Genomic DNA, 279,135 nt, shown 5'->3' with positions numbered 1-279,135 from the left:
ATAAAAATGTAAATTCGGATGGTGTAATGTTTATAATGTATTTTCTTTTGTGTTATATAATCCCCTTCAATGGTATGCAAAAATGAATTTACAACAGTAAAGCTCAACATCACATTAGAGCTTAATATAGTTAATTTATTTGACAAGCAGCACGATTTAAATTTAAGAACATACATTTGATTGAGCCATCACAGACAGACAGACAGTATAAGCACCCTAAAAAAACCCCTTACAAATTTACCATTCTCAACACAACAAAAAAAAATTGTAAATACCTGCATTATTTTTTTTACATGCTTGTGTTTAGTTAACTAATTTCATATATTAAATCCATACAGATTCGTGCATTATGTTCCCGAAATCATTGAAAATATGCGAACAAATGTAGTATGCATCGATTAAAAATAAATTTAACATATACATATGTACATATTTTCCATACACATTTCAATTTATAATTTGTTATAAACAAATGTCCCTTTTTTTCGAAACAAGTTATGCACTTGTGTTTCCAAGCACACATTTGTATAAATGTGTTTTTTGTTTTTTTTTTTTTGGCATATACATATTTTTCTGGCACAGAAAACATGATTTTTATTTGGAAACATACTAATATTGATCAATTTTGATACTACTTGATTTATACAATTTGAAGTGTAAATAAGTAAAGAAAATATTTGAAAATTTTAATAATAGCAAGTATTTATAGAATATCTTTTGTACCAACCTATTTGGATGTTTATCAACACCAGTGTCGTTTTCGTGAGGACTAAATATCCGTGCATCCCCACAAGGTGCTGTATTTATATACAAATGGAAATGTACCCCGGATTTTAGTTTATAAGGGTATTGCCCATCAGTATTCCTCACGAAAATCGACTGATATGCTGTGGCTAAATTTAGGAGAAAATTGAATAAGAGTAATCAAATATAAATTAAAGTAAAACGATTTAGATGTATGTTTAAGTTTCTTTCTTTTCACCAATACGCACAGGTATGCATGAAAAGAAGTCCAATAAAACAATGCAAAACAGTTTTTAGTATGCAATTAAAGTGAGGAAGCATAAAGCCAATTTCAAAGTACTTCTACGCACTGATACATATCTCATTTCTAGTTCAACATTGACTCATTTAGTTTTGAAAGTCTGGTTTTGTTTCAATCACTAACCATGAAGATTTTCAAAATTGACTCGACTTGTATTCGTATTTGATTTTGTATTTTGGATAGGTGTGTGTTTATTTAAAATTACTAAAATACTTGCGACACAGCAATACAAAATACAAAAGTTGCAGCTACTCAGAATAAGTAACACTCCTGTAATCAGACATATTCACACATTTTTTAATGAAAACGTGGTCAGTAGTGTTGTTTCTCAATAAAGAATAAAAGCAGTGGTAAATTTAATATGTATATATATGTGAATGCGTCAGAGAGAGAGGCTGTTAGAGCAAATGATACCACAGCCATTGAATTGAGGAGAACAAAAGCTGAGTAACTTATGAAAGATACCTTCTTTTTGTACTAAAAAATCGTTTTTCAATTTTGCTTTTTAATAGGTTAAAATTATGTTTACCCAAATATTAGTAACAAGCTTAGCGCCATTAAAAAAATAAGAGTAACGGGTCCAATTTGATTGACAAACCGTACATTTAAAATGTATACATTCAACAACTAAATTATGCATTATACTTAAGCTTAACTTCTATTAAATATTAACTATTAACTATTTAGTATGTGTAAAAGTATATAGCTTAGCATATGCATCAAACAACTATACCCTGGTTGCACTGCAGGTCCAGCTGTGCATAGAGGAACTTCAGAAGACAGCGCCTGGAGACTATCTCGGCATGCGAATCGTTTAGCACAGCTCCGTTCACGCTCATGTGCTCGCCGCTGACACACTTGGTGCCCGTCGAAACGGAAATAACCTGGTGGTCAAGAAGAGAGTGTACAACACATCGTATTATATAGACAACCGAATCGTATATAATAATATAGACAACCGACTTACTTTGGCTTCACAAAAATTCATGTTCTCTGTCATTACAATCCCCGCCAATACCTTGCGTCGCGAATAGGCCTCCTGTCCCTTAATGACTTCCATGAACTTCTCCAGCACCAGTCGTCCAATGGTATCTGCATGTATCTGCGGCAGTTCCATTGACGACGACTTGTCGTCAATTGGCAGGGGCACGTTTTTCTGCGGCACCACCATCGGACTGTACGAAATATTGCACAGTGATGCAAGTGCCGCCTTAGCTGCCGCATTTTTGGCCAACTTTTTGGAAGGACCTGGAAAAATAAATGTATTTACCAATATAACTTGTGCAATATATGCACACACACACACATACCTGTTCCATCAAACTTCTTCTCGTTTATTGTAACTGTCATTTTAAAGCGACAATTGTTTTGAGCTCCGTCAATATTAATACAATCAAAATTAACGTCGTTGAACAACTCGTACAGAAGCATAACAGGTCCCTTGTCCGGCACCTTCTTTTGGCCATCGACAGCAATGGCACTCTTACTCACATCTAGCAATATAAAAAGTAGTTAGTGGCGATAGTTGGTTGCTCGTTGCTATATGCAATTTTGTCTTAGTCATCTAAACTTATTTCACACGCAGAAGTGTTCTCCAACCGTATTAGAAAAATGCAAGGGAAAACATAAACAGGGAATACGAATACAAATGACTTAAGCAAAATGTTGTGTTCGAATACAAATATTTAAATACATAAGTGCGTATAGCATTAAAATGTCTTAACATTACATACTTTGTAGCTTTGTGATTGCACAGTTTTAGTTTAGGCGTGTTAAGACATATTAATATTGAACGTAAATATTTTAAGGAAAAAGGCGAGAATGATAAAAGAAAAACGTAACATAAACAACTCCTTCCAGCCCATTTAAACTGATACTTTTAAGTAGCGGTTTCTAGCACTTTTCACCATGAAAAACATTCGCATGCACATAAAAGCTTCAGTCCAAATATGCTATTATGTTACTCTTTAACAAAATAAAGGTTAAAATGAACACAAGTCAACCCTATGGCACATTTAACAGAGATATTTATTTCGAAAGATTTGCTACATAAACTTTAGACATTTTGTACACTTGCAAAGCATATAATATTTTCGCCGAAAAGTATGCAACGTGATTAATAAGGACAACTTTAACTTTTCTATGCTTGCCAGCTTTTTTGGTGAATAAACTCTTTGCAAAATGATTTTGCCATATTATTTTTTGAGTACTGATATAAAATACCGAATATTGACAGATCTGGCCAGCTCACTATAGTAATACTAAACTTTTTAGGCATTTACGTTAGTTTTTCTGTCGAGCGAAAAACAAGTATCGCTAACGATATAATTGAACGCGTAATGCTGTTGTTAATATACCTAGAATATTAACATTACTTGGCGGCAAGATTTTTTCATCATTAATTTACATAAAAATTTTTTTAAAAAGTCGCTTTCTATATTTTAGCTTTAAAGGCTCTACAATTCATAATTAATTAATTATTATCAATGTATGAAAAGCAGCATCGCAACGAAGGTAACACAAATTTTTTGTTTAATGTAGATCCAAATTTGTGTAGTGCATACATTTGAAATACTTACACACTTCAAGTTAAAGTGCATAGGGTCACACAACTTGGTCAATTCAGTAACAAATAAGATTTCATAATAATAAATTAAAATATTTAACAAAAAGGAACAAAAAAAACACTAATACTTGCTCTGACTCATGCAAAACTTTTGAAGACGCAACGTGGGTTGTTCAAGCGAGGTAAGGTTGGATTTCTTTTCAGTCAACATCAACGTCTTATTGATTGCGATCAACTGTTCATTGGACATATTTTCAATACCATTTTCAAGATGTTCATCGCTGGTAAAGTCCAAGTTGCCCGATGGCTTCAAAGGTGACAAGACAGCTCCGTCCTTAAACTGTATAAAGCTGCGGAGTGCGGTAGCGGCTGCTTCGATACGTGCAACCTTTTTACTGCGACCCTGGCCCAAGTATTTTTGTCCATCGACCTGCGAAGTTAACGCGAAATTTGTAGTCAAATGCGGGCTAAACAACATTTCTTTCGTTCTAATATTTAAAACGAGTCGGGTTTCGGGTCAATAAAACAGATGCTAGTTATGCAACAATATTAACTAATATCTTTAATATGCAACCCTTACGTTTAACAGACATGCTTTTTTATGACTATCTACCGTGCTTCCTACTACTTATTATGTTCTTATTGATCTATTCATATGTAACTTCGTAGAGCTCGCGTGGAATACTAAACATAACTCTTGAACGACATTAGTGATAAACAACAATTTGAATATTAAGTATTTTTTGTGGGCATTATTGCTTAGCAATAAAATAAATATTCTTAATAGTTTTTCCAATACTAATAGATTTAATAAAGAATGCACTATAATTTTTTTATAAATATAAAAAATCCAATTTCTTAAGAAATGAAAAGTCCCTTTGAAATGTATCATTTTTCAAGATTGCTCAAGTAATAAATCTTACCTCAACGGATATCGTAAATAAAGGTGCGTGCACCGGACCAGTCTGTGACTCCAATTTGTAAATCAGTCCATGTCTTAACTCATTCAGCATTGCCACTGTATTTTTCGGCTGCGGAATGCGCTCCTTGCAGATTTTCTTTTTTGGTGTTACTGTAAAAAAAGTTTCCACTTTGAGTTCAATTCCATTTTTTTTAATCTAAAATATAGTTATAATCAAAAGGGAGCATGACTAACCAGCATATTTTGTCATCTCATAGCGCCGTTTTTGTGGCGATTTGCGGTTATAGCCATTCATGTTGATCTCAGATGGTGCACTCACCGGCTATATTATATATATATATACATTTAAAATAAATTTAATAGTAGTTAATTATTGAGGCGTTACAGATTTTCATTTCAACACTTAGCATAACATGTACAGTACAACGAAAAGCATTCAAACTTCCTTTCAAGGACCCGATTTGGGTGTATGCATGTAGTAATTTGCAGTACATATAAGTGCATTTACATTTTTGCATTTTCTGCACTAACTGGTTGAAATTATTTTCGTCTTTTGTAAGTCAATTACATTTTGTTAATAGATTAATATTACATACATACACAAAATGTTTGCTTTAATTCAATATTACGCACAAAAACATCGATACACCATATAGACAGTTATAGCAAGACGTTATTAATACAAGAGCACAACAATATGTTTAGTTAAAAAAAAATCCTCACATCTTGTTTGTCGAAACTATTTATTAATTTAAAAATCATACAAAATATTTATCTTTCAGGACCCACAGTGCCATTATTATATAGTTCATAAAATCTACTTACATTGCAGGGCAATGAGGGAAAAATAACTCTCCGTTTAACAAAAAATTTGGGCCTTTTGCCCGCAAAACTTGATGCGGCATAAAAATGTTGACGTTGGTAGAAAATTGAAGATCTCGACGCTATTCGCATTGCATGGTGGCATGATTTATAGCACGCACGCTCCGGTTTGTAGGAAACTGGATACATTATTGGTTCACTTTCGCTTCTTTACTATGCTCAAATAAATAAAACCTATTCAAACAACGAACGTTCAAGACCATGTACAACTTAGCGACTGATGAATTTCGAGTTTCCCGGCTAAGCACCGACATTTAACTGACAACGACAAAAGCAAACTGCAGCTAATTTTATAGAAAGAACTACAATTATGAAAAAAACATTTTTTAAAATGTACATACATGTGCAAAAACACATGTTTGTACGTGTATAGATAATTTGCGCGACTAGCTGCGTATTTTGAGTAGCTCGATATTTATATACCCTTTTAAAGGGAAGACGAAGACACACCACATGTGGCTGTCCATCTCAATGCAAGGGATCAGATCAATCTGTTTTATTTTAAGTTTCAAAGCGAGCTTCTGTGCGGCAAGATAACCAAAAGACATTAAAAACATATATTATCAACCATTTAATTAATCATATATTGGCTTCATTTTAAGCAATTTGGATTATTAAAAAGATATTTTTTGCAACCTTCTGCCTGATTAGTTGCAATAATAATATATAATTCATGTTTGGGCAAATGTGAAAAGAAAAGGGCTCTTAGAGGACTTAGAGGATATCAACATTGCTCAATGACATTTATATCACTTCTTTTGAAATGTAACAAAATGCACGGTGCATGTCGAAAATTGAGATGCCTTGGTGCTGATAAAACGTTTGCAGGCGGCCAGAAGGCAGATTTAGCCAAATTAATGAAGTCAAAATGTCAGAAAGGCATTACCAGCCCAGCCCAGCCCAGCAGCATGAACGAAATTACATTAAAAAAAATTTGGATGCCGGTGGAGCGGTTATTGCTACAGCAGCTGCACCACAAACTCAGAGATGCATGAGTTGCATTTGCGTATCAAAATTTGCAGTAATCAACAACAACATTTTTAAAATAAATATGTTGCAAAACACATACGGGTGCGTGTGTGCGAATATTACGCTCCGGGATATACATTTACAAAATCTGTTTGAAGAACACATTTTATTTTCGGTCGATGTTTGGAGGAATGGAAGCCTACAGTCTTGTAGGTTTACTATGTGCGCGTAGGTGGGAAAAAGGACGACTCATTAATTTTTTAAATAAGATACATTTTCGCTTCCGTTTTTAAAAAAAATTAAAAACCTAAATTATGTCGATGGACAAAAAAATATATAAAGTGAAAACATGTTGTCTGTTTATAAATGACAAACACAAAAAAAATATATCTATTTAGAAAGTAAAGCACATGCATCCGCTTAAATAATTATCTCTATGCACTGAAGCTTAAAAAATGTAAAATAGTAAGAAGCAAGATATGCGTGAAGTGTATGGTAAATAAGCTCTCGAAATCGAACAATTGAAAAAAACAAAAACTCTTTAGGCTCGAGATTTCCTCTTAAAATTGTTCGTTGTTTTGACCCTTCTAATTCATTGCAATATATTTATAAAGCACCGCACCTGCGTGTCGAGTGTCATTTGTCGGACAAATGATGGCGAATAATGTAAACGTCTAAAGTATCAAAATCAGAATTAGTTCTATCTAATTGTTTATGAAGAACATATTTTTTTCTTTATTAATTATGATTAATGTTTTGATTTTTAACAAACAGAAAGCATTTCTGCTAAAAGTTAAAGATAAATTACTATTATTAATGTATTATTGTGATTCATTAAAAAAAAAGTTAAGATATAACAAGAGACTTCGTCGAAAAAATTAAAAGTAGAACGTTAAATGTTAACAATATTTAAACGAGTTATGAAAATCTGAGAAAAATATCTACACAAAATAATTACTGAAAAAAGTTTGACAGTTCTTTTTGAAGCCATTGCAAAGGACAAATTTAATCTACTTTACAAATTTGGTCGTTATTTTAAACGAAAACGTAAATTTAGTAATTAACCTAATACAATCTTTAAAATTTTCCATCTTTCTTTTAAAAATAATTAATTTTTATACGCACATTCGTAAAATACCTGAAACAGCTAATTAAAAATGTAACTTCTTTAGTGTTTATGACTCGACAACTGTATATGCTAAATACGAAATACTAAAACGAATTCTACCAAAATAGAACTGAAGCGTTTCTTAAAATACAAATGTTCTGAAAATTTATAAAAGGTCAGGTCTAATCCGATGTATATTTGTACAATGTTACTTCAAAAAAGAATGAAGCAACCTAACTGCTAAATCCTAATTTTTCAAATTCTTTAAGCTTTACGATATAATCGTAAACTTACAAACTTGTAGCTAAAATAAAAATAAAAAAAATAAAAATTTCGAGTTTATTTCAAAAACGATACAATAAAAAATGCATTATTTATTAAGCCTAACATGCAAGCTGTGCGCGAGATTTTTATACAATTAACATATAATATATATACACATAAACAAGTCGTTATAAAAACTAATTTTTAATGACGATTTTCGTCTACTTACATGCTGGGGAGAATTGTTATTTGCGCTGTTTAACATGACTCTGGAATCGAATTTCACGAATTTATTTATATCTTGGTGAAATCTTTTGTGCTATTTTTATACTAATTAAACAGGGGTGTACGGTTTTAAAAATTTCGTTCTCTATTTTATTATTTTTGTAAGTTCATCGGATCAAAACTAACAAAGATACAGAATTTCAAGCGACCGACCCAATGCATAAATTATCCAGTACATAAAACTTTAAAGCGATTCTATCGCAAACGTCATTATAAAGTCGGCAGACATTCAAAAACAAAGAGTATGATTATGATATTATCAATATTCCGAAAAAAAGACCAAACGAAATTAAACTAAGACAGAATCTCAATAACTAAAAAATTCAACTAATTTTTAATCAAAGTGAAACATACAAATATAAATGAAGAGCTTAAGCTATAAGTCTAACTTGCATTTGAGCACAAATGTATGTAATTACTTCACATTTCTCTTTTCGATCTAGTTGTTGGTTTTGGTGGATATTGAGGTGTATGTTTCTTACTTCACCTTAACTAAACTAAACGGTAGCAATTAGAAGGCAATGTAATAGACTGCTGCAAAAAATAAAAATGTCAAATAATGCGAAGAATACAATCTCGACTTTTCAAATAAGAGAAAACTGTTTATATCCACAAGCATTATTGGCATGCGTTCATTCGCATGCATGTAACATTCAACATACAAATAAGTAATACAAATGTTTATTTGTATGTTTAGTTACACGATTCAATCGATTTTCGTTCACTCACGCTCTCTTGGCGAATTGGGACCGCGGTGCGGACTACAGCCATCGACTGCCTGGCCAAAAGTGCACTATACCATATACTTTATATGCTATGCACTATGTGCTAAGCACAGTACTTTGTGGCACATTAAGTAATTTATACATTTGAAATAATAGAATATGCATAAAAAGTAGGTAGATGGGAAACTGTTTTGTTAAACAGCGACAGCGTAAAGCCACTAACCAACTGCAATTCATACAAGAATGGACGCGAACTTATTGGCTTAAAGAGCCACTTTGGTTGGGCCAAGAAAGTGAAACGGGTAATGGGAAATGGAACGGAATGGTACGCAATCAGTGTTGCCAGTTTAGCCCAGTTCAGGCTAGATCTAGCATATTTGAAAATGGAAAAGCTTTTAAAAATTGTAAATAGCCTATAGCCGTAAATGAAGCATATTTTTATAATGCTGCATCACATACAATTTGCCACCAAAATATTTATGTCGTATACACACAAACGATAAAAAGAATTTGGTAATAAAATGATCGACACATTCAATAAACCATCGTAAATAGTTCTTTTATATTCGTATAAAAAATCTTTAAATACATTAAATAAGTTGCAGTGCTGTTGTTGAAAGCCAACAGTTATATTTGTATTGCATGAAAGAAGATGTATTCTTTGTTTAAAATGTTGGAATTATCATTTAAAAACTTATTGTTTTTTTTAATTTTTAGCCTATTTGTATCCAGAATTTAGCTTATGCAGGAGCTTAATTTCTGGCAACACTGTGCAGCGGAGAAACCTTTCTGTTCCTTGAATTTCCGCTTTGATGTTGGTCGTAATGTTACGTCGCATGTGCTTTTTTTGCATGTGTGTTCTGGCTACGTAATAGCCAGGAAATGCCTTTGAAAAGGCCTACTTCTTCTGCAGCATCTATCTATTGTTTTATTTCCAACTCGGAAAGGAGATAAAAATAAAAACGAAACGAATCGGTAGCTTTCGCATCCGAGTATGCTTCAGATACCTTTTAACGCCAAAACCGAAACAAACTATCGACTTTTATCTTTCGCCTTTTATTTGCATAAAATGCCCAATATTCAGTGTGACACATACATACACACGGCTGCACACTTACAGCTGAGGTCAAATTAATAGTGATAGGACAATGTAAAGTTCTCAAAACATACCTTTAAGGCGCTGGACGACCACTTTTAATTTATCATAATGCTACTTACCAATAAACACAAAAAAAAGGCCTTTGATATTTATTGTTAATAGCTGTTAATAATTTCTTAAAATTCACATTTAATATAGTGAAGTAACTGGTTTTATAACAATTTGTATTGAAATACAAATGTTTTTAATATCTTATATATTTGGAATATTAAAAATTTATCTACATTTTACTTTGATCAATTTGTTTTTAAATACAATATTTTATATTTTCTTGACCGCAGCTGTAAGTGTGTGTGTGTGTGTGTGTGTGCGCGCACATACATGCACACACTGTGTGTTTCTGTGTGCCGATTTGTTCTGTTCTCTGGCTACTGCATACCTTTTTTGCTTGGGAACGAGCTCTAATTATTGATTTTTACTAAGCTATATCGGCAAAGAGTGTCATTTGTTAGTGGTTCTGCATCCTACCTGCTGTCTTCTGTTTTTTTTTCTGTCGCTCAGGAGGGAAAATGGGTGGCTGCTATTGGCTGCGACGGGCAATTATTTAATTTAGCGGCACTCGGCACTTAAGAAAAAAAGAGAGCACACACACAGGCGAGCCCTTCCAACACACACACTGGCATGGCCGGACAAACAAATCGATTATTTGTTTATTTGTTTGTTTGTTTCTATATCGCTGCTGCGCTCCTCTGCTTCTTCTTCTCTCTTGCAAACAATGTCCGAAAATTGCAATCACGGTTCACTTATTCAAATGTAAAGATTTTTGGTTCGGTTTCGGTTCATTACATTACATTAAGAAAAATAACAATGACACTTGGTTAGTGCGGGAACAAAAATTGATATGCCTTCGATACTATCGGTGATGCCATTTTTGTTTTCCCAGTAATAATCGATTAAATGTGTGTTTCTAAAATATTCTAATTAAATTTAATATAATCTAATATTTAATTTAATTATTTAACACAGTGAACAATTTTTACAATCAACAAATGTGTTAACAATAAATGTGTATAAGAGTCATTCGCCCCGAAGATTTCTGGTATTTTCAGTTAAAATACTAATTCTTATCGATAATTCAGAGCGCAATCTTTTTATTCTTGGCGCACTTTTTAAAAGTAATTTATATTTCATTCCTTGATTGATAATCAGAAAACGTAATGCGTGTTTTCGAGTTTATTCAAAAATAGTTTGATAGTATTTGATCTTTGGCCACGGAATCAGGTAAATTCAAAATAAAAAAAATATTGACAATAGAATCAGGCTATTAATTAATAGGTGCGGAAAATATTTACTTTCTAAACTAATAAATGTATATAGGTCTGCGCTATATGTAAATACTCGTAGACCGATCAGCTGCTTTTGCAACATCAGTTGCCTGTGTAAATGGGTCGCAACAACCCCATTCAGTGGCTGTGTGTGAGTGTGAACAACCAGACAACAACCATTATAATCAATCGATAGTTCCTAAAAATTTTTTATATATTAGGTGACATACAGCACTTGTGCAAAGATAATTTTCTCTATTTATTTATTTTCTGATATATTATAACGCTTAGTTAAGGTTGTTGTAAAAGCGTAGCCAAAAATGTTAAATGTATTCCAATTTAAACCCGATTAGTGAATAATATAAAGATAAGCTTACAAAAAATTACTGACTGTTGCTGAAATTGCACTAAAAGACTATATAGTTATGCATGCTTTTATATAAAAGCAGTTTTAATTTTAATACGATTATTTTTAACGATATATGGCCAACCACCGAATATCGATTTATCGTTAAGCTCGATAACGCTTGTGTTGACACTAAAAAATACCACATCCGCAGAGGCGCCAAAATTTATCGGATAATAAGAACAAAAGAAGCGCCGCAAATAAGTGAAACAAACACAAATAAAGAACAAATAGCGTAAAATCTGGATATATGGCGGTGAGTAATGGTTGAGTAGTATGCAAATCGAGTGCTGCACTCGCTTAGTAAACATTAAGGCTTGATTGATTGCCAATTAGTCATAAGCGCTATTAAATTTTTGTAGATGCTAAATCTTGTTCTCTCCTCCTCCCCTTTGCTATAACTGTCTCGCTCTGGCAAAATGGAGTCGATTTCATTTTGATGTCGATTTTCGCGTAAATAACTAATTTTAATTAAAATACGTACATCTGCGGTCTTACCTTTAATAATGGGACAATTTAGAGTGCTCAAAAACATACCTTTAAAGCATAAAAAACTTTTGTTTGGATTTATCTTAATGTTAAGTTACCAAGGAACAAAATTAGGTTTAAAAAACGTTTGATATTGTTTTTATTTTTTCAAGAGAAATTAAAACTGTTAATTATTCTATAAAGTTCACTTTTCAAAGTAATGTAAACAATTTACAATATATGTAAGAAAATAGCCAAAAATCCTGGCTCATCTTCGCTCTGTTTTGGAATAAAAATATTTTTAATATCTGACGTTTTGAGTAAAATTAACATAAATTACAACTTCGTTGTTGAGGTAGTACTATTATTACTATTTTTAGCAATGGGGTTTCATTTTTTATTAAAAATCGAACAACGATGTCATAACCGCCATAGGACCGATAGTAAAATCGACAAATCTTCAGTGTTTTCAAACAGATACGTATTAAAATATATTTTATAGAATATTTAATAATAATAAGTCCTGCAAGGATGTATAAGCTTCGGCTGGCAGAACTTTGTTTCCTTTGCTGATGCACTTGTCCTCTTACATTTTCAAGCATTTCATTGTAGTTTCTGTATTTTTAGTGTTTTTGGTGCAGACACATAAATCAAGCCACAAAAGAGTACGTAAATAACCTTGGGTGAATAATTATTAGTTTTGGGTTAAAAATATCCAACTAAATATATAGAAGGAAGCGTTCTCGTCGTATATAGCTGCTATATATAAGATTGATCCATCAGATCAGAGTGAATGCAAATCGATTGAGAATAAGATTCCATTGTCTTTTTGAATTTTATTCAACCAAGACCTCTTATCTTATATCTCTTATTACAACAAATGCAGATAAATACGTTTGGCTTTATCTATTTGTACAATGTATTTTGAGTGATTAGATTTTTACATTATTCAAACTAAATGTTTTACATAACTTAAAATATTTGTAACTTGGGAAGCTTTAACAATAGCTTGTTTACACACCAGTTTTTTTCTAATTCGTATTATGAGTTAGGCATTTTCAACTCCACCCATCTAATTTAGTAGGTAGTGGGTGTTGATCATGCTCTTTCACCAGTATTTGCTAAATAAATCACTCCCGCTACCGTTGTCTGACCTCTGAGGCCGCTGAGTCATGAGACTTTTCCTTTAAAAACCATTGGCATTGTGGTTCTAAATGGACCTTGGCAGACAGCGGGTCGACACCAGGCCTTCGGTGACGGGGAGTGGTTGAAATTGGTAATCGCGAACCCCGAAGACATTTCCCATTTATCACAATCGCACTTGTACTTGTGTTTTTGTTTTTCTTTTTGTTCGCCGGTGCCAGTTCAGTGGCATAATTTTTCACTTAACGCACGACTATAAATACCCAATGCTGCAACACATGTAAAACTATATCTAAATTCATATACAAATACACCTGCCTGTGGTGTCACTGTGATTGTTGATAGTTACCTCAATGATTATGCGTTGTATATGGCCAATATTTTATGCGATTAAATGCGGTGCGCGCTTTGCTTGCTTTTATATCAGATTCCATATAATCTCACCCGTAATTTAAGACAGAGAAAAAGACATTTTCGACCATAAAAGTATGTAGACTCTTCATCAGGATGATCAGGCAGGTCGATCTGGCCATGTCCATGTCAAAGACTTTTTTAAATACCTTCAAAATGACTGCTAATGGAGTGGTAAATGTTTTAAATTAAAAAGATTGTTAAAAAACAAAATATATTAATTATATTATAAAATTACTATTTTTGACAATAAATGACAAATGATTAAAAAAATTCTTCATTAATCCAAAGTGCATAGCTAAGGAAGAACATTTTGTAATTAACTTTGGTTTTGCCTTTACCTCTTTATTTATATGCATCTAAATAATCGATTAAAATTTTTGTGAATTTGTTGTTCGTTTTCGTCCATTCTATTGACTTTTCTTTGGACAAGTTTTTAGTTGCTAATGTTTGGGCTTGGTGGTGACCCCAACCATTGTTATTGAGTTTTCAGAGAGATGATTTAGCTTCATAGTTTTTCCAAATGACAGCCATCCCACATATCGTGGGTCCGGTGCATATGACTCCCGTGGAGGCGGTGACCCAATCTATGACACACACTGCAGCGAGAAGGATTTTGTGCGCTGTTTTTCGCTCTTTTATTACTGTTATGACATTCAATAAGCAATTAGGCATTAATCACTGCCGGGGGCAGCATTAATCACCCGAACCGAACAGCGGTTCAAGCCCAAGCTCGATCGCAGCTCGGAATCGGATTCGGAATCGGAGTGCCGAAAGCAAGCCTTCAACTTATGCATATTAGCGGAGAGCTGGAGCTACGAGGGGTTGGGTTTCTATCCACGAATAGTTGGCGACATACAAAGCATGTCGCATTCGCCGAGACGCCGATAGAGACAGAATAATCCCTCTTGCAAGACATGATGTCACCATCTGTTTATAACTCGCCGGTCAGCGATGCAGATCAGTTCTGAAATCAGTTAGTTAGGGGTTTGGTTTGTGGTTGGGGAGAGGCGGATCGGAATGGATCGGGCAGAACAGATTGTCCCACGCCCACGCGGGACACGAGCCAAGAGCAATCAATGTTGTTGTTGTGTTTTCAATGGTCGACGATCGACATACCCTAAAATCTTTCAAATAATCTGGATCGGAATATTGCTTGTAATACAGTAATTTGCTATGAGTCTTATGTTTAAACTCTAAACAAATTCAGATAGTAATGATTATTTATATATTATGGACCAGTGGGGCTCAAAACAGCCACATGTCAGTATAAATCTCACAAAGCATTACAAAGTCTTGGGAACTTGACCAACTACTGTGGACAGTCAAAATACTCAGAGTCTAAAAAGAGTATTACTTCAGAGGCATTGAAGGCAGCAGGTCAGGTTGATTCAGATATAGTGCCCCGGGCGGGATGACGTCGGGTAGTGCCAAGATCGATCGATGAGCGATCGCTTATTGTATGTTTAATAAAAACAGGCAGATAGTTCAAAGCAAAGGCGAACATCAGATAGTTGGATATTAAAGTTGGATTTTATTGTAATTCTTTTAAAGTGTGATCGGTTGTGGTCGGATGGATGGCTTACAGAGATATAGTTAGAGATACAGATATTGATGGGCATACAGCGAGCGTTAGAGATACGGGTACGGCTACGGAGAAACATGGAACACACTGGATAGGATAACCTGGGGGATGAGTGTTAAGTTATCGTCTATTAATTATAACTCAGTTAGACATAGATTTGATTGGACTTCGTTGCTGTTGTTCCTCTCACTTGGCTTTCACATTCTTAGTCGGCTAGATCTATTTCCCGTATAGTTTTGCTCTGGTCAAAATTACACAAATAACATCTGGACTGGACTCGTTCAACACATTCGACACTTTCTTATTATTTCTTACGTTTGTTTTAGCACAGTTTGTGGGAGTTTTCTTTGTTTGTTTCTTGCGGTTTGTGAACATACACACATATTTAGATCTTTAACTTTAGCAATATCATGAATATATATAGGTCTAGAACTATACAATAAAATGGGACTTTCTGTCTAAGTGTGGTTAGGTTTTCAATTGGTTTTAGTGCTCCGTTTCTGCCTGCAGCTAAGTTCGGAGTGCGATTCGCTTTTTTGAGACAATAAACAACTTTGATCTGTGATTTATTGTTAATCGTTCCAGGTACTTTTGTAGCGCATGTTGTGTTCAAGTTCTTTGTTTCGATAAACAAACTTTGTGTTGCCTACAACTAAAAGCTAAAGATGATGGGTTCAGGTCAAGGTCAAAGGTCAGGTCAAAGAGGTCGAAATGGAAAAATGCAGATGCGCCACTAAAGAATGGATAAGTCCTGCGTGAATGAGAGCGATGGATGTCTATCCGATGATGTTGATGTTGATCTATCTATCTTCTATTAATAAGATATCTCCGCCTTTCAGCTGCAGGCAGAACCGTAGCCCACAAAACCAATACTCAAACTCAAACGCGACTCTTTAAGGTCATATTTATGTAGATTTATATTAGAGAATATTAATCAAAAACAAACAAACAAACAAATCGAGAAATAATACAAAAATAAACGAAATTTACAAGCGAAGACTTTTCTTTCGTGCCCCGATTTGTTTTCGGGGACTAACATCATGGACTTGATTGCATTTTGCCATTTACAATTACGGTTTACAGTTAACATTTATAGTTACGAATTACATTTAACATCGAATGTGGCAACCCTGGCAGCTACTTCACTCGCCTGACCTGAGTGGTTGTAACTTGTTTAAGTTGTTCGTTTTTATGTTTTCGCTATTTTTTTTGGGTTTTTAACTTTTTTTTTTTGGTTGGAAGCTGAACGTAATATCAATTGTCGGCGAGTGAAGTCTCTTCCCTAAAATCCTCTAGGGTTGCCTTTTTTGTGTGTGCTTGTGTGCGAGTGTTTTGTGTGTGTGTGTGAGGTAAACTTTGCTTAAGGTATGATCAATACAATTTAAAATTTCAATTTCAAGCGGAAAGGCTTTTTGTTGGTCTACATGCTTAACAATCCTATTGGGGATTTTGGGGTAAGATAACATTATGGTAGACTTGGTACAACTAGGGAAAAAGGAGGTGCTCAAGAGGCTTGAAGAGCTCAACGGGTTCGTTTACATGTACATGGGTGTTATAAATAGTTGGGTTTTCGTATTTTACATAGATTTAAGTAATCGATTATCATTTATCGGTATCGTTGGCTAACTCTTTAGTACAAATTGAGGCCTTTACGATTATGAAACAATTTCAAAGCACTTGTTGTGAAAGGAATTATATTTGTTTTGTTTTTCTTTTGGGTTTGATGCTCCTTAGGCCACTTTTTGGTGTTCACAGCTGTTTGTACACACACTTTTGTATATACATATATAATTGTTATGTCCGTGTATAAGGTATCTATATATATATATATATAAAACTCTGCTTGAATTCGATGATCAAGCAATAGACACACACAAATATATATGTTTTGTTTTGTTTTAGTACACGCTTGTATATATGTTCTTCAACTTCTACTATATGTATATAATATAAATTACAAAAGTTTTTCTTCGTTAAACTGTAATAAGGCGCAAGTTGAAAGGAGTTTGCAATGTTTAAATTTTAACAGCACTTTTAGGTTTCGATTCCACCAATTCATAGATCATACATATCTCTTTCCATTTATATCTTGTATATATAATATATAATATTTAGTTATTTTGTTGTTCTTGTATGTGTAGATTAGTTTTGCAAAAGAATTAATAGTAATTAGTTTTCAATTGAATGTTATTTTTTTTGTCGTTTTAATATTTGATTAAGGCAACAGCTTACACAATTTTTGCTCATCGTTTAAAAATAGCTTACAAAGTATGGACACAAAAAAAAAAACAAAAATTCATACATGTATATTCTGTTTATAAGGTTTATATATAGGGTTTATCACTGACTAAGCCTAGGTTTTAGAAAAAAATATCAAACGTCATCATATATCGCATGGGATTCCCATTTCTGCTACTGCTTTGAATTCTCAACATGAATTTCCCTTCTTTCTTATCTCTCACGATTGTTTACACATATATATATATATATATATATATATATATATATATATATATATAGAGGCATAGTTAATATAATTTTAAGGCTTCGTTGGGAGCAAAGAGCAAACAAAAATACGCTTGGAAAAGAATTGAACAAATTAAAATTAATAATTACTGATGCGGATGTGACTGCTTGCAGTTGATCACTGCTTTACTTCTTCTCTCGACTTTCCTTTTCTTGACGTTTCGCAGGCTTGCAATGGAATGTTATCGATATACCTAGTTATCGTATCAAAAGTTTGGTTATGTACAGTTTTGCAAGTGCTTTTGCTTCTTCTCGCTGCGCGCGTGTTTGTGTACTCTGGTTCTTTTGCTTTTTTGTCCATCTCGTTACTCCTTAAAACTCTTTAATGATAGTTACTTGTTAGTTGTTTCTGCTTCTTGCTTCATGAGGTAGTCAAGCCACAGGCTGGATGCCGCTCCAGGCGGACTTGGGATTAAAGGACCAAGGTTTTTTTGTTGTGGGCGGGTATGGATCTGGGGTTGGGCATGATATTCGAGTGGTCTTTGATTGGATTGCGGGATCGGGGATCGGGGGACTTTGCTATTGGAAGAACTTGGATTCCGGGGGTTTTTCGATATAATTGGAAATTGTACTTTGATAAAAGAGTTGGCTAGATTTTTGTAAAAAAAAAACACAAAGTTAAAACGTTTCATAGTAAGTGAAAAAGAATCCGATATTCAAAACCAAATTGTAAAACTTGTAAAAAATATAAAAATTAAAAATAGTTTCGGACAGTTAAAAAATAAGTTTTTTAGAGTTTTGGCTAAAGTATTAAGGGGATATTGGATTTTGAACCGGATTGGATGGGTTTTAAGGGGACTGCGGCTTCTTCTGATCTGTTCTCCTGCTTTTGCATTTGCTTTTGCTTAGTCAATGAGTGGCGGTTAAGATTAACATAAGTATAGGGTAGGGATGATGGTCTAGCACCAGTAATCTACATGGGCCCAGGCCGGATCCTGCTCCTCTCCGAGTTGTAGCTCCATTTCGAGTTCGAGTTCCACCTGCCGATCGAGTTGTGTTGGACTTTCCGGCGGATCTCCCTCTTTCTCTGAAGGATGTTGCTGCAGCTGCTGCTGCTGCTGTTGCTGCTCTTGCTGCTGCTGCTGATGTTGCTCCTGTTGCTGGTGGCTGTTGTTGTGGTCGAAGGCTAGGAGCAACGGCGCCCTTCCTCACGCCAGGCAACTGCCATTGTTCATGAAGGCGGTGGCCGAGTCCAAGTCCACATACTCCCCGCCATCCTCGACCAGCTGCGACAGAAGGTCGGTGGCAAAGCAGCCGTTCTTCAGCAGCAACAGTTGCTCATCATCGTAGGGCGTCATCACACCCACTCCCACACCCACGCCCACATTATTGCCATGCTGCAGGCCCGAATGGAAATCCATCAAATGATTGTTATTATTGTTATTATTATGGTTATTTCCGTTGCTGCCATTGCCATTCGTGTGCACCACGCTGGCCATGTTGATGCCATTGATGCCGCACGGCGAGGGCAACACACAGGCATGCTTGATGTCCGGAAAACCATCGCTGGGCTCAAACAGGAACCTCTCCGCACTCAGGGCGGTGGTATAGGGACTCTGCGAGTCCACCAGCTCGTGCTTCACAAACTCAATGGCGGTGGGCGTTGTGCTGGTGTTTCTGTTGTTGCTGGTGTGACTGCTGGTGTTGTTGTTGCTGCTGCTGGTGTTGTTGTTGTTGCTGCTGCTGCTGGTGTTGTTGTTGCTACTCATGTTGCTGCTGTTGTGGCTCGGATTGCTTAAATTGCTGCTGCTCAGGCCATCGCAGTTGGGCACATAGTCGGAAATTAGACTGGGACTACTATTCACCTGTTGCTGTTGCTGATCAACCACATTGTTGTTGTTGTTGCCGGCGGGATTAAGGGACTGTTGTTGCTGCTGCTGGTGCTGCTGTGGCTGCTGCTGGTAGCCGGCATGCTCGAACTCCTGGGCACTGGGCGATGGCTTGCAGTAGCCAGTGGGCAGCTGTTGTTGCTGGGCCATGGCCGCCGCCGTTTTGGAGCCAAACTTGAAGGTGGCCATCGAGGGTATGCTCTGCAGCCGCTGGTGGCTATTGGCATTGCCGGAATTGGCCATCTCGCCGCCCACCACCACCGTTTCCAGTTCCAGTTCGCTGAGATACTTCTGGGCCGGCGACTGGAGCAGCTGGCTGGGCAATTGACAGCCCGATGATCGCTGGCAACCGTGCGATTGCAGCATATCCAGGATGTTGCGTCGCTCGGTCTCGAGCAGACGCACCTGCTGCTTCAGCTCCACATTCTGGGTGTCCAGCACTTCCGACTCCTTGATCAGATTCTGGGTGCGTTCGCGCTTCTTCATCCGGCACTTGGTGGCCGCGATCTTGTTCCGCTCGCGACGCCTCCGCCGCCGGTCCTCGTCCTCCGGCGTCAGTCCCTTCGGCTGCGACTTAGTCTCACTGTCATCCTCGTCACTCGACTCCTCGCAGTCCAGGTCGTCCAGGTCGTTGGCGTTGCTCATGCTGCCGCTGTAGTTGTTGTTGCTGCTGCTGCCGCCGCTATTGTGCCCGTTGTGGTTGCTGCTGCTGCGCCGCGAGTACTTGGAGTGCGGCTGCTCCGATCCGGAGCTGGAGTCGCAGGTGGACAGCTTGCGCTTGCTCTGGATGGAGAGCTTCAGGCCCTCCTTGATCAGGCGCGAGCAGGTCTGCAAAGAGGCACGAAGAATAGGCGAAAAGTTAGCGGTTAGAGGGGTTTTATTATTTAGGTGGTTTACCCCCACTTTACTAATTAAAAAAAATGGAATATTATGGAATGGCTTTTGAATAAAAATTGTATATTTCATAGTTTTGGATAGTAAGACTCTTCTTGTCTACTTCATTTAAGGGCGCTAACAGAAAATACCAGTTTATATGCGAATTTAAGTCTGGGTACACTTGTGGTCAGTCTGTGAACGTCCTTCGCGAACATGTTAACCCGAAAAGTGGTTTGTCACCGATTACCAAAGTGGTTGCCACAGAAGCGTTCCAAAGAAGGCAGCTCAAGTTGCCCAAGACAGGCCGACAAAATCGCATTCGGATATCAACTACTCGCTGACATTTCCAACAGATTTTGAGTACTCGATCAATGGTTTTGCGTTCTTAAGTTTATTATAATTTAATATATGGCCTTAAATATTATCTCTGTTTATATAACTTTTAACGAGATACCCAGAAATAAGTGTTTTGTGTTATTTTTTTTTTTAATTAATACGTAGCCTTGATCTAAACTGATTGCTCTGTGTATATGTGAAAATCTGGGAAGTTGGCAAGTGAGAGCTCGACACAGTTTTTCGAGAGTTGGCCGCCCTTCGGAGTCAGGCAGGTAGGTTATATAGTAGATATGACGAATCGCGGACGGATTTCGAGGAGATTATCTCCAGCGGCATTTCCAGCTTTGTTTGTTTATTTGCCCGGTGATTTACTCCCCACTACCCTTTTTTTTACGCTTTGGTGTAGGGCTTGGCACCTGGATTTGGGCTTGGGCTTGGGCATACTCAAAAGTTGTACATGAGTTATAAATATTAAAATGATCAGATAGAAATCTGCGACGACAACGGTCGTCTCCACGCCCAAAAAAATGTTACTCTCTCTGAGGCCCGAAAACAAGTGCATGCAACGACGGTGGTCGATGGCGGGTGGACTGTCTTTAAAACGAAAACCAAAACCAAAAGCCAAAACCAAAAACCAAAGTAACCTCGATAGCCAGCCTGCCAGCCTGGGCCAGTTCCATTTATGGAGCTCAAGACCCCAGATCCCCAGACCCCAAACCCAAAACCGCGACAGATGGTCATCACACCATGCCGCGCATTGTCAACTTTCGTTCAACGCTCACTGATTGACTGCAGGCTGCGTGCAGCCATGTAAGTTAATGAAATGCCCTTAAGTGGATTCAAAATGCTGACATAAAAGGTGGTTGCACAATTGAAAATAATAAATAATAAAGGGAGTATTAAAAACAACAAAATTAAGGTCATTTTAAAATGTCAAAGTACTTCCCGAACTAACTTTAAATACTTTTCCAATATTGACGAAACATTCTAAATTTTGCTAAACTTATCGTTGAATATAGTGGTGCATCTAGTGCAATAAATCATCTCGATATATGAAATCCAAAGGTGCTGTCAAAATTGTGCCTTTAAGTAGACCTTTCATATCGCAGGTCATTGAACTATACAATTTATATGACATTTTTAAACTGAAATTTGCAAATCTAGCTATACATTTTGCTTAACTGATTTTTAATATATACTTTTGACTCTAGTGCAATAAATCATTTCGAAATGTGAAATCCATCAAAGGGGCTGTCAAAGTAGTGCCTTCAATTAGTCCTTTTAATCCACAGCTCATTGAAATGTCGACCAGACCGACGCCCCTTTTATTTTGTTTTTATTTTCCCCCTCGTTTTTTGCGCATTTTGTTTGTTTTCGAGAAATTGTTCGAATGCCACTGATTGAACGCGCCCTTCTTTTCAATTTTGCCTTGGCGCTTCTGTTAATTTTTTGGGCATCGGGTTCCATTTGAATTTTAGACACGCTGCGCTTTATTTATTGACCCAAAAATCAGATAAATAAATTTTGTGTTTAACAAGCGACAAGTAAGGAAGAATGCCGAAATCGAAATCGAAAAAAAAAACGAAAACAAAATCAAAATCAAAATAATCGCATGCGCCATATCCCCCCCCAAAAAATACAAGTCGCTGGGAAATCGAAGCTAATGCATGACCATATGGTCAGCGTCGACTCGTCGGGCAAAAATCTGGTGGAAAATTGTGAAATTGCGTTGGGGGAAATGGTGATGGAAATGGGAACGGACGGCGCAGGTTGCGGCTTCAGTCAAAGTGTTTGTATCTTTGTATCTGTATCTTTTTGTTTCGGTATCTGACTTTGCGGAACGGCCGAGCCTTTCTTTGCACTTCACATCGCTGCAACTTTAGTCGCAAAATTCGACCGAAAAGAGTCAATTTTTGGGCTGGCAAATTTGCATTTTGTTTGGCTTATTTGCACATTTCTCACTCGTGTTTTGTTTGCCGTTCTTATAATTTCTCCTTATTTTTACATTCCCCCCATTTAATTTGCGTTCTTTTTCAGCAACATTTGTGCAAATATTTGGCGTGCAAAAAAAAGAAACAAAGACAGCGGAGAGAGGGCAATGGAAACCTTTGGCTGAATCCGGTTTCGATTCTCTTGGGTTCAACTGGGGGTTAAATTCCTTGCAAAAATGTATTTTCTATGCCAAATTGAATCAAAGTTGCCTCTTATGCAATCGGTAATAAACCGCTAGACTTTTAGTGCCATAGTTAAAATTTAATTGAATGTCATTAGTTCAAAATTTGAATGAAAACTTTAAAACCTTTCAGTCTTATGTCCATAAGCGAAAAACAATTCATTAGTTGGGAAGAAAAAAAAACACATTTTGGCAACATTGAAATCTAAAGTGGTTATTAAGTTTTTGTTTTATTTCAACTTGTATTTCAAGTCCGCTTATCTTCGTTATTATCTTTCCATTGCCTTTATTATATTTGCTGCTTTAATGATTGACTAATTTTTTTTACTTAACTAGCGTAAACGTAATGCCATTTGTTTTCTGTAGGTTAGGTGTCAAAGATATAGGATCTGTAGAAGTTTAAAGTTTCCAGACGTGAAAGGGCATACAACCGGGACTCCCCCTTAGGTTCATTTACAATTCAGTAGCCCAAACTCATTTCACATTGTTTGTATTCCATCGACTCATGCACTTGCAGTTTTAATATGACTTGAATCTGACCGGTTCAATTTGCCCAGTTTTTCATTCATTCATTTGTTCGAAGACTGTTTCGCCCACGCAGCACACGTCGCCGTGCAAAATCGGCCCACGCACGCTCTGTCTGTCCGTTTATTTGTCCGTTTGTCCGTCTGTCCATTTGTCCGTAAGTTTGTCCAAATGACACTGGCGTCAGCTTCGTGGGCGTCAATTGGGAGACGCTGCGAGAATTGATTTCACTTTTGCGGCACTGCGTTGGAGTATCTGCATCTGCATCCGAATCTGAGACTGAATTTCAATCTGAGTCTGAATCTGCCTCTGCATTGGTATTGGTATGGGTATTGGTAGTGGTATTGGTGTGCGAGTGGAGAGAATCACTCTTGACTGACTGACTGACTGACATTGGCCTTAATGAGGCACGTAACTGCGGCTGCCGGTGGTGTCAACTTCAACGATTAATACAAGCACCACATACAAAGCTCTCTAGAGGTTGTGCAACGAACGCATCCCTAGTAATCCCCCGCTCCCAGTAATAATTGGCAGGTGTCTATGTACAAATGTGATTTACGATTATTACTTGAAACAAATTTATAGGCGTTTGGTCGACGACGTAGCTTTTAATTGCCTCAAGTTAAGAGAGATATGAATTAATATAAATTTAATTGATTTTTAAGAAAACAAAATATGAACTAAACGGACAGGATAAAATAGTTAAGACTGGCAATTGATTAATTGATATTAGTTCAAGCCCTCGAAATCTAGAATTTAATTGGGAACCCCATTTAATTATACGGATTATTTTCCGTTCGTTGATTTACCTGTTGAACACTGGGCGTGGTGGCCGTGCCCGCTGGCGATTCGAGCGGCGATCCGGAGCAACTGGAATGACTGCTGTCCTGCGAGTGCGACTGTAAATAGAGTATACGCACATTAAGCATACGCCGTGTGGCACATCATCAAATCAAATCCTCACCTGTCCGTTGGGATGTCCGTTGAAGTGACGCACGGCGACCACCGGCGTGGATGTGGCAGAGGAGGATGCCGAAAGGGTGGCCGAAACGGCCGCCGCCGCCGATCCGAAATTGAAGTTGTCCAGCGGATTGGTCATGGCGATCAGCGAGTTAAGAATCTCGGGTGTCTTGGGTGTGTGGCCGCCCATCAGGAGACCGCTACCCTCGATGCTGAGCAGCGAGGAGGCCGGTATGTTGGAGTTGAACATGGTTGCACAGCACACACACGCACACACACTCGGCAAACAAAAACAAAAACTAAACCGAACAAAAATTAAACGTAACGAACTGGTGCTTTCTTTTTTTTTTTTTAGTTATGTATTCTTAAATCACAGTTAAAGGCCTTCGCGTTGCATTGGTTGGTTGGTTGGTTTCCTACTATATATTATACAGAGTGGGTTCTGGAGGCACACACTTGGGTGGTGTTTTACTTTTCCGCTTATCACAACAAGTAAAACTCCCTTTTTCTTGAACTCTTGAACTCTAGAGTTCTTGTCTCGGTTTATTTGGGTTTTTGGGTTTTAGGGGCAGGAGGAATATGGCCGGTCCATCGGTTCCCATCGGCGCAGATCCCCGACTTTTGTTGTTCCTCAGAGCGCTAAGGTCGAGCGAATGCGTTGAACGTCGAAAAGCCGGCACCTCTCGCTTCACATCGACAGCGAATCTGCAAAATTCACAGAGAAAAAACACAAAGAGAGTGAGAAGAGCGTCAAATAAACACGTATATATATATACACAGAAAAAACAATGCTGGTAGTAAAAAAAAATTCATATTTATTTTCAATTAAATATAAAATCAATACATTTAATAGAATGCATAATAGATTACATGATTCAATATCAAAATATTCGAATTAAAGTGGAGAATATTAGACTGGTATTTTAAGTGCATTATATTTAAGTTTAAAATGGTTTAAATATAAATTAAATTGAAAATATTGATAAAACAAATTTTTTAAATAAAAATATGATTCAATATAAAATATTCGAGTTTATGTGGAAAACAATAGTAATTGCATTATAATTCAATTTAATATGGTTAAAACTTAATTATTGGAATCAATTCCATATATTTCCATATTTAATATGAATTTATTGAACTATAAAATACTTGCATTTACTAAGCATTTTTTACCAGTGCATAGGGAAAGAAACACAGAGAGACTTACACGAACGTAAGTGCACAATGTCACCCTAAACAAAAACAATTAAATTATAAAATAAACTCGTCCAAATTGATTCATGTAAGTCTTGGCGTGTCACGTGATCATCTAGCCACCAAATCACGATATCGTGATTGATCACGCACCAAGAAAATCCGCCCCGTCTCCCGTCCATCCCCCACATATTCAACATGCTTCAATTAAGTTATTAATCGGCTAATAAAGATCGGGCACACTTTCCATATAGCGTCTACAAATCGAGTGGGAGGGTGCCACTGCCAATATACTTGTATATACATACATATAAAGATAAATAAAAGATATGGAGGGGTTTTCAGGGGGTGTAACACATTCCCAACGGGTTGCCGAGGTGAAGGTGAGCAGAAGGAGAAAATGCAGCGAAATTCCTCGGCGGCAATTGAAACGGAATTGAAATGCAATTGAAGGCAATCATCCATGAATTCGCTTGACTCCCGAGAACCCCTAAAAGGTAAATGGAAGGAGGAGGGGACGGGGACTGCGGCTCTGGGCTGTATTACAATCTAAAATTAAAATGAAAAACAAAATTGCAAGCCAGTTTAAATTCAAATTAATTATTAAAATGTTATAAAATGACATTACCTATTTTTAGTATAGTGATATTAATAAAAAAAAAACTTGTTTTAGTTGAAATATAATGCCAAACTTAAAAGTTAAACAGAGAAGAGTTATAAATTAACTCTTAAGATGCGGCATATATCAAAAAGAAATTTAAGCAATTCGACAATGGGAAATCCCTGTGAATAGTATTAGAGCTTATAACTTGTAATAGCAATTCAATTAGCGTTTTGCTTGGAAATGCTTTAATTACAAAGTAATTTCAGGGAATTTGTTGTAATTATTTTCCTACCACTAGGAAATTACTTCAAGCAATACAATATTATAGGCATTATAATATTTCTACACGGCATTCCCAACTTTATCTTTCTAATTTATGTCTGCAAACTTCACTTTATTTAAATGACATTTCTCTGAAACTTTTCCCCTCCGCGTATTCTTGTGGCATTTCGAAGATTACCCATTTGACAAGGATCAGGGGATGGTAAATGTGGTGGTGGTGCAAAAAAAAGAGTGGTAAACGGCTAGTGGTTGGGCGCAATTTCGCTCAAAAGGCAAATTGAGCTTGTCAAACTTCAAAAGCCGAAAAACAGAACACAAAAATCTCATTTCTGTCGGTTTTGTGCGCGAGTTCTGCTTTTCTGCTGCTTTGGCCTTTTGGCCATTTATCATATGGCCAGAAGTGTTTGCACTTGTGGTGGTGAATGCTTGATGTGTTTTGTATGTATATGACATGCTCTATAAGTTTTAGAGAGCCCCCCTCATTTTTTATTTTTTTTATTTTGCTGATCTGTTCCAAACCGAAAGTCAGTCAGCAGCAAACAGCAAAACGAAGGCAGAATATAGAATTATGATTTATGACTTTTGCATGTTTCTTTATTATTTTGGGGTTTGGGTTTTGGGCTTTGTTATTTTGTTTGTGAGAGCTTTTAATGCCTTTTGCTGCTGCCTTTGAAGAGGCTCTTTCCTTCGCTTCCACTGCAACGACGAAAATCACTTTTGACATTCGCCACGCACAAAATCGCGCAAACACATCGGTTTTGGCCTGGCTCTTGTTTTCCACTTGGGGTCCGGCTTTGATGCCAAAGTATATTTTGACCAAATGCGGCGAACGTCAACTTCAAAATGCACATGCGTAGCCTCCCCGCGAGAACTTTTGGGGTCAAGGTAGCCCAAAGCTGTAGCTGAAAAGTGCAAGTCACAAAAGAGAGCTGTTTCACTAAAAACGATTGCAAAATTTGATTTTGTCTTAATACACTTTAGTTAACACTCGAAGTCCTCCATTTTTGAACTATTAACTTTCTAACTAATAAGCCATATTTCGTTGACTAATTTCAAAATATACTACCAAAATGTGGAAACAGCAAACTTTTGCTTGCACTTGCCACATTGACATTCCTCAGTTATTCCACTGCTTATTGGAAATAAAGTCATTTGCGGCTGATTTGTGGCTGGCATGTGAACTTCCACCAAGTGTGCAAGTTTTTGCTGCCAATCGAACCGATTGATGGCCACCAGATCGAACAGCAAATATCAAAAAGAGAGACAGAGAACACAGAAGCTTGCGCAACGATCGATGAAGATATATACGGAGAGATCGCGATCGCTGTGGTGTCCCACCAACACCATGAATATGCGATACAGACGCTGGAAAAAAAAAGCCACAAAATTCCATACATTGTTCAACTAATCAGCGCGTACTTAAGAATTCATAAAAAAAAACGAAACATTTTAACAATTGTTTTTATTATACTATTAAAGTAGTATTGTTAGCTTTAGCACAAGTTACATAACGATGCACTCTTTTTATACGAGCGTTAAATGTTATCGATTTAATCGGCGTTTATCGATTGGCATTTCATTTAATTATCGGCTAAAACGCACTTTTTTTTAACCTAATCCAACTTGATTTATCGACCACCTAACTGAGCGATGTCACAAGTGATCGGGGAATTTGCTCTGGTCACGTCGCTATCCAAAATATCCCAAAAGTGTGACCGATGGGTGACTCAGAATACGATTCGGATTCCCGTTCCATTTGCATACGATTAATGCAAATGAATGTTTTGTGAACCGGTGCGATTGCACAACGAGCATTATAATAACAACACCTAATAATTGCGATACATAATAATAATACTCCGGCCGAGGAGCACGGACCTGCATTTATCATCGGGGCGTGCGATGTGATAACGCTGCATAAGTACATTAAGCATTTGAGTTATAATATATGAAAAATATACATTTTGTCCGTACATCTGCCACCACGAACGTTAATCGTTTTTTTCTTCTTTGTTTTGTTTGGGTTGTTTCCCTACGTGCCTCTGTCGCACTCCACATTTCACACGAGCCAATAAGTGGAAAAAGGCAGAGAGATGCGAAAACTATGTCCAGCGACGTCCAAACATATTGAGACATTTTTCAAAAAGAAACATTTTACTTGAAACAGATCAACTGGAAGTAAGACAATGCAGGGCTAAAAAAAGGTTTGGTTTTTGTGTATAAGTTTTTTTTGGGACCCCTTAGCTTGCATGTTAGGGATTTAAAACTTTCGCTGTCGACACAAAAGCGTGGTAATAATTATCGTTCTGTCATTTTAGATTAATAGTTATATGTAACATACCAAACCTTTTGCAATGTCCATTTCATGGAACTAATTCATGGAGCCTCAAAGCGTGAAATGGCAACCAACTTAACTTTCTATAAATTAGGTGGCAACGCCGGTAAACGATTAATGCCGAATTTAAGTTAAATTTTTCTCGCCTTCTTTCTTTTTGTCTCCAGTCAGTGCAATTTTTAATTCGACCACAATCGGATGTCTCAGTTTCCTGGGAACTATAACAGGGCTCTCTTCTGGTTTTGTGGTTTCCCCTGCGTCATCGGATTCCATTTCAAGCCTTTGGCCGTTGATGTTGTGGAGGAGGATTGCTCTCCATCTCCACATTGTAATGGAATGAAAACTTTGCCAACTTTGTTGTTCCTCATCTATTCTGTATTCTTTTTCTTGGTTCTGATTCTCTTATTCCTATTCCGAAATGGATTTGAGCAGAAAGTAGTGGGTGTTTGCGTGGCAGTATCTGTATGTGGCCATAAAAATAAACTTTCATTGTCGGGAGACAATCGCTGCTGCCTTCTTTTTCTCTTTTTTTTCCTATTTTTTGCTTAATTAAAAGCATTGCCAAAGCCAAACACAGCAGAAAGGCCAAAGGCAAACACGCAGCGTGTGGCGGCGAGTGTACGTATAGTATCTGATAGATACGAAAAATGCCTTGGTAGTTCGGCGGGCGTGCCCTTTGTCAGCTGTTTTCCAATTAAGTGCTACTGCAGCCAGAGGGGGCTGCAAATCTCCTCGAGAATGGCACAAAAATTTACACTTTAATTAGGCATTTTGATAGTGTATCTGTCTGCCTTTGATTAGTTTGCTAATAGGTGGTGGTATGGGGGATGGGGAGGGTTGGCTATAAACCCCAGCTCAGCTCTGCCATTAACATAAAAGTTTACGAATGGCCCATGGACATACGAGTTTGGGAGGGCTAAATTTCTCAGGCCAACCCCTACTCTCTACTCTTTAGACGAAAATGGGCCGCGTGGCGATTCAATTAATTTATTATTCACTTAAGAGCGCCACGGGCAAACAAATTGGGGGAGGGGTTTGCTTTGGCGATGACATAAAAATGTTATAAAAATTAAGCACACACAAGGAAGAAGTTGAAGCGAAACGGGCCAAGAAGTTTTCGCACATTCCAAATGCTGCGTCCCACTATCGTGCCAAAAATGTCCTCACAACGGGCGGTGCTGCAAATGGTGGGTGGATGGGTGGTGGTGCACATTCACTTATGAAGAAGGAACGCGTGGCGCAAATTTTATAGTTATAAACATTTCCGTGCACGTTCCGAGCGTTAAATTTAAGAGCCACGAAAACAAGACAGACACGCAAAAATATAAATATGAAAATTGTTTAAGGGAAGAAAATGGAAACGAGGGAAAACCGAACTGTGGGGTACCCTAAGAATTTGGGATTTTATAGATAGAAAAAATATAGGTGTTTTGTAAGCACAATCCCCAAACATTAAAATAACTCTTGTCAAAGTTCGTTAAACAAATAAAAAGCTATACACCTAAATTTATATTTATGTTCCACAGAAAATATACTTCCCTGACCAGCAAGGGTATTTTAGGCCATAAAACACAAACTGTCGGCGGCGAAGTGAATGAAATGCTTTGGAAATGGAAAATTATGGAAATGAATTGGTTGACAGAAGGATTCGAGGAAGAGAAGCTGCCCAAAAATGCAAATGAATGGGGGTGAGTTACTTTACTACTCCAAAACTTACACTCACAGTAAGCTTATCGCTTGGAATGCGGATTGTGTAATTGCGATGAGGATGTGTATATATATATATAGTATATATTTATAGTTATATATATCTTGTGCATCGAACTGCAGACGCCGCCTGTTCCGCGTATCGGAATATCAAGACATCGTGTTAGTCACTGCCTTTCAGATAAGCGAAATAAAAACGAAAAACTTGGAGTGCAGTGGAAATACGATGTTTTTTTTTTTTAGAAGTGTGCGTGTGCAAGGACGTTCGCAATCTGAACATTCATTAAACTTTGTGTTTTTTATCAGGCTTATCAGAAACGCTGCGTGTCAAAAGATGTCTTATCGTTGGAAAACACGGGCGAATCTTATCTGCCCACCACTGTGTTGGTGTGGTTGCCACCCCACACTACTCCACACTACCAGCTACCCTCTTCACTCGCTTTTCTACGGGTCTACAACTCTCCAACTCTTCTGTTTTCCCATTCGATTTGGCGAAATCTAATTAATTTCTAGAGCTAATTCCCTTTGTGACATCAAAGCGATTTATGCTGATTAAGGTGACATTATCGCTGCTGCTCGCCGTTTGCGTGTTCTTTTTTATTTATTGTAATTTATGGCCACTCTTGTGGCTCTCTTGTGTGTGGAATTTTATCAAAAAGCCAAATGAGCTTTGTTTGCTGTGTGGTTTTTCGGTGTCTTTTCATTCGTCTCCAAATCCATTTAGAGCACTTTTCGCACCTCGTTTCGGACTGGCCCAAAAAATACACTTGTACACATTCGTATCCGCTAGATGTTCTTCTCGGCCATGCGACAGCCAAAGATCTTCTCTGAAACGACGGAATCTTCATCATCACAGCGCAGCGGCGATCATCGTCTCGTCATCTTGCTGATTTGTGTGAAGGAATTCGCAATAAAAGTCTTTATTGTGTTTACTTATTGCGAACGGGAATCGAGAACGGCCAAAATGGAAACTCAGAAACACACAGATATACAAATTTACACACAGCTACAGAGAGTAAATCTAATGGAAATTTCTGTGTTGGCGAAGCGTTGTAACTAAAAAACAAAGCAGAGGCGTCCGTCAAAAGGGGATTGCGGGGAGGGAGCAGTTCGTGGCCAATTCTTGGACTGCAACAACGGACAGCTGTCGAGAGTTCGGGGAAATCCCCAGATCAGGGTACAACAAAAGATTGCAATTTACTTCTTTGTTCACTACGCGGAAAAATTATTTCAAACATGCAGAAAGTTTGTGCAGAAATGCACGCTTTGAGGGTTCGAGCTGAAAAAAAGATTGGAAAACCCCTTGACTGTAATTCAATTTAAATCTTAAAATAAAACAAAAAAATTAAATCAATTGATAGCAATACAAAAAACTAAAATTTGCTGATTTTATTATTATATTATTACTAATACATCAATATTCCGAACATTGATTGTACAAATTTCAATTAAAGTTATTTGCGGGGAAGGGAATGATTTTATTTGGTTTTTGTATTCAAATTTTATTTTTATTTTATTTTAACCTCTGTTGGAATGCACAGACTTTGGCTTATTTTTATTATTCATTTATCATTTTAATTACACAATTTGTGCTGTGCATTATTCCTTTTTAATGGTAACCAAATGCAAATGTTACAAATTAGTTGTTCATCATAAAGAATATTTTTGTTTAAAAACATTAACGAAATTAACATTTTTTTTAACATTTTTATTTTCAGAAAAAATCTTCGCCTTTTTGCCCTGTTTCGGGACTCTTGGAGTGCCAAAAAATGAGCAGTGAAAAGGTAATAGGTGGAATTATGTGGTAAAGATGGGGGAAGATAGCCATCAATTAGCGGACAACGAATGTGTCCCAAATGTATTTTTTAGCCCAGCCCCAAAAGCCACGCCCAGTGCACCTAGCTCGGCGCAGCTGGAGGGCACACACACACTCATATATGTTTACTGATGGGCTCCCCCACACACACAAAGCTGGCCTGTCCTTGACACATATCCTGCCATACGCTCAGCACGCACATCCTGTGCGAGTGTGTGTTAGTCTGTGAGTGTATGAGTGGGCCAGCCAACGCCTTGTGGGGCTTCATCCAAACTTGGCCCTAATCCATTTGAACTATCCCCGGTCTTGGTTTGTTGCCAACTGCCAACTCGCTTCCCTGCCTTCACACAGAAAGAAAAACATATGTAAAATCCACATAGAAAAAATTTGTATTTTACTATTCAAAAAAATGTGTTACGTTATAAATTTAAATATTATCAATTAAAATAGTAGAAATTAAGTAGTAAGAGTTTTAGACTAATGATCTTGTGGTGATCTTTTTAACTTTTATTAACTTGATTTTAGGTCCACAAATGGTTCTAACAAAAAATCATTGTTTGGTATTCCAATGGCTAGAGCTCTAGTCTGTAATGATGGTTTAATAAGTTTAACTAATTATGAAGCGTTAACTATGAGTCTATAAAAAAAGATTAAAAAAAATATAAATTGTGCAAAAAAAAAGCACAAACTTGATTGGACAATTGTTATTCTTTTGTGTACTTAAATATTTTAGACATGTTAAATGGTATATTTTACACATGTTTTTCTGTATGTGTATTCAAGGATAATAAAACAAATTCTCCTACTTTGTGGGCCAAGCGCAAGTTCTGCGGCTTCGGCTCTTTTGGCATTTGTGTGAAATGCCGTAATATAATCCTAATGGAATTTACACTCAAACTTTACAATATCAGGCAACAATAGCTAGGACATTGCGTTTCCTTTGTCATTTGTGGGGCGAAGGGATCTTTTTGCAGGAAGAGCCAACCGAAACGGTGGAAGGGAAACTAACTTTGAGTTGAAATTACATCCGAGTTGGGCTTAAGAGTGGAAATAAAAAACAACAACACAGGGTTTCCAATAAATTGTATGAAAATTGAACTGAATAGAAACTTGTATTTAAAGATTCAAATATGAAGAGGAAAATTTAAGGCGATATGGAAAATTTCCATTGGAAATCGAATTAAAACTGAAAACGAGTTATGTGTGACATCAGCAATTAAAAAATTTTTTTTTATAATAATTGAACTAAAATCGTTATATATAGTTTCGCAAGAATGGAAGCCAACTTTCCAACGTTCAAATTTTATAAAATTAAAACCGAGTTGTTGGAAATGTACAAGAAGAATATGTATCTGGGCATTCAAAAACAATAAAGTTATAAATATTTAAAGTCAAACAGGGAAATTTAATTGCAAATCAATTAAATTAAATAAAGTGTGACCAGAAATAGACTGATAAAAACGCATGAAAACCAACAAATTAAATTGTTCAAAACCTTGGGCGGAAACGTGATCAAAAATAGCAAACGCGAGAACACATTGTAACCAAATTTTGTCTCGCTTGAGTTGCTAGGGGTTTTGTAATCATATTCGAATTTGGATTTAAATTGCGAAGGTCAAGTGCATTAAGGCGCAACGGAAACGAGGCGAAATGTTAACGGGCGGGGGAAAAATTAAACTAGAAAAAAAACTAGAATCGCGCCACGACGGCACTTAGTTTCTTATTTTTTCTGGCTCTCCGCAAAAACATATATATACATATAAATATATATACATATATATTTATAGAGAGAAAGAGGGGTGCGTGCGTAAGCGTAGTAAATTTTGATTTTATTTGATTTGATTTTGAGCCCAAAGCAAACCATACCGAAACCGTATCCTTGGACCGACTTTGTCTTAATTGTGCGTGTCAGTCGGCCACAAAGCCGCAACTTGGACATGGACTGTCCGTTCTCTGTTGGGTGTGTTTAACCAGGACCAAGCAGTCGGCAGTCCAAGGACCAGAAGTCGTTAATAAGAGCGGAAATGCTGGCGCCGACAATATCATTTTGGCCTCCGCCCTCTTGCGGCACAATTATGATAATTGAGTGAGTCGAAATACAAAAATACTGCGAGGGTGGTATGGAGGTAGGCAGACAGGTTAAATTGCGCTTAACCCGCCACTGAATAGGGCAGATTCCTTTCCTGGGCACTAGCTCCTTTTTTTGATTGATTCGTACGCGAAAGTGGCAAAAAAAAAAAAGTCGCCAGTCGACTCGACTCGGCTGGCGCCCAATTGTCTCGAGGACCCCGAACCGAACCCCCTAAAGATGCCGAGGTCCTTTTTTCCCTTACATGTGAACAAACCACGATTTTTTGCGCACCTTGTGATGAATATTATTTAGTCCAGTCCTCCTCCCTTTAAAAAATCAATTGATTGCGTGCTAACAGTTAGTTGTCTTTGATTGATTTCGATTCACTTGGCTGTGCGTGTCGCCAGTGCGTATGAGTAATATTTGCCTTCTCCCCCATTTCTTTCCTTCTTGGTTTTTTTTTTTTGTGTTTTATTTCTTGAACAGCCAGGAAGCTGAATGCTCCAGAAATTGTACTATTTTTAGCAGTGCCATTTAATGGTTTGTTTATTTCGCGAGTGGCCAAAAATGGGACCGGTACAGTAGCATAAACATAGCAGCGATTTAAGACATGCAGTTCCGTTTACACAGTTGGCGTACTATTTACGATAAAATGTGAAAATATCTACAAATTGATGTTTAATAAAGTAACACAAAGAGGATTTAAGGATTTAAAATGGAGTTGATATATAAATAATAAGCATAAGAATAATCTTATTACATTAAGTATTTTGTTCATCACTAATCCAAAGAACATTTTTTGTTGTCTTTTTTTAATTATGTTGGTAAATGTTTCGTTGCAAACTTTAAAACCCGCTTCTAGCAGCCTGAAAATCGATAGAGTGCGATATTCTTCATCGACCTAACTCACCATTAAATGCACAAATCGCCGGGCCGAGATGAGCTAAGTTGAGCTGAAACGAAATGAAGAGCAGAGAAGGGGAACTGTTAGCATTGATTAGCGTTTGGTGTGCAAACACGATGTGCACGGCATGGATTGAAAGCGTTACTGAAACCAAAACTGGGTAATGGGTAAATGGGTACTGGATACGGGGTACTGGGTTCACAGTGGACCGGCGGGCCCATCAATAATTGCGGCTTACAGCCATCTATTATGTGAGTTTACTGTGTGTAAAGACGATTGATGGTTATTGATTAGGCAAACGACCCCCGCTTCGTCGCATGCTGTATATGTGGTTTTTATTTCGTTTTTTTTACTGGATGTAGACTTAAATGCGACTGTAGTGGCTAATATGAATATGCGAATATGAATCATCGCGAAAACAAAAGAAGAATCAACGCTAAAAACAAAACTCGCGTAGGTAGCGCCAATTTTTTAGGCAAAAGCAAATATAAAAAAGTTTCGCCAAATCCAACCAAGCCAAACTAAGCTATGTCAAAGATAAAACAGTTGAAATGAGTTTGATGACTTAAAAATACACTGTAATTACTTTAATAAAAGCCAAATTCCTAACTGAATTTAAAAAACCGTATAGCATTAACAAAAAATATAAGTAAAAAAATTGACATATATGCAACTCAAAAATACTTTCACCAAAAAAAAAAAAGATTAAAATGGTGTTAGAAGAATGAAAAAAAATTTAAATTATATTAAGGAATTCACATCCACTCAAAAAAATAACCCCATATATGTACTCTGCCCACGAGCAATGAGTGCGAAAAGCTAACCAAACATCGAAAGCAACTGACTTGACTGTCCATTAATTTGGCTTGAACTTCGGTTTGGTGATTTGTTTATTTGGCTTTTGTGGCCGGCCAAACAAAAGTTCTGCCTGCGATGAAACTTAGCGTTTGGTTTCTTGCCTCCAAAAATCGCCTCCGGAACCGCTACTTCATTTGCATCAATTGTGTTATTTACACCGAAAATTGCATCTTATGTTTGCGCTCTTTAATGTCATTAATTTGTTTTCTTTTCGAGGCAAACAAAGGGATTGGGGATGGACGATTGGAAGATCGGGATACCTGGCAGCCTGGCTGCCGCTTGCCATTTCGGGCTTTTAGTTTTTGTTATTTTGTGCGAATTTTCGCATTGAGTTCGCATTGAAATGTACGAAAAGGCCAATTAGGTGCAATTAACAGCAATTTTGTTGCGCTGCTGCTGCTGCTGCTGCTGTTGGCCGAAAAGAAGTGCGCCGAAGCGCATTGAAATGCTGAATAGCCGTTGAAAGGCCTGATTGAAGAGGAAAGTTTAATTGAGCCTTTGGTGCTGTAAGCCAAAAGCGGAATGCGTGAATTGAATGGAGCGTAAAGGATCATTTAGGCAGGGCCTCATCTTTACAACTGATTGGTATTCACGCAGAGTATTAAAGGGAGTGCTGATTACGTGCAACTATATGCTGATTATAATGCAAAGTGCTCGTGTTTAAGGAATTGAATTTAAATTGTAAATCAAATTTGGAGACCATTGACTAAGGGAGTGCAATCGAAATCAAAGAAAGTTCGCTGAAAGTAAAACTGATTGTGTTAAATCCTGTTTATCCAGAATTGGTGTTATTGTTATTGGAAAGTATTATATTAGAAGCAACTTAAGGCTATAAATGTCGTATTCGGCTACAAACAAATGTATACTTTAGCATTGAGTTAAATCTGATATTGAACAGGCTTTGAAATAATGTTGACCCAACTCGTTTGGCATTTTTTCCCTGTTAATTTGCAGTAATTGCCGACCCCACAGCTGGGTGCGATCCATCAGCTGGAGAACCGATGGAAATGAGAATATGGATATGTGTTTTATGGCCTAATCAGCGGTAATATTCAATTCAAACTCGTAATATCGAACATCAAGTGGGAATCGGCATCGGAATGGAAATAGAAATAGAGATGCGATGCGATGCCGTGACCTTGAGAAGATGCATCAGACGATCAAGGGGGCGCTTTCCTAATGAACGGATAATAAAGCTTGAGATAGAGTCTCGAAATGGGGAGCAATTTGTGTTGCTTTAATGTCCATTCGGGGCAATTAACCAACAACGACAGCTGCTCCACAACACACCGACACACACGCACACACATACACACCGACACCGAGTGCCCATAGTAAAATTTCAATTTTCGGCTGTCAACTGTGCGAGCGACAGAGATGGCGGCACACATTAAAAATTATTTAATTAAGTGATTTTAATTTCGCTTTTTTTCGCCGTTCGCCGTTTTCTGCTTCCAACAACCACTTGAGAAGCCGATGCTGATTGTCTAATTTCATTAATCTAGGCGAAAAGAAGGGGGGACGGACACCGAAGTGAATGATTCGACGAATGGCAGTGTGCCAGGCAAACGTTCGTTTTGACCCACTGTGCGCGCTTCTTGTCAATTAGAATTTAGAATTTGACCTCTCTGCACTAGTTGCGCGGAAGGGGAAAATAAGTGTCAGGGGCAGGGATCGAATCGAATCGTATCGTATCGAATCGAATCGAAATCGGTTCATTGCGTGGGACTGTCCCATATAAATCACACTTGAGTGCCGCCAAACATTCGAACCAGAACAGAAATAATCGCTCAATTAGCCACCGGGCAAAGTCCACTTGAAATTGCATTTTCATTTTCATTGTATATCCGACTGGCGCCAGGAAGAAGAAAAAAAATAGTTGCCAACAAAAATTTCCTTTAGCTTAACAGTCTTAACTCAAAATATATATAGGTGAGGTATATGTAATGTATATAAAATTTTAATCAATTCATAAATCATACTTTTCCATAGACTTAGTCTTCGAAACTGCCTTTATGCTCGACTATCCGTTAATTAGGGTAAATTTGAAGTTTGATTTACAATCCTAAGTATATAATTATACCCACAGCATTTTATTTTTTAGTAAATTTTTGAGTTTTTAATCAACTTTATAGACTTTAAGTTGGTTTTTTGATTGGTCCCGAGCCTTTGGGAAAAATCACCGCCCCCCGGCTGAATCTGCCTTGATTTATGGGCCCCACCGTCACTATCACAAATCGGGGCGTGGTCGGTCTGGGCTTAGGGGCCCATCGGCTGGACGACCTTCGTTCGGCGATTTACAAAAGCGTTTTACACGCCGGATTTTTATGTTTTGTTTCTGGCTGTGGTGGGCTTTTGATTTGTCGGCTTCTAATGCTTCCGGTTCCCACTCCTCCGATTCAGATGTGTGCTGTAAGTTGGTAAGTTGAAGGCCTTGCCGGCGATAAGATATGGCCATAACGCCGCGGCGGAGCTCGCTCGCATTGATTACCCGACTTGGCCAGGCCAATTCGGTGGAAAAGTACGATGGCTGGCAATGGTGACCATTAAAAAGTCATTACAAAAGCACAGCACAGTACAGCACACATGCATGTTGTTTTAGAGAGGAGTTTAGGTAGGAGGGGGGAAGGGGAAAGGGGGCACTGAGACAAGTATGAGTCTGGCATAATTGCAGAGGGGCAATCAAAAGGTTTGGAACGCACAGCACACGGGAAGTTTCATGTCCAAGCTGAGTTTGGGATTTCCGCTAAGAGTCGAGTCGTCGACATGTCTGCCCCCCTTTTTCGGGGGAAACCCCTTCCTGCAGCCCCTGTCTCCTAGTGTGTTGGCCACTTAAAGGGCTTTGGATTGACTTGTACTCGTATTTGCCCATTGATAATGAACGTCAATTATCGTGTGCCTGTTTGTTTGCTTTGCCTCGGTTTCGGCCCGAAAGCACTTTTTTCTTTCTTTTTTTATCGCCTGGTTTTTTAAGTCCAACACAGCGCCAACACCTCGTCCAACCCGTGATGTATGAAGTGACTTGTGAATTATTTTACTTTATAAAAACACTTAAACAAAGTCATAAACAAAATCGCTGGAGTCATATATTTTACAAAATACTGAAAACATTTGGAAATTAAGGTTCAATCGATAAACCTTCATATTAATCGAGCTATCGCCGTTTTAAAACCTCTTAAAGATAATTATATTTTATCAAAACTCTTAAACAAAGTGATCAACAAATCGCTGGATTTTATATTTTTCAAAGAACACTTAAAACACATTATGGAAACTAATGTTTAATCGATGAACCTAAAACTAATCGAGTTATCGCCGAATAAAAACCTGTTGCCCACGCCAAACGACCAACTAAAAATGCTTGCCAAAGCCAACAATTTAATAAATTGTGGATATGTTATGCTGCTTCTTTGATCTATCAACAAAAGAAACTCAGAGAAATTTATGTGCCACCTGAGAAGAGAATCATGAGATCACACGGGAACTGGTGGCACTTGGAAAGCCATCAAATACCAGACAAACTATGTAAATGTCCGGCAATAAATTCGGCCAAACATTGGAGTGGACCAACCTCAAGGCGATCTTGGCACACTTTGAGCATAAATCTAGAGCCATAGAATTGAGTTACATATATGTACATATATCCAGATATGCATAAGCAGTGGGTGGTGGATGTAGATGTGTAGATGGATCTTGTTGGGTGGGTGCCGCCTTGTTTTTTTGTGTTGTTGCGGCTTTAATCGTCCGGCATTATTACAGTACAGTATTTGATTGATTGATTAACTTGCAGTCGGTAATTGAATTGAAAAGTGACCGCCGGGCATGTGCCGCTGCCATGGGCGTGGCACTTGACGATCGGTCGTGTCGACGCAGTTTTTATTTATTTAGTTTATTTTTTTACAACAGTTGTCGCTTCAATGTCGCCGCTTTTTAGTTGCAAATTAATGCTGACAATGCAGCAGAAATAGATACGACCAGAGCACAGAGCGTCGGAATTATATTTAGCTCTAGATACATAGAGTGTGCACACATATAGACATATGTGTGTGCACATCCGAACTTGATGCGATCTTTCCGTAACAAAATAGAACAATCGACTGTCCCAGAGGCGAGCTGAAAAAACAGCGAGTTGTATAGTACTATATATTCGTAAACACATCCAACAAAAAGCCATAAAACAATCGTAAAAATGCGACAAGGCAATTGAAGAGAGTCATACAAAGCAGCCACAAATTGGGAAGACGATCGTAGTCTGAAGCTTAGTCCCAAGTTGAATAAGTTAAAAAAAAAGCCAACTGGGTAAGAAGTTTTTGTTGTGGCACATAATAAAATAGGTTTCAAATACAAATAAAAATACAAAAAAACATCAATAGTAACAAGTTTTATATAACCAAGTGTACAATACAAACGATCTATGATGAAGTACTTTAAACAGTTCTTCTTCAAAAATCTGTAAGTTATATACCTTTGAAAATGATACGAATTTGTTCACACCGCCATCAATTAACGGATGAAGCCAGACCTTCCATTAAATTTTTGGATTGCGGGGGTATTTGTTATGCGGGGTATGATTGTGATTATCATTATGATTAAAAGACAACAAATATTTGACTAGTGTGTCTGTGTGTTTGTGTTTGTTGCTTGGTTCGGGACTCTTGTTGTTTTTGCCTTTTTCGTTGTGCGGGGCTTTATGATATTTTAATTTATTTGAATTCCAAATGAATTGCTTATTGTTTTAAATGGAGGTTCGGATGGGTTTGTTTCGATTGTTAATTAGCATAGCAGAAACAAGTTGAACAAAGCTCGGAAATACAAACTAAAATAAATAGAGGTAGAAGTAGAAAAATAGAAATATCCGACTGTGCGAGCGAAAATGAAAAAAAAAAAAACAAAAAAAAAAAAGAAATACTAAAGAGAAACTAGTTTTGACTAATGAATGGCGGCGGGGTGTGCGTGAATGGGAAGTTGCAGATAGGGATGGCAAAATATCTAAAGAAACCAAATACACATAGAGAATATGGCAAATGAAATGCCAATGAACCAAAGTGGCCAAATGGATATTTTTCTTTTATTTCTATGCCGCTCATTTGATATGGTTTGAATAATTTATAAATGCTTTTGGCGTTTGCCGTTTGGCGTTTGCCATTTGGCGAATGCAAAAAGGAGGAAAACGATTCCGCGTAGAAGACTTATGGCCACTGGCCATTCGAAAGTCGCCGCTCGGAAATGGAAATGGAAATGAAAATGGGAATTGGGAAGGGGAATTGGGAATGGGAATGGTTATGGGCGGCGAACTGGGCGTGTGTTTTTGCGATTTGGAGTCAAAAATGGGTTTAGGGTCGGGTTGTAATACCGCACTTCCAAATCGGTCAGCATTTCAGCAAGGAAGATTGTGTGACTAATAAAAAACTTGCTGCCGAATTTATCTTGGTCGAGCTTAAACAAGAAATATCGACGTCTCCCACCCACACACGCTCGCACACAATCGCACTAACTGGGACACCCACAAACATATACATACATACACTTAGAGCAGCAAAGTGTAACGAAGTTAGAAATCCACATACAGAAATAAAAAGCTGTTAACGCCCACGCCAAGGCCAGAGCTAATTTGCATATCTTGACGCGCATACACGAAACCCGAAACAAAAAACACCAAATAAAATAGTGAGGAAAACGACGGAGTCTCGGTTCTGCATGCTCGAAAGTATATAAATATATATAGGACTGGTTAAAATGGAGACAGCTCAATAAAGTCCTCGAGTGGATGGCAGGCGCCAGCTGGTCAGGAAACTCGGGCTTGGTTTGGTTGCTTGCAAAATTCGAGCAATGTTTTGGGGTCACCAAACGTACTAAGAGCCTATTTGTTTAAATAGTTATCTAACCTTTACTTATTTAAATATTCATTTAGCCTTGCAAAAACATGTCGCTTTTGTATATATGCATTTGCATTTGTGAATTCGCAAATAAATTAGTATAGCTTTGGCTGGGCATGTCAACGACCTAACGCCAGTTTTGCTTAAGATACTTGCATCCATTAAAAGAAACTTGTATGTCCATATATATTGTGGTATATTTATTGCACACACTGAATACGTATGTGTAAATGGTCTCCTACCTCTTCTTAGCTGTAAAATTAACTTACAGGCATAAAAGAAATCAGTTACTTACGTGGAACAAGAAAATTGTAAGTACAAATAAGTTTACCAAAATTATATACTTCTATGACAAAGAGGTTTTTGTACGGAGCAACCCTGTATGGAAGTGATCGTCGCAAAACTGTGACCCGAGTCGGGGTCACCAGCGTGTCTATGCTAAATTTCGGCGGCTATGCTGCGGATATCAATACTAATGTGTCCGCCAGATACCCTGCGTTCTCAACCATGTGCGTGTGTAACTAAATACAATGCAAATTTCTTTCGACTCAATTACTCAAAAGCAAGAACAACAACCATCGAACAACATTTTCACACAGACACCGACAGAGACACACACAACGCACACAAATGCGAGAACGACCACGGCGGCACATGCAAATTATATATATTTTACACCCCCATGACGTTGCAGGGGCATAATTAATTAGTTGAACGGGGCACGGAACTTGGACCGACTCAACTGCTCGGCTTTTCGGATTCTCGGGTTCAAGTCGCGCTGTTTTTGGGTCTTGTGCTAATGGGTCCATATTGTTCGAAAAAGCCACTGACTGCGGGGCAGCAACACCAAAAACAGAGGCAAAAAACAAACACAGCAAGCAAAAAAAAAAAAAAAAATAATAAAAAAAAAAAAGCGGAGATGTAGCTAAAAGCCAGCGAACAGTGTTGCCATTTACTCTTGTGAAAAATTCCAAAGTAGCCATAGTGCGCTATTTTGGGCAAACGTTAAATTTCGGCAAATCTATTTTCTAAAAAAGTTTTTACGCAAAAACAAATTTTAAATTTATATTTTAATGCTTAAGCTAGCCTCTTCCAATATCATATTATTATTGTTATAAGAAGGCCTTTAGTTCTTTTCACACCTGTCTTTCCATGGGTTTTGTGCACTTGATTTTGAAAAAACCAGAAGACAAAAACAGCTGGGAGTGACAACTCTGGTGGGGCCAACTACTAAAATGGATTCCCGCCGGACTTCCTGGCCATATCATATTACCAGCTCGCTCTCACCCGCCTTTCATTTGTGGATGTGGATGTCCCCGCTTTGCCTGATGGACATGACCCAAAAAACAACAACGGGGCAAGTGACCCATAAAACACGATATGCAGCAGCGAAAGTGATGACACGGAGAAAGAAAATACAAAAAAAAGAGCGGTGGACAAGAAGCCAAACCTTCGGGCCAAGCCCTCGCGCACACTGCATTAATATGATTAGCAGGAAGATATAGCCAGCGAGCTGCTAGCAGGCGGTGAAAAATGAACCTGGGGCAGGAGCTAATGCCATTTCCTGAAACGCGCTCAATGTCGGTGGAAGGTCATTCTCGGGCACGGGCACCGTGGGACGGCAGTTGACCTACCATATGGTCAAACTGCCATGCCACCTAAAAAACACAACAACACACACACACGATACCCGAAAAACACAGCAACACAAAACTCAGTCACCAGCTCGAAAAGAATATCTCAGGGTGCAGCCCAAGACAAGATTTGGAGGGGCTGCCAAGAGGTTATACACACATCTTGTTGTGTGGGCCGACTTCAAAAACACCAGCTACGGAAGTGCAGCCACCAACGTAGCCGTAAGAGTGGCTGAAAGTACAGTCAAATCTGGTAAATAGAGGTTTTAATACTTTATAAAATATATAAAATACGTTTTGGGCCAATTTTCTCGTCTTCATTTATAGCAGGGGTAAAATCGAGAAAAAAAAAAATTTTGTATTTGGTTTAGCAATGTAATGCAATTGTTGTTAGCTCAATTTGATTGATTTTCGTTTAACCCACACCTGATACATTGTCTCTTTCTTTTAAAATATTTTTAAGGAAGTTTCCTAAACCTGATGCTCATTTATCACCGTCGTCCAACGGATTGGTTAAACATTTAATTTCCCTATGCAAATTAGCAGCAGAACATTTTCGGACTGGCATTTTGTGCTGTGCTGCTTTTTCGTTGTCTTTTTTTTTTTGGTTTTGGCTTTTTTGTACTTTTCGTGTTTGGACCTTGAACAAGGTGAAGTTGATTGCTAAGTTATTGTTGCTAATGCTGATCCCAGCTATTGTTTTGAACATTTTGTTGTGTTGTTGTTTTGAAGTTCAAAGTTAACAAAACGAGTCGAGTCGGGTCGAAAAAAGAGGGAGACGCAGTAGTCAAAGAGGAAACAATGAAAAGAAAACGAAAAAATTCACACCTCCGAAAATCGGTAGGATGAACAAAATGAATGACCACACGGCGTATGCTTAACGCAAGTGATGCAGCAATCAATCAATGATTGCCGATGGCCACAAAATTAGTAAAAAGAGAGAAAAATGTGGAAATGGGGAAGCAAAGCTTAGGAAGTTTTAATCGGAAATGGAAACAAATGGCTAAATGTGGTACACCGATCAAATTATGTTTTTTTTTTATTTAATTGTGGGTTTACTATGACTCCGTTCTCATGTGATTTCATTTTTTTTTTATTTGTGTCCCCAACTGGCTTTGCTTTTACCTGTTATACTAAAACCATCTCCAGCTCATTTTCAATTTAAATTCACACCACTCTCCCCCGTTCACTGAGAATCCATTTAAATTTTTGTGCAATTTTCGGTTTGTTTTTGTGACTGCTTACTTTTATATTGCGCAATGAATTTGTGCCGCATTTAGATACAAATACGTATATTTATATACACGGCTACAGATACAGATACATTTGAACCCGAGCACGAGGTGACAAATTGCCTTTTGATGTTGGCAACGCAATCGGCCGACCTTGAGGCTGCATCTAACCCCGGTTATCTGCCTCACTCCCCCAAATCATTTTTCAGCCGGCAATTTGTTTTGTCAAATTTTTCTTTGTTTCAAATAAATTATGAATAAATTGAGAATTTTTTTTCGTTCGTTTTCGTCGACAATCCATAAACAAATTACCCAAAAAAGTTGGGGTAAATGAAAAACGAGCAGCACCAAAATGCTTGAGTTTTCCCATATTAAAGCAACCTTCAACCTATGCGGCTCCTCTCTTCGTGGCATTTTAATTGTTATATAATTAAGATGCAAACTGTTATTATTTTCTATTATAAATAACAATCGTTCGTGTATTTTCGAAGCATCCTACAGTTTTTCATCTCGTTTCCGTTGCTTTGGCTGTTTTTTTTTTTTTTGTTCGCATTTGCTGTCTGGTTTTATGGATCAAAAAGCGTAACACCGATACACGGCCACTCATAAACATAAACATTCAACAAAAGCTCCTCCTTCAGTTCTACCCATCGCAGCGGAAAGTCATTAGCAGCGAGCCCCAATTCGGTTTCGGATTTGGATTCGGATTTGGATACGAATTCGGGTTTCTAATGAGTTTGCCAGCCATTTGTCTTGCGAATGGAGAAGTAATAAGTAGTGACGCAGCTGAAAAAAGTTTTTTTAGATCGGGATAAATACATATGTGCATTAGGGTGGTCCCAATTTATATGCAAAATTTAATTTAAGGCATACCAAAGGTTTTTATTTGAAAAAAATTCGCATTGGATTAAAATGTTTTGCGTTTGTTAAAAAAAACGTATTCTAACTGTTTAAATCGAATTTTTGGTTTTAGAATATATTTATTTTCCACCAAAATCTACCACAATAAAGCGGTGAGAGTACAATTTTTTTTTGTACCACTCTAATATATATATGCATGCATACAATGTTACTGTACAAAAGAGCTTTAAGATTGGAGTTCTGCAAAGAATGGTCAGGAGTGTTTATGATCTTGACATTGAAAATCCCAGTAGGCCCTAATGATTTTTAGTATGATAGATAGATCTGGCGTATTATAATAATAATATTGGTTTGGTTGATGCTAAGATTATAATCTTTTCTGTGTGCCTCAGTAGTCTTCTTAGAAAAGGTCTTGGTATCATCCATTTATTGTAAAGTCAATGTCTAATGAGCTTGAAGTTTTCGGGGGATCTCCCTTTTGCGGCATCGAGGGCAAACATTTTCGAACATGGTCACGCCCACAGCTTTACAAGTTCTCTAGTCGCAGTTGATTTTTTTTTGGGTTTTAATAGCCCACGCTTTTTGTTTTTGTTGGTTTTTTCTCTACGTTTTTCGGAGGGCTGGAAACATGTTTTTCTAGCTGTTTCTCATCTTTCCCCTTCTTACAATCGTGAGAAACAACTAACTGATTGGATTGGTTGGAACTTATCCCTGAGCGAAATTTTCAAGCGCCAACACTTAAAGTTCGAATCTAAATGTATTGTCCGCTAGCTAAGTGCAATGAAAGCAAAAGTTAAGGCAGTTACCCGATCAACCCCTCTAGCGACGTCTCTGTCCGTATTTTGGACAATTAAAGCACAGCAGAGCATAACGCCGACTTCAAATGAAAATAAAAATATAAACTGTAAAAACTTTTGTTTTTACTTTAATAATGCATGTACATACACCAAATAAAAACTGAAAGTGTACTTTAAATCAGTGTCTCTAGAAAATAAACTACAGACAGTATTAAAGTATAAGTATTTATTCAGTACTAAATAACGTGAGCCCTACACATTGTAGTTTCATTGCTAATCAAACTGTAGTCTATAACCTTATTTTTAAACCACATACGCATTTTTTATGCTTTTTGTTACTAATTTAATACTCATCGTACTGAGAAATTGTTCATGCCTAAAAAAAAAACCTATTTAAAGATGTGTACATTTTTTTCTATATTATTGAATAGTTTGGAATAGCGGTCAGAGATTTTACAATAATATTTGTATGTATTTATAAGTTTTCAAGCAATTTGATTAGAAGAATGTTTCCTATCCTCTTTTTGATATTCATGTATATAGTGAGCATCTTTGGCTTTCATAAGTTCACTGTACCAAGTGGATCCTGTAGTAAGGCGAGGGTGATACAAAGAGACGGGAGTGCGTGCGTTTCAAAGGGGGTGTAAAAAATAGGGTGGCATGTTAACAGGACGTTATTTATTGATCAACATATACAAACAAAAAAAATATAGAATAGAACAAGAAAACGGCAAAGTAAAGTAAATAAAAATAAAAGCCAACGCATAAATAAATAAATAAAAGCGACAGCGCATAAAACAGAAAAGAAAAAGAGAGAGAACTTGGCGTTCGTTTCGGCGGGTCGCCTCATTATTTTTTGGCAAAAAAAAATTAGAAATAGATACACACATTCAGATACAAAGACACAGATATCGTCCGCCAAGAAATTCGTAGATACAGAATACAAAACGAACGACGACACATTTCCAGTTTGGCCAAAAATCGGGGAACTTAGGAAGGAGCCGGGGATTCGGTCTCACATATGGCTGCAATTAAGTAATTTTTGGAGCAATAACAACGTCTAATGATATTTAGACGAAACATGCTAGACGTAGAACGCTAAAAACTGCCCGAAAAGCTACAAAAAAGAACGAAATAAGAAATGAAATATAAAACGAAACGAAAATTCGACAATTAAACCAAAAATCATGAGAAAGAGAACAGTGGAGAGGCAAAAGCCGACCCCACATCAAACATTGTGTATTTCACTGCCCAGTGCGCCTCCATTAAAATATCCCCAAAACAGATGTGTTCAAATAGCTAGCACTTTTACCAGAAAAACACAGTGAAACACAGTTTTAACGTCAGATTCGAAACGTTTTAAATCCCTTTGTTTTTTCTGTCTTGGATCGCATATTTATATAATAGCGACTTAAAAGATAAAAGTAAAATGTTGCTATATCTTGAGAAGTTATTTCTTCGAGATTATGACTTTTATGAAATTTATATACGTTTATGTTGAAAAACACGGAAGTTTGCCGATTTTCATTATCATTTTCTGATCTTCATAGAACAGCTTTTTGCTGTTGTCTGCCGAGTTATATAAAATTAAAATTAATCATTTATTATCTAAAAGTGCTTTTAATCGAATAATAAGTAAACTGCTTTTAAATTAAGAAAATTAAAACTTTGTTCATAAATGTAGAAAACAATCTGCGAAGCTATAAGTGTGACCGCAACTGTATTTCCTTCATTTTGGCGCTGTTCGCACACATGAGTATTACATACGGCTGGTCACATATGTACATAGTTAGATTCCCACTTCTTCTTTTTACTCCAAGTAACTGCTGTTGCTATTACTTTTTACTTTTATTATTGCTGAAAAATAAGCAGCTACAGTGACAACAACACCAGAAAAAGAAATACAAAAAAAAGAAGCAAAGCCAAGAACAAATTTAATGTGCTTCAAGGTTAGCCGAAAAGCAGCGACGTCGACGTCGAAAACAACGCGCACGAAACGAAAAAAAAATTAACAAAAAAAAGCGTGGTACAAAAAAGAAACAACAAAATGTACGCCAAAAAAGAACGCACAACAAAATAAAATTCGTGATGAATTTTAAACAATAAAAACAACAAACAAATGATCAGTTTGGGATGTGGGGATAATTTGTGGATGGTGGGAGAGGGTCAAGGAGAGGTTAAGGCAAAGGTTATACGCAAATATATTGGGGAAGAAAGAGATGTCAGTATGATTAAAAAATTGGAATGGCAAAAATTAGTAGTGGAAACCTTTAGCTATCAATCCTAGCTTAGGTCGATAATACCGTTCGTATCGTTAACACAACACAATTTCTGTAAACTCTAGGATATCACACTGTGCGTATCGATTCTTCTTTGGCTTCTATATCTGCTTTTTCTTTTAACTGTTTCTGTTTCAGTTGAAGAGAATTGTTGTTTGTGAAGCGTTTTCGACTGCCGACAAGTTGACAAATGGGAAACCGGTTTGGCTTTTGGCCAAGCTCTAACCACCTCCCCCATCCATCCATCCACACCCCTCTCGAAAAGCAACTAACACTCATTTGGAATGTAGTACATATATAAATACAATACTCGTTAGCAAATCGAAATGCATACGAAATTTTAATAAATTTCGACTGACCAAACGGGAGAAGGAAGAGCGTGGGCGAGACGGGCCGAGCCGGCATCGAATACTGAAACGGGAACTGCGAGGGATAGCCGATAGGCTATTGGGTATTGGGTATGTACAAACATCAATTGGTTAATCAATTTGCCCAAAAGTGAATTGAACAAATTTAGCTGATTACCAGTCGACGAATGCGGGCTTCAATGTTTTTACCCTTCCAATGGGGATCACAAATATTGTTCAGTGTTTTCATATTAAACTCCATCAGCTTGAGCTGATTCACGGTTACTTAAACTGCATATTACAAAAAATAAACAAATTGTAATTTCTTTATTTTATTTTTAATTGAAATTAACTATCATTATCCATACCCTGTTATTATTTGATAAAAATTTATTTTATATAAGTTAAGCAACACCCATCAGTATTAATCAAATATCTCTTAGTTCCTAGTTCCTTTTTACCTAGCTATTCATTAATCCTTGGGTTTAGCCAATTACAACCCTTTTACAAGTCTTTTTTCACTATTACTTAAGTGATTATGATTATTTTTCATCAACTATTCACTTAAACTGTCTTTTTGTTTAAACTTATTCTTGATCTAGCTGATCTTATAGACATCCTTGCAGTTTGCAAGGCAATGCTGATAAGTGCTTGTAGTTTCAGTTGCTTTTGTTGCATCAGTTTGCTTGTTGAATGCAGGGCCCACACCTCTGGCCACCCATCCCCACCAGTTCGCTATGGTATATGTAGTATTGGTCAAATCTGTTGAAATGTTTACATTAACCGCATGCATTGCACACTGACAAACAGATGGATGGGTGGATGGATGGATAGGGGCTTTACATATTTGTATTTGTTTGCCGTGACAATTTTCATTGCGTCGCACATATTTTTGTGGAAATTATTCACGAAAATGCATGACAGTTTTGTGTCGTCCGCCGCAAACTTTTGACAGCCATCTCCTCCACATCGCATCAAATGGGTTTCGTATTCGTAGTCCCATTCGTATTCGTATTCGTATTCGGGGATGGCAGCCAGCGACTGACTGACTAGCTGAATGTTGGGATTGGGTTGGTTATGCTATATGGTTGGTTGCCTGCTCGACGACTGAGGGGTCTGAGTCGCCTGTCAAGGCCATAAACTAAGCCCAACTCCCAGAGTTTCAGCTCCAGTCCGTGCTCATTAATGCGCACTATGTGCTTAAAACGCCATTTGGGCGTTAGCCGACTGTCTTTCCAGCTGTCTCTCTTTATGTGCACAGAAGTGGATCTCAGACACTTAAAAAAAAAAAAAAAACAGCTCAGCTTGCCAAGTCCTGTTTTCGAAATGTCGGTTTAACAGAAGTGAAAATCCCAAACACTTAAAATTATACTTAATGAACCAATAGTTCAATATACTATATTAAATTGGTTATCCTGTTTATGTTCTATTTCAGTTTTCAGAGTTTACAAAAAAAAAATTCTTTGATTTTGGGAAAAGTTTTTTAATTTAAGTTTTTAAGGTTTTTTTTCAAATTATATATTTTTTTTCTCCAATTTTTAAGGTCATTATTCCTTAGATAAAATAAATTTTCCCAAAATCAAGAAATTTTGTTTCCTAAATGTAGATGTGCTTTAAAAAATATTAGAAATTTAATTTGATGGGTGTTATTTTTTCGCAGTGCGCACACATGTCCCGAACATCTTGGCCTTTTTGTTTAGTTTTTTTCTTTTTGTTCTTCTTCGGAACATTAGACCCCCACTTGGAGCCCCTGGAAGTGCCTCCCCCTTTGACAGTTACTGTAACTACGGCGTATGTGGTTGTGGACTGCCAACAACAATGGGCATCATTCATCGCTCATTCACTGGCAGTCGCAAAGAGTTCTGGGGCACAGAGCGTGTACATTGTACACACTGTACACCCCTTTCGTGGGTGAAGGGGGCTGGCGGGTTGGGTTGGGGTGGGTTGGCCTGGATAGGGGTGTGGCATTTTCCTCAATTCTCAGTCATAAATTTGCTGGCGATAAAATGCGCAACGGCCAACACGATTCGGGATAAGTCCTTTGGCCTCCAAGAGGCCTGAATTCCAAAGAGGGTTGCTGCTAGTCCGCAGTAGATATTTGTGATAGTGTCCGGGGTTGAACATAAAAATATTCATTAATGAATGTGCATTTCAAGACAGAGAGAGAGAGAAGAGAGACCCATAGAACAGCGAAAAAGTTACGCCAAATTGTCCATAAATCCAATTGGCAATGGTGTTCTGCGAATCCGTATCTATGGCATTTAGTGTCTGCGAGTGTTCGTCGTGCCTGCGCGAATGTGTATGTGTGTGTATGCCTGTGTTTGCCTGCAGCAGCTGATTAATAAAGCCAGCGAGCGAGTGAAAGAAGCAAAACACCTGTTAACCCCGTGCCTGTGTTCCTCCTTCGACGATGAGTTGGCAATCGTATCTGCGAATGTATTTATGTATCCGATCTTTCATTCAGCATGAAAACGATTCCTTTGCAGGGAAATATACAGCGTGATATTAGACAAAAAACCTCTATCTAACCCCTTTTTCTATCATTCATCACTGCAATTCCTTGAAAGTTCACTCAATGCTTGTTCTTTGAGTGTGTTTATTGAAAAGCAAGTGATTCTACTATAAATGACTATAAACTCCACAAGTACTTACTTTGTATATCCATAGAGAACCGCGATAGAGAACTACGATTGGCAGCGCTTTCTAAATTGAAGAAGTGCGAAACCCATAACGACATAGGGGTACTTCAGTATTCCCCGAGGGATTATTGACTTTGGGCTTGTGAAGTTCTCAATGGGTATTGCGAAAAGCTGCACCCTGACCTTTGCCCACTGCTCCCTGAATTGGGGGAACTTTACTTTCCAGTTACGAGAGATGGTATTATCGTTTGGGGAATATGAGGAGGCCGTGTTTATACGCGGTCACATTGCGATAATGTGCAGCAACGTGTGCGGAAAGTCACGTACTTGGGAGAGGGTCAGTTGAAATGGGATGGATCGGGGATGGGTTTGATTTTCGGAAGTAGAAGTATCTCACCTGCTAAAGAATCTCTGGCCCACCTGCTGCTGCTGTGGCTGCTGCTGCTGATTGTCTCCGGAGTGATTCGTTGGCCTTTCGGCAGACGGACACCTGTTTGGGTCTCCTTTGGTTTCAGTTTCAAATGGGTACGTAGCAAAAGGGGTGGGGGCTAACACTTTTTACACTAAAGCGTGACGCTGTTGTAAGGCATTTTGGTTGGTAGTTGTTGTTGTTGTTTAAAGCACTTTGTGGATTTAAAACTTCAAAAAAATGTTGGATTTTTAGGGGAATTTATAAACTTATTATTTCATAAATATAGTAATTAGCACTTGCGTATCCCGAATTTTGTTTGGGGGGGGGCTTAGTTTTTTTTTTATGGGGGAGGGGAGGGTTTGTGTTTTCGGTTTGTGTGTGTGTGTTTTTTTATACAGTTTTCTGATTCGGTTTTCAGTTTCCGCAACGAATGTACGTAGCGTTTCAGAGTTGCTTACACGATGGAACCAACACGTTGAATAAAAGTTCGAGCGACGTTCAAATTCGCTTAAAGCCAATAAGTCAGCCAGTGGCAGCGACGCCAGCTGCGGCAGCGGCAGCGTGCTATTCTAACGGCGCGAGAACGAAGCGAAACGAGTGGCAAAGGACCGGGAAACAAAGCGGAATGGAACGGCCAAAGGCGCGGCCGTGCCTCGTTGTTGTTTGTGTTCTAAATCGGAGCCGCCATAAAATCTAATAAGAACGCTAGTGGTTGTGGTCGGTCGAGTGAGAATGTGAATGAGGGGGGCGTGGAGCGGAGCGGAACGGGGTGGGTTAGTTGGTTCGAGCGGCGCAGTCGGCGGCGGCGGCGTTCCGTTCGAGTCCGGTACACGCAAGGCACTAAAAGTGCCGACTGCCGACCGCCAACCGACCGATTTACCGACGCTGCTCGACCCCCGTCGGAACGATTGAGACAACGGGCCGCGCCAAACAAATAAACAAACGCACCACAAACATCGCCCAGGGGCGTCCTTCAGTCAGATACGCATGGTAAATATGTACGGGGGTATATATGAAGATAACACGGATAACATTAAAAAACAGTTTTCGGGAAAAGTACATAAACTCTCTGAAAGGACCGGTCGATATTTACAAAAATAAATGATAATCATGATAATAATAAATCAAGATTAGGAGTAGATTCGCTACAGAGTCAGTTGCAATGCGAACTAAAAAACCTTTAACTTTGCCATTCTATTATTGATTTGCGAACCGACCGATAAACTTTAACATGATATAAAATTGGGACCTATTGGGGTTTTTCGGTTTCTCGCAGGCCAGTAGTTATCTGTCCGACATGGCAATCAGATAAAAACAAGTTGGATTTTCGACACCTGAAATTGATCTAAACGGGAAAAAAAGTCCAGTTAACCACATAATCACCAAACCAGAGCAAAACAGCTGTGAAATGCCCTTTCCTTCTATTTGATCGGGCTTCTAAAATGTACTAAACCAAAAACACCCATTCTTTAACTGTATTTGTTAAACTCTCATAAAAAATTTAACATATTAGTTTTAGTTACATGAAAAAAAAACTTAAGGTCCAAGCAACTAATGTTCAAATGTACTTAGTCTTATTGTGTATCTTGATAAGGAGCCCCCTTTTGAGACGCCACTGTCGCATGGAAGTAGAGGTGGAAGTGGAATCGGAACGGCAACGGAGATATCCGAAAATCGAGCGTGTGTGTTTGGCTGTTCTTCGCTTTTGGCTTTTCAGCTTTCTGGCTGGAAGCGAAGTCAACTGCAAAAGCCATAACGCATTAATGAAGAAAGCAATAGAGTTTTTCAGGCTGGAAAATTGCCATAACAAAGGGGCTGAATTAAGATTGAAGACTAATCTTTTCAGTGCAAAAATTTAAATCCGCTTATACATAGGTTGTCAATTTTTTGGGGCTGTGAATCTTGTGACCCATCCCCTTCCACGCCACTCCAGTACTCAATACTGTATCATTCTCACTCGTTCGGGCGGAACTTCTGGAATAAGCCGCTACCCACACGCATTCGCATTTCAAATGCAGCAACGTCAACAGCGGCGCAGTGACCTTGAAAATGTTTTTTATGCTCCCTGCTTCTCGCTCGCTCGCTCCCTCTTTCTCTCTCTCATCATATTTTAGTTTGCCTTAGGCGGCATGCGCGGCCCACTGAGTTGCAGTATCTTAAAGTGCGTTTATTCGATCTTTATTGTGGATATTCAAATTCCTTTACATCATTTTGTAACTTCTAAAAGAATATCAATTGCTAAAAATAAAAAACCAAAACAATAGTTTTATTATTTTGAATATCCACATTTAAAGTTTTTGTTTAAGTTTCATAGTAAAATTCAACATTGCAATTTAATTTGTCATATTTTTTAATAACGGGCATAACAAACTATCTTATCAAAACCGCAAAGTTCACAACCAATGTGACAACTTATTTTTCCAGAATATAAACATTAGTTGTAGCTTTTTTTTTAACCCTTTTTGTTGCACAAACTCAGAAACACCGATAAGGCCCCTGTATGAATACATTCATATAATGCATAAATGCCAAGAACAAAATCTAGACGAAGAACATAAACTCATGGTCTGTGATAAAGAAGCTACCATTATCGGTTATCGGTAATCAGCTAACGGTGCATGAAAAAGACGGAGCATGGCAGACGCAGAGGCAGCAACTAGGGCAATTGGAAGGAGAGCTGCAAAAGGAGTTTCTAATCAGCGAATGGCTTCAGTGGTTAGGGGGTGGTGGGACTGAAACACCGGCATAAAGAAACGCCGGCTACAAAGACGGACAAAAACAATAACAAATGCTCAATGTGGAGGGGAAAAGAGTGGGGGAGAGAGAGAGAGAGAGAGCTCACTTCCAACCGGCTGTGTTCCATTGCCATTCCGTATCGCCTTCGCATACAGTTTGTTTGTCCCACTCACGTTTCCACGCGACGACAGCCGAAAGAGCAGCGAAAAGCGAAAGCTTCGTGTCGCTTCGTGCGTCTTCGGGCCCAGTGAATGTACAGTGGGTTCTAAAAATAGACACTGATTCGCATCATGCACAGCCCCTACTCGCTGGCGATCGCGTCATTTGCGCGCTGATTGGCCAGCGCTCTCCATTAGAAGCAAGCACAGCAACAATAGCAACAACAAAGCCCACTGGGGCAGCAACAACAACTTCAAGAAAATACAAGTATTCCAACACAGAAAAGTTCTGTGTCGCCGTCGTCGCTGTTGGCATCTAATAGCGAATTTATAAAGGAATAAAATGAGCATTAAAAAGCGCCAAGTGGCGCTGACTGGGGGAGGGGGGTTCTGAAGGGGGCAGTGGCATATGGAAAATGTTGCAGCAGCCGCGACTCCCAAAGCGTGCCAAAAAGTGCCCCTTAGAAAGTGCACATCTTTGTGGTGCATATTCAAGCACACAAGACAGTGGAGGTCAAGCAAATAGAACTGTCAATAATTGTTTGTTAAAATTATTGTGCACTACTCATTTCGTAAAATCAATTTAAAAAAAAAAAAAATTTTAAAAAAATTTAGTTTTTTCTGGTTGATCTTACTTTTTGACCATTTTTTGTAATCTTCAAACCCTGAAATCAATGAACAAAAGGTATTTATTATGATCATAAAACTGTAAACCAATTTAGATTACATGACAGCTTACAACGTTAAAAAAAAGGAATTTTGTATAAAACAATTTTAATTTCTTAACCTTTTTTCTTTAAAATTATTATTTTACATTTTTTTTAAATATTATAATATAATGTTTTAAAAGTAAGGAGAATTTAAGAAAGTTCGAACTGGCGGCCTTGTGCAATAGTAAAATGTGGTTTCCACTGCTCCCAATTTGAACGCAGCTGTACCAATTTCACACCGAGTGGAAAACGAGTGCGAAGATTACAAGCGACGGATCTGCGGTTGCTGTGCGCCTGTTCGCACTTTTGCAACTGCAGTGGGAGAAGCTTAGCTGCGTGCGTGTGTGGGTGTGTTGGATAGCTCCACCACACCACCCCTCCGCCCAGCATCCACCCACATACACCTCCACCTCTCCCCTGGTTAGTCAATTGGAATTGTCAGCTTTTGTTGCTGCCGTCGCATTCATAGCTAAAATTTTGCTTTAATGAAATGCTAAAACGTGTTATGTAAAGCAAAAACAAATTTTGCTAACGAAGGGGTCGACCCGTGGAATACCCTATGGAATTTTACATAGGTGAGCCTACCAAACTGCTTTATATATCCTTTCCCGCAAAATCTACGGGGTAAGCAAAGCTATTTCAATAGCAATTGCAGTGCGCTCTCTGCATATGTATATGCAAATAAAAATTAATCATTGCAAACTAACGAAACCCATAAAAAATCAACTTAACAATTTAAACGGTCTAGGTCGCAGGGTCGCCTCGTTGATACCCAGCAGCTGCATCACACCCACACCATGTCCGTTTCTAAGCAAACTAGACACTCAGTTTTAAAGCTCTCCATATGAAACTTTTCCAAAAGTCTGATTTCTAATGCAGGTATTTGTATAAGAAAGGGGCCGCATTGGACGACTATATAATACATCTCCCAAAGGAACAATCGGAAAACAATAGAAAACACTATATTTTCGTTGTATGGTATTTTTTGTTTTTACAATTTTAAGTGGTTTCCATAGAAACGATCGAAAAATGTATAGAAAAGTTCGGTTTATAATAGCTGCAAAATTAGGTAGTTTGGCTTCCATTCTAGTTTTAAATAATACCGTTTGACTGGAATTTTAAAGTATTAACCAAAAGACATTTTTTTCTTAAATATTTAATGTTGAATGCTTTTAAATATTTGGTTTTACTAACACATGTGATTAATTAGTCAAGAACTCCAACCAGCTAGCCTTCCTATAAGTGGGTGGCAAAAGGGCATAAAATGCTAGCTTTTAGAGCAAGAAAATTATATATTAATAGATCTTAGTTCTATTAAAAAAAATTTTGTTCATCTTTGGACTTAAACTTTTTCTTTGCCATTATTAAGGTTTAGAGAGATTAAAGAAAAAAACCCTTTGAGACTACCCCCATTAATAAAAACACAGGAGATAATAAGCGACGAAAAGCCACTAAATTTCGGGACGTCTATAATTTATTTAACTATTCTCTTTAGTTAGTCACTAGAGTCTAGCCCCTTTCAAAGCCCTGGGCAAAATCGGCAACAGCGAATGACTTTGTGGCAGTAATTAGACAACACTTAAAATAATGTCGCATAAGACGGTGAAGCAAGCGACGCAAAAAGGCGAAATTAAAAACTGAATTTGCATACTGATCGATCAGGCGATCGACGGGATCTCAGAGGGAGATATCCGGGGAATTTATAAAGATTGCGACTCATAATGTAATGAATGCACTCCCGGGTGTCGAGAAGCGGAAATGCCGGATGAGCTAATGCCAACACTAATGTGTTGGGCCAGATCAGGGCCATTAGATAATCACCAGTAAGAAGCCATCGATCAGCCCTCGCATTGTCTTACGGCTTATGGCTCATAGCTCGTAGCCCGTAGCTCCAACCACTTCCACTCACTTGATTTATCTACCGTGTAAGTGTCGGGAGCCAAGCCCAAAGCCGCGATTTAGAACACACACGTCGACAATGGCAGTGACAACTACCAGATCCACTGTACCAGGGGACCTTAAGTAGGGGTAGGGTGTTGTATGGCAGCTGCCGAAATATCTGACTGATCACCGATTGTCACTCGCCACTTGTTTACAGCTGGACTTGTTTACGGTCTATGTCTGGCTCTGAGTTCATTCCGAAGGACAGTTACTGGCTTCTGGATTTCGGTTCTATTGTTTTTATCTATTTGTCCAGGAGTTGTACAACTTACAGAAGAGGTTTGCCGTACTACAAAGTATATAATGGAAATAGCTATTAAAAATAGTTTGGAAGAAACTTTTAAACATTATTAATATTAATCTACACTTAATAAGTAATAGGGTAAAATGGGTAACATTGTGGATGTGTTGGCTTAACTTGTTGATATATTTAATTCGATAACGAGTTCTTTAAAATTTAAAACAAGATAAATAAAAATATATATATAAATTGCATACTTGTATCAAAATTTTTATTAAATATTGGATCTGGTGCCTAGCTGAAAATAAATTCTTACACAACATTCCCAAGCTTTAATATAATTTAAATGAGGATTTTTGGTTAGTGTTTTTTTTCAGAAGCGTGCAATTAAATCGATCAAAATATGTCACTTGTCTATTAATATAATAATACGATAACAAGCAAAAAAGTTTAAATATATCCTTCCTTGATAAGATTGAAGCAACTCCGCAACACAATCTTATGGTTGATCTATTGCAAGACCACCAACCTTCTCATTGATGATTACTATAAAGCTTGCCACTAACACTTATCAACTCGTACCGATTTTTGCTTTAAACGAAATACAAACTAAAATCATTAAAAAAAATATTTTTTAACACTGTAAAGACAGCAAGTTATCCACCTAAAGTTAATAATAATCGAACGGTTTGAATGGTAAAAAGTATACAAATTAACGAAACACTGAGAAACTGACTATGTCAGTGTTATTTTGATTTCTAATGTGGGAGGGTGTTTCTTCGTCGGTCTAAAGAACTAACATCTCTTCGCTTTTTGTCCTTTGTCTGTGGATTTCGATAGCCGAATCTTGTTTTTCCGCATGCCACCAGCACCACCACTGTTGTGTATTGTATATACCGGTGTGGAAATCGGAGATCAGTGCGACGAAGATTAACACGTCGGGTTAAATGACACGATCGATGGCCAACCTGTCCCCAAGTTCGAGCCACTAAGCCACTAAGCGGCGGTTATTGATTAGTCTGCCTTGGCAACATCTTAATGCCCAGCGATTTTGGGCACATTAATCAAGAGGCTGCCTGTCAGCGGATGAATCGAAAACGGAATCGGAATCGAAATCTGAATATATCATAACAGATATGGACAGATAGACTTCATCGAACGGAGTGGTTTGCTTTTACTGCCCTCTGCCGTTTTGGGCAGTGGCAGTGGGGCACAATGTGCCACATTGTTGGCTGCATGCATCCTCTCGCTTTATGTCGCGCTGTTAATGGCTCACGCAAGACCATAAAAAATACTTGGCCCAGTTGGGAACGGGATTCCGAAATAGCGAGAGCGAGCCAACGAGGCGTATGATGAATGCCAAGAGATACAAAGTAGCTTGGGAAAATGCAGTTGAAAGTGTTTGGAAAACTGAAACTTTTACGTAAGCTTTCGCTTCTGCAAGCCATTTTTTTTACTAATTAGGCCTTATCAAAATCAATATTTAAATTTAAATCTTGTAATACTGCAAGTGAGAAACACAGGTCTTAGTCACTAGGGTCATAAGGGTGTATAGATGGTTTTACAAATATATACATTCTTGATCAGCACATGTGCGTTTCTACACAAACTAGTCTCTCAGTTTTAATGTTATCTATATAAAACTTGCCCAAAATGTTTTTATCAATTGCAGACAGTATGTATCCAAAAAATAGACATAACTTCTTTCTTTAATTTATGTCATTATATAGAATAGTCGTTTTTTAGAATGTAACTTTTGTGTTATTAGATGTCAAAATAAAAACCAGCTTGGATTTAAGCAAAGCTGCTATAGAAGTATCGGAAAATCGACATTACTTTTTCTCTTAAGACATCAATTAATTTCGATATATAGTCGTTTTTTAGAATGTTAAGATTTTGTTATAGATGTGAACATTAAAACCAACATGGATTTTAAGCAAATCGTCCTGAAATGTATACCAATGTCTTGAAGTGTTCGAGCTAATTATGAACTGAAACCCTATAGGCAGATGACTGTCGGCGGATCTCGTTCCCTATTTAATCAGTGTAAGAGTATAGTAGGCAAAATAAACAAAGCACTAGTCATAAAATCATAGTCAGAGCTAGGAGAGCGACAGATGACGAATGGAAGCGATATCGGCTACGGACGGGCCACCTGATGGAGAAAGTACCCAAACGATATCGACGCTACCTCGGGCCGGACTTGTACTTGAATTCCGGGAAAATCCGCTGACTCGTGGTGCCGATATCGCTAAGTGCTTCTTTACTTCCTTGAAAACGGTTCGGAAATCCAGCTGGGGATGCACTATCCTAATACTTGCACTATGAAACTTGGGAAACCTGGGTCTGAGCCAAGGCCAACCCTATTGTCTGTGGGCAGCAGCACGCGAGAAAAGCTGCCAGCCCAGACCCTCCTTTTTATTCGCTTTTGCCACTCTGTGTGGGCTGCCAGTTTCCTGGAAAAGCGGATCAATATCGTGGGGCGGCCACACGACAGCCAAGGCGTCACTCTGCAGTCCTTCACTCGGTCAATCCCTCAGCTAACCAGTCTCCACGGCGGCCACCCCTTATAAACTTCAATTAGTATTTAAGCGACTGGAAAGCAAGCAGACATTGAGCACAGCAATCAAAAGAAGTGAGTGGAATTTATCGATTCAGCGATACCCTATACTGGCTGTGGGTTCTTTGGTTTTCGAAAAAAAAAGATTTTCAAAAGACCATCAGCATGTGTCATTTGCGGAAGAAGAAAAGAAATTAAGGCTATTTATTAATGTTTCATGACTAAAACTTGACATATTTTAATAGCATATTATAGTATTGTAGTTAACATACTTACACACAAGTAAAAGCCTTGCAAAAATATATGATATGTTAATTGATTTTGAAGTTACAACAAAAGGACGCTTTAAGAATTTTGTATATGACGAATCTCCAAAAACCCACAAAAAAAAAAAAACACGTAATGGGAAGAAGAAATGGGAAGAATGGGAAAAAGAATAGGAAGAAATGGTCAATAGATGGAATGTCATGCATCGGCGAATTCGTCATTAAATTGCCAATCAAATGGCATTCACAGTTAAAAAATTTTCAATTAATCAAATTTTGGCAAAAAATGATGATGTACCCCCTTATCAAAAATGCGAAAATTGGTCAGAAAGTTAATTTTTCAAAAAATTGATTTTCAAAAATCGGTTTTTTTATCAAAACCAAATCAAATGTTCTAAACCTATTATGGATGGGTAGTATAGGTCGCCAGCTGTCCAAAACAGTCACTTTTATGGCTATACCTTTAATTTTGACCAAGTTACAACAAAATGACGATTTAGGAATTTTTGTTTGACAGATCTCCAAAAAACCCAAAAAAGGCACCTAAAAAATCGGTTTTTGGATCAAAACCTCGGGAAGAAATGGTCAATGGATGGAATGTCATACATCGGCGAATTCGTCATTAAATTGCCAATCAAATGGCATTCACAGTTAAAATTTTTTCAGTTTTTCAAATTTTCGCAAATATTATCAAATATGCTAAAATTGGTCATAATGTATAATTTTCAAAAAAAATCGATTTTCAAAAATCGGTTTTTGCATCAAAACAAAATTTATTTTTATTTACCGATTGTGGATGGGTAGTATAGGTCGCCAGCTATAACAAACAGTCACATTGATGGCTAGACCTCTAATTTTGGCCGAGTTACAACAAAAGGACGCTTTAGAAATTTTATTCCCAAAAACTCAAAAAAGCACCTAAAAATCAAAACCTTGGGAATGCCATACATCGGCCAATTCGTCATTAAATTGTACAATATCTTTTAATTTAAACTCCTAATCGGGTCATCGGGTAAGAACAGTTGAATGTTCTATACTTTCGCCAAATCCCTGAAGCAATGGCAACAGTGACAATGACAGTTGGCAACTGGTGACCTATTTCTGTGGTCAAGACTTATTCCATACTCTTTCCCAACAGAGGCCACTCCCGAAAGCTCTCTCAAGCTTACCTTGAAAGCGAAACTCTGCATTGTTTTGGATATACTTCGTATCGATTTACGGACGGGTCGGCCCCACGCTCCGAAAACTTCAACTTTCCCTCCCCTGCCTTCCCCTCGTGTATATTCCAAAAAATAAAAGACCCATGGAGCGAGGTCCTGCACGCAACACGAAAACTTTCTTTCACATTTTTTCGACGCCCGCTTTTACGATACGAAATTACGATTGTATAATAAAGCGGGTCGGGTGATGGGAGGGAAACAGCGCCGCCGATGGAGACTTTGCCTTGCCGGAGCTCAAGTCCTGGGACCTTCCGGATGGTAGATGGCAAATGGTAGATGGCAAATGGTGGGGCGTCTCAGTCCAGGTCCTGTGGGCCAAGTGGGCCGCCATTTTGTGTGCAGACTTGTGGCGCCAGTTTTATGTACTCGACGAGCAACACGCGTTCGCCAACAGGCGGACATCGGCAAACGGACAACGGACAAGGGTATGTGCTATGCAGGGTGTAGTTTGCAGCAGTGCTGCTCAGTCTGGCATTTCCAGTAGCCAAATTCAGACACTTTCGAGACGCCTGTGCTTTAAATATGGTTAAAAAACTTTTTAATAGGTATTTATTTTTCTTCTCATTATTAGTATAATTGATTTATCGATTTTGAATAGTGTTCCTCTGTAAATGATCGTTCATCCCTGTTTTTAAATGAGCAAACCCACAGATTTTTTGTTATAACTTCTGATTTTCTTGCTAAATTCAAACAATATGGAGCAGCCTGTTCTTTAATTATCTTTAATAAGCTATTATCAATAAGCAATATATCCTTTATCATAATAATACAAGTGATTTGTCGTATTTAAATAGTGCTTCCGAAAATATCTTAACTTTTTGTCAGTTTTTTTTTTTTTTTTTTAATTGAGCACCAGTTAATTTAAGTTAGTAGTTGTATGTTTTTAATGTTATTTTAAATTAGTAATTTTCTATGCCTAGCATAAAATAGCCAAGTTAGCAACAGTGATGTTGGATGCAAAACTGGGAACGGAGGACCTCAAACTGAGACTGAATGTGCGGCGACGCCGGCGTCAGCGGTGGACTAGGGCATAAACTCATTTATTGTGTGGGCCGAGGTTGCCTTGCTGCCGCCCACTGCACAACAACTTTTAACGCCCACCACCCACCGGTCGCAACCCAACCCAAAAGGCCACCAGTGGTCGCCAGGCGGGCGTGCGCTACGCAATTAATTCAAACACTCGAAGGACACAGCTCACAGGTTTCCCCAATCCACAGTCCACAATCCCCAATCATTTCCAACGGACAGCCGCTGGCTTTTTTTAATGAAGGTGAAACGGCAAGGGGTGGCCCAGCATATTTGCGTATGTGATTTGGCTCGACGTGTGGTTAATGGCGTCAACAAACGATTGCCCGAACCCGGAACCCAAAACCCAGAGCTCAGAACCCACCAGATCCCATCTTTCCCATCATGCACGGTGTCTGTTGCGTGGGCATAACCCTAAAAGTGTCATGTGTAGGCCCAATTGAGGGTTTGCTGCGGGGCTGCCATGAGATTACACAAGAATTCAGGAATTTTCCTATCGAAATGGATTTTGTGCAGACATATTTAAGGTCTTTTCCTTCTATATGATGAAAAATCTTGTGTTGGTCCAATAGAGGATTTTCTAGGGTTGCTTTGCGATTACACGAGAATTCAGGAATTTTTCTTTTAAAATGGTTTAGTGCAGTTAATATTATAGAATATTATACTTTGACTACAGGATGGAAAATTCAAAACGAGTTCCTACTTCTGATATTTCTTTAAATTACAATATCTTAAACTAAAAAAAAATGTATTGTTTTTTTGATTTAATAAATTTGATAAAAATGTTGCTTGTAGATTTATTGTAGATGCTGAAGAAACTTAAATCATTTTGTAGGGCACATACATACAAGAACATGTGCTACTTCCCAAACCTATATCATTTCGTTGGGGTTAAGGGGTTGGGTTCTAGTTCTAGCTCTGCGGCATAAGCTCAACGGGTTCAGTTCCAGTGTAGATGGAATCTTTTGATATTCACCGGCGGCGGCAAAATGGTAGTGGACCGGACAGAGCGGACTCAACGGACTCAGCGGACTCAGCGGACACAACGCCACTGGTAAACACACTGAAGCTTGGAGTAGGTCTCCGCTGATAAGGCTCAGGGATCAGGGGCGTCGGTTTTTTTTAAGGGTAAACGTGGTGCTGGCTAGGCGCTAGCCAGCTCCCTCTGTGCAACGCCCCTGCCTGATAGCGACCGTTGAGCAGTGGAATGTTCTCAATTGAAGTGAATCATATCCTCAACCTACAAGTGAACTCTGAGTGGAATGGAATTGGAATGGAGATTACAATATTTCATTCATTCGGCCGTGAGTTGGTGTTTTTAATTTGGCGGTGTGCATGCTTATTTATATGTTTGTATATTTGCCTGGGTCCGATAAAGAATCAACCGAGTAACAATTTAAATGAACTTCCTTTTCTAAATTAGTTATGTGTAATTTTCATGTAAAAGAAAAAAAGGATCGCAAATTCTTCAGCTAAAATTTGTGCTTAATAAAAGCAACATAAAACAAATTTTTTAACTTGATAACAACATTTTTAACAACTTAATGTGAATAAATAATAAAATTTTTTTTATTTGTTTATTTATATATTTGACAGTACTGTCCGTTTTTAAAGAGAATAAATTTGTTTGGATTCAGCTTGCCTCCAGGAGAAATATACACTTATATTAAAGTGTTTAACACCTTTGTTCGCTCATGATTTAGGATGCAATAAATGAAGACAAAGAAATAACCACTACGCAAATAGCTGGGGATATATGCGGAGAATAGCCAAAGTTCGAGCTCCGGTAGAGATAGCTATCGCGATCGCGAACGCGCCCCCATATAGAGCATGACTTAATGTGGCAATCTAATCGGGGTGTTTAGGCACCGCACACCCACATTAACACCCTCCAGCCCTTAGTGCCGCGTATCAATCAGTACGGGGATTGGCGGGCGATAACCCGACTCAGCCGGCCAATCCGCGGACTCGAGTTCCGATCTGCGGTTCGCGATTTTCCTCGCTCGGCCCTCGGTTATTATTAGCAATTACAACTCGTTACCAACGATCGATCGATCCATCGATCCGCCGATACGTCCATCCAGGGCTCTTTATCAGTCGGGGCTTATAATTTATTGCCAATAGTTGCCCGCTTGAATTTATTAATTGCGTTAAGTAATTGTCGCTATTTTCGCCAAATGATTTCACGATCGTCCGCTATCTGCAAGGGTGTACGGCAACGGCCATAGGCCAACCGTGGTGACAAGGGGTGGGGCTTCTGTCTGACTGGGGCTGCACACCTAGCCTTGGTTTCTTTCCTAGATTTCTCCATTTTGTACATTCACAGGGAAAACTAATTTTTGTTGGGACTGTAAATTTGTGTGATTTTTTCCCCAAAATGTAATGATATTATGTATGATATTAGCAGACTTAACTTAAAGCAAAAGAGTTAAAAGTCACATTAAAGCCAGATTTTGTCTATAAAAGTTGACTCTTATTTTTTACCATACAAGTTTATTTTGTGCTAAAAATGAAATTAAATTAGAGGTTACTAGCATCTGTTATTCAATCCTTGCCAACATGGCCGGTGTTGAAACTGGGTGCTGAAAGTCGAAAAATATCAATAAGCTGATTAGAGCCTTTGACCAATGTTTGCAATGGCTTGTCCACTCTGAAATGGCTAAGAAAGCACACACACAAAAACCACAATAATAATAATTTATATGCAAATCAAATATATATTTTGTGATTAAAACCGTTTTGCTGTTTTCATTAACACCCTAGCACCATGGACCCCTGCCCGAGGTCCCGCTGAGCTGCCAACTTGTCAACCCACCCGGCGATTGTCTTTCTTCAGATGGGAGATGAGATGTTCATGAAGCACGATTCGTGAACCAAAGATTTCGTGAGGGCTGTCTAAAATATTACAAGGTGCTCTGCCTATCGTTTAAATTGATGCCGTGCGCTTTTCTTGTAAGTATATCTGTCGTTATTATATATATATATTTTATATATAACTTTTTAAATATTTATAGGTGTAATCAAGATAAAGCTACAGCAGTGGAGCCTCAGTGTATCGTGAGTAATGGAGATCAGGTAAAATTAATGCTACGTATACGACAGGTTGTGCAATGTCGAACGCAGAGCTTGTGTATGGTTAAAACTGTTTTCTTATAATTGATTAGAAATTTTTATTAGTGAATAATAAGATTAAATATATTTTTTTAGATATTTTTATAAAGATTTCTTTTTATTTTCGTTGGTAGTTGTCGGAACGGAAGGTTGTACTCTTTGTTGGTGGAGGTCAATCATATATTGATCTTCAAGACATTAAGAACCTTAATAGGCCTCTGTAAACGGTTTTCCATTTTGCATAAGTCTTAAAATCCATTGAATTTTCGAAAGCGTGAAAAATAGCGAATCGCGCATCGCTAGCTGGCACTTTGGGTCTGGCCAAAAAGCCGCTCAGACGCTCCGTCGGTTAGCTCTGCTTTTGATTAAGCTTATTTGCATTTGAATGGCAGTGCTGGACGGTGGTTTAATGTTACTCCACAGGCGAGTGGCAATGGGGGAGGAGGGCGAAGTGGTGGAGCCGGGGTGGCTTTGAATTTCTAATGAGCCACGTTATTTGCGCATGACTCAACGGCGGTGCGTCGTCGATAATATTCATGATACTCCGATCCGATCGACACGGCTCGGATCGTTGGGTTAGTTGGGCAAATATTTATAGAAGCGCTCGCCCAAGCCGCCGCCTATCTATTAAATTTACATTCAAGATTGCTCGTAGCCTGCGAGCCCAGGCCAACACAACTATTTTTAGCCGCTGAATCTCCAGCCAATCAGTCTGCGGTAAAGATCGTAAGCATCTGCCGAGCAGCGAAAGCGATGATTCGCCAGCTGCCTGAAAACATCCGAGCCCCAACTAATGATATCTGGCAACATTTGTCATATCCCATATTATCGTCTAACATTGATATACAATATATTGGGGTTTTTAAATAATTCAGAATAGATACTTATTTAATACTTATTTTATTGACTTAAGGTACATATTCAGGGTTTTAGAACTTCACACTTGTTCTCCTCGCTTGTGCTAAAGAATTCGCGTTTGATTGTGCTGTCAAAAATGGACAGCTGAGTGATTAGACGATGACACTTAGCTATTTCATGAATAATGACATTATTTTTGTTTCGTTTCTTACCTGATTTAACTTGATGCAATTATCGGTTTGGCTTTTATTTTCCCCGATATATTCACTGCATTTTCCATTTCCATTTCCCTTTCCATTCGCTGCGCTGCTCTAATAAAGAATTTTTCGCAGCCCCAAAAAGCAAAACGCAATCATTTCCAATTATTCGCAATTACTTTTGTTCCATCTCGCTCCCGCTGCCCTGGCTCCTCTATCCCCGTCTCTCTCCGCAGCTCCGTAGTCTCTGTTTTTTTTGGCACATTTGCTGTGGCTCCAGCGAGTCGCGCATTGTGGATGAATTAGTCAGGAAATTAATTAATCAAAACTAACGCTAAATCAACAACACAAGAACAACAAAAGCGGGCAGAGCAGCGGAGGGGAAAAAGAACGCTAGCAAAATGTAAAAAATAGCGTCGCTCCACAATTTGTTGTCTGTCATTTGCCTTTTTTTTTGTGTGGCGCTACCTCACCACCTCCCTACTCCCTCGCCCTTCCGCCTTTTGTTATTGTTCCATTTGTGTCGCTGCTTTTGTTGTTGCAGTAGGGCATTCGCCAGTCTACTACCAACAACACTCCCCTCCCCCCCAAAAAAAATAGAAAACATACGAACACTCTCTGCGATACTTGTTTGCCAGCAGCGGACAACCTTGAGAGGCGCTTAAAATGTTTTGATTATTATATTATTATTGTTTCTGCTTTCGTCCAAAGAGTCGTAGGTTGTTGGGGAGGCAGCGCAAAAGGCTAAGAAAAGGTACAGAAATCTTATATTTTACAAAGCTGCATCCCAGCTCCTTATCAAAAAGAGTTTAGCTTTCCGGAGAACAAAAAAAATGCACAAATGCTTATGGTTATATGTTCTTGTACATCATATGAATGTAAGGGTGGGTCTATTTGAGTGCCCAAAAATAGCGCAGGCATATGTGTCTTAAATCACGTTTGACCCCTCTGCGTTTGCAAAATAAAAATATTTTTTTTCTAGAAAATTATCTTAGTACCCATTGGATTGGGTCGATTTTTTTCGATTCCCTTTAAGAATATAGGTCATTTTAGGCATTTTAGGCACAAAGTTTCTTGAATTTGTTCTAGATCCTAGCTTAACAACTTTCAGACATGTTTACCATTCTTCACACTTATTTTATTTTTTTTTTGCAAGTGCGGAGTATAAAACGTAATCACGCTTCCTATAATTGACAACAATAAATAACAAAATAAATTTTTTTTTCGGAAATGCGGAACTTTAATTAAGGACTTGAACATAGCTTTGTCTTATTAAAGGTTACAAGTAAACCCAAAGGATTACCATTCTTCACTCTTATCTTCAACTTTCTTTTGACGTCGAAGGACATTTCGTAAGAATCCATTAGTCTATCGATGCCAGATTAGCGCCAGTGTACTCGGAGCCTTAGTGCATTGCATTCAGCTTGCGGGAGTGGGAGTGTGGGTTTGTGGGAGTGCCATATGGAGAGCGTCGCCCCTCAGGGCTGCACTCGCAGATTGGTTCGGTAATCGAGTTTATTTAAATGCATTAAACTTGTCTCATTATACCGCTGCAGTAATGGCAACAGCAAGTCGAATCCAATCCAATCCAATCCATCTGCCGCCTGCCAGCCTGACTCACTCGAATTCGAATGGCAAACGAACATCGGGCCTCGGACATATGGCAGCAGTGGGCCGCAAATTGTTGAACAAACAAAAAACATTATGTGCAATTTGAACGCGCCAAAGGAAAGCGAGGATTTATGCGTACAGTTGTGGTGGCAATGATAGCGTCGAAATGTTTATAATCGGGCAGTTAGGGATTAAACCAAAGAATTTATTTTGAAATGTAGCGGGCCTGCAAACTAAAAGTCCTTTTTACGAATGATCTTGGTAAGCTAAGCAGTCACACAGACAAAAATAAATTGCAAGTATCAATCTGCTGTTCCACAGGTCAATGAATACTTTTATTGTTTAATGAAAAATTACATTTTTTCGCTTTTTCTCTCTTTATGTTTGAATTTATCACAATAATACGTCAAGTATCAAAGAGCAAATTGATACGGGTATCTTTTTCTATCAATTTTTGTTTCTAAGCAGGACACGAACTAAAAAGGACAAAACTAAGAGGCTAATCATGCTACCCCCATTGTGAGTATTTAACGATGACCAATGTGGTTGCTGTTCTTGTCTAGTGTGGCCGGCCAATTTATCGTTGCATTTGGCAACTGGGCGGTGAAATTTCGTGCTCGCTTTGATCTTGACGCGTTTTTGACACTGCTCGGCAGCGCGGGCCTTTCGTCGATTTTGCTCTCAGCCTCGGGGAGGAAATGCGGCGAGTGAGGCAGCGGACAGCCGGCGGCATGTGCCTCGCATTTTTCATTATTTTTTCTCTTCATATACGAGTTGAATTTTCCTTCAAAATGTTGAGAAGAAAAACGCTTCTCATACACATTTCTGCGCATTACTCAGCTCGGCTGCAAGTAGAATCGGGCGATCGTTAAATGTAAGAGTTTTTCTGTACGTATTTTTAGCATCGTTTGGATCGCGCGATTCTATATGCAAAGCATATTCGTAATTTGTATGCTCGATCATAGCCACAGAGGTCGAAGCTAATTGCATTGGCAATAGCTACTATTCGTTGTCTTAGCCCACAGGGATTGCGTATGGGCTCTGAATCAGCGTGGCTTACTTTGCTTCCAAGGTCCAAAGCTGTCAGTGTACCAACCACTTCTCCACTTGGAAAATAGATAATTTCAACTAAACACTTCTTTATGCATATAAAAAAGAGCCAATAAAAAGGAAAAATACCGCGAAAACTCAATATTGTAACTTTGTTACAAATTAAATTTTTATAAAACCATTATTTCATAAATGAAGAACACTCGACCATTTAAAAGTAATACGAAATACATAAAATCAAGAAAAAAAAGTTTGTTCTTCAATAAATAAAACTAACATCAGATAGTTTATTAAAATTGAAGAAGTAGCGATGAAATTGTAGAAGTGAAAACATAATAAATTATTATGCTTTATATTTTCCATCCCCGGTCGAATTTGAAAAACTAGTCTTATTACCAATTTTTGCATTTGTGTAAGAGGTTAGTTTAACTAAAGCTACGGAATCGTGGCTCATACTCATTCTGATACTAAATTTTGTCACGAAAAATGATTATAAATTAGACCAATCAAATACAAAATGTTCACGTCTTTTGTTCTTCACTATAACATTCTTCTGCTTGAATTTTATTAAGCTTAAAACAGTTATTGTATTTTCAGGAGGGAGGAGTGTCTTGAAAGGCGTTGCAAACTTGTTAGGCGTCGTGGTTTGTGTTTTGTTTTTTTGTTTTTTTTTTTGTGCTGAACACTTTACCTTGCCATCCAGATCCAGCCTTGCCATCGGACAAGCACGCAACGAAAGCAGGCCAATTACTTTAGGTGGACACCAGGGGCGGCGGGGCGGTGCGAGGCGATGCGATGCGATGCGAGGGGGTCTTTGTCAACTGGCAGCCGGCCAAGGCACACGCACCGTGGCGTCTTCGCCGCCCCTGACGATGGGGGGAGGGGGGTTGGGGCGTGGGCGGCCAAGGAGGCGGAATAGGCGGAGGAGGGGTCTAAAGATATAGCACTCTCGATATATAGTGCGTCAAAGGCGACGATGGCGCGGAAGTGGCTTGCCTCCCTCTCTCTCTCTCTCTCGACCTGCGGCCTTGACAGCGCCCGTTTTGATTTATGCGCTATTTTGCAAAAGTCAACAAATGAAAATGACACAGAAATACTGCCAAGAGAGTTCTCTTCCACTATTTCGATGTCGTTTGCCCCAAGGTCGGGTCCCATCCGCTGCCATCCGCTGGTTCTGCCAATTGTCTCCTCGAACAGGAAATTAAACCAACACAAAAAACATATAGATCTGCCAGAGATTCAAACAGGAAACCTGTTGAATATTTTCAATGATATAAAAAAAATGGAATAGTAAAACTAAATATATGGCTATTGAATTCAAATATTACAGTTCATATTTCATATCAGTATAAACTCAACCTGTGAAACAAATAAATTATTAAAAACTAGTTAAATATTTTCATTTGGAAAAATCAATACGAAAAATATTTAACTTAATTATGAAATTCTTGACTTTACTACGTTATTTTTACCAGTGTAATCAAATTGAAAACAATTTCTTTTGTGCGATTTAATAATAATATTTTTAAATTTGGTTCGAAAATGTATGCAATATATTTATGATTAATATGATTAGAGTTAAATTAAATTTTATTAAATATTTACTACTTTTTTTTAATAGTGTATCAAATTGAAAATAATTTCTATGCCCTTTCAGATTATTAAATGAACCTTGGAACTTGCAACTTGCACTGCTAAAAACTCCACCATTCGCTAAAAAGTTATTTCTAAGAATAATATGGAATATGGCGCGATTGTGAATGAATCAGAACTATATATTTTTGGGACCCCGAAACGGAACGTTGTAAGTTAACCTTGTATTTGCTGTTAGGTTAATACGAGACTCAAACTTTATCACTTCAGATTATTATATGTCCTGGAACTCGAGCGACTGGAACAAAATCAGCATGGGAGCAGTCGAAAGTCGGCAGCTGAATCCCGCCGAACTGGTTGACCACCAGCAGGCCACGGGCCTGTCCGCCGAGCAGTTGTACCAGCTGCACACGCGGTTCCGCAGTCTGGACCGCCACCAGCGCGGCTACTTGACGCCCACCGACCTGCTGCGCATCCCGCAGCTCTTACTCAATCCGCTGCACCGCCAGATCGTCGATGGCTTCTTCCCCAGTCGCGGACTGGCCGGCGCTCGCCTCGAATTCGACCAGTTCGTGGAGACCTGCGCCATCATCCTGGTGCCGCAGTTTCCCTGCGGCTACCACTCCCACTCCGACTCGTTCATACGCCGCAACGGGCGCGTCCAGAAGCTGCGCCTCCTCTCCCAGATATTCGACACGCGACGCACCGGCCACATCACGCGCGACGACTTCCGCCACATCATGCGCCGTCTAATCGATCCGCTCTGGAATCAGCCGGATCAGCAGGACCCTAAGTGCCCCGAAGTGGAGGTCGAACTGCAGCTACTGGAACAACAGGCCTTCGGGCTCAACGACTGCGACCAGATTTCGTATGCAGAGTTTGAGCAGCGTCTTTGCAGCGCCGACATCGACGGTCGGCTGTCGATCGCTAAGTGGCTGGAGGACATCGACGTCGACGATGAGGATGACGATGACGATGACGAGGACAAGGGCAGGATGGGGCTGCCGGCGGAGGTCACAGGCACCCACACCTAGAAGGAGAAGGCAAAGCCCCTTCCCTCATTCCCAAGAATAATCACAAAATAAAAACAATTAATATTTAATTGGAAAATGTAATATTTGTATTTTTCTTCAGGCTGTAAATAACATTTTTGTAGCATCATTTTGCTGTAAGAGTTGCATACTTTTCGGCTGAAAATAAATGGCATCCGATCGTTGTCCTCACTGACAAAAGCTCTCTTGGGAATAATCACTTTCCTGCAGGATATGCCGGCCAGTATGCGACTTACAATCAAAGCAATGACAGTTTCGGACTTATGTGAACCCAATCGATTCAGTGACATTACATTCCTTTTTAATGGGAGTATGAAGAAAGTGAGGAGGTCCTTCTCCTTAAGGCCTCAGCAGCCCAAAACGATCGGCCTTTCGTCTTTGGGTCGCATATTAACTGAGATATTTTGCAAAAAAACTATCAAAAAATATTACTCCAATGAATGTCAATTGATCGGGAATCTTTCAACAAGTTCAACAAGGTACGGTGTTTCATACTAAGACCACGTTATCTTAGCTTTTTGGCCAAATCCAAGTGTCACTTTAGCATTGCTTTTGGCATTTTAAGCTTTTGTTGCGTGCATTTGGGCGCGGCGGGCTATTCAAACTGCGCATCAGCCCTCTGAAATTTCTGCTCGCCTGGTGTTTGATATCGAGAAATCTCCCAAATGAAACAGAGTAAAAAGCCAGACTTGAGGTTTCAAAATCAACTCTCTGATTTTTGACACCAGGCCAACAGAAGTGTCAGTAGGTGGCTGCTGGGTTCTAGGAATTTATTTTGCGGAGCCCTCTCATTGGTCAGCCAATGGGAACCCACCTTACAGACTACGAAAAACAACCGTTACTTTTTTTCCAGCACACAGAGGCGTAGTCAGTGAGAACAGGGGTTAGGTTGCTTAACGCCCCCAAATAGCAATTTTAGGCCCCCTGGCCAAAATTCTGACTACGCCCCTGGTAAACGGCAAAAACGGAAAATCAGTCACCTACTAAAGCCTTATGATCGCCTGGTGTTTCAAAATGAGAAATCTAAATTGTCCAGTCCAATTAGACCGACCAACCCAATGCAACCTGGAGAAGTTCTGATCTTGAAGTACCAGGCAAACAGAAAGCTCAGCAAGTACCCGGAGTTTTAAGCAAGCGTTTATCGAACAGCTGTTTGATTTTAAAGATGGCTGCCACGAAGCCACACCCCTGGAAGACATCCGTTATTTTGCAACTAAGTTCCAACTGGTGATGGGCAAACCGCTTGTTTCTTTGTTCGTGTCACGAGTTCGGCACGCTAGGCACGAAATTTTAAAATATTTGCATGAAGCGTGAAGGAAAGCTTAGGCACGCGCACATCTCGAAGCAAACTGCCTTTAGGCTAAACAGCTGATTGTGCACCTGCTTGTTGCTGACAAAACAAATGCGATATTTCCGCTTGGCAGTATTTTATATTTTAAGTAATGAAATATTAACAACGACTGCTCACACGAGTCGCCAGGACCAATTCTTTTAGGTGCCTTGGGACTCGCCGGTGATATGGAATTGGCATTGCTAAAAGTTCAGTAGACACACGGGACGGACAGACTCTCTTTTGCTCCGAAGAGACATCCTCCAACGTAAAATTTAAGCCGCAAAGTCGGTTGCGGGCGGGACAAGAAGGCCAAAAATGCAGGGAAGGGGTCTAGTTAAAGTGGGGCGACGAGCAGCAGCGAAAGTCGCTGCGGTACACCTCCTGAGCGGGGCGGAAAGTGCGCCAATAGTTGGGCGTGCAACAGATGATCCTGGCCAGGTACTCCTTGAACGTGTCGTAGGTTGGGTAAACGAACCGCTCGCAGTGGCGCTTGTGGTGGTGTCTGCACTCGGTGTCTGCGATCCAGTCGCGCTCCAGTTGCACCTCGCCCCGGGTCTCCAGGTGGCAGGGTCCTCCAGCGGCACCACTGGAGCCGGGCTTACTCTTGAGGATCACGGCATCGCTGTCGAACAGAATATATATAGACAATTTTGGTTAAACGATAAACGATATTGGCACCTACTCCAGGCCCTGGGAAATCATGCGCTGCACTCCGGAGATCTGGATCACCCGCGAAAAGTGGCGGCAGCGGTTGGCTCTGTCCAAAGTGCTCAGGTACCAGGTGGGCATCAGGGCGAAGCGCACTTCGGCCAGGATGCGCTCGGCGCAGTCGCCACGCTCAAACCAGTTGTGCTCGAGCCAGAGCAGCACAGAGAGGAATATCTGCAGAGCATGGAAAGGGAATGGATTCCAGAGATTACAAAGATTATCACTCAATACGGTCTCACCTCGATCTCCGAGTTGACGCTGAGGTAGCAGTTGCGCAGGATGTGTGTGAGCTCGTGCTCAGTGAATTCCAGGAAGAATGTGGAGCTCACGATGCAAAGGAAGACGCGAGAGATACGGGTGAGCATGAGTTCGCACAGGATGCGGGCCTGCGGATGGCGCCGGGCCTCCAGGTAGGCCGTGAAGGCGGTGTCCTCGTTGAAGAACTCCATCTTCTCCAGCGACGACCAGAGCTGGCGCAACAGCTCCGGAATCTGCAGCACATCTTCGGCCACGACGCGTGCGAACAGCACCAAATCCTCGTGCTCCTCCTGCACCTCCGCGTTCTGGCCCAGCTGCGGCAGTTGCTCCATAAAGCGACGTGCCGCATAGATCTTGGCATAGTTCTGCAGCACGCACTTGAAGCAGCGATACCGCTCGTTGCCGCTGGCGATGCCCGCCTCGATCAGAGTCTGCTCCCGCAGCACGCCCAGCAGCTGCTCGGTGATGCGCTCAATGGCCGAGGTGGGATTTTCGTCCCGGCTGCCGAGCAGCTCCATCACGATCTGGTTGGCCTCCCCATCACCCTCTGCGCCGTCGCCCAGGCGGGTGAGCAGCTTAGCGATCTGCTGACGCCCGGCCAGCGCCTTCAGCTGGGCAGGATCATCGCCCGCTGGGCAGGTTTGCACCTCGCTGGTGTGGTCAGGTGTCGAAGGGACCGGCCCCGACTCATTGTCCGACTGCTCGTTGTCGCCCTGGGCTCCGCTCTCGAGAGCCTCTGGCTCTAGCTCTGGCTCTGGCTCCACCTCCAGCTCCAGCACCAGTTCCGCCTCCACGTCCTTGTCTTGCTCAATGTCCTTGTCCTGTTGATCCTGCAGCTGAGATTCCTCTGGCTGTGGCTGTGGTTGTGGCTTTGGCTGTTCCTGTGGTCGCGCCGCCTCCCTTTGATACAGCGGCGTGACGGTGGTCACCGACAGGAAGACCTGTATGTCAGGGTCTTCATCGTGGGTCAGCAAGTGGGCCTTCTCCTCATCGGAAACGGGCCGTCGGGTCAACCTCTTCATTGTCGGATTTAGGAATGCTCGGAACATGCACAAATTGAACGCTTTCCGTTTTTAAATGAGAACTAAAATTTGGATCCGAATGGCAGTGTCGTCTAGTGTATGCTACGTGCTTAAAAACTGTGTGTCTGTCTGTTCTCAGGTTCCAGTTGACAGTCCACAGAGAAAATCGTCCGGCATGCAAGGCCTACTGCAGTACGCTTTTGGATAAGCTATCATGGCGGATTTGCGGCTCTGATCACGGCACACGGAGCACCAGGATGCCAAACGCCTTCCGCGTTGGCAACAAGTGGGTCTGAGGGAGCACATGGTTGCTTTGCTGCTCCAACAACCTGTCCGTGAAGTAGGGCACCATGTAGGGCTCCAGCAACTGGCTGAAGAAAGTAGCATCAGGTCTAGATTCGCGGTGCACAAATTCTACAGCTCTTGGAAGGCCTGGAAAGGAGCCAGGAGACGGAGCCGGCTAGATAAAACTGTGGCCTGGACTGCCCTGCAGTAGCGACATCCTGGTAAGTGGTTTGGGTAAATGTTTTTTGAAGGAGCAGCTTAAGAATCGGAGCGTTAACGTCGACATGTTGCCACCTTGGAAGTCCAAAGTTTGGACTCCAAACTAAAATGCGTTGCGCCTGCGAGCTAAAGTTCTCTGGAAAAGAGTTCCCTGGAAAACGGGAAGCAGAAGTTGACAAAATGGCGGACACAAGAAATGGCGACAGATGTTAGAGTTGCCAGGTGGCAGAAAAAGACTTATTTTAAATGAATTCAAAAGATCTAAAAAATACTAAACAAATTAGTAAAAACAATTAAATTACAAGTAATGGTCTTTAGGAAAACACAATTCTTGATTTAAGAATGATTTTATCGGGCTCAAGGTAATAATACTTTTCTCAGCTTAAAACCTCAATGACCATGACATTACGTTTTTTTAAGTCCATATTTTCCCCGATTTAGACGATGTAGCAATAATAAAAAGCCTCAGATTAATACACATTTGTGTATTATTTCTGATATTTCTCTTTAATCACTTAAGTGTTGAATTCGATACAACAATAAACACTTTGCGTTGTATTTTCAATTGTAGTTTTATTTTTCAAAACCTACATATACTTGTAGTCTGTATTGGGACTCGTATAAAATTTAATGGATTACTGATAACATAAATAAAGGACTAAACTCATGTATTCAAAGGCCATCAAAGATATTGGAGATTTAACGATACCTATCATCCTGCCACTTTTTCTGAACCAATTTATGTACAAAACAAATTGAGACTCACCCCAAGGCAAGTCACTAACTAAACCGACTATGGCTATCTAATCTGGGCGCGTAGGGCGATGCCGCTGGGGATCTCCATCCGGTTGACCTGCAGCAGCTGGACGAGATTGCGCAGGAACTCCTGCGACACCTTCAGCTCGTCGTCGGCCTCCAGCCGCTCGAAGAGATCCAGCGCCGCCTCGCAGTCGTTGCGGCGGCAGAACTGGGCCAGCAGCAGGTCGTAGATCTTCTGCTCGTCGATGGTCCGCTGCACGCCCCGCACACCGCGCGCCAACCGCAGCAGCGTCCGCACGGCGCCCTCCTGGCCCAGGTGCTCGCAGTTCTTCACCAGCAGCTCGTGGTTGAGCCGGAACTCCGGGTTGATGATCAGCCGGCGCAGCTGCGTCTCCTTCCCCGACTCGGCCAGTGCGAGCAGCAGGGCGCTGTTCATGTTGGCCGCCCCATGGACGCGGCTCACCGTCGCCGTGACCGCGGCCAGGTGCTGCTGGGCCGACTCGGCCGTGGTGCCGGGAAAGCGGGCCAGCTCCTGCTCATCGCCGTTGCCCAGGCGCACCAGCAGCGACAGCAGCTCGAACTGCAGCGGCGTGTGCTTGTGGTTGTGGGCCAGGCGCTGGAACTCGCCCACGGCCGCGTCCAGGTCGCCCCTCAGCAGCCACTCCCGCACCACGGGTCCCAGGAGGGCGTTGTGCGACTGGCAGTAGCCCAGTCCGCGCAGGAAGTCCAGCATCTCGTGGGTCAGGTTCTTGGAGGGCGGCTGCTTGGAGCCCTCTGGAGGAGCATCTGGAGGAGCATCTGGAGCAGCATCTGGGGCAGCATCTTTGGGAGTCTGTGAGGCGGCCAGCTGGGCCACATTGGTCAGCAGCTGCCACACGTTCTTGATCACATAGTCGCCGCCCACGACCTTGTGCTGCTCCGCACGGCGCTGCAGCAGCTGCTGGGCGGCCTCCAGCTGCTGGCCGTGCACCAAGAGGGCGGCGTAGTCGATGACCTTGTGCTCGTCCAGCTGGAAGGCTGAAAAAAGATGGGGTTTAAGTACCAACGTTTAATAACTTACTCAGCAAACCAATTACAAAAGAAGAAAGGAAGCACACTTCGACAACCCGAAGTTCACTTTGAATGACATTGCTCACCTGGATAGTTGCTGCTCAGCCGCTCCAAGCTCTCCTGGGCGCGAGGCAGGTCACGCAGCTTGATGTGCAGATCCAGGATGGAGGCCATCATGCCGGCGCTCGTCTGCACCTTCAGGGCCTGGCACTTGGCCAACAGCTGCTGGGCGCGCTCCAGACGGCCGCTGCGCACCGAGAGCTGCAGCAGGCGGCGCAGCACGCCGCGCGGATTCAGCTGCTTGGACTCCAGCTCCACCAGGTGGCACTCCAGCTCGTCCAGGCTCATGTCGCGCGGGTGCTTGATGAATCCGCCGTGCAGCGAGGCCGCATCCGGGGGCAGGGCCAGCTGGGCGTTGCGCATCTTGGCCAGCGTCTTGGCCAGGTCCTGGACCAGGTCGGTGTCCTGGCTGGCCTGGGTGGCCTGGCGGGCCAGCGAGAGCAGGGCCTCGGCGGCCGCCGGCGACAGCTGCAGCTCCAGGCGGGCCAGCTCGTGCAGGAAGCGGCGCAGCGAGACGACATCCTGGCGCAGGCGCGTCTGTGGTCCGGTCATCTGCAGCAGCAGCGAGCCCACGAAGTCCTCGGTCCGCTGCAGCGCCTTCTGCTGCAGCGCCTGGACGACCTGGGCGAAGAGCGGGAAGCGCTTGGTGGCGCGCACATTCACCGCCAGCGAGGCCAGTGGCTGGAGCAGGGTGGCGAGGTCCAGGCGCGTGGGATACCGCCTGAGCAGGTCCAGGACCGCGTCCAGCTGCTGGTGCTGCTGCAGCAGGTGGCTCACCACGGGACACAGGGCCAGCGAGGGCCGCACCCCCGCCGCCTCCAGCGCTCGCATGGCCTCCGCCGGCTGCGTCAGCGACTGGCCGAGGTGGGGCAGCAGGTACTGGCGCACCGTCTCCTCGTCGCACTCGACGCGCAGGCGCTGCATCTCGGCCAGCAGGCGCAGCAGTCCGCTCTCGCCCTCGCGCCGCTGCTGGTGCAGGATGAGGGGCCAGAAGTAGTGCGGACGCAGCTCTTCGCCGGCGGCGGACAGCGCCTCCAGGCAGTGCAGCGCGGACGAGGGCAGCCGGCGCAGGGCCAGCTCCACCACCAGGTGCCGGGCACGCGGATTCTGGCCCCGCTGCACGAGTTCGGCGGCGAACTGGAGTGTCTGCGCCAGCGGGACGTGGGCGCGGAAGAACTCCTGCAGCAGCAAGGCCCCGTACTCGTCCTCGTTCTGGTTGCCCTGGCTCTGGCTGGGAGCGGGCAGGGCAGCCACCAGCTGGCTGACCACTTGGCTGCGTCCCTGGTGCAGCAGCTGGATGCACAGACTCCTGATGGCGGGCGGCAGGTCGAGGCCGGCTAGAAACTCCCGCGGCAGCTCCTTGACCAGCTGCTGCACCAGGAGCAGCTGCTCCGGGCTCACTTCCCTGCTGCTGGCCAGCACGCCGCGCAGCATCTGGAGCAGCTGGGGGGCCGAGAAGTCCGTCTCCGTCTGCAGCAGCTCCTTGGCCCGGGCCACCTGGCCGCTCTGCACCAGGGCCTCGAACCAGAGCGCCTGGCTGGCGCTGCCGGGCTGTATGCCCGCCGCCCGCATGCTGGCCAGCACGGACTCGGCCCCGGCCAGATCCCCGTTGCGGGCATGGCCCAGCAGCAGGGCCTGGAAGTTGCGGTCCGTGAGGGCAAAGCTGCGCTCGCGCATCTCGGCCAGCAGCTCGGTGGCCAGGCGCATGTTGCCCGCCGAACCGGCCACGTCCAGCAGGGCACTGTAGAGGGCTGCGTCGGGGGCGCCGTGGTAGACGGCAATCTCGGCCAGCAGCGAGCGGTGATCCGGCAGGGGCAGGCGGTTCTGGCGCAGCACCTGCAGCCTGGTGTGGTAGTGGGCCAGCGTGGGCTGACCCAGCTGGAGGAGTTGGGCCCAGAGGCCCTGGAAGAGCTGCAGCCGCTCCTGCGCACTCTGGGCGGGCAGCAGCTCGGGCACACACGAGCCCAGCAGGAAGTGCAGTTGCTCCACGCCCACTCCCTGGGCGGAGCGCTGCAGGTGCTCCAGCACGCGCTGGCAGTGCTCGTAGTTGAGCAGGCCGTATTGCTGGTAGTGCGTCTCCAGCTGCGTCCACACATCCTCGATGCTGATGGTGAGTGGCGGTCTTTCGGCGGCGTAGCGCCGGCTCCTCCGGTCCGACGCGTTGAGCATGCCGCTCGTGCTTAGGGGCCGCAGTGGTGCAGTGGCAGTGGAAGCGGCTGCTGGCGGCGGCATTGCATAACGAGGCAATCCGAGGATGGCCGGTGGCTGGGCGACCAGGCGCTGGCGGCACAGCCACACACTCTGCAACAGTCGGGCTCCGGCTCGCTGCATTTCGGCCTACTTCATTCAGCTTTCCGCGAAATGAACTTACGAAACCAACGAAGTTTGCTCGCAAAAAGAAAAGTAAACACGCGCCGGCAAGACAATCAGCTGTGCGTTCCAGTTGGTGGTGACATTATGTTGGTGCCAGATATCGATATCGATACTTGCGGAAACAGTGCTGCCCATAAACGATATGTGCATTCCAGTTGGAGGTGACCTCCTGGGGAAACAGTGCTACCCAAGCCAATCGGCGTGCGTTCCAGTTGCTAGCGGCAGTTATCGACATCGATGGGTGCGGAAACAGTGCTGCCCGTAAGAAACAGAGTGCAATCCAACTGCTAGTGAGATTTGGATAAGCGCGTAAACAGCGTAATAATCAATAAATCAAACTTCCTATTAAAATAAAGATAATGTCAAGCGCCATTAGTTGCTAATTCTCGTAGCTTTTTGTTTTTAAACTAAAGCAAGCATTATATAAAAAGGTAAATAAATATTTTGTTGTAGATTTTTTTTTACCTTTTTCTAATTTTAGATTTAGATTTTACTTTGTTACCCGAAAATATACTCTTCACTTATAGATCATAGTTCGACTTTAATGTTCAAACAAGTTGAATAGAAATAGAAAAAGTGAGACTTTAACAAACTTACGAAAGTTATGCCAAAAACACCCACATGTTTTAGCCTATAAAAGTTTATACTAAATGATTAAGTGAGACTAATCTGCAGACCCACTGTTGCTTATTAAAAATTCGTAAAGGATGAAAAAGGGTGGGAAAGTACCCCCAAACTGCAGATACTGCCCAGCTAAACCTAATCAAATCAATGCAACACAACACTAAACTATAAACAATAGCTCCAGCAGACATGTGAGCACGTTTCTTTTATGCATGCAGATTTGTCTTTATTGTACAGTCGCTTCTCAGGACTAATATCTAAATTTTACAGCCTGGATCTGGCGTAGAGCAGGCGTCGTCGCTGGGCAGCCATTGGAGTGCCCTCCTCGCGCAGCTCCTTCAGCAGCGCGTCCCGCCAGGGGCGGATCAGGAGGCGCTTGGTGGCCAGCAGGGCGGCGGTCGGCACCTGGACGGCATACTGATCCATGCGGTGCCAGAACTGTTGCGGCTCGGCCACCATCCCGGCCAGCAGGCCGCAGTGGAGGGCAGTGCGGGCATCGGCCCGATCGCCCAAGTGCAGCAGCCAGTCGATGTGGGGCACCATCCAGCCGGGCCCCACCTTGGTGCAGGCATCCAGGTGGCCGAGGGCGGGCACAAAGGCAGCGGACTCCGTGGCGTAGACCAGGTCGCACAGACTGCACACGCTGAGTCCCAGGCCCAGGCACTCGGTCTCCACGAAGGCCACCAGCAGCTTGCGGTGGGCCAGTATCTTCTTGGCCAGCGAGCGCATCACAAAATTGGCGGCCCTTTCGTGTATGTACTGCTCCTCGGCCTCGCTGCTGTGCTCCTCCTGCTGCTCCCGTCTCTGGCCCCCCATCTGTCGCCTCCTGTTCTGCTGACCCTGCTTCAGAGCCAGCGGTTCCGTGTCGCCGCCGCAGCCAACAGAAAAGTGACCCGAGAGCACGACCACCTGGAGCTGGGCATCTGTGGAGGCCAGGTCGAGGGCGCGCATCAGCTCGTAGATGGTGCGACGCAGCCAGCGCCGCTGGAAGTGGATGTGGAGCAGCCCGGAGCGGCGGCTCACGTCCAGCTCGGCGAAGTGCTTGCAACTGTCGTCCGTGGCCATCGCAGCTAGATTGAAACTGGTGATCCACGGCCACGCACTCGGCGTAAACATCTGCGCTTATCAGGCGGTCGAAGTGCAGAAACATTGCTCTCAACTCACGCATCGGGCATCTAAAGTGGGTAATCTGCTTAATCTTCTTTGCTATTTGTTCAGTTTGCAATGGTTTATGTGAGGAGATGTGCTAATTCTTCATTTTCAGGTTTTTAGTTTCAGCAAACTTTAATAGCTACGTAAGTCTAGTGCTAATAATATACAAGTGCCTTGCAGACACGCCCTGGGGAATAAATAACTAATGGCTCACAAATCAGTGCTCGTCCAGGTGTGAGAACTTCTTGCGCAGCTTCTCGCGCCGCTCCTTCTTGACGTGACGCCAGGGCTTGGCCGCCGGATCGGCGCCGGTCACCAGGGAGCCATCGTTGGCCAGGCGCACGTTCGGGAAGTTGGTGCGTCCCTTGACGTGGGCATGGGTGGGCTTGTCGTCGAAGAACTGCTTGTCCAGCTCCTTGGACGTGCTCTTGTCAATCTGGGGCAGACAATCAAACAATCAGACAATCAGTAAGTTATCTAGCCGAGTGGCAAGTGCAAATTGCGAGTCTCACCCGCATGGCTCGCTGTTGCTGGCTGGGCAGCTGCGATTCCTCGATGACCTTGCGCTGGCGCTCCGGAAAAGTGTGGTACTCGGACTGGGGCAGCGAGGGCGGTCCCATGGCGTACAGCAGTCTGCCGTTGACGTAGTCCTTGAGCACGTACCTGGCGGAGCGCGCCTGGTCCGGCTGTCCGTTGGAGGTCATGAAACCGCGATTGTCTGGGCCACACCGAAAAGAAGCGGGAGAGAACGATTAATGAAGTGCTTAGAAGGGTAGAGCTCATAGGGCACTTACAGCCATAGGCCAGCAGCAGCTCCTCCGAATGCGGTGGCCGCTCCATGTCCTCGCCTTCCAGCGGCTTGGCTATCACGATGCCATACTTGTCCTCGAGGATGTGACGCGGAATGCGCTCGCACAGCAGGTTCACGGCTGGCACGTGGTCGCGCATCTGGTCGATGGGCAGGATGCCGTTGAGCAACATGTCCGCCTTGGTCAGCACGAAGCTGGGCATCACCAGGCCGGGACAGTCGCAGAGCAGGATGTCCTTGTCCAGAAAGAGCGTCTGGAAGCGCTTGGTTTTGCCGGGCGTGGCCGAGACGGACACCTTCTTGACCGTCATCAGCGAGTTGATGGTGCTGCTCTTGCCCACGTTGGGATAGCCAACCATGCCGATGGTCACGTGCTGCTCCGTGTGCCGCGGTCCGCTGTAGATGTGGCGCAGGAACTCGATGAGCTCCAGGCGGGACAGCAACCGGGAGCTGTTCTTATCACCCGGCTGCAGTGGAAGAGGAAGCTCCTCCTTGTTCACCATTAGCTTCTGCTCGATGGCGCTCAGCGTGCCCTCCACCTTGTCTAGCGACTGGTGAATCTCCTCGGCGGCCTCGCGCAGCTGGCGCACCTCGGGAAAGGACTCCTGGCGCGCCGCCTCCGCCTCCTGCTTCAGCTCCTCCTCCACCAAAGTGGCCGAGTAGAAGGCCGTGCGAATGCCCTCGCTGTCGAAGTACTCGGCCCAGTGGCGACGCTGCTCCGCGGTGAGCAGGTCCGACTTGTTCACCAGGATCATATTCATCTTGCTGGGCTCCACCTCCTTCACATAGCGCTCCAGGTCGACGCTGCGGAAGAGCAGCGGATTGCGGGCGTCCACGATCTGGACGACCACGTCGGAGCGCTCCACTACGCGCCACAGCTGGCGCCAGAACTCGAGGTTCTTCTCGTAGGGCGTCATCAGGATCTCTTCGTCCTCCTGCAGCAGCGCCAGGTCGCGGCGCCAGTTGAGGAAAGCTTCGTTCTCGGCCCGCTCCAGCTCCTCGGCGCTGGTATCCTTGCTCCACTTGGGGCGCCGCGGGATCTTCAGCTGGTCGCGGTGCTCGTCGTGCTTCTGGTGCATGCGCTGCTCCTGCGTCTTGCTGAGCAGGCCCACCCGCTGCTTGGGGTTCACGAACGTGATGTTCAGCTTCTCTGCCTGGAACTCCGTGCCGGCCAGCTCGGCGGTGCGCAGGAAGGCCTGGAACGAGGACTCCTCGGTCACGGAGGACAGGTTGAGGCGGCCCCAGTCGTAGCCGTCCTGCAGCTCGGTGGTGTGCAGCTTTCGGGTCGGCAGTCAGGATTATAAGTAAAACTTTGCCACCACACATGCCCACTTAAACGCTTAAGCACTCACCATTGTGTCGTTGTCCACCTTGCGGCGGGGTGTGTGGCCAAAGCGATCCTTGATCAGCTGGCGACCCAGGTTGGGCGCTCCGCCCTTGTTCTTCTTGCCCATGGCGCAGCTATCAGATTTCCAAATTTACCCGAAACGGTACGAAATGAAATATATTTGTGATACAAATAAAAACACGTGCAACGGTAGCGGTGGTACGATCGAATCAACCATCGATAAGTTATCGCACTAGAGTGGGTATTCTAAGAATGTTATCGATACATTGGAGCGAAAGCAGAGGTGGCGATATTTTCATTTTAAAAAAGATACGTTTATTTCAAACGAAAAGTTGTAAGCTTAATTTTAAAGCAACGAAAATTATTATCTTATTTAAATTTTTAAAAAGTATACGTTGATCTAAGCTTTAAACCTATCAGCTAAATATTTTCGAAACTTTGTACACTTTTGTTTTTTTTTTAACTTTATTTTAAAGCAAAAAATAATAATAAATATGACTACTAAATATATCCTATAAATGCCGACATGAATCCCATCTCTCGGGACTTTGGAGTGCAGAATATTGGCTATTAATTTATTTTTTGGTACACAATCGCAGGTTGTTCGGAATCTCTGTTGCTCATCTGGCACGCTTTGGACTTAAAACTAGAGTTTGAGTGGTCTTACAACATATGTATGTATATACGGCACGGCAATCGGATGCGCAAAGGCAGCAGCCGGGAACACAGAGGTTATTCAGTAGGGAATGCTATTGGTGTCCTCCCCGCTTTCGGTGTCGCCATCATCGTCATCGATGTCGCCATCGCCATCATCATCCCAGACGATGGGCCAAACGGCGTTGCGGGAGCAGCTTCCACCTAGCGCCTTGCAGAACGTGTTGAAGGTGCTGGCCTGGCTGAAGCCCAGGATCTCGCGCTCCTCGTAGATACGGTACGTGAAGGTGCTCTCGTACGTGCCCACGAAGTAGCGGGCGTAGGCGCACACCAGCTGGTCCACCACGGCCACGCCCCCGTCCTTCAGCTGCCGCCGCTGGGCGTTGGACTCCGGTGTGAAGTGCACAAGGCGAAAGCGGTGGAAAAGCTCTTTCAGCTCCATCAGCTCGTAGGGCGTGGCGTCGCTGGCCAGGAACACGGTGCTCATGTTGAAGGCGCGCAGCAGCTGCTTCACCTGCTGGGCGGCCGCCTTCAAGGTGGGCGTGGTCTTGTCCCGCGACCGCACAAAGTCGCCCCTGCGCAGGTGGGCGCACAGGTAGTCTCCGCCCCTGGCGTCCCGCTTCGTCCGCTCCAGCTCCCACATCGCTGGCCGCTGCACCCGGGCCGTGGCGTCCGTGGTGCCCAGCACCTGGTGCCGGAAGTCGGCGGCCACCTGGGCAAGGCCGGGGCTGAATCGCATAGAGCGGCGGGCGCGCCAGAAGTGCTCGTCGCCCCAGTGGTCGTGCAGCACGGTCTCGGCGCTGAGCAGGGCGTAGGTGCGCATGTCGTCGGCATCCTCCGGACCGGCCGTGTCCTCGGCAATGGCCGCGCGCAGCAGCTGCTCCAGCAGCCCGGCGCTGCCCTGGAATCGCACGCAGTGGAAGCGGCCCACGCGCAGCTCCGGCTGCTGGAGCAGTGCCCCGCCCGACAGGGATGCCTCGCTGCACGGCTTGTCGGTGACGCGCTCGAACTTGTCTCGGAAGATGCCCTGCTCCAGCATGTGCTCGTAGTGCTGCAGGCGGAAGGCGTGCGCCACGTGCACCAGGGGGGCGCCCGGATTGCCGAAGAGCCGCTGCTCGGCCAGGAACTCGGCGTAGTCGAGCACGGGCGCGTAGCGGCCCAGGCTGGCCAGGTCGAAGAAGTGGCTCCAGGGCAGGCCGGCCTGCTGCAGGCCCTGCGAGTGCCAGTGGACGAGGCGGGGCCAGGGCGGGAGGACCAGGCGCACCTGGCGGAATCTCCGTCGGCGCTGCAGCCGGCGCACGAAAACCGCCATGCGGATGTAGACGTCGCGGCGCAGGTTGAAACCCTCGGAGATGTTCACGTCGTACAGGATGTACACGGTGCCCCTCATCCCGAGCACTTCGGGCGGACAGCTCTGCGGCGGCGGCAGGATCTCCGGCAGTAGTCTCCGGGCACAGGTGGCGTTGTTTCTCCGGGCATTTTCACTTCCGCGGCTGGCGGTGCCGTTCCGGAAGGCCGACTCGGTGGCGGACAACAGGTGGAGCAGCAGGATCAGCAGCAGATGGAGCAGCTCCAGCGCCGGGGGCCGAAGCCTTGGCCAGCTCCCTCGCATTTTGAGTTTTGAGTTTTGATGTTTGATTTTAAGTGGCTGTGGCAGCGGTCAAAATAAAGCCCTAACGCGCGGACTTTCGGTATTAAGCTCACATGAAAATGGTTCCAAAAAAAATACCAAAGCTAGAATTAAATATTTCTTACTACATTTTTAGGTGAAGAAAATTGATACAGAAATGAAAACAAAACTTTAAGCGCATATTATAGATAGATTTCTTAAGTCACAACAATTGCACAATAAACTAAGATCAAAAATTAATATTTCTGCCAAATGTTTTTTTGAAATTTAACGTGTGTTTTAATTTCAGGGGAAAACTGTTTTTCTTTAGGGGGAAATCGGGGTTGGTCGAGATTATTTAGGGGTAAAGCAGTTTTAACATCTGGCAACACTGAGCCCCACCTATTTTTTTTTTGGGTGTGTGCGAGTTGCATTTGTTTACGCTGTTGAAAACCAGACAACACAGAAACGATACTCTAATAAACAGCTCCAACTGCGATCCGCCGAGAATCAAAACAAGGACACAAGGATAGCAGGATGCGCGAACTCAACAAGCAGCAGTCGCAGGACACCACGGACTCTGGAGTCGAGAAGGGAGACTACCCGCGGGCCACAAGTAAGTGACGCATGCGGATGCGGGCTGACCTGGAATTGCATCCACATTCACATCCACATCCACACCCTCCATAACCAATCCCTCATCCTTCTGCAGACGGCGTGGTCTTCGGGGCCATCGTCACCTTCGCCAGCTTCTTTGTGCTGATGATGTCCTTCTGCTCGCCGTACTGGATCGAGTCGTACGAGGAGACGCGGGCCAGCTTCAAGAACATGGGCCTCTGGCAGTACTGCTTCAAGGACTTCGTGTACCCCAAGTACCAGTTCCCCAAGCAGTTCAACGGCTGCCACAACATCTTCTCGCACGTGAGCATATGCATGCGTCGCATTGGGTTCCGGACAACCAACCACCGACTAAACCGATTCTCTTCCACCCGCAGGACTACTACGTTATCCGTGAGTACCTGCTGCCCGGCTGGCTGATGGCTGTGCAGGGCTTCGTCACCATGTCCTTCATCATCGTGTTCCTCGTGCTCGTCCTACTCTCGCTGACCATTATCCGCCTGCCGCTGAAGCCCGTGCTGCAGTACGAGTGGCTGCTCGTGCGCCTCTCCTACCTGGGTACCGCTGTCTCCTGTACGTATACCTAGTCCCGATCTTGTTCTGTTGAAGCCAACTAAGTTCGTACATCCGACACAGCTCTGTTCATGTTTCTGGCCGTGTGCATCTTCGGCAGCTGCGCCTACCGCCGCGACTGGATGATGTACCCCAAGTTCAACGTGCTGGGCTGGTCCTATGCCCTAGCCGTGGTCACCTTCATGCTCCTCGGCCTGGCCGCCCTCATCCTGCAGCGCGAGGCCCGCCAGGCCTACGAGGCCCGTGGCGAGCAGAAGAACCTGGTCATGCAGATGGAGATGCAGGAGCCGGGCTACCAGCCGCCGCGCCACCACCACAGTCAGTCGCGCAGCCTGCAGGGCTACATATAAGGGCTGGCTAATAGCCACCACCATTCAATGCATTCCACTCCACTTGGATGGATCTAGCCTAAGTTTCCCCAAGCAATCTCGTATCTTCGCCGTCGACGCCGTCCAAAGTGCCTTCAACTTTAACCATCGAATATATACATATTTATACACGCCGAACTCCATTTATACTGTAATTATATCGAAGAGCACACACTTAAAATTAAGACCAGTACGATTTTGAGCCCAGGATGCCCTCCATTTTATATTTCTACTTCAAAAAACCATTTTTATGCAGGCTCAAACTACAAACGTAGCAAAAAGTATTGTATTTCACGTTTGAAGATGCCCCTTTATCAGCAAATTGGTGTGAAGACATATCAACATTAAAAACTGACGTGTTATTTGAACTTTCAATGGTCAGATCGATCATCTTTTCATATCATTTTCTCTCTGTGCGACCCTCGCCTCGAATCACTAGTTTCCCAGTCACAGTAATGAACTGCGGCTGGCTGTGGATCTGCGCCTAATATGTTTATGTTTGCCTTATCGAACTGATAGCAGCGCCGCTGATTGCCAATTGTTAGACTTGTCTGAAGCGGCTCCCAGCCTCTACACTTCGATTTAGTTCGGTTCTGATTCTTGCCTGATTTGCGATGACTCGGCGGAGCTGGCTGCTGGGCTGCACCTACGCCATTTGCTGGATGCTCACCTGTGGCACGGCGCAGACTGGGCCTCAAGAAGACCCGCTGCAGCAGCAGCCGCGCATCATCAATGGCAGTGTGGCCCGTTCGGACGAGACACGCCACCTGGTCTCCATTCGCCTCCGGCGGCACGACAACAACTTTGGCAGTGGCCACATCTGCGGCGGAGCTCTGATTGCGCCCCGGAAGGTCCTGACCGCCGCCCATTGTCTGTACAAGTGAGTAGGGAGCCCGAGCAGAGTGACCTTGAGTTGTGATGAACAATGGACCAATGCCTACTTCAGCAACCAGAGGAAGCGCTATCGACGACCCGACGAGTTTGTCGTCGTCCTGGGCACCCTGAACCGCTTCGAGCGACGCAATGGGACCCTCGTGTCCCAGGTGAGCTCCATGGCCTACATGCACACCTTCAGCCCGGACAGCATGCGCGACGACGTGGGCATCCTCTTCCTGCGCACCGGGCTGCCCTCCTCCTCCGAGGGCGTCACCCTCACCCCCGCCGTGGCCCCCATCCAGCTGGCGGCTCAGGCCACGCCCCCTGGGAGGCTGTGCCAGGTGGCTGGCTGGGGACGCACGGAGCAGGTAAGTGCACTGGTGAACAACGTACAAACGTAGTAACTGTAACCATTTTCTAGTCAGTTTACCTAAACATTCTTCGCTTTGATTTTATCCATTGGAGGTTTTTAAATAATTTTTATTTGTTTATTTTTTATAGTTTTATTTAAACCTCAGATGGGACAATCACTAAATTGTATATGGTTATAATATATATATTATATAATTAACAAAATAAAGTTTATTTTGAGGAGCGTAATGTCAAATAATTCGCTTTACTTATAGAGGTCAAGTGTATCTTGATACCGAAAATATCAAATTGTAATTTAAATGTAAACCATATAAAACTTAAATATAAGCATTTTATACAAATGGGACCCATTTAAGATATTAAATTTTTCACATTAATTCAAATATTTTATATATTTAATTTAAATATTAAATAAATTTTTTTTGCAACGCAGTGTCCGTCCGTTTCTCTACTTCTTAATTTCTTGAATCAAACGACTACATCATTTGACTCCCAGAGAAAGAAAAATGGAAAACTAAATTTTAAATAAACTATAAGTTTGCTGATTTTTTCATTTATACGAATATACATTGAGTTTGTTTGTTTTTTTTTTTTGAGTAGAACAAAATAGAAGTTGATGTATTCGTTTTTCTATAACGTACTGTTAATAGAATAAGCATCTTACAGTGAGATCTTATATTAATTTCAGATTAGGTATGTACATACATACATATGTACATCATTGCATACTAATTCTTAAGCACTAAGGTGGACAATCGTTTTTTATCGTTTCCAAAAACGCCACTGACTTCGTTTTTTCTATTTAACCCGCCCTTTTCCCAGAGTTCCCTGTCCAACATCCTGCTGACCGCCAACGTGAGCACCATCCGGCACCAGACCTGCCGGATGATCTACAAGGCCGGCCTGCTGCCGGGGATGATGTGCGCCGGACGGTTGCAGGGCGGCACCGACTCCTGCCAGGGCGATTCGGGCGGTCCGCTGGTGCACGAGGGGCGGCTGGTGGGCGTGGTCTCGTGGGGCTACGGGTGCGCAGAACCGGGTTTGCCGGGGGTCTATGTGGACGTCCAGTACTATCGCCAGTGGATCGAGGAGCGCAGTGCAGCCCCGAGCTGCAGCATTTCTGCCAGGCTGCTCATACTGATGATGTGTTTGTGCTGGTGCTCTGGATTCTGGGTACTCTTGTAATGCTGTTTACCTTAACTAAATATTTATGGATGCTCTTGCATTGAGTCTGTTCTTTCAAGGGATCAAGGGATTCAAGGGATCTGCAACTAAGAAAGCCCAAAAAGATATTACACGAACTATTGCAAACGTACAGCTGCGTTCAAAGTAAAATAAGTGGGACAATGTAGTGCTGAAAAACATACTTTTAAGGCGTAAAACAACTTTTTTTAATTTATCATAATGCTTATTTACCAATTAACAAAATTAGGTTTACAAAACCATTTATTGTTTTAGTTTAACTCCTTAAAATTCACTTTTCAATATGCTGCAGCAAATGATTTTATAAAAATGATGAAACTTTTTATTTTGTATTGGAACAAAAATAAATTAAATATCTAATCTATTTTTCAAATTAACATTTTTTTTATTATTCTTTATTAAAAATATTTGAATATATATATCTATGATAGATTCGGATACTTATATTTGCCCTATTTAGTTTATAGTACTTTATTTCCATTTTTGAATGTTATTTCCAAAATCTAAAAGAGAACTGCAATTTTGACCGCAGCTGTACACAGATATGTATCTATCGATTTACTGATTAAAGTCATTTCTTTAAAGACACCATAGTGTATGCACATCTACAAACATGGCTTTTATCTACCAATCTACTGAGTTTCACAAGAGTCGGATCATTTTCACGACTATGCTCTCTTATCGAGGAATTGAGTCCAGGGTCGGAGCACCCGAACTCAGCCCACCCGTAGGCCTCCCGAATAAAACCCGCCCCAGGGGCTCTTCCACTTAACAATCAACATTTATTTACAGCGAAACACACTTAGAACCGGAAACAAGAGCCAATAAACAACGCAGGTGGGGATTAGAGTTGGTTTGCTCATAAATGAGTGAACAAAAAATAGTTGTTCACTGAACATGTTCACGACTATTGCACTTTTTTGCTCAGTTGTTCATTTGTCAAGCAGTTAAGTCGTTCAAGGGTTCAGTTGTTCAGTGAGTGATTTTGTGAGCAACTGATTTTGTACACCAAAGTGAGCAGTGTGTACCCAACACTAGCAGGGAGGGATGGGCTTTTGGCCCTTTGGGCCTAGCAGTTGCGGCAGTTCCGCCGCGGAGAGGGCATCTGCTCCTCCCGCTGGTCGTGCAGACGCAGTGGCTCCGGCTGCCCGTAGGCGATGTTCGGCAGGCAGCGCGACTGGGTGAGCAGCAGCGAGAATTCCCGGTTGCAGGCGGCGTTCTCGATCCGCTCCATGACGCGACCCACCAGCAGCTCGACGGCATCCTGCACGTTGGCCCCCGTGCAGGCGCTCGTCTCAATATAGGGCAGTCGGTAGCGCCGGCAGAGCGCCGCCACTTGGTCCCGACTCACCACGCGCAGCTGCAGCAGGTCGCACTTGTTGCCGCACAGCACCACGTCCGGGTCCTCCGAGTAGGCGTGCGTCCGCAGCTGCGACAGCCAGTTGGCTGTCTCCAGGAAGCTCTTCTCGCTGGTCAGGTCGAAGATGAGCAGGAACCCCATGGCGTCGCGGTAGAAGGCCGTGGTCAGCGAGCGGAACCGCTCCTGCCCGGCGGTGTCCCAGATCTGCAGGTGGATGCGGTGTCGACGTCCGCGGGAGTTGTACAACTGCAGGATGCAGAGAAAAATAGTATGTTCTATAGATGACCTCGTTGCAATCAGACCCCATAAAGTATATATATATACCCGTAATCAGCATCACGATAAGACTCGATCTAGCCATGGCCAGTCTTATGACCGTCCGTCCGTTTCTACGCAAACTAGTCTCTAATTTTTAAAGCTATATTCGGAACAAACTTTCCGAGAAATTTTCTTAATCTGGCTTAAAATTTTTGAGTTTTATTGATTGTTTATTTAACGAGTTTCCCCCACATAACAATTGCAAATTATTATAAAATAAATGTAGCATAGATGCAACTGGAATCAAAGCCAGTAAACTGTGGGTTATCTCTACTCACCAGTCGCTTCTCGCGAAAGTCGATGCCCACGGTGGAGATGAACTGCGTGTGGAAACGGCCATCCGTGTACTGGTACAGGAGGCAGGTCTTGCCCACGCCGGAGTCGCCCAGGACGAGGAACTTGAGCAGGTAGTCGTAGTCGATGTTAGCGCCCGTCATTCTGGACTTTCTGAGCCGGTTCGGATTACGTTCAGGACAGCAGAGGCATCCCATCCGCCTGGAAGCAGGGAATCGAATCAAATGAGCGGCCTATGGGAGCCTTCCCGAGCGATGGTTTTCCCGAGCGATGGTTTTCCCGCCTCTCTTCCACTTCTACTCCTCTTCCACTTCCACTGCCACCGCCACTTCCACTGTGTAAGCCTGGGCTTAGAGTGACAGGAACAGCGGGGCGGTGGCGGAGGGGGACGGGCACTCAAGTCGAGAGGCATCTTCATAAGCGTGCCCCCCACCCACTTCCATCCCCTTTCAATAATGCGACCCCACACGCTCTCCCATACAGACACATCTCCCCGCACCGTGGCAAATATTTGAAACTCATTAAATTCCGACTTATTGATTTTCTGTCTCGTTCTTGGCCAAATTTTGTGTTTTGTTAAAAAGGTTCGATGGGTGGCGGAGGAAATCCCTTTTTAAAAAGGACCGTTAGACAAGGCAACAAACCGATCGAGTTTTCGAGCATTCCCGCTGAAAGTGCACAGAGTGGTATGCCAGGCAAGGCTAAGAGAGTGGTTTGGAAAAAAGTGAAAGCACCGCAAATGCAACAATGGAGGACAGGGGGGGCGGGGGGTAGCCTGGCACTCAAAGAGCGGCCCAGGAATGCGCCATTGTGGTGTAGTGGTGGTGGACGCTGGCTCCTCCCCCCGCCAATTAGACTATAACGGCAAATGCTCTGCAGATTCACTTGAGGGGGGGAGTGGGTCGGATTCCTCCAATGCAGCCTCTTCTGTAATCTGGCGCCCCCCTTGCGCTAAGCGGATTACGGACTCCGTCTGCGGTTGTAGGTTGCTAGACAACGGACCCTCCCCCTCCCCTCGTTTCCACTAAAAAGGGACATCAGAGATCGAAGTACATATGTACATACATGGTGGGCAAAAGAGAGGAGCTAATAACATAACATTCGCCCATCCTCTTCCCGTCCTGCTCAATGTTCTCAATGGAATCCTTTGCTGATATCTTGTAATGTAATTTCCTCTCGCTTCCGCACGCTGCCTCCGGCCATCGCCATTTCCATCTGTCACCCACATCCGCTCTCGCCAAAGGAGCACGCACAAGTTACAGCCATATCCTGCTCTTCCAGGTACAATGGGGATGTATGGCAGGGGAGGGGGGAGCTACGAAGTTGGGCAAACAGAATTAGCATGCACGCAGCTCTCGCCGTCTCGCTCGACTAACGGTTAATTTTAAACCTTTATTGATTCGCAAGATCTTATTGGGCTCAGGTGGGGAATGGGACCGGGCCCAATCAATGGAAATAGGCTCTGTTTTGGTGGCGACTTGGTGATTTGGTGCAATTGGCTTAGGAAACAGAGCCTGGCAATTGTGTTCAAGGCCGCCATCCTTCCAGTGCAGCCAGATGCACTGCTTACACAGCTTCCAATTAATGCTGGGACTGCACTGCACCGCAATTAGCCGCTGTGTCCGTGTGTGCGAGTGGTGTAGTGTTTCTGTGTGCTGCAGGATATAAAAATAGCCGCAGAGGAAGCTGCCACCCGCTCCGCTCTACTCTGCTCACCTGTTCACCGGATCCGGCTAATTGCAGAGGCGCGGCACGCATTTCCGCCCCAGCCTTTGACTTTGGCGCCCAAGGCGACTCCGTTCGGTTTGACGCTTCAAGGATGCTGAAGGATTAAGCTGATTTAGTTGGCGGGTCGGGTCGAGCAACCCGTTATTTTTAGCGCGCGCAATTCGTATGCCCGGGAGTAGGTCCCCCGACTGCGCTGCAACTTTGCTGCCTTGCTGCCTTACTGCTTTACTGCCAAATCGAAAACAAATACGAAAAGAGTTTGGCCTCTCCGGACTCGGAGGACTCGGAGGTTCAGGCTTCCGAGAATACGGACGCAGAGGATCCTGCGGGCGTTGCGCTGCACGACCTGTTGCCATGCGCTGCCCAGCACAGACTAGCAACCGATTTCGCCGCCAGCCCTTCTGCTGAGGCACAGCCGCAGCTTTCAGCAAAAGCAATGGCAAAAGCTTGCTGCCAGCTTTTAAGGCGCTCACAGGTCCACAGGTCCTGTGCCACAGGATGTGCACCTCAATATTCTACGGGTACTTTGTCGCACTTACACCAAACGTTACTCAAATTATTCTTTTGAAATAGAGCCTAGCAAGGAGCTTTCGCAGGTCATTCACTTAAGTCAGTAAGTTTTATTTTCAACAGTACCCATTACAACAGGAAAACATTAATCAAAATAAATTAAAAAACAAAAACATAGTAAACGAGGATTTAATGTAATTGCGAAATATAATAAGAATTACTGATGTTAGAATTCATGTAATGTATAATCTATTGTAATGATTAGAGCTGACACGAATAAGTATTGTACTTTAAGCGCTAGGATACAAAAACATTAAATTTAAATTAAACATCATAATAACAGCTAACTAATTTGCTAAAATAAAGCATGTTAATATAGTTTTACAAGCAGTAAACCTAATTTGTTTATTTAAATCGTAGCTGAATAGTCACAAAGTGAATTTGCGCGCAACAACACACGATACATATCGTACAGCAAGTCATCGATATCAGAGGCATAATTTTTGTTATCAACGCTTCCTGTTATCGATAGTTTCGTGTGACGGAGGTGGCGCGAGGCAACTAAAAAATATAAATAAAAATCAAAGTTGTTGGTTGTGAACCCATAAGTTATTGCCATGGCCAATCTGAACGGAACTTTTGACTGGGACGCCATCAACGTGGGCGACTACAAGTTGGATCACTCGCAAAACTTTTTCGGTTCGTATCCGAAGCATCTCCGCATCCCTGCATCGCCGCCAAGCTGAGAAAACGCGCCAAGTCTGGTCAATCTTAACTGTTTTTTGTCCTGTTTTTGCAGCAGAGTCCAAGAACAACAAGGAGAACAACAATGTCAATGCCCCCCGTCTGTCCATCTGCCCCACTCCGCAGAAGATCGGTCGGGAGGCCCTAGAGCACAAAGTGGAACTTAAATCGAAGCCCCAGGAACCAAAACCAAAGATTCCAGCAGATCAGTGCTTCAGCAATGTCCCCCATCTGGTGGACATCTGCCCAACTCCGCAAAAGATCGATCGGGAGCAAGGCGATGGTGTCAAGGTGAACGTGAAACTCAAGCAGCAGACCGTAGAGGAGTCCATAGTAAAAACTGAAAGGGTGCCCATAGTCGAAACTAAAACAGTTCCCATAGTGGAGACTGAATCGGAGCCCCAGGAGCCGAATACAAGCACAAAGATCCCAGCAGATCCCGGCCAAAAGCAACAGAGCGACATCAAACAGATCATTCCCCTCGGCTGGGGCGAGGACAAGGCCCATGAGGGAGTTGGCTCCGTCGTCAATGTGCGCTTGGAATGGACACCCATGCGCCACCGCGACGACGAGGCCGCCGGAGCAGGAGCAGGCACCACTTCCACCCCCAAGGCCTACAAGTACAAGGACGTGTACGAGAGCAAGCGGCAGCAGGCGCTGCGCAGACGCTCCGAGGAGGAGAGCAAGGCCCGCCAGTTCCACAGCCGACCCATGCCCAACTTCAAGGCGATTCACAAGCGCATCGACGACATGGTGGTCACCCACTCGATCACTGTGCCCACGACGCCCGAGACGATCAAACACTGGCAGGCCACCGTGGAGCGTCGCCGCCGGGCCCAGGACCAGGATCCGGAGCGACCGCACCCGGCTGGCGTCACCCGCTCCAAGCCCTTACATTTGCGCAGCGAGCAGCGCCTGCGCGACCGCCAGGAATTCGACGCTGCCGTGCAGGTCAACCCGGATCACAAGAAGAATGTTAGGGTAAGTCCTAGAAGCCATTAATGTTTGGTGATGTGATGTGGTGATAGGTTCTTTGGTGCTCATAGATTCTTGGCCGGTATCACTCGCTGGGAGACTATCGGAACTAGACTCGAAGTCGGAAATTCATACATCGCTTTTTTAAAACATCCATTTTAATACATTTTTGTGTTTAGCTTTCGCGCTCTAATAGTCTTAACATAAAAAAAAGGTTAAACAATTTAATACTTATTTTTAGATTTTGTCAAAAGAGACGAAAATATAACATAGCTCAAACTCCCTTATTCAATATTGATGTTGAAAATACTATTTCGGTGATTTACAACACTGACGAACCGCGCGGTATTTACTTGCGATCCTCGCGCGGCCACACTGCGCTGGCAAAATAAATTACTTGGGGTTTAAAACAAAGTTGCCGTTGCGCTTCCTACGCTTCGCATCGAAATTGAAATCGCAGCCCAAGCGCCGAACAGGCCAGCGGGTCCAGTTTTCCGGTGCAAGGGAACCCACCAAACCAAACGACCCTAAATAAAAACCCGATGAAAACACAATCGCAGTACCAGCAGCAACAATAACACCACGAAGGAGAGAGCGAGAGAGCCCAGTTTGTTTTTGCTGTTGTTGGTGTGGTGTGAGTGAGTCATGACGTTTCGGACGGCGTAGAAAAAGCCAGTTAATAGTTAAAATACGTGTTCGTGCATTGCATAAAGCGGGAGCAGCGGCAGCGGGACTTGCAACAGGATCGGCCCGGCCATTTGCTGCCAGGACTTGCAACAGCTGCGCCCAGTCCGCAGCGAGACACACACACATACGCATACTGGAACGGTGCCAGAGTACCGAGTGTCACACCACACACACACTCACACACACACACAAACACATAGTCTGTCGTCACAGTTGGCTACCTTTCCATTCGGATTGGACTGAAACTCTGATTCGGAGCAGCAACTTTCGCCAAGCCCAAACCCAAAACCAAACCCAAACCCGAATCCACTTCCACCATGGTGGACCGCCTGGTCAACTCGGAGGCCAACACCCGGCGCATCGCTTCCGTGGAGAACTGCTTCGGCAGCTCGGGCGTTCCGCTGGCCATGCAGGGACGCGTCCTGGTGGGCGAGGGCGTGCTGACCAAGATGTGCCGCAAGCGACCCAAGTCGCGCCAGTTCTTCCTGTTCAACGACATACTGGTGTACGGCAACATCGTGATCGGCAAGAAGAAGTACAACAAGCAGCACATCATGCCGCTGGAGGAGGTGTCGCTCGAGTCGATTGCCGACAACCAGGCGTACCGAAATGGGTGGTACATCCGCACCACCACCAAGTCGTTCGTGGTGTTCGCGGCCACCAGCACCGAGAAGCAGGAGTGGATGGCGCACATCAACAAGTGCGTGGAGGATCTACTGCGCAAGAGCGGGAAGAAGCCGGTGGAGAACCATGCCGCCGTCTGGGTGCCGGACACCGATGCCAGCGTCTGCATGCACTGCAAGAAGACGCAGTTCACCTTCATCCAGCGCCGGCACCACTGCCGCAACTGTGGCGCCGTCGTCTGCGCCGGCTGCTCGGCCAAGAAGTTCCTGCTGCCGCAGCAGAGCACCAAGGCGCTGCGCGTCTGCGACGCCTGCTACGAACGCTTGAAGCACGTGCCCACCAGCTCACTGGCCGCTGGCGAGGATTCGGGCGCCGGAGCTGCCGCCGCCGGCAACAAGCTCAACACCACGGCCGGCGACAGCTCCAACGACGAGGACTCCGACGAGGAGACAGCCTCCCCGGGCGGCGAGTCGCATGACGAGCCGCGCTTCTACGGCGACAACAGTGTGCTTTCCGCCGCCGACGACTCCTCGACGATAACGTCGACCTCACCCTCCTCCGCGACGGCGGCTGCCAGCAGCCTGGAGGCTGCTCATGCAGCTCCCAACGTCCAGAGCCCGCCGGCTGCCGCTGCAACAGCGGGCAGCACCTGCTGAGCGGACCACTTGGCACTTCATGACGGTAGATATTCTCAAGCTAGTACACTATCACTCCATCCCAAAAGCTGTTGTGAGTTGACTATGTTCTCTCTCTATCGGAAGCTTAGACCTGATCTTACTATCCAACTGTATCCGATTGGGACCACACGTAGTGTAGTTTTTAGGGACCTTGATTTCCATGATGTGAAAATCTAGCATCAAGACATTACATTACTCGTGACTGCGACCTTGTCTTGGCTCCCTTTTCGGTTTCTTTTCTTGTTTTCCATAGTCCGCACATTTAGCTTGGCACGATAATCTTATCAGCCGAGTGCTGCTGCGCCGCTGCTCTATTTTCAGCTGGCAAACAAACTGGGTGGAGCAGGCAGATGCAGATACGAAGTGGGCTGTGATGTAACCCCTAGCCGTAGCCGTAGCCGTATCCGCAAACAAACAGCCCAGCTTATCGGCCTGAAACTCCCGCCGTGACTCAGCAGGGAACGGAGCAGCCGAGCAGCCGATAGGGTTAGATGGTCAGTGGGAGCGTCTTTGTCTCTGTCTCCGACTACGGGCAACGGATGAGTCAGTCGGCCACTCATTTCACTCCCAATCCCAGCTTAGGGTCGAAGCAAAGCTAGCAGTATTACGATTACAATCACTACTAGGGTCCCGTCATCGCCACTCACCAATGCACTGCACTGCAACTATATATATTAGCATACTAATCCGTAATCTTCTTTCCCGTTAGCAGCAAGATGAGCAACGGAAGCGAGGAGGAAAGTAAGGAGATACGCAAGATGAACTTATTCAAGGCGCGTCCAAATCCCTTTAAAAAGTGCTCGATGGAACCAGTCGACTGCTACTTTTGATCACTTGTCCAAATTTAAAAAGGTGTAAAGTCGCTGCTACACATATGTAAACATCAACATGTTGAAACCGATACATAGTTTTACCAGATTAACACAATTTTTGTCTCTAACATTACTTTTACGCGTATATGTTCGTTTACACACCTTTTGTTTCCCATTTTTTTAGGCGATGTGAAACCACTAAAATCATAAGTTTGGCGAGAGGAATTAACTATATGGATATGTATACAATATGAGCAATTTCTAATTGCGATCATTAACTGTTTTCTATTTGTACAAAGCCGAAAAAACAATAAATTAATACTGTAAATTGAACCAGATGTGTTGGTTACTCTTTTCTGTGCAACAGCAGTACTGCTGTCTTTCTCTGTCTAATCCGAAATGCGTTTCCTATTGAGCACAACTAAGAAATGGAAAAGGAGGGGAATAGCAGCGTACTATTCCAAATTCAGCCTGAAAAAAATAAATTATATCGACACTACGTTTTTGGATTACAATTTAGTTCTTCTTCGGATATGAGGTTCAGAGTCTGGCAATTAAAATGCAAAACCTTTGGAAAAGGAGGCACCTGTAAAAACACGTAGTTGTGAGTCAATTTTTAATCACACGACAGACAACACCCTAAAATCACGTGTTGTGGTGGGGTCAACGCTGAGCTCGTTTTTTGATACAATCTTTGTATTATGCTCTCAATTTAAAGTGGAACTTTAGGCTTAAGATCATGAAACAAACAAATCAAAATGAAATTTCAAGCTATTAAATTAATTTTATAATAATTTTTTAATCAATTTGTTTGTTTTGCCTAATCTATAGTTTACAATTTTAAAACATCCTGTTCATGTTACCCTGCACCTGAAACTTTAACCGCGTTAAAAATTGTCCATTTGGCAGAATTTAAAAATTAATTTTTTCATCCCAAAAAACTACTTTTTTTCCCAAACCTTTGCCATTTTATTGATATTTTTATATTTTTTTAAAGATCGTAGGTGATTGTAGGGAAAATATATTAAGTTTAACGATTTGTTTATTGTTGTATAATGCTTTAGATTCAGGAAATGCAAGCAACCAGTAAATTCCTATACCGCGGAACTTAAGATCATGAAATAAGAGCAAATTCCAAGAAACACATTAGATCACAAGTTGTAGTTGTTTAGCTTTTTACGGAAATATAGGTGAATATCTTATTAATTGACCAGGAGTAAGTTAAATGAACAATTTGCTCGTTGTTTTACAATGCTTCCTATTCAGGAAATGCATGCGTGCTGTAAGTTCCTTTGTGAAATTAAAGGCTTAAGATCATGAAATGATCAAGTCATAATGCAGTTCCAATAAATACATTAGCACATGCATACAGCATAGAAATTAAAACACGTGGGGGTTTAGATATAAACATAAGATGTTTATTTATGCCGCGACAGAGGCGCCTAACGACAATCGAATGGATTCCTTAGAACTGGCCGTCGCTGCCCCAGGAGGTCTTGACGGTGTCCTCGTTCCAGTCCTCCACTCCGCCGACGGTCTCGGCGGCCACCTCATCGGCCCAGTTGGTGGTCTCCTCGACCGGGTGGTCGACGGCCTCCTCAATCTTGGGCGGGGGCAGCAGCTCCTTGGCGGCGGCCTCCTCCTTCTCGGCCTCCTCGGGATCGCGGTAGAAGAACAGGTCGACGACCACGGGCCACTCGACGCTGCGCGAGATGGTGCCGCGCAGGCGGAGCACTTCGCGGGCCAACAGCCACCACATCAGGCCGATGGAGTGCGCCGACTTGTTGTTGCACGGAATGGCAATGTCGATGTAGCGCAGCGGCGAGTCGGTGTTGGTGAAGGCGATCACGGGGATGTTCACGTAGCTGGCCTCCATGATGGGCTGGTGATCGGTGTTGGGGTCGGTCACCACCAGCAGACGCGGCTCGCGGAAAGCGGGCTGGATCTGATTGGTGAAGGCACCGGGCGTGAAGCGGCCGGCAATGGGAGTGGTGTCCGTGTACTTGGCGAACTTCAACACAGCGCGCTGGCCAATGGGACGCGACGAGATGACGAAGACCTACGGGAAGGGCAAGAAGAGATGGCTCATTAGAAGGAGCTCCGGCTGGTGGACATTATAATATATGGGCAAACACTCGAAGGCTGTAAGGCTTGGCTGGTCAGCGGTGAAGTTGAAATCATTGAATTTCATACCCGAAAGATTAGTAGTAAAATCATCATGTTAGCCAAGCCCTTCGCTTTCGGAGAGTCTCCTCTCGGGACACATGGACACTGTATATATTGTTATACTCACATCCGAGGCGTTGTCGATGGCCACGATGGCGCGGGCCGCCAGCTGCAGCTTCTCCCAGGTCTTGCCCAGGTTCAGGATGTTAACGCCATCGGCGCGGCGCTTGTACACGTACTGCTCCATCTGGAAGTTGACGTTCTCCGAACCCAAGTGGGTGGTCGCGACCAACATCTTGGTGATGTCGTCCTCCTTGAGGGACAGAATATCTAGGCCTCCCGACATGTTAACGTAGAAAGAGTTACGGACCTGTGGATCAAGAATCCCGTGTTAGTGCTTCGCCATAACCTCAAAGGTGGGGTTTTTGCTTCCCACGTGCGCACGCTTTCCAATTCATCTGGAGTGTTTGGATGTGCCTGCTTTGTGCATGGCGCTTGGAAGCGGATGGCATATGAATGCTGCCTGGATTTAGGACAACCATCTTCCACTCCATCTAGATTCGAACCACTGCCTATTTGGGACTCTCGGAATACTCACGTCTTGATGCCGCTGGGAGTTTCGAAAAAATGGCCGAATGGACGGCCGGAATGGGACCAAGTTGGCGATGGAAAAACCGGTGCTTGTCCGATACTATCGTGGTATTTCTCACGGACACGGTCACACTGCGCTTTTGAAACCACATCATACAAAAAATACTAAATGGCCATTGAAGCCCGGAAGGAGACAACTATATATAATAATTGCTTGATATTCTTTAGGTAAAAACTACACACTTGCTCATAAACGTTATATGCAAACCTAATTGTTGAAATATGCTTAACCCACTGATTTTAACGTTGAAAGGATTGCAATGTTTACCTCAAAATGCGCAAAAATAAAAACAGCCCCAACGTTCCATTTCCATTGTTCCTCTGTCGCCACAACGAAAAAAAACTAACGCTTGTTAGCACTGGTCAAAATAACGGTTATAAAATTCGAAAAGACCCGAGGAAAATGATTTTGATATTTTAAATATGATTTATGGATACGCTGCTACAACGCTGTAAAATTTAAAAATGACTATAGCCTGTTATTGCGATGTATATATGTAATAAACTAGTTTATACATCGATTTCGAAATTTACAACAAATGTTGTGATACAACATTAGTTTTGAAGGCAAACAATGTTTCCCAAAAGAATAGTTTGCGTTCAGGCAAAAAACTCAATTACTTAGAAAATATAAAAATATTTGTTGAACATAATTAGAAGCCTGAGACTCCTTATTTTGAATGAAAATGCACCTGTTAAAGCATCTTCGCCAGCTGAATGGGCTCCAAGGACTGAGTGCGAAATGATCCGCCGGGATTACCTGCACAACGCCGTGGACTTGATTACCTTGATCTACAAGATACCCAAAATCCCGGTGGAATAATAGGCTACACTGACAGAAGTGGACAAACTGAATCATAACGCTTTATTTATCGATTTCTGTAAGCTAGTAAATGCCAGTTCGGTCAAGTTATTGTACATGCTACTCCTAGAAGTCGGTCTTAGAAAGACGATTGTGGTGTCCAAGGATGCACTTCCTCTGGTGCCGCATGCAATTTGACTCGCAGCTAAAGCGTTTCAAGCAAACTGTGCAACGTCTGGGATCTGATTTCCCTTTGCCCAGCTTCTTGTGCCTTTGGAAGAGGGTGAGCAACTTCGCTTCCGAGCACTCCTGGTCCCCTTCTCGATGGATCAGAGAGGAGGTGATGGACTCGAAGAAACGTCTGCACTGGAGGCATTGGTAGCACTTCCTGCCGCTGTGCTTTTTCAGGTGCTGGTGCAACTGCATCCTCGAGTGACTCATGGCATTGCAAAGTGGATGCGGACACTTTAAGCGCATAGTGGACTTTCTGGGCGCCAGGGCGGGACAACTGAGTCTGTGGCGCCCCATTAGATTCACGTGGTCTAGCTGCTGGCCACAGCTAAAGCACAGAGCACTGGGGCCAAAGTGCAGGGACATGTGGGCCTGGTGCTCTAGCGAAGTGGTGGCTATATCGCCGCAGACCTAGCACTCCAACATTCCATTGGGCATCCTGGTCTTCGCGCTGACATAGGCGAGATATCCGCCATCCTGGGCTGATCCTCGGGCAGATTCCACTCCACCGAATCCCGGCGACACTGGATGCCCACATCCCTTGTGATCGGCTCCTCCTCCTTCAGGCAAGGAACTGTGGACTCACTTTTAATCATCCCAATGGCTTCGTTCAACATATCCATCGGTGCGGGTTCTGGTGCACCATGCGAATCCCCACCATTGGTCATTGCAGCCTGGAGTCCGTTCACCGGTAAACCGTTCTCCACCGCGTATTTCTTTTTTACAAACTTGGTCTCCACGCAGATATATTTCGGCAATTCGTAGAAGTGCTCCTGGATGCAAACGGGCTTGGCGAGGATTTTTTCCAGCGGACCCGCCGTTTGTATCCTTTTCCGGGTTTGAGATATGCATCTGCACTTTGATCAGGCTGTACGAAAATTCCATACAATTCCTTGCCAGATTACACGTTTCAAATAAGCGTCGGTGACTTAGCGGGAATTGGGGAATGGTGGAATATGGAACACAGAGCTTTTCATTTATGTGCGTCAAAATAGCGTCGGTGATTTAGCGGTTATTGTGGAACAATGGAATTTTAAACGCGTGGACTTTTTAATTTTCTAGTTATTTAGGCACGTAATTTCAAAAAGGTAATTGCAAAAATATTAAGAAAAGACAGATCTAACGATATATATGTAAGTTGAGCATATTGGAAGTCTGCCAGTACTTGAAATATGAATTTGAAATCGGGTCTCCACAAAATACCAGAAAATTGCAAAGTGCTGCCAGATTTCTCAGATGTACTCTGAATACAAAAGAATACAAAATTTAATCAACTGAGGTGAGAGTTGGCAGAGCAACCCCAAAAAAAAAAAATCTGAAATACAGACTACAATAATTAAATATTCACGACTAAATATTTTCGATACATTTAATACCACTTATGTTGGTCATATTCAGCAGAACAACATGATCACTGATTACTGATGGATTTCTTACGAAAAAAAAAATAAAAATTAGTACGCTACCTTTTTATGATACATGATACATAACTGCTAGCCTATATCGATGGTGTAAATATCTATAAGAAAAAAAAGAAAAATCAGAATGTATACAAACAATAAATGAAAAACAAACAAAACAAGCAAAAATTAATTAATTAATGCATAATGTATCATAAGCGTTCAGCAGCACTAACTTGATCACTGATTACTGATCCATCAGTAACCATGTTATTCTTCTGAATACGCCCGTTAATTGCGACCCACGATATAGCTGAAAACATTTATAAAGATTTTAATTCATATTTTACATTGATCATTATAACATTACATATACAATGTTAATAAAATTAAAAAAGTAGTTCCAAGCTGGTGGGAAAAAGTTGCGATGAATCCTCAACCTTCGACCACACTGGAAAAGTTAAGTTTTTCCACCAACGAAATTTTTTTCGATTGGTGTAAAAGACTTAAACACCAAGTTAGTGGTATATTTCTGGTATAATTGTAATATATATGGTATATTTTAAAATTGTTAAAAAAGATATCGCCTGGATCTTTTAGTGACTTTTCCACGGTCACATTAGCACTTCACGAATTTCATTCGCCAAGTGAGCACGCGGCTTCGTCTGATTCTGCAAAAGAAGTTTTTATTCTGTGACTTTTGTGAGAAGTTAACAACTGAAGGTATTGTGCTATTTTCTATATTTACCACATTTTTGAGGCACCAACCGCTTTAAGTAGGGCGGAGAATAATAAGTGCATGGTGTGCCCCGTAATTCTGCCATTGATTTTTTGTTTCACGTCACCTTGCGCTATATTCTGTAGTTATGTAATGTGCTAATTTTTTTTATTGTGTCGGTGGTGGTTTAACTAATTTTTTATGTATGGATGCGCAGTCCTGCTCGACTGCACCGAAAATAACTCCATGTATAAGTTTGGAAAAAGCCGAAAAGTGCTTACATAACCAGGCGAAGTAATTGTGCCGAAAAGATGTACGCCTTCAATAAAACACGTAACGAACTGGCCGTATAAACGGCCTTCTCAGGTCTATGATTTTTGTTAATTACAGTAAATCATAAATATCATAAGAAAAATTAATAAAGCCACGCTGCATAATTTTTCACCCATTTTTGCCCAATTTTTTTTGCAACCACGCTGGAACTGCCAACTTATGCAATTGGCACGAGTTGGCAGGCCGGCAACGTCGGTACAAAAAATTTGCAAATCTATTGCGGGTTTTTTTTTTTTAATGTCAATTATCCCACTAAAAAATTTATTTGGCTTGCTTTTACCATTTTAAAGAAAATGCAGGCGATTTATTAGTGAAAAGTGTGCAAATTGACTTATACTGCCTAGTCAGAGTAACCAACACAATGGCAAATTATTTCCATGTGCCAGTAGCGCCCTCTCGCTCACTCCTATGCCAGACACCAGCTGCGCGTGCAAGTGCTTAGCTGAGTTTGTGAGCGTGTGAATGTATGTAAATGTTCTGTTTCTTAAGAGAAAATTTAACCATTTCTCTTTTCTCTCCTTTCTTTTCTGACCTGCTTTCTTTATTTTTTAAAGAGAAAAAGTTCTTGCGAAAAACCCGCGAATTAAAATCAAGTTTTTTTTCCCGCAGTTCCTGAAATTTGTTTTTTTTTTTCTTAAAAGGAATTTAACCCCTTGTGACGTCAAACATTAAACTGCGTCTAGTATTCATGTGATTTTATGTTTATTTTGCCCCTTTGTGTGGCCTTTTAGCGCCATTTTGCACTGATTAGTGATTAGTGTTTATTATTACATCTCTCTGGCGGATCTCATCACATTTCTCGCCTCAGCGGAAATTTTCAGTAACATGAATGTTGTTTATTGCTCACCCTTTTTTGTTTAGTCTTGGAAATCGGATTCACACACTAAGCGAACAGTGAGCACTATAAACTTGGCCGTCGCTTAATTTTAGCAATTAAGCATTTTTGCAGCAACTCCGCTGCACATTTGTTCGGTCTTTTTATTTTTGATTTTGGGCAGCCGGCCAGCGGTATTTCTCTTTTGTTTTTTTATGTAATTTTGTAGCGATAGCGGGACCTTGAAAAAGCGTCACAGACAGTTATATAAATAAGTACACTAATACACTTGTATTAGCAGCGGTGTTTATCTAATCGCTTCACGCACTTTTTTTTCCGAGCTGCCGCCCTGCTTCCGCGTGCGCGAAAGAGATAGGGAGAGGCGAGTGAAGAGAGCGAGAGAGCGGCAGACGGACGTCAGAAAGCAAAGTCACATGCTAGCAGTGTTGCCTACGCTATCTTTTACAATGAAGCTAAATAGCTTAAAATAGCTGCATTCAAAAATATGTAGCTTGAAAATAATCTAAACGATTTTATTCAAAGCACTTATCTGAAAAGAAATAGCTTTCGATCTTAAAGTAATGTAATCATTACCCTGTTTTGTCTTTTTGTGTGTACTTGTGTCAACTCAAAATGTTTTCTTATTCAGATGCCTTCAGCCTAGTGGAACCCAAAATTTGTGCTTTTAACATAACACAATTTTGTTTTTTTAATTTTTTCCTTGTCGCATTTTTTCCATATAAATTCTTTAGGATTTTAAAGTATTGTCTTCTGCATTTGGTCAATCCTCTTCTGGCTATTAAATAGTTGAATTGGCAACTCTGCTACGCAGCTGACTCGGCTCTTTGCCAAATGTAAAATGTTGTGCGTGTTTTATTTTTTGGCAAGAATTTCGAAAGCGCCTCCGAAAACCTCGAAAGGGGCAAATGAAAAACAATTGGCCATATATGCATTTTTGGGCATGGCAAAATGAAACAAAAAGTGTTTTCTTTTCTAATGAGTTTTTGTACTCATTCGTACAACACTTCCTCTTATGCAACAAAAACGGCATTGAATTCTTAGCAACTGATAAGCGGCGATCTCTCGCTCTTTCTCTGCCTCAGCCCCCGCCCCTGTGTCTCTCTCGCTCCCACACGTGCTGTTGCTGTTGCCAACCGCTAGATGGAGCTCTCCGCATTTCGCACACTCGGTGAGAGCTCTCTCTCTCGCCTTCGCTCAACTGTTGCTGAACTTGACGATGACGACGACGACGACGTCGACGCCGACGCAGGCAGAGGCAGCGCAGGCTAGCTGGTTGATTTCGGCGAACGGAACTTTCACAAGCAATTCACTTGCCGTCCGGTGCAGACTTCTGACTTCCAGGGGAATAAGGATAATTTTTTTTCGGTTTTGTGCTGTGATATAAAACACATACAAATAGTACGTATGGCGACAACAAATTGAAAATCAATTGAAGTTACTACAACTGCAAATGCATCTGCATTCATCATCCCATTTAAACAAAAGTGGTTCTTTTTTTTCAAATCAAACCAAATGAAACTTAAACCAGAGCAATGAAAAGAATTTGCCTGGTTATGTAAAACAATAAGAGTTGAACTTGAATGTTTTTTTTTTTGTGGTGTGCGGTGCTGCTTTTCGTTCTTATGCAATCAATAACAATGAATTAAGAATAAACATAACCCTGGATTGGATACTACTACTCGGCCTTCGGTGGAAGCTTTCCACGTGCAGCTGTAGAATTTTTCCAGCTGGGGCTATGGCTATTACATCACGCGTCTTTTTCTCTTGGCCAAAAGCTTTGCTCTCTTCCAGTCAATCAAAAGTTTAACCCGATTAGATAACGGTTGTTTTGAAAGAGAGCCGAAACCGAAGAGAAACAAAGCTCTCTTTTCGCCAAGTGTGTTACATAAACCATTGACAATAGAATGCTAATTTAATTTCGCTGAATTTTATTGAAACACACACGGCTCTTGAAGAGTGGGGTCTGCTCTTGAAAAATTCTAAAATTAACGAAACACGCTTCAATGGCGAATGCCAGCTGCCAAAAAAGTGTGGCCTCTATAGCCATCTTGCTCACACCCACGCCAATGTTCATATACTGGCTTTTCCATTGAACTTTTTCTGTTCTATTCTGTTCTACTCTTATTTTTTGTTTTTTGTGCTGTGGTGTGGCAATTATGCAATCTCAAACATTACTCAATGAAAACCAGTAAAAGGTTGTTTTATTCAACTTGAACTGCATATGACTTATGCCATTCTAGATAAAATAAATTGGATAAGCAATTTATGCCACGTACCTAGCTATTCCCGACCGCAAAAGTTAACTCAACTCAACTCTTTTGTTATAACTGCTAAGAACTAAGCACAAATTTCCTACAACATTCATTTACTAAGCTCGGAGTCAAACCACGTGGCAAATTTAACCGGCTAATGTTCAATTTTTTTTCTCTCAAAACCAGTTATGCCGGCGACTGCTAGCACCCATACTAATACTATGTTTATTTGTTGTAACCAAAATGCTGACACCCCATTAATCATCAAATATATAATAAATCACCAATTTTAGTCTTAAGTTTTTGTTTTCATTCTTCTGCATGTTTAACAACTTCGCGATAAGTTTTCATTTGACGCTAAAATCTTTATATTTTACTCCATACTCACATTTAACCCAATTAGTGTTAATCCAAGTGCATGTTTTTTTGGTTTCGGCTTGTGTATCGCATCCCCACAAATTATTTAGAACATTGACAATTTTCACATTTTCATTTGGCTTTGGGCTATTCTTCTATTGTGCCTTCTGCACCTGTGTAAAGAAAGTGAACCGTACATCTACCATACATACTGTAAACGTAAATCGTAAATCGTAAATCGTAAATCGTAAACCGTAAGATTATGCAACGCATGGGGAGCGGCTCCTCCTGCATTCCATCCGTATATCAAGCACCACCTGCATGCCATTGGGATATCATCATCCACACCCATCACAGAAGTACCATCACCGGTATCAAAGCATATAAATCAAATCATCCAACGACGGCTGAAAGAGACCGAGCAAGACTAATGAGAGTATTGGGCAATTGCGCGATGTGTTTACAGCAAAATGGGCAAGGATTTTGATGCTGTTGGATTCGTCAAGGATTTCGCTGCCGGAGGCATCTCCGCAGCCGTCTCCAAGACCGCCGTCGCCCCCATTGAGCGTGTGAAACTGCTCCTGCAGGTTCAGCACATCTCGAAACAAATCAGTGCCGACAAGCAGTACAAGGGTATGGTTGATTGCTTTATCCGCATTCCAAAGGAGCAGGGATTCTCGTCGTTCTGGCGCGGTAACTTGGCCAACGTCATCAGATACTTCCCGACCCAGGCTCTGAACTTTGCCTTCAAGGACAAGTACAAGCAGGTGAGCTCAACTGGGAGTTGCTGGCATAGCAATTGGAGCCGAAAACTAACGCGCTTGTACCGATATGTAGGTCTTCCTGGGAGGTGTTGACAAGAACACCCAGTTCTGGCGCTACTTCGCCGGCAACTTGGCCTCCGGTGGTGCCGCTGGTGCTACCTCTCTGTGCTTTGTCTACCCCTTGGACTTTGCCCGTACTCGGTAAGTTGGAACAGAAGAGAAACGGACAAACTGTGCGGAAATTAACGAAAATCAATCTCTTTCTGTCGAACAGCTTGGCTGCTGATACTGGCAAGGGTGGCCAGCGTGAATTCACCGGTCTGGGCAACTGCTTGACCAAGATCTTCAAGAGCGACGGCATCGTTGGCTTGTACCGCGGCTTCGGTGTGTCCGTGCAGGGCATCATCATCTACCGTGCCGCCTACTTCGGCTTCTACGATACCGCCCGCGGTATGCTGCCCGACCCCAAGAACACACCCATCTACATCAGCTGGGCCATCGCCCAGGTTGTGACAACCGTCGCTGGCATCGTGTCCTATCCCTTCGATACCGTGCGTCGTCGCATGATGATGCAGTCGGGTCGCAAGGCCACCGAGATCATCTACAAGAACACACTGCACTGCTGGGCCACCATCGCCAAGCAGGAGGGCACTGGTGCCTTCTTCAAGGGAGCCTTCTCCAACGTTCTCAGAGGCACTGGCGGCGCTTTCGTGCTTGTGTTGTACGATGAGATCAAGAAGGTCTTGTAAATTAAATTATTAAATTATTCAAAACCAGCAAAATACAACAACATACAACAACAAAAACAAACAAGAAAACTAAACACTACCAGCTAATTATGTTAAATAACTGAAAGAGAACAGCTAAAGCAACAGCAACAGCAAAGTTTGATCTGCAACCAACAACACACACAATCTTACCAAGAACAACGGCAAGCAATAAGATCCCCCCCTCTTCCTTCCTCCCTCTCCCCTGATATAATTATGAAATTATATTAGTTATAATAATAACGGGGAACTAATTTACGGAACGATGGCCAGAGTCAATAGAACAACAACTATCACAGAGCAATGCTAGGAGACGAGGAGACGACTCAGCCAGCACCTGCGATACAACCCACTACACTGAAAGACGAACGAACATTGCGACGATATTGATTAGTATTGTTAAGTTTGGGTTAGGCTATTTACTAGATCCCATCATGCTGCTGGGTCGCGCCACATCTCCCCGGCCAAATCAGTGTTAAATCGATAAGTGGCAAGGAATCGACCGAAGACCTGTAGATTCTTTAGCCTCCGACACGACAAACAAACTCAACTTCGGTGGGTTTAAAAATATATAAAATTGATAAAAATAGTACAATGTTGTGTGTTTTTTCTTTCTGCGCTTTGGTTCAAGGGATCCTACTTGCCTGCGAGTATTGTGCAATGTGTTCTCCTTCGTTCTACAACTCGGTCAAATTGTGAATTTTATTTAAATTTATGAAATAATAGTAGCATACTTACATTGTGGTTTTGGTCTTGTGCAACCAAATGCAACATTCCGTCGTTCAAAATCGTTTAGTTTCCATACAGAGTGATTGGGACGAGAGCCTAAAAGCACACCTATGTATAATAATGCTACTAATGCAACAAAGTAGATTAAGATTTCAAATGCTTAACACCTGACTAGAAGAAAGAACATTTTATAATAATTTCAGTAAAACGTACAATAAAAAGCCAATCTGGAGATATATTTCGTCTTGTGGGTCGAATTAAATTTTTTACAATTATGATTTAACAATCATTTATATTCATTAAATATTCAACAGACAGAATCGCTTAGAAAAACCTTATTAAGAAAATTATATTATTTTTTCGCAAAGGAAAATTAACGTGTTGAATAATTATTGAAGTATTCAAAAGTAAAGCCAATATCTTATGAATATAGTCTTACAAGCTCAAACGTTTTATCAGCGAGTGCATATTTCATCCCCGTTTATTTTTTTTAAGACAGTATGACTAAGTTTCTTTATAAAGGGTCTGATGTGCTTGGTGTTTCCAATAAAAATTCAAACTTGAAAAATTTTAAGTCCACGTTGGCCGCGCCAATGCTTTCTCATGTTTTCGATTTGATCCGGCTCAGAACTTCGTCGACCTATGCCAGTTTAGATCTTGTCGTTTGTTGCTCAGTCAAAATTATAAATTGTGAAAAAAACGTATATTTTACGTACATTTTACCCTTTTTATACCCTCCAACTTTGATATTGAACTAAATCGTTTTAAGTAAAAGCAAACCGTGAATCCAACAATATGGGCGACGAAGGCGGCGGTGGCGGTCACAGCAAGGACCTCAAGGGCTTCCTCACGGACTTCATGATGGGCGGCGTTTCGGCGGCGATCGCCAAGACTGCGGTGGCGCCCATCGAGCGGGTGAAGCTGATCCTGCAGGTGCAGGAGGTGTCCAAGCAGATAGCGGCCGACCAACGCTACAAGGGCATAGTCGACTGCTTCATTCGCATTCCCAAGGAGCAGGGATTCTCGTCGTTCTGGCGCGGCAACTTGGCCAACGTGATCCGGTACTTCCCCACACAGGCCCTGAACTTCGCCTTCAAGGATGTGTACAAATCGGTTAGTTCTACAGCGACTTTGTCGGTCTTGGATCAGTATATATATATATTTATATGTAAATATCCTTCCCTTTAGGTCTTCCTTGGTGGCGTGGACAAGCACAAGCAGTTTTGGCGCCACTTTGCTGGTAATTTGGCCTCTGGCGGTGCAGCAGGTGCCACATCTTTATGCTTTGTATATCCTTTGGATTTCGCTCGAACCCGGTGAGTTTCAGAGAAGTTGTTCATTAAATTAATCAAGCTTTTACACAACTTTATTTCTCCTAATACCCTAAAAATCATTTTCAAATTAATTAGTATTTTAAGGGTCTTCCTTATTAAAAATTTATTTTAATTGGGATTTAATTGCTTTAACAAACATCATTTGTTCGTTAAATAACAGAAACCATAACTTCCTTTCTCGCTAGATATCAGTTATTTTGAGGCATATATTAAATTATTAAGCCTCAAAATGAATTTAATAATTATTTATATTTTTGCCGACAGCTTGGCCGCCGACGTGGGCAAGGGTGGCAATCGGGAGTTCAACGGCCTGATCGACTGCCTGATGAAGGTGATGAAGAGTGACGGCCCCATTGGCCTGTACCGCGGCTTCATTGTCTCGGTGCAGGGCATCGTCATCTACCGGGCCGCCTACTTCGGCTTCTACGACACGTGCCGCGACTTCTTGCCGAACCCCAAGAGCACACCGTTCTACGTGAGCTGGGCGATTGCCCAGGTGGTGACCACCGTGGCCGGCATTGCGTCCTACCCCTTCGACACCGTGCGCCGGCGCATGATGATGCAGTCGGGGCTGAAGAAGTCCGAGATGATCTACAAGAACACGGCCCACTGCTGGGTGGTGATTGCCAAGCAGGAGGGCATCGGCGCCTTCTTCAAGGGCGCCCTATCGAATATCATCCGCGGCACTGGCGGCGCCCTAGTGCTCGCCATCTACGACGAGATGAAGAAGTACCTTTAGCAGCCAAGCAGCCTTTGTGCCGACCTTCTGCATCATGATGAGCCGCACCAGCGAAGATGCCCCGCCGGCAGAATGCCCTTCCCCTTTTGCAGCGAAGGATTGGGGCCGCCAATAAATTAAAATGATTTGATGGCAGGTGGTAAGATCACTACTGCCCCTCCTCCTCTCATTTTGTATTCGCATTGGTTGAGAAAATACAAATAATTTATTGAACTTAAATCTTTGTTGCGCTCTTGTTTTTTTTTCTTCGCGTTTTTCTGTTTTGTTTTTTTTTTTGTTTTGTGCATGTGTTTATTGTCTAGGGTGGGCCGCTTTAAGCAAACATCCTCCAAGTATTTGATACAAATTTGTATCATTCTAGAATGCTAGCACTTTTGTTAACTGATTTAAACTGCGATTTCTTCAATTGTCTTAAAAGTCGTTAAGTTAAAAAAAGACCTAAAAAATACGTTTTTCGAAATAGTTTTCGTGGGACTGTTTTACCTAGTTTCATTTTAACATTCAATAGTTAATTCAATACTTTTTCATCCTCTAGATATTATCTATTAATCTTTAAAAACTAAGATTTATAAAATTATTATTTCATGGACATCTCTATTTTAACATTTTCAATTTTAAAGACTGAAATCAATATTTCCGAAATAATTTTCGTAGGACTATGCTAGGTTTACTTAGTTTCAGAAAAAAATATTTAGTAGTTAAAAAAGCATTTTTCCGCGCTCAAAATATTTTCTATTAATCTTCAAAATTTGAGATGTAAAAAGTAATTATTTCTTTGACTGCTATGTACTAATTTCAATTTCTTTGGAGGGTCCACCCTAGTCTTTCTCGTAGATGTGTTTGTGTGCGGGTTGGTTTTAACTTAAATGTTAGTTAGGCATTAAAATAACATTAAAAACACATCAAGACATGTCGATTTGCATGTGTCCTCTCGCATAAATTAACAACAAAAACACGAATACGTTTACAAAAAAAATTAAGAGGCGAAACTATACAAGTAGGCGAACAACTGCACTTATTCTGTAAACAATTAGAAATTATTCTACGCTAAGCTCCAGCCTTGAGTGTGCAGGACTTAGTGGGTGGCCCCGGACCTGTGGGCGAGGAAGAGGAAGTACGTGCCCGCCGCGTAGGCCAGGAAGTTGAAAAGGCCGAAGACTCCGGCGGCCGTGTTGGATCCGGCCCCCATGCCCGAGACATCCGACCATCTGGCCAGCTGGACAATGAATCCGATGAAGTACAGCAGCGTCAGCACGGCGGTGGTGAGCAGCTCCTGTTTGGGATTAAGATGGATGGCTATTAGAACTATACTTGTCTTAGATTTAGGAAATCTTAATTTACTTTAAGGAGCAATGACCCAAACATGGCCGAAATTATGAGCCTACTATGTTAAAGCTGCGTTCAAAATAATAGTAGTGAAAAATTGTAATGTTTTTGAGAACAAAAACCTTTGATACTGTTTTAGTTTTTTAAGAAAAATAAAAACTACATAATTCCTTTAAAATTAACTTTTCAGTACATTGTAGTCAGTAGGAAAAAATTACCCAAGGCTATAAGGCAAGCCCATCGTTAAGACTGTGTTAAGTTTAATACTTCTTAAAATCAAAGAATTTTTCCCAATGTTAAGGAATTTTTTCCTGAGTGTATATCCTAGATATATACATATAAGTCCCACTCACCGAGAATATCCAATTGACGGCCACGTTAAGGGCCTCGCGAATACCCAAGAAATAGGCCGCGATCAGCAGAATGGTGATTATGAACGAGATGACGATCACAAACATAAAAAACGAGGTGGCCGAGGTTAAGGGCGGAGAGGCCAGGGCCATGCAGATAATGCCCAGTACCTGTGAATATAAAAAGGATAAGAGGAAGCGTTCATGAGTAACAATATCAATAGTTTTCAAGTACAAGAGTTTCCCAAAGTTTCCGAATACACAGTATACAAGCCAATCTAAACAATAACTCCCCGAGAAAGAATATTACATCCCTTTTTTTGTTTGACAAAAATGGTTAAAAAATAAAAATACTAGTAATTTTAGTTCTGGACTTTTAATGTTTTTTCTCAATGCTCGCCCAGTTCGTGATCTCCAATTGATGGGCGCCTCTTCAAGGCCACATTTTGAATCTTGACTGGGCGAATCGTGATGTCAGCTTTAATTGAATCCACGCTATGAACGAAATGGCTGTGAATTCAAAAATTAATTCTGCACATATACAAACATTATTTTAGTTCTTATGAAGAAGAGATCGAAGAAGTTGTGACTGCAACAATTCGCTTTACTTTTCATAATTAAATAGTCAAAAAATTAAAGCTAATCGATTTAGTTATTCTTCGTTATTAAAAAGAGCTAAAGGTTGAGATCTAGTAAGATCCTAGTTCCATTTCGGTCTCATCGTTTCATCATAGTGTTTAATAGCCTTTTATTAATCTGATAAAAAATAAATTTTTCAATATCTTAACAATATTATTCTCTAAAAAGCAAATGTACAAACATTTTTCATAATAATTATAATTTATCTTATTTAGTTTATTTTAACGATTTTTTATTTGAGAGTTTAATTATTATTTCCTATGAATTTAAGTCCAAGATTTGTTAGAACTGAGCGATGTGCTTCGACGACTCAATATATTCAAACAATTTTTATAGATAACTATGTTTAAGTAATTTGTTCAGAACCTTACCGAAATTCAACCAAATTTAATCGTGATTTGGTCGGTTAAGTACCTTTGGAACTAAATACTGGATGACAGGTCGTGATGACACACATTCTACTGCAACTGATGCTCCGATGACGTGGTTGTTTGTACAATTAAAAGGCAATAAGCTTTTGGCGACAAAAAAATATATGAAAAACAAAAGAAACAGAAAAAAACACAAATGAAAACAAGCAGGTGCGCAGTCGACTTGAGCATTTGGTTTTGGCTAAAACAAAAGGTACACGAAAAGTGAAAGCTGAAAGTTGGTAGTCGAGCCAAAAGCGACATGTTGTTTCTGTTTCTGTTGCTTTTGCTTTTGTTTGTGCTGTCTCCTTTGTTTTTTTGGCTTTTGTTTTTTTGCCATCTAACTGGCAAACAATTAACTAACAGCAGCAGCAAATCAAAGGTTGATTGAACCGTCAGCGATTTGTTGATCTTGAATTGCATTCCCAGCGACAGCAGTGAACACTTTTCAAATGGTGTTCTTCGTGTTTTTTGTTTTTTTTTTGGTTCGCACTGCCCCACAAATTTGCGTCACTTTTCAAATATTAGAGAAAGAAATCGGTCTCGGAATTATACGAATTTTTACTTTTCTAAACATAATTTATAGATGCTTTTTTTTTGTGTACTTGTGTGTGTATATATTAACGACAAGATTTGCATATACATGGGCGTAGATATGTGTTTTACTGGTGAGGTCTGTTGGTCACATAGTCTTATATACATAGTTTTTATGTATTTCGTAACGCTCCAACAGCCAAGACAAACGGCAAGAAAAAGAATAAGAACTGCGGTTTGTTATACACTTTGGCCATATATATGTATAATACATATAGTAACGAGCAATTTGCCTTGTGGAGCATGAAAGGGTGCATCAAAGTATATCGATCACGGTTTCAGCATAATTATGTATGTACTTTTTCTGCGCAATCAATGACGCGAAACGCCACTGAAATTGGATCTAGATCTTGGCCTCCGTTTATACGGTCTGGGTCCCTACAAATCCAATACCAAAATATATAAAGCCTTTACTTTGTAGTGAAATTTCGAAAGTGACACGTTTTTAATTATAGTTTTGTGTTATAATTTTAATTTCGAACATTCGTCACTATGATTTTTTTTCAGTGTATCAGTTTCAGTTTTTTTTTCTGTGAATTTCAATGGAAGCCACAGAAGTTTCAGACATACAAGATCGATTTAAACCTAATAATTAAACAAAAAAAAAACATTTTTATTCTTACATTTTTTTTTTTTTGCATTCTTTTATAGTTTTTATCTTTTGTATACCCGACGTAAGTTTAAGCTAACTTGCTAAGAAATAGCTAAAATCTGGTATTGGGGGGTCACAATTGGGTCAACGCACATTCTTGTGTTGAATCAGGTTTAATTTAAAAAAGTCCACGACATAAATATTTGTTCTGTGCAATGGGTTAAACAATAGAGATAGCTATGATTGCTCAATATAGATAAACGCAGTTCAGTGGCCAAATGGTAAATAAATTCATGATATGCTTTGCAAAATCATATAATATATATCATATATAGAGCTCTATATATAGCGGTCCCTTTCCGTGCAACTTGCTCGTTAGCAACCTGTTAACCGGGCCAAGACGTAGCTTAAAAGATGAGCTCACTTTTCTCAGCGCAGTGCACTTAGTCAGCGTCAATTACCTTAAATGTACACAAATACACAATATACAAACATGTATTTGCATAGCATTGTGCACTTAGTACAGTGCGTTTCAATGCTGTAAAACCATTAATAATGTAGATTTGTAACTAAGTATTTAAAATCCAGGAGATACAAATTCAAGCTAATGAGTAAAAGTTTGTAAGGTAAATAAATTTGGAAATCACTTTATTTTTTAATAAATACTTAAAAGGTATGCCCTAGGCATGTGACCTAAATAGATTAATACAAATTTGAAATCTATTTTCCCGAGAGGCTACAATATTTCTTAAGCGTATATTAAATTATAATATACTCCTACGTCTTTCAGACCTTTGCTATCAGTCAAAGACCAATCGGCTTACGTATATGGAACGCACTGTTTGTGCCCATAAAAGAATGGATGCCGTAACGATCGATCGCATTCTCCAATCCGCCAACAAACAGCAGCAACTGTCTAAGGCGAAATTACTTTCTGGTACAAAATTTCTTGAACGACACAGAATGTGTGTCATAATTTCCGCTATTGGCGAGAACATTAAAATTAAAATCCACGACAATAATGCCAAACAATGTTGCTGGGTATGCGCAGCTTTGGCAGCTTCCAAAATATCTTACGTAATTGCTATTATAAAAAATTCTCAAAGGCAGGGACCAAGACCAACAAAACTTAATAATAAATCGTGCTTGTTCCGATTTGCATATATTTTGTTGTATGTGTATATTTATGTGTATATATAGAGCAAACTTGGCCATGGAATGCAAAAACTTATATATGCCCGATCTACTTTATACATAAGTTGGGTCCAAAATGCTAATTGCCCGGGGCAGTACGATAAGATAGGCCGAATTGGATTGCAAGTCCTGAGAAAGTGTAATGATACTGGACTAAGGGGCGGATGAGTAATGGCCCCGGGGCAAACTAGCAGTCAGGTGTCAGGCATCAATTGCCTTATCGCAAACGATGGCTACCGAATCTTCCTCGTCACCCCCGAATTTTCCTCAACTTTCCCATGGACTCGCACAGGTGGTCGCCTCATTATCGCCCACCTCACGCGGATAACGGGGCGTATGAGTAACAGCCGATTAGCCAGTTTTCCATCTATGCGCGAAATTCGGGCAAAATGAGTCACGTTCGGTTAACCCATGGTAAACCAAAAGCACTTTGAGTAGTTTGAATGTGTTTGAAAAAAAAAAAAAAAAAAATTAAAAGCTATATTTTTTGTTTGTATATATTTATTTTTCACAAGTCTTAAGATATATTATTTTAATGTAACCAAAATACTAACACATTTTGCAGTAATATGATTTTATAATTATTTAATAAACAAACGAAATTGAGTCAAAATAATTGTATAATATGTATATTTGTTGTTTTTAAACTAAAACCAAAACTTCTAGTTACAGGATGTTTGTGGGAAAAGAATATTTAATATTTAAAGTTCATAGGGTTTTAAATGACTTAACCATTTAATTAGCTTAAATTATTTATTTAGAGGGTTAAGACCTCTCGATTTCAGTTGGGAACTACGCAGGTGCATATATGGCCCTGTGTTTTTTTGTGGCCACGTTAAGTGAAGCACTTTTACATATTTATATTCCGCTGAGACTATCAGCAGACTATCGCCAAAAGGCGACCGATAAGATTAGTGGCCACAAAAATCCCATTTGACAGACACAAAGAAAACCAGAAACCAAAAATATAAACGGCCATTTGTGACATCAATTCACTTGCAAAGAGATAAGTGGTTAGTTTCGTTTTAGCCAAATCAGTGTGAGTTAAAAAACCCTTCGAGGACTGCAGGAATATCAAAGAATATAATCGGAGCTTGTCGGAGCAGAAAATCAATAAATAACACTTAATAACCCAACAGTTTATTGCGATGGTAATCATATCAGCAATTTCGCCCCCTTACCATATTCCTCGCCCCAATTATATTCACTATTGATTTTTTATGACAACCGACGGACAGTTAATAATGCATTTTTCATGTGTGCGCCCCAGCAGTTGTCGGCGCCTGAATCCTTCAAACTTGTCCCTAAACAGAATGCTAAATATGGTGGATATGTTATATAGGATTATGGTATGCTCAAAACTCAGCATGTGAAACTCGTAGAAGTACACACAAATTAAAAACTCATGGATTAAATTAGGTTAGAGTTGTATTATAAGTAAACTAAAGACTTTATGAAGTTATGTTTTCAATTAAATTCAATTCTTTGTTTTTTTTTTTAAATTTTTAAGCCGAGGTGTTTCCATTTTATTTCTGAGCTATTATTGAAATTTCGAAAGTTTAATTTTGCTACTTTGAAAAGATACTTGTTTTTTTCCCTTTTCTAACCCTATGGTTTAATATAAAGAGTTTACTTTTCATACTCTAAAATTCTTCTTATGAAGAAGATTTTTATGGTCCATTTTTTTTTTTCGGTGTATCAACACTTGTGAGTTCGAGTGCGAGTATTATGTGTTGGCGTAAATGCAGTGCCCACACGACTTCATTTGTGCCCATTGCGGCTGTGGGAAAAATCAAAGCTCCAAATACCAGGCCAAATGGAGTATTTCGTCTGTTAACTTCTCCTCAAAATTTGTGCAGGGGTCTTAGAGTGGGGGCCCAATTGACCACATGGCATTGGGCTCACATGTTTGCAGTTCCCAAAAGCTGTCTCCCCCTATCTTATCCGCCCTAAGTTTAATGAGATCCTGACATACCTATATGTGCCATATACACACTTATTGATATATTTCTAGCACTGAATACACTGGGCTTTCTTAAGCCCCAAGATATCTCGATATAGAATGGTGGGCAAACGCAACATATAGATAAGTGTTCAATTTATGACGATAACAGTTCGTGACTGTTTTCTGAACCTCTTCTCTTCTAAAGTTTTTATAGTTATTGCTTCATTTCAGAAAACTAAGATTACAAACGAAATAATGAATAGTTATTTGGGGTATGTGGATTAAAAATAAACTCAAGCTACATTTTTATCGTATTAATATAATATTAATAGAATATAGTTCTTCCGGCATGTGTTGATATGTTTAGCCGGCTAAATTTTTTACCATTAGACATTGTAACTTTATGTACATAGGTCACAAACACTCAAAATACATTTTTTGGTATGTGTTGTTTATCAACTAACATAAATTTAGCAACTTTTTGTGTCATAGTTCAACCCATTAAAAAGATTTAAGATAGCACTATCATCTTTTTAAAATTTGAAAAATATATGCTCTCGAAACTTTTGGAATCTTGAATATGACCACATTTAAATTTGGCGGTTGAGTGGATTTTTTTCCTACGATTTCAGTGTTGCTAAAAAGAAATGTGGATCGTGTTTAATATAATAATAATAATATATTAAAAACTTTTTTTTTGAAAGTGTGAATAATGTTAAATATAGATTATTTCTCTGTTAAGATCAAAGTTTCCAGTTCAGAATTTGTTTTCAATTTATTTTGGGTACTCACAAACTGGACAATTTTGATAATGCCCGGGATGGTGCGGAAATAGTCGATGTTGAGACGGATGGCGCTCCCGAAACCGCCATCGGCGGTCGGATTTGCCCCACCGGGTGGGCCATTCGTCGTTGTTGTTGTTGTACGCTCGATATTGACCACGGTCTCGACCATATTGTTGCTGCTTTTTGTTGTTGTTGTTGTTGTTTAGTTATTGGCGCGGGAGTTGAGCTCTGGGCAACTATTTTTAAACACTTGTCTCGCGATTGTCACAATAAAATAAGACAAAAAATAACCACTGGTCGATCGGCGGCTATATCTATATCTATATATTTATATCTCAGCGCGCTTCTGAATTTCAAATATAAATTGTGTGTGGATGTGTGTATCTGCTGAAGTAAGGCAATAATAGCTATCCGTGCGATGCGTTGCGGATTGCTGGCGTTGTTTTGTCCACGGCGGTCGCTTGTCGACTGAACTGCGAAACGCTGGCTGCGCCGCTGCTGCAAGCTAACGGTTAACTTTAGTGAGCGCCGCTCACTCACTCACGCGCGCTCTCGCTCGCTCTCCCACTTGGTTAGCTAGTTAGTTAGTTGCGCGCGCCCTTTAACGACGCCCCTGCGCCAAACCACAGCTCACAGCCCACCGCCCACCTCCATCCCCACCCCCTCGCAGACAAACTAGTTTGCTGCGCCTGCGCCACCGCCGCCGATTCTTAGACACTGCACAATGGGCCACATTGCCGTATTTTTTTGGGACAAAGTTCAAATATTTAATATTTATCAGGAACCGTAATCATTATAAGTTTTATAATAAAAATTACTTGGAAATGTTTAAGTTTAAATTTTCTACTATTTCTACTATTTTCTTAAATGAAAATCATTATTTTTTACTAATTTTATAAGACTTAGTGCATAATTTTTTTTAACCAAAAAAAGAAGAACCATTATTATTTTTTGTATCAAATTTAAAGCCCTCAATTTTTTTAATTACTGAAAAGTTATAATTTTTAATGAAGTTATTAATAAAAAATTAAAAATGGCAGGTCAGGAATGCATTTATAAGTGATTTTTGTTTTGGAAGAAAAAAAAAAGGATTTTAATAAAAGTTACTCAAATTTAAACCTTGTTTACCAAGCACGCAAATAACGTTGTTGTTGTTATAATTGTTTTAATATTTTCTTTAATTGAATTTTTTTTTGTTTTTGGGCTGTTTAAAAACTACAAATTTTTAAAACAACAATCTGGTCCAGTGTTCATTGCATTTTCAAGATTCGATGGCCATCTCTTTCTGTTTCGCCCCTCTCTGTCTTTCTGGACGCCCACTGTTCGACATTCGCAACTGGTTTGGTTTAGCGTTCTGATTCGACTTTTATGGCTGCCGCGCTGCAGCGGCCGTGGGTCGCGTCTGATTGGAATTTCTTAACTGTGGAGCGTATTGTGGATGTTGTGGCATCAGTGGGTGGCAAGTGCGGTGTACAGTGGTCAATTACTGAAAGATCATTAGATCAGTGTTCGTTTTCGAAGAGATTTTGTTAACTTTAATACTGACCCTATCCAGAGCTTAACGCTTTTATACAAAACATATATCTTTTTCTTTTTAAAATAAAAATACTTTATACCTATATGTTTATTAAGGTGTTCCAAATTTGTATGCAAAATTCCCTTATAATATGCGCTTTGATTTATTTTTGATATATCAGAAAACAATTTAAGAAAAAAAATGCCCTTTACGATATACCAAGTTGTTAACCCTTATACCATTTAAATATTTTTTTATTTTTACGTATAAGTAATTTTTGCGAAAACTTTGAGACATAGTTGCAATTAAACCATGTTAACAATAAAAGTAAGGGTTTAATTTTTGCAATGTGAAGTCAAAAGGCTAAAAATCAAAAAAAATTATTTTAATTTTAATCTATTATTTTTCTCCCAAAATTAAGTGTAAAACTAATTAGGCGTGTTTTACAGATTTCTGTCTCATTTCCTTTTTGCCATGAAAGTAAAACAAAACGCTAGATGATTGTCAACTTTTTTTGGTTAGCTTTTATTTGTGTGCAGTACAAACTATGACAAAATTTGCCTAATAAATAGAGCTTACTTTTTGGGCCGCTCGAAGAGCCTAGACTATGAGTTGCGGATCAACTGGATAATTTTGGTCAAGGACAATGGAAAGGACACAACTCTGGACAGATGCCTCGTATACAATTTTGGTTCAGCTGCTCGGAAATCTCTCGTTCGGATTCGCGATGGGTGTGTGCATAGAACTAAGTGCTATTGCTTATATAAATAACTCTGCTGCCTTGCAAACAAAAGGAATTCTCTCTGGATCACAATAAATCAAAACTATATATATGTATATAAATATATATATATTAAGGTATAAACGAATGTTTTTGGAGCCCGCAAAACGGGGGCACTGGGAAGGACTAGATAACAAGAGCAGCACGGAGTGCAAAATCTCTGCCGGGGGTTAACAGTTTGACCACGGGAGTATTTCAAGGGGATCAAGTACAAAATATCATCAATATCTGCAGCAGCAGCAGTGCTCTTAGTGCTCCTCCCTCGTGTCCAGCTCCACCAATGGCGGCACTGGTTCACGCTCAGGCTCAGGTTCCGCACTCTGGCTTCTGCTCCTGCTTTGGCTTTGGCTTGGACTCGGGTTGCTGCTTGGACTTGGACTGATGCTTGATGTGTTGGAGCTTGCGCTGGGACTCTTCCTCGGCTCATTTCGCTCCCGTTTGAGTGGTGGCGATACGGCGGGCGTCAGAGGAGTGGGCAGCTGAGGCACGGCTGGCGAAGCCTTTTCCTTGGTCTGCTCCTGTTTGGGAGACTGTGTCGTTGGCGGCCAGTGGTTGGACTTTAAGACGCTTTGGCTGCTGCTGCTGGGCGAAGATGTGGAGGGACTTTCACCGGGAGCAGCAATCGAAGCTACCGAGGTAGATGCAGTATTGTCATCTTCTTCAGGCTTCACGACCTTCTTCTCCGTGTCGCGCTCCTTCACCTTCTCCTTCTCACGCTCCCTCTCCATATCGGCAATCTTCTTTAGGTAGCACTTGTCCTGGGTGGGACACTCCAGGTGGACGCAATGGAAGATCTAAAAAACCAAGCAAGCAAGACAAATTATAAACTAACGAAATCTCACAAAGCAAGACGATCTTATGCACCTCATTCGCCGTGTTGCGGGTGCCAACGATGCGGATGAAGACCACGGGACGTGGAGTGAAGTGAAAGTTCTGCCAGGAGCGGGCCTGGTCGTTGCGCCGATCCACCACCATCTGCCAGTCCTTGCGATTCGTCGAGGTCTCGATGTAGAAGCTGTAGGTGCGGTCGTCGCAGTCCCACAACAACAGACGCATGGAGCCGACGTGATAGGGCTGGCCCAGACGCACCACGATCTCGCCGCTGCCCAACTGATGGCACGTGTAGCCCGAGTCCCAGTCGTATCGCACATAATCGCCATTGATCAGCGCATTGCGGGTGCGACTCACTCCGTCGGTCACAATGGCGCTCATCTCGATGGTGGCCACATTGGCCTTTGGCGCCACGAAATGGTCGATCAGTCGCGGCACCTTGGCCGTGTGCATAGCCTCCAGTCCCACCACATGAAATACCTAATCATTAGAACAATTAAAAGTGTTATATAAGACGGGCTTTTACTAAGGTTTACTTTGGTTTGATTTAAAGAAGTTCGTCTGTACTTTTAAATAATTCACAGGGACTTTAAATTTAGTTCAAATTGAAAATTTCAACAAGCTGTTAATTTTATAAAAGAGTTATTTCCCCTATGTAAAAAATTTATAAAATTATTTCCGAAAACCTTTACAAATTCAAATCAAACTTGAACTAGTGTTTTATGCAATTCAAAACACTATTTTCAGGTATAATTTTAGATTTCTCAGAGAATTAAACGTTTGTGTTCCTGCGATTACAAAGACTTACCCGGTTGACTGTGTTCTGGGTGCCCACCAGGCGGATGAATCTCACGGGACGCGCTGCGAAGTACAGGTACTGCCAGGAGCGGCAGTGGTAATCGCTGTAGTCCACCACGCGCTCCCAATGCTGCTGGTCGCCGGACACCTCAACGAAGTAGGAGTACGCCCGACTGTCGCTGTCCCAGAGCAGCATGCGTATGTGATTGATCATGCAGAGCGTGCCCAGTTCGACCACAATGCCCGCATCGTTGCTGTCCGTGATGCAATGGCGCGTATAGCCGTGCTCCATGTCGTAGGTGGTCACATCGCCGTCCAGCAGGGCGGTGCGGCACTCGCCTTGGATGCAGCGCGACAGGAACTTGGCGGTGGCCACATTCTCCTCCGGCCAGAGGGCCGCCCTGTAGGGCAACGTTTTCGAGGTGCTCCGCTCGTCGATGGCATCGAGTATCTTGTCGGGCTCCAGGATGCCCGACGGACGGACCACCTGCAGCAGGTGCTCCAGGTTCATGAGCGGCAGGCGCACAAAGCTCACCACCGACTTGATGTCCACATTGGGGTTATAGCGGCTCCATTTCCAAACGGCCAGAAAGATCTGCACCTCGGGGGCAAAGAAGCAGTCGCGTCGCAGCACCTCCTCCAGTGATTCCTACACGGATTAGCTTTGTTTATTGCTGGCTGTTTATATCTGAGAATCATTTACCTTTGACAGGGTCTTGAAAGAGTCATGCTGCAGCAAGTCGGCCGCATTGCGATCCATGAACATCAGGCACACCTGGGTGAGCTCCTCCAGGTTGTAGAGTCGTGCGGCGTCCAGGATCATGCACACATTGTTGAGGGCCAGGTACTGGCGCAGATAGTTCGAGATGGCCATTTCCAGATCCTGAAAGCCATACTGATTGGCCATGCCGAGGACATCGATGACGGCATCCTCGTCCAAGGTGGACAGTAGCAGAGTGCCCGAGTAGATGTATCGCAGCAGGACTTTGAAGGGATCCAGGGGCACCTCCAGCGGTATTTGACGCTGTGTCGTCTCCGCCATTCCGCCGTAGAGCAGGGCACGGAAATACTCGCTGCGGGCGGCCAAAACAACGCGGTGGGCGGGCAGGCGCTGCTCCTCGACGACGAACTCCACGTCCGAGTACCGCTCGTTCATGCACAGGCGGGCCATGTCCGCCGAGAAGCGGTCGCCCAGGTCGATCTCGTCGGTGAACTCCTGCTCCTGGGCACCGCCATTGTTGTTCTTGCCGGAGGCATTGGATGTGGAGCTCTGCATTCCGCCGGATAGTCCACTGCATCCCTGCATTTGTGGTGTCCCTGGCTGCTCATCCTCTGTTTCCCTTGTTGCAATTTGACGAGTGTGTGTGAATGTTTCTATCCGTGTTGTCTTTATATATATATGCTAAAAAGAACACTTAACAATTTGTAGCTGCTGCGTCAAACCATGACAGATGACACTTAAATCCGTAATATCGATGGTTCTTAGTTGATTCGCTTATTGTTTCGCGAGAGCAGAGCAAAAACACCAGAGAAGATTTGGTGTGGCAGCAGGTCTTTTTTACCCAAAATACCGAAAATCTTCGACAACTGGTCACATTCCCGCGAGTTACGGAAAATCTCCTTTTGCTTTGCTGCCCAAAAAGTCTTTTATTTTGACTTAAAATAATCCTAGTAATTCATTTTTATTCTAAAGCCTACTTATTTTATCCACAACGTTTTTATTTATTTATTATTATAAATATAAATGCGCTTGGCTTATTTAAATAATTCAATTTAACAATTTTTCAAATTCAATTCGCCATTTTCTCACAGTTAAAAAATATAATTTAAATTCTATTGACAATTTTTTTTATATGTAGCTGAAAAAGATAATAGTAACATTTATAGTAATAATTTTTTGTTTTGGTTAGATAAAATTAATTATTACAATTCTAACCTTACAAATTGTATATCTATTCTATTAAATTAATTCTATTAATTAAAATTCCAGCTGAGTTCCAATTGAGAAACCATTAATTTTCACGTACCTTTTGTTAGCTAGTTTAAATTAACCTCAATTTTAAATTTCTCACTATTAATGCTTGGCACTTTTCAAGCCAAACAGAAAACAGTGTTGCGAAACGAGCCAAAATTTGGGTATATAATATATACCAAAGAATACCAAATATTGGTACTTTAAGCTATCAGCATTTTGCCTTGCGTGTGTGTGTGTGAGCCGCTGATAACGCAGCTGATCGGGCGATCTTTGGTGTTCGTTTTTAACATTTCGATCGGAGAAAACCGGGAGCAGAGCATGGCCAGCAATTATAATTCCACACAGCAGTCCAATAACCAGGTCAACAGGATCACCAGCGACATGATCAACTCCCTACAGCCGTCATCGAAGGAGGCGGACACGAAGGTCAGTTCCCTTTCCTGACAATGAATTTCAGACATAACCTTGATCACAATCGCACACGGAGCGAAATTCGTGTCCAAATCGGTATCCATTGCTATAGCTTTATAATACTGAAAGTTTGGGAGAGAAGGATACAAATCCGACCCTAATAAAGTAAATATAGTATATTCTTGAACAATCATCAGGCGTGTCGATATCAGTGTTGTGAAAGGTACACCTTATTTGTACCTGAGTAAATATGCCAACGAAATTAAGTACCAAGGCAATGTAATTGAAAAAACATATTATGTTCTTATGTATGTTCCCCGTTCTTGAGAAAAATATGTCGTACACTGAACCAGACAGTTAATTTAAAAAACATTTTAAATCTGTTAAGTAAACTTTGCTTCAAAATGAATTGCTATTAATTACTCCTATTTTTATTGTGTGGCAACTGTTAAAAAATATTTATTAATAATAATAAATAAATTGGTCGATAATTAGATCTGATATCTTGATGTAGGTTTGTTTACCCAAAAAATATTTGATACCAATACTATTTTTTCCACCGCCAGATCGAGACGATTCCCAGTGATCCTAAATGGCGTTCCCCCCAATTGATGATCGTTTTCGAGGACGGTGATCTGCACTCCGCTCGCCAGCAATTGCTCAAATCTCTGCAAAATCCATTTGCGGAGGGATCCGTGGCCACTTTGGTGCTCCAGGAGAGCATAGCCGATCAGTTTGTGGGTCTGGTGGCCAAGGATCTTCGCTCGCTGCCGGAGCAGGTGGCAAAGAATCCGAGCTATATCAGCACGCTGGCCAAAATCGCGCAACTCAAGGCAAAGGTAGTGCGGGGCGAAGACCTCAAGGCTGACGAATCTCCACTACTGGTCTACGACTGTGTGCACAGCTACCTGGGAACCGGAGTCACTGGAGTTGTAACGCTCCATACCTTCCGTACCGCCAAGGAGGCCGGCGAGTTGGCCGCCAAAAGGGATCCCCTGCCCTACGGCCAAGTGAGCGTGTGGAACGAGAAACTGGCCTGTGCCTACGAACTGCTACCACGCCTGCCCACCGACATTGTCGCCCTCAACTGCTTCAATCCGGACTTGAGCCCCATTAAGGAGGCCTTCGTGGGCAATCGCAACGATGTCGTCCTGGTCAAGAACTACCACTACGAATCTTTAGTGGTGGGAGACAAACGGAGGGTCATCGCATTTCCCGTGGGCACCATTTTTGCCAACTAATAGTGGAGATCAGGAAACTTATCCAGGTGCTCTTTCAGCAATACTTTACAAATACCTCTCTTAAGCATTTTACTTGTATCTTCAGGCTTTTCGCACAGTTCAATTGGAGGTATTTAAATGAAATCTCTGTAGCGAATCAATTTTTACAGACTCAAATAAAAACATAAAAAGTAATAGGCTAAGAGCCAATACTATAAGCTTTTTTAATGTATTGCGATGAAACTTAAAGTTTTTGAAATCTATTTTGCTTTTTAAAGTACCATAATGTTCCAATTGAACTGTACAGAAGTATGATGCCAGAACTGTTTTTTATACTCTGCCAATAATTGTCCACTGAACAAACCCTTAAAATTTCGTTCTGCATCTGGGGGTATTGGGGCAGGTCTATGGATTCCTGGATGCAACAGGCATTATCGGGACATGCGCGGATGCTCCTCGAAAAATATAAATACTTGAAAGTCTTGACGTAATCTCCTGCAAAGCAGTAGAAATTTTAGCTGTAAAAGGGCACACTTTGGGTCAAATTAATAGAGCTCAAGAAAATTGTATGCCGAATCTAAGATGATGAAATGAGAAAATTAAATAGTTTAGTTTAATACACAAAGGATATTACCAACAAATAATATATGTATTTAAAAGCAGGAACATTATTTAATAGAGTTCATAGAGAAATATGACTTTTAAAGAATGATGATTACAACTTAAAATTGTCAAAATCGTCATTAGAACATTTTATATACATAATCAGCTTTAAATGTTCCAGTCGATCAATTCCATTTTTATCTTATCTACCATGTTGTAAGTCCAAGAACATTTTTCATTTGTGTGTGAATATTTTTTCTTGCTCATTTTCTTTTGTTGTTTAAATGTGGCTTAAAGGTTCGTAGAGCTATTGTGTTGGCCCCAATTGTTTGAGTGTGTGTGTGTGTGAGCCAGTTGGCGAATACTTTGCCTTTCTCTCTTCGCCTTACTGTTGTTGTTGTCGCTAACCTTCTGCAAGTATAGTCAATTTTTAGTGTAATTTCCCTTTTTGATTTTGTCTATCTGGAATTTGGCGTTGTTTTCATTTCCCTACAAATAATTCAGTTCAATAATGCGCCATATAATCGTAATCGGTAAATGTGTGAGTGTATTTGAATGCGGGTGTGTGCAGCCAATAAACTAACACTGTAACTAAACAAAAGATATTGTACTTTTAGGTACTTATAACAATTGCAATAGAGCGCTCTCTTCCTCGCTCCATTACTGGCGCTATCTCTTTTGCACAGCCGACCCCCTTTCTGTTGCCTTCTCACTCTCACTCCCCTTTCTCTTTGGCGTTCTCGCCCGTTCTTACATCCCCTTTGGATGACGTAGACGCTCTTTTGCCAGCCATTCATTGCTCCACTTTCACACGGCTGCGAGAGAGCTGGAGCCCCAAAGAGCATTAGAGAGAGAGCTGGCTCCAGGGGCGTACTAAAGGGGTTAATATATATAAACGTCTTTAAAAATTAGTTTAAAAAATTATTTCTCCATATTTTTTCATTTTTTTACAAGACACACTTGTTTTACGTTTAAATGCGTTATAAGGTATTTATATTTTGTTGGATACAGTATTTGGACAGAGGTTTCTTAAAGATTTTTAAAGAGTCATTTAAATTTGGAATTACAAAACCATACTTCCATACGACGAACCGTTTATTTGCCAACAATAAAAGTTCAAGATAAAAATTTACCGAGTTAAAGGAGATATTCATGGTTAATAAACTAATTGAATTTATGGTAATGTTGAAATGTTGAGCAACAAGCAATGACAAATAACTTGGATTTTTAAACCCTTGCAGTTGACTTACCCCCTTGACTACGCCACTGAGGTTCATCTTGTGGTTAGAAGCAACGTTTGTTGGCGCTGCCTTTTGTTTAGGTTTGTTGTTGCGCTGTCCGTTGCGCGTTGCCAGTTTGCCAGTCCGTCAGTCTGAGCTGGTTCCCGCTGGCGTGGTGAGGTGTCCGCTCGCGCTCTCTCTCCCTCTCTCCGAATCCCGCTTCCATTAACAACTACAACACAACTGCCGCTCCGGCAGAGAAAATGCGCTGGCAGTTGCAGCTCCAAACGCTCCAAAAGCTCCAACTGTTTTGAACACTCCAACATCTCCAAAAAGAACCCAAGCAAATCACCACGATGCCACCGCACAAGTGGACGGATGAGTCGCGGGACGCGTCCTGTTACTACGAGGATACGACCGCATCCCGATTACGCCGGCCGTCGTCCTCTTCCAACTCCTCCGCCTCGGTGGAACGATCCGATGATGAGGCGGATGACGAGCGTGAGGCGTTCTGCTCCGGCGAACGACCACTAATCCGCTCCAGCGGCGCAGCGGAGGGTGAGTAGATAACACCCGACAAATGTATTTCTAAGATACAGATTTTAGATCATTATGACTTACAAGCCTCATTAAAATCTCCAAAAAAGTGAAACTATACATTTTTATTTAAATTTTTCACCTTTTCTGCTTATATAATTGATATACAAACTAGTGCTCTATATTAATAGGTAATGATTTCTCTATATATATACATTCTGTAATTTTTTAACACCAAATAATTGACACAAAAATGTATATTTCTTATAACGTATTTTTTTAGAACTTTTAATACTTATTACTTTTGTTTGGTCAGCGTTTTTTCAACTTAAGATACAGTTTTTTTTGTCAACTTGAAGTACTTTTAAAAAATGAATTTCTGAAATTTGATGTCAAAACTATATAGTGATGATTTATTTTCTATAATTAAATAGTTATCTTTTTGATGACTTAATTTTAAAGTTTTCATTGAATAAATACTTTTGCTTTGAAAGAGAGAAGCGCTGTACAGCCAGTCTTTGGTTTTGATATTCACGGAAAATTATCCAGTTCACAGCATTTTACACATTTCTCTGATACAGTCGTACATGCCTATCTCTTATGTTTCGTAATGCGAAATAACTTTTAGCAACTAATCTTTAAACAAATTCAAATTATCTACCCTTTTTTTTGGTAAACTACGCCAATGGCAAAGCCTCTTAAAAATGTATAAATAAATAAAAGCAAAAATTAAAAAAAATAAATAACTATTATATGAACCTCAAAATATGTTCATTGAATTAACATGTTAAATTCTAAGAATATAAAATAATTCTCACAACATATTTTAACATAATTTATATTATATATAAGCCAGTATTTTGATATAGTAAAAATTATAATTCTGCCAATAATATGTTCGGATGTAAAATAGAATAGAATCTATCGCATAATAAAATAAAGTTGTTGGGTATAGAAGGGAGTTTTTGATAACAAAAATAAAAAAATATATAATTGTAGTTGGAAGTAAAGAATAGAACATAGTTCTAAGACCTTTTTTTTACCATTATTTAACCTGTTTATCAGTCAATTTTTTTGGTTTGGCAATAATTTTATCAAAGTAATATGTAGACACTAGTCTACTGGCTAGGCCGGAACTGATATCATTGAAACGCCTCCTAATCAAGCCCTCGCTCTCTTCTTCCCTTCCCGTAGTAAACGATGATTGTGGTCCAAAGACGCGTCACATTTTTGGCTTCATGGGCTTCCTGGGATTTGCCGTCGTCTATGCGATGCGGGTCAATCTCTCGGTGGCCATTGTGGCCATGGTGAATCAAACGGCCATTCCGCACAGCAACTCATCGGTGATCGATTTGGACACTTGTCCACTGCCGGAACCCAATCACAACGGCAGTGATCCCAATCCCCAAAGGGAGGGCGAGTTTGTGTGGGACGAGGCCACGCAGGGATTGGTCCTGGGCAGCTTCTTCTACGGCTATGTGCTCACCCAAGTGCCCGGCGGACGGATGGCCGAATTGTACGGCGGCAAGAAGATCTACGGGTACGGAGTGCTGGTCACGGCTATTTTCACACTACTCACCCCGCTGGCCGCCCACTGGGATCTGCCGCTGCTCGTGCTGGTCCGCATTTTGGAGGGCATGGGCGAGGGCGTCACCTATCCTGCCATGCACGCCATGCTGGCCCACTGGATACCGCCGCTGGAGAGAAACAAGTTTGCTGCCGTCGTCTATGCGGGCTCCAATATAGGAACCGTCATATCCATGCCCCTGGCCGGATGGCTTTGCTCCCTGGACTTTTTGGGCGGCTGGCCATCGGCCTTCTACATCTTTGGACTGCTGGGCATCTTGTGGTTCGTCGCCTGGATGTATCTGGTGTACGACAAGCCCAGCGATCATCCCCGGATTTCCTCGTCGGAGCGTGAGTACATCGAAAGGTGTCTCAGGCTGGTAAATCAGGATAGATTGGTGGCGGAGGAGCAGGATCAGGATGAGGAGCAGGATGGGGCGAATCTAAGGAGGCCGCAGGAGGAGCCCATACCATGGTCATCGCTGCTCACCTCTGTGCCCCTGTGGGCCATCCTGTTGACCCAATGCGGTCAGGGCTGGGCCTTCTACACGCAGCTAACCGAACTGCCCACCTACATGAGCAACATTCTGCACTTTGACATCCAGTCTAACGCCCTGCTGAATGCCGTGCCCTATCTAACCTCCTGGTTCGTGGGCATCGCCTGCTCCGCCCTCGCGGACTGGATGCTGGCCAGACGCTACATATCTCTGTTGAACTCGTACAAGCTGTGGAACACGGTGGCCTCGGTGGTGCCGTCGCTGGGCCTGATTGGCATCATTTACGTGGGTTGTGATTGGGTGTGGGTCACCTTTATGCTGGCCGGTGTGGGCTCTTTTGGCGGAGCCGTCTACGCCGGCAACCAGATGAACCACATAGCCCTAAGTCCCAGATTTGCGGGCACCATGTACGGGATTACCAACTCGGCGGCCAATATCTGCGGCTTTATGGCGCCCTATGTCATTGGGTTGATCATCAACCATCGCGAGACCTTGACCCAGTGGCATCTGGTCTTTTGGCTGGCGGCCGGCTTGAATATTGGCGGTAACTTCATCTACCTGATCTTCGCCAGCGCCGAGGAGCAGAGCTGGTCGAAGACACCTGCACCCACTACAACACGCATCTCACGAGCATCCCTGCGCGCTTAAAGCACGCAAAACTATTCGCTATTTTAGCTAGATCATAAGCATTTGTGATAATTCCGATATACACATATATATCCTACATATGTATGTTTGGGGTCTTGACGTTTCCCGGTTGCACTGTAAAAGATGTGGCTTCCAAAAAACAAACCGAAACTAGTGCTATCAAAATGGAATGGGATATCGAAAAGGATGTTAACTGTTTTAGTGTATTATATATATACGTGTATCGTCCTTTTATATGGACTTTTGTTTTGCTAGGCGTCTTTTTTGTATACCAATACCAACTAAATATATATATATATATATATTTATATATCTAAGATATACACGCTCGAAGGCACTTAGAAATGTCGAAATAAAAAGCACAAACATATTAAACGGCTCCACCAGAATTTTGACATTAAATCGATGTGAACGAGTAAAAATCCTTAATATTCAATCGGTTTTCATGGATCAGAGAAGGTACATCAGTGTTTTTATTCAGAAAAGGGGTTACCACCAGTATTTTTGCAAGCCAAAATAATTAGGTAGACTTTCCGAGTCACCCAAAAGTAGGCAGCATACTGATTCAGTTCAGTTACTACTTTTAAACCTTATTTTTCACTTTTATATTTTTAAAAGTAAAAGAGAAGCATACTTTTAGGAGCCCACTTATCAATTTATACTTATTTTAAAAATAAGCCTCTCAAAATATGAGTGGTTTTGATTTTGTATTCTCTAAAAAACAAATTTGTATGGACTTTCGGTTCCGTCACTCAAGATCCAAACAAAACTGAGCTTAAAATATCATTATTTAACATATTTTACTCTTAGCATATGTAATTCAGTTTATTTTTTTATAAGTCAAAGATTTTTACATTTAATCGGTAAAATTAACCTTTCTTGAAACCATACTTAAATATATTGTAAGATTGATCAATATTTATAAGTATTAACATTTTTTATTTAATCAATTTAAATTAACCACTTTCAAAATATTTCTGGGTATTGTATTACTTTTTAGGTGTTAGCCATGGACAGGTTTTCTAAAAGAATTTGTACCTTTATTTTTTAACAAATTTATTTTAAATTAGCTCATGATCAGCAAGGTCTTTTAAAATTTATTTTAAAGTAGCTCATGATCAGCAAATCACAGATATCATATCGTATGAGCCTTTGTGCATATAAACTTTATGCATCCGACATTTCGTCGCAGCCTCCGCACGCATTTAAGTTTTCAGTTTTTCGGAATTCGGTTACGGTGTGATTACCGTGGCACAGTTTTCGCCTCTGTCCGTGCGTAATTCTGTCCGTCCGGAGACGTGAGGCGTTACTGACTGGCCTGCCAGGCCCCCTTTGCCACCAGATAGCCCCGAAAATACCCGCAGATACGCCGGGGCATTAATAATGGGTAAGTGACATTGCAGTTTTTGTGTCGCAGTCTCTCACGCGGTTTTGTTTGTATTTTGTATTTTGCGCTTTGTCTTATTGTCAATTTTCTCCCCATTGCATAACATTTCGCCCCCCTGCTTTTCCCCGATCTGCGATCTGAGTTCCCCGGTGAACTTCGCGGGGCCATAAAAACAGAGTCGCAAAAGTCAAGTGAAAATATTTTGGCGCCGTTGTTACAACAGAGAGCCTCTCTCTTCTTTACACAGAGAAAAACTGTATTTTTCGTAGCAATATCAATAGTTTAATCAATAATTAAATAAACATAAGAACGTAATATATAATCGCTGCAACTACCGTTAAAGAAAAACAGGATACTCGGATAAATTTGTTATAGAAATTAGTAAATATAGTATTTTGTTAAAGGGGATCTATTTACTTTTATTTTTTAAAGCAAGGTGTAAATAAACTTTAACCGACAGAGAAATTTGGTAAAAACAACGAAATAAATTATTCAAATTTTTGAAAAACCTGGTTTGTTGCATATTTAAAAAAATGTTCAAATTTATAACCCTCCATTACTGAAAACATAAATTGAATTTAATTTAATTGAATTTAATTTTTTTAAGTGTTTTAGAGTAAATAAAAATCAAACAATAGAGTTGTGTGGTCATGATAATTTATAATACCATACGTTTTTCGCCTAGGCACATATGTACATATGTATCCACATTGTTGATATATTTATGAGGTAACTATCGAAACGTATTGCCTTTTCTCTCAGTGTACACTCACCTGCGCTCATTTGGCCGTGCGTTTGCGTTTTTAATTAACGGTAGTTTCTTCTATTGCCACACGAGAGATTGCAAATGAAGTAATTATAAAAAAAGAAATAAAACGGCCGATGGGGAAAGAAGCCGTGGCATGGACGGCGTGGAAAATAAAAGTTACGACCGACATTTGGTTCAATTTCATCCGTGCGATCTTCGTTTTCCTTGCCAAGAAATGCGTTCATGGTCAAAGTGTCAGGCGTGACGCAAGCGCAAACAGCAACAAACAATTAACATCAACAGCAACCGAAAAGAGCATCAACAATGGCATTAAAAAACTACAAAAAAAACCCAGAAACACAGCAACAATGCGCCACAAGTGATCCAAAAAATATGAAAATTTGTGCAACTAAATATTTGGTCGAATGATTTCTGAAGTGTCAAAACCGATTGTCGACTTGTGCATCAGAAGAAATCACTCAAAGAAACCATACTTTATGTGAATCTTTTTCAGAGATATTGGAAAATGAATACTTTGAGGATGAAAACATTTATTTTGGTCGTCACTAAAAAAAACAATTTCTCTTGTTGTCGAAAAAATATTGGATCATAAATTATTTATTAATTAAGACGTTTCCAATAGAAATCGCTTAATATTGGCAGAGACATCTTCAACATGACCTAAATCAAATGTTTCACAATGAATTATGTATTGAACTACCTAACAAGTGAAAATGCCTAGTTTTCATCTGATTCGAGGTTTTATTTGGGGTCACCTTGAATTAATCTAATCAAAAGATCGATGACAGATTTGCGACAATTCCCATACCCAGATATTTAGCCCGGCCGGATTTGATTTCTGACTGAATTTCGTATCTCTCGACTTGACTCAGTGGCGCGATTTTATTTATTCACTGTTAACTGAACCCCTTTTTGGCCGTCACTTTGCTTATTTCTTGACACTTTCACTTTTCTCATTAAGATATGAGCTCGACCCCGTTGGGCGGGGAATCGGGCAGGTGAGGCGACAGGTTTTCATATGCTGACAGACCTTACGTGTACCGACCGACCGCGTGAATGACTGACAATCGGTCAAACCCAGACCCTTACACTGCCCGAAAAGATAGTCGCTTTCAGGTCAATATTTGCCCAACGGCATCCGTTTTGAAAGCCTATTTCAAGAGATAAAAATAAAACTAACCAACTATCTAATAAATCTTTTCCATGCTTACATAGTAGTTCCAAAAAAAATTAAACCGATTTTCATAAAAGTGTTTTAAACTAAAACAAATGTCCATTAATTATTATTGTACTTTTAAATTTATTTTATTTGCTGTTAATAATAATGTAAATCATTTGAATTATATTCGTTGAACTGATTTACAAATTACTATTTAATGTCCCAAAAATGTAAAATTATAAACATTTTTTTATAACCATTTTTTTTTTTTTTTTTAGAGTGTGCATAGTGAGAAATTTAGGCTAACCTTAAATATTTTCAGATTTCATTTGCATCTTCATTCATGCCCATCGCTTCATCTCGCTCTCACTCTCTCTCCTTCAATCTCTATTTCTCCCTCTCTGTCCCTCTCTATCACTCTTTTTACTCTTATCTTCTGGATGCAGTTTTTTAGGGTATTATTTTTTTGTTTTTGCCCTGCAAACCAGTTTACCGTTGCAAGTTTTTTTGCAGGCTTCTGATTGTCTTCTTTTTCTTGTTTTCCATCTTGCTTTAAAAAAGCACAAAATGCATTTTTGTTTCATTTTGCCACTTAACATTTAATTTTTGGCAGCGTTTCTGCTTCTTTGTGGCTTTTTTCCCAGAACTGGTTTCCAATTGCTAACGGTAAATGCAGCATCATGCCATCTCTCTCTCTGCTCCTAACTTTTTATTTGGCTTTTGTGGAAAATTGAAAAGCATTGCACGAGCAACGTCTGGCGGTTGCTGGATTGCACAATATATGGCGATATATAGTTGGGGAACCAAACAAACGTAATTTACAACTTCTTTTTTTGATGGTGGGTGAAGGGAATGGGGGGAAGAGGGGAATCTGCGCCAGGTGCAACTATCTCTCACTCCCTCTTACTTTCAGTTTTTGTGTGTATGTTTACATCACTGTAAACAGGTCACCAGTGAAACAACAACAATTGTTCCATTTCTTGCGACATTTCTGTTCGCATTCCTCCATTCCCATTTCAGCTGGAAACCTGGAATTGGATAGAAGGGAAAAGCGATAAAATGAATTACAGGATAACTTAATAAACTGTCAATCAATTTCAGTCTCAATTTGAATAATATTTTAACGGATTACAACTTTGATTTAAGCGAAAAGCAAAGACTACTGGAATATGTGTTTAGTTAAAACCTACATTTTTAAAATTAACTAAAACTATTTAAAATGATTTAGTAATCATCTGTTTTTAAAAAAACCAAAAATATATACATAGATATAATATCTTTTATTATATCTTTTATATACATACATAAATAAAAATATCTTTAATACCTTAAATCACATAGTGAATAACCTACTTTTTTATGTTATTCACCTCTTGTTTGAGTGATTCATTTGTAGCTTATTCATGTGCTAAAAGTTTCCAATTTGATACATTTACATGAACTTAACATTAAGGCGGGATTTTTTTTTTAAATATTAAATGGATATTTGCATACCCTAACCCTAAAAATGAGAATATCTCTGAAGATCCTTAATTATAATAAGGTCTGTAAGTGGTACTGTGGTAAAAATACGTAAAACCATTAATATATTAAAACGTTACATTATTTTTTTTTCCGAAATCGGTTTACAAAGGGCCCGTATAAGAAGTACAAAAATGTGGTTTTTTACCATCTTGCTTGAGTGCAAATCCATTTAGCTCATTTAAGCGACTTGGCTTAACTGATTTGACCGACTTGGCTGGAATTTCGGACCGCTGGGTATATGGTTATAGTGGCTATAGTGATTGCGATTGCCGCTCCTCTTCGCCCCTTCGCCTCCTTGTCCTCAAAACCTCGTCGCGTATTCAAATATCAATGGCTAATTTCATTTTTGCGGCCACTTTTGCAACACTCACACTCTCGCGAAATTCCATAACATAATGTTCATACACACACTGGAAGATATTACAGCATAGTCGATGACGCAGGGCTTTTGCTTTTTTCCAAGAGAGTGGCGAAGAGTAGCTCTCTCAACGAAAGTGCTGCTAACGGTACAACTTACTTGCGATTTCCACAGAGCGCGAACGAAGAGAGAGAGCGAAAGAGAGAGATCGGGTACGAGCTCCAGTCTAAGTTGAGATTTTTTTTTTGGGCCTGCGTTTTTGGAATTGTTAACATATTTTTACAGCTGCTCAAGACGCGCAGTCGCGATTCGTGGACGTGCGTTCATGCCAAGCGGTCGTCGTCGCTCCCCAAAAATATATAAAGGCGAAAATTATCAAAAGCCGCGCGTGTGTTTTCAATAATATTCCCCATCTGCCTCTCAAAAAAAAAAAAAAATTGCAAAAAGTGTTAACAAATTGCCAAGTTCTAAAGGTTCTGCCGAGTGTTTATCATCTTTTTTTGGTTGTGAAAATGCTGGTGCACAATAAATAAATAATTCGCTGTTAACCCACATTGGATTTTATTATTGTTTTTTTTTGTTGTTGTTCGTGTGGAGTGAAAGTGAAGCAGCACGAAAAAGAAGCAAATAAAGACAGGAACGTGCCCAGCCAATTTGAATATATCGTCTATAGGGCATATAACCCGGGGGATATGATGCGCAGGACTTTGGTGCTGGCCATGCTGCTCTCGCTGCTGGCAACACCCCAGGCAGCGATCGACAAGGATGAGTCCAAGTTTCCGTCGGGCAGGCACAATCTGAGCTCCTCCGGATCATCGGACCAGCACAATGTGATAAACCTTAGTCTGCATGGTGACCCCAAGCCGAGCTTCGACCTGTCGCGCACCCGCCGTCTAAGGGACGCCCTTAACGTCTTCGACCTGGCCGTCCTGGCCGCCCAATGGGGCCATGTGGAGAAGTCCGGCGGAGTGTCTGCCAACTGCAGTCGGGACATGCGGAGCTACCTGGCGGGTCTCAGCGATGCCAAGATGTGGGCCGTTAAGAGTAAGTACCAAAATCGAAGATCACAAACGGGAGATACTTGTCTTTACTGGGTCATGCTTCTGGGATTTCTTGTTCATTTTATCACATGCAGATATACTGGGGCATTCTGTTAAGATTTTTGACTTTTACCGTTCTATATTTGTAATTATTTTAGCAATTAAAATTAAGGCCCTTACAGCCTATATAATGTTATATTTTATTAACGTACAATAAACCATTTAGCACGTGGGTCCACTTCACAAAAAGTACATTACATATTTTCCTTTCAAATTAATTTAAACTAATTAAACTAATTGTTGATAACTTAATTAAACCAAAACCAACTAAAGCCACAAAAATAACTGTTTAAAATTTTTTAAAACCACCTTTCATGATCTCAATTTAATATGGCTGCCCGCAGAAATTAATTTACCAGAACCAAAAGGTTTTGGCATCAAATAAAAATTTGTAAAAAGAGTTTTCAGAAAGTGGTTAAAGCCAAATTTAAATAAAAAAACATTTCAACTTTAAACGATCTTTTGTCCATTTCTATTTTCTTAATGAAATTCCTGTTTGTTTTCAATAAGAATTATTATAAAATGGCTTTATCAAAGATTTCTTTTGCAAGATATCCAGGTTTTATGTAGACATACAGATATGTTATCTATTTTGGATAACAAATAAAGAGTGGATACGTGATGAGATGGCCATTCACTTCCCCTCATATTATCGCAGTTTCCACACACATTTTCCACCTGAGACAGAGACTGAGACTGATCTTGTTCGCGATTTATGCGATCGAAAAATAAAACCGCCGCCGTGTGTGTGTGAACGTGCCATTCGCCGATTTGGCTGGCGATCGGCGGAGATATATGCGCGGGTTTTATAGAGACTTCTGAGATCGCAAATAGACAAATTTGCCCATAAGCACACAATCTACATAAATGCACGACACGAAGCGAGTGATCGCCAAGGTCGCAATTAGTTCTTGCCAGTGCAATGCAGCAGCAGCAGCATGTACAGCAGCAACATGCAACACTAACAGCAACAGCAGCAATTGAATCAAATTTTTGGGCCGATGGGCGGATTCATTTGTTCACCGAATTTTTCCCCATTTGGGCAAATTGGTTTTTCCTTTTTGTTCACATTGGATTTTTTTTGTTTTTTGATCTTAATTTTGTTGGTCATTATGTCAGGGGGTTTGGTATTGAATAACGGAATGGTTCAATTGCACGACCAGTATTTGCAATTGAAAGTAAAATACAGGCCGTGAGCTAAAGCTCGATTTATGAGTAAATGTGGTGCGACTTGTTTTATTTTCGGTTTTTTCGGCTTTTGGTTTTTCACTTTTTTTTTTTTGTATTTTGCTGGTTGCGACAAGTTGCCGCACCACCCAAAAACCAATCCTATCAATTCCAGCAACCTGAGACCGAAAACACCACTGACCAAGTGACTTGGCCAAGCTAAAACCACTCTCCAGATGCTGGTTATGTAATCAATTAACGCAAAACACAAGAAAAAAAGAGAAAGAGAGCCAAAAAACAAAAACAAAAAAAAAAAACAGAAATAAAAGTGTGAGTTTCTTTTTTTATCATTTCACTGGTTGCACCATGGGCAAAAGTGTCAGGAAAGTGAGCACATATTCAATGAAAGCACCTCTTAACGCCGGTTCAAGTTCATGGAGCCTTTGGAAAACTATTCAAAGGGAAATGGCGATAAAAAAATGCATTTTCCCCGCATGCGGAAGCATTTCCGCGCACAGTTTGAGGTTTATCTTTCGGGGAGAAAGGCAAACAGCCATTCGGAAGTTCGTCTTAATTTATTTTTTAATTAACGAGCAGTTAAAAATCTCAGTTACCTCACTAAGTGCACTGTAATTCTGCCTATGGCTAGAGTAAATATCTTTCCTTGGTTTATCTCAGTCCAGACCTTTTTCATATACAATGAGATTTAAAGGTTTTATTTTCTTGACCGTTTATCTTCATTGCTATGTTTATAAATTAGTTTTTGTTAAGCAACAACAAGAAGTCGAATTTGTCTTATCTATGAATATTTTTGAAATTTTAATACGGAAGAATTAATTTCTTTAACTTCAGTAGCAATTATCAGTTAACTATTGGTAATGCAATACTGACAAATTATAATATACTAAGTAAATATATGTAAAAATGGATTTATGGTTATATTGTTCTCAATCTTTCTTTTTTTTTTACCCATTACCCTTGTAAGTTTACTCCGTCGCCTTCAACTACACAACATGCTACATAAAACTGGGTATGGATGGGTTTCGGGACTTTAACTGGCATCTATGCCAATGTCCCCACATACTGAATGTCATGTTGCCACATGAACGTGGCCAGGGCCAAAGTTTTTCCTCGCAAACCGGACTCGGTCACTGGCTGGAAATTGTTATTTAAACGCTTCGGACATAATTTCCAGCACTGGTTTCGTATCTGGAGCTCCCAATCCTCGGCCAAGATCAATGGCTAATAAATTGTGGCCGGTGGTGTTACCTTTGATTTTTTTTTTGAGTCGTTGGCTGTTGTTGCTGTTGTACGTTTTGCCAACATTTTTCTCTGTTCGCCTTAGCCATTGCAATTGCAAATGCAATAGTTTGGTGGCATAGGCAGCTCCGCTTGGCTGAACTCGATTGGCAGGTTGAAGGTTGTCCTGAAATGCACTTGCCATGACAAAAAATTGCAGCTTGGAAGTCAAGTCGAAGGCCTCAGAAAAAGCCCTCGCTCTATAGATCGAAAAACCAAAACTAATTTGTTCATTTTTCGGAGCTGTGTTTGTTCAGAGTCGATGGTAAATAGTCGGCAAAAGTCTAAGAGGAAGTGCAAATATTGTCTCATCATCGACGGCGATCGGCAAACTTCCTTAAAAACTTTGAAAAAAAAAGCTTTCACAATCTTCGTAATCTTTCTTTTGTTTTTATTTTTCTTGCAAATATTCCGGGAAAAGAAATATCGCTAACGACAATTACTTTGGTGTTTTTTTTTGCCTCTCCAAGAAAATTACCAAATCACAGTATGTGACCTCGTCTTGCATTTCACCTGTGTGTTTGGAAAAAACAAAAAAAAAACCAAAATTGAAATGAAGCCAAGTTAACAAAAAAACCGACAAGTGATCGAGGTTCGATGGCTTTTGGACTTTGCAGCCTGTTTGGTAATTAGTTGGTCACAATGCACAACGGTTTTTTTAGGCCAATATACTTAGCCGACTTTTGAGTGAGGTCGGGGGAAGGGGGAAATGTCACGCAACATAATTTCTACGGCTTTCCCATATATAATACCCTTTGCTACAGCTGTGCTCAGAATTGTAGTACAATATATATGATACAGTTAAAAATATATTTATATTATAACACATAATTATTATAAAGAAATCGAAAATAAAATCTACAAAAAATTACAAAACAAAAAAAAAAAAAACAAAATCAAATCGAAATGGAAATGGAAAATGAAGACCTAAATAGCAAAAATAAAGTTAGTTTAATTATTTAAAAACAAAACAAACACTGTAGCACATTTAAATATTAAATTTTTAGGAATATGACTTTGCCATCACTAATATCCATCAAAAATATTTTGAAAAGTATTCTTCTTCTATATATATATAACTGCTAGTATTTTGAACACTGCTGTGTATTTTTCTGCCTGCAACAAAAAGAAGAAGAAGCAGACGCAGAAATTGCACAACAAATAAACACGGCAGCAATATCAGCACAGCAGCAACATGCGACAAGTCTCTCTCGGTTTCTCCCCGAGTATTTTTCAGTGTATACCCCGCTCTCTCTCCCTCTTTCGAGCTACCTATCTCTCTTTACTGGACACAAGCTTAGCTTATGTAATGTAGTTTTAATTTGATTGTTGCAATGTCTTGCAGTTTTTTTTTTTCGAGGTTTTGTTTTTGTTTTCAGCGAAAATGAAATTATGGACAAGACGACTTTGTTGTTTTTATTGCCAGCAATAACGGTTCATTGGAGTGGAGACATGTAAAATACTTTCAACTTTGACCGCGATTTTGGCCTGCTTTTTTTCCCCCCGCTAAACGAATGACTTAGGCAACAAACTCGTTTTCGGATAATTGTGCGTAATTAAAATCCGCGCCACGCAATGCAATTGGCCAAGTCAAAAGTGGCAACCAGTCGCGATAATGGGGGCCAAAAGGTCTAGGCCAAATACCGATCGGTCAGCGTAAGACTGCTCCAGAATAAACCTCTTTTTTCAACGGGGCAATTAAGATCAGAGATCACTGCAAATTATGGCCTACTTTCGAGCGTTGCGTTCTAGGGAATCAGGTTGATCGATAGGACTTTTAACGTTCTTTTAACAATATGTAACATCGAAAAGAAATATAGTATTAAATCAATTATTTTCCTAAAATTTTTTTCTTAATGTAAATTTTTAAGGAGGATGCTACCTACAACTGAAAATATTTTATTTTCCAGTACAAGTCAATTTTGAAATAAACAAATAGGCAGACATAATTATGAATACAAGCCAAAAAAGTTTTCAAAAATAAAGTTTTTGCTAAAAACAAAACTTTATTGTAAACAAATTTACGTTGGTTCAAATTCCAGTCATAAATTACTTTTATAAATATAAGTAGGTATTAACTCAATTAACAAACCAATAAACAAAATATTATTTTTTCCCGAAATCAATAAATTTAATCTAAGCTTTATCGTAATAACTTAAATAGGTATACAACAATATATAAGAGTACGCCTTTTTTAAAGCATTGTTTTTTAATTTTAATTAATTAATTAAAAGGCGAATTGAGGATGTGTAAACAAAGTCATTATTATTTGATGTTTTAAAGTATCATAATAATGATAAAAGTACTTGAAGGGAAGATTTTAAGCAGGGAGTCCGAGTCTGGGTTAATATTTCACTTAGATGACCGCCGACAAAAGGCAATTAACACGCAGACTGTTCGAGGGCAACCGTCTTACCTTAATGCCACAATTAGGCAACTCCGAGTTGAATTATTACGACCGGCATCCAGATAGACGATAATTAGACAGAAATTACATTCCATCATGAGACGGCGCTAATTTCGATCTTGGCAAATTGTGTCCGTCATGACGGGACGCTTGCCAAATCCATTTGGGGTTTTCAAGTTTAATGCGACACTCGGTCTTGGGCAAAAAGCAAAAAGTAAAAAGCAAATGGCAAATAGTAAATAGCTAATCGATCGATTTCTAGTCGAGTTGCATTTCGGCCGAAGGTCCCATTTCCCATCCACACCCCTCAAATCCGTAAAGCCATAACCATGGGACCCATTTGCATTTGACACTGGGTAAAAGCAAGGAATCATTTCCGTTAAGTAAAAGTCACCCAGTCGTCTAGCCACAATGCAAATGAAATATATACGAAGAAATGAGTCGAAAAGAAGCAAAACAATAGCGGCAGGTGATCGTGCCCGGCATTAATTTCCACCGATTCGGTTATGAAACGGCCGACAGCCATTTGAGCGAGCTCTCAATTTGGGGTTATTGACCATAATTGCAATTTTGGGTGGTCGTATCAATTTGATTATAGCGCATTAGAGGGTTATGCAATTGAAAGTGGCTGCGAAAAATGACGAAATCTTTAACTAGATCGTTTGAACTACTGCTAGAAATATTATTCATTGAACACTTTTAGAGGTCGGGTTCACCAAGCTCTTCTATAAAACAATATTAGGATTTTTAGTTCATAAAATGTTATATCAGTTTCCTATTTTTCTATTTATGTGTTTAACGATAATTTATTGAATAGTTTTTTTTAAAAATAACAAAGTTATTACAATAAATGAATATTTTAATCTTAATATTACCCTCAATCTTAACTTTTAAATAGTTTCTCTGTAAATAAAAAAAACCATTACCTTTAGAAAATTTCATCTTATTTTCTTGAAAAAAAATATTATACTTTTATATCATCCGTTTATAAAACATAAGTCACTGAGCATTTAATGTTTTTTTTTTGTTAGACAACACAAAAACCTCTGTATCAACTATTATGAGTAATGTCCTCTAAATAAACAAATCATTATATTTGAGTATCTGGCTAGATAATAGATAAATCACTTGGAAGACGAGCTAATTTAAGATGTGATGAGCTGACGGTGCACCGTGACGGGGCACTCTTTGGGCTAATTATTCCAAAACATATTTCAAATGACATGCCCATCAAATAATCGTTTCGGCGGCAATGACAATTTCCAAATGTGAGTCACTTTTTTTTTGGGGCCCCCGAAAAGTGGAGCCCTGAGTTTTTGGGCCAAAAACTGGTAACCCGAAACCAGTTTCAAAGAAATGCGCAGAAATAATTTAATTGGTTCGAAGCCATCATCATCATCGGCATAGGCATCTTTGGCATCGGCGATCCATATCCATAGCCATTGCGCAAATGTTGGCCATGCCACGTGTCAGTGACCAAGTCGAAAATCGGAATCGAAATATGAATACCAGTTAATAATAGTAAGGCGAAATAACCAAAGCTGAAGATGCAGCTGACCTTGTGCCGAATCTGTGCCGAGAAAAAAAGAAAAAACCCAAGCCCCAAAGGCAGGCCAACTCTTTAATTCGTTGACTCTTTTACGATTCAATTCAATTTGACTCAACTCAACTCTCACTTTCGTCTGGCGCTTTTTACCACTTCTTCTACAACTTCTTTGTGGGCGTCGAAATTCCCCCGAGGGTCTCTTCTTTGATAAGACTTATGGTAAATAATATGGTATAAGCCCCACAGCATTGACATTGAAAAGAGGATAAAGAAAGACAATGCCTGTGGGCCCACGAGACCTGAATACGAAAGTATTCAATAGTAGTTCAAGCCACAGACATTAAGGAAGTAAATTGCTCCATCTTAGGGCCAACTATCTGAGGCATTCGAATGGATCTGATCTGACTTCGTGCATCTCCGAGCATAAAATTGCCAAACGGTTCGCGTTTTATTATGTGACTCAATTAGGCAACGGCAAAGTGTAATAATTACAAAGCAACTGGTAGGAGTAATGATGATTTACGGACCGTGTTACGAAGTTGAATGTTAGCCAGTCCATAAACTTTAACTATTTGTATATTTTATGTGAACATCTTTTAAAAAACTATAAGCTAAACATAAAGTAAAAATTAAATTAAATAAATATAAAAACAGGCAATCGGTGATCAGTTTTACTTTTAACTGATCACCTTAAAACATGATGATATTTAAGAGCAGTTCAGGAAGATAATAATGATTTATAAGGACTAACATACATTGCAAAAGCTAACAATTATTTATCAACGAAAAGATTAATAGAAAATGATTGCAAAAGAAGCCTAATTAACTTATTTAATGCTTTATTCATCGCTAAAAACTTTTTAAGTAAATAATTCAATACCTGTATATGCGGTAACCCAAGAATGGTTCTAAAAACGTATTAATTATACACTTTTTTTTAACTAAATAACTAAACTAAATAATAAAAAAGAATAACAATTTAAATTGTGTTTAAAAAGCTTAAAATCTCCAGTAACCAAAGATATCCGAGATCTGAAAAAAGACAGCATAAGGAATTCAAAGAAAAGCCAATTTGTAACACCACCAATGAGCATAAAAAGCTTTAGCCCGAAAAGTGGCAACTATTGTGTTCTTCAGATGCGATCTAATAGACACACCTCAGCAATAAGTACACAGAACGCTTCACCCGAGTTCAAAGACTTTGCCAGGTTTATAGCCAAGTTGCGTGCTAAATGACAGGAAATTTATTTGACCAAGACAAACGAGTGAATCTTAAATCCACAACACACGCCTCTAATGTTCCCCACATTACCTGCGACTTGACTCTGGGGTTCTAATGACAAAGCCAAACATTAATGAGCAATTGCCAAATTTTAGAATTTAAAACTGATTTAACGCCACTTAAAACAAGTCTTCCTAGGACCAAAAATAAAATATGCTCTAAGCAATGGATTTATGGTAGTCTCAAGAGCAAAGCAAACATAATTCATGTAAACATTTGCAAAAAGCCTGTAATTAACAATTGGACAGTTGAAAACTACAGTTTTCGACACATGTAAAAATATTTGGTAGCATAGATCAAAAATTTTATTTTATAAAAAAATGTATCTTAAAATAATAATATTTCTAATATCCATTTAAATCTTCGTATCAAATAAAAATTTTAAGAAGAAATTTGCAAAGCTTTTGTTATAAACATTAAAACGTTTTGTTTTTTAAATGTTGGTTTTTTAACTGTGAGTGTTTTAAACGATTTCAAAGCTGTTTAAAAGGTTTTAATTTATTATAGGCCTTGTTGTAACAATAATTAAAACTGTCAGAATGAACAGCTTAAAATATAGGTAACTTATTTATGGATTTGCAATGGGCAATATTTTTGGTTCTTGTGACGCAGGTCATTTAATAATTTAATGCTTCTCTTGCCTTAATTAAACTGTTTGCAGTTGAGACGCGTTGCTGTTGCTATATTTTTGTTTTCTATTTTTTTTTTTTATTAATTTTGCCAGCTTTGATTTTGTGACGACGTTTCGCAACGGTCCGGAAAGTAGCGAAAAAATATTTATAAAAATAGAAAAAGGCGAAACAACAAAGGTATTTGTATAATGGCAACTATTTGACGGCGCAGAGCACATTATTTATTGCCATTATATATTTATACAATCGTTTCATCAATCAAATGGATTTCAACAGCTTTGTCGCCGGCTTTTGGCCAGACTTTTCGGGCCCCGCCCTCATTGTTTTTTCGCCACTCATTATAGTCGACTGCAATCCGTTTTCAGTGTGTTAACACATTTGATTTGTGATTTGCCTACCCCGCCTTGCCTTTGTCCTTACCTTCAGTTGAGCACACACATATCTTAATCTTCTTGCAAACACTTTATGTTGTGCTGAGATTCAAGTGCACAGTTTGATCTTGGACTTTCAATGAAATTTCTGCGAAATTGTGAATAACCTTTATATGGCTGGTATTTAATTGGATAATTTAATGAGCTTTGGGTATTAATTTTAATGTTACTTATTTTCCATTTCAATGTCTTGCTATTTCTGCAAAAGTGTTTGGCTTTTGTGTAGGCTTTCAATGAAATGCATTCACTAAGTATTTGGGTAAAAGTAACTCAATTCCATATCTCTAGTTAAAAAAAGGAAATGCCTTGAGATTTTGATAATTTTACTTTTTTTTTAACCATAATATGATTTTAAATGAATAGAAAATATTGACTATTATTAATTTAAACCATTTTATATTCAGAATTAATTCTAAGGAAGTGCTATAAATGTATAATTTGTATAACTTTCAGCAAAAGATTTGATTGGTTTTTAGAATTGTATTAATTGTTAAAATATTAATTAAAATACACCGTTTTCAACAGATGTTCTTGGTGTGGTCGATATTTTCTTAATTTATTTGTTTTTTATGACAATAAGTGATAATATTTCATTTATTTAAAATATTTTTGGTATCTAAACAACTAATTACATCTAGATATTCTGCACAATGAAAAATAATGTTATTAATGAGCTGTAATTGTGTTTTATGCATTTTATTTTATTTTAGTAATACTTAAAACTGTAGCTTTGTGTGATGTATAAGGTGCGCTGGGCACCTCGTGTATTTTGATCGATTTCCCTACTTGCTGGACCGCTTTCCCCCGACCTATATATACAGATATACACGATATACAACGATCACATGCCGAACGACCTTCCGCATCGGCGGACATACAGAATACACGATGAAATCTGTTTTGAATCTGTTTCGGCATCGACTTTCGGTAGCCGCTACCAAGTTCATCTGGCCCGGGTTTTGGGATTGGGTGAGCTTGGTCATGTCACCTTGATAACCTCATTGTCTGTCCCATCTGTTGATCTTGTACGGCTGCGACTCCGACTTGGACTTGGACTTGGACTTCGACTCCATCAGTTTTAGCTTTAGCTTCCATTTTCCATTTACCAAGAGCGTTAAACGCCTGAATGACACGTTCAATTGAAGAAGTACATACATCACATATATCGGTGTGTATATATTGTACATATGCCAACCCATTCGATGGTTTTGAGATTTTGTGATGAAATGCTTACTTCCAGCAAATCAAATGACCTCAATCGCCAAATTAAATTGAAAACATGTTTAAACATTACACAGAGATCGGTTGATGAGGGATTGAAGGAGAAAAACGATTTTAAATAGGGCTGGTGAAAACTGTGGCTTTAAATGTTACTCAAACACCGGATTTATTGGTTAATTAAATTTCATATACTTTTTTGGTAATATTACACATAGATTATAGTAGGCATCAAAATATAGTTTTCCTGAATTATGGGGCAATGCATTTTAGGCTACAAGTTAAATTATGATTTATATACATTTAATTACATACATTTGGGAAAACCTGTACCAAATTATCTTTAAAACAATACATTGATATAAAAAAGGAATAGTAAAAATAAGTAACTGGCCATTGAATTGTAAATAGTATATTTCAAGTTAAAAATTAAATAATTTCATAATATTAAATACCAGTCATATAAATAGGCGTGAAGTTAACATGGTTTAAATTTAAAATAAATGTTTAGTTATTAAAATCAATTTTAAAATAAATAAAAAACCTAACTAATGAATATCAAAGCGAAACAAAAATATTTAAGTTTAGCTTAAAATACTTGGACTTACAACGTTTTTTTTTTAACCAGTGTACAGTGAACAAAGTAAGTAGGTAAAATAATCAGAGCTTGGAGTCTATATAACTATATAGGCATTGGGAATAAACAAGTATTTTTAAAATCACCCCATAGTTAATTTACTTGAATGTTCTTTCTAATTCAATGGCTTAAAAGTGTAATATGTATTTTGTAGATATTATTGTTTTCCGCTTATGACAACTCCATAAAGTTTGGTTGTTCGACGCTATTACTTGGTAAACACTTCTGATTTCGGCACATGCAAATGTTGGCAAACATTTCCATTCCGTTTGACAGACTGAGCCGCTCATGGTCATGGTCGGATCTTATGTAACCCAGAGATTACCAGCCAGTTCCTGCTTTTGGCCAAGGCTTCGGGGCAATGGAAGTGGAAGTGCCAGTAAAAAGTGGCAGTGGACCCAACTAGTGGATGCTGGATGTTTGATGCTCATGTAAGACTTGCCATTTTCCTCGTGTCACCACGCAACCGAACAAAAGACCGTTGCATGACTTAAGTTGCCATTTTCGAACCGAGCCGAAAAAGCACACCCAAAAACACCGATAAAAAACTGGTTGGACACAGTCACAGTTCCAGTCACAGCCTCTGAAGTCTCCGATCTGTTTGGCAACTGGTTGCAAGAAAACGAAAACAAAATAGCATAACAGCCTCAACTTTGCACAAATAAATCAGCAAAGTTACATTGGGCACGAACTGAATCTGAATCCACTGCAGCCGTTAAATTGGGCTGATTATTTCACTTATTAATCAGTCACAAGTTTTAAATTACAATTCATGAGCTGGATAAACACAATTAAATAAATATATATATTTTAAATTATGGGTTCATAGGTTTATTGAGTAGTTTCTATAATTACAGAACGTATAAAATTATATTATAAAACTAATTAATATATAATAGTTTTTGAAACGATGGATTTACAAATGTTTTTTTTTCAAGTGCTAAGGTATAAAGTTATTTTTCTTAAACTGCATATATTTAAATGGGCATTGTATATTTTTAAAGACTGGTTTATGAAAAAAAAAAAAAAAAAAAAAAAAAAACTAACACTTTAATTGAACCATTATTTGTTATTTAATTGGATTTTTAAAGTGCTCTCATTTGTAGGGCATTTATGGGGTCGCTTAGCCAGTAATTCCTCAAGATGATGAAGGCATTTTGAAGTTGGCAGCTCGACGTCTGCGCTGCAATTGCATAATGCCTAGTTTATATATATATGTATATTACATACGCCCCAGTCAGTAGTATGCTGCATTTCGGACGCTTCTGATGCCCTTCCCTTCTCTTTTCTCTCCCTTTTTTTGCGCAGTGGACGATGCTTCCGGTCATTATACATCCGGTTTCTTCTACGGCAACAACTACTGGATGGGTTCGTTGGCCCTCTGCGATGCCATTGACGACGGCCAGATCGCTGCTCCCGGCAAGGACAGCAGCCCCTCCAACAGCTCCTCCCCCGCCACGTCCCCATCCTCGCCAGAAAGCGAGTCCAAGAACACCGGACTGCCCTTCGCGGCCGCTCACACCCAAGGCTACAGCAGCGTCTACAACGCCCCGCCGCCCTTTCTTCCCGGCTTCTACGTGATCAAGATGCAGCTCAACGAGACGCTTCCCACCCAAGTGGTAAGAAAAAATATCAAAAATGGCATTCAAAAATGTAATGATATAGCTAAAAGTAAATTTGGCCCCTTAAAATGTAATTAAATAGAAATAGCTATAGTACTCTGAAAGAAATTATTCCAAAACACTTTTCATTTTTAAAGATTCATTTACATTTAAGAAACTTTTCAGAAGACAGAAGTCTTAAAATAATTACATTGATAAAAAATTGGCATAGTAAAAGAAAATACCTGGCTATTGAAAAGCAAAGAATTGACTACATAATATAACTGATTGCAATGCATTATAAATTTATTTACTAAGTCAATAAAAGCCAATAAATTAAAATATTTGTATCTGATTTATCTTTTTTGTATTGGCTTATGGCTTTGACCTATTTCTTTCTTTCTTAACCAAAATTAATCTTACTATTTCCCCCCAGCTGCGCACCATCTACGTGGGCATGTGTCTGCCCTCCAGCTGCTCCATCGCGGACATCGGTCAGATGAGCTCCAAGGCCCACTTGGAGCTGTCTTCGCGGGATCTGCGGGTCCTGGACATTCGCGTGCCCACCGACAAGGAGTTCAACATATGGGCGGACAAGACCTTCTGCCTGCTGATGTAAGTGGGGAAAAAAATAAAAAACATAAAGAGCTAGTCAAAAAGTTCACTTTCAAAAATGCCAGAGTACGCTAAGCAATTGATTAAACATTAGGCGAAGCTTTTTGGCCAGTTGGTTTTGGCCATTAGCGCTGAGTCAGTCAGCTTGTGTGAAATATTTGTGTTTCCCCCCCAAATCGAATTATTATAAAAAGCGAAACTCCATTTGTTTGATTTGAGTATTAGCGGGTAATATGATTATATGCTTCCCTATATCTGCTTCAACCCTTTTTTATCTGTTATATATTTGCTTAAATATTGAGGCTCAAAAGGCTGATGTTAAGGCTCAAAAGATTAAAAAATAGTGCAATAGTATTTGGAAATATCACCCACGATCAAATTTTCTACATTTTATAGTTTAAAAAATGAAATTAAATGTATTAGAACAAATTCTTAATGATATTAAAGTATATTTCAGTAATTTTCTATCATAATATTGAAGTTTATGAATTTTAGTTAAAACTTATATTCTTTATAGTGTTGTATCCAGCATTGTACTGGCTCTGATCTGCTGCGGCACCCTGTACGAGATTTACCTGAGGGGCAAGCTGAAGGAGGCACTGCGTCGCCAGGACAAGGAGATGATGAACAACAGCGAGACGAGCTCGGGCATTGGCTGTGCCTCGTCGGACTACAGCGATACGATGACCGCCCACGACGATCCCCTGAAGCAATCGACCCGCACCCACGATCACGATCACTCTCCGTCGAGTTCCCTGAAGCAATTGGATGCCTTGGTGCTGAATTTGCCGCCCAACGACAATGACAGTGGAAACGGACACCACGATGCCGATCATGAGCACGATCATCACCGGGGTGGCAGCAACAACAGCAACTCGGATGAGCATCTGGAGGGTCATCTGCATGAGCCGGAAAAGCTGAGCATCTACTCGGAACTGCTGCTCTCGTTTTCGGCGATCACGAACTTTAATGCCATTTGCGATCGGAATGTGGGGGCCGACACCATTCCGTGCATCCATGGGCTGCGGGCGTTCAGCATGGCCTGGGTTATCCTGGGACACACATGCATTGTGGTCTTCAAGTACTCCGACAACATGGAGATGCGCAAGGAGGTGGAGCAGAACTTCTTCTTCCAGGCCATCACCAACGGGCCGTTCAGTGTGGACACGTTCTTCTTCATCAGCGGCTTCCTCATCTCGTACATCTACTTCCGGACGAATGCCAAGGGCAAGCTGAACAAGTTGAGCAAGGGCGCCAATGAGTTCACCGCCGGAACGGCGCACTTCTTTGGTCTGGTTGCCTATCGGTTCATGCGGCTCACCGCCCCCTACTTGTTCGTGCTGGGCGTGGTCCAGGTGACCATGAAGTACCTGGCCACCTACTCGATCTTCGATCCGCCGACCATGGATCACATCACCTGCCCGGATTACTGGTGGCGCAACATCCTCTATATTAACACGCTGTTCCCAGTGGATGAAATGGTGAGTGGGGGAAAAAACCAGAAAACCAAATAGATAAGAAATAATACTGATAAAATTCCGTATCAATTTGGTCATGATACTTGTTGTGTTATACATAGAAATTATGAGATTGCAAAGATAGTTCTTTATTTTGAAATTCGTTTTCAAATATTTAAAACTGTTTCTTAATATACAGCAAGCAAAAATTAAATTTTTACTGAAAAGATGAAAGAATTGTATATGGCTGCAATGAAAGTTGTTATTACTCATACGCAGTGTTGTTAGAAAGTTTTGATTACTCATACGCAGCGTTGAGGTTGCTTATAAATTTAATTTAAAATTGAATTGAAAACTTCAAGAGAATTAATCGACTTTAAAAGTATGACGCATTTTAATAACTATATTTAATAATATACCTATATAATTTGTAAAAAAGCAATAACTAGTGCTACTCATACGCAGTGGTGACCTGAGAATTTATTTATTTTAAATTATTAGCTTAAAAGCTAACTGCTTCAATTGTTGCCTTAAATAAGAGAGCAATAATACGGTTTATATGTTATCAAATTGCAGATATATATGCAGATATATTTTGATATATATTGCAAAAGTAATTTGACACAATTTAAAAATTATTATTTATATTTTCCATTTTAAACCCTTAGTGCATGCTCTGGAGTTGGTATTTGGCAAATGACACGCAGTTCTACATGATCGGCGCCATTATCCTGATCGTCGGTGTGCGTCATTTCAAACTGTCGGCGATTACGACGCTGGTGTTCCTGGTGCTCTCGTGGATCACCACCGCGGTGATTGCGTTCACCAATAATCATCGCCCGAACACTGACGATCCGCTGGCCCTGTTCGACAAGATCTACGACAAGCCGTGGACCCGTTTGGGACCCTACCTCATCGGCATGGCCGTGGGCTGGATCCTGTTCCGGACCAACTGCAAGATCCGTCTGCCCAAGCTGACGGTGGCCACCGCCTGGACCCTGGCCATGCTCAACCTGTTCGTCCTGGTCTTCGGCCTGTACAAGGCCGACCTGTCGCAGTTCACCGCCGCCGCCTATAGCTCGCTGAGCCACTCTGCCTGGGCGCTGTCCCTCGCCTGGATCACCATCGCCTGCTCCACCGGCTACGGCGGCTACATCAACTCGCTGCTCTCGGCGCCCTGCCTCTACCCCTTCTCCCGCGTCACCTACTGCGCCTACCTCGTCCACCCGATCGTCATCCGCTCCATGGCGCTCAACTCGGACGCGCCGCTCCATCTGGGCGGGGATCTGATGGTGAGTTATTCATTCCGAAATTTCGAAACAAGTGCGAAATGTAGCCCTGAACAGCTGGTTGTAAACGATGCAGTGGCTGTGGTGCGGTGTTGGGTGTTCAAAAAGCAAAAACGAGATTATATCCTATATTTAATCCAAATTTAAAGATCGAATTAATTGTTACATGTTTTAAGCCACTTAGATTCTATACTAAACGGAAAATTAAGCTATCTCGTAAAACATTTGTTAAAAATAACTACTAGAGAGAAAAACCAAAAAGATAGGTTCATAGGTTCATCATACATAAGATATATCTTATATTGATATATGTCTTTTAAAAACTTTAGAATTGGTTATACTTTCAAAATGAATTTACAAAATATACAAAAGAGATCTACAAAACTTTTGAAAAGGATCTTCAAAAAATTTTTTTTACTTTCGAAATTTATTTAAAAACAATTATAAAAAACAAATTGGTCAATATTGAATATTGTTGGTCAGAAATAAACATCAAACACATTTCTCTGAAGAGCATAAATTTTGACTTAAACAAAAATGCAGACATTGTTGTAGAACCAATCCTCTATTCTATAAATTACCTTACTTTTAACAATTGTTTTGGAACTAGAAATAGTTAATATTTTATACTAAAACTGACAGTGTTATTTATGTAATCTCATTTTTTTAATTTGCATTATTTATATAATTTGTATTAAACTTTTTATTATGTTTACGTCCTTTCAGGTTGTCATGTTCTTCGGTCTTACAGTGGCCTCCTACTTCCTGTCCTTCATGGTGTCGATGTCCTTCGAGGCGCCCGTCGTCACAATGCTGAAGATCCTGTCCCCTAGTCGAAAGAAACGCCTCGCCTAAGTCGCCACTCCTAGCTCCGCCCATTTCCGATTATTTATACCCCCCATTATGTCATGTTATCTATTTCTTGTCTATCAAGCAATGCCCACATATTTATAGCATCGACTCATCTGCACACACACACGACTCCTTCCGATCGTTTTCTATATACTCTATATATACACTCTGTGCACCACACTTTCACTCACAAATGTGTTCCCCTTCAAAACAAAAATCGAAAAAAAAAGAAAGCGTGCAAATCAGTTCAACATATTTTTTGTCATCTTTTTGTTTTATAATGTGTACATTTTAGTCCTTTAATTTATTCCAAAGGTTTGGAAATTTTGCGCGTGTCGAAGAGGAAGAGTTATACATAGTACTTAATAGCTGTAATTATATGAAAATCTAGTACCTAATTTTATGAAATCATGTTGTATATACTATATGCTATATATTGTTATATATAAACCTTTAAATAAAAACTGCTACCAAATACAAAGTAGGGGTGTTTAATGTAATTTTCCAAAGTTTTTTGAAACAGATGTAAGCTCGAAAAAAAGGGCTTATACAAATAAACTTTAATATTCTAGTATATTGTATTAGAATTGCATTTACTTAAATTACTTATATACGTAATTATAAATATTTTTGGTCATTTAGTATTAATATTTCCTGGACTTACGTTAGCAGGACAATAAAATAAATCATAAACAAAGTAAATTAAAAAAAACTGATCGATTTACAAGAAAACAATTTCACTAAGAATATGTTGCCTGCAACAGGGTTAGTATTAACATAATTCTGTTTATAATTATATTTATTTGTTTTATTTTATTATTTTATTTGAACAAACTGTCCTTTTTGATGGTGTGACTTCAAATGGCGCTGAAGAAATCCATTCTTTTTAAAAATAAGTGAACAATAAGGGCAGTTAAGTTGTTGTTTTTTTGTGTACGCTCGCAGGTGTCGCTTAAGATTTGAATTGGTTGTAAAGCTCATTGTGCAATGGTGACAATTAAACGGTCGTTCTCCAGTGTGGATTCGCTTATGGACCTTGAGGACTTGCTTCGTTGCGAAAGTCTTCGAGCAGAGGTCACACATGTGCGGTCGATCGTTTATGTGTGCTTGCAAATGTGTCTGAAATTCCGATTTACTTGCAAAATACATCGGACAATAGGTACATTTAAAAGGACTCTCGCTCGGCACGCAATCCTGTTTATCCCAATAGTTTTGTCTTTGAGCATTATCCTCCAGCACTTGGGGTAAATCGAATTCCGAGTCTGAAATTTGGCAATATTCTTCCCAGAATGCGTCATCCTCAAGGGGATCTTTTTTGACTTGGCTGGGGATCTGATCTTCGATAGGATTCTTATAGTCTGCATTGTTTTCAACTCCTTCTTCCCTAGCTGGGACAACATTGTGATGGGTGATCTTCTCGTCCTCGCAGTGCAATACCTCCTCCTCCATCTCGTAGGCATTCTCCGCATCCGCCAGGCAGAAGGTACATATGGTGTTGGGAAAGGGATCCTCCTGCTCAACTGGATGGCCACTCCACTGGGATATAATCTGCGCAATGGAGATCCCCGATCTCTGGGTCGCCCCAAAGATATTGACCATGTTCGCGTTGTTCTCCAGGCAAACACGACATATTGACGACTCCATGGCCCTAAAAAATAGTTAATTATTTCTACAGATCTCCTTGAAATGCCAGTTTTTGTCACTTACGTTTGGACTTTGATTATATTCCTTAGATAGTTTGTTTACAATTGAGCCACAAAAACAGGGGAATTTTATCGGTACTTACCGATTGTAGGTTTACTGTTATGGGGATTCCTGCATATATTTTTTCCAATTTGGCACCAAATACCCTTACCAACACTGTTGTATCGAAATCGATAATGATCGTACAATCGGTGCTATCGATAGTGGCATCCCATCCCTATTTTGCCGGCTCTAGGTGGAGGGTCACTGGGAAATAAATAAATTAATTAAGTTAAAAGGAAAGAAGTATTTAGAAAATATTTTATTAAATTGTCAATTATAGCCGGTATACCGATAACGGTTCAAAGGCCTATCGATATATCACAGCTTCCGTGAGTTCGGCCCACAACCACCCACACCCAGCAACAAAAATTCGTAAGCGTAAGCTTAAGCGGAACCGGTACGGAGATGGCCCTGCCCTCGATCTCGACGCTGCTGGGCGTGGCATTCCTGGCGTACATCGGCCACTCCATCTACCAGATGTCGCAGCTCTTCACAACGCTGCAGTGCAGCGGGGTGCCCTGCTACACGTCCTTCCTGGCGGACCGGCCACGACTCCAGCTGGCCCTGTTCTCCTCCCTCAGCCGGAATCCCATTGCCTCCGAGGTGCGAGACTTGTACAAGGCCAAACGATTCGACTACGATCAGAGCTTCGAGCACGACTTCGAACTAGAGGTGCCGCTCAAGACACGGCGCAATGGCTCCCTGTACTTCCATGTCGTTTTGGCCCTGGAGGGTGAGCCGCTGGAGTGGCGCAGCCTGCGAAGAGACGGACCCACCGTCGTGCACACTCTCAGTCTTACGGATTACATGGTGCCGCGAGCGGAGGCCTTCAATCTGCTGGGAGAGCCGGAAAAAGGAGCAGGAGCAGCTGCTGCTTCTGTCAAGGAGAAGGAGAGCAAAAGAGCGTCTGCCGCCTCCGGACGTCCCAGCACCCACATCCGGTCGAATGTTTATGTGACCCTGCTCACCGATCTTTTCTCCGTCTCCCAAGCGGATGTCCCACCGGAAATGGCCCCTCTGATACGCGTCAATCGCATGCAACAGATCCTGCCCATCCTACAGACCGACACATTCAACACACGACTGAAGGACCTGGTGCCCGTCACCCGCAACACCACCGAGTACACCTTCAGCTTCCACTACAAGCCCGTGGGCGTGGGCAAGCTCCGGCTGATGCTGCTCATGGAGCACGCCACCCAGGCCCTGCGCACCGTCGGTTTCGCCACCAAGGACATCGATGAGGTTAAGGGCATCTTCTCGGACACCAATGTCTATCTGCTGTGCGGCACCATCTTTGTGTCCAGCATCCATGTGAGTACTGGTTGGCAAATCACAAGCTTTCAATTTTTTAAATTAATTAAATAGAACCATACATATACAGTCTTTAAGGGGACAACATAATAAATATAGGACTATCTTAAATGTTGTACAAGTTTATGATAAATGTAGCGTTATCTTTATAAACCCTTTATCTCCAATTATTGTTTTGTATATTGATATTTGGTAACTACTTCCGTTGTTACACAAAATCGGTAATTATTACTTATTCACTTATTAAGTGTATGAAAAATAATAATTAATTTATTTAATTAAAAAATATATTAAAATATATTTGCAAAGTAAAAATGGGAAGAAAAAAATACGAAAGATTTTTGCTTTACAATTCAATGTTAATTTAGTAGCTAATGCTGAATATGAATGACTCCAATATTATAACTAATTTAGCTTCTCCCCCCACACAGATGCTGTTCGACTTCCTAAGCTTTAAGAACGACGTGGCCTTTTGGCGTAAAAAACGATCGTACGAGGGCCTCTCCACCCGCACCACCATGTGGCGGGCGTTCTCACAGATCGTGATCTTTCTGTATCTGCTGGATGAGAACACCTCGTATCTGGTGCTTGTGCCCGTCGGTCTGGGCACGCTGATCGAGCTGTGGAAGTGCAAGAAGATACTGCGCCTGGAGCTGAGCTTCAGCGGGCTGATCCGTCGCAAGCTGGAGCAGGTGGACCGGCGGAATGGAGGGCAGACGGATGAGAAGCAGAAGGGTCAGCTGGCGCAGGAGGAGGAGCAGACGGACCAGTTCGACAGACAGGGCATGCGGTATCTGAGCTACCTGCTGTATCCCCTTTGCTTGGGCGGAGCGATATACTCACTACTTTATCAGCCACATCGATCCTGGTACTCGTGGACCCTCAACTCGCTGGTCAATGGGGTCTATGCCTTCGGCTTCCTGTTCATGCTGCCGCAACTCTTCGTCAACTACAAGCTCAAGTCTGTGGCCGCCTTGCCGTGGCGTGCATTTATGTACAAGGCTTTCAACACCTTCATCGACGACTTTTTCGCCTTCATCATCACCATGCCCACGGCCCACCGGGTGGCCTGTCTGCGCGACGACATTGTGTTCATCATCTACCTGTACCAGCGCTGGCTCTATCCCGTGGACAAGAGTCGCCTGGACACGGGCCTGGCCATCGGCGAAACTCCGGAGACTGGCAGCGCTCCATCCGCCGCCGCCTCCACTTCCACTGCGGCCAGTCGCAAAAAGCGCAATTGATCCTACATCGTAAAGCAAAAGAAAAGTATGAATTGCACATTCCGTCTATAGCTTTAGGTCTAGCCTGATCTGTAGTCCACACTCGCATTTTGATGTAATCCGACTCCGTCTTTAGTTTAGTAGTGATATATAAACCCTTTGTTGTAGAGTCCACTATTGAAAATATGTTTGAATAGTAGTTATTAAGTGCTTATATAGAAATGGACTACTGATCCCAAATGAAAATGGCTATTAAACAGAAAATGCATTTTAAACAATTTTAAAACGACAAAAAGCTCCAGAAATGGTTGCAAAATTATAGAACCACATATTTTTAAAGTGTAAACTAAGAAACAAGGTGTAATGACTTAAATGCTGGTCTAATTTCCTTTATATTGTTAGACAGCTTTAATAGCCAAAAGTTACACCAAACAATAAATATATCCAACGTAGATCAGGTTTTCTATAAACAATCAGTTAACAGGAATTCAGAAAGGCGGCCAACAAGTGATCCTAATCGAAACTATATAGTAAACAAGACAAAACGCATTTTATAAAACTTAAAAAGAACACATCAGCACCAGAGGGCTGCATAAATAAAATCACATATTTTAAAAATGTAATTGCAGTTGTAACAAATTAATTTTCTCGTGTTTTTGGGGCAGAACTAAAGGAGAAAAATATTTATCTAAAAAAAAAAAATAAGAGCTTCGAATTTCAAAGATCGGTTTTTATATTTGTATGCCGTTTTATTAGCTTACTGTTAAGTCCAATATTTGTTCTGGATGTGTGTTTGCTGTGTATGTAGGATTTGGGTTATGGAAAGGGTAGGGTTGGAGTTCAGATTGTCGAAAAAAAGGGATATACTTTAAGCTTAAACTAAACTGGCGAAGGAAAAATAGTTTGCCGTGCGCACGGTTTACGGATGCTGGTTGGCGTTGCTTCCAGAAGTTGGCTGCTGGAGGAGATCGACAAATCGCATTGGCCTAACCGTTGCGTATGCCCAGCGCCTGCTCCAATTCGGCCCGCTTCTGGTTGACCTTGGTGAAGAAGTAGCGCGAGACGGCCTCGTGCGTCCATGGCTGGTAGTAGAACTCGGCCCGCCGCTCCTCCTCCGGGTTGCCCACCACATCCGTCATCAGCTGGTCAAAGGAAGCGAGAGTTTGGAGAATTTGCATAATCCAAAGAGAGCGACACACACTCACCTTCAAATCCCTTGTCTGACTGATGATCCAGCGATGGATAAACATCTGCGGATCCTTGGCGAAGCTCAGGAAGAACTCCCTGTTCGTCTTCATCTGGTTGATGGTGTCCACCGTCTCGTGGATCTTAGTGTCCAGCCCCTGGATCTCCTGCTGGCTGGCGGTGCTCATGAGGAAACTATTCATCTGGTTCTTGAGCGTGTCGTCCACCTCCACATCGATGTCGTAGCAGGCGGTCTGCTTGTTCTCGGCCCCGCTCTCAATGAAGTGATTGATGACGATCGGATCGGGCGGATGCAGCAGCGGATTGAGGCGTTGCGGTATCTCGGCGAACTTCATGCGCTGGCAGCTGAATATCTGCTCCAGATACTTGTCGCAGTTGATGTACTCCCGCTCGTGGGCATCCTGCAGCTTGTGAGTCTTGATGTACTGCCAGAGGGCGGATATGATCACCGGCCGGGTCTGCGTGTGCACGCCCAGCAACCTGGCGAGTCGCGGGTCCAGCTTGAACTGCAGCGGCTGGTAGTCGAGCAGCAGGAGGATGGTGCAGCGCACATTGCGGTCGCCGGGCCGCTTCACCTGGAATCCGTCCGTCTCCTGGGTGGTGTGAGTGCGATGCCACTCGACCAGATGGTTGTCCGGCCCGTACAGCTCCTTGTCCAGCTCGATAACGAGCGACTTGAAGAACGACGAGAACTTGCGCTTGATCTTGGTATTGGGATCGCCCTTGCCATCCTCCAGCAGGCGGCCCTCCACGCGTAGTTCCCACGAGGCTACGGCTCCCTCTTCGCCATCGTTCGAGGGCTCCTTGCTGGGATAGAATGTGTTCGAGATGAAGATGCGCAGCTTGCGCTTTTGCTTCATGGGCCGCTTGAGGGCCTCCTGGATGTCCAGGCGCTTGCGCATAATGGTGGCGTCCAGTTTCCGCTCGAACGTCAGCAGATCCATGTACGCCTGCGACTCCGGCACCAGATCGCGCACTTTCTGCGGCAGTATCTTGTCGGCCAGCTTCTTTTTCTTCTTGGCCGTAACGAAATCGCCTTTGCCACCGCCTCCGCCGCCCAAGCTGCGCGATTCGTTGGACCGCTTGCTCCCGCCGCCGGATCCACCGCCTCCGCCGGCGGCACCCGATCCGCGCAGACTGCTCTGGAAGGCCGGCTGTTGGGCGGCGCGCTGCAGCAGCGATGGCCCGGGTACGCCGCCGGGCACTCCGGGAACTCCCGGCACTCCGGCCACGTTCGTTGTGCCCGGAACCGGTTGTGTGGTGTTCGGATGCAGGGGAAAGCCGCGCGGCTGTTTGGGAATTGAACGGACATTATTAACCACGTCTGGAAAAGGGGGTGGGGGGAAAAGCCCAGGAAGTGGGGAAAAACTCACCGGAAAAGTGGCGCCTGGCGGAGGATAGGGACGCATGCCGGGCGACGGCGGCGGCGGCTGGTAGCGCGACTGCACCGGCGCTTGGCCAGGTGCAAAGCGTTGCGACATCTTCACTAAGTGCTCCTCCTCCTCAAGCTTCTGCTTCTACTTCTCTTTTCCTGCCGTAAACACTAGCTTTTTACAGCAAAAGAAAAATTTCTGGATTTTTGCTGGGTTTACAACAACGCGTCACACACACAATTTCGCCTGTAAAATGGCGTCAAAGCAGGGCTGCACTAACACTAGAGCTGTTCGGCTGAGTGATAGTTTTTCGATAAGTGTGCTAGGGCTGCAGCATTAGCGGCAAACACTTTTTGGAAACATTTATTTTCACAAAAAGGTAATTGCAAATGTTTATGTTAAAAGCCATTTGTTACTTCAGAAGTTTAGAAGTTGTGTAAATTTGTGCAAAGCTAATTATAACTCACTGGTTATTTAGAAAAAAATAAAAATCTACTTCTACTTTGGTAACAAAACAAACAACCTTAAAAATATTCTGTCTAGCTAAATATTTTGAATATTTAAACAAATTAAATAATAAGAGACTTGATTTACAAAACCATCGATAACTTGTAATCTTATATGAATTATCTGGCGCAACAGTGTGACCAGCGCACAGTTGGTCAGGAACATGTAGTACCTAAGCGACAGCCACACTAAACATAAAACACAATTGTCATTTAAAAACAAATTGTCTTCTCACATCTTTGCGGAAGAAGTTAACTTAACACGCAGGAAACAAACAACAGACTTTTGATTTAATTCCATAAAGAAGCCGGAAACCAAGAAATGGAGGAGAGTTGGTGGGTAGCCAGTCTTATGGCTCTGGAATCTGCGCCGCAACGCCTTGAGGCGCTGACCAGAATGAACACGGCGATTGCCAAGGATGCGGCTCTTCCGCGCCATATCATCGGACGACTAATAAGCACGCCGCAATTGTATGACTGTGCCAGCATTTCCGGGGACTCCGACAAAGATCCCGCCGTGGCTGTGGCCCTGGAGCTGCTGGGCCACTGCTTGGACCAGCTGCCGCTGGACACCGCCGACGAGAATCTGCCCCGGCAGCTGGGTCCCGGTCTGGCCCACTCCAATCCCGCCCTGCGCGCCCTGGTGCTAGCCAGAGTGCTCAGGGAGGTGCGCCGCCAGTTGAGCGCCGGCCATGTGCACTTGCTGCCCAACAACGAGCTACTCTTCCTCATCCTGGACGAGCTGAAGCAGTGGAACTCGGTGGCCAGCTCTGCGGCCATCAATATTCTGTCCATTGTGCTCGTCCAGCGCCTCAGCGATGCCGGCGTGCATGCCAAGCTGGTGGAGCTCCTGGTGGGAGTCGAAGAAGTGCGTTGTCGCGCCTACGAACTGGCCGTTTCCCTGGCCAAGAGCAATGCCGCTTCCCTCAGCGCCGTCGAGTTCATCTTGGACGAGGCGCTCCGCGAGCTGGACAACGAAGATGTCCTGCTGCAAGCCTGCGTGCTGGAGATTCTAGTGCCTTTGGCCGAGCAGAACCATGGCCTGTCTTACTTGGAACGCCGTCGCGTTTTCGATGTGATCAGCGCACGGGTGCAGTGCATAGACGAGAATCCCCTGGACAGCCTTCTCATACCCAGCATCATGAAGTTTTTCGGCAAGGTGGCCACCGTGCAGCCGGAAAAGATTATAACGGGCTATCCGCACATGCTGGACTGTTTGTTCCAGGCGGTGCAATCGGAGGATTTGACCAGTTTGCCCACAGCATTGGACACTTTGGCCAATTTGGCAAGTTCACCGCAGGGCAAGGTGCTGCTGTTCCAGCAATTCAAACACGCCGTGGAGGAGTCCTTCAAGAAGTACGGCTCGTACACCAAGACACTACCGGCGCCCCTCAAAGTGCGGTTGCTCAACTCGCTGGATGTGATTTATACGCTGGAGGCTCCGCCTACCAAGCAAATCAAGTAAGTTGCACTACATAGTCTAGATTTGTTCTGCTGATAATTCCCTCTTTCGATAGTGACATCCTCGAAACCTGGTACGAAAGTTTCGCTGGGGGAGCACAGGCCGATCTCATTATGGAACTGATCAACACACCGTTTCCCGACCTCCAGTTGGCCGCCTTGGGTCTGCTGAAAACCATCTGCAAATACGCCTGGGGCATTGTGGCCTTGAGAAACACCGGCGGAGCTGTAGAGTTCCTGCTCTCGCGTCAGAAGGATCTCCACAAGGACGTCAAGTTTTTGAAGTGGGAGATCATGGCGATGCTGGCCATCAGCTCCGAGTTTTCACCCACCGAAACTGTGCGTTTTACGGCCTATGTGAACGAGGGACCATTTTACTTGCAGGCGAACGTCAATATAGCCACCGAGCCGCAGGGCAACGCCTAGAAGGTGGAATGCCAAGCATTTACCGCCCTCCGATTACAAATCGTATGTACAGCGACGCATTCAACTAACATCTGAATATGTATTTATAGAATTACAATAAGATTTAATTATTAGATCACATGTAACAATGCCTCATGGGGCAGGTCGATTGATGCGGATGCAACAAAAAATCAGAATATTTTTTGGACTGTTTTAAGTGGTTTGCCTTAAAATCGATTGGTAAAATATACATTTTTGTAACTATGTAAACAGGCATGAATTTCTTAATAAGGCAAAATAAATGTTATAAAATGGCGGGGATTTCAAATTTCTCAAGCTAATGTTTTAATCTAGAAAAAACGTAGGGAACTGCTAATATAAAACTGCTCTTAAGCATAATAAAAAGTTAAATTTATGGAAAAAGTCTTGTCGAATAATGTAAAACCAATAATTTAAGGCCCCCATTACTTGGAAGTGTCCAATGGTAAAGCAACCCACCCGCTTGTCCGCTTTTTATGTAAGTCTGTTGATCTCGTGCTGCGGCTTTGGCCGGTCAAAGCCCTTACAGATAGCTCATCTGCCGATGGGACGGCCGCTTTCGCCCTGACCCGCCGCCCAAAGCGCCGCCCACGTGGGCCAGGCTGACACTTAGACCGGATTCGTAGGCGGTCTGGGTCTGGGATCGGGTCTCGTTGTTCACCAGCGAGCAGCTGGGCAGTGAGTGGCAGTACCGGCGCAGCTGCTGCTTGAAGGCCGCCGTGGTCAACGTGTAGAGCACCGGATTGAGGGCCGAGTTCACGGGCAGTACAAGTACTGCCAGCCAGGCATACAGATCGGGCGAGATCTCACATCCTAAGAAGAGAAGACCATATTAGTATAGCAAAATAAATAAATAAGAAAAACATTTTTTTTGGAGAGAAGTGGGGTTTTCTGTTCCTTACCTGAGAGGGCAGCCACTTTAACCACAATTATGGGCAGCCAGCAGGCGCAATCGGTGGTCACAATGATAGCAAAGCTAAAATATAACATAAAATAATAATTATTCACAAATAAGAAGGAATGGATTCAAACCGCTCATTACTGTTGAAAAATAGTTACTTTTTTAAAAACGATCTGATTTGTATAAAAATTTATTTTAGTATTGCCCAAATATTATAACTCTACTGTAAATTATTTAAACAAGCAGTTATATCCCTGCAGGTGATTTAATTTAAATAAAAAACATTTGGTTTTTTTGATTTAACAATATATCGAATACAATCTGGTTATAATTCCTATTAGTATAACGTTTGGAATCGGACTCTACTTTCGCAGTTTAAGTCTTAAAAAATAAACCGTATTTAAATTATTTTAAAATTTAATTCTAGTTTTGAATCTGTTAGAGAAAATCCAAAGCGTACAAATACTATATTTAAGAAATTTTCCAAACTTACCGAGTGGCTACCACGTTCTCTCGACCGCTGTGAGTGCTCCTCATTCCGCCACCTGAATCCCGTATCGCCTGCAACATCCTTATGTAGGAAAACAGAATAAAAACCAATGACAATGTATTGACGAAGATGAACAGTAGCGCCGAATACTCCCAGCCCTGTGAATATAGTTTTCAATCTAGTAATTAATCGCCATGGTCCCCAGGGATAGTCACCTTCGCATAGGGATCGTGGATATGCAGCGATAAGCAGACACCATTGTTGCCGTAAAAGTGATTCCCAAAGTAAGGATTGGGCAGAAGTGGAGCAGCAGCCAATCCGAAACTAATGCCCCACAAGAGTAACAGGCGCAGGATAATTCTACGGGTAACAATGAAGTACTTAAAAAACCATAGTCAAACCTTTTTACGAGATGTAGTTTTTGTTTGGTACAAAAATATTTGTTAGATAAATACAATTGTGTGCTTTGACAAGTCAACAACATCAGTCTTCGGCTCTTATGATTTATAAAAAAGATATTAAAATAATTCAAAAATCAAGTCATTTGAATAATAATAGAGCAGAGAAGTGAAAAATTATTATTTAGTCGTGACAGAGAGTAGTTTTTGATAGTTAAGAAAATTTTTTAATGAAATTAAACCATCAATACTTTTAACAATAAAGGGTTTGATAATAAATACAAATTTGTTTGTTTCTTTACAACAGCCATAAATAACTACTAAAATGATTTAAAGCCTTTATTAGTTAGTAAGTTCTTTGTGCTTTAATGTAAGTTTTTCTTTTTGGTGTATGGCATTTTCCAATTTAACTTTCCTTTCCAATTAACTTACCGAACTTTTTCCGTATCTCGGGGCTTGAGCGGCCTTGTCACAGACATCAGACGATCCCAGGTGACCAGTGTTAGCAGCAGCGTCGACGACTGGCAGCTAAAGGTGCTGAGGAAGCCTACACGACGGATACATAATTCACATTAGCATCCCATTGTGGAAAAGGGTGAATGGGGGACAGCTACGCACCTGCGAAGGCACAGACTCCGCTGTGGCGCCAGGCCTCCTCGTATTTAATGTACTCGCCGCGGAAGCTAATGTCCGCACAGGCAATCAACGTCAGGTAAATGCCCATGAGGAAGTCACTGGCGGCCAAATGACGCAGGTACAGCGAGTGCTCCACATTGCTCCGCGACTTGTAGAAGTAGCGCCCGAGCAGGACCAATAGGTTGCCCACCACGGCAATTGAGGCCATCACCCAAACACTGCCATAAAGAAATCAATAATATTTTAATGACTAAAAATCATTTTGACCATGATTTAAATTTTATATTTATAAAAAAATGTTTATGAAATATTCTAATTTATTTCATGATTTTATTTGATTAACCGTGGGTCTGATTTTCCCTTTGTATATAAAAAGGTCCTAACGATTTAAAAATATTAATAAAAATATATATAATGGCCAGCAGCGGGGTTTGAACTCGTGCTTTTGACACCAGAAAAAAAGATACCCTACGCTCCAGTATATTTTGCCGTATATTTTATTATTATTTTTATATTATATTTATTTATATTAAAAAGAGAAGTAGAAATATGTGATTAGATAGTGTTGCAATTCTTAAAATAAAATTTTTTTAATTATTTTTTATTCTAATATATTTTAAAAATTGTATCCCAAATTCTTTTAGATATTTACTTTTTTTTTGTTTTGTGTGTGTGTGAAAAAATAGGGGAAATCACATTTAACCTTGACTTGGACAATTGTCGTTATGCCGCTAACCATAAATTCGGGCAATTAAAGAAAATTTAAGTCTTCCCTGCGGGGCAACACTTTAGCACGCCCTGTTGTTGTGTTTGACCTTTGTGTTTGTGGTTCGCACAATTGCCAATTGCCAATTGCCAGGGTGTCTCATTATTGCAATTCTGCTGACCGGGGAGGTGTGACCATGGATGCTCGAGTGGAGCGACGAGACTTGGGCACAAAGCAGAAAGCACAAAGCACGAAGCACAAAGCACGGTGGCAACATCAGCATTCACAGAAGTAGGAACAGCTGAAGCGAGTGCTGACTCTAATTCAATGACAATTATAGACACTGCCATGATGCTTATGCTTGGAGGTAGAGCGCCCTGTAATTTATGCCAGTGCCACTGTGGTGTTCCGCTTCCCATTCATTGCCAACACTCGGGGTTTGATGATGATTGACCATCTCTGGGTTTGACCTAATGTCGACCCAAGACACGGCCTGGGTAGTTGCCAATTTCAATAAATGCATATTAAATGCAGCTCCTTCTCTGGGCACCAAAGGTTATCCTCTATAATAAGGTTGAAGAAAATATAAACAAAAATAAAAGGCAAAAAGGTCTGACGTCAAGGAAAATAAACCTTAATTTTAAGTTTTTTGTGGCCGTAAAAAATGTATAAAAGGTGGCGAAAGGAGGATAATTTCGCTGAGTGACGCAGGTTAAGAATTATCTCACACCTTAAACCATAATAATAAAGTGCCTGGGTCATCCAAGCTTAAAGATATACAAAATTGTAAGTTATATTGACCAGAAGCTCAATAATAAAGCACACAGTTTTAAGCACACTCAGGAAATTCGAAATTTTGTTTTTCTTTTCGCAAAATAAATCGAGGTCACCCAATCAAACGAAGCGAAGGTTATTTCTGGCTCTGGCTTCCTTCGCCGGCAGCAACAACGCATTAACGTTGTAAATTTAAGAAAAATATCCCTGGTGCAAGGCAGCCACTTTCTCCTAGTTCCATCCGTGCACCAGTACCCGTATGCCAGTAAATGGATGCTGGGACTCCAGGTGGCTAATAAATGCGGAGACTAGCCTGAGAGCAACGGAAAGGAGCCAGCCGGAAAAACTGGAGCCACGCCAACGACTTGAAAACCAAAAGTATTTAATTTTTATGAAAACGTCAACTTAGAATAATGAAATAATGTACTAAGCACAAAAGTAAATTCTCGCTGGCACCGGCATCCTTCTAGTCTTGTATCCTTGGATCCCAGCATCCTTCTTTGTTTGTCTGTGTATGTTTGCAGGGAAAACCAGGAGATGGAAATGCGGATGTAGATGAAGACGGCGGCATGCAGAGTGTGTGGTAAATGTGTAAAAGGCAAACAAACAAACAAACCGACAAGGAAGGAACGTAATTTTCATTTTGCACAGGAACTCATCCTAGACGACGAACAGGCGATGGCTGGCAGCCAGATAATCGCTCAGCAGACTTGATGGCAAGTGACTGCCGGTTGCCAGTTGCCAGTTTTCAGTTCCGAGTTCTCTGTTTGCAACTACCAGTTACCATTTACCAGTTCCCCGTTCCCAGTTGTTGATGTGTCTACTTATTTGTCTTGCCAAGTAGCTACTTGGCTAAAATACCAAATACGCAGGCAAATTCAATGTTTAGCCAGCGAGTCTAGCCACATCTAAAGGCCCGATTTTGGGGTGTTGAGTCATTGGGCCAAGAAACTCGAACAGCGGGTAATTGACGCCCAACGAGGGGCCAAGTATTAAATGAACATGAAATTAAATTTCTCAGTTCTCTCACAGATTAATTTTAAAATAAATACCTGACACTATCTATTATTTAATGTGAGATAAATAAGAAGGGCCGTATTGACTGGCATTTGCCTAATGCTCTGTTCTGAATGAGCTTTAATTTGTGCATAGAATGCAAACGCGCTCCTGCACTCTGTAATTTGACTTGTAGGCAAGGCAATGCAGTTGCAACGTTCCGATTGCGGACAATCTCGGCAGACTTCGAGGGCCATAATGACAATGATTTAATTGCAGTCTAATGAATGCGATTTGCACACAGCGACTGTTGCTACCCAAAAGTTCTCGACTTTACTGAGGAGCTTCTTGCACGGGCACTTAGCTTGATTAAATCGAACTTATTTTATGTACGGGGCTTAGCACTCACCTGCCTCGCAGTATCTGATTGTCCAGGAGATGCAGCTTGCTGCTGATGCCATCGCCATGGGGATCACATACGCGCACATTCATGGCGGCGCTACACAAATGGAACCACGAGAAGTAACTGCCGACGACAGAGCAAGATGGGTGGTGGGTCATAACCATTACAATTTTCGTGGATTTTTTCGGGGCGCTGCTGCTTGTTGTACTCACATATAATCCAGGCTGCTCAGGTTCTTTAGCACCCGCGGATCGAGGGTCTGGAAGCGATTGCCCGTTAGCAGCAGGGAGCTCAAATTCTCCAGGCAGGCGAAGGCGTCCAGGTCGAATCCCTCGATGCGGTTCTCGTTCAAGTGCCTACAAAAAAAAGGTGCAAATCGGAGAAAATGGTGAGCTTGAGATGGTTTTAACACAACAGAGCCAGCGCATAAAAGCCAAGCATTGGTTCTATTTTATTTTTTGCTTATTTGCATTCAAGATTGGTCGAGGAAGCGAAAAAAGCTTAGGTTCAGGCAACGTTCGGGCTCAAAGTTTCATCATTAAAGTTGGGACACCGATGCCGATGCCGTGGCACGTATCCATCCGTTTCTCTGATGTTTTTCTTGAATATATCTTTGATTTTTGCTCTGCATGCAAATCATTCCAACGACCTCCTCAATATGCATTACATGATGGCCAATGCTGGAATGTGGGGTGGCTCGGTCCAAAACTAGTGGTAAGTTTTGAGTATAATGAAAAACTGTCAGCTTTTCTTGCTTGGCATTCCTCGGTCTTGAGCCGACATGGCCCCAGCCCACACAGCATTATTGACAAATTAAATTCCTCGCCCAGAGCGAAACTTAAAAGGCAATAAATCCAAATGACACTTTATGCCATAGTCAAATCCCCCCTTTGACACTTTCTCTCCACTTTCGCTCTGGATCAGAAAAATCAGGAATCAGAGGTCCCGAAGTCCTCTGGCCACGGGTTTTATGGAAGCTGGAAGCCGTGCAGAAGGAAAAATCCATCAGAGGTCAAAGAAGTGACACTTGTTTGTTCGATGACCTGTAATTATGACTCGCCTGTGGGTATATTCGAATTTGGGTCCAGCAGTGATTCGTTGATTATTGTTTGAATATAACAATTTTAACCGAGATTGATATATTAATAGATTTGCTATAAATCTCCCTTGAGTTTTCATTTGTCCTATAACATAAGAATATCCCCAAATATTTATAGTTTAAAATAAAATAACAAAAAAAAATGTTGTTCTTTTTTTTAGCACAGCTGAGTTGATAGTTTTCACAAAGAAAAGTTTATAACTTTAAGAGGGTGTTTCAAAGTTTATCTTAAAACTCTATACAACTTACAATCCTTGTAGATTGCTGAGATTGCAGAAGGTTTCATCTCGTATGTGGGATAATCGATTTCCAGCCAGAAATCTGCAATCGGCAATGGATTGATATATTTAAAGAGGTACCCGTATTTTTTCCACTTCCTATCAACGACTATCAACTCACAAGTAGCGAAGGCGTGGAAAGGGAAATGCGTTGGCGCCAATGTCCTCGATCTGGTTGTGAGCCAAGGACAAAGTGTGCAGGTTAAGCAGGGTTCTCGGAAACCTTTCCGCATCCAGTCGCTTTAAGTGATTCTCATTGAGATAGCTGCAAATAAAAACTATGTTAGTATTTATAAAACAAGAAATTGTTTAATAGAGGTACTCACAGCACTTCCAAGTTCGGTAGATTGGCAAACACCTCAGCTTCAAAGTTCCCAATGCGATTACCGCGCAGGTCCCTTAAACAAATATATATTTATACATATATCTCATTAAGGTCTGCTACGCGTTTTCAGATATTTTCACAGACACTCACAGCTCCTGCAGATGCTGTAGATTCCGAAAATTACTCCGTTTCAGGCTGTGCAGGTGGTTGCGTGCCAAAATTCTGATTCCCCATCCCATCGAAAGTGTGTGAAAAATAAAAAGATAAAAAATCTCATTTTAATGCTGAAGAGTTGGCAACAAAAGCCGCTGCAATTGCATCCACCAGCTAGTGAAAAGTCGGCTCATATATCTCGATTTTAATTAGCCATTAAGCGCACGTAACAAACAGCACCCACAATAGTGTCCCAGAAATACAATTCGCCTAGCCAAATTCCACTGTCAACCGGACGGGGCAAAGTTTCAGGCCAATGCCAAGTGCAGCTGGTCTTCCGTATTCAGTGGCGCCGGACACGGAGTACGGAACTCCTCTACAATCCCCTGCAATCCACCATCCGCCGCAAAAGTGTATCTGAGTTGTTTATGTGCTTCTGTGTGCGCCGGCAGTGTTTGTCTATTTTGCAGTGCATGCCAACGGGTATGATGAATGGCAAATGAATTGGCAATGAAGCTTTGATAATATTTATCAGGTCGGAGATAAAGGGGGCTTATACTGCAGAAGAAATCTTACACTGATTCCGAATTTATTGAAAAGTCTAACACCAAGCTATAAAAGCTAAGTACGTAGGGGAACATATTACGTCAATTTTGATTTTCCAAGAGTTACAATTTTTCAATTCTTTCGTTTTGAGCATAAACAAAATCGTCTTGTTCTTCTACCATATCAATTTTAAAAGGAAAATTTTTTAATTTTATTATACAAAAATGTATAAATTGATTTTCTAAAAAAGTATCAGATCGTTTTTTTGGCTAATATCATCTTGATATTTATCATATCTTATAAACTCACAACTATCTTATCTTTTAAACTATTAATATCAAGCAATTGAATACATATGTAATGGCGGGTGCTATATAGTTAATAACTACAACTTGCACTTATTATTTCAAGACTTAAAACTCTTTTAAGGTACAAATTAATTAGTAATTTTCTTAATACCAAATCAAGAGCGTATCATAGCCGGTATGTTGACCCTGATTCGGCCTTTACAGCTTGCCCTTTTGCCAGTTTTCGTTGTTATTGTACTTTTTGGACTGTGGGGTGGGAGGTGGTAGGTGGGAGAAGTGGGCGTGGGCGTTGAGCTTCTCTTCGAGAAAATGCACAAAACAAGCCGAAAACTTTTTACCGTCTGTGCTAATATTTTTATGCTCCGAGGCCGCGAGGCGAAAAGTGAGGAATATCAAGGAAAGTGTGGAAAATGGGGCAAAGGAAATGGGGCAAAGGGAAAGCGGAAATGGGAAATGGGAAAAGCGGTACAACAATGAGGCAAGAATGCGGTGCGACATTGTCTGTCGATTGGGCCGCCGCAGGTGTTGGCGTTGCCTTTAAACCGGCAACAATGGGCCCTTTTTATAAGCCAACAAAGGCTGACAGCAATGATTGTGATTAGCATCGGCTACTGTGTGTAACATACATATTTGTGTGTGTCTGTGGGCCAAATCTCATATGAGACCCCCGATATAATCGACTCTCTACGGTTATTGGCAATTACTGGATTTTTGGCATTTAGCACCTCGGGCTGGCCAAAAATAATGGCTTTTTATCGCTGCATATCTCTTTTCGCCCTTTGGAATTCATGAAATGCATTTGTGTTGGGTGGCCAATATTGTGCACTGCAAAATTACGAAAATTTAAACCAAGTTGGATGCTATTTTTTTCCTTATTTGATTTATGTTTTTTTAGCATCCATAGACAATCGTTTTGCAATTGTATGTACTTTTTATTACATTATTTTTAATAATACGAATGTCCGGTAATGCAAATGGATTAAATAAATAACAAAGGCACTAATGCAGGGCTAAAATGTGAACTACAATCGATGTTATATGTTAAAGCAAACTTGCTTATATGTATAAAACATAACTTTAAATTTAATTAATACAGTTATTTTTGTCAGCTTGCACTTGGCGCACATAAAATCAGCTAATATTCATGAGCCAACCGGAAATCGATCGTAAATAGGATAAATAGGATAAATAGGATAAATAGGGAATAGCGCATAACTGGCGTTAATGAAAATCGACTGAACCGATGGCCGATACTTACAGAATCCTCAATTGATTGCCCTCGGGGAAGAAGTGTTCTGGCAGATGCGGTAGTTTATTATCGTCCATATAACTGAAAGGACAACGCGAACATAAGTTGGCGGGGGGGAAATATTAAAGAACAGAAAATGAGGTGGAGCAACAAAATAAAAAAGGAAAAACTGTTAAGTGCACATAAATAATGAGACTTAATTATGAGTTATTGTTGGGAGTGGGTTGGCCCTCATACGGATGGGATACGGATACTCACAGGGTCCTCAGAGGGTTGTCCGCCAGGCGATCGAATGCATGCGAGGCTATCTCGCGAATCGAGCAGAACTTCAGCACTCTGCGGCGGCAAACGAAAAACCAAAAACAAAATCAGGCGACTCGAGTGAATAAAACGCAATAAATATGAGATTCAATTGTAAACTTTTCACTATGGGGGCCTGCTGAAAAGTTCCCATAGCCATATAGCCTGCCATAACTTTTCACACCCGGCCACGCCCCTATCCAACATCCCCAAGGCTAAGATATGGATAATAATGCGCTTTGTTTTTCTCGTGTCATTGTTTTCGCCCCAAAACTTCGGGCCCCATTTGCAAGAGCAAATACGGGGCCAACAAGTCAGACTTGCTGCCTTGAATTTCGTCTTCATTAGGAGCCAGTGGACTCTTACTTTATGCGATGACTTAATTTACAATTTATTTCAAAATTCAAAAATACAAAAATTGGTTTTTGTATTAAACCCTAGGAAGTGATGGTCAAAAGTTGGTGTGTCATCCATCGTTGAATTCCAATAAATAAATATAAATTTTCATAAAATAAGTTGTAACTAACCGATATGCTGATTTTCACCAAAAAATGATGACAATTATAAAATTTCTACAAGAAATGTAATTTTTACAATAAAAAAACGCTTCAAAAGGTCATTATTTAAATAGTAGTTGTGGCTTTTCAAATTTGCAGTAATAAAACCATCAATGGCAAAGTACCCAGTCATTCTGGCTTTAAGATGTATTTGAACTCGAATTTGGTTTCCGTTAGGCAGGAATAATGGACCAATAAATTTGTATATTTCCTCTGTTTATGTTTGGCATCTAGTTTTTATGGCTAAATGCGGAATAAACCTGTTGACAGAAATGTCAACCTATTTATAGAAATAATTGTCTCCTCCATTCTTTTCTTGGAATTGGCTAGAGGAGCAATAAGAACCACGACTCGCCCACACTCCAAAAAGGAAGTCGAGAATGTGAAAAAAAGTTTATGCCTCTGGGCTGATACAAACATTGTTTTCCTCGTTAAAAATTCATTGTCATGAAATCTGGCCACGAAATCGTGGAAAGATAAATGTATGCAATTGAATGACTTGCTGAAAATATCCCTGGGATATACGCGTAGTGGAAAGGAAGGCAGTTTAACTATATCCATGTTGCAGCGAGGGTCCTTTGTCTTTTGCCTGGTTCGCCCCTCGTCCCAAAGGATTTCGCATATTGGAAACTCGAGAAATCGCAAGCAACTAAACTCCGCTCTTGGAAAACTTTCGGATTTAAATTCGAGCTGAGATTGGTTAAAACTTTAACAGAAGCAGGAAACTTGGGAAACCATTTGTACACAGACAGAAAAGAGTTAACCCTAATAACGGTAGCTGGAATAACGTTCCGGCATAAAAATCATATTAATTAAGCATTAATACTAAACTGAGCCCATTGAACTTAAATAAATACTCCCTATATTTGCAACTATTTTTATGTTATAACTATTATTCTATTTTTATATCAATATGTACAAAAGTAGCCTCTAAAATGCATACAAAATTATTTAATATTATTAACAATTAACAAATAAATTTTACAAAAAAAAAAAACAACAATCATTCGGTTGGTAATTTAATGATGAATTCGCAGATATATGACATTCCATCTTTTGACCATTTCTTACAAAGGTTTTGATAAAAAAAACCTATTTTTAGGTGCTTTTCTGGGTTTTTGGAGATTTGTCAAATACAAAATTCCTAAAGCGTCCTTTTGTTGTAACTTGGCCAAAATTAGAGGTAGAGCCATAAGAGTGACTGTTTTGGACAGCTGGCAACCTATACTACCCATCTAAAATCGGTTTAGAGCCATTTATTTGGTTTTAATAAGAAAAACCGATTTTTCAAAATAGATTTGTGAAAAATTACTGTTATGACCAATTTATGCATTTTTGATAAGGGGGGTACATCATCATTTTTTGCGATAACTTGAAAATCTGAAAAATTTTTAACTGAGAATGCCATTTGATTGGCAATTCAATGACGAATTCGCCGATGCATGGCATTTTACCTGGTGACCATTTTTTCCCAAGGTTTTCATACAAAAACTGATATTTTAGGTGCTTTTTTTTGGGTTTTTGGAGATTTGACAAATAAAAAAAATCCTAAAGAAAAGAAATCCTAAAATTAGAGGGAGAGTCATAAGAGTGACTGTTTTGGACAGCTGGCAACCTATACTACCCATCTAAAATCGGCCTTGAGCAATTAATTTGGTTTTAATAAGAAAAGCCGATTTTTCAAAATAGTTTTTTGAAAAATTACCGTTATGACCAATTTTTGCATTTTTGATAAGGGGGTACATCATCATTTTTTGCGAATTTTTGAAAATCTGAAAAATTTTTAACTGAGAACGCCATTTGATTGACAATTTAATGACGAATTCGTCGATGTATGATATTCCACCTATACTACCCATCTAAAATCGGTTTAGAGCAACTTATTTGGTTTTAATATGAAAAATCGATTTTTCAAAATAGGGTTCTGAAAAATTAACTTTATGACCAATTTTTGCATTTTTGATAAGGGGGTACATCATCATTTTTTGCGAATTTTTGAAAATCTGAAAAATTTTTAACTGTGAATGCCATTCGATTGGAAATTTTATTACGAATTCAACGGTGTATGACATTCCACATTTTGACCATTATTTTCCAGGGTTTTGACACAAAAACCAAGTTTTTAATGTGTTTTTTGGGATTTTTGGCGATTTTTTCAAACAAAATTATTTCTGAAGAGTCTTTTTGTTGTAACTTTGCCAAAATGAGACCCAAAGTCAAAAAAGTTGCTATTTTGAACAGCTGGCAACCTATGCCATCCAACCCATTATTTCCCAGGGTTTTGACACAAAAACCAAGTTTTTAATGTATTCTTTGTGTTTTTGGAGATTTTTCAAGCAAAATTATTTCTAAAGAGGATTTTTGTTGTAACTTTGCCAAAATAAGGCCCAAAGTCAAAAGAAATGCTATTTTGAACAGCTGACAACCTATACCATCCATCCCTGATCGATTGAAAACCATTTTGAAAAATTAATTTAAGTCCAAATTTCTTACTTTTTTGTAAGGGGGTACATCATCATTTTTTGCAGAAATTTGAAAATCTGAAAAAGTTTTAACTGTGAACGCCATTCGATTGGAAATTTTATTACGAATTCAACGGTGTATGACATTCCACATTTTGACCATTATTTTCCAGGGTTTTGACACAAAAACCAAGTTTTTAATGTGTTTTTTGGGATTTTTGGCGGTTTTTCAAACAAAATTATTTCTGAAGAGTCTTTTTGTTGTAACTTTGCCAAAATGAGACCCAAAGTCAAAAAAGTTGCTATTTTGAACAGCTGGCAACCTATGCCATCCATCCCTGATCGATTGAAAACAATTAATTTAGTTTTGACAATAAAACCGAATTTTGAAAAACGTTTTGTAAAAAATTTATTTATGTCCAAAATTCTGACTTTTTTGTAAGGGGGTAAATCATCATTTTTTGCCGAAATTTGAAAATCTGGAAAAATTTTAACTGTGAATGCCATTCGATTGGAAATTTTATTACGAATTCAACGGTGTATGACATTCCACATTTTGACCATTATTTTCCAGGGTTTTGACACAAAAACCAAGTTTTTAATGTGTTTTTTGGGATTTTTGGCGATTTTTCAAACAAAATTATTTCTGAAGAGTCTTTTTGTTGTAACTTTGCCAAAATGAGACCCAAAGTCAAAAAAGTTGCTATTTTGAACAGCTGGCAACCTATGCCATCCAACCCATTATTTCCCAGGGTTTTGACACAAAAACCAAGTTTTTAATGTATTTTTTGTGTTTTTGGAGATTTTTCAAGCAAAATTATTTCTAAAGAGTCTTTTTGTTGTAACTTTGCCAAAATAAGGCCCAAAGTCAAAAGAAATGCTATTTTGAACAGCTGACAACCTATACCATCCATCCCTGATCGATTGAAAACCATTTTGAAAAATTAATTTAAGTCCAAATTTCTTACTTTTTTGTAAGGGGGTACATCATCATTTTTTGCGATAATTTGAAAATCTGAAAAATTTTTAACTGAGAATGCCATTTGATTGGCAATTTAATGACGAATTCGCCGATGTATGGCATTTCACCTGGTTACCATTTTTTCCCAAGGTTTTGATACAAAAACCGATATTTTAGGTTTTTTTTTTTGAGTTTTTGGAGATTTGACAAATAAAAAAATCCTAAACCGGCCTTTTGTTGTAACTTGGCCAAAGTTAGAGTTTAACTGTGAATGCCATTCGATTGGAAATTTTATTACGAATTCAACGGTGTATGACATTCCACATTTTGACCATTATTTTCCAGGGTTTTGACACAAAAACCAAGTTTTTAATGTGTTTTTTGGGATTTTTGGCGATTTTTCAAACAAAATTATTTCTGAAGAGTCTTTTTGTTGTAACTTTGCCAAAATGAGACCCAAAGTCAAAAAAGTTGCTATTTTGAACAGCTGGCAACCTATGCCATCCAACCCATTATTTCCCAGGGTTTTGACACAAAAACCAAGTTTTTAATGTATTCTTTGTGTTTTTGGAGATTTTTCAAGCAAAATTATTTCTAAAGAGGATTTTTGTTGTAACTTTGCCAAAATAAGGCCCAAAGTCAAAAGAAATGCTATTTTGAACAGCTGACAACCTATACCATCCATCCCTGATCGATTGAAAACCATTTTGAAAAATTAATTTAAGTCCAAATTTCTTACTTTTTTGTAAGGGGGTACATCATCATTTTTTGCAGAAATTTGAAAATCTGAAAAAGTTTTAACTGTGAACGCCATTCGATTGGAAATTTTATTACGAATTCAACGGTGTATGACATTCCACATTTTGACCATTATTTTCCAGGGTTTTGACACAAAAACCAAGTTTTTAATGTGTTTTTTGGGATTTTTGGCGGTTTTTCAAACAAAATTATTTCTGAAGAGTCTTTTTGTTGTAACTTTGCCAAAATGAGACCCAAAGTCAAAAAAGTTGCTATTTTGAACAGCTGGCAACCTATGCCATCCATCCCTGATCGATTGAAAACAATTAATTTAGTTTTGACAATAAAACCGAATTTTGAAAAACGTTTTGTAAAAAATTTATTTATGTCCAAAATTCTGACTTTTTTGTAAGGGGGTAAATCATCATTTTTTGCCGAAATTTGAAAATCTGGAAAAATTTTAACTGTGAATGCCATTCGATTGGAAATTTTATTACGAATTCAACGGTGTATGACATTCCACATTTTGACCATTATTTTCCAGGGTTTTGACACAAAAACCAAGTTTTTAATGTGTTTTTTGGGATTTTTGGCGATTTTTTCAAACAAAATTATTTCTGAAGAGTCTTTTTGTTGTAACTTTGCCAAAATGAGACCCAAAGTCAAAAAAGTTGCTATTTTGAACAGCTGGCAACCTATGCCATCCAACCCATTATTTCCCAGGGTTTTGACACAAAAACCAAGTTTTTAATGTATTTTTTGTGTTTTTGGAGATTTTTCAAGCAAAATTATTTCTAAAGAGTCTTTTTGTTGTAACTTTGCCAAAATAAGGCCCAAAGTCAAAAGAAATGCTATTTTGAACAGCTGACAACCTATACCATCCATCCCTGATCGATTGAAAACCATTTTGAAAAATTAATTTAAGTCCAAATTTCTTACTTTTTTGTAAGGGGGTACATCATCATTTTTTGCGATAATTTGAAAATCTGAAAAATTTTTAACTGAGAATGCCATTTGATTGGCAATTTAATGACGAATTCGCCGATGTATGGCATTTCACCTGGTTACCATTTTTTCCCAAGGTTTTGATACAAAAACCGATATTTTAGGTTTTTTTTTTTGAGTTTTTGGAGATTTGACAAATAAAAAAATCCTAAACCGGCCTTTTGTTGTAACTTGGCCAAAGTTAGAGGTAGAGCCATAAGAGTGACTGTTTTGGACAGCTGGCAACCTATACTACCCATCTAATTCGGCTTAGAGCCATTTATTTGGTTTTAATAAGAAAAACCGATTTTTCAAAATAGTTTTTTCAAAAATTAACGTTATGACCAATTTTTGCATTTTTGATAAGGGGGTACATCATCATTTTGAGTTTCGGGGACTTAAATTTCTGTTCATGTACCAGAAACTCCCTCTCGTTGCTTAAATTTATAGCCAGATCGTACGTGTGCGTACGGAACACAAGGAATCTCTTCGAGCACCGTGAATGTCCATCTCCAGACGACTTGCTACTGGCGACTGGGGATGCGACAAGCAGCAAGAGCACGACTGTCTCTATCTGATTTAAGCCGGGCCAATGGAATGTACACATAAACATCGAGGGACCAAGAGGCATCCTGGCTTATCTTTCCGGTTGTCTAGTTTGTGTGTAATTTGTATGTACGCCAGCGTGTGATGATAGTGACACCACAACGACGACTACTTAAAGGCACCATTAAGGACACAGCATGTCGCTAATATTCAATGCGGTCTGGTCTGGACAGGAAAGGACCGGACCGCACTGGTCTGGTCTGTTATGTTAGCTTATGTCCTGGCTTTCGTCCCTAAAAATTGAACATCACCCATCACATGCAACCGCTGCAGTCAAAGTCAGCTGCTTGCATTTTCGTTTTAATTAAGAACACAAAGGACAGTGAATATTTCCTCGTTTATTTTGGTGGAAGAGAAAGGGGAATCTTTATCAAACACCCAAGAAACCCACTCAAGGTAAAACTATTTATTTAATACTCAAAATATTAAGCAAATACTTGTAGGCTGATTTAATTAAAACTAAAAAATATAATTTATCCAGATACAGACTTGTTTAAATAATCTGTTGTCAAACTATAAATAAATAAATAAATTTTTAAAATTATATTATTTGTATTATTTGTCTTCAATAAATCTTTCATACTCAACAGTAACAATTTATGTGAGAATTTTTTTATTTCTATTTTTTTTTTTTTGGTGTAGAATATCTACTTACAAGCTCTCCACGTTTGGAAGTTCACTGAAGAAGGCCTCATGAATGATCTCAAAATTGTTGCCCGTTAGATCGCTTTAAATCATGTAAGAAATAAACTTAAATATTTATACAATTTTTGAAATTTTAAGAAATTGCAGTTTCCACAACTTCAAATTATTATCAATTAGCTAAAAGTAGTTTTGTATATTGGCAAATGGTTAAGAGTAATAATATTAAACATTAAGTATACGTAATACAGTACATACAGCGTTGCCAAATCGTTCTGTGGTAGTCGTCCTGGTATAATGGTTAGTTGTTGAAATCGGCAAAGAATTTCATCACCTCGACATGGACAGCTGAAATTATCGTTGGGCCACACTGAAAGAAATGCAAAGTTCAAAGTGGTTCGCTTTTATTTATGCATCATTTCCATTTTAACTGTTAACTGTTTTACACAATCAATTTGTCGTCTACCCTTCGTGTCTTTTTAATATTATTTTTATTAAATATATAAATATATCGATCTAAAAGCGCATTCGATCCCATTGTTGAGGTTATTGCAAAAACAATATGAGTATGAAATATGTATTGTTTTGGTTTTTTTGTGCAAGTGTGAATCTTTAAGCTTAACCTTTTTATTTGTAAACTGAACTTAATTATTATTATAATTCATAATCTGATAATTTGCTCGTTTTTCAATGTGTATATCGTACAAAGGTGTATAACACTTAGTTCTTACAGCACTCGCCAATCCGGAGGTTGTCGTGTCTCCCGAAGGGCTGTTTCCTGTACAGGTGATCCCAGTACTTGGCGTCCACCTCGTTCACGCAGTTCATCTCGTCCGAGCCGTCGTCGCAGTCAACGCTGCCGTCGCAATTGGCCCGCTGGGGCACACACTGTGCCGTGGTGTTGCAGTGGAAGTAGCCCCCAGGACACTTGTCGCCGGAATCGGGAGCCAGGATTACAGATTCGATGGCATCGCCCACGCCCAGCAGCGAAATAGCCTCGCGAACTGCCGCTTCCGACTCTTGGGCGGCCACCATATCCATTTCCACTTCCGTTTCCGGTTTTGTTCCGATCCCAGTTCGCGTTGTTTCTGTTGCCATCCCTGCCACTCCTTCGGCTCCTTCAGCCACCGTCAAAGCGAGTGCGAGCAGGATTGACAAAGCCATAGTGATGGACGGGCGATCTGGAAAAGGTCAATAAAGATATCGATGACTGGTTGTTATCAATAAATCAATTAATAAATCATGTAAATGTGTATTTTAATTTCCATTGAAATTTCTATACTAACGTTTTAAGTATTGCCAGTACCACTAAAAAGAAATCATCAAAAATTAAAGCAATCTATTAATGAAATTTTAATGTATTTCTTTTGGCTTATTTATTGTTATTTACAAAGCTTGCATTATTTTTTGGTCCCACCCGAACCAACTTAAAAACATAATCATAAAAATAGCATTCAGGAAGTAATTGGAATTTAAACATACAAAATAAGAATGTAGAGATCCCAGAACATATTTCGTTAAACTTATGGCCAAAGGGAATCCACAAACGTAAGAGAATTCCAACGCGTCAGAACAAACAGATGTTCTTGCTCTTGGCCTATATGGCTCCATAAATTTCTTTAGCAAATGGGGGCCGAAATATTTGTTTAACCAATTAAATGGGTTAATTAGCATCCGATTAGCAGAACAGCGAGATGAGATGAGCACGTTTTGGCCTGCTCATTGATGCCTTGCTTGATAAACTCAACACGCTAATGGATGTATGAGATATATATCTATGGCGTATATACCAAAAGTGTATGTGGTGGACCACCCCCTAAACCCAACTCCTCTTCCCTTGAGGCTGTTGTCAGTGCATTTATCATTTTTAACGATTACACTTAATGCGACGCAATTTCCAGCGCCCACATGGAATCGCAATCGATTGTGATATACTAAGTACATATGTGGATGGGCAGAATATTCGATATCTGAAGTTGGAAATTGTAGATTGTAAACTGTAGATTGCAAATATGTAAAATGTGTAATAAAATTGTTTGTAATAAAAATTACGCACAGTACATTTGTGGCCCAATGGCGATGAAATGGCCCGTGAATTCCCCCTTTGCCGACTGGCAGGACACTTTTCTTTTTTTGCCCACAAGCCCCTTTAAATATAATCCATATCCAGGGAATACTGGCGTATTTGTTGGGCTTTCGATAAGGCATCATCCACATCATCAGCATGACTCGTTGACTTTCTGATGGACACCAACGAAAGAGGAAAAAGAACTTGCACAAAAAGTGTAATTATAATGCGAAAACGGAAAAGGTAAACAAATGCAGATCAAATTAAATCGAACCGTGAATATAGCGTGCTCAAAAGAGGAAAAGAACTGACGAACTTTGTTTACTCCATGGTAAACGAAAAAAATGACCAAAAAACAAATAAAAGTATTCCTATTAAAAGGGTGTAAATAATAAATGTACATGCATGCATTGGAGAAAATATTTTATTTTTAAATATTTTTTAAAATAATATTTACTTTGATACATCAAAGACCAATCTTTTTATTACAATTTCTGGAACTATAATATATTTATTCAATGTAAGTATTTTAGGTCCACGTAAGTAATAACAAAATTGTTTAAAAACCAAAATATTTTGTTTATATATTTTTATTATTGTTGACATTGCAAAGGATTTGTGGCATATCTAAAAAATCGAAGTAGGAATTTTGATACTAAAAATACAGAGTTTTTTTGTAATTTATAATGTCATATAAAATAAAACATAAATATAGCACATAGCAATTTTTAAAAACTAATAGAAATAAGAAAAACTTAAAAAGGGTAACTGATTTAAAGTTTTAAACCTTTTAATATCTAAAAAAATAAAGTTAGAATTAAATATTTAAATATTCTAATATCTAGAAAAATAAAGTTAGAAACGTTTATGTGTACAACGCAATAATAATAGAACTCAGCGTTGGGGCTGACTTGCTCTTAACAAAAGGGGCATAAAAGGGCTTTTCATAATTTGCTTAAAAAACATATTTGTAGATCAACAAATGGAAAGTTCCTGGCAGTCGAAAACATATGGCCTGTCCCCCTGGATTCCCGGATAAACAAGGATGCGGATGGGCGATGTCATTGCAGGTCATAACTCAGGCGGCGGAGAGGACAACGGATTGCAATTACGGATGGAGACGCAGAACCAGGAGAACCAGGAAAGCCAGGAGAAGGGCCATTGCCATGCAATGAAAATGGAAATGGAAATGATGAAAAGGGTATGCGACTCCATAAAATTGTAATTAAGCGCGGCAGCCGAGGCGGGGATCCAAAAGCAAGGACAAGGACAAGGACATTGCGCATTTGACACGTGTTGCTAATGTGAATGGTGATGGGGCTGGGAATTGGAATAGGATAGCTAGAGACATCAGCCTCCCATGCAATCCACTTCCACTTCCCCCGCAAAACCCGACGAATGCCGATGGCGTATCAACGTTTTGTCAACACATTTGCGGCAAATTGAAATGTTTGATGTGTGCGGCTTGGACCCGTCTGGCTACTGCCATGATTGATGAGCCAGATCCAGATCCCCAGCATGGGGCATCCCCTTGTCCCCCTTTTTCCCAACATCTTGAATGCATCCAGGGGCAGCTGAGGCACCTATGGTTCCTATCAGAAAAGATACTTTTACAACTCTGTAGCTCATAAATTCTCATTGGGCCAATCAAATAGGGTGCACACCCATCGATCCAGGAATTTACACTGAACCAAAAAGCATAGCATGGAATATCCCTCATAATTCCTCTGCAAAAACTTGAAACAAACTTGTCAAGGGGAATTATTTTGGAGAGGGTTAAAGCTTAAATTTCCCAATAGCAAACATTCTTCAAATTGAAAACCTTGCACACAAGCAACGAGTATAAAAACTAAATTTGTAAAAATGTTATAACAAAACTAATTTTCTTCCCACTTTACAAGCACACCCAAACACTTTATACGACCACCCTCAAAATTGACTCGGATTTGTTTACCCAGTCTGACCCTTGAACCGCCCCCCACACCTTTTCTGACCTTTATTGGCCTAGTATTGGACGAAAAAAGCCTCAAGTGGTAAAAGTTCCAAGACATTTGGGTTGGGGCAGCAATTAAAACAAACGAAAACCTAATAGGAACTCACGAAAATAGAAGTCAATTGTGTTCAACGGGTAAGTAAACAAATTGTCTGCAGTTCGATGTCCCCTGTCCGCTGTCCATTATTCGAGATTCTCGCTGTCCGTTTTTAATGTCCGCCAATCAATAACTATTAGGTCATCTTATGAATCAGAGTTCATAATACCTCATACCTAATAATAGTATTAAGATACTTGAAAAACCAAAAGATAATACCTTGCTCAAGGCAATATATTTATTTATCAGTTATTAATTAGCACTAAAAATGTAAAAAACAAATTCTAACTAAAAAACGAGTACACAACATATATAAATAGGTACAGGTAAATGTTTTGTTTAATGTTTTTTATCCTCACTCTTAAACGATTGGCATCTGATTTATCTGCAAACAAACTGTGCTGGGCCAGCATACTAAATGGATTCGGAATAGGAACAAGGGGATCTCTGTCCATTACGACATGTACTAAAAACAGCTGAGAAATTCCAAAAGTTTTATTCACTCCTGGCCATTCGACTGTTTAGATTCAAACGGATGAATTCCGAGTTCGATTTTCGGTATTGGGATGGAATTTTTATACTCACCGAGAAGAGTTTTTCGGCTAACAACAAAGTTGTAAACAAGAATCCGACTGGGCGGGCCCCAAAAAACAAGAGGAACGGAAAAAAAATAAAAGACTTATAAAAACAAAAGCCAATGATAAACAGAAAAGGCTGCTAAAGTGCCCATTTGCAATGGGTTAAACTATATATCTATATATAAACACCGACTAAATCGTGCAAATATCTGACGGAGTTTTATTTTTAAAGAATCGGCGGAAGAGGCCAAACAAAGGCACTTGGGTAATTGTTAAACCATCTCATTCAAGGGATTCATTTGGGCGAACCACTTAATTACTCGATGGAAATTAATCATTTCATCGCTTTTTCAGATATATGTATACATAGCTTTTTCCCCCGCTCAAAAGATCTAATGATTAGGAATGGTGGGTGGTATTTGTATTTGTCAATAGCGTAGTTCGGCTGTTTGAACTGCCGCTGACAGAAGCCGCAAGAGGCCCAAGAACAAATGGAAATAAATGCGTTGCGAAATGGTTAATGTTCATGCGTTTGCTTCTGATGGGTCAGAGGTCATGTGACACACAGACAGGGACAGTCCTGGCGAAATTAAGCGGTTTCTGGGCTGCCTTGTGGTGCACTGAGAGAAAATTGTATTGTTTTGTGCCATTAGAAATTTTGGAATTTATTTGTTATATACTTAAAAGCTAAATAAATTTTGTAGCTTCAAAATAAGGTGTTCAAAATGTTTTATAAAAATGTATTTAAAGCGCACAAGTAATGGCTAATCCTTAAGAAATTTTTGGCATTTTACAATTTTATTACGTGTATATTTTCTCTGTACACTTCTCCGATTTGCCTTTCGTTTTCTTTATCTGTCTCAGTTAGGCTTCAATCAGGGAATTACGCTAGCCCTTTTTCATTTTACCACTTGGCAGGGTCAGAGGTCACATCACTCACACTCACACTCACACTCACGTCAACACATATGTAAATACCGTTGTTTTATCTCGTATTCCTATTTGTTTTACCAAAAAAAAAACCCCTGTCTGATTTCTGTCCCTTTTTTGACCTAGAAAAAAGAGAGTAAAAAAGCTACGCATAATATTAATTAGATGCCCATTTTTTTCACTAAGTGTATTCCCTAGTGAACTTTCATTTTGATTTATGCTTTAGTTTTGTTGTAGTCTTAAGAATATTAGAATGAATTTGTTTTAAAATTTATTTAAAAAATTAAAAATAAAAAGCAAATAGTTTAAATTTATAGTTTTATTCGGAAAATAAAATCTACACATATAGACCACTTCCGCAGATACCAAATTCCGCGAGAATGGAGGAGGACCATTATATGATTCTGGGATTGAGCCAAAGCGCCACCGCGGAGGAGATCGCAAAGGCCTACAAGCGGATGGCCCTCATCTATCATCCGGATAAGAACAACCATCCCCGGACGGAGGAGTATTTCAAGAAGATCAGAGCCGCGTTCGAGGTTCTGTCCGATTCGGAGAGTAGGGCGCAATATGACCGAAGTTTGAAAAGGACGTCGACGCTTAGGAGTAGTGATGTAAGGCCTGCCGGAACCCATCCCCGTCAGCAAACCGATCAGGTGGGATCCCCCGATTTATTTCCCACACTATGTGCGGTGGGCGGAGTTTTGGTGGGACTCTTTATGGGATATAATGTCTTCAGGGCATTCAACGGATCAAATTCTGGGAACAAATAGGTGCAACACACATCCAAACACTGAAATTATTGGCATAGACATTTTGATGTACATATCTAAATTAATTACAAATAATTCGAAATTTATTAATATAAAAATAGCTAAATTAAATACAAATTTATTCAAAACTAAGTATATTATTTTTAAAACTAAAGGTTACTTACAAATGTATTCAAAACTATGTACATATGTATATTATACTATGAAGGTGTTATTCAAAACTATGAATATTGTTTTTAGAATGGAAGGTTTTCTTGTAAAATATAAATCAATATTAACCAGCCCCATTGGAATTAACTTTATCAATTTATTTCTCTTTAACAATCTTAGACACAAACGTATATTCAAAGCAATTACATGCCAAAATATGTATACTTTATTAGTATCAAAATTTTAAATTTATTATGATATATAATTCATATAAATATTTCAATAGTCAACTATAGCCTTATACCAATTTAAAATATTCTCTTTATTTTATTGTAGCTTTTTGTCAAATATTGTTTTTAAATAAATTAAACATTTCCTGGAGCCAACGAGTAGGGACTACATTATGCTGAATCTCAGATAAAACGACTGTTGAGCGGACAAGCTCCGAATATATGATTCAAGTTGGCAAACAAGTTTTAAAAGTTATTTTGTGCGAAAAGTTGTCGAATGGCAGGGAAAACTTATTGAATGGCGACTTAACTTAATTCTCTTCGATGGTTCATTGATACTTGGTTTATTTAGGAAATTAATTTATTTGCCAAGTTATATTCGAAAGAAAAGCTAGCTAGAGAAATATGTTAATTAAACTATAGTAGTTATTTAGTCTAGAGCTGGCTTGATGAAATACTCAAACTAATGGATAATTGGGCATTGAATAATTTCTCTCGATTTAATCCAAATAAATCCAATAAAACAGAACCCAACTCTTATCGAATTCCATTCTATTTTCTTTGAAGCTTAAATGTGTTCTCACTTCATTAGCAAGCTGCGTATTTTGGCAGGACCTCTGATCCCTGGGAATTACATTTTGACACCCATAAGAGCAGGAAATCGCATCATTCGCACTTCAATCAAACAAATGCCCCTCCCACGGGCAATCACTTTACTTTCGGGGACTCCCCGCCCTCCTTTATTTTTTTTTTGTTGTTGTTTTTGGCAATCACTCAGACCTTTTCACATGTCCGATTTGGATGCGGGACAAGATGCTCCTATTATCGCCTTAACGGCTGAACACTCAAATTCCCAGTTCCGGGTGAAACCCTAATGAGGCATAACCTTTATGGCGGGCACTGTCATCATGGCCCCTGCCACGGACAATTCAATTTTGCGACGCCTTCGACAAAAAAAACACCACAAAATTATATGGATTACTTGATCAACTTATAAGCTCCACTGGATCTGGATCTGGATCCATGCCCCGAAACCCGATACCAATAGCTGGCCTTCAATTCATTGGCCCTCTGGCATCGATTAGCGTCCGCCGGATAAAGATATGGATATGGATATGGAATGGATACGGACGGGGTTACGAGAATGGGAATGGGGATGCCCACACAGATGCTGGCAAATATTCGGACACTCGAAAAAACAAATAAGCTAGCTCGAACCTAAAACTTAAATACTTAAATATGTTGGGTTTTTTAAAACTCACTTCTAGAATGCTTCATTAAATCACAATGCTATATTCATTTCATTCTCCAAAGACGAAAGCATAGTTTTTTCGGTGCAGTTGAAATCCCTCTAACTAAAGGTTTAGGTATTTTACTAGAGATTTAAAATTCTTTAACTTTGCTATACATTTTTACACATTTACAAATGATAGAGCTCGACAAAGTTTTAAAAAGCTGGTTAAATTTTAGATCTGTTGCTGTTGTTGAGTTGCAATTTCACCTTAAAAAATACAAGCCTAAAAACCGAAATTATTGTATCGCTTTGTCTTGAAGATGGAACATTAACAAGGCCAACAAGCTACCAAACTTGAAATTCCGTAAAAAATGTTTTTTAAAAACCTTATAAATTGAAATACTTATTAAATATTTTATAAATTCTTTTAAACATGCTGATCTTTTGCTTTAAATTCAAAAATTTGTCTGCATTTTCTGAACTGCTTTAATTTATTAGTAGAAGAATAGGTTTTTTTAAATGTAATAAATACTTAAAGCCTGCTTGAAATGGGCTTTCAAAAATTGAAAATATATTTGTTTGAGTGTGGGGCTAGATGTTAATGGATCCGCTGAAGAGCACCCACTCGCGGACCGGCTGAAATTGTATAACCCCTGCCCATAAATAAAGATTGCTGGCCGTATTCAAATTACCTAAAAGCGAAATATCGGAGTTGGGTGTGAATGGTGAAATGGTGAAATGGTGGGAGTTTACTTCAGCCTCCAGCTCCGAGCAGATATTGCCATATTTTCGGGTTGAACTTGGCCGCCGGCGACATGTTCTTAAGTGGAAAATCGCTGGACCGGTTTCCACTTACGTTTCACATATTCCCGTAGTGTTTTTGTTTTTGTGCGACTTGGGGTCTTGGAAAATCGGAGAAAATGGGGGCGGAAAAATGGAGTAAGTGGGCGGCAGCATCGCACATTGTTCTCTTTTTTCTATTTGTTGGGTGCCTGAGTTACAATTTGTTTTTTCCGCTTCTCCGGCAATTGTCAGGTTTTTTTCGCCAGCTTAAGCTCAGTTACTAGGATTAAGTTTTACGAAAGGTATACAGCGTTTTGGTGTAATATGTATAATTAAGATTGGGCCGTTTGCTAACTGGAATTTCGCAATTTTTTCTTTCCATTTATATCATGATTCCTTTGACGCAAAAGAAATGTTTAACTTTCGTATATAGATAAGTATTCAAACAATAATGGGAGAAGTCATGGCGAAATAATTTTTGTCGTTTCTCTAAAGCCTAATAAATTATTTTTTATGGAAAAACCAATCATTTTACCTTTACATTTCTGGATAGGTACTTTGGTAGTTAAATAAAGGTTGTAAGCAACAATATAAAACTGTGTTTTAAATTCAATTAAAAATGTACCCAATGATACTAAAACCTTTTAGAAATAGTTATCCTAAACATTCAGCTATTAATTTAAGTACCCTTATAATGGGGTATTATGCTGAAAAATATTTCCAACAGTAAAACAGCAAAAACCTTACTAAATACGCTCACTGAGTAATCTTGCTACTAAGCTGGATATAAATACCAAATACCTAATAATTACCCAAAGCAGCTTATGCGAATAGTTTTTGCACAAGGATTTAATATTCAATTCCAGGGGGGAAAAAAGGAGACAATCTGCGCCACATAATTGACACATTCCACTTGTTTTTCCATCGGTATTCAAAGGTGCGGTTTGGGAGTGGGGGTATTCCCGTTGCCATGGTGCTATATGCTATCCGTTATGGTGCTATATGCTATATAGTCTAGCTTGTCGGATTTGTCTAAGCTGCCAAAGCAGTTACAACTAATAACAGAACTTTTGGGCATCAAACGTTGTCGGGTCAGCACCCATTTTTCTGGCCGCAGGAACCACAAGGATCCAGCCCCACCCAGACCACCCTAAACCATCCTAAACCATGTTAAACCACCCAGAGCCGGCACTATCAGCACCCACCTCACCGGAACTCACCCTTGGCCCAGCCATTGGCAATTCATTCGGGCCCATAAATCTAAACGGCACCACGCACTTACACTTAATGACATTTTATTACAAAAATTTAACACGGACCCATCGACACAGATAGAAATAGATATTGCCGGCGGTGCTGGGGAGCTGAAGCGAAAATTCAGTCATTGAGGCGCCGGCTCCATTTTAATAACATAAATTAATATGCAAATTGGAACAGAATTTTAATTGAAAATCGGTTTGGTAAAAATACATTTTGGTACATTTTCGAACTGCCAAACCGTATCCATGTCAATCATTGAAATTTTGATTGGATTCCGTAATTTGTTTGGCATAAACCAAATTCTTGGCTTACTTTGAATATATAATGGAACCCTTAATATGGCTAAATTTTTGTGTTGGGTGAAACAATCTTTACATTTTAATATTTTTCTACAAAAATGTTTAATACTATGAAATTTGGGGTTATTATATTTTGTTTTGCTTTGTTAAAAAAAAAAAAAACTTTTATAAATCAAATTTTTAAATTTAACTTTTTGTTTGTATCAAAATCTGTTTAATTTTTTGTGATATTATAACGATACTAATTTATCTTATTTCGACGTTTGTTTTTTATTTACGTTGTTAACTTTTTGGGTAAACCAAATTTTTTTGTATTAAAAGTCATACATATGTTTTTTTTAACCATAAAGTTTTCTAATATAGGCTCAAAAATCTCTAATTATTTATAATCAAAATCCAATTAGAGATTTTATAAGGTATTTATTTATTTAGCGTCAATACTTAATATAACTTGTTTGCAAAGTATTATCTGTATGTTTGTTGAAGTATTTTAATTCTAAGAAATTCCGCCTTTTGTTCTCGTTGTCTAGTATATATTTCTTAAATCACACATTTTATTTAGAAATCTTAATATTGCTCTTGGAATTCCCTATTTATCCCACCGCATGATCTAAAAATCCCCGACACTCGCATCTCTCCAGATGGCCAGTATCGTGGCCGGGTTTGTTATTTCGATTCGCGTTAAACTGCCACACAAACATTGCGGATAAAGTAGATAAAAACATATACTCATTGGAAATCTGGCATCTGTAACTGCATCGATAAATATACAAGACGGAGAGGCATAGAAAACCAAAAAAACCAAAAAGGAAATTGTTTATTTTTCCGGGACGTACGCATGATCACTATTGACATCCAGGGAGTTCTCCTCTCTGCCACCGTTTTAATCGGGCAATAAACAATAATTAATTATAGCACAGAAAGAAAAAAATAGAACTTCGCCGCACTTCGATGTGAGATCGTTCCGGGGATCCGATCCGAGAATATAGATGTATTTATATAGATCCACTGGACATGGCCGAGCCGAAACGATTTTTGGTCCGCAGCACCGCGCGTTCGCTGCCAACGATAACAAACAACTGAGCTGAAAAAAGCTGAGCGCCTGCAACATGTGGCATGCGGCTTTCCCAGGTGCCCCACCTACTGGTGCCTCCGCCTCCTTGCCACCCTGCCACCCTGCCACCCACTCCCCCTTCCCCTTTCCACCCACCACACTCATTCAACAAACCGGCTAGCAATTTATGAATGAAAAGCACAAAAGCTCAGATGAGCTCGCCCAAGTTCAAGGTGAAAAGCCCTCGGCGGAAAAGCGCGCCTAGAAAAGCTCAGGAATGGGCGAAAATAACTGTCCTTTGCAAGCCGAATTGAATTGTTACACCATATACACCGTGAATTAGAAACTAACTAAAAACAAAACTAACCTAAAAACTTTAATTTTTGTTCAGTTTTCGAAAAGAGGAGATAAACTTGATAATTAGCCCAAAAATGTATTTAGTTTTCAAAATTAACAAAGCTCGTCAGCTGCACAAAATAATCAAATTTTCATTTATGACTCCTCTTTTGAAAAATTCGTATTTTGTTCAATAGTTCAATAGTTTCAGAAGTTACCACAAAAAACCACCTAGGGCATCTTTGATAAATAACTTATTTAATAATAACATAATTTACAATACAAGCAAAATGACAAAAAAAAAAAACAAAAAAATTTTAAATAAGTCCTAAGTAGGTGTTGAGCTCAGTAGTGGTGGTAGTTGTGACCCTGCTGTTGCTGTTGCTGCGCCAAATTGGCCTGGGCGAAGATGTGCTCCAGTTCCGCATCGCTCAGCTGGTCGAAGATGCCGCCCTGGCTTCCGATTCCGGCACTACTGGAGCTCAAGGACGATGCTTGCGAGCCCACTGGTGGGAGATAGCCTAAAACAAGACAAAGAATAATATATTATTTCATAAAGATACAAATTTGGACGCTATCAGAAGAGCAATTCAAACTTCATGCGAATAAAAAAGAAAATCCGATGGTTGATCAAATCAGAAGCCTATATTATATATTTTATAGCATACTTTAAGACACCTTTCAAAATCTCTCATTTTAATGTGTTACATTTGTATGTATTCTGAAACCAAAACATTTAAACACGTTTTTTAAAACGTAATGTGGGCAAAGCCAATATTACGTATGAGTGATATACTTTAAATCCATTGAGCAGACCCTAAAACGCTTTTACTTCCAAAAACTACTTCTGGCGTGCCCTTAAAATGTGCATACAAATTTGAGCCACCCTAATGCACAAATGTATCTTGAAGATTTATTGTTTGACAGGCAATTCAGTCGTCAATATGTGACTGGCACTTACCTTCAGCTGGTGATCTTCCGTAGGGTGGCAGCAGGGTGACCGAAGGACGATTGGGTGACGCTGGCGCGGATTCGGTGGGTGGTTGGTAGAAGACCGGCTTCCAGGGTTGTTGAGTTGGGGGTCGTTGTGGCGGCACCTCCGCCGCCGGATTCTCCGGAGCCTGCGGCGCTTGGGGAATTTGCGGCGAGGCTATGCCCGTTCCCGATTCCGGCTGCACGGGCGTGGATCCCGGCAGTGGTACGATGCCGCCGGGGAACTGCGTCTCCGGCTGCCCGAAAGTGGGTGGCTGCTGGGGCAGTGGTGGCTGGGGCGCATTGGGGAAGAATTGACTGGTGGGTGGACTGGGTGGACTGGGGAAGGTCGGAACCGCTGGCACTGAGGAGGGCGCCTGCGGGAACTGGGGAATCTGGGGGAATCCGGGGAACTGTGGAATTCCCGGAAATTGGGGAATTTGTGGTACGGCTGGAATCTGAGGTATCTGTGGAATCTGAGGAATCTGCGGAATCTGCGGAATGGCTGGAATCTGGGGCACTTCCGGCGCTTCGGGAGCAGCTGGAATCGCCGGCTGGGCGGGCACAGCTGGTTGGGCTGGTTGGGCTGGTTGGAAACTGAAAGTGGGCACACCGGGGAACTGGGGGAACTGAGGTGGTGCCTGTGGGAACTGGGGGATCACTGGTAGATCCACAGCCGTGGGAGCCGGAACTTCGAAGGTCACAGCGGGCTGAACTGGCTGAACGGCTTGGATTGGGGTAACTGGCTGCAGGGGTTGAACTGGTTGAACGGGCTGGAACTGATGGGTCACAGGTTGAATGGGCTGGATTGGCTGAAGATGTTGAACTGGGTGGATAGGTTGGATGGGTTGGATATGTTGGACAGGCTGGATAGGCTGAATAGGCTGAACAGGCACAGCGGGAGCAGTGGGAGCATAGGCCTGCACATAGGTGGGCTGCAAAAAAGAAAACGAGGGAAATTGAGTAACTCAAAAACATCGTTCGAAATATAAACAAATTTTATAAAAAAAATTTGTAGACATATAATATTTCTTCAAGCTACACATCATTAAAAAACAATTTTAGGAGTTTAAAATTATGCATTTTCATTTTCAGAACCCTTGTAATGGGTATATAAGAATTGCTTGTTTTCAAACGAAGTTTTGCAATCCTTTTAATTGCTAAAAAAAAAAGTACTGCTTATTCAGTTAATGTTAATTTTGGTAATATTGTGGAAATTAAAAAAAACATATTTTTGCCTTAAATACAAAAATGGAATTCTCTTAAACGGTGGATGTCAATATGATATTTATGATATGATCTAGAATAATATGATCTTATGATTTGAGTTTATGTCTAATTTTTTTACACCGCATTTTAATTATATTTATAAGTCTTAAGTCTTTCTTAGACCAATGTTAAACTAATTTCGTTAAGAATCGATCAACGGCAACTCACCTGAACGGCGTGCACATGGGCGTGGGCGTGGGCGTGGGCCGGAGCATGGAAGTGCAGGGGCTTCACGGCAGACTGGAAGACCACGGGCTTCTGGGGCAGCAGGTGCTGGTGCGGATAGTTGACGCTGTACGAGGAGACGAGGGCGTTGCCGGGTCGCAGGATGTACGAGGGCGGGGCCAGGGCAGTGGCAGTGGCAGTGGCCACTCCGGTGGTCAAAGCCGTGGCCACTCCGGCGGGTATGGCGCTGGCCACTCCGGCGGGCAGGCCAGTGGGCAATGGCAATCCAACGGGCAATCCGGTGGGCAGTCCGGTGGGCAATCCCACGGCGGGCAGCAGAGGAGCCGAAGCTGGTGCCAAACCGGAAGCGGAAACGGCAAGCAGCGGCTTGACCAAACCATGTCCGTACTTCACAAAGTGGCGATGCGCATGTGGGGGAGCGGCGGAGAGGAAGGCACTGCCTCCGGGCAATTGCAGGCTATAGCCGTAGTGGGCGGCATATGTACGGGCGGGGGCGGGCCATGGTGAGCCGTGGGCGTGGCCGTGCAAGATGCCCCTTTTGTGCTTTCCGGTGGTGACTTCCGTTACCAGTTCCGGTTCCGGTTCGGTAACTTCCTGTGGCGGCGGCGCCTCCTCCTCCGAGCTCACCGTTGTGGTGGGCGTAGTGCTGGGCGCTGGGGGCGTGGCCGATCGTGGGCCGTGGCGCAAACGTAAGCCAGCCTCGACTCTGTGGAAAACCAAGATGATAACGGCCAGAAACACCAGGCTTCTCCTCGAACTGGTCAGAAGATTCATCTTGTTTTTTGGTGGATTAAATTTGTTGTATTGTTATTTTTTGTTATCGAACGCGGAGGGTGCACTATATATTTCGCGTTTTTAATCCGTTTGCTGCGATCGCCGCCAAGAAAATGAAATGAACTTCCTTGGTCGCTGTTGTATTTATAAAGCGGACATCGCGGCACAGTGGCCATCATCGTCGCCGAAAAGTACCCACTGTGCATACCAATCGGAAGGCAAATGCATCGCAGATTGGGGGCTCATCGGCATGGCATACGGCGATTGGGCAGTTTATGACTTTTACGCTGCCATTTCACTTGCCGCAATCGAAGGCCCCTCGAACCGCTCACCCACCACCCACTGTCCGCCAACTCACCAGCTCACCAGCCCACCAGCCCCTGCTCCTCCCCATCCACCCACAAAAAGGCGTCACCTCATTATGCTAAGCCCTCTGACCAGGCACTGTGGTTCCCAATATTAAAACCGATTTTTACAGTTCCCTTAAAAGTAATTGGAACTTGTCTCCTTATTGTTAAGTAGCTTAAAAAATACAATTTATCAAAACATTTTTCCTAATACTAAAAACAAAATAAAACATACAAATCTTTTAACGAACCTTTTTTTATAGGATTGGCCATTAATTATTACGTTTTTTTCTACACAAATAAGTGAAACAATATTTAAAAAAGAGTTAAAAGAGTTATGTTTCAAAATGTTTATAATAACAATATATTGTTCAAAGTTTACTTTATCCCATTATCTACCATAATTCGTTTGAATACAGAAGCACTAGCTGAAAGCCCTGCATTTTGTTGATTTATTACTACTAAGCAAGAGTTGTTTTTTAAAGATTCTGTCAAATTTGTCTATTAGTTGGTTACCACTGTTCCAATGCGCCAAAATCCACCTACGCATGCGCCACACGTTTGCGCACGCACAAAACTTTTGCTTTCAATGGCCTGCATGTTCCGCGTGCTTTTCTTTTGTTTTCGGTTTTTTGCTTTTTATCGCCGGGCTCTTTTCACTTTCAGCTGCCGGAGATGGGCCGAAGGTTTATGATTTGGCTGCAATTTAGATACAAATCAAAAGTGGCCGCTTACATAATCCGTAATCCAACCCAAAAGATGGTGTCATTGAATCCGCTCTAATCATTTACCGGGTGAAAGCATAATTGTAGTTAAAGCAAGCAAACAATTACCAATTACCAATTAGCATGGCACAACGGTCAATTGTTTTGATGGCATTTCAATGCTCTTATTTGAATTTCGTTAAAATTCAGCATTCACACGCATAAATTTCACCTGCACTAAATCTGATGACCAGGTGAATCGAATCGAATTGAATTGAATCCATATCTATAGATAGTGCTGCATTATATCACACACTAACCGTAAATGAACTTTCGATTAGCCTACATTGATTTTCACTTTTTTTTGGAAATTGCGCGTAGAGCGTTTGGAATTTCAATCGATTCGCGCATACCGCATACCTCTCTTTGGACACTTGGTAGACTTTTTTGGTTTTGATTTTGGTTTTTGGGTTAGCATATCGCTTTGGGGGCATCTAAGTGGGTCTGGCTGGCTGGCAGTCAAGTCCTCAAGGTCTTTCCCAGGCCTGGCCGCCACCGGAGATGTCTTTTGGCACATGTAATACATAATATTTGACAGAGCCACATAAACCCCAAAATGTAAACACAGAGAAATAAAAGCCGCCAGAGTAGCTTGTTCAATTCGATGCTTTATGACCTGCTGCTCGACGTGCGCAGCATGGGAAATGGTGAAAAGACAAGGGGAGGAGGTGTTCCTAAATCGCTTACAACAGAGGGCAAGGCAATCCAATCCCGTCTCACAGCTTGAAGCCGGAGTGAATGCTGACGACGCCAAAGGTGAGGTTCTCGTAGGACACCTGGTCGAAGCCCGCCTGCTCGATCATCCGCTTGAAGTGCTCCTGCTTGGGGAACCGCCGGATGCTCTCCACCAGGTACTGGTACGCCTGCCACTGGCCGGCCAGCAGCTGGCCCATCGGCGGGATCACCTGGAAGGAGTACTGGTCGTACAGCCACTGCATCGTCTCGTTGGTCAGGTGGCTGAACTCCAGGCACATGAAGCGTCCGCCCGGCTGCAGCACTCGATACGCCTCGGCAAGAACCTGGAATAAGGAATGGGATGGGGGTTATAAGTAAAATGTATTATGATAAAGAAATGGAACAGTAGCAGTCATAGTGGCTATTGAATTCAAACTTGTGTATTTCAAATTTAAATTAAATATAAAATCAATTTATTTTCTTGATTTTATACGCAACATAATTGTGAGCTACAAGTTAAAACCATTTAGTTAAGGCTACATTTTAAAAACATTTTAATAACAACCTTGCACTATTCTAAAAACATATATTTTTAAGCATTTCTCCTGGCTTAAAAATAATGGGTGTATTTAAGTTTTGTGCATTTATTACATATAAATAGATATTAAATTGAATAGTTATGTATTAAGCTTAGTCGTGCACTGTATTCCAAAGTTGTTGTTTACTATCGACACTTGCTTTAAAAAAGAATATTTATTTTTATTATATTATATTAAAGATTTCGTTTTTTGTTTGTATATATAAGTTATTTAAGAAGCTAGCTAACAAATATTTTCGAATTTCAATCTTACTTATCGACTTGCTCTATAATTATAATAATAATAAACATAATGGTTTCGCTTAAGCTTTATATCAAATTGGAGATCTCTTGGTTAAATGGGTACCGGATATCATACACTTTAAACTTGTGAAGTTTCTTGAGATGTCTTTGGATGATCTATGAAACTCTATCCTCTTCGAATACTGTCTGCTGGATGGAACTAAACCCAATAGGTCTATCATTATGGGGAGCTGCCCCGTGTACCTTGTCCACATGCGTGCAGTTCCTGATTCCGAAGGCGATGGTGTAGGCGCTGAAGCTGTCGTCCTGGAAGGGCAGCTTCTCGGCATCGGCGCACTGCCAGGCGACGGAGGAGTTGGGCAGCCGGTCGGTGGTGAGGCCCAGCCGCTTGGCCCGCTCCTCGCCGACGTCCAGCATGTGCTGGTTGATGTCCGAGACGGTGACATGGCTGGGGCGCTGCTGGGGATTGGGCTGGTTGGCCAGGTAGCGCAGGTAGCGGAAGGCGATGTCCCCGGTGCCGCCGGCCATGTCCAGGAGGCGCATCCCATGCTGCGGACCCAGTCGCTCCACGAACACATCCTTCCACACGCGATGGATGCCCAGGGACATGGCGTCGTTCATCATGTCATATGAGTTGGCCACCTGTTCGAAGACCTCGTGCACTACAGCACGAAATTTGGATCATCCTTGAGCATATTCTGGTCCGAGCTACTCACCCTTTTGCTCCTTTTCGCTTTCCCTGACCGTTTGGAAGCCGAAATGCGTGGTTTGCTCCGCTCCGGCCGTGGATTCCGCACCTTTAGTCCTCTCCGCCCCTGATCCTGTGGTTGTTCGGGCTGATTGCGCCGCCGTCCGGATGTGGACGAACCTCCTGGCCAGGGACAGCAGGCGGGTGCTCCTTGTGCCCTGCATTGCGTCGTTTTTTTCTTAATATTATATTATGAAATATCAAAAACACGAAACAGCCGGTTAGGGATGGAACTTCTGCAGCCATATGTTGACTCTATTAATTATATTGTCGATATATTAGGGGTTATCATGTCTCTGATATCGATAGTCAACGCTATCACAAAACTAGGCGGCAAATTTAAAATAAATGAGAACAAGAATATTAATTTATATTTCCTTTCGTTATTTTTTAAAATATAAATATTACAATGGTTTGTGTTAATTTATCTACTTCCAGAGTTGATTTTATTGCATAAAAATAAAATTTTATTAAAAAACATCATATAGGACCCATTTAAAATCTAATTTTTGCACATTTATTGAGTTGCATTGTGTTTAATATGATTTTATATTTAAAATATAAAACATTTAATAGTCAGAAATTTATTTTTACTGCACCTTTATCTGGCAGCGTGCCGAATCGTTAAATTTTAATTTAAATACAAACAATTTGGGATGTTGCAATCAGTTTTGAGTATTTGACTTCAAATCAATTTTTGTTTTTAAAAACCAACAAAAAAAAGCATTTTGCATAAAATCATTTTAAATATTTCTGCCAATGTCCCGAAACATCCGAAATGGCTGTAATAATTCGACACCACCTATAGCTCTTTTGAAATAAGACCACAGTTTTCTTTAAATCCGCACATTTATATTTATTAATTGTACGTATGCGTGCACAAGTCATTCACATGAGTTTCCTGCGAACATTTATCTGCTCTTCAGATGCCTCTCAATGTCTGTTGGCTTAACTTAAGTTTAGTCATTACAAGTAAATACCTAATTACAAACAGCAGTTTTGTTTGATTACAAAAAAAAATGCCTTAGCTTGGGGTTTGGGTTGGTTTTCGCTTTGCTGCGCTGCGCTGCAGCCATCGAAAGGATCTTAAGAGTGTTACAATAAAAACAATTAAAAAACGTATTTATATATATAATAATAGTAATAATAATAAATAGTTTACAAAATGTGGCGGTTTATTGTGTGTGTAAACGTAGGCGTTAACTTAAACCGTAATTAAACTTAATATTTAAATCATTGAGAAAGTCCATTTTTAAGCGTTTTCATTTCGTTCTCTTTATATATCTTTTTATCATTCCGTTGCGCGGGTGTCTGTATGTGGGTGAGTTTTAGGTGTTTTTATGGTTTATGGTTATGAGCTATGACGAGCCAAAGTCTGATTTCTATCATGGATGGGTTGCTATGTACGTGCGTTTTGGGTTGTACACGGTTAAGTCTATTTCTATTTAAAATTAAGACAAAAAAAAAACTTGATGCTGTCCTGGAGCCTTACAATTCATGTACTTTTACACATACGCTATGTAGTTAAGTTTATTTATAATTGTATTTATATATATATATATATATATATATATATATATATATATACCTATATATATTACGTTAAAGCCTATCCTGCTCCCTACCATCCGCTGTGGATTTAAATATTGCTTGGCCTCGGTTTGGAAGATACGGGGGGAGCGGGAGCGAACGAGCGGTCTCAAAAAATAAGCCATACCGAAATCACACAACACAACTTAGTAGTTAAACTCTTCCTGTTTCTCCGAATCGCTACGCAGATCGGCCACCAACGGCTCGAAGCAGGACTTGGGTATCAAGGTGCCCACGATCTTCTCACCCTCGGTTGTCTTCATCCGTATCACTTGCATCTTGCTATTGGAACGTGTATTCAGTATGTGCTCCACGCGACCCCAAACGGAGAGCACGGATCCGGCCAGAACGTGGTACAAGCGCTGACGCAGACCCACCTATAAATGTGATCACATTAGACATTAGGATAGCTCTTAAAGGGTGTAAAGTGTATGCTATGCCCACTCACCTCACAGTCGTTGCCCAGGCTCACATTCCTGCAGTTGCCGTTCCAGTAGGCGTGCGAACAGGTGTTCACCGACGCATCGTACTGCTCCGTCCAGTGGGGCTCCGCCTCCTCGCTGGCCACCTTGCGATACTTCTTCTCCAGCTCGAACAGCGACTCGTGGCGCACCTGGAGACCGGTGTTCGGTCGGTAGATCTGGCACATGATCTCCTTTTTGCTGCGTGACTTCTTCTTCTTGCCGCCATCCGAGTCGGCGGCGGTGCTGCTCGTCGAGCTGCTGTTGCGCGCTGGTTGCTGCTCCAGGATCACCACCATGATGGCGGTGCGCTTCTGGTTGCGCAGCTGGTGGGACAGGTAGAAGCCCTCGTTGTCATTGAACAGATCGGCATATCTGCAAAGGGGTTAATATTTATTTTTATTTATGAGACGGAAACTGCACACTCCTTGCACTTACTTATCAATGGCCTCCTGCCAGATCATGCCACGCTCCACTCGCACCGTGTGCATCTCAGTGGGCGCCACTCCAGTGGCATGTTTGCGCACGAACCGAATGAGCCGGCACCGGGTCACATTCTCGCCGGCAGCTCCCAGATCTGTTTGCATAAAATAATTTATAAGTCATTGCCAACTTTAGATGACTCTCCTGATCAGCCACACTCACCCACAATGCCCAGGTCGAAGCGACCGCCGCGCTTCGCCTGCTGGATAATCGCAGTCATGGTGTCCGTGAAGTACTTGAACAGCCGATTCTGCAGATCCACCGGACAGCCCAAGATGCGATTGAGAAACTTTGATATGTTGTTGTAGTCTTTGTCCAGACTGAGTACACCCGGATGACTCTCGCTGTTCACGATTATGCCCACGCCGACCAAAGCGCCGGCAATGTCCTTGAAGAACTCGCCGCTGTAGTCCGTGGGCGGCGGCACCAGCGGCGACTCGTAGCCCATTATGGTGCGCATCACCGTCTCCAGGGCCTGTCGACCGTACTTGTTGTCGATATTAAACTGGGAGAGATCCCTGGTCTCCGTGGCCCTGCGATCGCCGTGGGTGAGCGCGCCCAGCGATTCCAGACGCTTGGCCACCGTCGAGGCGAAACGTCGTTCACCAGCCAAATCCGAGATGAGGAAGATGTACTCGGGAGCATTCACCTGAACGAATATTGTTAAATATAATTAAAACAAGAAAAATCAAAGGATATACAGTTGCGGTCACAGTAATAGTAGTTTTTTAGCTTATGAAAATTGCAATCAATCAAGTTAAGAGGCAACTTTTAAGAAACATGTTTTTGTAAAGCTAAAAATCACTGTTAAAAAGCGCATTAATCAAATATTTTAAAAATATTAAAAAAATAAAATTTATAACAAATAAAATCTTTTTAAATTGTTATTTAAAAAATATATTAGATAGTAAAAACAAAGCGCAGATGAAGGGTTTATAGTAAATTGTTATGAAATCATTCACTAAAAATAAATTTTATGTAAATATTAAGAGTTTTTATTTTCTTTTAAAAACTTAAACAATTAAAGAACTGTTAAGCCTTCTTTTGTTTATCGGTAAATAGGTATCATGATAAATTAAAAGAAAAGTTCTCTTATGCCTCAAAGGTATTATTATTATTATTATTACTATTTTGAATACCGAACTGACCTGATTGGATCGATGGGTACGTCCGAACTGCTGGATGGCCCTGTCGGCCGACCAGGGAAGCTCCAGGGTGATGTGCACTCGCCGCCGCTGGTTGAAGACGCGCCGATCGCTCTGCAGGGAAATGCCGCTAGACGCCGCCTCCGAGATGATGGCCACATCCTTCTGGCCGTCCATGAAGCGCTGCTTCTCCGTGATGTTCAGCGTTTCCAGCGGGACGTCCGATTCGGTGCGGGACTCGTACTGGATGTTGCCCTCGTCGTTCTGCACGACGCGACCGCGGCGACCCGTCATCTCGGCCACGTTGTCCGGGCCGCCCAGCTCGTCGATCAGCTGGTCCAGCGTGTTCGGCGGCAGGCGGGAGCCCAGGCGCTCGATCTTGCGCAGAAGCTCCTCCTTCATCGTGCAGGCCCGCTCGATGGCATCCTTGGGCGGCGGACCGTAATTCAGCTTGACCCCATTGACGCCCACCGGCGTGACGGTGCCCTTGAGCTCCTGCTTCTTCTGCAGCAGATCCTGGATCTTGTCCTGCGTGGAGAGCTGCGACTTGCGGGTCTTGGCCGCATTTAGAGCGGCCACCACGGTGGCAGACATGGCCGTTGTGACACTGCCACTGGCATCGCCACCGGTTGAGCCCGAACTCGATGGGGTGGCCTCCTTTTTGGGCTGCTTCTCCTTCTCCTTATCCTTTTTCACCTTCTTTTTGGTCTTCTTCTGGGTCTTCTTGGTGGACTTTTTGCTGCGCGCATTCACCCAGGGATCGATGTCACTGTCGCTGCCGCTGAAGAAGGGATTGAAGTCGGAGCTGGCATCGCTGGCCACACTCCGCCGATCGCTGTCCTCGTCGTGATCCTCGTCGTCCTCGTTCTCGTCATCCAGATCGCTGCGGAACTCATCATCGCTGTTCGCCTCGTCGCTGTCGCTGTTGGAGTTGACGCCCCCATCCCGCTTTCGAGCGCGCTTCCTGGCCGTGTCCTCGTCGTCGTCGCTATCGCTATATTGCCAGGATCCACTGCGTTTCTTCTTCTTGGACTTGCCACCCGCCGCAGAGGATCCGTTGTCATTGCCACCCGATGCTGCTCCTTTCCGTTTGCCACCAGCCGCCGAGGAGTTGTTGTTGTTGTTGCCCAAACTGGAGGTGGAATCGGCGATGGACAACTGCGAGGGTGTCTCATCGTAGAGGCCCAAAATGCGATTGATGCGATTGCGATCGGGCGCCGGAAAATGGCGCTCCACGAAAGACTGAAAGACACCTCTGTGGAAGCGAGACTTGCAATTAGATTTAAGGGAAATAATAATGAGCAAAGTCCACTTACTTAGCCGTGGACACAAAGTCGGTCAGCTCGCCGTCGTCCCGCTCCAGCTGATCCAATGTGCGAGCCTCGCCCGTGGACTGCAGACCGATGACCACGCACTTGCCATACTTGATGGACTCGCGGGCCACCAGCACCGCGTGGTTAACCTTGGCCGCGATGCAAAGGTACTTGAAGAAGCGCTGATGCGACGACCAGAACTGGCCCCACATCGTCTTCTTCATGCGGCTCTCGGCATCGATCAGCTCGGCCGCCTCGGTGAACTTCTGCATGGCCTCCACCCACAGCTCCACGGACTGATCGTAGATCTTGCGAAACTCCTTCGAGAGCGGCACCTCCTCGATCTTGAAGCTGACGCCCTTGAAGCTCAGCTGGCGCGCAATGTACATGCCGCGCAGCTTCATGTCCATGGCCACGATCTCCATGGCACCCACACCGCTGAAAGGAATGAATTTCGGTTAAGGTTAAGGTTTTTAAACAGAGCTGCGGTCAAAATAATAGAAGTGGGATAATGTGCTCAAAAAAAAAACTTTTTTAAATAATTGTTCAATCACTGATCTATTTTATAAATAAATATTTAAAAAAATAAAAAAAAGTATTTTAAAAATGTTTGTAAATATCTACCTATTTTAAATACTAATTTTTGTTTATAATATCACGAATATAAAAAAAAATTAATATCAAACCATGTTTGTTTGCTATTTGTTTAAACTAAATAACCACTATTATTTTGACCGCAATTGTGTACTTTTTTTATATAAGATCTATAGTGCTTACCGTCTCTCCACGGCCGTGATGAAGTCATTAAAGTTGCCAAAGGCCGTGCCCTGGCCCCAGAGACCCAGTCGCACCATGTAGGCCATGTTCTTGGGCTCGGAGGCACCCGTTGCGGATGCATACACCACCCGAGCCTTGGGCAACTTCTGCTGCAGCTCCAGCACGGTCTGGCCCGTCTTCGTGGGCTTGCCGGAGCCCACGGGGCACAGGTTCTTGGCCTTGTGGCACTCGTCGAAGATGATCAGACCCTCGAAGTCCTCGCCGCACCATTGCAGCAGCTGGCGGAATCGCGATCGGTACTTGCCCGTCTTGTTGTTGGACTCGCCAATCAGTGCCGAATATGTGCTGAAGATCACGCCCCGCTTGCAGTTGTTGTTCACATCAGAGCTTATCTTGGCGTACTTAAACTGAGGGAGGAATTCAAATGTTAGCAAATTTGGAACGAATCATTAAAGTCTACATAGTAGATACTTTTTGTTTGCAATTGTTGGTTAGGGAATCGTGGAATCGTGGCATCATCGAAGGAAAAACAGTTTTAAAAGCTCATGTTAAATATTTCAAGTCAGGCAAACATTACAGGCGAATTTTTGTTCAGCTAAAAATGCTTCTTTAATATAATCAAAGCATGTATTGTGAACTCTTCTAATTAAGACTTTAATTTGTTGAGTATGCGCGAATTGATTGCCATTAACAGGGTTAAAAAAATTAATCACAATAATGAAAATGTGTATATTCCGAATTTCATTGATAAGATTGTTCGTTCAACATTTAGTTTTACAGCTCCGATGAAAAGATTATTATTTTATTTGTATTACTTTTGCTCAAAACAGTTCAAAACTGAAAATGTAGCTCTTAGCTGATCTACTCGAGCTGTTTTGCTTGACGGCGAGTGAAAGGGCCTGCCTACCTTGTTGAGGGCATGCACATCGATCCGCGTGGCTCCAATGTCGCTGAGATCACGTTCGGCATCGTACTTGAGATCATTGGACACGGATATCCACAGCGCCTTCTTGCGCCCCTTCAGATAGTTCTCGTAGATTATGCCGGCAATGGTGCGACCCTTGCCCACGCCGGCGCCGTCTCCGATGAGGAATCCGGCCCGACTGCCGTCCGGAAGCAGGTGGTCGTGCGCCTGGGAGGCGTACGTGATGGACTCCAGCTGCAGGGCGCTCAGGTGTCCACTGTTTATCGTCTCGTGCGGCAGGGACAGCTTGTAGTATACATCGCAGGGCTCCACTGAACTCAGCGAGGCGGTCTCCACGACGGCGTCCGGATGCTTTTTGCCCAGTTTCACTGTTGAGTTAAGTAATAAATAAACAATCAATATGGGTAGTGCATTTAATACTCACACTTGGCGGGCCAGTAGTCGGCATAGGTCTCGGCCACGCCCATCTCCTCGTAGTCCACCTCGTCCTCCTCCTGCTGGACAAAAGCCGCCGCTGCCGCTGAAGCGTGGGCCGCTGCTGCCGCCGCCGCTGCAGCTGCATTGGCCGCCATGGAACCGGAATTCACCGGCTGCATGGGCGCCGGATTCGCGGGCGGACGCTGCATCGACTGCATGATCATCTGGAATACATTGTTCGGTATGCCGCTGGTTAGGTATTCGGGATTCATGGCGATCAGCTTCTGGACCGCCTCCATCATCGAATTGTTGCCCTTGACGCCGGCGGCACCACCTGCTCCTCCACCCGCAGACGATCCACCTCCAGCGGATGTGGCCACCGGCGGCTTCTGGCTGCTCCCGATTGCTCCGGCCACCTTAACGAACGGCCGAATGGGTGGCACTCCGCCCGCATAGCTCACTGCAAGGTAAAGGGATTCGATTCGGGTTGGTTGATTGCCGATTTTTGCGGTCGGTTGTTTGGATTGTAATGTTTGGATTGCAAATGGAACATTAAAACAAATGAGAGCGAGAGGTGTATATGCGGGAAGACATCGAATGGAAAGAGACAGAGAAACAGGGCAAGATGGGGATATGTGAAGAAAGAAAGAGAGAGAGAGAGCTTTGTTAGTTGGCAATAAACAAGGATGGCATTAATTACTTGTCAGTATCACCACAAACTTAGGAAACTAGCAAGCAACCTAGTTCACAAAACCCTGGGAATAAAATTCCCAGACTCAAAAGAAATAAATAACATTCACACATTGACCAAGACTTGTGTTTATAGACCTGTTCCTATTGATTTATAGTTTTGTTATAAAAACTTACATGGCCCAACTTTTTTAAAACTTTTTATACACAATTTATGAAAATTAATGTAATCAATCAATTACGAAACCCTATTATTGTATTCATATCACTTCTATAGCTCCAAAAACTCTACAGCTTTATATATTTTGATCAGCTTGAAATCCCTGTTTTTGTGCCTACTTATATGCTGAACAATAAGGAACAAAGAATTTTCTACTAAAACAATTTCGATGAAGTCTTCAATCGTCTAAAGGGGCTGGATTGACCAGTTCAGCGGGATGACTAGATGCACGAGGGTAACGCTTCCAGTAGGGATTCTTTCGGTTCAGGTGCAGCGTGAACAGCGACTTCTTGAGCAGCACCAGATTATACTCGAACTGGGTGCGCTCGCGATTCCAAAGAATGCGGTTCGCCGTCGAATCCAGTTGACTAAATCTTGGGTGCATTTTGGACAGCCTGCGGTTGGTGAACCGAGGATTCTGGTAGATCACATTGGTTCTAGGGCCGTCTGCATCCGAATTTCCGATTGCAGGGGTATGCTGCAGCAACAGCGGCTTCTTGTTTCGTTTGGGCTTTCGGCCTTCCAGCTCGGCAGTCTCACGGAATTCCCCACCCGAATTGGCCTCCATTTTGGGCAGCAAATCTCTGCGTACTAGGCGCTCCGACCTCTTCAATGCCTTCGAGTGAATGCTAGAGATATTCTTCATGGCCTCGGCAACCTTCAAGTTGATCACCCCGTGCCCTTCGTCCAAAGGTTCAACCAAGGAACTTGTCGTCTCACTACTACTGCACATCGATGCATTCTTATCTTCCAAGCCAAAGCTGCTCATCTCGCAATTGCAGAAAATAAATTTGGAGTTTTAATTTTTTTTTTTGTTTTTAGACGTGTTTAACCATGTAATTTCTGTTAGGAATATAACTTAACTTGAAGCCCGTCGAAAGGAAAGGCATAAGCCTACTGCTTTACGAAATTTACACTTTCTAAGCTTTGCTATGAAAGACTGCGAGAACCCTTAGAATTACTGTGTTAAAAAGTTTCCACAACAAATTAGGAACATCTTAATTATGCGTATTAAATCTACTTCTTTACTACCATATAAAACTGACTTTAAAACAATCACTTTTCTGCAAAATTTAATAATAAACCGATATTTATTGCAAAACTTCCTTTTCTCTGACATTTTTGTTTGGGAAACGAAAGAACCTTTTAGCAAAAGGAAATGTTCTCCATAAAAACTCATAAACATAAACTACTTAACAAATCATTGTTATCGTAATTGACCGGATTAAATCTATTTGTTTATTCCCACAAAAACAATGTGTAATAAATCGATTTTTATAGCAAAACTCCCCTTTTTTCCATTGCTAATCCAAATGAAATTTGTTTTTGCCTTTTCGTCGACTCTACACTGATATTCATGGTAAATGTGCTTGTTTTTTCGAATTGTGTTAGTTTTGAGCATCCTTGGTCTGAGTTCTAATCTGATCTTACCTTCGGAATCCTAAATCCTTTTATCTCACACATTTTTCTAACACACACAGCCATACACAATGTTTAAACAAAAACGCATGTTTTCTTGGTTGTTACCAACATTAATCGACTTACTCTGCGCCAATAAAGACGCGGCCATATTGAAATTAGCAGCAGAGGCTGAGGTGGACGCCGCCGCTCCGCCATAGAAATTGCCACCGCCGGGATTGTTGCCGCCCGGCGGTGAACTCCGCACCGAATTGGCGGCCGTCGATGGCGGCGGAGGCGGTGGGGCGTTGCTACCCTTGGCGGCCACGTATGCGGCCAGGTTCATCAGTTCGTTGGTGCTGAGGCTGTTCAAATAGCTGCTGGTGGCCCCAGCCGACCCAGCTGCATTGCCGCTGCTCCTGGCGGCCGGACTGCCTATGGCTAATGGACCGCAATGGCCAGGAGAAAATCACAAAAACACAAAACAACAATCCACCAGGAAAAAGAAAAGACAGGCGTACCAACAAAAAAGAAAAGAGAAAGACGAACGAACGAAACAACAAAACATCGTATAAAAAATACAAAAAATGGGTTGGGAAATCATATTTTGGATGATTGGGTATATAGGTGGTCGGGAAAAACCAAGAAAAGCAAGATATTGTGTGTTAAGAGAAGAAATAGATAAAGATAAAGATAAAGGAAGAGAACAGCACAAGCGGCATTAATAAGTGTGATCACAGCAATGTCTATATAATCAGTGTTGCCAACTTTTAGATTCAAACTAGTTGCTCAAAACCAAAGTTTGATTTTCGATTGTTGTAAAATTCGAAGCAAACGATATTTTATCGATTTATTATGAATTAAAAAACATGTATTTTAGAGCGAATTTTGAATAAATATTTTAAATATTTAAAAACAGTTCCATGAGGATTTGGATTTAATTTGAGATTAAGCAGCCCAGGCCAACATTAAATACAAAGTTAAATTAAATTATAATTTCCCTTGATTTTTTTATCAGCTGCAATTAATAACATATTAAATATTTATCATAGGATTGCGATTTTACCCATACATATACATATATTAACAAGCTTTTCATATTTTTCGCAATAAGATTTAAGTTTAATTAAAAAATTGGCAACACTGTTAAACAAATTAATCAAATTCTCTCCTGTGTGTGTTATGTCTATGTGTGTGTGAGTGGGGGTGTGCGTGTGTGTTGTGGAATTTTGTTTAACTTAATTACTTGCACTTACCCGTTATCGTGTTATTCAGTTTCTTTGGCATATTGTTTAAATTATTCTCTAGTGCTACTTTTCTGCCTATTATCGGTATCGGTGTGATCTTTCCGCCCAGTGGCACGCCCACAACTGTTGACGCACCGCCCACCGCCGCTGCTGCTGCTGTTGTTGTTGTTATTATCTGGCGCACAGCGGTATTGTTGCCGTTGCTATTGTTTTTGTTGTTGCTGCTGCTGTTGCCACTGTTGATATTGTTGTTATTATTATTGTTGTTGATGCGCAACAGCGATATTGGCTTGATATTATTATTGCCAATAACAATTTTGGCGCCACTAATGGGTATGGGTGTAGCGCCCTTGGTAACCACGCCCACTCCGCTACGGATATTTTGGGCGTAGGTAACAGCGGTGTTAAGATCGCGACCACCACCTAAAAAAATGGATATGGAAAGTTTTGATAAGTTATTCATTCTTCCTTTTATCTGTTTAAAATTTACTTCATTAATTTGTAATATATTAGCTTATATTTATGGATTTAAGATAATAACTTAAAAAATCGTGCTTGAATGTGGGTAAACCTAAGTATTTAAATTAAATTGCTACTTAAAACGCTTATAGACTTTTAAAAACACACATTATGGGAATTAAAATATCCAAGGTTATTAAATTGTATTCTTAAAGCAATTTTAGTTTTCAAATAAATAAATACAAATATATTCTTTTAATTTAAAGAGAAAAAAAACACATTCAATGAATTTAAAATATGTTAATTATGTCTCCTAAAAAACAACAGACACTTAAAATTAACGCAGTCCGTTAATCAAAAATCGGCAGCACTACTGTCATTGCCAAAATAGAAACTTGTTTGATATGCTCATCTAGCAAGAAAGGGAAAAATATAAATAAAACAGCACATGGCACATGGTCAGAGAATTTATACGTCACTGCCTGATTTGATTTCGAATCATTAATGGTGCCTCTTTATTCACGTGATTCCCCCCCGTTTGACCTTTTCTGTGTGCGAATATTTGATGAAATTTGCACACATTTAGCCGCCACAATTGCACACAAGCCTTTGATATAAATCGAAGGCCTTCGAGATTCCCCCTTTCCGCTTTCCACTGCACAAATTGCAGACATACCCAGCTATAGAGCATGGCACCCAGCACCACCCTCATTTAAGGTAAGTATCTAATTAAGGAGCAAAGATAGCAGTACATAGATGGACCTAAGTATGTGCAGCAATGCTATAATGCTATATACTAGACACTGGATGCTGAATACTGGCAGCACATAAGGTGGGAAAGGTCGGGTGGCTGATACATAATCATAATTATATGTGTGGGAAGGCGCACATGGCTAGATATGCCCATATATCTATATCTCTCTGTCTATGTACTGGATGTGTAAGGAAGCTGTAGTGCGTTAATGCCTGTAATTCCCCGCACCGCCCACCAAATGGACGTCGCGGTAAAGATGATGGCAACAAATCACAATCCCTGCTCAAGACTTCGACTCCTGGCAATCCCACGGAATGCGCATTATGCGTCTGTACATATGCATCAACAAATGACCAAGCCAAAGATATAAACAAAAGGAATTGGCAGCCATATATATGATAATTATGTGTTAAGATAGCAACAGCAATCAAAAAAAATCTTGAGTAAATCAAAATAGTTATAAATAAAAGGGACTAATACGTAAAATACAACTAAAACCTGAACCAAGTTAAACCAATCAATTTGTGCAAGACATCAAATCAAAATAAATCTGCACAAAAGGGTTATTTTACACTTCCTAAGTTAAGTTAGTTAGTTTAATAGATATAATTATAAAATTAAGCTTATTTATTTATTTTTATACAAAATACACAACCAGACATATACCTTCAGTTAACAAAAGTGATCAAATTGAAAATCCGATTAAACAAACAAATAAAAACTACTTTAATTCTCAAATTACCAACACTTCAAACGTTTTTTATATATCAATTTTCAAATCAATTATTTAGTAAAGATTTATTATTCTCACAGTTTGCACACCTGTCAGGAAACTTGTTCCCCACCGCCTTTTTCACACTCGCGAAACGTTTGAAAGGAACTGGCAAGTGGTACCAGCCACGATATTATTTCACTTTTTTCCAAGCACTCATAACTTGGCCTTCAATTGTTGGCGGACTTATGAGGAATGGTATTGGAGATGAATAATTGAACGCGAGAAGTCCAGTCCACGGTTAATGACACTCGGAGCCAGTTGCTCCACCTAAATATAGCCACTATATATGGCCATAAATCGGGGTTATGTGCAGAGGAACCACCTACGCATTATATAAGTGACGCACAATGACGGAAATACAAGCAAGTATGTGCGCATATAATATCCAAATAGCGTTATATACCTATATATATATACATATCGATATCTATCAGATCTGAGGCAAACAAAACTCAAAGCTTGGCAGGACATCCACATCCTGCGACCCCTGGACAGGTGTGCATCCGTGTCTCAGGCGGAATGGGGATAGGTAATTCCATTAATATTTCAGTGACTATTGCAAGTGGCCTTTTAATTAATGTTGGTTGGATATCAAATTGACCATCAAAGGATGGGCGGGGAATCTTACAGCCAAATTGGCATAACTCATTGGGGGCATAGAAGAGTCCTTGCGGATGTCCTTTTATTTAATGTTCATGTATTTACAAGATTGTCCCATGTAATTGCAAATAGTTTTTTTGGTAAGGAAAGTGCTCACAAATTTACTCATTAACTTGTTGATTTAACAGGTTTATATAAATCTTGCAGGTGTTAAATAATACATGAATAATTATGTAGATTTCCAAACAATTATGTAGATGACAATTAAAATAGTTTAGTAACCCTAACATAATGATACAACTCATATATCAAAATGATTCTGGCTGCCAAAGAAATCTGAAAGCAAATTAAGGGTTTTTGAAATGAGCGTTTATCCTTAAGTTACACTTCAAAGCTTTAAATTAAAAATTTACATCAACTACACATTTTATAGTTAAAAAATACAACTACAAAGTTCTGGCGACTTGATAGGTATAAGCCGTTTTTGTCTTATGAACATCATAGAAATTTTATAAACTAAAAAAAAATATTTATCTTTCAATGGAAATTTGGAATGCACTCGAAAACTTCACTTGATCCGTACAGTTGATTGAAATGCCAACTGAATAAGTTACAGCCTGGCAAAGCAACTCCACCTCAACTTGACTGCTTTTAGCTCAATCCCGCAACCCCGTTAGTAAACCATCCGTTTTCCTCCCCTTTTTCGGAACAAAATCCCCCCGGGCGGAAGGACAAAAAACTATCTCATAAAGTTCCCACATCTCACTCCTCCACAACAATGGGGCTACGGCTACCTATACAATTGTTGGCTAAACAATAGAGAACCGAGTGCCGTGGTGGTGCCACCACCCTTCCACTTTTCAGTCTTCAGCCAAATCCATTTCAAAGCCGAACCCACTTTTCAGCATTTATTGCAGGCGAATATCCTTTAGCCAAGCATAAGCTTCAGGTTTAAAGAGCCTCAACCCCAAATATTATGTGCAACATGCGACGACTCACCGGGCACTTCTATTTGATCTGGATCCTCGTCATCGTCGAAATCGGAGCCCGAATCGTCCTCATCAAAATTATCATCATCGTCATCGCCGTCCAAAAGGGTTTTGCGTTTTTTCGATGTCTGTAAATAATTCATTTAAAGGAACAATTAGTAAAGTTTTCAATTGAATAAAAATACTATGTAGACTTTTCTATTTTAAAATTTTTTTTTACTTCTTTAGACTTACTAGATTGAAATCTTTTATAGATATATTTTGTTTTTAAATAATACAGACAATATTAATAGTACTAATTATTTATATTTAAATACTTAATATATTACAAATTAGAGCCAAACGTTATCCTTTAGTAAGCAAGCATTTAACATTTCGCTCCAAAATTAATAAATTGATCAATCTTATAACATGTTTGGTGAGTAATATTTAAGAAGTTTTATTTTTCGATTATCACTGATCCCAAATATAACTTATTCTATAACTTATTTTAACATAAAATCCCTTACTTTAAAAACTAAATAAATGTTTTTTTTGTCTTAGGGTCATTTAAGTAATAATACCAAATTTCCTTAAGTGCATGAGTAAAACACACGACATCACGAATAAAATCGATACTTTCATAGTTTCGTTGTTTTCAATTAGAACTCAAATATGTATGACGCGAACACTCGAAAAAAATTCCCTCAACAATTCAAGGGGATTCAAAGCAAAAAAAATAAAACTCTGCCCAACACAGCAACACACACACACACAGACACAGTAAAGCAAGGAAAATGAAACGAAAACAAAGCCGAAAAAATGTACGGGAAAATCACGAAAACACGTCCATTTTCGTAGCACACTTTTGAGGGCAAAACAAAAGTGTGGGCGACTTCCCCGAATGTTTAGAAAAAACGGCACAAGAAGCACGGGCAAAAAATGCGGACGCCGCGAAAAAAAATAGGGGAAGTCCCAAAAGCACACAGGCGCATAAAAAAAAAAACAGGAGATACATATATGTATATAAACGCAGGGACGAGACAGGACAGGGCCACATAAAAATCTAGGGGACACACACTCACAGAGTTTGGTGGAAAATCACAAGACCAGCGGTCAGATGCTGTTCGTCGCCGGTGCGATGAGGTTCTGGTTCTGGTTCTGCGGGAGATCCAGCGTCCTGAGAACCGAGGAAACAAACAACAATCTCTTTGTCCACAAATTAGAGCCCAACTAGTTTTCAGAGTTCGGGAATTGTGCGACTGGCTCGATGCTCGTGTGGGAGCCAACTACCCAAAAACCTCGGCCAGAGTTCGAAGACCGGAGCAAAGTCGAGCAGCCACGGGCCACTTTGGAAGTGGAACCCCAAAATGGAAAATTCGCATTCACCAGCCAGCCAAGCCAGCGCAAGGCACATTCAGCCGGGCTGCAGTTTTTCGGCGGCCAGCGACAAGGGAGCGGGTTAAACGGGGTTACCAACGGGTTAAGCAGGGTGTTATGGATGTTATGGGTGTTTTGGGTGACATGGAGGGTGGGTTTTTGGCCAACATCTCTCCAGGCGAATGTGCGTGTGTGTGAGACGGTCAGGACGACGACGACAGGAGGCAAGCAAGAACGGAGAACTGGGAACTAGGAACAGGCCGATAAACAAACGCGAGAGGCTAACCCAGGCCAACCCCTTGTCACCCGCCTAATGCTAATGCCAAGGGCACAGTGGGTTCGATAGGATTCAACGTTTCCTAAATTTTTGATCAAGCTTAAATGTTATTTATCATGCAAACAAGTTTTTTACAAATCGTTAGAATCCTTCTTTTTTTTTATAAAGATCAAAGCAATATGTTATTTTTTTTTACAAGACAGATTCCATTTTCTTCACATATTTTAAATAGAGCGTTTAAAAATAAACTAATAGTTTGAAAACCATTCTTAATACACAAATCCTGTCATTTTAACTTCCATTTGAGTTTTTGTTTATTTATTTGAAATGGTAATTCTTTAAAATGTTTTGTTTTGTCCTTACTGAATTTACATTTCAATTGGTAAGTCCAAGATACTATATAATGATTATACAAAACTAACAAGATACAACTAATAATGTTTTTCTTTTTTGTTTACAATTACCCAATTAAGGTCTATTTGGGTGCACAGAAGGTTAATAATTCGGGGACTTCTTTTCTCAACCACAACTGTTGTAGACCACAGTGCTCCACTTTAGAACGAAAACGGGGTTGGAATTTGTCCCACCTCCTCTCCAATTTATTCGCCGCTGCTCCCCCCTCCCCAGAGTCGTCGAAACTCAAAGAAGCAACAGCAACAAAATGTTTGGCATGCAGAGATACGAAGTTTACTCCTTTATGCGAAACATGCATGTGTTCTCTGCCCTCCACCGCCAGCGCCACCCACCAGCCCCTAACCCTTTTGCCCACCCAACCACCACCCCACATACCCTTTTTAAACAAGAGGGTTTTGGCTCAGTTGGCAGACGAAAGAGGACGGTGGGTTGGCCAAGAGGGGGACAGGGCAATCTGTAGCGCATGCACAGCAATTAGAGCAAGACAGACTGCTATGGATGTGGATGTGAGTATGTCCTTGGGGGAAGAAGGGGTAGGGGGGTTAGTGTTGGGTCTGGTTGGCTCGTTCGCTGGCTATATGCGTCCATATATAACTTGTACCTCTGTGTACTCCGGGACAACGCAACTGGCGAGGGACTTGGCCTAAAAGCAGAGCAAACAGAACGAGCCAAATGGATGCAGCCACAGTGATCCCTCACTGAGAAGACACAAATTCCTTTAAGTGTTTGATTTAAGTATTTATTTATTGCTTAAATACAAAAATAAATATAGAAATGTAATTGATCCTTAAAGTTTAAATCAAATATACATAAAAGAATACAAAAAATAAAATATTTATCAAAATCATATATAGACATTTATCCAATTTTGTGTAATTTATAGACGAATTAGGTTTGAATTATGAATTTAACCTAAATCAAAATTGTAAAACATATTAAAAATAAAAAACGCATCAAGATTTTAAACATTGCATTAAAAGCATTGCATTTTAAAAGCTTAAACATTTAATAGAATCCTTTAGGACTTGTTTTTCAAATCATTTCAAATTGAGTTCTCAACGAAATCATATTGCCCACTCCCATATAAACCCTAAGCTGTGCAATTTTTCACCCACACATCCATCCATTTATAGATTGCAATATTTTTGTTGACACACAAAATAAAATCAAAACGAATGACCTTGCAACAAGGGAAATGCTGAAAATCTCTGGCCAAAACATGTGTTTCCATCCACTCTCCCATTCACTACACAAGGAGCAACATCAACATGTTGTTGCCAAAAAAAAAAAAAAATTTATGAAATGCAAAAAAAACAGCCACAGAATTAACTCTTTCAAAAGGGTTGGCGAATATAAAAATAAAAACAAAAGGTGCGGATAAAAGGGCACCAAAAAGGAAACAAACCAGGCCCAAGGAAAAAAGACGTGAAAAATGTTACAAAAAAGGGGGAAAATCAGACAAAGAAGGGACCAGGAAGTTGGCAATTGGGAGTTGACCAGGCCGAGGAAAATGTGGAAAGCGCAGGCGCCGAAAAACCCCGAATGCAGTGGCCAAAACGGAAAAGGTGATAAATAAACGACCACTTACCCACCCCCAATCGGAATATCCCAGACTGCGGCAAAGGAAAAGCAGCGCAGCTTGTAGGAGGGGCAGCACCTGGATCTGCAGCAACTGCAGAGCTACAGTAAAAACCCCCCATCGGGGATTCCCCCAAAAATGGCATTAGTATATGGTTCCAGTCACGACTATTTGGTGCTCGCACGTCTGTGGTTGCCGTCACCGCTGAGCAACAAGTGACAAGGAAAATAAAAAAAAAAACGGGCAGAAATGATAATGGGAGGGTCCGGGAAAAAACCTAAAACACATTTTTAAAATTGCAGCCAAATAAATACATATTCTTATCATTCCAGCTTTTCGATATGGTCAATTGGCTTAGTATGATTTATTTGCGTTTAACTTTAACCCACGATGAACCAGATCAACTTATAAATATTTGGAAATATTAACAATATGAGCAATTTTTAAAGCTTTGTAAGTTAAACTAACATTAGTAAATAAAAACAAGTAAACAAACAATTCAATACACAGTGCTAATTCCTAGGAGTGAACACACGATTATGAGTACCAATTATAAGTAAAAAATTGTACATTGAAAACTATAAAGCGTGAATAGCCTAAAACTTTAAACACAGTCAACTGTTTTGAGAGACCACTGTACATACTTTATCCGGTCACAAATGTCTCCTTCACTGCGTTAAAAACTTTTAGCCAAATGCATGTAAAGTTATATCAGCAAAACAAATGGGTACATTTGACTAGTGGCAATTATTCAAAAACTTATGTTTAGAAAACAGTCTATATTGAGGGATAAATTTATACAATTGATATTAATAAGATAGAATTTTTAAACAAACTGAGTAAATGCTTTTGAAAAGTTTTAATTGATAACATAAACTTAATGATTTGTTGCTTATGAGCTGATAATCAAAGGAGTAATCTTAAAACAATGTTTTGCTAAAAAGTTTTGATAATTTGCCTTTAAATTTCTGTCAAACAGGAGTCAATAAATGAAAGTTCCGCCACTTAAAATATGTTCAACTATTAATTTATTGGTTTTAACTCCCTCCCCACCCGCTGGTCTTAACCCACATGTTGCCCCCGAGTCGCGTGGCCTTAACCCTAACCTAGCGCAACTTTTGTCGACTGAATTCGCTTAACTCGTGTGCGGACCAAAAAAAAAACATTAAACGTGTGCGAGAAAGAGAGAGGGCTATGGAGAAGAGGGAGAGAAAAACACATGGTTCCAGGCCACGCGAAAATGCGAAATGAAATGCGTCCTTAGAAATATCTCGAATAAAACAACAACAAAGTGCAGTGTGAGTGGGCGCAGGCGGAGAATGGCGGAGAGAGGTAACAAAAAGAAAAACAACAATTATTGAATGAGTTGCCTCTGCTGCTGCTGCTTCTTCTTCTTCCTCCGCTTCTGCAGGCGCTTTGTTTTTGTTTAATGCATGTGTTTTTTAGTTTGTGTGCGTGCGTGCGTACGTGTGGGTGTGTGTGGAAAATGGCAAAATTTAGCAACAAAGAATTTATATTAAGTCATGCCAGCGGCAACAACAAACAAACAAACCCGCTAACAACTACAACTACACAACTTACCATTTTGATGCTCCAATTGCTAACCGTTCTTGTTGTTGTTGTTGCTGTTGTCCGTCACTTCTGTCTGTTGTTGTTAACCACAAAAAATAAGCAACAGACCGCGCACACACGCGTTTTCCCCCTTTTGTTTGTTTTTTTCGGGTGTTTTTTTTTGTTTTACACTGTTTTTGGAGCTGTCAGCGGAAACAGTCAGCAAATGCAGCGAAAAAAACAGATAATACTCCGCACTTAGTGTTTGCAACGCGCTGAAGACGTTGTTGTTGTTGGAGCTGCGGGTGCACGCGGTGTTTGGCTTTGATGTTTCTAATACTTAGATTTTAGCGGATGCGATGTTATGTTGTTGCACAGCACTTGCCTGCTAAATGCAACAACATTCGGAATCGGAATCAAGGAGGAAGGAAACGAGAACGAGAAGGAAGCGAGAAAGCCGAAAACACACGTAACATGCCAACTATCGAGCTTCGAGATGCCAACTAGTGGTGGAGAAACATCGATACTAACGTCGGTGTCATCGATGTTTTCGAGACGTCGGCAATATCGATGGCTGCAAGCAACGACCAATCTTACTTTGAAAAATGGTCACACTGAAAAATATATTTATTTGTTATTATTTATTCTAGTTCTCACGCACTGTTAGCCCAAGTCAAAATGGATATTGATCCAAGCACAGCAAGAAGTGTGTTTTGTAATCTAAATGCCGAAAAAATAAATTTAAAAATGTATATATTAATATAAACAAATATCTTTAATTTATTATGGATGTTTTCCGCCAAAACATCAATGTTTTTCCGAAATCAAATAGTGATAAGTAGGCTTGAAGGAAAAACATCGTGTTACCTATAGTTTCTATACTATTTTACTATTTGTGCTCTCTCAACAGAGCAGCTGAAATTAACGTGTTTACTTTACCGAATTTCGTTCTTTAAATTAAACGCTAAATGGTATTATTATTTGCCTATATTATTGTAAATAAATTAAACTGGTATTTAATGGTAACGGTATATTTGGTAAATTTTTGTTAGCATTAATTCAATGTTGTAATATTTTTTGTATTTCCTATATTGTTGAACTTTTTATTTGATATAAAGTCTGCGAACAATTTTAAAAACATGTATTACTTTGAAATTGTAACACCGAGTACGGATTATAATCTAAAATATTTCAAGATATCTTACAACATGAAATAAATATTTAAATATTCACACTGTATTAACCTAAATAACTGAATATTGGAAAAATATGTTGTTCAGTTACGCCAATATTAATTTTTCTATCAAATAATTAATAAACTGCACTGCCAGATCGACGATATCCGCGGTCCGGCTTCTGTTCATGCGATAGTATCGATTACAAATCGATTTTCTTCCAGCTCTAGCAGCACATGTGTGTTGTTGCTTGGCATCAAAATTTGTCGGTAAGTCTGCTTTTCCCGCTCCCAATTTCGCCATCCGCCGACACAAATCAACTGTCCCACGATTTCAGAGCGTCTGAGGAAGGCAAGGAACAGCAGTAACGACTCAGGAAAGGATCAGGCGATCAGGCATCTAGAAGTTTGCACGGACACGGCACGCAAAACGCGGAAACTACAAAAGCAAACATGCCGAACGACACGGTGGTGAAGGTGCAGGAGTACAAGGATACGTTGATCCTCAAGGCGGAGCTGCTGATCACCAAGCGCTTCCCGGAGAAGATCGTCCAGCTCAACGAGCTCCTGGCCACGCCGATGTTTAATGAGCGCAATTTCGAGGAGGTGCACCAGGACCTCAACATCCCGGCCCTGCCGCCCGTTTTGGTTAAGAACCACGAGGACAACAAGTCCGAGGACGGCGACCATCCGCCCACCAAGCGGCAGCGCAAGGATGTGATCGTCTCGGGGCAGCCGGTTCTGGCACTGCCCGCCGGAACGGTGCCGTGCAACAAACCGCTCTGCGAGATGATCAAGGTGGTCAAGCCCATAATCAGGAAGCTAGTGGAGGATTGTAAGTACTCTGAGGGCTTGGAGATCCTACTCATCCCTTCCCTACAAACCCTGTGTTATAAATGCTAAAAGCTAACTCCTAAAGCCAAAAACATACTGTAGTCAATATTTTTAAGACAAGACTTGCTTCTTATAACCGCCTATTGTCCCAAAATAACCAAGAAACTTGATTTCTTAGAAATCCAACTAATAAAGCCCTGCAATCCCACAGAACCAAAAGCCTCAACAAATTCCTAGTAATACCCTTGAATTTTCTTTTCCGCAGCTAATCTGCTGAAGATGTGGATCTCATTCATGATACCCAAGATCGAGGATGGAAACAATTTTGGCGTCTCCATCCAGGAGGACACTCTGGCCGAGATTCAGACGGTGGAATCGGAAGCGGCCGCCTTCTTTGACCAGATATCGCGCTACTTCCTTTCACGCGCCAAAGTGGTGTCCAAGGTGGCCAAATATCCGCACATCGATGACTATCGCCGCGCCGTCGTCGAGCTGGACGAGAAGGAGTACCTCAGTCTGTGGCTGGTCGTCTGCGAGGTGCGCAACCGCTACTCCTCGCTGCACGATATAGTGATTAAGAACCTGGAGAAGCTGAAGAAGCCGCGCTCCTCCAACACCGAGAGCCTCTACTAGGGGTTTCCTCCAGTCCCAGCCCAAGAAGACCTTTTCTTTTTTTTTCCATCATCCTATTTACTGTTCAAGAAACAAACAAACAACAATAAACAGCCCGTAGAACGGACGGACAACGGTTCTCGTGGCTACTCGAAAAGCTCAGCCCCCTCCATTTCGGTTGCCAAGTGAAAAGAAGAGGTACGAGAACCATTAAGCAATAGCTGTAGCCTAACTAGCCACTGTATTGATCCATTTGTACTCTAGACGAACTAGAGTTTAATGTCGAGTTTAGCGTAGAATACAAGAAACCGATGCTGTATAGATTCCACTAATAGCTATAGCTATGCATATGAATAAATAAATCGAACGTTGCCTCGTCGTTGTCGGCCGAGGGCAAGAAAAATCATTTAAAATTAATGAGAAGAAACAAATGCGGTTTGAAAACTCAAGACTCGGCGCGATTGAGCAACTGAAAGTTTGTAATAAAAGAAAACCATGTGACCTTTTGGCAGAGTATTAAAATATTTGTTATTCTTTATTCACTTAAAGGGGATCTTCGATTTAATTTTACAAGTATCTGATGGCGTCATCATTTTCGGCATTTGAAGTCGCGCCAAAAAAATATATCAGCATGGCCATTTTTTGCGCTGCCAATTGTTTTTAAGGTCGCGCAGCAGCTGGCTTTTGGGAGGAGTTTGGACACGCAAAAGCTGATTGCTACAGCTTCCATTAGGCAAACTGCTTGCTAAAAGACTTTAGTATTTTTAAAAAGTTTCCAGGCTATTCGAACCTTTGTTTAGCTTACCAACTAATTAAACAATCCTACCCACTCTTCGATAAACATTTAAAAACATTTTTATTTTTTTAATCACGTTTTTGCGACTTCGACCAAATATTAATATGTCCTGACTTGAATACCATTTTTTGTAGAGTGTATTTTTGATACAGCACAACACTTAAGCTTAGTGCTTTAAAACTGCAGTGCAAACATGTTCGCTTCGAACTCCCGCCAAAGAATAAATTCAAAACACAAACTTTCTTAAAAAAAAGGAATCGTATATTAAATAATGAAACATAATTACTATTTACATCTAGAACTATCGAATTTTTATTTACAACTAATTTAACTATGTCTCGACCCCACACATACATACATACAAAAACTAAAATCTGTGGTGTGTTCCATAATTTAAAAAAAAATCTGTCATCTTAACTTTGACCGAATAAGTGGAAACCTAAACAAACCAAATATAAGCTTTGCCGGTGTGCGTGCTAAATTCTGTCGCTCGTGAATTTTTTAATAGCTATGCATTAAGTTTGTGCTAATACTTTCGTTTTTTTTTAATTTGACGTGTCCAGTGAATTGGAATTAAGGTTCGATTACGAGGCACTTTTGATGTTATATTGGCAGTGTTTTTTCTTTTGTATGCTATATTCGGAATTTTCGAGTCGCTCTCTTTAGCTTAGCCTAACTTAGGCTTTAATCTAAATACGACAATGAACATTTTTACACAGATTATCAACGTTTGGGTGCTTAGCTAATCCTTAGACTAAAGCTCAGTACTGACATCAGCTAAATATATCGGTAGTTTTATTTTACATAACTCTTGAATGATAAGGATACAATTTACCAATAAACATTATAAAAGCACCATTGAGTAGTATTTAGGGATAACCCTTACTTCAAAGCAACAGTAATCGATTTTGAAAGCTTATATAATATTATTGTGTGTTGAAAAAAAAAACGTTTCTAAAAACACCATATTGCTAATTTGATTTCGAATATTTCAACATTTTCGGAAAAATTGCTGGACTTTACTGGCTAACCGATATCCTTGGCTGATGTCAGTGACAGGTCTTTCCGGCCACCAAATCCATTTGGTCGCATTCACTGAACTGAACTTAGCCTGTTGCATTAAGTAAACGAAATGGCACATTGAACCACAACCCACATGACCCCCCTGGTGACTCCAATCCGATCCGATCACATGTGGTGACCCCACCAGGCGGCGCTGGCCTGGTAGTACCCATCGTGTCCCCAGCTTAGGATGCTGAGCGGCGGTGGCGGCGGCGTTAGCGAAAGTACGTCCACATCACTGTCGTTGTTGTTGTTAACATGATGGTGGCTATTATTGTTGTTCGCAGTTTTCCGCCAGCCCTGACGTGGCTGTGACGGAACCGGAACCGGAAGTCGCAGTGCTAGACGACGTCGACGCCTACGACGGCGCACCAGATCCCAGCCGACGGTGCCCTCTTGTTAGATAACGTGATGCGAGTTCTTCGCCGGCGCCAGGAAGGGCTTCTCCTCGTTCATCTTCTCCAGATTGCCGCTGAGCGTGGGATCGGTGGGTCGGATGCGCTTGAAGAAGCCGCACTTCCACAGCAAGTAGGTGAATAGCGCCAGGAGCAGCAATCCGCCCACAATGCCCAGTATGATGATCAGCCAGGGTATCGATGTGTCGCGCTGCTGGTTCCTCAGTTCCGGATAGGCCCGCGTCTCCACCTAAAAAATGCAAAAATCAATTTAAGTAATAGTTTTTTTATTTAACGAAATGGAAAATAGTGGCATAGAAATGTTAAAGATCCAATTTCAGGAAAATGTTTTTTTTTTTTTACGAAAAAGAAAAAGCAGTGGTAGCACAAATTTTAATTGTACATTTTTTTTAACGAAGTGCAAAAGGCAATGGTAGTAAACATTTTTTTGTTATTAATTGAAACGAAATGAAAAGAACGAATTTTTTTTCTTAATCCAATGTCAAAATAAAAGCCTCACCTCTATGTTGTTCTGCTCCATCACCTCGACGCCATAGCTATCGGGAATTTGGGCCGTCGCCGTCGAGAAGATCCTGACTCGTTCGACCCTGGGATACTCGCTGACCAGCGTGGAGTTCCACAGGCGGGCCTTGACCACCACTTGGGCCTCGGATGAGGCGGGCATATTGAAGATTTCGCATTCAATGCGAACGCAGTTCGTCGAGCCCTTGTTGCAGTCCAGCTCCACGATGTCCTGCTTCTTGCCATTGGCTCCCTGTGCATTGCCGCCCTCCGGATCGTACATCAATCGCTCCAGTCGGGTGACTCGTTCCAGGAAGCTGCGACGCACCCGGTTCTGGACGGGATGCGAGTGGGCCCGGTTGCCATCTGTCAAGTCCTCCCGATCGCTGCTGGAGTAGTAGGTCCTCTGCGAGTGGATGGCACTCTTGTTGTACGGATGACGGGACTGGGAGGGGAACATTCTCATTTGGGCCGGGGCCCTCAAGTAGCCCGTGTTGTCCCTCGAGCCACTGGCCAACTTTAGGGGGTTGACAAACTCGGGCGCCACATGGCACTCACCCTGACTGGCCTCCACCGTGGGTATTTGCTCCAGATAGAGCAGGTACTGGTCATTTCGACCGCTCTGGGGATCACTGTACAGTGACCAGGGCCAGTAGATGACCATCTGGACTTTGGGCGCCGTCGAGGGTCCCTCGTTGAAGATGGTGAAACTGTGATGCACCTGCGATCCCACATCGTCCATTCCCATCGGTCCGTGTAGTTCGGCATCTGAGATTCCAGTGGTGGTGCTGGTGGTGGCCACACCCGTCGTCGCACTCGACCCACTGTAGAAACTCTGCTCCGGAATGGCCCAGCCGCGGAAGTGAAGCTTCGCCCGACGCACCACATTCACCAGAAGATCACGTTCGGGACGCTCGCGACCCACCAGCTTGGAGGTGGTATTGGCAAAGATGTGGAACAGCATGGACTTCTCACTCGGCTCCAATCCTTTGGGCTGGAACCGAATGGTCACAAACGTGGTGGTGTCACGCAGCATGGGATTACCCAGACTGCAGGCCACCAGGGTAGTGTTATAGCTGTTGCATGTGGCATTCGTCTATTTTGAGGAGCGGGTTGTAAGATGAAAAAGTTAAATACGGAACAGAGCTCGTTTCTGACAAAGACTTACCGGCTTCTTGGTGGCCACATAGGACACTCCCGCTTGATGGGCGATGAACAGTTGAGCTTCGTAAGCGGAATCTTCCAGATTGCTCACATAGATGCGAACCTCCAGTTCCGTTTCATCCAGGATCAAGGTATAATCTTTGCCTAAAAAGAATTAAAAATTTAATTTTTCTAAAAGTCTTTCTGGTTTGATAATCTGGTATTAGAGTTCAAAGGATTTTTTTTTTTTGGTAAAAAAAGCGGATTTAAAAAAACGTTTGTTTTATAAATATTAAAAAGAGAAAGATAACTAAGTCTTAATGTTCTAAAGGCTACATTATTTGGTGTTCGATATTTTTTTTTTTGTTAAGAAAGAGGGTATATTCTTAATGTATTTTTATTGAAACTAATCTGATAATTTGCTCTTTTAGTCCTAGAGGCAACATTGCTTAGTGTTCCAATTTTTGTTTTTTTTTTAAATAGTACACTGAGAAAAGCCAACCCAACTCACCTGAGGACTGTGTGATGTTCGGCTCCGCCCGGATGACCAGATTGCTCTCGCAGAGATCGTCATCGCCGCAGTCCTTCTGGAAGGTGCCCTCAAAGTCGATGTGCGCCTGGGTCTGGTCCAGTATCGGATTGAGTCGCACCAGAGCGGACTTGGCCAGTGGCGGCTCCTCCAGCGAGTACTTTAATCGGAAACGCACCGGAGTCTGGATGTCCCGGGTATTGGCCTTGATGTAGCCCGTGACCGACTGGCAGGCCATCCGGCCATTGGTTTGCACCCTCACCACCCGACTGAGCACATTGCTCCGCTTGTTGTCCCGATCGAAGAAGACCCGCGAGAACTTCTTCAGGTGATCGAAGGTCTCCGCCTCGACGTTGTAGGCCAGCCGGAGCTCCTTGCTCTTCTCGTCGTACGGATCGATGCTGCAGCAGGCCTCGAAGGTGAAGCAGGTCAGATTGCTGGCCGGATCGGCGGCACAGCCCGGCTGATTGGGGTCCATGTTGCGCAGCTCGTCACGCAGCACCTTCGTCTGGATGCTGATGATGGGCCTGGCCAGCAGGATGACCGCGGCTGAGGAGTTGAACGCCCCGATAACCACATCCGGATAGGAGTTGTCGTCCAGATCCGTGTTGCCCGATATCGATATGCCGAAGGTTCGGATGGCCGGTTGGCCAGTGGGCGTGGTGCCCCCCAGTTCCGAGGCCATTATCTTCTGTGCCGGCTTGGCATTCAGTCCCTGCTCCGATCCCAAGTATATGTAGACCACGCCGTTGCCCTCGTACGGAGCTCCCACCGCCAGATCCTCGCAGTTGTCCTTGTTCAGATCCCCGATATTCGCGAGGGCCAGGCCGAAACGACTCTCCAGCGTCCCCGTCAGCTTCAGTGTGTACTTCCGGGGCAACGTGTCCTTGTCATTCTGATAAACGTACACAGCTCCACCCTCCGTTTTGGTGAAGTACAGCGGAGCGGCCACAATCAAGTCGGGTCGATGGTCGCCGTTCACATCGGCGGTGGCCAGTTCGTAGCCAAAACTCGATCCGAACTGCTCGCCGTCCAGGATCGAGTGCACCGGAATCGGATTGTCGGTGGACTTGTCGAAGATCACCACCTGACCGTGGCCCTGCGAGCGTGGAGCTCCGGCCGCATACGACATTTGTCCGAAGAATCGGCCCCCCGTAACGGACATGCCCAGGTAGCTGTACTTGTCCACCGGCGAGCTGTTGTCCGAGTGATCACTGTAGTAGGTCGTCTTGTCGCGCTGCAGGTACTCCCCACCCACCTGGGTCACCCAGATGGACCCGCGCCAAGTGTAGGGTCCGGGGGAGCCCAACACCATGGTGTCATCGTCCAGGAGAGCAGCGGATGTTCCCGCCTGGCACAGTCCGTAGTCCTCGTGTTGTCTGTGGATTAAAAATAGGAGGGTGAAGCTGTTAAGATATATGTTTGTTTCTTATTAATATACATATTTATCCTCTATCCAAACCATTATCTTTCTCATAGTGTTTTAATTCATTTTAGTTTTGTAAAAAAAAATATTTTATTAGCTATAAACGACTTTGCGCAGAAAAGCAGATAACTTTTTTGCTCTGTAATAACGGTTACTTTAAAAACTGATAAGCCTCTAAAAGAATTCATCCCTTTTCTCTCAACTTTCGTCAAACATTTGGTAGCATTGACAAATATCTGCATTTTATTCACTTTAGTTTTAATTGAATGCAGATAAAAACAACTACTGTTAAAACTTCAACTCAGGTTAATTCTTGATGTATGATAGTACAAGCCAAAGAGTCCAAGGGCATGATGTCTTGGCCATCTTCATTTACCCCCCGCATAGATTATCCTGTTCCAGGACCTGGACATTAATAGATGACCATGGTCAACGAAAGGACGCTTTGGGCACCCGTATCTTTATTTCTCCGCCATTTGTCTAATCCCGAATGGAGTTGTGCGTTGGACATTAATGGATGACCAGGGTCAACATTTCCACCTATTTGTGACCTCTTTTGTTTTTTTTTTTACCCCCTGCCTATTTCAGAATCGAGTTTGGACACGCGAGCTTCAGCTTGATGAAAAATTGCATATTCAGAATGATGACAGGCCACCTCTGACCCCCCTCGTTCCCGAACGCTCCCTGATTTCGGTCATCATGTGGGTGTGGAATCCCTCCTGTCATTTAAATAAATTAAATTTCACCTTTATGAGTGTGCGTTTTTGGCCTGCAACGACGTCATCGGTGTCACACTTGAAGTGACCCTGCCCCAACTCGCAACTCGCCACACACGCTGAATGCTAATTGGGCGAAACACCCCCGCATTATTCATCGCCGAAGATAATTTACCTTGACACTTTTTCCCCTTTCGCTTCCCTGCCAGGAATAGAAAACAAACAAACAACTGACCCATGTCAGCTGGATAGAGAAGGGGTTTGGGGTGTGGAGTGTTATGATTACCTCGACCCACAAAAAACTACCTGATCAATGTAGATAGCAATATCAATGACCTGGGACAACCGGCAAGAAATCCACCTTACAAGAACAAGAGATAAGTAAATATTATAAAATAAAACCTACATCTACATAATTTTGTAAGATTTTTTAAATATTATTTATTACAGCAAAGTTTAGATATATAGAATGTATATAGAATATTTCATGACGAAATAAAAACAACTATCCCTAATTGACATTCCTCTGTAATGACCAAAAATAAAAGTATTAATTTTTCTTCCGGTTCCTAAACTAATGGCATTTCCAAAAATTATTTAAGAGCCTCTTCGTCAATAATTTATATTCCTCAAAAAGTGCTACTTATTCATTTCAGCGCAGTGACACATGGATATTACATAACGACTTTTTAAGTTCTTCAGTGAAAATGAATTTCCTCCCTGGTAACCATATCCAAATATCTCAGAAGGAAGAAAAAGTGAATTAGTATAAACTTTAAATAAATATTAATATTTACTAACTCAGAGTACTCACCTTTGCACTGGACGTCCTTTGCAGGGTTCGTGGACCTCCTCAAATTGGAGATCGTTTGTAAGTAGATAGCAGAGACCCTGCCCATAACGATTCTCCCTAACGATGTACATATAGCGATGGGCGCATACGATTACCTAATATTATAACATGTTATAGCATTATAGAGCGTTATAAGTCAATAATCTTTTATAACATAAATATTTTGGCTTTATATGTTTAATATTTAATAATAATAATAATAATAATAATGATCGATATGATCTCACTAACCTTTCCGCCGGATCCGTTGGCTTGCAGGGGATTCGAGCGCACCGTAACGCCCATCCATTGATCCTCCTTGATTTCGTCGTGGCCGGGCGGTGAAAGAATTTCGCTATCAAAAGCTGAGCGAAGAACGGAGAATACGGAGAGCGAAGAATGTGAAGATCGCGGGAGAAAGAGAGAAAGTGCAGAGTGTTAACAATTGCCAAAAAAGGGATGCAACGTTTGATAGTGTGCGTGTGTGACTGTGTTTTTCTGTGCGTGTGTGTACATATGTGTTTGTGTGCATGTCAGCAACAACAACAATAATAATAATAACATCAACACAACAACAATAACGGTAACGGTAATAATAATTAATAACTTTAAAAAACTAAGAGTAGTATGCATTATCAACAATATATGTATATATATAGTATATGGTAAAAACAATAATAATCATTCACAAATTTACATACGTATGTACATATGTACAGCAGGGTGGACCTTATTAAGGTGTGTTTTTGGTTGTAAATAATATACACTCTATTGTCAAACAGATTATTTCTCAAAAATTCTTTGATATAACTTTTCAGTTTTTTTAAATTGATACTCAAACCAATATTTATAAATTTGGACTTCGTTAAATTGGGTATTTTACAACAATTTAAAATGTTTTATTGAGAATTTGATTATAATAAAACAATTTATTATATTAAAACATGGAGTATTTTTTTTGATATGTGCGTTATCTGTTATGATATGATGATCACTAAATACTTTTATAGTAAACCTAAATTAAAAGTAAATCCCATTTTTAAAGTGTTCGGGTCCACCCCAATGTTCAACTCGAACTGGAAATCGAAATTGAAACAAAATCAGTAAAATGCAAATTCCAACCGACTTCAAACTCCGAACAATTCAATTATTTACAGCTGATTTTTGAGCAGCAACAACAAGTTTTTTTGATTGTTTTTTTTTAATGTTGGCGGTAAGTTGTAAAAAGAGAAAAAATCAGGGGGGGGTGGAGAGGGGAGAGGGAAACAAAAATTGTTGATTAAACGAAGCATGAAACGAAGCAAAAGAGCGGAAAAACAAAAATGGAAAGCGCAGCCGCGAAAGAGAGAGAGAGCCGAACGAAATTGATTTAAAATGCATTTTAAGGCATCAAAGTGTTGAAATATGATAAATGATTATTACACTTGCTGGAGCGAACGGGAGTGGAGATTGGGAGACAGAGAGGGAGAGAGAGTGGAGTTGTACGGAGAAAATATTACCAAATTTAATGATCAAGCATACAAATATTTCCCAATTTAATTCTCCACTCTTTTACAATTATTTTTAGCTGAATTGAGCTTTTTCTTAGATCCTTACAAAATTATTTATAATTTTGTTTCATTTCAAAATGATAGCATTTAAGAAAATCTTTTTTTTTTGTATAATTAATGTATGTGATGTTAGAAAAATAACAAGTATTTCATATTATTTATTATCTTTGGTAATATCAACATAATATGCAATTTCTTTCGCTGTAGAGTTTTCTTTTCGGTTTTCGTGGGGCGTGGGCCGTTCTTGACGGGTTTGACGCGTTATAAAACGCTTACTGCTGTCGCGCCTGCGCAGTGAAAGTCGCGCAGCTGGAAGAACCGCCCACTGCCACTCCCCCTTTTCAGATTTCTTCATCGCAATTTCCCCATTTTTCTGCGCTTTGTGACATTGGTTTGAGTGAAAAAGAATTCAGATCTCTGAAGGTAATGACAAAAATAATAAGGTACTGGGTAATGTGAAGCAATGCAAAGAAAACCTCACCCAAAACCCCCCGTTTTCCCCTTACCCCATTTTCACCCCCCAAAAATGCCAAGCTATTTCGCTCAAGAATTCGCATATGCGCTGTATTTTTTACAATTTGCAGTTATTTTTATGTCTCTGCCAACATTTGTTTCGCCTTTCATTCGTACACTGCGAAAAAAACAGCACAAATTTCGTTTGGCCATGAATATTAAAATTATTTATAAGCTATAACTATTCTATACTAATCCTTAGTAATTTTTTTTTTTTTGGACTATTATTAAAAAATTTTAAAAATTGTTCAATTAAAAATATTTGTAAAAAATGTAGTTTATATTGGAATGAGTCTGGAAAACATGGGTGACAAAACTAAGAAACATATTAAATTGAATAGCCTGTTAACAATTTCTAAGATTCAAAAAACATTGATTTTCATAGAGTTAAGCTATTTTAAATTTTCTAATGCAAAAAATAATCGAATTCGTTCTTTGTGAAGCCATTTGTTCTGGATTTCGTTTTATTTTTTTTTATTGTGCTCATAGTTTGAGAAATTTGTCACGTTCTTGGGCGGCGCCGTTGGCAAAAGCCCACTTCTTCGTCTTTTGTAGGTTTTTTTAATTTTTTGTAGCTTCTTCTTGCAACTGCCACGCTCTGATTGCCAAAAGAGCAAAAAAGAAGAACTGGGGGAAGAAGAAGAAGCGGCAGTAGAAACCCGGTCACAGTGGCGTTCAAAAATATGCAGACGACCCAGTTGCAAGTTACCAAGTTCTCCAGTGGAAACAGGAGAAAAACCGAAGCCCGAATACCCATACTTAATATTACATAAACATTTAAATTTTGTTATTTAATACCTATTTGAAGGTGATACATATTTGCTTATGTATATTTAAATGACAACATATTTAGCTGCAATAAATTCTCTTCAAAAGCTATGAAGTGCTAAAACTTAAATAGTCTAAGTAAGTAATCAAAAGAAATCTGCAGAAATTAATTTAATAAGCTTTGAAAACACCTCGACCTCCTAATAATTCTATAACTTGTGGGTAGTTTTGCGTAAACTTAATTTGCATTAAATGTAACCACAAATATATTATTGATTATGTCACTGCATTGCTAATTTCTGGAAAAACCTTTGACACCCTCTACAAGGGTGTAAAGTGATGGCAATTGCAGCTGCCAGAGCTATATAATTAGTGCTAAATGAGTCGCCAATTGAAGCCGCCGAAAATGTGAAGCCACATTTGTGGGGCTTTAGGATTTTTCGAGTGGCCCCCATCGCCATGCCATTCCGTTCCCCTTGGTTTTGAGTGGAAATTCCGGGAATCAGTTGGGGCATGCTAAAGGAAATGGTTAACATGTGACGTCGATAATGAAGTTGTTGCTACAGTTGAAGCGTGCAAAGGCCCTCAACAGAAGTTCAGAAATACTAACGCATATTTGTTTAAAAATATTTTAAGTTGCTGGCTTGCTTGTCAATTATATTTATTTTATTTAAAAATAGGGATTAGGAAAACAGATGTGACGAATTTAGTTTGGGAATACCATAAGCTTTTTAATTTCCCAAATATTTCATAATGTTGGACTACTTGCTTATCGATCGAATTATAAAATATATAGCGTCTATTTACTTATCACTTTCCATTTATCAACTGATAAGCCTAATAGTGATTATTTAAGAGAGGGCAGTTTATAATACCCTTTTACGTTTAATAATTGAAGGTCGATATAAGTCGATCCCAGATATATCAGTGATTTGTCCTATTTTATAGACCATTGTGTACCGTTTGGGTTATTGCAATAAACATTAAATGATAACTTAATAGTATAGTCAAGCATTCGAACATTCAAATGTGTGTTTGTACAGCTAGATGTGTAATTTAATATCTTATATTATATCTTATTGCAATTAGTTCGCGCATGCGTGGCAGATCGGTAAAAGTAGAGATATAAGTGAGAGTACGAGTGAGAGGGAGAGAGGTAAACAAGATGGCGGCCATAGGCATGCGTGCGTGACTGTACATTTGCATTCGGTGATCGGAGATATTCATAGATTTGCAGAAGATATATGTACAAGCAATTTATTTACTTTTTGGTAAAAAAAAACAGGAAGAGATGGGTGCACTGAATCGAAAGTATGATTAATGCAGGGGTTAATTCAACGAAAAATCAAACCGTAAGTGAACGAATAAAAGCTCAAACCAAAGGTATGGATAACTGATTACGGCATACTGGTTAATATATATAGGTCGATCGAATATTGAATGGATGTTAGCGGTTGCGATGAGATGCGCGATCCTTGGTCGGGAATCGGGTAATTGGGACCGGTTTTTGGTGGGCATGACAACAATTAAAGCACCCAAAACCACTTACTCTTATTAATCTCATATGCTCCGTTCGCTAAGGGATTCGTTCGATCGATTTATCGAATGGCAAGTATCGAAAAGATTTGTCAGTATTTTTTGGACAGTTGGAGTTGGGCGGGTTAGGATTTCAGGTTGAGGTTGAGGTTGAGGCAGAAACACAAATGAATTTCCCAGTTATGCGCACCGAATACGGAATTCAATTTTGGCGGAACCAAAACAGGTAAGGGGGAAGAGAACGAAAAATAAAACATAAGAAAGAAAAAAGAGAAAGAAAGGACAAATAATTAAAAATTTAATTTAATGTAGTTTTCGATATCGGTATTTGTGTTTTTTAAATATTGACTAAGATGCTAGGACAAATAATTGGATATCTATACAGTAGGTACTAGAGGATAATACGAGTACAAATATAATAAGTGCTCATTAAGTGAACGAACGATTCAAGAACTGATCGCTTGCTGAGTTAATCGTACGATTCAACAAGTGATCGACAAAACGATTAAACAATAAATTTATGGCAAAACCCATTAAATAAATGGAGCATCAGTCACGCTCAGAATTTTTGTAGCCTGATTGACTTAGGAAAAAATCTTATTTCCAATAATTTATTGATTTAATCGCTTGCAATATCGTTTAGATATCGATCACAGCATTCTCTCCTATTTAAAATGAAAAACATAATAGTTTTTTTTGTTTAAAAGTTAGACATGTTTAGTCACAGATCTCTGTACAGCATTTGGCAATCGTTTATGTACAATTCGCAGACTTAATCAGGATCCAAAAACAAGATATTGGGGTAAACTGAAAATGCGAATCGGTTAGCGGGAATGAAGATTGGCTCGGCCCGGTTGACCCTTAAACCATGGCACTCCAGTTAGTCACTTGGCAGTTGGCAGTTGGGAGCGGGATTCAGGATTAGCGGGGTTACCACGAGACCGGACAATCTACGACTATAACTATAGATCGATATTTGTATGTATGTGTAACTGAGACTGGCACTAACCAATCAACCTTCACCAATGATAGCAGGCTTAGAGTAGGAAATAAAAAGGGTACCGGTACCGAAGCTGGGTTGGGAGTTATCGACTAACTTGAGATTATATACGTACGCGTTTTCTTTTTTATTTACTCAATTTAAAAATAAGAACCTAAGAACTTAGGAAGTGAATATATATAGGCTGCAGATCCTAGTTATTTTTTATACATCACAGATATGATTCACTTACATCGTCTGCCATCGGTGATCACTTGTTCGCAGTCATCGAAACTCTGGGTCATCGGACACCGCCAAAGGGCGCCAGAATGTGAAGTGTTCGGCTGTCGATTTTGATCCAGTGGGGCTCCCACTAAGACACTGAAAAAAAGGGGAAATCGTAAAATTATTATAGTTAAAGGTTAAGTTAAAGTCATATATTATATAATATATTTCACTAGCTATTGAAGTTGTGTGATAACTAAAATAGGGTTTTTTTTATCAGATATACGCTTATAAATTATAAGAAGTTATTATTTTTATTTCAAGCTGTCTAGTCGTTTAACCAATATTTATTCAAGCTTCTTTCAATGCCAATCCTTTGTGGACTTTTACACTTGAATGATAGTTTTGATTATAAGTATATCAGATAATACGCTTGAGCAATATTTTGTAGACTTTGACACTAGCATGATATTTGCGATTTCCGCTTGAGTTGGAAGTTACAGAGTTTCCAAAAACCCTATTATTTTTTCTGTGCATATATTTAACTTAACATGTTGGTAACCCGAACCGACCACAAATAACTCGCAAGCAAGCGATCTGCGGTCAGTTGCGCCTCGGATCTTTTGGCTTATATAGTATATAGTGGTAGTCATGGCTATCTGCTAATTGCGGGTCGCCACTTTGGCTTCGGCTGGTAATCGATTTGTAGGTGGGTTCAACTTCAACTCAGACACAACTGAGCGACAATTGCGACTTGGTTCAATGCACTTCGCTTGGCTCTTTGCATTTTATTCGGGGCTTGGCTCTGCCGAAAAGTAATTACTCCAGGCGATAAACGTGCTCAGATTGGTGAGGGGTCTGGGTGCGTCTGCACGAAAGATTCCGCTAATGAGCAGTCAAATTACCAAGGAGCAGCGAGAAGCCCAGCAGGATATGTCGAAATATGGTTGGGAAACAGGGGAAGTAATTTAAAGTTTGAAGGGCTTTTAAAGTGCACGCTGAGAATATTTTCTTAGGGTGTATTAAATAAAATAATATCTCCCAAAGCATCAGCAATTGTCAAAGACGAAATACAAAGGAAATATTAATTATGCAATATTTTTAAAATGGAAGGAATCAATATATTATCAGTAAAAACGTACTAAAGTCAGATTTCTAAAAATATATTAAGCTTAGATACAAGTAATGCAATACAAAAAAGTTAAAAAAATATGAAGACGAAAACCAAAAAGTAATTACCCTTATCATAAAATAGAGAAGAAGAACTTATGCAATTAGAAATTAAAAAGAGTCAAAACTATTCTTATGTATCACACAAAATATATTGAAGCAAAGGTAACCAAATATGTGCAGGATGTGCTTGAGAAATTCCACGTTAAATCTAATTGCCGATGCATGAAATCCAAGAGAAGAAAGACATTTCTCCAGCGCGAAACGTCGCCAAAAGGCACTGAAAACATGGCCAAGAAACACGCTAAATGGCAACAAAGTAGGGCCGGCCAAAAAGGGGCGGCTAAGTTGCAAAAAAAAAAAAAATACCAAAAAACAATAAAAAGAAAAAAACACCCACGTTCGCTCACTTAACGTGTTTAACATAAATGTTCATTATCCTGCAGCCGTAAGCTCAGCCATAACCCACAGCAATAACCGCAACATCAGCAACAACAGCAACATGCAACCACTGCTGCAGCAACAACGGCAACTTCTGCGACAACAACAACTGAAATTGCATGTACGACAACTACAAAACACGAAGGCGAGGAGTGGGTTTATGGCGGCCATTAAGTGGCACCTACACACCCCACACACACCGCACACCACCAAAGCCTCATACACAGCGAAAAAGGAATGATATGATAAGGATGGATTTATATGTATCTCACAATTAAAAGAACATTTCTTAAACAATTCAAAATTTCAATAAAATAATAATTTATTATTGTTGTACTTGTAAAGCTGATGAAAGATACAAATTGATTGCAAAGCGTTGGGCCTCGAATACCTGAACTTGTTGCTAGTGTCATTTAAAAATGATTTTCACATCTGACAAATATTTTAAATTACAAATTAAATATTTAAAAATATATTATAACAGTGATAAGTGTGGATTTTTTATTTGTTATCGATTTGTTTTGTTCTGTGCATCAAACCTAAGTAATCAACCGTCACAGCAGCAGCATCAACAGAAAACCGAAGAAAAATCGAAAATACAAGAAATCTTTAAGTGCCCAAAGGCAAAACTGGTGGCCAAATTGCCGATGAGGGTGTGGGTGAGGGGTTTTGGGGGGAGGGGCGGAACTGGGTGCGGGTGGTGTAGGTGGTGCAAAAAAAAAACTAAACAATAAACAAAATAAAAAAAGGAGAAGGAGCCGTTGCTCATGGGCGTACTCCAAGCTATCGCTTTTGTCGCCTCACAATTGACACATTTGCCGGTTTGGCGGTCTTAAAACCACAAAAATTTAAATTTAGTTCAATTAAGTTATGCGTTCAATTAAATATTTTATCTAAGATAGACTTATGGTGAAGGTTATGTAAATGGTAGATATTGTCTTATAAGTTGCCTTTTAGAACAACATACAAATATACCAACAATGAAATAAAAACTGTTATACGTTTGAAACATATATTTGGGCGACTTTTATTCAATTTGAATGATGTAACCCCCCTAAGACATTCCGATAACTAAGTTAAAATGTAGTTTTATTCCGAAAAGCGAAGAACCTGTTCGCTGTGAACTTCCCCTTCAAAACAGGGCCACAAATGAAGCAAGAAAACTAGATCAAGACCCAGTCCGAGTTTTTCGGGCCAGGTTAAGACCTGATCTCTCTCCGCCGCTACCCATATTTTTCACGTGTTTGTCTTGTGGTCATTAACGCTGACACTCGCATTGCAACAGACCCAAAAACACAAAAAAAAAGAAGACTTAAGATGCAAACCCACCGACCTGGGCTGACCCTGCCTCATTTTAGTCGGTTTTATGGCCGGCTTTGCTTTTGACCCGCTGTCGAATGACTCTCTTTTCCTTTGCTTTTCCGAGGCTGCTCATTGAACAGGTGCCTGCATTTTCCCCGAGGTGATGGAGATCTGGTAAGGGAAATAAAACACGAGTCACATAAATCTGGTCACCAAACGCCGCTGGCTGTAAATCTTTTGACATTGCCCGAGTCCATAAAACAGCCCTAATGATCTAGCCGGAATTTTGATTTCGTGGAGAAGGCAGTGCAGTGAAGTGAAGTGGGCGGTGGAACTTGGAAAACGAAGCTATTTGATTTTTTTTTTATGTATTTTCGGTCTGCTCGGATTCTGGAGCGAGTTCGTTTTTATGGCACTTGCCACTTAGCTTATCAATTAGCGGGGAAGTCGAGGGAAATGGGGTGCCAAGGGGGCTTAAGATGGGGATTGATCTCCTCAATTATCGTGAAGTCGAACAAATGAGAAAACTGTGAGAAAAAAAACGCTGAAACTAGTTTAATTAAGATTTAAGCCATTCATAAGCATTCCCATTCTACAAAAATGTATTTAAAAATATATACAGATATAAAAAAAATTTATATGCAGTTTCAGTGTACTTCTCTTGCCCACTGTATGTATATCAATTTTAAAATAAAGAAAAAAGCTCTTAGAATTGTTTTTTAATATAAATTTAACAGTACAGAGCGCTACCTTTCTGCTATAAAATTAATATTTATTTAATAAATTTATAATTTTTATCACACAAATAATTTAGGTACATATATACCATTGTCAAAAAAATTCCTATTTTTTTTGAAAAACTAAGACTTAATAAATGACTTTGAAAATATTTGTTCTCGGTGTAAAGACTGCTCCACTTGCTGGATCGCGTGCAATTAATATCCAATGACGCTGAACTTCTAGCTTTAACTTTTGGTGGTGGATCTGTATCTGGATCTAGAAAGTATAGTGCATGAGGGGTGGGGGTGATGCAGTGCACTGGCGACGACTGGTTAGAATGCATTTAATTAAATTTGAGCATTAATTGCCGCTTTAAGGCGTCGCGCGTGTCGCCTCAATTGCCGGAGTCTCGAAAACCCTTTCAAGTGGCTATAACAAACCCCCTCTCAGCAATCCATTCAATCCATCCATCCATCTATATATGCACCCCCAACCATCACCCGCAGCTGGAGAGTCTCTTGTGAGAATTTGATTGTTTGATTGAATAAAAAACGAAGAAAGGCCTTTGGAAGGGGATCTCTTGATGTCTTGACTCTAATAGAAAAATTAATTATTTAACCATGAAGAAAGCAGATATGGGGGGTATTAAAAGAGTGGATTGTAGATTTTTGAAGGATATAAGAACAATTTTGTAATTATAAAAATAACAAAGCCTCTCAAGGAACGAGGATCTAATGCTGATTTTAAGCATTGTTTCCTTATGATTAACTAATTTTTTTTTGTATTTATTTAACGCGAACATTCTTTTTGCAAGTTAGGTAAAGTTTCTTGTGATGATAAAAGAATAATTATGAATTGAGTACTTTGTAGTTCTTCATTAAATTTTGTATTCAAATCGCTCTTTCTGAAAAACAATTCATTCAATATTTATACAATGTTTTAAGAATCGAATAGTGTAATATATTGATTTATATATATATTAAAACAGTCTGAGCTTTTTAAATTTTTAATTTCAAGTTTAAATTACCTTTTTTTTTAATATTTATAGATCTCTTTTCCACTTGCACACTCTTCGATTTTTATTACCAAACAAATTGGCTTATCCTCAGACTTATTTTCGTTACCCCCTTCCACAGAAGTTACTCCCCGAATTGCATTTGCCACAATTTTGAGTACATACTTTGTTGTCTGACTTGGGAGCCCCTTTCTAGTCCAGCTGTGTTTGCCTTCTTTTCTTATTTTTTCGGTTGCTCAGAGTCGTTCTCTTCTGTTTGTGTATCTTATTAGTCATGATTATCACAAGTGTTCCCAAGTGTTCGCCCTCGCCCTCACCATCGCCCAATCCCCAATATTTTTCCCTAAGTGGTGCAGCATCGTTCAAAACCCACTCCTCAGCATATTTATTTATTATCATTTGTCTGCCCCAAAACCAGCCACAAAAATTCAATTCATTTTCGTCTCCCCGTGACCCCGGCAACTGAACCCCCTCACTCCATTGGCGGTGTAAATATTTATGGATCTGCTGGAGACAAATATGGTATATGGTGTATGGTATATGAGTGGTAGTGAGATGGCTCATCTGTCTGGAACACCCTCTAGGATCGATCTGTTTCCGGCCATCGGATGCCGTTCCGATTTCGCATTCGGTCTGGCCATTTTATTTGGAAAACTACTTGAGATAAGATGTGAATGCTATTAATTAAAAGTGACTAGTTTTTACAGTGAGGTTTATTTTTGTTTTGTGGATTGGGTTATGAAAATACACTATTCTCTATTTTTAAGATAAGTTGTCTGAAATTCCCAAAAAAAAAATTATATTTTTCCATCATTTGTTTCATAAATATTTACATGCCATTTAAGTCTTTTTTTTTTGTTTCCAGCTTTGTTCCAAAACTTTTGAGTTATAAATGACTTTAACTTGTTATTTATTTCTAAAATATAACCAATTTTAAAAGTAACAAATTGGAGTTATATGTATAATTATGTATAATTACCAACACTGCAGCTGATAGAAAATCCTGTTGATTTGTAAGTCAAGAATATTTGTTTTAAGAAATAACAAATATTTTAGATATCAATCTACATTAAATGTTCAATAATTTACATTATAGCAGCTGCTTGAAAATCCTGTTCATTTATGTTGGCAGCTATTAGAATTGAACCAATACTTTAAAATAACAATTTTGATTTAAGTGTCTATAATAAAGAATATTGCAGCTGCAATAAAATCTTGTAGATATTTTAGGACAAAAATATTATTTTTTAAATAAACCAATTTGTTAAATGAACATTACAGTAGCTGCTGGAAAACCCTGTTGATTTGTAAGTCAAGTGGCTAACGTATTTTGGCTCAGTGTGTGGGCTATCGCATATTTGATATTTGCAATGCGTTATTTGCCCAGAGGTGATTGTGCTGAGGTGTCGCCAGGTGATGTTATTCGGGCCTAATTATGCCTACGCCCGTAGGCCAACCGGCGTTAGTCACGTCCTTCTCGATTCCTCGATGATTTTTTTGAGTTTAAGGGGAAATCGGCGGAGAGTGTGGGATGCGTGATTCGCAGGATACTTCCTGCTGCGACAGGATGAAGTTATCGGGGGACGAGATGGTTAGATGGGACTCTAGTTCTCTAGTTCTCTACCTGAACTGAACTGAACTCTTGTTACCTGTCCGATCGGATTCGAAGATAGGCGACATGCGGTGTCGTTTACCTGCAGCTGTCTTGAAAAGTGGAAATAAATAAAGTACTAGTAGTAGAGGAGGAGGCTGTGTTGAGGTTCAGCCACCAGCAGCATTTGCGTCAAATTGGAATGCGATTGTCCATCGATTGCCCACTCTGTTGGGCTTGGGGCCAGTAAACTGACAGCCAAAGTGACCAAAAATCAAATTACGAATACTGAAAGCCGGCAACAATAGCAACAGAAGCAACTGAATTACCATTGCCTAATTCAATTTGCACATTAAGTCGACAACGGCAACGGCAATGACGATTGACACTCGCACCATGGGATCAATGTCAAAGCCATCCATCAAGTTTGTGGGTCTCAAGGCGGGGAATATAGGGAATTTTGGGTAATGGAAGAATGAAAGTTTAGAAAAATATAAATATTTTTCAATATATTTACTAACATACTATAAAACACTCCTGTTTCATTAAATATTTTTCGGGAAATATAGGGAACTTTGGGTAATGGAAGAAAGAAAACTTTAAAACACTTTTATTAAATTTAATATTTGTCACATTCCAATTTTTTTGCTTTCTCATTGTTTTTTTAAAGATCTCCTGTTGCTTGCCATTTCATTCCCAGGAAAAATGTTATAACCATTACAGCATTTATGTTGGTATTCATATTTCGTTCATGTGCATTTCAAGGCATTTGATTTCATATTGTTCCGATCAACTTAACCCTAAACATAAGCAACTCCCGTTTTATTCCGCTGCATATTACTCGAATCCGTTCTGCAGAGTACGGCCTTCCATCATTAAATCCCTCAGCACTCGACGTAACCTAACCCAACCCAATAACCCGCGAGATTTGTCACTTCAGAAACTACAAAATACATCCGACAAACGACATACGACAGCAAAAAACATACTTCAATAAATTTGTCGGTTTTCGGGTTTTCTTTCATTTTGGTGTTTATGTATATACATTTTTTTTTGGGTGGAGGGGGTCAGCTTAAAATTCAAGACGGGCAGTCACCGAATGCGCATAATTTGATGGGATTTGGTTAAGTCATCCATTGTTTCGGGTGGCGAGGGAGAGGCGGCGATGTTTGGGTGGGCGTGGCATGTCAAGGTGTCGCCATGACGCGCGTGTCCAAAAAAAGCCACTGAGATTACTTGTCCGAATGAAGTCATACCCAAAAATCGCAGGGAAATTCATAGCCCTCAAGGGTTCTTGTTCGTTTTTAATTTTATTTTTCGGGCTGTTAATCATTTGTTTTGTTGTGCAGCTCCGGTTATAGATATCAAATGCCATTAGCTAACATCCGCGGATGTTCCAATTTGCACAAAGCCAAATCCAAATTCAAATCTATACCTAAATCTAAATCCATAATGGGAAGCAGGCACGCGTTTCCGCTATGGGTCAAGCACATAATGTGTCCATTAACTCGCAGAACAAGACGCCACAAAAAACCAAACCAAACCAAAGTGGGAATCTGGCCAAGTTGATGACGCCTTCGATGGCGCCGCTGAAAAGTGCGGAAACTTTCCAAAAAATCTGACATGAAAATTCTAAACTAAAAGGCCGAAATGTGCTATACTCTGAATAATCACTAAATTTACATAAAAGATACGTTTTCGGTTGGTCATAAATCTCGCTAAAATTGTATCTTATTAAAAAAGGCTTGGTTAGAATAAACTTAAAAAAAAAACTCCTAAGCACAATATTTCCAAAAAATTTAATAACATGCGTACATTGTTAAGTTTGTTTATAATTACCATTTGAATGGGCTTTGCACCTATTTGGAGTGCTATTGTACTATGTTCTACTAGATTTAATGGCATGAATTAAAATAATAATAGATATTAATTAATTCATCCAGCATAAAATGTTGAGTTGTTTAATATCTAAAAATAATTTTTAGCATTTGTTTTGAGTTAACCAACTTGTTTTTGGTCATAAAAATACTTATTAATGACTGGCCACATTAAGCCAACATTTAATTAAAGTTAAATTAAGGTAAGGTCTAGAAAAGGCGCTCTGGGAAAATGAACGATCTGCGCATTTCGTTGGCCCAAGCCCAACCTCGTTCCACATTCGATTGGGTCATCGCTCACGGCTCGTTAATTTGGCCAGCCAAATGGGAATTTGATACAGGAAATGCAGCCTAGTGTTAACTGATAACTCTGCCCAAAATTCGTGCGTTGTTCGCAGCTGTGCGGCTCTGATTAATTGTGGGTCAACACAGATGCAGATGTTTGTTCGCATATATGTTGCTATATATCTCGCTGATCTACATATGGTTCATATGGTTAATATGGTATGCGTGTAACCACTGGAGCGTTAAATTGCCGCGGTAGCCCGCTTAACCGCCTACCCACCAAGCCCAGATAGCCATCGAACCAAACCACCAACCCACCATCGATACATTCACCCATCTGCACTGGGAAGAATTCAGCTGCGCCACCTTTAAACTTATTATCAACTTCAATAATAAGTTTTGGGCTTAACATTTCTGAATACAACTCTATAAATTATATTTTTATTTAAATGGGACACGAAATACAGAACCTTTTAGCACTTTAGCAAAACGTTTATTTATAAGTTTTATTTCCCTTTTTTTTAAGTTAATTTTGCTTGTATTATTAAGATAATTTTCTTATGTATAAGCTACATTTCATTATTATGATTTTTTTCCCAGTGCAACTCTGGGATCCACAGCCCCTTGATCCATCAACGTAACCCAAGTAGCACAAATTGGCCCGCGGCTTTGCAGCTTATCGCGTTTTGTATTTGGATTTTCTCGTTTGTGATGTTGGGAAAAAGCGGTCCAGCGGTTCCATTTCATTTCCATTTTCCCCGGACTCGCAAGCCATTTCCATTATGAGAATTGATGGCAAGGTCAAGCGGTTGGATCAGCGTTCGGAAATTTGTCTCTGGCAAATGCGCATGCGCAGCTTCGGGCTTGACTTGATCTCTACAGTGATTACTCCCCCAACATGCGCTCAAGTATGGAAAGATAGAATTTAAACAAAAATACTTTTGAAAGTTAGGTAATAGATAAAATATAAGTTTTTGGCCATCAAATTGCAAAGGACTAATTAAATTGATATTCCCTCAAATTCCAGAGATTTCAACTTATTGAAGAAAGACTGTACTTCTTCGCCTCCCTATATTTGACTTTTGGTTGCTCCGCTCATAAATTGTTGGTAAACAAATTGTTGTTCCCGGAGGCCTTACAAAGAACAAGAGTTTTTGAGAAGGGGAAAAAAAAAGGAAGGAGGAGGATGCTTGATTAATTCGATAAACTGAACGATAAATATCGCTTGCCGGTTAATGGAAGCAATCCAATTAATTTCTAGCTCTTTGCGATATGTGCTTTAAGCATTGAATACGGAAGAGAGATTAGGAGATTAAAGTGTGCTTCTATTAATCGAAGTCAATTAATCGATGCTAACCTGTTGGCTGCGATCTTCTCAGGGGACTTAGGTCTCTAGTTAACTAAGTTTTTCAAATAAATTCCTACCAAAGAATTTAAATCTGTTAGATTTTCCATTTCCATTTATTAGCAAGATAATACCTAGTTTCTTTTTTCAAAAAAAACATTACGGGCTTGTATTTTTGGTTAATTATTTTTAAAGTTAAAAAAAAAGAAAAACCCTTTTTAAAACCAATTTTACAGATCTTGTATTTTTTATCCGGATACAGGTTAAGGTTGGGTATATATCGGCATGTACGTTTTTTCAATACGGATGTTTTCTGGCTCATTTATGGGAACTGACATGGCGACAATAAAACCGTTAACACGCCTATGCCCCAAAAAAGAGTGTGAGGCAGGAGATATGGAGATGCAGAGGGGACTGGCCATATTTAAACATAATTTCGTTTTTTATTATCCTTTCATGACAAAGACGAAGCCGCACCATAAGCAAATACACGTACATACATATATGTACTTCCATGCATAAGTATCCATATATCCATATATCCACAAGAAGCTGAGAAGAGGCGAAGCAGGCTTGGAGACAATGACGTTTAATAGCGGTCGCTAAGTGGAAGGCAACTGAAGAAGGGTCTACACGGAAAGAAAATAGTTTTTGAGTTGTAAATATATAAGAAATTATTTAAGGTGTGTTGGGACATGAATTTTTTTTTACTTTGTGAAATCTTTGCATAATTTATTTTGATATAACAATATTTACCCAAATGATATTGACTATGGTTTGGGAGAAGTTATTTTCCAGTGTAGAAAAAGGAGGAGGCAAAATATGAGAGAATGAGAATGGAAAAAGGAATTGGAAGGACGAGGAGGGAAGGGGATGGAGGAAAGGTGAGCAAAAGCCGGTGAAGAGGGAAATGCCGGCATAGGTAAACAAAACAACTCGCAGGCAGGTAAATTACAAACAGCAACAGATGAACAGGAAGAGAGGCCAAAGAACACTGAAAGAAAAGTGTGCTTTCTTGTCTTATGACATTTAAATCATACCACTTTCTATGACAACAAAACTAGGATAAATCAGATTGAACCGATACACTTTTGTAAGCATTACCAATTTTTATTTCACATGCTTGTTGTGTTGTTTTCCGTGCATTTGTCATGCAGAATGGGAGTTTTCTCCTTCATAATTTAGTGTTGTTTTTGTCTGGCTTTAGATTTGAATTTGAAAGAATTGTGCGGGAGGAAGGGGGCAGAGGATGTGAGTGAGAGGGAGATGCCGCCGGCTGACATGAACGGCCACACACGGCGAAAAGTGGCGGGTGGGAAAGAGAAGCAGAGAGGCATCGTGCCCCAAAAAGATGGGGTAGGAGTGAAAGAGAGGGGGTAACTAGGAGAAGGCCCAAAATTTCAAATGTTTGCTAATAATTTGACATAATTTTTGTCGCTTCACATTTAGGTACAGTGGGCTCTAGCCAAGCCAAACAATCAGATAGACCAAAATTGGGATAATATATTGATAATTTATTATAAAATCTTTCTGAAGGTTATACTTTTGAGTTCAATGAATTAATGTTTAGAAAGCTCATATATTTTATATAATAATATATCAAACAAATATATATAATGTTGAACCTTGAAGTTAAAAACGTACTTTCTACAGCAAATACAAATAAACTAAAATATTTAAAAAAAGCAATTCGAAATGCCCGAAAGCAAGACTTGAAAGTATAAAAATATAAAATATTTAACATTAAAACGGTGAAAATCATATTTAGCCAATGATAACTTCATTTTCGATTATGTGGTGTTACCTACTTTGATAAAATAAAGCATGATCGATGACATAGGACGTACTATCGCGGTGTTATCACTGTAATGGCCTACAAAAAGGGGTCGTTCCCTGTAAATGCGGGCTGTAAGTCGTATAAATTTTAATTATGTCGCCATAAACTAAAATGAAAACGACACACCCCTCCGCCCCTCCTAAAAAAAAAACAGCAACAAAACAAAGAAACACAACAATTCTGCGTGCGTTGCGTTTAATGTTTTTATTTTCTTGTTTTTCGCCGTCTTTGTCAGTTTTTCGCTGGCTGTAGTAAATTTTTATTTTTTTTTTGGTGCTTCGCTTTTTGGTGGTGTGCGCATAAAATTTGCATAAATTACATGCGTCGACACTGACAAGTAAATTCACTTTGAAGGCAGGCCACCTCCCTCCAGACAAACCCCCTCCCCCATCCCCAATGTTATTGCTTTATTTTTGTCACATTCAGCAGCAGTTAGTCGAGTGCTGTTTTAGGCCATTATGTTAATGAGTTTTAATTGAAGACTCCGCAATATAAGCATTTTATTTATGGCTGGTTTTTTTTTTTGTTGTTTCAAATTTTTCGTTTTTTTTTTTGTTTGAAAAATTTCCACTTAATTTTGGCCTTATGTGGGCCTTTGCGGGGGGTGGATTTGGGATGGGGTGGCTGGGTTGGCGAGACTTTAATGTGATCAGCAACATGTTGTCTGGGTCTCAAATTTCTATATTGAATGGTGCATAAGTTATGTTAATTTTTAGTCGCAAAATTTAATGGATTATGTGGGTGGAAGTCATATTTTAATTTCGGGCCTTGGCTGGCAATTGAAAGGGATTTGTTTTGATTCCACCAAAGGGACCACTTTTGCATAAATTTTTGATTGCCCGAAAACCCGTATAAAAGTCTTAGGACTTAATTACTCAAGGGATTTGAAAATGTGTGAACAGATAAATAAATTGCATGCTCACAAATCAGTTACTTAATGTATATGCAATTTAATGAACAAGTTTTAGAGAATATTTTATGTGAATTGCTTTAAAATATGGGAACAAGTATATATGTAAATGTACTCAGCTTTTATTAATCAAGATGGGATTGTTTGAAAACATGTGCTCAAAAATATGATTTCTAATGTACTCAGCTTTTGTTGATAAAAAAGTTTTTTTTAGGAATTATTGGCATAAGCAAAATAAGCAGGTTTTACTAAAATTCCTAAGATTGGTTATAACATAAATGAAGAACTATAAAAAATTCATACGTTTTGGCATTCAAATTTAATTTATTTTTATTATTTCTCAGAATTTCATAATCTATGAACCGAAAGAACTGTACTGCACTGAACCTTTATTGTTCAAATAATTAATTTCCTACTTTTTTACTGACTGCTATATTAAAAAATCACAAGCTTGGAATGTTCATATTTATTGTCTTTGCGTGGCATTTAAATTTAAATTAAAATAACTAACAAGTAACACAAGTATGGAAAGTTTTTCAAACAGAACTGTTACTACTTAAAGTAGTTGACAAATGCCCTTCGCAATTTTCCGAAGACACCAAGTTCGCCGGCTTGGCTCCGGGTATTTTGAGAAGGAGCAGATCCGGGATCCTGGTTGAGGCGACCTACATGCCAGCGTAGCTGCATCCTACCGACCACCAAGCGCTTGGCCATCAGGATACCGGATTGCAGGTGCTCCGCGGAGGTGAATTGCAGCTCCAGACCCTTCTTCCGCTGGCGATACGAATACACTGAGCAAAAGCGCGAGAAGACGCTGAGCAGTGGTTCTTCGGCGCCGGGTGCAAAGTGGTGCAGGCTCAGCCAATCGTTGCTCTTCAGATCGTCCGTAGAGGAGGTTCTGTTCCTGGCCAGCTCCACATCCGTTTCCGGCCCCTCCTCACTCTCACTTCCACTCCCACTTCCACTTTCGCTCTGAGAACTTTCTTCCGACATGCTTTCTGTGCCTCTGATTATGGAAACTAAATTTTGTGGGTGATTTTGTTTTCCAGGTAAGCTTAGGTAATTTCTCCAAAATAATTCTCCTTTTGTCTACCTAAAAAATGTTCGGGTATGAAAGGAACTTTTTTATATAAGTATATATATTTATATATATTTTTTAAATAATATGTCTTATTTCACACAAAATAATATTTCTCAGAAATATTATTTAAAAAAGGTTTTGATTTTCTAGATACCTCTTTAAGTATTCAATTTGGGTTTTTTTTACTAAGCAAATTTATCAGCTTTTAAAAAAAAAAAATGTTGATCAAATAGTACGAAAACTTCTTATTTACATATGAACTGGATATTAAATACTGTTTGCACGGAATATTTTGATTTCTCTTATCGGAAGTGCTAAAAACCCAAAACACTAACTAAAAGATAGAAAAGAAAAGATTTCATGTGAGATTTGTCAGCTGTTCAAACAAAGACCTCAACTTCAAAAAATAAAAACCCCAGATACCTATGTGCTATGCAGATCTTTTTCTTGATAATATGCCACAACACCAAAACCCGATATAACATGAATGTTTTCTTATACCTTTTTTATGCCTTTTAAAAAACAAAAACCATTTTAAAATTAGATAATTATATTTATACACTTATTTGGTATGTTCCAGTACCAATAATAAATGAATTTTGTTTATTAATATGCAAATAACAAGTTAAGTCTTTTTACCTAAGCATTGAATTACATTGATCGTATCCGTAAATTAACTAATTAAATAAATATTATTCCAATAAGTTTTGTGTGCACATGTTATCTAGCCTACACTTTACGAGCTACCAAAATTGGAGTAGAGGGCTAGGGCAACATCTGCCGAATAGATATAGAATATAGAAAAGCATCCCAGATACTTCCTGGTCCCCCTTTTTGTATTGTAAGTGGGTCAGTCATTTGGGGGCCATGCGGTTGAACTTTTTTTGTGTTTTTCTGATAGCCACTATCAGTGGGTGAAAGGCAAAAACGAATAATTCCATTGGGTGCCGAGTAATCATAATTGTTATGTCCCACGCGATTGAACTCTAATCCGTATCGCCTCATTTTATGGATGGAATATGGAATGCTCAAGTGTGTCTATTGCTATGCCTTTGCAGATGTTTATTTTTCGAGGGCCCTTCGTTAGTTGTTGCTGCGATCATTCGAAATTCATCGCATCCGGAGGACGCAATCAATTTTGAAGTCGATTCGATTTGTGTTTGCTTTGGTTTTTAGTTGCCCTCCATTTGGGAAACTACCAAACAAGAGATCTGATTCAGAAATTTTTTGGCGCTTTTGTTATTTGACATTGGGATGTGTATTACAAAATAAAAGGTCTACAGGAAATGTATTTAAAAATCTAGCTCTTATTATTTATAAATAATTTAACGATTTTCTTTAAACTTTGAGATTAAATTATTTTTGAAAATTCAAATTAAACCAATCTCAATAGCAAAATCAAAGAACTTTTTGTTGATAATTAAGCTAGCTACATTTGAAAACTGGCACAGCTTAATACAAAAATTGTCATTCATAGCTTATCTCAACTTAGCCATAAAATTGCTTAGTGTGGGCCAAGAATTGCTTTGAACTGCGATAAGCTTTGAATCTGGAATCAAAGCAAATTCCTATAAACTGACAGCTCTGAAAATCAATGGAAATTCCGATCGCCCCATAAACATTTGCAAGTTCATTAGGTCCGCTGACTTTTATGGCTGACTGTGATCGCCTTCAAGCTTCATCTGAGAATCGCCCCCACAGATACTGAAATACTGGAACACTCGAATGCAGGCAAACAAATGCTTTATTCGCGCCCTCCGATATTCAGATGTCCGTTAGTTTTGCACGTTTCCTCGTACATTTGTATATTTGTGTTGACTCTGCGAGTCGGGGGCGCAAAAAGAACCCACAACGACATTAAAAACTCCAACTGCTATAAAGCTTAACACTGAACAAAATCTAACCCATATAGGAAAGAATTCAAAGTACGTTTAGTTTAAAATATTAAAAATATATTACATTAAATTTTGTTCGTTAAAAATCGATTTTCTAACAAAGTGTGCAAAAATGTTTATCATTCTGGGTTACATTTTTTTAAAATAATTGTTTAGCAGAGAACAATTACACAAACAATATACATAGTGATTGTATTTTTTATAATAAATTATTTTAATATTTTATTTATATATTTATTATTTAGAATATTCGATGGTGATACTACAAAAACCTTTTTATTTATGAAAAACAAATATATATTGTAGAAATCTATAAATTAGTAGGTGGTTGAGTTGTTTTCTTCCCGTGTTAAAAAAGGGATTTGCAGGCGTGGAATGTGATCTCTTTGCATGCTCAATTAACTTTGTGAATTCTTAAGCCACCAAACTTCCAGGGAATTTGAGTGCTTTTGCTTTGGCACGGTGGTGCAGTACGGCTTGGTGGTGCAGTAGCGGTGGTGGCTCAGTGGCGCAGTGGTGAAGCGCTGGGTGCTGGGCAAATTTATCGCTCTGCCAGAGCTGTCAGCCTGATGAGCGTCGACATGGCAGGCCAACAACAATAAATGGCGAACAAAGCGCAGTGGCTGCTAGCCCACTGCACCACCCCCTTCCCCCCTCAACTGCCACCATCTACCCCCTTAGCCACCAACCCACTAAAACCACTCAAACAAAACTCACACCAAAAGCTACAACTACAACTGCTGTCCTGTCCAAGCGAATACTCGTTAAATGTGCTCAAATTTGAATTTCAAATGCGTTTGGCTGTTGCTGCCGTTGTTAACATTTTGCAGAAGTTAAACACTGAGCAAAATTCCTAAATAGTCCTTTTTTTTGTAACTTGGCCAAAATTGGACTCATAATCATAAAAGTGACTGTTTTGCAGAGATGGCAAAGTACGCTACCCATCCCACAATCGGTTTAGAAAAATCAATATTGTTAAAATGCAAAATCCGATTTTTCAAAATCGATTTTTTGCAAAATTGACTTTGTGACCAATTTTTGCATTTTTGATAAGGGGGTACATCATCATTTTTTGCGATAATTTGAAAATCTGAAAAATTTTTAACTGAGAATGCCATTTGATTGGCAATTTAATGACGAATTCGCCGATGTATGACATTGCACCTGGTGACCAATTTTTCCTAAGGTTTTGATACCAAAACCGATATTTTAGGTGCTTTTTTTTGGGTTTTTGGATATTTGACAAATAAAAAATCCTAAAGCGTCCTTTTGTTGTAACTTGGCCAAAATGAGAGGTAGAGCCATAAGAGTGACTGTGTTGGACAGCTGGCAATCTATACTACCCATCCATAATCGGGTTTGAGCAATTAATTTGGTTTTAATAAGAAAAACCGATTTTTCAAAATAAATTTGTGAAAAATTACTATTATGACCAATATTTGCATTTTTGATAAGGGGGTACATCATCATTTTTTGCGATAATTTGAAAATCTGAAAAATTTTTAACTGGGAATGCCATTTGATTGGCATTTTAATGACGAATTCGCCAATGCATGACATTCCATTTGGTGACCATTTTTTTCCAAGGTTTTGATACAAAAACCGATATTTTAGGTGCTTTTTTTTTGCGATAATTTGAAAATCTGAAAACTTTTTAACTGAGAATGTCATTTGATTGGCAATTTAATGACGAATTCACCGTTGTATGACATTCCATCCATTGACCATTTCTTCCCAAGGTTTTGATACAAAACAAATTTTTTAGGTGCTTATTTTGGGTTTTTGGAGACTTGTCAAGCAACAAAATCCTAAAGAATCCTTTTGTTGTAATTTGGTCAAAATTAGACGTATAGCCATAAGAGTGGCTGTTTTTTACAGCTATGAACTAGTGTTTTTTGTGGGCTTTTGAAATAAAAAACAAAAATAAAACACATTTTTCACACACACTTTTCTTCCAGTGCAATGGTGCACGATGTTGCTGCTGCAACTGCAATTTCTGTTGCATTCGCAGTAGTGGCTGTTGTGTGGCTGCCTCATCTGCCAGTTGTCAGCGGATGTGTTGATGAATTTATTTGTCAAAATCGCATTAGGCGGTTGACTTTATGAAACCACCACCGTGGCGATTACCACTAAGAGCAGCACCACCCGCACTCCTCATTTATATATGTGTATATCTTTATTCGATTATTCGAATAGAGTCTATGGTAAACGACATGTCCATGTCCCTGTCAGTACTTTCCATTGTGCGTATTTGTGTGGCGCTGATTGACATTTAAATGCAAACTGTCAGTGGAGTCCGGTACTCTTTTTTTTGTTTCTCATTCATTGCATTGTTATTGAACTCACAATGAGGTATCTCAACGGTTGTTCCTTAATTAATCACAGCTGCATTAATGGGTTAAGCAGTACATACCTGAAAGAAGAGGTGAAAAATGTTCAATTAATAATTGGAATAGCAAAGCTTTTGTTTTTTTTTTGTATGTTAGGTAGTATGCAACTCAAAAACAAACACAGCTGCAAATGCTGCTCAAATCACATATTTGCAAATGCTCCCTTTCGTACCGCTTTTAGCCCCATTTTTTAACGCCCCCCCTTAGCCCATGTTTCGATCTTTCTTTTCGTGTTGCTGGCAGACGCAGCAGAAGCTAATTTAAATTCAAATTTAAATTGTTTGCCGTCGCTTTTTTATTGACAACGACAAGCTGCAGCCACAGAAGAAAGAAAGCCAAGCTTCTGAAAGTGATGAGTTTATAACTTTTTTGTAGCTTAATTACAAAACTTATTTAAGTGTAATATAAAATCTATTAAAGTTCTTAGATAAAAAATATTAAAAAAAAAATATTTTTTTACATGTAAAATATATTATATTATTATTTGAAATAATAAAACGTCTTCTTTAAACGGCTATATATAAAAAAATGATGTTTGAAAATTTTTCTATACGTTTATAGTAATATTTAATTTTAATTTTTATTTACGTTAATATTTTTTTAATACCAATTGCGAAAAATGGTTTCTAATGAGAAAAAGTTACAAAAAATTCTCTTTGAAATCGTATCTACCTGTAATTAAACTCATATTTTTTAAGCTCTTACTGATAGCATGGAATGTGACAATATCTTAAGATAATACCATTTGAAGGGCTCGAAGGTCTGTCAATATCTTAGCCTGGATAAGATAACGGCAGCAAAATTGAGTTTGTAAAAGCTAAAACTGACAGTAAATTTAATTTGTAGAGACCAATTTTGTGGCAACACTGATCGTCGGATCGCAGATCGAAGTTGCATGCAGCAGATGCACGCCTCGCGATTTGCCAGTTTCGGGTTTTCCTTTGCATTTGAGGGAAGAATACTGCTGCCGGCTTTTTGAGCTTTGCACCCACGCTTCTGGTGCTGCTGCCCACGCAATCGATAACAGCGAATAAATATTATTTATTTATAGTACATATATAGCCATACGCCCACAAGAAATGCGATTGGGCGCGGGAACTGTCTATTAGGAGCGGATAAAAACCCTTTAAACATTACGGCCAATCTGTGGAAATCCCTGGGGACATGGCCCACATCATTCATGATAATTGGGTGCTTGCCAAATATTCCTAATTGCAAAATTTTTTTTTCCCAAGCATGATTTTGAACAACTCTCATAAAGTAACCCTTATAATAAGTAAATTAAGTCACGTAAATTTTATAATAAAGTGTTTTTATTTATTTATTATAAAAGGTGTTTAAGAAAAATGGTTATGAAATTTTGTATTTTAAAATAATAAGGGATTATTTTTTCTTTTCCCTTTAAAAATAAAAGGGGGTTTTATGGGCACTTTTTTCTATATTCTTATAAAGCTTAGCTGGAGGTTATTTTATTTAAATTTATTTTATTTATTATTTAAAGTCTTAAAGAAATATTGTATGTAAAATTCCATAAATTTCTGATTGATTAATCCAACATTTGTGATGTTTATAACACAAATTTGGACTAGGATATCGTCGGGGAGGATCCAACTATCGACTGGACCAACGACCATCCCAAACAGCGATTACTATGGACATACATGCCTTTCCCCCGCCATTTCCACCATCCTACCACGTAATCCCCGTTGCTCCTGCTGCCAGAGGAATCGTCATGCATTGCCATTTTGGTATTTTCAGCCAATTAGCGGCGCAAAGGCTTCAAATGTTAAGTAAAAGCGAAACGGGCTAACGAAACGTGGCCGAGCCGAGCTCCTTGGCCAACAACACAGCCCAGCGGAGCCAACTGGCCAACTTGCATTTTTAATGGTGCTGCCAAAGGCGGCGGCAAAGGGGTTTTCGAAGGGGGCTTGGAAGGAGCCGAGCCAGAAGATGCTTAGCTAAATTTGCTCCTTTGAGATGGCACAAAAAGACGTGACACGATTCCCGAAATATTTATAATTTATCATGTTTCTAAAGGGGGTGTTACATAAGTTATTGAAATTTTAAAAGGCAGTACCATTTTACCATTTACCATTTTATTCTCAAACATAATAAAAATAATTTTATGCATAAATAAGTTTTTGATAAAAATTAACCCTTTGAAAAACCTTATGTGATTCATTAATGCCAACCCCCAAGTGAAGTTTAATAAATTTACCACTAAAATAACTCTATTCATAATTATGATTAAATATAATTAAGGGTTTGAAATTAAGCCAACATCGAACTATAAGGGGAAGTAGTCAGTTCTGGCAAATCAAGAAAAGCAATTTATAAATAAAATAAGATAAGGCAAAAATAAAATGTTGAAAAGGTAAAAATAACATAAATGTCAGAGATAGGAGAAGATCCCTTTGAGACGATAAAATATAATGCTGATGACCACAATATTAAAGATGATGATTTTTTATTCGCTTTATGGTGGTGATTCAGTCGTACATAATGAGAAAATCATTTTCCATTCACAATATTAGCTTTTCATGAATGGAATGTTCTATTTACGGGTGATGGAATTTTGTGGAAAATTACTCACGCACGCAGCTAGCTGACTCACTTTTGTCGTCCTATAATCCCCGTCATAATAGAGGTAAGCATAAGCATCTGATAAGATAACAAAACTGGAGCAAATAGCTGTATATATTCTCGTTTTTTTTTCTTCAATTTTGCATGGGAAAATATTGAATTAGTATATGGCGAAATCACGCGACCATCGCTGAGCTCGTTAGTGGAGTCCAATCAAATGAAATTTATGCGGCGGCCTTAGAGATCCTCCTTTTATACAATACTATTTATATGTGTCTCCCTTCGCTTTCTGGATCGCCCCGTCTCTGTCAATCCGCCCCAAATAAGGTCACGCCCGTTTGCAGGACTTTTAATGAAGCCTTAAATGTCATTGATGAAATTACTGCGCAAGCGATCGATCCATTGCGATCCGATTCGATTCGTTGCGATTCGCAGCGATTCGATTGTCGCCGGCTGCTAATTAAAGCTGACCATCTAAGGTTCGAAAAAGTCACAATCACAATCACTATCCCGGGCCCCCTTGTTCTGCCCCTCGGGTAATTGGCCAGATTTTCCTTCAGGCATCAGCGAAAGTGATGACAGCTGGACCTCAGGGGACACGGTGAAAAAAGTTGTCATTAAAAACGTATTTGAGCTGGAATCTATAGATAAAAAAAACTATCTTCCAATTAAACGTCTAAAAAAACTCATAATTTAGTATTCTTTCAAAAACAAAAAGGGGGAAAAAACTATTTTTCATTCCTAGTCTTTCCAGCCTTTATGCATTTAAATTAACTTTTCTTAATGTTTTTTCTACTATTGTAATTTTTTAAAGGTTTTTATTTTATAATAATTTTAATTACTTTAATAGTTTTATTATAAATACAAAAGAACGCTTAAAAGTGTTTATTTATTTATTTAGTTAACTCTTCTTTTTTATCAAAACATCATAGAATCCAACACCTTGTATTTGTATAAATAACCTAAATCATTATATAACATATTATGTGCTTGTTACAAACTTTTAAATCTGTTATTTTTTGTATTCAATAATTATTTCATTTGCAAGTGCAGCACTGCACTTGGGCAAATGTATATGTATAAACTGAAGGCATATATTTGTTCCTTTTATTTATTGAGCACTAAAATATATTTAATATGTTTATATTTTTTGCAGTGCTTATTTTGCAGGCATAGCTGGAGTTGCATTTTGAGCCTAAGGTTTCGAGTGGTTTATGTTTTCCATCGATCTTGGGGGTGGCAGTTGAACAGTTGAAACAGTTGGCTAATTGGCTCATTGGCCTGTGGCTAATGGATGTTGACGCTTCCGTCTGTGTCGAATACACACATTTTCCCCCCTCCCTGGATTTTCCCCCTTTCAGATGGATTTTCCCCTCGATTGGCCGTAAACAAAAGGGAAATTATACAGTAGTCTGCAACAATTTTCGGTCAGTTGGTCAGTTGATTTTGGCACAGCTGGCTGGGCAGCAAAAAAAAAATAAAAAGGGGGCGTTTGAAAGGCAACAGAGGGGCGTGATTCAGAACACAGAATGCAAAAACCAGCTTTATTCTTCGACTTTATCACGCCCGTCATCTAATTCCTTCTTTTCACATTTGGCGACCTTGAAAACGCCTGATAAATTTGTCGATAAATTATGAAAGGAATGCGAGTCGCTCGTTAAAAATACATATTATATAAAAAATAAAATCTGTAGAGGCAAACAAGAAGTAGAAGGAGCAAGACAAGCCAGCAGAAGGTGCAACGCCCAACGGCGAGAACAAAATACAAGAATAACCAAAGAAACTGAAACTGGAATTGAAAAAATAAAAGCGGAGATACAGAAAATGAGGCTCTTGAGAGTGGATCAAATTCTTGACCGAGAAAAATACTGTCCTACAAATTATCATAATTTTTCCATATTCTTTCTGACTTTGTTATACAAATTTATAAATTTTTAGACAAATTTTGATATTTATTACTGATCTAGAGAAATTTAATTTAATTTAATTTATTGAGTTATAAGGCATGAAGACCTTTAAAGTTTTCTTTGGCAGAAAATATAAACATACTTTGTGATTAGAGTTTATATTTACACTAATTATTGATAAACAAAAATCCTTAGATTTATTTTAGTAAGCCTAATAGGGGCATTGACTTATGTATGTATATAATGTTAAATTGACAATTAAGTCTTCCACCTGTAGATGTTTAAACTTACTGAATTACTCAATATTAACATTTATAGAGATTTCTATAAAAGAATTTAAGGGTAAGCGAAAGAGCTCAAATAAAAAATATTAATATTATAGATTATTATATTTTGATAATAAAACCTTGTTGTACTTTTCAGGAGATTATAAAAACATACAAAACGTAATAAATAAATTTTAAGATCTTTAAAATAGATCTGTAGTGTAATTTCTTAAGTTTTTGCTGATCTCATATCTTTGTTATATTTTTTCTTGTGTCTAACTTATGGTAGTGAGAGGAAACTAAGTGTTGGGATTTATCAGCAGGTAAATGGAGCTATAACTCTGAATCCCCAGTGCCCCAACCTGAAAAAGATAAGCCTTGATGGACAGGTGAGAGGAGGAGGTAAAAGTGGGGGGGCTTGTGGATCTGGGAGCAATAACCACAGAGTGACAAGTCAGTCAGATAAAAACGAAGCGGATAAAAAGCCGGCCAAACGACAAGAACGATGAATCCAGCTGAATCCAAAGGGGAGAAAAAAATATAAGAAAACAAGGTGAGAAAATGGCTTGATGCATTTCCGTTTACAGTCAGCTCCAAATCGAATATGTATGTCGAATCTTTTCGCAAGATACTCGCACAGTTGCGGTCAAAATAATAGTAGTTGCTTAGCATATTTAATTAGCAATCAATGCACAGCAAAAATGAAAGACCAAATTTATGATAAATAAAAATTGGATAAAATATAGAAAAAAAAATGTTGATTTGTATAGTATATTGAAAAGTTAATTTTGTTTTATTTTCTTAAAAAAACTAAAACAAATATCAAAGGTTTTTAAGACTCATGGTTATTGATAAGTACGCATTATATTTAATTTAAAATAAAAATTTAAAGCACTTCACATTGTCCCACTACGAGTATTTTGACCGCAGCTGTGTATATGTTTTTCAAGGCTAAGCCACTGAAATGCAGCCAAGCAGGCAAAAATCCGTTAGCAAAATACAAAAAATAAAAGAAGAAGCGGTGCTCGGTTTCTATTTGTACTTTCCATTTGTGTGTTGTCAACAAGAAAAAAGGAAAAGAAAAAACAAACTAAACGGCAGCAGCAAGTTTGAGGCATTTTAGTTCAAGTGCAAGCTGTCAAGGCGAATGGTGGAAAATCGGGGATTTGGGGGATATAGGGGGCTCCAAGAGGTGCATCCAGAGGGATGGGGGACGGACTTTTGGGGACAGGGGATCCCATAGCGAGCCATTCAAGTGGTCGGCATCCATCCAATAAAGTAAAACGCTTGCGCAAGGCGCTCTGCAGATCTCCAGGCGGCCTCAAAAGTGAAAGACAGACGGGGAAAATGCCAATCGAGTGATAACAGGGGTTTTCGGGGGCAGGAAAGCCCCAGCCTCAGCCTCAGACTCAGCCTCAAGTGGCCAAACAAATTGAAATTGCGGCACGCAAAAACATCAGCCGGACAAGACCATCCATCTCCCTTCCTCTCTCTCACTCTTCATGTTCCTATCTCTTTCCGAACTTTGCCCAACTAAACACAGGAAAAAAATTTAATTAATAATAACAAAGAACACCTTAAAAGCCTATAAGAAAAATGGAAAACATAGCAAACAATTAACTTCAATTAAAAAAATATATATAATCTTTGATAAGACATAAAATGACACCCTTTAACTTATTTAAGTTAACATTTGGAAAATATATTTAATTTTATTGTACAATTTTATGTTTGGTATGCTAGTTGTTTGAGAAGTTTTACTATGCTGGAGATCACTTTATGGGTTGCTTTTAAGCTGTAATATTTTTATAGTTGATTTACTTCGCTTAAATACCTTAAAGGTATTGTACCTTAATTGTTTGCAGTGTTTGCAGAGATGGTAGGCATGCACTTCGTCATCATCAGCATTCATTAGCGTGAGCGGACAGCCCATCGTGATCTGTGATCTGCGATCTGCAGCAAAAGCAGCAGCTGCGGCATCAATTGTGGATAGCCCTTTGCTTTTGGCACTGGCACTGGATTCTGTGCCACTGGTCATGAATGTGGTGGCATTCATGACTTGCATCCGCATCTCGCCTCTGGGATCTCATTGGATCTCATTGGACGGGCCATCTGCAAAGTGTCCCATCCGCAGTCGCAGTTGCAGTTGCATTCTGATTCCCCGGAGCCAACTCCGGATCATTTGCCAGCACTTTGCTAATTTCTTCAGTGAAAAGTGGCTGGGGAAAACCCGGCTGACCCCGTCTGTGGCCAAATGTTTAGCGAGCTGTGAATTGGAGAAGTTGTGATTGGAAAGCGGAGAAATGGAGAATGGGCGGGGGGCTACTAGGAATGTGGTGAAGAAAACCAATGGAAACTACTGATGGACGAAAAAGTGAAGTAAAGTGGACCTAACAATTGGAAATGCCTTCAAACTGGGAAGGCAGGGACTAAAACAAGCACTTGGAATGCTCAATAAATTTCAGCCAGGTGAAAGGAAAACACTTTAAATACATAGGCTTAAACATATTTAACTAAAAGCCAATGTAAAGAAAGAGGAAAAAAAAGTATCAATTTGCTAAATTAAAAAAAAAAAAAAAAAAAACTTGGAGATTGAAAAAAGTGCAAAAAACCCTTCAAAAAAAAAAAAAAGGTAGGCAATGGAGAAAGTAAAATTCTTAAAGTAAAGTCATTAAAGCACAAAAAATAGAAAGATGGGTTAAGAAAACAAGTGTCAAAAACATGTCTAAGATTAAATTAAATTGCCTAAAAAGTAAAAATGTATAAAACACACATTATACAATTCAATAAATATATAAAGTATAACACAAAAAAATCACTGAAATAATCTTTATTTAGAAACCAGCCGCCAGATAATAAGATCAACGTGATTAATGATATCGCAAGAATTCTTGGTTGGCTGCGTTTGTTTATGGAAGTCATAAAACAGGTGAGTAAAGTTATTTAGAATTGAGATTCGTCAAGATAAAAATCTGTGCTGAGTAAGACAATGTTAACAGGAAATTGCAAATAGCTAACAAAATTACTCAGCACCGGAATAACATACATATATATATATATGCATAAAAAACCACAGAACTCCCAGTGAATGGAAGTGTCTTATGGCAAATCAAAGAGGTTTTTCTGGTCCCCAGTCGCCCAACACTTTTAGCTCCCCAGCATCTCCAGTCCCCGATCACCAATCCACATTCCCTCGAGAGAACCCTAAAGACGGGTTCTGGGATATGGATTCTGTATTCTGAATTCTGGACCCAACCCCAGCGAGCATGTAAATGCTGTTCTGGCCATCAATTCGGTTTCCTTTTGCTTAATGCACTTGCCAAAAAACAAATGAAAACGGTGGATAATCTAAGCAGTCTTTGAAAAATATTTAAACATGTTAACTTTTATTTTACTCTAAAAATATAATTGAAACTTTTTTAAATTCAATTATTTTGTTTTGTTAACATTCGAATTTTTTCCAATGATATATTTATCGTAAGAGATTTATCCTTAAATTTTGTCTATATTTTTTGACAAAACTAGAAAGCATGTTACATATTAGGAGATTGCGTCTACAAATCATAAAATCCATATGCTAAAATGCATTACCCTTTACAGTTTAGCATTGCATTTTGAATTTTGAACTTTTTTTAATATTCTAACAATATAAAATAAAATCCAATAAATCCAATAAAATGACTTTTTATTAAAATTAACACGTGTTTGTTTCGATATGCTAAAATTCCTTACACAATATTTTACAGTTTAGCATTGCATTAAGAATATTTTGAATCGCTTTGAGATCTATGTTTAGATTATTTTAGAAATCATTATTGGACCTTAGATTTTTGTTGAGTGCAGCTGCAAGCCCGTACTTGTAGCCTCACAACAATGACAAATTCCAGGGCAAGGTGCCACAATTGCTGCGAGTTCCGGGAACTGGATGGGTGGCTGTGGTCCGCCGGCGAGGGCATTTATGCAGATGAGTCCGCTCTGTGATTATCTGGCCTACGGTGCAGCCTCGCTCGTCCTTCAACCCTAAGCGAGGCTTTTAATAAATTGATCACAACAAATTGCTGACAGCTGATGTGCCGCGCCCGTACGCAGAAGTTGCTCTCGCAGTTGCTGTTGCAGTGGCTGTTTTTAGCGGCAGCAGCAACAAGTTCTCAATCAAGGCAGAAAGGCAGCAGTGCAGCAGTGCAACAGTGCAACAGGTGCTGGCTAAATGACAGACAATTGCTTTTAGCCAGGGCCACTTTTCGAGCGGAGCGGGTTCACCGCGTTTCAAAAACGACGCAATTTGATTGGAATTTCTCGTGTGGCTGCCACAAATTGCTGGCAATGCAAATTGGTAAAATGAGTTTAGGGATCGGGATCGGGATCGGAATCTCGAATTCTGAGATCCGGATTTCGCCTGCGGCTTTGGCAATCAACGTCAGCGTCAACGAAGCGTTGAAAATGCCAATGAAACGGAAGCTGCAGCAGCAACATATATTGCAACTGCAGCAGCAGCAACATATAGCAACTGCAGCAGCCACATCAGTCAGAAAAAAAAAAAAAAACGTAGGCAGTGGGCCACAAACAAGTTCTGCGCGCCAAATAACAAATAAGTTTTAATAACATTTATTCTGTGTGCACCACCGGGCGTATGCGTAATGCGAAAATTGTTTGTTGCGGAAAATGCGGAATGGGGAAAAATATTAATTGCTTTTTCCCCCCTGCTTGTTTTTTTTTTTCGTTTGTCGATCAGCGGGGTGTCCGAGTGGGTGGTTACGAGTAATTGGGTCGTGCCAAGTGCCACGCCCCCCGCTGCCAGCGCCTTAATTGCCCAGCAAATGAATCAGCCCGCTACTAAAAAAAAAGTGGATAAGCGAAATGGAAGGCTACTAACGAAGTGAATAACTATTTCTGGGAAAGAAAAATTACATTTGTTATATTATAACTATAAAATTCCTTGATAATAAACTATTAAATTAAACCTATCAAACACAAATAATATAATTATATTACACATATGTTACAATTCCTTGAAAATAAATAAATGGCTTAGAAAATAGTTGTTCTCAAGAAAAATCACAAATTTTTAAATGCCGTTTCATTATTTTGTATTTATTAAACATCGAAATATGTTTCAAACAAAACTAGAACTTAAACAAAAGTCAAAAGCAGTAATATCTTTACGTAATTAAGGTGTTCGGTAACTAAAGCTTTTAAAACATGGCATTCTATCAAGTAATGGAAGTGGCTAACCTAAACGAAAATGGCTTTGCAAATAATTAACAGCGCTCAGTTATTTAGAGCGCTTTCTCTGGCTTTGGGTCTCGAAAATTACGGAATTAACCACATCTAAATTGGATCGCTGGCGCTGCGAACGAGGTAGATCATGTTTATAGCCCATTAAAAACGAGAAGCGATGGCAAAATTAAAACCGAAATTGGGCCGATATTGAGAACTCGCCTGGGAACGGCGGTCCAAGCTAAAAACTATTGTAAAAAAACAGCAGCCAAAATAATGATGCAAACAGCTGGCCAAAAGCGGCAAATTGACGACCATAACTCTTGATGACTGTTCGCCATACATGCATACCCATTTTTCATTAGCGAACGGGGGAAAGGGGAGAACCGTTTAGCTGGCAACAAAGGAAATTCGCGTGGCCCCCGAATTTTCCAATTAATTGGCCATATAGAAAACGATCTAAGTATGTGACATAATTTCCCAGTGGATGCGGCATGCATGATTGCCTTTTTCCACCCATTTTTTTGCATGTGACGATTCGCGCACTCGAGAATTAATTATCTGTGAGATTTTCCCTGGGGCGGAAGTGACCAAAAATGGGGAAAATTAAATGAAAAATGTGTGTGATCGGTGGAGGGGAATGGGGGAAAATCGGAGACTTTCACTGGCAGCACGAAAGACGAGAAACGAGACGAGAAACGAAAGCAGTACTGCCCACGCCGAGAAATCCCGACGAAATCATAAAACGAAACGTGATTTGCTTTTTAATTACGGCCCCACAAAAATATATAAAAATGAAAATGAGCCAGAGAACGAGGAACGGGGAAATGGTAAACGAAAAAGAAATAGAAAATGAAAGAGAAAGAAGCTTTTCCGCCAGAATGATTTTCCAGCAACAGTCCAGATCCAAAAAAAAAAAAACAAAAATGAAAACAGTTGACGATGTCTGGCGTCAACGGTTCGTAAATTTGATTGCTCCGGAATCCGTCCAAAAAGCCGGGCTGTTAAGCAGATCTTGGCGACTTCATTTGGTTATATGGGAAAGTTTTGAGAATTCCTTGCGAATAATATGAGACTTTTTTAGAATTTTCATGGGTCTCACAAGGCGTTGTGGAAATCATTTCGCATATTCAGCAGATTTCATAGCAACTCAACTTCCAGTTTATTGGAAAATATAATAAATATTTTATTTGCCAACTGGCAATGGCATTAACTTAAAGACTAGTAAAAAAGAGTTTGGAAAATCTTTTAAATATTATTAAGCATAAAAAACAAAAAATATATTCTGTCAATCTGGGTTTAAACTGGTTCTCTGGAGTACTTCTATATTTTAAAAGAATTTTTGAAATTATTGGGCGTATTCAGCATATATCATAACAACTCAATTTACATTGTAAACGACTGCAGACTGACAATACCATTAATAAAAATTCTAGTAAATATAATTATTAAATTCATAAAATTAATATTTAGCATGCCACACATTTAAAACAATGTAAGCCCACAAACAAAAGCTCAAGCTGTTTTTCTAAAATACTTAAAAAAGTGTTTTTAAGGTGTTGCCAGCGTCAGGAAATATCAATCAGGGCAATCAATCACTTTAAATGGGAAAAATCAAGAACTTTGCCGGAAAACTTGACAGTTGAACGAACTGTTTGAAGCTCTGAAACGCCTTTGGCCTAATCGCACCTCATTCTGGTTTTCTGGCTTTTCTGGGTTTTTCTGCCGGTGACGCCCCCATGGAAAACGCCCCCCTGGATTGTCATTGTCTCAGTGAGGGGAGGGGAGGGGAGGGGGTTCTCTTTTCAAGGAAACGCCCTCCAAAAAGGGAACTGAGCGACACGAAACGGAACGAGAACTGAAAACAATAACCTTATCAATTAACCCATGGGGAGTTGGAGCTGAGGAGCTGTGGGGGTGAGGGGTTTTGGAGCTGGAGCTGCAGACCTACACAGATATGACTATCCATTTGGTGCCATGGCTGCAACTCCGCCAGATAAGCGCAGTTGTTGGCGCTGCTCTTACCTGGAAAGCAAATAAGCCACAGCAAAAGCAAAAAGCAGGTCTACTACAACTCATAAAGTGGGGCCCAAGTGCATAAAACACGGCGACAACAACGAAACGAGTTGAAGTTGATCTTCCCTATCGAAGGGGTATTATTAAGTTAAAGATTCATTTAATAAAGAATTACGAATTTTCTATATTTTTTGAAAAATTATGATATACATGATTTAAATGTAAGCAAGATGTGGTATGCATTGAATATATTATTTTTGTTTATGATGATTTGAGAATTTCAAGATTTTATATTTTTTTGTTGAAAAAGATTGTATTATTATAAATTTTGTATGGACAGAAAATACTGGCCTAGATATTTTTGCTTTGTTAAATATTTGTTGGTTGCTTTAAAGAATCCTCATTCCTCAATTTAATATTTATAGGGGTTTTCTAAATGTTTTGCTAACTTTTTTATTGACTTTATTTGGGTCAGCAATATATATATTAATTTTTTATTGAAAAACGAAACTATATAAATATAAAAATGTATTTAAATATTGGCTAACAAAGTCGGTATGTTTAAGGGCAAAATACTTGAATTTTATTAATTTTTAGAGCATTTAAGATGTCGACTTTCCCGATCAAAACCTCCTCATTTCTGGGTCTTGTTGTTGCCTTTTGGTAAAAGTGCCGAACTGCAAGCTTGTCAACATCGATGTGTGTGTATCTGTATCTGTGTGTTCGTTTATTCTTATCAAGAGTTGTGTCGCCATCGCAGTTTTCGATTTTGGCGCCCACACGCAGCCGAAGAAGTTGATGTTGTAGCTACAGTTGGTGCCGGAGCTGCAGTTGGAGCTGAAGTTGTTGCCCCAAGCCAGCGCAAAAGTCTGGGCCTATTAGTCTGGGTGTTGCGGCCAAAGTTGCAGCTGGGAAACCGAAACTCGAGTCGAAGCTTCGAACTCAAGTCGAAACTTCCAAGTCGAAGCAAGCCAAGTCAAAATTCGTCAAGCAAACATGCCACCAAACACCCACGTGCCACAAACTTTCCAAGGCGATGGGCGTGGCAAGTCGATTGGCGGCAGGATTTGCATTTGGGCAGTCGAACAATCGGTGCCACATGCTGCAGCTAAAAATGTCTGAAATATCTTCTTGTATAAAATATTAAAAATATCACTAAAATTCAGCTGTGAACGAGAATCGATTGGAAACTTAAAAACAATTTCAACGAAGCATGGCATTCCATTTTCGAACATTTTTGATCAGTTGTGGGTTTTTGATTTATTGAGAGCTAAAAAGCAGCTGATTACCTATACAATTATACAATTCATTTTTTGACCACTTTTCTAATTTATTAAATGAGGTTACAGCATACATTTTTGCGAAAATTGGACATAAATAAAATAAGTTTTAGACTTTAATAAATTGTATTTAAAGATTAAGTTTTTAAGAAAGTAGTTTTATAGTTTTTCTTAAAATTTGTAATCAAAGTTTAAGTTGATTTAAGTTATTTCGAACCCAATCTTGTCCCCTTTTTCTCTCACTGAACCAAGAAGCAAATACAGATGGCCAGAAAAAGAGGTGGAGAAAGGGGGAGACAAACAAAGACGTCCCAAAAGTGGGCGACAAGCAGGCGTGGCAAGCGTTTGTTGAACTTTCCAGCGTGAAAAGCTGAAGATAAAAGCGGGGGGGAACTTCAACTGAACAAATCTAATCAATCCTCAGCCCATGCGTGTGTGTGTGTGTGTGAGTGTGGGTATTACCGTCCGCCGCCCACCACCCCTTTTCCAGCTGATGAACTGCCAACATCTGTGGCAGGCAGCCGCAAACTAAGTAAAACAAAATAAATAATCATAATAAATAAACGAGCCACGAAAATCTCGCAGCAGCATGTGAAAAGAACCGGCGAAGAGATGCAGATCGGAAAAAGTGAGGGAAACCCAGAGGAAGAGGGAGGGGATTTCCGAGGCAGTTGCAACCAAATTGCGCGAAGCCAAACGCCTCAAAGTGCCAAGAGCGAACAGCTCGCAATCAAGGCAAGACAACGTCGAGGCCATAATTTGTGGCACCAACAAAAAAAAGAAGAAAATAGGAAAATAAGAAAAGAAGAAAACTAAGGAAAAGCCCATGGAAATAGAAGAAAAACCGTGAAAAACTCACAAATTAGATGAACAGAAATCAGGGAAATGACAAGAAATAATTAAGAGCTTCACAAATGATTGATTTTACTGTCTAAACATAAAGCATAAATAAATACTGCAAAAAATAAAATTTTATTTAAACACTTTTGTTAAAGCTTAGAGAAAAAACTATAGAAAAAACAAATCTTAAATAAGCCAAAAGAAATTTATTACAAATTTTGAAACATAAGCCAAAATAAATTTATTAATCGAATTAAATTTTAAGATAAAAGAAAAAAAAAACTGAATTTCAGGTTTTTTTTTTTGGAAGTTTGAAGGCTAAGGAAAATCTCAATTAAACTCCATCAGCAATTTGAGATCATTTAGCCCCAAATGCCAACGTCTTCGAGTGGCTGAAACGTTTAAGCTGATCAAATAATGCCAAGGGTGACCCTGATCGACGAAAGGGGGTTTCGTGTAGAGTTGCCATAACACCAGAAGTGATCAATTTCATTCCAGATGGCCAACTTCTACCCGAAGGCTCGATACGATCTTCATTTGGTTCACCCCGAATGGCCCAAAATGTTTAACAAACTGCCAGCCAAAATCGTTACAACCAAACGAAAATCGTAAAAAAAAATACAAAATGGGAGAAAAACAAAACCGATCGCCAGGCGATCTCCCAGCACGCAAAGCCCACCGAAAATTTAAAAAAAATGGAAAAAACAACCGGCAAACAGTACAAAAAAAAAGCCAAGCTGGGAGAAAGAAACCAAACGAAAACAACTTAAATTACCAGCACGGCGTCAATTTTCATTAGAAACAAGCAACACGGCCAGCAGCACGATCGCAGATCCGCCAGAGGAGCGGGAAGAAGCCACTTGGACCGGATTGAGGTGGACGGTAAGGTTAACAGGGGCGAGGTGCCGGGGGTACACAAGGGGGCTCCAAGAGGGGGGTCGACATGGTTGAGATGGAGAGCGATCCCAGCAAAGTTTTAGCTTACTGCCGCTGCACGCCGAAAAAAGTAAACGAAATCAGACTTTGCACTGGGTATTCGGTACTTGAAAACATGAACAAATGTATACCGATTTTGGTAGAAGTTTATAGATCTATTTATATGACATTTAATGCACAACAATATTTTTTTTGCAAAAATATAAAGGTAATTATCAAAAAAATGCTTATGAGCATTCAATAGTGACCCATTTTCCTCAGTGTACATTGGTGACTGGGGCAGGTATGAGTATTGGCAATGGTTCGATCCATCTGCGGCTTTGTCTGGCCTGCTTTGCTTTGCCATATACCTTATTTTCCCTCTTTTCTCCTTTCCCGGTAACGAGTTTCATTCGCACAATTCTGAGTTTTGCCCGGGGCGAACAGAAAACATCAGCGAAAAGGTGGGGAATTTGGTGGGGTAACCACGGTATTTGCTCCATAAATCTCACCCATGTGAGTGCGATACCAAAGAGGGTTAATGGCACGGCCGGGGAATCTGCGTGAGATGATCGGGATCGGGATCTGATCCGAGATCTGCGGTCGAGGTCTAGCTTTCCCATACTCTATTTTGTCCATGCATGCTTTTTACCATGATCCAGTTTTTGTGGGGAAATATATCTTTTAAATAATATCAAAGCCTTAAGTTGAATGCATAATTGTGTAAAATATATGGATTTATTTTATTTACATTTTTAAAAAATATTAAAGCCATTTGATCTTCTTAATCTTTTCTTTAGCTAAGCTTTTGATTTATGATCTGTGTGTTTGTGGATATTATACGTATTAAAATTAATAATTTAATATTAAAATGTTAATATTTTAAATGTATATCGCAATAAAAGTGATCCTAATGTTGTATTCAACCCAAGATGCCAACTTCTTACTGTGCTACTAAGTCCCCTTCTGGAAAATACCATATTGTCCAATTTAGGTTTATACTGCTGCTGAACTAGCCAGTCTTATGATTATTACTCAACTTTTGTCGCTCCTTTTTGTCGCTTGGGCTCCAAGAGATCCCCATAGATCTGCCGATCCTCTGCTGAACCCGAACCCACTGATCTCTCGCCCGTCATTATGCCATTGCGGTTGCCTAGCCCAAAGGGCAATTTGTCGGAGTTTCGAGCGGTGGCACTGGAAGCAATGGTTGCCACATTTTGGGGCTTATTGATTTATCGTTTGCTCAGCGAGACGTCAGAGATTCTTCGGTGGTCGCTTCTTCTGCTCGACCGATTCTTCTAGTGGGCCGATTCTTCTCTCCACTTTTTCAGCCCCAAGGCGTGGGCTCTTTGATTTCTATGCGCAAAATCATCGTGAGCGTTTTTTTTATTTTTTTTTACCCCCAACTTCGTGTTTGATTTTTTTCCTACATTTAACCCACGCGGCCATGGTTTTTCTTCTTTTTTATTTTGATTTTGATTCGGATTTGGGATTTCGAGTGGGGCCAAAATCTTCGCAGCTCTTCTGCGCAATTCTTCTGTGCGACTGCCATCCAATTGGCAATAAATCAAGCCGCCCACACGCTTTTTTTTGTGCTCTGTGCTCTATGGGCCTCTTATGACAGCAAGGGGTTAAGGAGTAAGCCGGGGAGGGGGCTAACACTTTCGGAGCCTCGGGTCTCATTAGTCGCTGGCAGAAATAATGTTGCAAGTATACTCAGCTCTCTGGGTTTTTATTTTGCAAATGTATCTGCTGCAGCCCAGGCAAAGTCCCCAGATATCCCAGATCCCAGATCGCAGTCCCCAGATTGGTTTTCCGATGCGAATCCGCAGCCAGTTGTTTCCCACACCAAAATGGGCAATTTTGTAGAGCCTTTTGAATAGATATATAGTGTGTATGCCCCCCGCTCCTATTTCTTCTATTTTCTATAAATACGCATGCCAACTACTCCGCCCTCAGCTCCCCGGAAAATCAATTGAATTTTCACGCATGTTTATGGCCCGCTCAACGTTCCATTGAGCAGGCGGCTTCACTGTCTACAGTGGGCACTCAAGCAGGGCGGATTGAAAAATGCCATAAGATATAAACTTTTCAAAGTTTTTTTTACCAATGATTTGGATCATGTACAAGTTGTTTATTAGCAAATTTAAGTTCACTTAAAACTGGTAAATTTAAAAAAAATTTAAATTAATTTCGAAAGTTATTTTATGACTAAAACAATTAGTTCAAATATTTATAAATAAGAGTATCAGCATTTATAGGACATATTCACTGTGGTCTCGATTGGAGCAAGTGAACTTTTCTCATGGATCTTGGCTGCCAGAAGTCACACCCCCAACCTGCCCTTCTTTCCAGTTTTTTCCCTCTGGGCTGCCCAGAAAATTAGAAAATTCGGCACTTAATACCCCACGATCAGTGCCTGTGCCTCCAAATGTACAGGGGTGGCCACAGTAATAGTAACTGTGTAACGCTATTCAAAATAAACAAACATACCTTGTTCAAAAATTATTACATTATATTTATCATTTAAACAAAGAAAAACTGTAAGACCACAAATTAATATAATATAATATTTTACATTTGCCTTGTTGCTCAGAAAAAGAAAAACAAAATTTGTTTAATTTAAATTTAAACTATTTTTTTATTACATTTTTTAGAGTTGCTTATGCATTTTTTAAAGTAAATTATTAAAAGAAAATTATTTTTGCTAACGAGAAAGTAAATTAAAGGCAATTTAAAAACTCTTATTAAACAGTGAATATTTTTGTAATATATATAAAATGGCATTCAAACATTTAACATATATTTAATTTGGAATTTGTATATCTGTCTGTTTTTATTGACCCCAACTGTGCGTGTCAGTGTTCATATTTATTACATACACACATGTCTGCCAGCTTACATTGCCTTAGCAAGTGTTTTTGGCCATTTCCTTGTCGACTTTTAGTTAGTTTTGGCGCTTTTCGCTCTTCGCATTTCGCGTTTTTGGCTTCATTGGTATACGAGGGGTGGAAAGGGAGAGGGGGGGTGGACTGGGGTGTAGTGGAGTGGGGTGCTGTGGAGTGGGGAAGATGAGGAATGGCCTTTTGGGTTGGGTTCTTATATTTTTCTATTTTTTTGTGCTATGGGCCTGGGCCAACTATTTGGCGGAAAACAGACGCATAGACACACGCACCAGCGGCGAAAAAAGAGCAACAATAATAAGCATAAACTGTCGACCAGCCCAGTGCCCAACCCACCCCACAAAGCACCACCCAACCAGCCCATCTTGCCCCATCCCCTTTTCCATCGACTGTTTGGCGTCTGTTGACCTCATTTCGCCGAAAAGTTTTTTTAGTTGTTTTTTTCTTTTTTTTCATTTTTTTATTTCCATTTGGGCTTTTTTTCTTTTATATTTTGGCGCAAACAAGGAACACATGGTGGCGGCATAAACACGAAGAATGAGTTGTGGAAGAACCAGAAGGAGAGATCTACAATATCTACAAGATCTACGAGATCCCCGGAATCCCAGAGATTTACAAGCCGGCAAAAAGCGATAACATGCCTTAATTTTATGTTATTTTCTTGCCACGCTGGCAAATGTTTTAGTTTAAAAAAAAAAAGAACACAATAAAATTACGCAAGATTTCTGATAATAATTACACACTAAAAATATAATGAAGAAAAATTGTTGAGTCTAAAACAAAGATATAAGTTTGGCCCAATTTTTAATGTACAATTTTCAATTTAAAATTTTGCGATAAAAATGTATATTAAAATGTAGATATTATTTTTTATACAAGTATTTTTAACATTCAGTAATTTTTAATTAACCAACTTATAAAATCAGTTTTTGGAGCTAATTAACATAACAACGTACCTATATGTATATAAATGCGCTTTATGGTACTTGTGAATGCCACCGCAAATGTAATAAAATCTCCGGCAAGGGTATTCGAAAAAAATCGTAAACCTTAATCGACCTTCCCTGCCCGTATCTCAATTTGTACTATAACATCGAGGGTGATAATTGCGGCACGTAGATTGAAAAAACAAAAAAAAAGAAAAACAAAAAAGAAAATTAAGATCGGCTGGCGATAAGCGAGTGACTTTATTTGCATATGTACCTGTATAATTCGTTTACTGCATTCTCATTAATAAAACAAATATGCGACAACCGCAGAATGCAAACAAAACAATGTAAAAAGGCGGGCACGAAACGAGTTGGAAATTCAAGGTTTCGCACTGCAGTTATCGGTCAGAAAAAATGAATTGCAAGTATTGTTTGCATCGTCCCGGGACTTCGATGAAAATACAAAAAAAATTCTCACATCCGGGCAGATAGTACAGCTTCATTCACTTCTTCCGATTTCAAGTGCGTCATTTAAGTTGAAATGCAATGAAACGGAAGGAAATTCAAGTTAAATCATTGGTAATGGCTAAACCTTTCTGAGTTTTTTGTGTACAGGACACACAAGTGTTTTACAGCCTATTTAAATCGATTGAAGCTTTCCTTTAAAAAAAAAACAATGTATGTAAGCAAAATATATTATTCATCCCATTTCCATTTTGCAACGGGTTGTTGGTTTTTCATTTAATTTTTCAGACGTGTGAATTTTTTACTAAGAGCACGTACTCGTATATTTCATCTGTTACCTGTTTTCCAAATTTCTAGTTTTTACATCTTTTGATTTTTAAATTGATTTAATCAAGTACTCAAATATTTAAATAAATATTTTAAGCTTGTTAAAACAGCCCCAATCAATTTGAATTCAAATCCTTAATATTTTATTTTGATTCAAGGTAAAAAAAAAGTGATTTATAAAAAATTTGGAAATTGGGTAAAAATTTAATTTTTTAAAACCGGCAAAATGTATTAGGGATCGATAACTTATCAAATAAGTCATATGTTAAATTTTGACCAAGTAACAACGAAAAAAACGCTTGAAAAATTATTTGTTAGCTCGTTATAGAGGGAACAAGACTAATGTCCCTATCTACTCACGTTCTGGTTCTCACATTACACGAGACTCACGCGTGAAAGTTAAGTTAACCCGTTTACGGAACTCGGATCCCGGAGTTCGGGGTTCCCAGGTGAAGACGTCGGTTTTATTGTGAAGTTCCCATTCCGGCGACCTCACAACGCGCGTGATCTGCACGTCCAACTTACAGAAGGCATTCCCGTTGGTGGGAGAACAGAGGCGGGGGGACAAGCAGGGAAAAAAAGGAGAGGGGGCATGACGGACATGACGTTCGCTTGTCAGCAAATCAAAAACTCCAATGCACATGACCGGCGGCCAAGGGGCCATCATATCATCCACTTCGGACAACCACGGATCGTGCGAGTGGACGTGTAAATGGATTTTTGATTGCAGTCGGCGGTCGGCGGCTTTTGTGCCGCGTTTCATAATTTTTTTTTGTTTTTTGGACCCCCTTTTTAGTTAAGCTTAGCCTTGATCATGGCCTGACAAAAAGTGACAAATGCATACCACCTAATTGAGAATGCAGAACACTCGCCCAAGAAAGCTATAAAAAAACAAAAAGGAAGCTAGCTTCAGCAAGCCAAAGTTTTTATACCCTTGCAGCTGTTACCAAAATGAAATTGGTATAAGGTGAATATATTTCGATTGTTTCTTAGGCAGCTATGTGATGTCGTTGTCCGATTTTAAAAACTGAAAGCCATAATTTGGAAATAGTAAACCAAAACTAAGATTTTTTACCTTATAAATTGAGAGAATAAATTTATAATTTTTTTACAATTTTTTTTTTTTTTGCGATTGTTTCTATGGGAGCTTTATGGAAAACAAATGTTTTGGAAAGAAACATTTTTGTAATGTGTAAGAAGGATTTGAGGGATCTTCCCGAGTGTGCAGCATATTCTGCAACTCGGGACTGAGAATTCGGGACATTTTGATCAAGATGGATGTGATTCAGATGTGATCGTGATCTTCTTCCGAAGGAATCTCTGCGGGCTGGCGGTGGGAATATCTCGATTATATTCTCTGTTTGACACAAGTAGTAGTGGTATACAACACCCAGTGTAATTGCTTTGACCCACTGAATCAAGTTGACCGGCTCAAAAAATAACTGCAAATACAAACTGGCTGGGGATTAACCAGGGGAATGCCACAAAAGGGGGCACTAATACACTTTTAAAAAATGTCCTGCCTTTTTTTGAAAATGAAAAATAATAGATATTAAATTTGGTTTGACATATGTTCGATATACGAATGTAATATAATTTTGAAACTGTAAAATATATTTAACAACTTGCATCATTTATTTCTGAATAATTTTCTTAATCCAAACAAAGAAGTTAAAATGTTAGTAGTAATCTAAACAAGGAATATATTTTTTGGCACATGTGTCTTTTTCACATAAACATAAAAAATATTTTAATTTGGCATAAAGAAATGTAAAGAAACGTTTAACCTATTAAACATATTAATACGATCGAACGCAACGCATTACAGCAGTTAGTTAATTTAACAAATAACTAGCAACTATAATTGTTTGCGGTGTATTGGCGGATCCAAGCCGCGTCTTGTGTTATTGATTCCAGATTTGTTGTCTGCCCATTTTTATGGCCATTGCCGTCTGGCTCCGTTTTGTCTGCCGAGTTTGGCTTTGCCAATATGGGAAAAAGGAGGAGGGGAGGCCAACATAGTTGTCATTTCGAGGGAGTGCAGACATTTGGGCTCGACCAATCGACCAATGGCACCTTTAATGAGTGCCAGAGTGCCAAAGTGCCACACCAAAATCCTCTGACAAATGCAAATTAATCGACATCCGTTCCAGTCTCAAAGTGTGCGAAATGAAGGGGTTTAAAGAAAGTATAAACGGAAAGATAAAAACAGGGAAGGGCTCTCATTTCAAAGGGAAGACAAACATTTCGCCTGTTATCCGACTATCTGCCACTCGCTATCTGCCCCATAAAAAAACACATATACGACATCATACCAGGCAAAAAAGTCGTAAGACTGCGCAGATAACCCGGTCACAAATATTTGCAAAATAAAAGATGTAAAATAAACAACCAAAATCTCGAAAATATATTTCAAAAACAAACAACGCGAATCCTCACTCAAATACGACAGCAAATAAGTAACGTTCGTACGGAGAACTCATTTCCCTATCGCTAAATAAATAAATCGTTCACTCAGGCGATGAGTATTCAAAATGGCTAAGAAGCGAACACATCAAATTTAATTTATTTCAGTGTAATGCCTTATTATTTTAATAATTATTAAGTTGTTGTTTTGAAACTATATTTTATTTATCTGATTAAATAAAAAATGACTCAAAAATATTTGTCAAATGCTTAAGCCACTTCTATTTCAGTAAAATTATATTTACCTTAAGTCTAAATAAACTGATTAAATCCAGTTTTGCAATAGCTGTCAGGCATTTTGCAAATGCATTTAGTTTATTATATATTACGATTCGTTTCAATCCACTGCGTTTTGGCAGAAAACTATTAAAGCCTGGCATCATCTCTCGAAATACTCTATGTTCAGACACTTTGTGGCAATCCGACAACAAAAACACGACTCTAAACAAGTTTCGCGCATTAGCAGACATTGAAAGCCCCAACAATAAAAACAACTAATATTGCAATGCAAATGATTATCTGATTTTGCTGTTGTTTTTGTTGTCCGTGCTGCTGATTAATAACAATCAATGCCAGTCAATTAAGCTGAAATCGATTTGGCGAAAATAAAAACCTGTTTTCGCACCGAAGACATTCCCCGCGTGCCACCAAGAATTCGATTTTTACCTAGACAAGACAAGTTGCTGGCGATTCTCATCTCATCTACCTGAACTTCATCATTTTGTTTACCCTAAATTTTTCTTCAGAAAAATGGAATTCAAGCCAAAGGCATTTATGGAATACATCATTTTGAAGTTTAACGAATTGGTATTTGGCAATGGCTAAGGAATATTTTAGTTTAACCACTTAAACTGTATGAGCCGGTTTATTACTTTTTGTTTAAAATGTTTTTGTAAAGCATCAAATATTATTTCATTAAATATGTGCTTTTTATGTTATTTAAAACTGTAAAAATATACAAATGCAACCATAAATCAACTTTTTTAATATTTTTTTTAATAAAATCAAATTATGTTATAATATACAAAATGCTAAAAAAAAATCAAAACAAAAAAATCATTTAAATTTTTGATTATTTTAATACTTTTTACCATTTGTATATTAATCCAAAAATTTAAGCTATCACTGTTCAATCGCTGGCCATGCCAAAATTAATTTAAAAATAATGTTTTATACCATTTTTATTGGCGGGAAAACCAAAAATATCAAACTTTTGCTCATGATTCTCTTTGGAGTTGCGTAACTAGCAGATAACTTCGGATCCTTATTTTCGGAAATATAATCCCTGTTTTGTGGCGCCACTTACCAATTAGTTTTGTTGGGCCCATTGACCTCGCCAATTGTGTGGGTGGCCACCGAGTAGCCGAAGTGCGAGTGTGGATGTCCGTACTTCACGATCGGTAATCTCTGCTCCAAATTAAAGCCGGTGATAATGATCACGCATTGTAGGTATATCAGAATTAGAAGATTTATTCTCAGGGAGAGAGAAAGTGTGGAGCGGGACGGGTACTCTTCCATGATTTGTGTGTTATCTTTTGTTATTTTTATAACTTTTACAAATATTTTATTTATTTTTTTTTTACTTTTAAATGCACGTGCACCGGGCACTGCAAACGGGGTAGGGGTTTTTCAAACCGCGACCTTCGGCCAACAAAAAAAAAAAAACAACAAGTCCGCAGAGTACTTTGGCTCAACAGGTAGTCCGCGTATTTTCCACGCTCTTTTCCGCTCGCTTCAGTTTTCCTTTTATTTTTATTTTTATTTATCGATTTCCTCTCTTCACACGCACTCACATTAAAAAAATTTAATTTAATCCGAACTCGGCAAAAGTAAAATAATACTCTACTATACTATTACGTAAAACACACGCATTCGGCATTTGATAAAGATTCGTTCTTAATTGAATTCCACCGATTCCGGCAATCGTACACGACGGTGGTATGGTATTCTCTATTTTGTGGGGTAACGAAACGCAAGCAACTCGGGTAAAACTAACAATAACAAAGTTGAGTGACTCGCGGTATCTTATATAGACTTATGGCTCGAACATTTGCGCTCAAACATGTTCGAACGCCGGGCACTGAAAAAAACCCAACTATAAAACCACAGAAAGGTTTTACTTTAAACAACTTATCAACATTTTATTTATCAATAAACTTATTTTTTCTTGCAAATATTAACATCCAAAAAAATTATTATATTTTAATATTTATTTTTAGTACCAAAGTAAAGATATATGCATTACATTAAACTTTTACCATTTACAAACAATTTTAAAATTAACCAAATATATTCAAATCAACGCAACATGCGTGGCATGCGATTATCAATCATACTGTAACCAACATGTTGCAATCCTTATAGCAATGACCTTTTGTCAGGTCACAAAGGAAAGACATGCGATTTAAATTTACAAATTGTACATGTATATAATCTGATTAAGAAACCGCGGTTGGCAAGAGGATACATTTCGAACAAGATAATCATCGCTCGACTCGCAAATATTGAATAATTTTTAAATGTTCAAGTTTTAAAACTTTTGGTACAAGTCTCTTAGAATGTCTTATTAACTCTTAAGCGCAATACTTACCTTTTGCTACACTGGTGCTTGCACTAGACGTAATCCTTTATCAGTTCTTCTAATATCGGATTCAAATCACTTGCCCAAAAAAATTGTATACAAAAATATTTTAAACGAGAATGAGGTATTTGCTCAACTCCGAATGACATATAACTTTGACTTTCAATGATTACTGGGTTTTCTGATTTTTTGGAGGCAAAATAGAAAAGAATTAAATTTGTTTAGTAGTATACAGTAAATATATATTTGAATAAATTAATTTTAAACAGGTATCATTTTTAGTTACGTAATGTTAAATAAAATCAAAAACTAGTTTACTGTCAAAAAAATAATTTAACAATGGTCAAACGAAACCAGGCATCTTGGGTAAAAATTAAGAAGTATAGCTCAACATTTATTTTGTTTATTTAAATTTGAGGCGATAAATATTGGTAGATCAATGGTAATTGATAGTAATCTACAGTGGGGGTAGTCTCCTTGGCAAATTCTAGTATATGTTCGTTCTAAGCCGCTGTTGACGTTTTCCAATACTACGCAGTGTTCAGG

The 279,135-nt window shown here is 40.4% G+C and overlaps 32 protein-coding genes, 1 non-coding gene and 1 pseudogene across 64 annotated transcripts in view; 13 read left to right on the top strand and 21 right to left on the bottom strand.

The window, feature by feature from the left end:
* LOC128265068 (double-stranded RNA-specific editase Adar) overlaps window positions 1-10,758 on the bottom strand; it is a 13,200-nt gene extending 2,442 nt beyond the window's left edge. Inside the window, exons 1-9 of one of the 11 annotated variants that reach the window (XM_053000861.1) lie at window positions 10,394-10,758; window positions 7,986-8,086; window positions 4,768-4,855; window positions 4,535-4,683; window positions 3,744-4,041; window positions 2,356-2,538; window positions 2,013-2,293; window positions 1,779-1,929; window positions 728-893 (exon numbers count right to left, since the gene is read on the bottom strand). In XM_053000861.1, the coding sequence (XP_052856821.1) occupies window positions 728-893; window positions 1,779-1,929; window positions 2,013-2,293; window positions 2,356-2,538; window positions 3,744-4,041; window positions 4,535-4,683; window positions 4,768-4,855; window positions 7,986-8,021 (1,352 nt within the window). In that variant the 5' untranslated portion in view covers window positions 8,022-8,086; window positions 10,394-10,758. Of the gene's footprint in view, window positions 1-727; window positions 894-1,778; window positions 1,930-2,012; window positions 2,294-2,355; window positions 2,539-3,624; window positions 3,723-3,743; window positions 4,042-4,534; window positions 4,684-4,767; window positions 4,856-5,358; window positions 5,975-7,985; window positions 8,087-8,770; window positions 9,283-10,393 lie in introns of those variants that run through there. The other 10 variants (XM_053000860.1, XM_053000864.1, XM_053000862.1 and 7 more) reach the window with 10 other exon arrangements.
* Window positions 1-72,620, top strand: part of LOC128265071 (calcineurin B homologous protein 1) — a 107,567-nt gene extending 34,947 nt beyond the window's left edge. The window contains exons 1-6 of one of the 5 annotated variants that reach the window (XM_053000872.1): window positions 11,723-11,852; window positions 30,373-30,534; window positions 65,901-66,089; window positions 66,152-66,212; window positions 71,622-71,768; window positions 71,828-72,620. In XM_053000872.1, the coding sequence (XP_052856832.1) occupies window positions 71,836-72,591 (756 nt within the window). In that variant the 5' untranslated portion in view covers window positions 11,723-11,852; window positions 30,373-30,534; window positions 65,901-66,089; ... (1 more) ...; window positions 71,622-71,768; window positions 71,828-71,835 and the 3' untranslated portion in view covers window positions 72,592-72,620. Of the gene's footprint in view, window positions 1-11,722; window positions 11,853-30,372; window positions 30,535-53,125; window positions 53,270-64,170; window positions 64,442-65,900; window positions 66,090-66,151; window positions 66,213-71,621; window positions 71,769-71,827 lie in introns of those variants that run through there. The other 4 variants (XM_053000873.1, XM_053000875.1, XM_053000871.1 and 1 more) reach the window with 4 other exon arrangements.
* On the bottom strand, window positions 17,703-53,112 carry LOC128265070 (activating transcription factor 3). The gene is made up of 5 exons (XM_053000870.1): window positions 52,265-53,112; window positions 35,351-35,393; window positions 24,433-25,133; window positions 24,278-24,367; window positions 17,703-20,386 (listed from the first exon to the last, which is right to left on the bottom strand). Exons 3-5 carry the CDS (start codon window positions 24,676-24,678, stop codon window positions 18,878-18,880), a joined length of 1,845 nt encoding a protein of 614 aa, XP_052856830.1. The 5' UTR covers window positions 24,679-25,133; window positions 35,351-35,393; window positions 52,265-53,112; the 3' UTR covers window positions 17,703-18,877.
* A 1,399-nt stretch (window positions 72,621-74,019) lies between the features above and the next one.
* On the bottom strand, window positions 74,020-76,527 carry LOC128265065 (uncharacterized). Its single transcript, XM_053000855.1, has 3 exons — window positions 74,890-76,527; window positions 74,625-74,824; window positions 74,020-74,564 (listed from the first exon to the last, which is right to left on the bottom strand). The coding sequence occupies exons 1-3, from the start codon at window positions 75,955-75,957 to the stop codon at window positions 74,273-74,275; spliced, it is 1,560 nt and encodes a 519-aa protein (XP_052856815.1). The 5' UTR covers window positions 75,958-76,527; the 3' UTR covers window positions 74,020-74,272.
* Window positions 76,528-76,932: 405 nt separating this feature from the next.
* On the bottom strand, window positions 76,933-80,768 carry LOC128265051 (leucine-rich PPR motif-containing protein, mitochondrial). Its single transcript, XM_053000837.1, has 2 exons — window positions 78,330-80,768; window positions 76,933-78,210 (listed from the first exon to the last, which is right to left on the bottom strand). Exons 1-2 carry the CDS (start codon window positions 80,632-80,634, stop codon window positions 77,234-77,236), a joined length of 3,282 nt encoding a protein of 1,093 aa, XP_052856797.1. The 5' UTR covers window positions 80,635-80,768; the 3' UTR covers window positions 76,933-77,233.
* A 722-nt stretch (window positions 80,769-81,490) lies between these two features.
* LOC128265053 (chromodomain Y-like protein 2) lies at window positions 81,491-82,416 on the bottom strand. Its single transcript, XM_053000839.1, has one exon. The coding sequence runs from the start codon at window positions 82,414-82,416 to the stop codon at window positions 81,565-81,567; it is 852 nt and encodes a 283-aa protein (XP_052856799.1). The 3' UTR covers window positions 81,491-81,564.
* Window positions 82,417-82,557: 141 nt separating this feature from the next.
* LOC128265052 (large subunit GTPase 1 homolog) lies at window positions 82,558-84,835 on the bottom strand. Its single transcript, XM_053000838.1, has 4 exons — window positions 84,613-84,835; window positions 83,247-84,537; window positions 82,965-83,170; window positions 82,558-82,888 (listed from the first exon to the last, which is right to left on the bottom strand). Exons 1-4 carry the CDS (start codon window positions 84,712-84,714, stop codon window positions 82,670-82,672), a joined length of 1,818 nt encoding a protein of 605 aa, XP_052856798.1. The 5' UTR covers window positions 84,715-84,835; the 3' UTR covers window positions 82,558-82,669.
* Window positions 84,836-85,116: 281 nt separating this feature from the next.
* On the bottom strand, window positions 85,117-86,967 carry LOC128265064 (GDP-fucose protein O-fucosyltransferase 2). Its single transcript, XM_053000854.1, has one exon. The coding sequence runs from the start codon at window positions 86,872-86,874 to the stop codon at window positions 85,345-85,347; it is 1,530 nt and encodes a 509-aa protein (XP_052856814.1). The 5' UTR covers window positions 86,875-86,967; the 3' UTR covers window positions 85,117-85,344.
* Window positions 86,968-87,251: 284 nt separating this feature from the next.
* LOC128265061 (uncharacterized) lies at window positions 87,252-88,798 on the top strand. The gene is made up of 4 exons (XM_053000851.1): window positions 87,252-87,487; window positions 87,584-87,792; window positions 87,867-88,062; window positions 88,126-88,798. Exons 1-4 carry the CDS (start codon window positions 87,409-87,411, stop codon window positions 88,410-88,412), a joined length of 771 nt encoding a protein of 256 aa, XP_052856811.1. The 5' UTR covers window positions 87,252-87,408; the 3' UTR covers window positions 88,413-88,798.
* Window positions 88,799-88,920: 122 nt separating this feature from the next.
* LOC128265060 (trypsin eta) lies at window positions 88,921-91,465 on the top strand. Its single transcript, XM_053000850.1, has 3 exons — window positions 88,921-89,310; window positions 89,377-89,674; window positions 90,501-91,465. Exons 1-3 carry the CDS (start codon window positions 89,045-89,047, stop codon window positions 90,861-90,863), a joined length of 927 nt encoding a protein of 308 aa, XP_052856810.1. The 5' UTR covers window positions 88,921-89,044; the 3' UTR covers window positions 90,864-91,465.
* A 178-nt stretch (window positions 91,466-91,643) lies between these two features.
* LOC128265067 (ras-related protein Rab-27A) lies at window positions 91,644-95,146 on the bottom strand. Of its 2 annotated transcripts, XM_053000856.1 has the most exons (3): window positions 94,570-95,112; window positions 92,838-93,054; window positions 91,644-92,487 (listed from the first exon to the last, which is right to left on the bottom strand). In XM_053000856.1, exons 2-3 carry the CDS (start codon window positions 93,048-93,050, stop codon window positions 91,951-91,953), a joined length of 750 nt encoding a protein of 249 aa, XP_052856816.1. In that variant the 5' UTR covers window positions 93,051-93,054; window positions 94,570-95,112; the 3' UTR covers window positions 91,644-91,950. The 2 variants fall into 2 exon arrangements, with proteins under 2 accessions (XP_052856816.1, XP_052856817.1); XM_053000857.1 differs by lacking the exon at window positions 92,838-93,054 and having other exon boundaries at window positions 94,570-95,146.
* A 344-nt stretch (window positions 95,147-95,490) lies between these two features.
* Window positions 95,491-99,943, top strand: LOC128265058 (pleckstrin homology domain-containing family F member 1 homolog). Of its 5 annotated transcripts, XR_008268798.1 has the most exons (4): window positions 95,491-95,790; window positions 95,891-96,816; window positions 99,508-99,650; window positions 99,795-99,943. XR_008268798.1 is itself a non-coding variant. In XM_053000845.1 (3 exons), the coding sequence occupies exons 1-3, from the start codon at window positions 95,709-95,711 to the stop codon at window positions 99,541-99,543; spliced, it is 1,041 nt and encodes a 346-aa protein (XP_052856805.1). In that variant the 5' UTR covers window positions 95,493-95,708; the 3' UTR covers window positions 99,544-99,943. The 5 variants fall into 5 exon arrangements, 4 of the variants coding, with proteins under 4 accessions (XP_052856805.1, XP_052856804.1, XP_052856807.1 ...); XM_053000845.1 differs by having other exon boundaries at window positions 95,493-95,790; window positions 99,511-99,943; XM_053000844.1 differs by having other exon boundaries at window positions 95,493-95,790; window positions 99,508-99,943.
* Window positions 99,944-101,006: 1,063 nt separating this feature from the next.
* Window positions 101,007-102,506, bottom strand: LOC128265063 (40S ribosomal protein SA). Its single transcript, XM_053000853.1, has 3 exons — window positions 102,375-102,506; window positions 101,904-102,146; window positions 101,007-101,669 (listed from the first exon to the last, which is right to left on the bottom strand). The coding sequence occupies exons 2-3, from the start codon at window positions 102,120-102,122 to the stop codon at window positions 101,076-101,078; spliced, it is 813 nt and encodes a 270-aa protein (XP_052856813.1). The 5' UTR covers window positions 102,123-102,146; window positions 102,375-102,506; the 3' UTR covers window positions 101,007-101,075.
* On the bottom strand, window positions 101,718-101,797 carry LOC128265088 (small nucleolar RNA snoM1). The gene has a single exon (XR_008268800.1). It is a non-coding gene; the product is annotated as a small nucleolar RNA snoM1 (small nucleolar RNA).
* Window positions 102,507-103,355: 849 nt separating the features above from the next.
* On the bottom strand, window positions 103,356-104,323 carry LOC128265084 (zinc finger protein 547-like; annotated as a pseudogene).
* A 1,101-nt stretch (window positions 104,324-105,424) lies between these two features.
* Window positions 105,425-111,481, top strand: LOC128265086 (ADP,ATP carrier protein). 2 transcript variants are annotated; one of them, XM_053000899.1, is made up of 4 exons: window positions 105,425-105,583; window positions 109,822-110,122; window positions 110,193-110,320; window positions 110,394-111,481. In XM_053000899.1, exons 2-4 carry the CDS (start codon window positions 109,826-109,828, stop codon window positions 110,866-110,868), a joined length of 900 nt encoding a protein of 299 aa, XP_052856859.1. In that variant the 5' UTR covers window positions 105,425-105,583; window positions 109,822-109,825; the 3' UTR covers window positions 110,869-111,481. The 2 variants fall into 2 exon arrangements, with proteins under 2 accessions (XP_052856859.1, XP_052856860.1); XM_053000900.1 differs by lacking the exon at window positions 105,425-105,583 and adding an exon at window positions 107,986-108,144.
* A 667-nt stretch (window positions 111,482-112,148) lies between these two features.
* Window positions 112,149-114,647, top strand: LOC128265085 (ADP,ATP carrier protein). Its single transcript, XM_053000898.1, has 3 exons — window positions 112,149-112,728; window positions 112,804-112,931; window positions 113,214-114,647. The coding sequence occupies exons 1-3, from the start codon at window positions 112,411-112,413 to the stop codon at window positions 113,686-113,688; spliced, it is 921 nt and encodes a 306-aa protein (XP_052856858.1). The 5' UTR covers window positions 112,149-112,410; the 3' UTR covers window positions 113,689-114,647.
* Window positions 113,875-122,008, bottom strand: LOC128265087 (CKLF-like MARVEL transmembrane domain-containing protein 3). Its single transcript, XM_053000901.1, has 3 exons — window positions 121,531-122,008; window positions 115,368-115,535; window positions 113,875-114,961 (listed from the first exon to the last, which is right to left on the bottom strand). The coding sequence occupies exons 1-3, from the start codon at window positions 121,690-121,692 to the stop codon at window positions 114,764-114,766; spliced, it is 528 nt and encodes a 175-aa protein (XP_052856861.1). The 5' UTR covers window positions 121,693-122,008; the 3' UTR covers window positions 113,875-114,763.
* A 1,532-nt stretch (window positions 122,009-123,540) lies between these two features.
* Window positions 123,541-127,105, bottom strand: LOC128265059 (BTB/POZ domain-containing protein 9). The gene is made up of 4 exons (XM_053000849.1): window positions 126,153-127,105; window positions 125,460-126,098; window positions 124,685-125,131; window positions 123,541-124,614 (listed from the first exon to the last, which is right to left on the bottom strand). The coding sequence occupies exons 1-4, from the start codon at window positions 126,753-126,755 to the stop codon at window positions 124,069-124,071; spliced, it is 2,235 nt and encodes a 744-aa protein (XP_052856809.1). The 5' UTR covers window positions 126,756-127,105; the 3' UTR covers window positions 123,541-124,068.
* A 534-nt stretch (window positions 127,106-127,639) lies between these two features.
* On the top strand, window positions 127,640-129,418 carry LOC128265056 (uncharacterized). Its single transcript, XM_053000843.1, has 2 exons — window positions 127,640-127,850; window positions 128,402-129,418. Exons 1-2 carry the CDS (start codon window positions 127,743-127,745, stop codon window positions 129,074-129,076), a joined length of 783 nt encoding a protein of 260 aa, XP_052856803.1. The 5' UTR covers window positions 127,640-127,742; the 3' UTR covers window positions 129,077-129,418.
* A 1,649-nt stretch (window positions 129,419-131,067) lies between these two features.
* LOC128265055 (putative inorganic phosphate cotransporter) lies at window positions 131,068-134,202 on the top strand. Its single transcript, XM_053000842.1, has 2 exons — window positions 131,068-131,436; window positions 132,610-134,202. The coding sequence occupies exons 1-2, from the start codon at window positions 131,235-131,237 to the stop codon at window positions 134,124-134,126; spliced, it is 1,719 nt and encodes a 572-aa protein (XP_052856802.1). The 5' UTR covers window positions 131,068-131,234; the 3' UTR covers window positions 134,127-134,202.
* Window positions 134,203-139,605: 5,403 nt separating this feature from the next.
* Window positions 139,606-157,525, top strand: LOC128265072 (uncharacterized). The gene is made up of 6 exons (XM_053000876.1): window positions 139,606-140,367; window positions 152,352-152,662; window positions 153,081-153,259; window positions 153,777-154,740; window positions 155,385-156,008; window positions 156,732-157,525. The coding sequence occupies exons 1-6, from the start codon at window positions 140,016-140,018 to the stop codon at window positions 156,858-156,860; spliced, it is 2,559 nt and encodes an 852-aa protein (XP_052856836.1). The 5' UTR covers window positions 139,606-140,015; the 3' UTR covers window positions 156,861-157,525.
* Window positions 157,526-157,628: 103 nt separating this feature from the next.
* On the bottom strand, window positions 157,629-158,663 carry LOC128265078 (zinc finger protein 177). The gene is made up of 2 exons (XM_053000887.1): window positions 158,565-158,663; window positions 157,629-158,505 (listed from the first exon to the last, which is right to left on the bottom strand). The coding sequence occupies exon 2, from the start codon at window positions 158,499-158,501 to the stop codon at window positions 157,674-157,676; it is 828 nt and encodes a 275-aa protein (XP_052856847.1). The 5' UTR covers window positions 158,502-158,505; window positions 158,565-158,663; the 3' UTR covers window positions 157,629-157,673.
* Window positions 158,664-158,764: 101 nt separating this feature from the next.
* LOC128265075 (lipid scramblase CLPTM1L) lies at window positions 158,765-161,784 on the top strand. The gene is made up of 2 exons (XM_053000881.1): window positions 158,765-159,914; window positions 160,346-161,784. The coding sequence occupies exons 1-2, from the start codon at window positions 159,009-159,011 to the stop codon at window positions 161,156-161,158; spliced, it is 1,719 nt and encodes a 572-aa protein (XP_052856841.1). The 5' UTR covers window positions 158,765-159,008; the 3' UTR covers window positions 161,159-161,784.
* Window positions 161,785-161,846: 62 nt separating this feature from the next.
* Window positions 161,847-163,992, bottom strand: LOC128265076 (brahma-associated protein of 60 kDa). The gene is made up of 3 exons (XM_053000882.1): window positions 163,717-163,992; window positions 162,343-163,632; window positions 161,847-162,279 (listed from the first exon to the last, which is right to left on the bottom strand). The coding sequence occupies exons 1-3, from the start codon at window positions 163,822-163,824 to the stop codon at window positions 162,124-162,126; spliced, it is 1,554 nt and encodes a 517-aa protein (XP_052856842.1). The 5' UTR covers window positions 163,825-163,992; the 3' UTR covers window positions 161,847-162,123.
* A 402-nt stretch (window positions 163,993-164,394) lies between these two features.
* On the top strand, window positions 164,395-166,404 carry LOC128265077 (26S proteasome non-ATPase regulatory subunit 5). Of its 3 annotated transcripts, none has more exons than XM_053000885.1 (3): window positions 164,395-165,683; window positions 165,740-166,151; window positions 166,224-166,404. In XM_053000885.1, the coding sequence occupies exons 1-2, from the start codon at window positions 164,545-164,547 to the stop codon at window positions 166,107-166,109; spliced, it is 1,509 nt and encodes a 502-aa protein (XP_052856845.1). In that variant the 5' UTR covers window positions 164,395-164,544; the 3' UTR covers window positions 166,110-166,151; window positions 166,224-166,404. The 3 variants fall into 3 exon arrangements, with proteins under 3 accessions (XP_052856845.1, XP_052856846.1, XP_052856844.1); XM_053000886.1 differs by having other exon boundaries at window positions 166,211-166,404; XM_053000884.1 differs by having other exon boundaries at window positions 165,740-166,404.
* Window positions 166,405-166,618: 214 nt separating this feature from the next.
* Window positions 166,619-194,089, bottom strand: LOC128265073 (G-protein coupled receptor GRL101). Of its 4 annotated transcripts, XM_053000878.1 has the most exons (19): window positions 193,982-194,089; window positions 183,926-183,947; window positions 183,371-183,820; window positions 182,898-183,009; window positions 182,653-182,724; window positions 175,648-175,725; window positions 175,399-175,470; window positions 173,284-173,355; window positions 173,135-173,206; window positions 172,930-173,073; window positions 172,780-172,851; window positions 171,644-171,787; window positions 171,438-171,554; window positions 168,535-168,770; window positions 168,349-168,463; window positions 167,734-167,878; window positions 167,522-167,676; window positions 167,030-167,103; window positions 166,619-166,940 (listed from the first exon to the last, which is right to left on the bottom strand). In XM_053000878.1, exons 3-19 carry the CDS (start codon window positions 183,801-183,803, stop codon window positions 166,651-166,653), a joined length of 2,403 nt encoding a protein of 800 aa, XP_052856838.1. In that variant the 5' UTR covers window positions 183,804-183,820; window positions 183,926-183,947; window positions 193,982-194,089; the 3' UTR covers window positions 166,619-166,650. The 4 variants fall into 4 exon arrangements, with proteins under 4 accessions (XP_052856838.1, XP_052856837.1, XP_052856839.1 ...); XM_053000877.1 differs by lacking the exon at window positions 183,926-183,947 and having other exon boundaries at window positions 193,871-194,089; XM_053000879.1 differs by lacking the exon at window positions 183,926-183,947.
* On the top strand, window positions 188,618-189,306 carry LOC128265079 (chaperone protein DnaJ). The gene has a single exon (XM_053000888.1). The coding sequence runs from the start codon at window positions 188,686-188,688 to the stop codon at window positions 189,076-189,078; it is 393 nt and encodes a 130-aa protein (XP_052856848.1). The 5' UTR covers window positions 188,618-188,685; the 3' UTR covers window positions 189,079-189,306.
* Window positions 194,090-194,745: 656 nt separating the features above from the next.
* LOC128265054 (proline-rich protein 36) lies at window positions 194,746-197,754 on the bottom strand. Its single transcript, XM_053000841.1, has 3 exons — window positions 196,834-197,754; window positions 195,386-196,331; window positions 194,746-194,945 (listed from the first exon to the last, which is right to left on the bottom strand). Exons 1-3 carry the CDS (start codon window positions 197,623-197,625, stop codon window positions 194,770-194,772), a joined length of 1,914 nt encoding a protein of 637 aa, XP_052856801.1. The 5' UTR covers window positions 197,626-197,754; the 3' UTR covers window positions 194,746-194,769.
* A 1,569-nt stretch (window positions 197,755-199,323) lies between these two features.
* On the bottom strand, window positions 199,324-201,240 carry LOC128265050 (2-methoxy-6-polyprenyl-1,4-benzoquinol methylase, mitochondrial). Its single transcript, XM_053000836.1, has 3 exons — window positions 200,969-201,240; window positions 200,496-200,914; window positions 199,324-199,755 (listed from the first exon to the last, which is right to left on the bottom strand). Exons 1-3 carry the CDS (start codon window positions 201,162-201,164, stop codon window positions 199,453-199,455), a joined length of 918 nt encoding a protein of 305 aa, XP_052856796.1. The 5' UTR covers window positions 201,165-201,240; the 3' UTR covers window positions 199,324-199,452.
* Window positions 201,241-201,836: 596 nt separating this feature from the next.
* Window positions 201,837-221,027, bottom strand: LOC128265049 (protein strawberry notch). Of its 2 annotated transcripts, XM_053000833.1 has the most exons (13): window positions 220,454-221,027; window positions 215,254-215,371; window positions 211,676-212,089; window positions 210,567-210,860; window positions 208,119-208,571; window positions 207,677-208,062; window positions 206,770-207,176; window positions 205,996-206,430; window positions 204,683-205,934; window positions 203,697-204,183; window positions 203,490-203,628; window positions 203,039-203,426; window positions 201,837-202,967 (listed from the first exon to the last, which is right to left on the bottom strand). In XM_053000833.1, the coding sequence occupies exons 1-13, from the start codon at window positions 220,454-220,456 to the stop codon at window positions 202,737-202,739; spliced, it is 5,007 nt and encodes a 1,668-aa protein (XP_052856793.1). In that variant the 5' UTR covers window positions 220,457-221,027; the 3' UTR covers window positions 201,837-202,736. The 2 variants fall into 2 exon arrangements, with proteins under 2 accessions (XP_052856793.1, XP_052856794.1); XM_053000834.1 differs by lacking the exon at window positions 210,567-210,860 and having other exon boundaries at window positions 220,454-221,021.
* A 784-nt stretch (window positions 221,028-221,811) lies between these two features.
* On the top strand, window positions 221,812-223,417 carry LOC128265081 (proteasome activator complex subunit 3). The gene is made up of 3 exons (XM_053000891.1): window positions 221,812-221,867; window positions 221,936-222,432; window positions 222,697-223,417. Exons 2-3 carry the CDS (start codon window positions 222,051-222,053, stop codon window positions 223,062-223,064), a joined length of 750 nt encoding a protein of 249 aa, XP_052856851.1. The 5' UTR covers window positions 221,812-221,867; window positions 221,936-222,050; the 3' UTR covers window positions 223,065-223,417.
* A 661-nt stretch (window positions 223,418-224,078) lies between these two features.
* On the bottom strand, window positions 224,079-277,989 carry LOC128265080 (integrin alpha-PS1). Of its 2 annotated transcripts, XM_053000889.1 has the most exons (9): window positions 277,315-277,989; window positions 236,064-236,191; window positions 234,845-234,871; window positions 230,717-230,829; window positions 230,447-230,580; window positions 227,473-228,869; window positions 226,987-227,126; window positions 225,817-226,914; window positions 224,079-225,546 (listed from the first exon to the last, which is right to left on the bottom strand). In XM_053000889.1, exons 1-9 carry the CDS (start codon window positions 277,524-277,526, stop codon window positions 225,301-225,303), a joined length of 3,495 nt encoding a protein of 1,164 aa, XP_052856849.1. In that variant the 5' UTR covers window positions 277,527-277,989; the 3' UTR covers window positions 224,079-225,300. The 2 variants fall into 2 exon arrangements, with proteins under 2 accessions (XP_052856849.1, XP_052856850.1); XM_053000890.1 differs by lacking the exon at window positions 234,845-234,871.
* On the bottom strand, window positions 248,968-278,736 carry LOC128265083 (uncharacterized). Of its 5 annotated transcripts, XM_053000895.1 has the most exons (3): window positions 278,599-278,714; window positions 253,851-253,917; window positions 248,968-249,621 (listed from the first exon to the last, which is right to left on the bottom strand). In XM_053000895.1, the coding sequence occupies exon 3, from the start codon at window positions 249,519-249,521 to the stop codon at window positions 249,081-249,083; it is 441 nt and encodes a 146-aa protein (XP_052856855.1). In that variant the 5' UTR covers window positions 249,522-249,621; window positions 253,851-253,917; window positions 278,599-278,714; the 3' UTR covers window positions 248,968-249,080. The 5 variants fall into 5 exon arrangements, with proteins under 5 accessions (XP_052856855.1, XP_052856854.1, XP_052856857.1 ...); XM_053000894.1 differs by lacking the exons at window positions 253,851-253,917; window positions 278,599-278,714 and adding an exon at window positions 277,315-277,451; XM_053000897.1 differs by lacking the exons at window positions 253,851-253,917; window positions 278,599-278,714 and adding an exon at window positions 276,254-276,749.
* Window positions 278,737-279,135: the final 399 nt, after the last annotated feature.

This window comes from Drosophila gunungcola, unplaced genomic scaffold (assembly GCF_025200985.1).
Source record: "Drosophila gunungcola strain Sukarami unplaced genomic scaffold, Dgunungcola_SK_2 000091F, whole genome shotgun sequence".
NCBI classification, from domain to species: domain Eukaryota; kingdom Metazoa; phylum Arthropoda; class Insecta; order Diptera; family Drosophilidae; genus Drosophila; species Drosophila gunungcola.
This window is presented reverse-complemented; position numbering and strand designations above follow the sequence as displayed.

Bases quoted from the DNA above. Each gene is read 5' to 3' on its own strand.
- LOC128265049 (XM_053000833.1), bottom strand. The intron at 210,861-211,675 runs GTAAGTGCAAGT...GCGGTCCATTAG, and splicing joins ACTGAATAACACGATAACGG to CCATAGGCAGTCCGGCCGCC. The intron at 203,427-203,489 runs GTAAGTGCAAGG...ACCCCTTTGCAG, and splicing joins TGGCAGGAGGCCATTGATAA to ATATGCCGATCTGTTCAATG.
- LOC128265059 (XM_053000849.1), bottom strand. From the start codon at position 126,755: ATGCAGGGATGCAGTGGACTATCCGGCGGAATGCAGAGCTCCACATCC. The intron at 125,132-125,459 runs GTAAGTCTTTGT...TCTAATGATTAG, and splicing joins CCCAGAACACAGTCAACCGG to GTATTTCATGTGGTGGGACT. The intron at 124,615-124,684 runs GTGCATAAGATC...TTGGTTTTTTAG, and splicing joins CCCGCAACACGGCGAATGAG to ATCTTCCATTGCGTCCACCT.
- LOC128265070 (XM_053000870.1), bottom strand. From the start codon at position 24,678: ATGTTCAACTCCAACATACCGGCCTCCTCGCTGCTCAGCATCGAGGGT. The intron at 24,368-24,432 runs GTGAGGATTTGA...CTCTATTTACAG, and splicing joins ACGGACATCCCAACGGACAG to TCGCACTCGCAGGACAGCAG. The intron at 20,387-24,277 runs GTAAATCAACGA...GCCTCTTTGCAG, and splicing joins CCACGCCCAGTGTTCAACAG to ACCTGCTCGCGCCTGATCAA.
- LOC128265072 (XM_053000876.1), top strand. From the start codon at position 140,016: ATGATGCGCAGGACTTTGGTGCTGGCCATGCTGCTCTCGCTGCTGGCA. The intron at 140,368-152,351 runs GTAAGTACCAAA...TTTTTTGCGCAG, and splicing joins CAAGATGTGGGCCGTTAAGA to TGGACGATGCTTCCGGTCAT. The intron at 154,741-155,384 runs GTGAGTGGGGGA...TTAAACCCTTAG, and splicing joins TGTTCCCAGTGGATGAAATG to TGCATGCTCTGGAGTTGGTA.
- LOC128265056 (XM_053000843.1), top strand. From the start codon at position 127,743: ATGGCCAGCAATTATAATTCCACACAGCAGTCCAATAACCAGGTCAAC. The intron at 127,851-128,401 runs GTCAGTTCCCTT...TTCCACCGCCAG, and splicing joins CGAAGGAGGCGGACACGAAG to ATCGAGACGATTCCCAGTGA.
- LOC128265061 (XM_053000851.1), top strand. From the start codon at position 87,409: ATGCGCGAACTCAACAAGCAGCAGTCGCAGGACACCACGGACTCTGGA. The intron at 87,488-87,583 runs GTAAGTGACGCA...ATCCTTCTGCAG, and splicing joins AGACTACCCGCGGGCCACAA to ACGGCGTGGTCTTCGGGGCC. The intron at 87,793-87,866 runs GTGAGCATATGC...TTCCACCCGCAG, and splicing joins GCCACAACATCTTCTCGCAC to GACTACTACGTTATCCGTGA.
- LOC128265073 (XM_053000877.1), bottom strand. The intron at 173,207-173,283 runs GTGAGTGTCTGT...TATTTGTTTAAG, and splicing joins CTACAGCATCTGCAGGAGCT to GGACCTGCGCGGTAATCGCA. The intron at 166,941-167,029 runs GTAAGGAACAGA...TTCTCTTCTTAG, and splicing joins TAAAGTGGCTGCCCTCTCAG to GATGTGAGATCTCGCCCGAT.
- LOC128265085 (XM_053000898.1), top strand. From the start codon at position 112,411: ATGGGCGACGAAGGCGGCGGTGGCGGTCACAGCAAGGACCTCAAGGGC. The intron at 112,729-112,803 runs GTTAGTTCTACA...CCTTCCCTTTAG, and splicing joins TCAAGGATGTGTACAAATCG to GTCTTCCTTGGTGGCGTGGA. The intron at 112,932-113,213 runs GTGAGTTTCAGA...TTTTGCCGACAG, and splicing joins TTGGATTTCGCTCGAACCCG to CTTGGCCGCCGACGTGGGCA.
- LOC128265052 (XM_053000838.1), bottom strand. From the start codon at position 84,714: ATGGGCAAGAAGAACAAGGGCGGAGCGCCCAACCTGGGTCGCCAGCTG. The intron at 83,171-83,246 runs GTAAGTGCCCTA...GGTGTGGCCCAG, and splicing joins GCTGCTGCTGGCCTATGGCT to ACAATCGCGGTTTCATGACC. The intron at 82,889-82,964 runs GTGAGACTCGCA...TGTCTGCCCCAG, and splicing joins AGCAACAGCGAGCCATGCGG to ATTGACAAGAGCACGTCCAA.
- LOC128265064 (XM_053000854.1), bottom strand. From the start codon at position 86,874: ATGCGAGGGAGCTGGCCAAGGCTTCGGCCCCCGGCGCTGGAGCTGCTC.
- LOC128265086 (XM_053000899.1), top strand. From the start codon at position 109,826: ATGGGCAAGGATTTTGATGCTGTTGGATTCGTCAAGGATTTCGCTGCC. The intron at 110,123-110,192 runs GTGAGCTCAACT...ACCGATATGTAG, and splicing joins TCAAGGACAAGTACAAGCAG to GTCTTCCTGGGAGGTGTTGA. The intron at 110,321-110,393 runs GTAAGTTGGAAC...TCTGTCGAACAG, and splicing joins TTGGACTTTGCCCGTACTCG to CTTGGCTGCTGATACTGGCA.
- LOC128265051 (XM_053000837.1), bottom strand. From the start codon at position 80,634: ATGCAGCGAGCCGGAGCCCGACTGTTGCAGAGTGTGTGGCTGTGCCGC. The intron at 78,211-78,329 runs GTGAGCAATGTC...ATCTTTTTTCAG, and splicing joins GCTGAGCAGCAACTATCCAG to CCTTCCAGCTGGACGAGCAC.
- LOC128265053 (XM_053000839.1), bottom strand. From the start codon at position 82,416: ATGTTTACGCCGAGTGCGTGGCCGTGGATCACCAGTTTCAATCTAGCT.
- LOC128265058 (XM_053000844.1), top strand. From the start codon at position 95,709: ATGGCCAATCTGAACGGAACTTTTGACTGGGACGCCATCAACGTGGGC. The intron at 95,791-95,890 runs GTTCGTATCCGA...CTGTTTTTGCAG, and splicing joins TCACTCGCAAAACTTTTTCG to CAGAGTCCAAGAACAACAAG. The intron at 96,817-99,507 runs GTAAGTCCTAGA...CTTTCCCGTTAG, and splicing joins ATCACAAGAAGAATGTTAGG to CAGCAAGATGAGCAACGGAA.
- LOC128265081 (XM_053000891.1), top strand. From the start codon at position 222,051: ATGCCGAACGACACGGTGGTGAAGGTGCAGGAGTACAAGGATACGTTG. The intron at 222,433-222,696 runs GTAAGTACTCTG...TCTTTTCCGCAG, and splicing joins CAGGAAGCTAGTGGAGGATT to CTAATCTGCTGAAGATGTGG.
- LOC128265080 (XM_053000889.1), bottom strand. From the start codon at position 277,526: ATGGAAGAGTACCCGTCCCGCTCCACACTTTCTCTCTCCCTGAGAATA. The intron at 234,872-236,063 runs GTAAGTGAATCA...CGAATCCCTTAG, and splicing joins GATCACCGATGGCAGACGAT to CGAACGGAGCATATGAGATT. The intron at 230,830-234,844 runs GTAAGTGGTTTT...TTCTTCGCTCAG, and splicing joins AGCATATGAGATTAATAAGA to CTTTTGATAGCGAAATTCTT.
- LOC128265079 (XM_053000888.1), top strand. From the start codon at position 188,686: ATGGAGGAGGACCATTATATGATTCTGGGATTGAGCCAAAGCGCCACC.
- LOC128265054 (XM_053000841.1), bottom strand. From the start codon at position 197,625: ATGAATCTTCTGACCAGTTCGAGGAGAAGCCTGGTGTTTCTGGCCGTT. The intron at 196,332-196,833 runs GTGAGTTGCCGT...TCTTTTTTGCAG, and splicing joins CCCATGTGCACGCCGTTCAG to CCCACCTATGTGCAGGCCTA. The intron at 194,946-195,385 runs GTAAGTGCCAGT...GTCTTGTTTTAG, and splicing joins CGGAAGATCACCAGCTGAAG to GCTATCTCCCACCAGTGGGC.
- LOC128265076 (XM_053000882.1), bottom strand. From the start codon at position 163,824: ATGTCGCAACGCTTTGCACCTGGCCAAGCGCCGGTGCAGTCGCGCTAC. The intron at 163,633-163,716 runs GTGAGTTTTTCC...ATTCCCAAACAG, and splicing joins CGCCAGGCGCCACTTTTCCG to CCGCGCGGCTTTCCCCTGCA. The intron at 162,280-162,342 runs GTGAGTGTGTGT...TCCTTTGACCAG, and splicing joins GTCAGACAAGGGATTTGAAG to CTGATGACGGATGTGGTGGG.
- LOC128265078 (XM_053000887.1), bottom strand. From the start codon at position 158,501: ATGGAGTCGTCAATATGTCGTGTTTGCCTGGAGAACAACGCGAACATG.
- LOC128265050 (XM_053000836.1), bottom strand. From the start codon at position 201,164: ATGCAGGGCACAAGGAGCACCCGCCTGCTGTCCCTGGCCAGGAGGTTC. The intron at 200,915-200,968 runs GTGAGTAGCTCG...TTCGTGCTGTAG, and splicing joins AAGCGAAAAGGAGCAAAAGG to TGCACGAGGTCTTCGAACAG. The intron at 199,756-200,495 runs GTACACGGGGCA...TCCTTATTCCAG, and splicing joins ACTGCACGCATGTGGACAAG to GTTCTTGCCGAGGCGTATCG.
- LOC128265077 (XM_053000885.1), top strand. From the start codon at position 164,545: ATGGAGGAGAGTTGGTGGGTAGCCAGTCTTATGGCTCTGGAATCTGCG. The intron at 165,684-165,739 runs GTAAGTTGCACT...CTCTTTCGATAG, and splicing joins CCGCCTACCAAGCAAATCAA to TGACATCCTCGAAACCTGGT.
- LOC128265087 (XM_053000901.1), bottom strand. From the start codon at position 121,692: ATGGTCGAGACCGTGGTCAATATCGAGCGTACAACAACAACAACGACG. The intron at 115,536-121,530 runs GTGAGTACCCAA...TTATATTCACAG, and splicing joins TTATCAAAATTGTCCAGTTT to GTACTGGGCATTATCTGCAT. The intron at 114,962-115,367 runs GTGAGTGGGACT...AATCCCAAACAG, and splicing joins CCGTCAATTGGATATTCTCG to GAGCTGCTCACCACCGCCGT.
- LOC128265063 (XM_053000853.1), bottom strand. From the start codon at position 102,122: ATGTCGGGAGGCCTAGATATTCTGTCCCTCAAGGAGGACGACATCACC. The intron at 101,670-101,903 runs GTGAGTATAACA...CCCTTCCCGTAG, and splicing joins CCATCGACAACGCCTCGGAT to GTCTTCGTCATCTCGTCGCG.
- LOC128265075 (XM_053000881.1), top strand. From the start codon at position 159,009: ATGGCCCTGCCCTCGATCTCGACGCTGCTGGGCGTGGCATTCCTGGCG. The intron at 159,915-160,345 runs GTGAGTACTGGT...CCCCCCACACAG, and splicing joins TCTTTGTGTCCAGCATCCAT to ATGCTGTTCGACTTCCTAAG.
- LOC128265060 (XM_053000850.1), top strand. From the start codon at position 89,045: ATGACTCGGCGGAGCTGGCTGCTGGGCTGCACCTACGCCATTTGCTGG. The intron at 89,311-89,376 runs GTGAGTAGGGAG...TGCCTACTTCAG, and splicing joins GCCGCCCATTGTCTGTACAA to CAACCAGAGGAAGCGCTATC. The intron at 89,675-90,500 runs GTAAGTGCACTG...CCCTTTTCCCAG, and splicing joins GCTGGGGACGCACGGAGCAG to AGTTCCCTGTCCAACATCCT.
- LOC128265055 (XM_053000842.1), top strand. From the start codon at position 131,235: ATGCCACCGCACAAGTGGACGGATGAGTCGCGGGACGCGTCCTGTTAC. The intron at 131,437-132,609 runs GTGAGTAGATAA...CCCTTCCCGTAG, and splicing joins CTCCAGCGGCGCAGCGGAGG to TAAACGATGATTGTGGTCCA.
- LOC128265083 (XM_053000892.1), bottom strand. From the start codon at position 249,521: ATGTCGGAAGAAAGTTCTCAGAGCGAAAGTGGAAGTGGGAGTGGAAGT.
- LOC128265067 (XM_053000856.1), bottom strand. From the start codon at position 93,050: ATGGGATGCCTCTGCTGTCCTGAACGTAATCCGAACCGGCTCAGAAAG. The intron at 92,488-92,837 runs GTGAGTAGAGAT...TGCATCCTGCAG, and splicing joins ACTTTCGCGAGAAGCGACTG to TTGTACAACTCCCGCGGACG.
- LOC128265065 (XM_053000855.1), bottom strand. From the start codon at position 75,957: ATGTTCCGAGCATTCCTAAATCCGACAATGAAGAGGTTGACCCGACGG. The intron at 74,825-74,889 runs GTGAGACCGTAT...CATGCTCTGCAG, and splicing joins GCGTCAACTCGGAGATCGAG to ATATTCCTCTCTGTGCTGCT. The intron at 74,565-74,624 runs GTAGGTGCCAAT...TCTGTTCGACAG, and splicing joins ATGATTTCCCAGGGCCTGGA to CGATGCCGTGATCCTCAAGA.